Below are 288,358 nucleotides of genomic sequence, written 5' to 3'. Positions count from 1 at the left end.
AGGAAGAACAAGTCAGTCACTCACCATGGCCTTGGCTTCAGCGATGAAGAAGAGCTCTGTGAGAGCACGATGGAGAGGCAGGAGGACTGTGATGCTGGTGGGGTCCTGACTCAAACCGCTTTCCATAGTGCTGAAGAGCTGCCACAGCGGCCTCAGAAGTGTAAGGTCACAACCCCTGCAAACAAAAGTGAGGTTGTTGCCACTCTAAATGAGTTTGGCATTATCATTCCTCATATTCCAAGTATGTGGCCAGCTGTTCTGCCCTTTAATGATACCCATGCAAAGAGCAGGTGGGCATTTGCATGGGCTGTTTATCAACCCCTTTAACCCTTCTGACACCACAGGTCCATCTCTCTATTTCTTTATCACTCACTCTGTCTGTTGATTATGATGATGTAACTGTGTCCAATCACCATGGAATTGATGCAAATCACCTTGACATGTGACCTTGTTGCCATGAGAACAATCAAGGCAGAAAGCCACTATCAGCTGCATTATGCAAAAGCTTTGTAAATCTGGATATGATACACTCACAAAACACACAGAAAAATAGACTAGCATGTAATATAAACCCTTTCAGACGTGGTTTTGAGGAAAAAAGATGGCACAACCCTATTACGCTCTTAAAGTCTTATGAGTTTGAGATGGCATAAGGGTGAGTAAATTGTGAGAGAATTGTCATTTTTGAGTGAACTATTTCTTTAAAAGTTTTAGTCTGGAATAAAGTATTTATCAAAGTTAAAATACAGAGTGAGAGATAGAGCTCAAGAGAATACTTGAGGCTTTTTAAACTAGGCCAAGTTGCACCTGCAGTCCACAAAGTATAGAACTGACCAGACAGAACCAGTTTCTCACTAAAACCGTGGACAGTGTTTAACCACTGCTGGAAAGTGACAGCAATATGTTGGGTATAATACATTTTGTCAAACATATTTGAAAGACCTATCAGAAATGTAAGAAGAGACAAACCATTGAGACTGACACTGCAGGAGCCTCAGTAGCAGGTGAATGGCTTTCAGTCGCTGATTTCCTGTTTGACGACAGGCCACACCGACCTGCCACTCCCAGATGTCAGACAGTGGTAGGTGAGTGAGGGCCAGCTCATCAGCTAGCATCTGCTTCAATATCTCAAAACCTGTTCAGGTTTAAAAAGATAAATGCATAAAACATTAGTGATTTTGCAAACAGATAATACTCTAGATGTTACTTTAAATATATAGAATGTTAGCATCAGTCACCATTCACTTTCATTGGATGGGAAAAAAAAATGCAATAGAAGTGAAGGGTGACTTGAGGCCATCATTCTTCCTAACATCTCCTTTTGTGTTTCGAGAGGGAAATAATGTCATACAGATTTGGACCAATATGAGGGTGAGCAAATGATGACTGAATTAACAATTTTAGGTTAGTTTACATGAGGTGGGCGACAGGGTTGGGGCTGATAATTCTGTAACGGAAAATATTAAGGATCACATATGGTTTCAGTCCTGTTAAGATCCCTTAAGGACTGAATGAATGTAAATCCAGCATCAAAATGGGAGAAACAATTGTTTTGATGGCTTATTAGAGGGTACTCATGATTATCTAGCAGACATAATGATAAAAGCAGAGGCTGAAGATTAACTGTGGCTAGAAGATAGCTGTGTTATAGAAAGAGATGGCAAGAGTCAATAAATAAATGAATGAATGGAAAACATACCAGTCTGGAAGCGTCCTCGATGTCCGCCAGTCACAGTGAATTTGTACCCCCATTCTGTGTTACTCATATCAGATATAAACCTGTAGTAGAGGGTGTCCCCTAGAGGAGAGAGAGAGAGAAAACACCAGTTAAATTCTTTTCATTCACAATTGAACCTAACAGAATAATATTGTGTGCATCAGCAAAACTTTTTTATTATAATTCATTTAAAACCATTGGCACTGACTCCATCCAAACACGCCTTTTCCTCAAATTCTCACCTGGAATCTCAAAGTCTGTCCATTTCTGGTGCGAACCACTGAAAGTGTGCAGGTCCTGCAGGAAGTCACTGCTGCTGGCCATCAGGAGCTCATCACATCCTTCCTCTGTGTGACAGCGCGAGTCGAACTTCACAGACAGGAAGATCGCGCCAGGGATGTGCACTTTATCCTGACAAGAGGAATACGTACAAATGATAAGAGAGAGTCATCCAAGACAAAATTAACGGAGAAGTTGCAGTGGTCTGTTGATTCAGGTAAAAGAGACATTCGAATTCTCCTGGATCTCAGCGCACGCAGCCTTTGACACCATTGATCACAATATTCTTTTGGATTGGTTAAGAAATTGGGTGGGCCCTCAAGACACAGCCCTTGAGTGGTTCTCATCTTATCTTAAGGGGAGATCATTTTCAGTTGAGATTGGAAATCATTCTTCTGCCTCTGCTTCTATCACCTGTGGAGTACCTCAAGGCTAGATTTCGGGACCACTTTTATTCTCGTTATACATATTACCATTACAGTCCATCTTTTGTAACTATAAAATAGATTATCATTGTTATGCAGATGATATTCAGTGCTATCTGCCTTTGAACTCCACTGATAATTCAGCAATAGAATCTTTGATGGGTTGTCTTAAAGATATTAAAAGATGGATGGAGTCTAATTTTCTCAAAGTAAATGATTCTAAGACAGAAGTTTTACTTTTTGGAAAAACTGATCCTTTTAATAATTTGACTAGTCATTTAGGGCCTTTGGCCTCTAATCTTCATACAGAGGCACGCAACCTTGGTGACTCATTTTTGACTCTCATTTAAAATTTGATAAACAAATAAAGGCTGTGGTTAGAGGTGGCTTTTTCCAACTCCAACAAATATCAAGATTAAAACCTTTTTTATCTTTAAAGGATATGGAGATTGTAATCCATGCTTTTATTTCTTCTAGACTGGATTATTGTGATGCACTGTATTTAGGTGTATCTCAAGCATCACTACCTCATCTTCAGACTCTGCAAAAGGCAGCTGCAAGGCTCCTGACGGGAACTAGGAAATATGACAGTGTTAATCCGGTACTGGCTTCTCTACACTGGTTACCTGTCTCATACTTTATATTTACGAACTTCTCCATCAATATCAGACTCCAAGGACTTTAAAATAGTCTCAGAGTCTACTGTTGTGTGTTCCAAGGACTCGTCTTAAAAATATGGGTGATCGTTCTTTTTCAGTCATGGGCCCTCGCTTCTGGAATGATTTGCCAATATTGATTAGGTCTTGTCCAACCTTAGATCTTTTTAAGTCTAATATAAAGACCCACCTGTTCTCCCTAACTTATGAGTCATTGTAATGTATTGTGCACTGTCATCTTATGGTGTTATTTTATTTATACTATTTATTACATGTTGGTCAGTTTTGTACAGCACGTCAACATTTGTTGTTTATAAGTGTGCTATAGAAATAAACTTTGATTGATTGATTGATTGATTGATTGATTTGAGGAATGAAAAACTGTAGATTGAGCAGGAGAATTAATGGCAAATTCAAACGAGAGCATTATTGCCAATCATTGCTTTAATTTGGACATATTCAGGGGGTTGTGTGTAAAAAAGAAAATGGAAATCTTACCTCAAAGTTGGTGTTGTTGTCGTAGGGGTGCTTTGATTCACGGACCTGCACGGCCATTCCAGGCTCCTCCATAAATTGACATGCTGTTAGCGACAGATTACCCAGCATGCTCTGGCTGCAGCCCCTTAGAACTTTCTGCAAAATCTGAGACGCAACAAGGGAGGAAGAATCATACACATGGTTACGTACTCCTAAAATCATAATTGTGAAAGCCACTAATACAGGTGTCCGCAACCTTACGTCTGCACGCAAGAATTGGCAATCGTGGGTTGAAAATAAGAGCAAGAAATACAAATTCAAATGTATTTATTTTATCTAGTTGCCTATTTTAGAGATGTTGAATGCATGCCAAACTACATCTTGCAGTAATCACTCATCATGGCCTCACAAGCTTTTATTTTGTTATGAGCTGTAATATAGTTTGGTTTAGTTATTGTTGTTTTCTCAGAAAATAATACAATATGTATAAATGAAGATACATTACCACAAGCTTTCTTTTTAAATAAGGATCTCTGCAGAATACATCTCAAGACACATAATAATGAATCAAAATATTTAACCTACCATGCATGATTTTGAACATATCATGCACAAAACACAATGATAGTGATGAGAAGAGATTTACCTTATGTCAAAAAGGTTGCAAACATTGCACTAATTCATTGATTGTAGAGGTCAAACGATAGTAGATTTAGCTGATAATGATAACTAAGTTGGTGGAAGAGGCCGATAAACAATTCATCTGACAATTCTTTTTTGTTTTGATTTAGTTACTATGACAAGCACAGACATGGAGGCTACGGTGTCCAAAATTAACAAAATTCGAGACACAGTTTACTGTGCAACCAAAATCCCAGAAAGCATGATGATTTAGTGCATAACATGGTATTTTTTAACTATAAACAATCCCGAAACACACCAGGGACTCTTGTTTTAAATTGAAGGAGACTTGGCTCGGTGACAGTGTTTATATTTAAGTATTTACCAAATTAAGCTTTTCAAAGTCTATTTACTTACTAGATAAAGGGTTTTGTATTTATTTATATTTCAACAAATTAGGTTCAATGAGGAATAAGGTTTATTTTTCAAAAGATATGAAGATGGGTGATAGCGACGTATGTGCTGACAGGGCACATTTCCATACAGTCCCATTTTTCTTTTCATACCCTCACTTCAATTTAGAAGACTTGATTATTCAGTTTCAAAATATGCATTGAAATGCAGCTTACACTATGGATGAACATTGTCAATGATGAAAGATTCAGATCCAGGAAATTCCAACGTGATTGTTTTTATTTCACTTCTAGAGGCCATTGTTAAACTGTAGAACCAATTTGTTTTAACTGTAGAATCCTTCAGTGCCGGCCAAAGAGGAACATGAAGGAAAAACTTCATCGGCAACTATCGGCATATTTTTTTTTTGTAAAGCCAATATATTGGCCTATTGGTAAAATAGTTTCAAAAAGCAGCTATTGGCACCGATTAATTGGTAAAACCAATATATCATCTACCTCTAATTGATACATTCTAACAATACAGGTCATACACTTATAACACAGAGAGTTTACCTAAAGATCTAAAAACTCACACATTCTTTTCTATGCTCACCTTCTCCCACATTGGTCTTTCCTCTAGCTGCATGAGCATGTCCAGTATGTAGGCCATGTGAGAAGCACCACTCAGCTCCAGATCTTCCTCTCTGATGGGTGTGTCAGAAGGCCAGTCGGCAAGCAGAGTCGCCAACACGTGACGTGCGTACAGGATAGCAATGGCCTCATTCACCTTGAAAAGGTACTGTCGCACTGCCTTGTTACTGCGCGCATCTAGCTCTTTGTGCAACAGAGCTGAGCTTTTTGTGCGGCGCTGTTTGGCATAACTCAGCTGTAGGTCACTCTCAGTGTTGGTGATGAGTTTCTGTGTGACAACGTTTGTCTCTTCTGTGGCTCGTTCACACCGAGTGGGTTTAGACTGTGGGTCAAATAAGTTCAAGTGTATCAACATTAAATTTACACCTTAAAATGGGATGAGGTTTCATCTTAAACGTTTTATTTTGTGGTTTAAAATTTATTTTAATCTTACCACACAAGGCACAATGATTATATCAGTATCTACAGCCTTGGCGTTCCTCTCCTCAGAACGAGGTCTTTTAGATGGCTGCCACTTCTGTGCCAGTGTACGGATCGTCTCATCAGTTTTTATAGCGTCACCATCAAACCTGGGAGATGATGAAATGTTAGAAAAAATATTATGGGAGAGGTCGTAGTATTTAAAATCGTTCAAGTTATTTTAACCTGGACAACTTTTTTACTTAATCTAGTTTGAATAAAATGTATTGTCTTGTTCACAAATGGTATAAGAAAAGCAAAAAAAAATGTGACCATTTTCTTTAAATTTTTTGGGTTTTATTTCACTTTACGATTGTGTTCCCAGTCAAAAATGACCAGCCATAGGAAACGAATGGATTTGACTACAAAATACAGAAATATTAAGTGTTCAGGAGCATCCTAATCCTTTGGATGAGCACATACGTGTATGTACAAAGTCATTGGATATGTGCGCACACGCACGCACGCATGTGCAATGTGTGTTAAGCACCCTTATGTGCTTTGTCTTTACCTGAAAACTCTTTGACTAATCATTTTGAGACCATGTTTGGTGTTATGACTTTCAATCGGGATAATTTGCTTTAAGTTACGATATGTCATTGTCTATGTTATATGTATGTTTCAGGAAGTAATAAGGAAAAACATGACAAAAAGCAACTCATGTTAATTATATTTATGTGTCAGTGGGAATTTCATACACTAATACTCACTGCAGTTTGACCTCTTTGACCAATTTGCAAATGATGAGAACAGCACAGAATCTGATAGCTGATCCTACTAATTCTTAATTTAAGAATTAGTAGGATCAGCTACTTTTTGTGTGATTGTGCGAGCTTCAGGACATTTGTGTTAATGCCAAAGGCATACATTTTGCCAAAGGTGTGTATTTTTGGGAGAATTTGGACATTTCAACCTCAGTTTAATACATCTATAATACACTTTGTACACAAAAAAGTTACAATCAGGACCTTAAGGACAAAAATGTCCCCATTGAAACCATTAAATGTTTTAATATTTTCCACCAGATGGCGCCATTTTTCTCATATTTAGCCTATGGAGGAAATACATGCTTTTTTCCTATTTTCTGTATTATAGAGCATTGCAGGCCAATTGAATAATGATGCAGCTAAACTTTTGTGTGTGTGTCTGTTGATATGGATATCAGAGTGTTTTTTTATATGTGTACTGAGAAATTTGTGTGTGCATGTGTGTAAAAAACAACAGTGACATTATGTAAACAAACTGGCATTTAAAGGGTTAAAATCCTGAACATGAATGAATATATGGACGTTATGATCAGGACTGATGTTGGTTAAAAAAAAAATAACTAATTGAAAGTGGAAAATAATATTAATATATAATATTTTTATGGCAGTTTTTTGACACAAACATTTTTGTCCTCTAAGGACCTCTGTGTACATTTTTTTAATTGATGCACAAGGGTTAAAATAATATTATCAAAAAAGGAGCACAAAACCAGTCATAATTACTAAAAATGAGTTTGACAAAAATATGTAATGCAATATCTTGTGATAATAAATGCAATGTGAGAGATTTATAAACAATCTTAGTGGGCTGGCAATTTTTGACCACAAAACTAACACAACACAAGGGATAAAAATGATGAGTTACAGGATATACATATGTGTGTCTGCCATTAAATTAATGACAGAACTTGGTTTTGCACGGAACTGGAATGATGATTTTAAGAGCAACTCACCTCTTCTGCACCTCAAGGAAGAAGGAGTCTGTTCTCTTCATTTGGAGCTCGTACATGGCTCTCAAGATGTGCAGTGGGGCATTAAGAGCATCATGGGTAATCTAGGAGCAAGACAAAAATCAGAGCTGTAATAATCGTCCCCAGGGTCCAAAAATTAACACTCGCCAACAACATTTACCTTCATAAAAATTTCCCATCATTAGTTTATCTAGGAATTCAAAAATATGAGGGACAAAATTACTATAGGTCTTCGTGTTATGGCAAGTGAGACATATTTATGTCCGGTATGATCTTAATTTGAAAGTTACTTTTTGAACCTGATTGTTCTACTAAATCCTAGTTTTTTTATGTTCTTCTACATTCAAATGCGCTGAATTATCGGCCCCTTCTCTTCTCCTGTCCCTCACAGGCATTGAGCATCTACAATACTCAATCATTCTAAACATTCTAGATGAAGCTTATGCTATCCTGCTTCCTCCACTTATGGATTTGATGAAAGAAGAGGAACAGATGAAAGTGATATATACAGGCCCAAGACTAACAGAAGACACAAGAGAAGAAGAACCCTGACCTGGAAACAGATCTTGGTCTCCTCATCCAGTCCTTCCAGTGGATCTGGTCTGTTTGGATCAGCATCATCTGCACAGCAGCTGGAGTGATCTGAGTCATGCTCTTTCTCCTTCTCCCTCTCTCCATCTGTCTCGGTGTCTCCGTCCTCCGCCATGGAGTGAATCTCTCGCTTGGAGGAGTACAGCATGATGGAGAGGATCTCCAGGTCTCGTAGAAGCCACATCTTGCTGAAGCCTGTGCCCTTGCTGCACTTACGGACCAGGAGTTGCATTAGGCCAGAGCCTTGGATGGCTTCCTGGGCTTGATCAACACCATGCTTCTGCATGAGACAGAGGTGCTGTTTAGTCCTGGTATTAACATCAGACTTGGGTGATCTGATCACAATTGGTCAGGTTAGACAAATCACTTTTTACATAGTATTTAGCATGCATTTCAAATGCATGTCCTGTGACCAATTGTCATCGTATTTTGAAGTGGTGGATGTCTGATTTTTTTTACTACATTCATCACTCGCTATGTCAGTGTGTTAGTGCATGACAATAAAGATTTACAATAGGTGCACTCCAATTTATTTCACCATTTGCTAAATTGTAAACAGAATTTAATATTTTTTATAAAAAAAAATTTAAAACAGGTTTAAAATAATTTACACTCACATGAGATGAAGCTGCTTTATCCTACATATAGTGCTGGGTGTACATTCATGAGTGCTGCCAGGTTACCTGCCAGGATCACATGACCAGCCAAATGACTCGCTTTATCTCGATAATCTTTTGTAATTGGACACTTTCACTCACAAAAAACTGTCATGGCTGACTGTAAATAGTGCATTCAACAATGGCATTGGTAATGAGAACTTCTGTTTTTGTATACTTTTATTTATTCAGTGATGCTGAATCTATGCCACTAGGTGTCAGCACAATAGGAACACAGATAATACAGAATGCCCCTTATATTGAACTCAAAATCTCTCAAAATGTATTAGCTATACCAGTTTGTGCATGTCTGGTACATACCTTGAGTGTGTTATAGAGTCCTTTAAGAGCGAGGGAAAGCACCCAGGTTGCCTCCACAGCATCTTGAGCGCTGCTCTCCACCCCCACCTGCAGCAGGTGACTCAAGATGGAGGTGAAGTTTCTCAGGTAGCGGCTCAGGTGGGAGGAAGTCGGGCACACAGCCTGACCCTCAGATTGTCCCTCTGCATTACTGTTCTTGCTGCACTCATGTGCTTGGACTAACTGGTAGTCTTTCACTGAGAGGAATAATGGTAAACATGGATAGATCTTTTAATGCATTTTTTTTTTAAATTAGGTGTATTTGAGTGATTATGGGTGTCTGAAATGTTAATAATGCTGCATTAACAAGCAGTATCGAGAGGTAAGAATGCATAAAGGAAAGTCTAAAGTCACATTTTTGAGCAACATCATATCTAATGAGATGCCTCCAGATGTTTGCTTTTCAAAGCAGCATAGAATACATGAAAGGGGACCATGATAACCAATGATCCTACATATGTGATTCGGTGGTTGATTGAAAGAACAAATAAATAAATAAACAAGTAAATAAATAAATAAAGAGATGCATTTGCTTTGAAATGGCTTAAAATAATTTTCAGTCAAAGAAACCATCTGGCTTTTGTAGCCAAGTAGACTCAAAATGTTTAGTAAACAAAGAAAAATACTTCGTCTTAGGTAAATCTAGTTAATAATCAAGGCATGTTTTCCACGGAATAATCACAAGGAAGAATTATATTGAATAATTTTCACTAATGTGCAACAATATAAAAAATATAGAAATAAACAGCAATATCAACCCCCATGTACATTTGGAACCACTTTATATTAGAACTACAATGTACTTAACCATTTGATACAATGCACTTATTATGTACATACATGTTGTTGCATTGTAATTGTAACTACAAATGTAATTACATTAATGTACTGTTAACTTTACCCCTAACCAACTCTAACCCCAAAACCTAACTCTACCCCCTAACCCCAACCCTACCCTTACTCCTAAACGTATTAGTGTAACGGTTTTTTTTTTAATGGAAAAGTAATAGCAAAATAATGGCCAATCGCATTAAAGTCAACAAAATATTCACAACTTGCTTAACATTATATAACCAGAAAAATATTAAGTATAGTATAATATATTGCTCATCAGTACGCAGTAGTAATCAAATATTTACTTTGTTATCTCCAAAGCATTGAAAGTCAGCCAGATTACCGTACTTAAGAGGTACCTTTATAAAAAAACGGTCTGTTTAGTGCCTAGGCAGTGAAGCAGCTGCCTTCTGTTTCAGACACACCCCATGTAAATGAAGATGGCCATGAATGCGATTTTAGATTGTGCTGTTAAACGTCAAAGATTCAAGCAGCTCTGGGCAGCCAGAAGTGGTATTTTTACAGTGGAGAAAATGTGTGAATAGTGTGAAGACCCTGTTGACAGCTGTTCTCACACCTGTTCTCCTCTTTCGAGTCTTCACATCCACCACAGCAGCTCTGTTCTTCTCAGTGAAGTGTTTAAGCAGGATCATGTTGTGCTGTTCGTTGGCATTATCTATGAACACAGCTTGAGTCCCCATACAAAGCACCTAATACGAGACACATTTATCACAAGCAGCACATCTTTAAATGAAGTTATTAGAATTTGATTTTACCAGGAATTGTTTAATCAATACTACATATTACTGAAGATATCATACTATAACTTTCCACAGGCCAATAATAAATGTGTTAGCATGTGCAGGTGGCATCGTCATACCTCAGGGAAGCCCACAAGCACCAGCAGAGTGAAGAGGTTGGTTCTTTTGAGATGCTGTGGTAACTGTTGTATGCAGTGATCAGTAAAAGCTGCCACAACTACACACCACTGAGGACAAACGTTCAGGTTCTGCAAGATGTCTGCCACAGAGCATGCCCAATCCAAACCGATACGGCTTACAAAACACAAATAAACATGTGATAATTATTATCTGGAATCCATAAATGGGATCAAGCACCATGACTCCTATGTGTCACAAGCATGTATGCACCACAGTTCCAACTATACAGTACTATTTAGTGATATTATACATTATATATTATATATTTCCCATATAATACAGTATTCTAATAAACTACCTGTCCAGACACACTGCACCCAGACTGAAGAGCAACTGAGTAGTCTTCCAGCCCTGAACATCAAAAGTTGCTCCTTCACCAAGGGCGAGTAGTTCAAATTTGTCAGTGAGTGCCTCTGCAACTGCTGCATCAGCCTCTGCAGGTGAGATCCTTAACAGAAGCTGTCCCAGAAGACCTAGTGTCAGGTGGTACGTTTCATTCAGACAGCCAGCGTTGGAGATGACCACTCTGAACAGCAGTGGCAGGATAGGGCTCAGGCTGGACAAAGAGAGTGTGCTGCCCTATATGGGTTAAAGGCCACAGATTAAAAATGTATATTAGTATATTCAGTGTTTCTAAGGAGGTTTGTAAAAGTAATGTAAGACAAACATGTGAAAAAATGTGAAATTTGTTCATATTAGGTAGGCAACACAACAACATTTTCTAAGTAATCTATAAAATGCTTTGTTGTTACCAGTTTGGCTGCAGGCAACATGGCTGCCAACAATCCCAGAATTCTCTCTCTGGAACATTCAGCAAACACATGTTCCTGTAGGGGTCCTCTGGCAGTCTTCTCCTCTGTGTCTTTATATATGTCCATGTTCTCTGAGGTAGGAGATTTGATGGTGTCCCCACTTGACTCTGAGGCTGAGAAGAAAAAAAACCTATAAATCTATTGTAATATTATTTATTACACAGCTTTCTGGAATACTCTAATGTGATTGGTCAATGTCGCCATCTAGTGGTCTAATATTTCTCAGTAACAACTGCACATCAAAGTATCAGACCGTTCATCTGGGTATCTGACCCCATCTTTACTACTTTTTGGATCACTGTGCGATCTCTACAAGTAAACTAATAAAATTATTTCAACTCAAATCCATGTTTCATGTGCATTTATTTCTTATTTGGCAAGTGTTCTTGTAAGAAGATGCACAATGAGCAGTCAGACAGTCTTTAATTACAAAACAAACACCAACAGAACTCCGATGCACACCGGAGGTGGATTTCAGCTGTTCAGCGATTTATTTCTTCTCGCATAATTGCATAATTACATAATTTCAACACAAATAAATGTTTAGTGTCCATTTATTTGTTTATTTGGCAATCAAGGCTTCACATCTGGGTCCTGATCACCCTGTCAGGGTTTATTTTGCGATAACAACTAGTTGACTTTACATTATCCCTTACATTACAGACAATTCTGAAATTCTGATTGGATAAGCCACATTGGAAGCCTTTGTAAAATAGCCCATACACATACCACTTGTGACAGCATATGAACTGAATTCTATAATAAAAGGTGCTGTATTTATCTTTTTACAGGATAGCACACAGAAAAGAGAAAATGTTTCCATTTTTTGACAGATATCATTGAAATAGGTGTCCTGAACTACCACAACAGTCTCTGTGACAGCGCTAGTCTCTGTTATCAAAACTAAAATATGAATGCTGGCCAGGGTCAGATTTTTTTAACCAATCAGAAGACTTTGAGGCACTTTTTGCACCATTTTGCATTTTCATCGGAGAGCCTATATTCTTTAGACTAAATTAAATTAAAATATAAAATACACCATGTTATCAGTTGATTAGGATTATTATAGGGTATAAACAGTCAATGATAAATGCACACCTCTCACCTCTAACTGCAGGAGACATTGTGTCCTCACTAGTGGGTGTCTGACTAGCACTTGACGAGTCTAACGTATCCTGAGAGACCAGCTTACTTCTCTCATCACCCTCTGCACCCATGTCCTGCTTTTGGGGTTTCTTTTAAGGAGGAATACAATAAGTAGATAAGGAGATGTTGTACAGATTGTACTTGTTAAATATATTTATGATATGATAGTTTTAGGAATTATGTGCAGTGACTGACCCCATCACTAGGTGGCAGTGGAGAGCAGATAGCTGTGGTGCTGCTGGGCAGGGACAAGGTGTCTGTGCTGCTGATGTCCTGAGAGGAGCCAGGAGTTACAGGACATAGTTCACTCTCTGTGGCTGATTCATTAGAGGAGAGCAAGGACAGCAAAACTGATGCTCGCAGACCTATACAAAGAAACCAAGGACAGTTGGTTAGATAAACCTTTGAGTGAGAGATTTTAAAATATTGCACTTTCTTACAAGTATGATATATACAAAATATATAACTTTTACTATCGTTACTAATAAGCAGTTCATGCATCTTCCCTTCCAGGTTAGAATCTTCAACCTTTTTACCAGCCTAGATCTTCAATCTCTAGACTACACCACCCCGAAAGCAAACAATATGAACAAACACTACAAGTACTCGCATCACCCCACCTTTTCCAGTTTGTCCTTTCAGCAGGCACTCATTGATGAGGTCAGAGCAGTGAGTCTGCAGAGCGCTGGCATAACTGAGGGTGACATCGTCCAGAAGCTCTCCCTGCTGCTCTTTCTCACTGACCAGCTCTGAAGTAAAGAGGGTGAGCGCGGCAAACAGAAGCCAGGAGTAGTTGTGGATGTAGGGCTGGATCAGCCTGTGGCGGTCACTGATGCGGATGGTGACCATTGGATAGACAGTGATACGGTGGGTGGGAAGATGGCTAGAAAGTAAATTAAGAAAAGAAAGGTCATTCAGTGACTGCAGTAAAATGGTCATTCCTAGCACCAGATGGAATCAGCAGATTTTTCTGAGCTGATTTTAGGGAAATTTGTGAAATTCTGCTGAATGGAATTATACAGGTGAAACTCGAAAAATTAGAATATCGTGCAAAAGTTCATTAATTTCAGTAATTCAACTTAAAAGGTGAAACTAATATATTATATAGACTCATTACAAGCAAAGTAAGATATTTCAAGCCTTTATTTTATATAATTTTGATGATTATGGCTTACAGCTTATGAAAACCCCAAATTCAGAATCTCAGAAAATTAGAATATTACATGAAATCAATAAAAAAAAGGATTTTAAATACAGAAATGTCTGCCCTCTGAAAAGTATAATCATGCATATGTACTCAGTACTTGGTTTGGGCCCCTTTTGCATTAATTACTGCCTCAATGCGGCGTGGCATGGATGCTATCAGCCTGTGGCACTGCTGAGGTGTTATGGAAGACCAAGATGCTTCAATAGCGGCCTTCAGCTCTTCTGCATTGTTTGGTCTCATGTCTCTCATCTTTCTCTTAGCAATGCCCCATAGATTCTCTATGGGGTTCAGGTCAGGCGAGTTTGCTGGCCAATCAAGCACAGTAATACCATGGTCATTGAACCAGGTTTTGGTACTTTTGGCAGTGTGGGCAGGTGCCAAGTCCTGCTGGAAAATGAAGTCAGCATCTCCATAAAGCTTGTCTGCTGAAGGAAGCATGAAGTGCTCTAAAATGTCCCGGTAGACGGCTGCGTTGACTCTGGACTTAATAAAGCACAGTGGACCAACACCAGCCGATGACATGGCTCCCCAAACCAACACAGACTGTGGAAACTTCACACTGGACTTCAAGCATCTTGGATTGTGTGCCTCTCCATTCCTCCTCCAGACTCTGGGACCTTGGTTTCCAAATGAGATGCAAAATTTCCTCTCATCAGAAAAGAGGACTTTGGACCACTGAGCAACAGACCAGTTCTTTTTTCTTTAGCCCAGGTAAGACGTTTGACATTTGAAGCCCGTGTCCAGGACCCGCTGTGTGTGGTGGCTCTTGATGCAGTAACTCCAGCCTCAGTCCACTCCTTGTGAAGCTCCCCACACATTTGAATGGCCTTTTCCTGACAATCCTCTCCAGGCTACGGTCATCCCTGCTGCTTGTGCACCTTTTTCTTCCACACTTTTCCCTTCCACTTAACTTTCTGTTAATGTGCTTTGATACAGCACTTTGAGAACATCCAACTTCTTTTGCAATTACCTTTTGAGGCTTTCCCTCCTTGTGGAGGGTGTCAATGATGGTTTTCTGCACAGCTGTCAGGTCAGCAGTCTTCCCCATGATTGTGAATTCAACTGAACCAGACTGAGAGACCATTTAAAGGCTCAGGAACCCTTTGCAGGTGTTTAGCTGATTAGAGTGTGACACTTTGAGCCTACAATACTGAACCTTTTCACAATATTCTAATTTTCTGAGATTCTGAATTTGGGGTTTTCATAAGCTGTAAGCCATAATCATCAAAATTATATCAAATAAAGGCTTAGAAATATCTTACTTTGCTTGTAATGAGTCTATATAATATATTAGTTTCACCTTTTAAGTTGAATTAACTGAAATTAATGAACTAATTAATATTCTAATTTTTCGAGTTTCACCTGTACATGGTAAAATGTGTTCAACGGAGATGAGAGAACTATACACTAATTGGTAGCTGAAAGCATTAATTTATCAAATTAGCTCAAATCTGAAAATCTGCACTTTCTGTGGAGTTCTGCAGGTGCAGATTCTGTGTGAGCCTGTTCAATCCTGATCATAAATAACTATTTTCTCCAATCCTCTCGACTCTCGTGTCAGTTTCAACATGAAAATAAACGTGCACGACAAGGTGTAAAAATAAAACAATGCATCTCTATGAACTCACACATACAAAGTTTAGTACATCGTTCTGTGATGATCTTTGATTGTTTTATTTGGAGACTAGGTCAGTTTTTTAAAGTTCTTATGCCTAACAATTAATTTAGGTATCAAAAAAATTTCTAGAAAATTATGAATATTCCACATCTCACTCCGTAAATGTAATGTTTGTTGTTTAGTCACATTGTGCTTGTCAGTGAACAGGCCATAAGTGCCAACGGCGGTGCAGCTGGTGTTTTACCTATCCGGGTACTTTTTAGCATTGTAACATCCGAAGCAGAGGTCAAAGTCCTCGCAGACATTACAGTTGATCCTGCTGCCCACAATAAGGCCTTGACAGTGATCACAAGCATACTCCATGTTTACCATCTCATGGTCATCCTCATGGCCTTCTGGTTTAGCACCACCTTAACAGGGAGAACAGAGCTGGTAAATACATACTCTTAACAGTTCGAAGAAATGAACTGCTGCATGCTTGCAATTTTTGTTTTCTTTACTTTAAAAGCCCTCAAAAGTTCAAGGTTTTTTTCATCCTAGTTTTCTCAAAATCAACATGTTTATTTTTCACCACCCTAATTACTATTACTTTTCGTTATGGTGCTCATGAGAAAAGTTGTGATCTGATAATTCGACCGAAAAAAGTAATAAAGTAAATTAAACTTTACCAAACTACAACGGACAATGTCAACAGGTTGTCTGAAATAACTAATCTCTCTACCATCCTGAATCTCTTAGGTTAAACAATGAAAGCTAAATGTCAAGCAGAGGCAGATGTACAGGTGCGACTTACTGAGGAAGCAGGTCTTGCAGAGGTCCATATCCGTACATTGCAGGCACCGGTAACGATGCCATGGCGCAATTCGCTCGCATCCGTCACAAGAAATCTCTACATTCAGCAGGTCGCAGTAGCGTGCAATGAACATGTGCATCTGCAAAGGGTAAATGTCAGTCAATGAGCACCAAGAAAGTACAATAATAATGCATTCATGGTTGCATATATGGTTCCGTTACATACAATAGCATGCAGTATGCAGAGTATATTTATGTTTTAGGCAGTATTTTAACAGTCTATTATTTCAGAGTGAATGTGTTTGTGCCTTAGCAAAGAACATGAATCAGCAAAGAGCTTTTATAATACTGCTGTAGTGATATCTGTACCTTTCTCTTTTCCTCCAGTGAGGCCTGGCTGATCTTGTCAAACCACTTCTCAAACATGCCATCCAAACACTCGTCCATCCACTCGCAGTTCCTCTCATAGTCAGCAATCTCATCCTCCTCCGTCCATTGACTACACCACCACATCACAACCGCAGAGAAGAGGACAGAAGAGAAGAGCAGTGAGAACCGGTGTAAAGACCAGTGTAACGTGCCTGCTGGACATTATTTGAAGGTAAAAGTGTAGCAAAACTCGAGAACTTGTAGATTTGAATTTGAGAACTTGTACAATAAATATTTGTACAGATAATGCACAACACAAATTATGCAAATAAAAGTTTCCTTTTGCTTTATTTCGTGTATCGTGCGTCCAAAGACAAGATCCAGGCACTTTATTACGGTGCTTGTTACACATATCAATGTAAACGCAATGTAAAACACATATAGTGCACATAAACAAATATGTAACAAAATATAGTAATGTAGTTAATGCATACAAAAACATTTAAACTTAAGAAAACACTGTAAATATTAAATAATATAACAAATAGGCTCATGCTGCATGTATGCAAGGTTTTGGTTAAAAAAAACTAAACAAATGTATAATAATAATAATAATAATAATAATAATAATAATATATATATATATATATATATATATATATATATATATATATATATATATATATATATATATATATATATATATATATATAGTATAGTAGTTATATAGTAACACTTAAATGATTTAATTATTAAATAATTGTTGTCATTCTATTTTCATAAGTAGGTTCCAAACTTGTGAATATTTTGTTAAAAATGTGTATGAAATTTCAAACAGTGACAACAGCATTTATCATTATTAAAAATGCAATTTCATGACATCAAGTAAATTGATAGAATGTGAAATAGACAAGCTGAAATGCGATTAAAATGATCAAACTAAAATACACAATCTCACATTCAACAGTATATTGTATGAAGTCAATTATATGAATACTATATATCTTGAAGATGCCCCTTTGCTCAATATCTTTTTTTAATCTGGTGAGTAAAAACAAAAATGTACTAGCCAATGGCAATTCTTTCTCCAAAATATGTACGTTAGGGGCTGGTAAAAATATTTTTTTTCCCATTAATCACGATCTTCATATGAACTCTCCCTATATCGATTCTTAAATCCCAAGATCAATCTTTCACTCAATGCGCAACCCTCCACAACAATGAGAGGATATCACTCGCATTTTCAACCAAATTTCACTCTATATGACTAAAGTTAATATATTTGGCAACTGGCTGGTAAATGTTTACATTTCACTCACCAGTGTAGTTAAGTCGTGAAATGTTCAGCAGCGAGATCCTTTCACGTGTTGAGAGTAAAAGCTGTTCCGTGTAGTGTGTGTCCAAGACAAGATCCACGCAACCCATTTGTCATTGAATTTGGTCTTTTTATATACTCTTTTCTGTCCTTTTAATCAGTTGTTGATCAAAAACAATTACAAAAAACATTTAAATCTAATCATGCATCGCACAGATGATGTAAAGCCATTCAAGTCCTCTCTCGTTAACATTCGTACTTCTAAAGACGCTCGTTATAGAAATGCAGTTTTTTTGTTTAAGAGACAGTACCGGTTTTTAGCATGTTTAGCATTTTAGTGTTCAACAAATTAATGTAAACACTTGTAAATAGTACAAATTATTCAATTTAACAATAAATGTGTAACAAAAATAATATATGAAATATAATATATTATTTATTGATTGAATACATTTATTTGTTTATTTTTAAAAAGTAAAATAAGAGGTAATTAAATATAATTAGTAAAATTAACATTGTCCTAATGTACCTAGTTAAAAGGTCCCTGTATAATTAACAGCATTAGCAGGGAGATAATTTATTTTATATGTAAGCAAAAGGGACATTATAATTTAAACCTAAATTATGAATCAATATTAAATCGTTTCGGCATGTGAATCGGAACCGAACTGAATCGGGAAATCTCTATCAATACCCAGCCCCTGTGTCCATAGAGGGATAAATAAGTTTATAGGATCTTATTCCATAACTATTCCCTGGTGGCAATACTGGGAATAGTTTGGAGAGATTTTCATCCAATATTCTGAGATTTTCAATTCAGGAGTCCACATCCCATAGTGAGATACAAAATGAATGTTAGAAATAGAAATTTAGATTACGTATGTAATCCCAGTTCTCTGACAACAGGAGTGAGGTATCTCTCAAAACTTCCCTCCTTGTAGAAGCATGGAGAAGAGATATGCTGAGAATGACATAAAGGCAGCTGAAAGCGGCTTATAAGGCGGGGCTTCCTGATCACTGCTGCGACTTGTCTGTTATCGGAAAGACATGGTGTTATTAATTGCTTGCCCGATGCATTTTTCCCATTGTGAGATACCTCACTCCTGTTATCAAAGAACCGGGGTTCCGTACATCTAGCATTCTGTTAACCTGTATTTGCTATGCTGAACCTAGCCTTTTTTAGCACAAGAATGTGATCTGCCTGAAGTCATGCAAAATCTGAGTGCACAGTGTTAGCATTTAAATACGCAGTTCTATCTTAGATTTTAAATTTTAATTTGACAGCCTTAGTTCCACCTCAAAAAAGATTTTGTCATAATTTACTAATCAAATGTAGTTCAGGTGCAAAGACAAAGGAAGGCTTTAGGCCAAAACGTTTGTTTTAAAATCCCCTGCTGCTAAACAATAAAAGACTAGATACATTTCTAGAGACATTTTCAGAGTGCAGACCTTCTCGTATTTTTGTCATTATTTACTAACCCTTAATAAATGAGATTTGAGAGCCATGTTGGAAGGGAAGAGAAAAATAACAGCTGAAAATTTAACTGAAAACTGAAAAATTCTGGACTACATTAATTATACTTTTATTGTGCTTTTTTGACCTTTTTAAAGCTTGGCAGTATTATTCACAATCTACTTTCCTTATACAGAAAACAGTAGCTTGAAATTCTGCTTAAATTCTCTTTTTGCGTTTCACAGAAGAATGAAAATAATGTGAGTAAATTATGACAATAAGTTCATTTTTGGGTACACTTTTTAAGTTAAGAATGTTGTTCTGAATAGCCACATAAAAGTGGATAAAGAGCATTTATATTCTCAGCATATGGGTTGATTCCCGAAAGCCTTTCCCATACCTGATGGCGATGTCATGGACACTGATGTTCTCCTGAGACATGGTGAGCAGAAGATCAGGCAGCTTGATGTCCAGAAACAGTGGGAGATCCTTTGACTCCCAGCTCATATCCAGCAAATGAAGCAGACAGGTCTGCACACATGACAGGGCAGGCAACAGGACCCTGATGACACAAGAGGTAAAGTAAAGAGAAAGATATGGACAGTGGCTTTATTACGGGTTTGTCCAAATAAGTCAACAGAAAATGACTACAGAGTTATAAAGGTATAATAATCTGAAAAGACACTGACTCTAATTGTAATATAGATATAATGTTTAATAGAGGGGAAAATGAACCTACTTCTCATTAAGTGCGTTGAAGCCCTGCACGGCCTCCACAAGCATAAGAACCAGACGATGATACCAGTGTCTGACAAGTTCCCTCATCTCCTGCCCACTGCCAGCCAACTGAGAAAAGTAACTGAGAAATAAAGAAAAGTTATAATAAACATATTAAGACGTTACCTCAGGTATCTATGCCATCAGAAATTACTTGTTTTTTGTTCCGGGCCATACTTGGTGAAATCTTTCTGACATGCCAAGAGTTCCTGGAGAAACAGAATACAGGGGGCCTGGAAGAGGTGTGGTTTGCCCAGTGTGAGTATACACTGCTGCACGATCTCCAGAACCTCACACACACTTAGAGCTTGAGCCTTCTTCAGAGCCAGAGTATGAAGAACACTGCATACACAGAGAGAGAAATTTCAGAACAAGAAATCAGGGCTGGGTATTGATACAGGTATCACAATTCGAAACTATTCCGATTCACAATCTCTCGATTCGATGCGATTAGATTCCAATTCAATGTCAAATTATATGGGTATATTTCAGTTATAATGTCCATTTTATCTTTTAAAAAATTAACATCCATGTATTCAATCAATAAATATATTATATTTTGTTACATGTTTATTGTTTAATTGCATAATTTGTACTATTTATAGTTTTACATTTGTACTATTTGTAAGTATTTACATTGATTTGTTGAACACGTGCTAAAAACAGGTACTGTTTCTTTAAGAAAAACAGCATTTCTGTAAAGAACCTTTGTAAATGAGTACATTCAAGACAGGACATGAATGGCTTTACCCCATCCATTTTATGCGTGATAAGAATTAAATGTTTCTTTTTTATTTTATTTATTTTTTTATCAACAACTGACTGTAAAGAATTGAAGGAGTATTGGTTGGAAATGCAAGGGATTTCCTCTCATTGTAGTAGATGGTTGAGCATAGAGTAAAAGATCGATCTTGGGATGTAAGACATTGAAATCGTATTTTCACCCAGTCCTGATGGAAATGTTTTTAAGGGATAGCTAAACAAATCTGGATGTGATTACAGAGCTATGGCAGAAGGAAAGATTTTCATTGAATAACAACCTTAATTTTGGTCTGTTCTTCACACAACGGTACTGTGTCACTACAGAATAAGTGGAATATAGCGCATGGACTTATTTTATAATACATTTATGGTGCTTTTATTTATGGTCATTTTGGAGCTTGACTACCCAAGTCCTCATTCACTTCCAGTGTTTGGAACAGAGCCAACAGGACATTTTCAGGACAAGAGTCAATCAGCACAATCTCCTTCTGTGTTTCTTAGAAGAGAGAATGTCGTACGGCTGAGGAATGACATGAGTTTGGGTAAATGATGACAGAATCTTTTAATTTTTGGGTGAAATATCCCTTTAAGTTCATAAGCCAAAATCTGTAGAATCATGGTAATATAAATATAAGCATTATCATGTGTCATGAAGTAATTGGTTCATACCTGTTTTCACTGATGACCATGTCTTTCATAAAGCAGAGGATGTGTTTGAGGATAGGGAAGCGTTCTTTAACATGCGGCACCACGCGAGGCTCCTCCATCGATCGGAAGGAAAGGAGCCTCAGGCATCCCCGACTGAAGGATGCTTTCCGTGGGAAGACTAATGGGGACACAGGCTGTTCTATTTGGGACTGAAGACTTTCTGAGGAGCCTGTGGCACCCTGTGCGCAGACAATGCTGGAATGTCCAACATCTGCTGAAGCAGAGAACGCCTGGTCATGCAGAGCAGTTCCTAGAGGAGTCGCTGCTTCTGCTCCCTCGGGGGCCAGGGATATTGAGGGAGAATGGCTGGGGTGGAAGTCTCCCTCTGATGTGGAAACTGATCGGAGAAGAGGACCAGCGCAAGCACCCTCTTCAGCTCTAGAGGGCTCTGGAGGTGAAGAGCTTCCTCCACTACTGAATCTAAAGAGGAACAAGCTTCTACTGATGCAAATCTCAGCTGAGAGAGAGAGAGAGAGAGAGAGAGAGAGAGAGAGAGAGAGAGAGTCAGATTAAAGGAGATATAGCGGCAGTCAATTACCGCTGAGAGGCTAAGTAGTTGGACAAATTCAGTGATTCGTTCTGATGCAGTTGAAACCATAGTGGTTTACTGACAGGAAAGTGATTAGTCCAATGCACATAAAGAAAGTAGCAACAGAAAAGTAAAGTAATGATGACTCAAATAAGACAAAGGCATTCAAAATATACGGTCAACAGAAAGTAAGTGTTTCCAGCTACCAGTGAAAATAATGAGTGGCAAATACGCAGCACATATAAAAAGGAATTCTAGATTTTAATTGTAATTAATTTTTTTTTTTTAAAAAACAATGTAACAAAAATAATGTAAACAGGAGGACAAAACATAATCACAAAGGTCTACTTATAAATACAAATAGGTCCAAATATGTGTTTAACTCCAGTTGCCAAATACCTTTAGGAGGAAAAGGCCCCAGATTTCAGAGAATTTTGTAGAGGACTTAGCATCATGAAAGCGTTCTTTTTCCAGATGTATAACAGAGACCATCTCATCAAGCCATCTCTTAAAACTAGGGGGGGCTATAGTTTTCCATTCCTTCTTTATAATTATTTTAGCCAACACCATGCCCATCATTAATGCCAGCTGCACATGATAGGGCATAGAGATACAGTGAGGGAAAAAAGTATTTGATCCCCTGCTGATTTTGTACATTTGCCCACTGACAAACAAATGATCAGTCTATAATTTTAATGGTAGGTTAATTTGAACAGTGAGAGACAGAATAACAACAAAAAAATCCAGAAAAACACATGTCAAAAATGTTATAAATTGAATTGCATTTGAATGAGGGAAATAAGTATTCAACCCCTCTGCAAAATATGACTTAGTACTTTGTGGCAAAACCGTTGTTGGCAATCACAGAGGTCAGACGTTTCTTGTAGTTGGCCACCAGGTTTGCACACATCTCAGGAGGGATTTTGTCCCACTCCTCTTTGCAGATCTTCTCCAAGTCATTAAGGTTTTGAGACTGACGTTTGGCACCAAGTACTAAGTCATGTTTTGCAGAGGGGTCGAATACTTATTTTCCTAATTAAAATGCAATTCAATTTATAACATTTTTGACATGTGTTTTTCAGTTTTTTTTTTTTTGTTGTTATTCTGTCTCTCACTGTTCAAATAAACCTACCATTAAAATTATAGACTGATCATTTGTTTGTCAGTGGGCAAACGTACAATATCAGCAGTGGATCAAATACTTTTTTCCCTCACTGTAAATGTGTTAGAACATCCAAAGATGGCCAATTCTGTCTCTGGTGATTTTTCCCTATCATACGCATTAGAATACCATGCAAATATATCCTTCCAGAAACCATGGACAAAACCAAAAAGACTGGGCTAGGGTCCAGCTATACACTCGTATCTATCACAAATTGGGGACATTGCTGGATATATTGCTGCATTTTAGAGCAGCATTCATATTAGAAAATAGTAATGCAAGAAGAGAGATGTTTTTCACAGAGTGAGATTCCACGCAGATTCAGCTCGAGTAATCTCTGGCCAACTCCTCTAAACTGGGGGAGCCATCTCTCCAGTACATCTTTGCGCTTACATTTGCTGCCCAATAGTAGTGTTGAAAGACAGGCATTTACAGCCCCCCCCTTATAGCCAATGGCTCCAGCACTAGATTAAATAAAAGGGGACTAATGCAACTGTAACAATCTGACTCATCCTGTTTAGTATGGATTGCAGAGTTCGGTTTAGCATAAAGCATCTTAATGAGCAAACGAAAATTACTGCCGAACCCAATCTTTTCCAGGACTAAGTGCAAATATTGCCATTCAATCTGATCGAAGGCCTTTTCAGCATCCAGTGAAATAATAGCAGCCTTAGAACCCCTAGTGTGTGTACTATACATTACATTCATAAAGCGCTGGACATTCAAAAAAGAAAATCTACCCAAAATGAAGCCAGTCTGATCTGGATGAATCAACTTTGTAAAGTGTCTGCACAGCCGAGTGGCCAACACTTTGGCAACAACCTTCTGGTTGCAATTAAGCAAACTCAGTGGTCTTTAACTTGATTGGTCAGTACCATCCCTATCCTTTTACAATAATAAACTCATATTAGCCTCATAAAAAGAAAGAGGGAATAATCTATTTTCAATGGATCATTTTATCGCTCTCAGCAAGAGTGGGGCAACTATATCTGGGTATGTTTTGTAAAATTCAATACAAAACCAATTGGGGCCAGAGGCCTTACCATTTGGAAAGGACCCAATCGCTTCTAAAATTTTGTCTAAAAGGAAGTCTCTTTTTTTCTCTTTATCCAGATATTCTCTGGCAGCATCGCTAAGCTTTGGGACGAGAGGAGGAGCAATCCAGATAAGCATCAAAAGAAGAATTAAAATCGCCTCTGATTATTAATTTAGTAGAGCTGGGGTGTCAGGAAGCAGATTAAAAGCCTTTCTGAAAAAATTGGGATCATCAAAATATGGGCAATATAAATATTAATGCATGCAACTCTAAACAAATTTACATGACCAGCAACTATAATGCATCTACCAGCTGGGTCAGTGACGACAGCAGACAAACAAAACAGGATAGATTTACAAAATAAAATAGTGACACCTCTCGCTTTTGAGAAAAAAGACGACTGATATACATGTGAGATCCAATTAGCTCCAAGACATCTCTGTTCAGTCGGTTAAATGTGGGTTTCTTGTTAGAAAATTACATCAGTGGGGAGGGACTTAAAATGTGAAAATACCTTGCCTCTCTTAATCTGGTGCCCCATACCTCTTACTGTACATTCCATATCACAAATGTGACATTTGCTCCTCCATCGAAACTACGTACATCAACCCTTGTCATCTACATCAAATAACAGCAATCTTGGGTTAATATAGGGTATTAACTCTTCAAAACAAATAGTCTGGCAGCAACATATAGAACAAACCCCCCACCTTGTACCATCTCCCCAACTGAAATGGTAAAAATTACACATCACCACGGAGATAGCGGAGCAAAATGGAAAAAACACAAGGACTTATTCACAAAGAAAAACCTATCCTCCATCACGTGCCCCGGCTGCTCACCCATCACAGAATGTAAACAAAAATACCATTCACATAAGAAAACAATCAAAGAATAAATCAATTAAGTCCTTACGGTCTGCCCAAAATCAGATCAAAATGACAGTCCAAAGTTTCAAATTACCTGAATGCAATGAAAATCAATCAACTTTTGTACTTCTCCATGTGCGATGAAGATCACAATGAAGTCCTTGTGTTTGACCTGCAACTTTGCTGAAAAAAACGGAGAGAGCAGGCCATTCCAGCATCCTTTAAAGTTTTAAGCATCATACTGAATGCATGCCGTTTGGAAGCCACCTCAGTCACATAATCTGTAAAGATATGCTTCTGCCTCCCCTTATGGTATAGCAGAGCATTTTCACAGCTCAGGCGGAGAATCAGTTTCTTGTCACTGTCGTGATGTAGCTTCGCAATAATAGGCCCTGGTCTCTCCTGTTCCGTAGGATTCAGCTGTAGCGATCAATGACACAATCAACTATGACAGGTTTAGGAAACTTGCCATGGCCACACAGTGCAGAGATCAATTCTGTAATGAATGCAGTGGGTTTTCTCTGCTCCTCTCCTTCTTTAATCCCCACAAATTTCAAGTTAAGAAATTTGTATGAGAGCGGCCTTCCAGATCATTTACTTTCGCACGAAGAAAGATATTGGCACATCGGCATTGTATCAGCCTATCGGCCACCCTGCTATCTGGATATCAGCATCAGCCATTAAAAAAATCAGTATCGGTCGACCACTAACAAACATGCCTCATACGGTGGGTGACCTCACATATAGGGCAAACTGGTATGTTGACAGAAATATTAAACAAAAAAAACGGTGGCAGACTACTCCATACGTGCTAACGCACCCTCCATCCCTCTTCATTATTTTCTATATGTGTCTTTGGCAGCAAAACTTACCAAGTGACTCCATAGTAACCTCATTCTGTCCTTCCTCTTTTTCCTCTAGTCCATTCATTTTAGCTACAAGGTAGCGCTGTTTCATCTCCAACTACCAAACACATACAGTATATGTAGCAAATATATACACAGTACACAGTATATACACAGTACATACATACATACTTGAAGTCAGAAGTTTACATACACTTCATATTAGCAAAATATAGTTTTGGCAATTGTTTAGGGCATCTACTATGTACATGACATGAGTAATTTTTCCAGCAATTGTTTACAGACAGATTGTTTCACTTTTAATTGACTATCACAATTCCATTGGGTCAGAAGATTCCATACAATAAGTTAATAGTGCCTTTAAGCAGCTTGTAAAATTCCAGAAAAGGCTTTAGACAATTAGCTTCTGATAGGAGGTGTACTGTATTGGAGGAGTAACTGTGGATGCATTTTAAGGCCTACCTTCAGACTCAGTGCCTCTTTGCTTGAAATCATGGGAAAATCTAAAGAAATCAGCCAAAAAGTCAGAAAAAAAATGGTGGACCCCCACAAGTCTGGTTCATCAATTTCCAAATGCCTGAAGGTACCACATTCATCTGTACCAACAATAGTACACAAGTATAAACAGCATGGGACCACGCAGCCATCATACCTCTCAGGAAGGAGATGCATTCTGTCTCCTAGAGATTAATGTAGTTTGGTGAGAAAAGTGCAAATAAATCCCAGAACAACAGCAAAGGACCTTGTGAAGAGGCTGGAGGAAACAGATAGACAAGTATCTATATCCACAGTAAAACGAGTCCAATTTCAACATAACCTGAAAGGTTGCTCAACAAGTAAGAAGCCAATGCTCCAAAACAACATAAAAAAGCCAAACTACAGTTTGCAAGTGCAGATGGGAACAAAGATCATGAAATGTCCTATTGTCTAAAGAAACAATGAATGAATGAATGAATGAATTGAGCTCTTTGACCATAATGGCCATCATTATTTTTGGAGGAAAAAGGGTGAGGCTTGCAAACCGAAGAACACTATCCCAACTGTGAAGCATGGGGGTGGCAGCATCTTGTTGTGGGGGTGCTTTGCTGCAGGATGGTATGGTGCACTTCACAAAATAGATGGCATCATGAAGGAGGAAAATAATGTGGATATATTGAAGCAACATCTCAAGATATCAGCCAGGAAGTTATCGCAAATGGGTCTTCCAAATGGACAGTGAGTGACCAAGCATACTTCCAAAGTTGTTGCAAAATTGCTTAAGGACAACAAAGTCAAGGTATTGTAGTGGTCATAACAAAGCCCTGACCTCAATCAGGGCAGAACTAAAAAAGTGTGTGCAAGCAAGGAGGCCTACAAACCTGACTCAGTTACACCAGTTCTGTCTAAAGGAATGGGCCAAAATTCCAGCAACTTATTGTAAGAAGCTTGTGGAAGGCTTCCCAAAATGTTTGCCCCAAGGTAAACAATTTAATGGTGATTATACCAAATATTACAAAGCGTATTACTGCAATTTGTTTTATATATGGATTTGTTTCCAATAAGGAGTTGGTGGGCCTGGTGGGCCTAGTGGGCCTGGTGGGCTGGGCGGGCAGGGCGAGGCGAGGCGGGATGAGGTAGAGCTTTAGTGTGAGTGAATGTATATGTATTGTATTATCTTTGTCTTTGTCTCGAGGACCCCCTCGAAAACGAGATGTTTCATCTCAAGGGGTTATCCTCAACAATAATAATTCAAATTCAAATTCAATTACAAAGCGTATTTAAACTTCCGATCCAATGGGAATGTGATGAAAGAAATAAAAGCTGAAATAAATAATTCTCTGTACTATTATTCTGATATTCTTAAAGTAAATAAAACACTACCATTTATCGTCAAAGCTGGACTCATAAGTCAGACTTACCATCCATGTTTTGATGCCATCTGCCAGGGTGAAGACCTGCATGAGGTCATCACTAAGACTGCTCTGACCATTTTTAGCAACTAATATACAAGAAAACAAGGGGAAAGGGAAAAAGGAATGTTGTCAAAATAACATATGTTAAAGTGCATTTTTTTGTAGTGTGATCACTTCAACAATGTGGGTCGATGAAATATAACTTTCCATTTTATGCATTTGGCAGATGCTTTTATCCAAAGCGAGTTACAGTGTATCTGAAGGACAAATTGTATCAGTGTTCCAGGGTCTTTATTTACCAAAGCTCCTAAGACAATGGTGAAATGCTGGTGTGTGATACACCATAGCTGCCCAGGTGGCGTTCACAGCCTGGTCCACTTTGCATCCTGCAGCAATCTCGTTCCGGACTGGCTGCTTCTTTAGGGCCATCATTAGAGTCCTCATGAGCTCTGCCCTGCCATCAGAAGAATCTTGGGAAGGATCCCAACAGGCAAACTCCATGAGGAACTCCACCAAATCATCTTTCAAAGGAGCTGATGATTCCTGTGGAACACAATTTGTACAAGGAGCATAAATTATATTACAATTAGAAGTACTGCTTTCTTGGATTTAAAAACAATCACATACAACACTTAATGAGAGTACACTTTTGTACCTTTACCTGTCCATTTTCCAAGCTGGACAGTGCCAAGATTCCTCCGCTGGAAAAACCACTCAGTCCATGTCTGAACAAAGGCTTCCATAGAGGAGAGGACAGCACATGGTTCATTATGCCTGCAGGCAGTTCCTTCACACCACGGATCTCTTTAAAGAGGAAAACAGACAAAAATGAAGATATTCAATGCCAAGAAGGTCCAAAGGGGTTGCCTTAACAAATGGTAAGACTTGGTAAATATGGAGGAAAAAAAAAATTCCTCCCTACAAGTCCCTCCCTAACACTGTGTCCTGACCAGGCACGATTAAATTATTTAACCATCCACAGTAAAAACAAAAAAAAAAATCAACATGACGCGACACAGTTACAGTCAGTAAGTACATATAAGTCAGTCAAGTGGAGCAGAATACAAATCACAATGAGCGGTGCTACCCACCGCTTAATCACCTAAAAATTGTATCTCTTGTCACCCAAGGAGCTTTACATAGGGAACAGGAGACTCTCCTCAATCACCATCAGTGTGCAACAACCACCTGGATGAGCATAGTGTGCCAGTACGCTCACCACACCAGCTGTTGATGGAGAGGAGAGAGTAGAGTGATACAGCCAATTAATGGATTGGGATAATTAGGAGGCCATGATAGTTAAGGAACAATGGGGGAATTTGGCCAGGACACCTGGGTTACACCCCTAATCATTCACATTTTTAATGGTCATAGAGAGTTAGGTTTTATGGTCATTGATCGCTCGGTTTAACGTCTCATCCAAAGGATGGTGCCTTTTTACAGTAGAGTGTCTCCGTCACTATACTGGGGCATTAGGATCCACACAAACCGCAGGGTGAGCACCCCCTGCTGGCCTCAATAACACCTTCAAGCAGCAATCTTAGTTTTCCCCAGGTCTCCCATCCTTGTACTAGCCATGCTCAACCCTGCTTAGCTTTAGTGGGCAAACAGTCTAGATCTACATGGTGATATGATATTTTTTGTGTGTTCCAGAGGTATGCAAATAGCTGAAAACAAACTCTAAGGTGTGTGTGTGTATGTATGTACGCTCACCGTAAGGTGACTTCAATGCCATGGTACGTGAGGCCAGACGGCCCATCAGCCTGGAAACAAGGAGCTGCATATCAGACGTCCAGGAAACAGTGATGTCTGGCAGGCCATACGCTGTGACTGTGAACTTGTAACCCCACTCATTATTACTGCTGTCTGAGTGGAATAGAAACTGCAGCTGGGGACCAGCTTTAAACGTCACTTTCTGAAAAGAAAACACTATTTATTATACAGAAGACTTATCTTTATTATTCCTCAAGATAGGGTAGCAGACTGAAATGGAAGACTGATAGAATTTTAAATAAAAAAAAATAAAAAAAACGTTTAAATTATCGAGGAGTTTTTAATTACACAGTCTCAGCTTTAAATCTTGAATCAATAAGCTACGAGGGACCATACATTACAGTCATTTTACCACAGGAATGCTTTTAAAGTACAAAGAAAAATGCACTATGATAAAAAGTCACCAATGTTCAATGTTAAGTTTGCTAAACTATGTATCGCATTATTATAATGTGCAATAAGAGGTGTGCATTTATAGTTATTTTACGGTTTCAAACACGACTCATCCAATCACACTTCACAGTTGGAAGATTTATTAATTTATTTACAACAGATTAATAAAACTGTTTTTACACTGTACCTTTGGCCATTTCTCCGTGCCGACCTTCATATCGTATCGCACTTTTCCACCCCTGGCATCAGTGAATTCCAAATAGTCGTATCTAGATCAAAACCCCATTCAATTAGTCAGAATACAATACATACTAAAAGTTCAACAAGCAAATGACTGAACTCAAGCTACGTGAAGGTTTCTGTGACAGGAAAGAATTTGAGTTCTGCTATTGGCAGAAGGTAGCAATTGAGAATTCTTCACACCTTTTCTCTGTTTCTGAACGTTCATCAAACTCCACCTCGAATGATGAGGCTCCAGGACAGACAAAGACGGTGGTCTCATGTCTGCTGTTCTCGTAGTTATGAGGGGACTCCATCTGCCACGTCCTCAATACCACAGGCTGCTGCATCTGCTGACAGCCCTCCATATCAACCTACAAACACACAAAACGAATGGGTGCCCACCACTATATGCAGAACAAAAGCAGATTTTTCTCTTAGACTACACTGATATGACTAGACTCTTCATCTCAAATGTGATCATACAAGTAGTGATATTAGCCTTTCACTGATATATCGGTATCACGTATATGTTTACAGATGTGCGCATTTATGAAAACTTTTTTTTCAGAACATATAATGCAGAAAACAATGCTTTAGAATTGGTGTCATAATGTAGTTTTTTCCAGCAGAGTGCGCTCCAACTCTTTATAGAGCTGAACTATTGGTGGCTCAGCAGACAGGGCGGAGTTCAGTGGTGTCTTATCAGTAAATTGCGAACTGGTTTGTGAAATACAAACTGGAAAGTTAATAAACGATGAGCCCATCATTTTATATAACTAATATAACATTAACCCTGTCCCTGACAACCATGTTTATCACATCTGTTTGTAATGTTAGCCAGCAATAGTTTGTCAGAGCAGTCAGTAATGTAAATGTAAATCTCTCTCGTAAATGTAAACGAGAGTAAATGCTAACATCATCATACATGTCGAAAGGACTGAAGCCTGTCAACCAAAACATGAGCTCATTGATGTCATTATGAGAGTCTGATTTTTTATTTAATCAGTTGCTCCTGGTCGGAGGCTTCTGTAATTTTAGTTTATATTTAGTTTATACGTAGTGTTACGTCTTACATAAATGTAATGGTGCAATAATAGAAGTGCATACATTTTTACTTGGTGCCCATTTACGCCACAACTAGGCTAAGTTGTAACATACGTATAACTGGTGCAACCGGCCCCTGATGTTTATTAGCTATTTATTTTATTTTTATGTATTCTTCATTTAAACGGTCAACATTTTAATGATACTAAACAGTACTACTGATGTTTATTTAGCTATTTATTTTATTTGAATTTATTCTTTACTTTAATGGTCAGCATCTGACTGATACTAAACATAACAGTACTGATTTTTATTTAGCTATTTCTTGTATTTTTATTCTTTATTTAAATGGTCAGCAATAGACTGATACTAAACAGAGTACTGATTGCTATTTTATTTTCTTTATTTATTCTTTATTTAAATGGTCAGCAACTGACTGATACTGAACATACAGTACTGATGTTTATTAAGCAATTTATTGTATTTTTATTTTCTCAGTGTTAATTCCTAGAATTTGTTAACAATATATAATAATAATAATAATGTAAAATATTCTTTGATAAAAAATATTTAAGAAAGCAGCCTTCTGAGTACCTTTGCATAGTCATATCGGTGCACAATTCACATAGAAAAGGTCTGTTTTCATTCCAGCTCAAAAATGTGCTATATTGGCCACATGTCGGTAACTGGCGAATTTTCCCCCTCTAAAATCGGTATCTGTCTCAAACATCCCATATCGGTCGGGCTCTACATATAAGATAATCAAAAATACTATCCCACTACTACCATTTCTTTCTGTTTAAAGGGGTCTATTTTAATGTTCCTTGAGGTTCACTTATAATAGAAGTAAAAAAAAAAGGTCAAACATTTGTAAAACATGCTAATTTTCCACCCTCATTCTGGCCTCTGTTTTGGAGCTGCTTCTCCTTGACTTGACAGTAAGCGGCCACTGTTATGACAGGCTCTCTGCTCACCGCTACTGGGTGGGGTTACGGAAGTGATAAGGCAAGTACTTGTTGATGCATTGTTGTGGAGGTGGTCAGATTCAAATGTCTACCACAGTGTGACATGAAAATATGGAGGAAGTAGATGTTTTGGCAGCTTGGTTTTAACAAATGCTCTTTTTGCAGTGAGGAGGAAGTTTTGAGTTCTGAAACTTACAATATGTTTTTATAGTACAATGAACTCTTACTGTATATGTGAAAAGATCAAGGAAAATATTCCTCATGCCATGACCCCTTTAAAAGTGATCACATACCTAAGAATTACCATTCATTTTAATTGTATTTATTTTATATGAATAAAAAAAGCTTTATCACACATACCAAACATGTGGACTGACCTTAGAGAAGATGTCCTCGGTGTCACTGGAGAGCTTCTTGAGCAGGTCAGCCAGAGGATAGAATCTCTTGAGCAGCACACAGTGAGGAATATCCAGAGCACACAGCTCCAGCAGGAAGATTGTCTGCAACAGGACACCGTATATACACTCAGTCAAAACACATAACACCATGGATAAGGCAAGACAGGTCATGATCATTTTAATCACTGATAGAATCACCACAGAATGTAAATTTCCTCCCTAGAAGTAAAGCACCTGTTGTGTTTTAACAGTAAAGCGAGCAGTTGAATAGGTACAGTACAGATACCACAGGATAAGGGTACAGTTTGTAGTATTATGATAGAAGGTTTGCTACCAGCTGTCTTGTTGTTATGGCGAGGATTGATTTGCTGAGTTTGTCCATGATGTCAGCTCCAGAGAAACGATTAATCAGAGAACTCAGTATGTCTCTGGTACCAACCAGGAACTGTTCCACATCTACAAGCCAATAGAAAAAGAACACATTTATTAACACATAGAACACAACTGATGATCCAAAACCAATGTTTCTAAGTATTTTGAAGGGCTTTGTAAAACCAAACTAAAGAAACAAGAAAAGCACTCCATACATTTAAGCAAGATTTCCCTGGCCAGTTCTGCAGAGGTGGCAGTTCCTCCTTTGAGCTGCAGGAAGCACCAGGAGAGCAGACTGCCCTGTAGAGCCCAGAACAAAGAGAGCAGGACCCTCCAAATGGACCCTCCACTGGAGTCCATCATCAACACCTCACACTGAAAGAGAGAGAAGGGAGGGCTATTTATTACATGAATAAACAATAAGTTACTCTTCATAAAGCTAGAAAGCAAAACCTTTCACCATAGGTCTCAGCTAACAGATGTTAGTGAAGTGTAAACATCCAAAGCATGTGTCAGCTATTTGCAAAGGTCTATGTGGAGTGTTCATGAGACTAGATGAGGCTGGTGGCTGTCAGCATGAAGGAACACACCTCACTGGTGGCCACAACGAGCAGAGTGTCCATGACGGTCAAGATAGGTGAGATGTTAAAGTCGGATGGGGCTCCTGTCGGGGGCAGCAGGAGGAGACCTCTCGGGTCCTGATCACTGGAAAAGAATTGTGCCGATTTGTGAGAGCAGGAAGTATAGGACAAGGTGGGAACAGAGGAGAAGTCAACTGGACAAGTTAGGACAGGGTTTGGAATGACATAGGATTGTGTAAATTATGACATTTTCATTTTTGGGACAGAAGAGAAAAGGACTGTACAGGAACAGAGGGAAAAGAGGGCAGGACACAACAGGGACTAAATGAAAGAGGACAAGGAGGGAGAAGAACACTCAGGACAGGCCAGAACGGAGACAAACCATAAGGTGACTGGACAGAATGGGGACAAAACAGAAGAGGACAGGACAGTGACAGAATAGAAAAGGATGGGACAAAATAGAAGAGGACGGGACAGAGTGGGGACAGGCTAGGATGGGGACAGAGGAGAAAAGGATAGGACAGGGAGGGTTTAGAGGGAGTTTGATACCTGAAGTAATTGCAGAGTGACTCAAATGTAAGTTTCACAGACTCTGGTTGATTTTCCTCTGTTATATTTTTCTTTAAAAAAAAAAATAAAAAAAATCAACAATAAAAATAAAATAAAAAAACAAAAAAGAAATGTATAAATTATATAATAAGCAAAGTCAATCTCATCGATCAACACACACATCCTTACCATCATATGGAAGAGCTTATCTCTCCTGCTCTTTTTGACAGGGAAGAAGATGGCAGCTCCACTGAGAATGGCTTTCACAGCTTCTTTCCTTAGAGCTTTCTCCACTGCAGTCTCTCCTTCAGGCCCATCCACCACTTCAGAACATAAACTAGAGTTACAGTCTCAAACTCCTGCCACATAAAAAAAAATCTATTTTCTGCCATAAATATCTGCCTTGGCACACTGTCACCTGGAAATAATGAATATTATGTGGTGTACATTAAAGGTATAGTTTAACCAAAAATGAAAATTCAAACCCATAAATCATTCCAAACCCATAAGACTTTAAACGGAACACAAAAGGAGATTTTTCTACTTTTAAGTAAACAAACGTGTTGCACATTCATGAATGCATGTTCATATTAGCACACAAAACTTTTTGTTTGTTTTTTGATGCTGAACAACAGGTTCAAGCTTTTCTCATGAGCTCATGTATGTGCAACAGAAGTCAAGATTTTCACTGAAAATGGACTTCCATTTCAGATTGTTTCTCCCCAAATCATATGCCTTCAGAAGGTGCACAAGTAACATTGACTACTTTTATGATAATTTTGGCTCCTTTTTATAGCTTTAAAGAGAGTCATTATCAACTGCCTTTGTATTAAAAAGATGGACAGGAATATTTATAAAAATGTTTTCATTTGTATTCCGCAGAGTACAATTATAATATATTGGAACAACATGAGTGTGAGCAAATTACGACAGCACTGTCAATTCCTTTAATGTGTTGTTCTATTCTGCACTGAATGGTTCATCACAATGACCCATAGTTCAACTCTGTAATGTGACTCCAACAGCTGTCCAGGAATGCAAAATGCCCTGCACAATCAGCAGTAAGGCACTGAAAACAAACCATCGCAGAGTGTTGTCATGTGTTTGGCAGCGTCATTATGAGTCACATGGCGGTATGAGTGTAGTTTGCAAGTTCACACCTTGACACAAGTAACAGTAAAGCTCCCCGACAGCTTCTGCAGGGTCGACGTGTGTGCTGGCTGAGGCTGATGCAGACGAAGAGGCTGTGACGTCTGATGGCTGGGACTCGGTCAAGCTGGGCAGCATTGGGAAACAGTTTTGCAGCAGCTGAAGTAGCAGAACTCTAGTCTTGACTGCCTCCTCTCCCTCACTGAGAGTGTATGCACAAACACAGACAGACAGAAAGATATGAGATAACACATAACTACAAATACTAGCCTGTCAAGTTATAATCCACATTTTTCATTATTATGTTTACTGCAGTTGATAATGGCAGTTTGAACTCACAAAGATCTGAGTTTGCGGTAAAAGTCCCAGAACAGAAGCAGGTTGAGGTCACTGAAGTCCAAATGGGACTTCTGCTTGGAAAAAGACACATCCTGTAACACAGGCTTACGGTTTATTAAACTCTATTTTGGAGATGCTGGCAAATCTAGCATGGATGGGCCACTACATCTACACAGTATATAAACTTGTTGTGTTTCAATCAGGTCACAGTCATGATGTGACTGCTTATACTGTATCTGATGACATGTATTTTCAGAGTGAATAATGGTGGATGTACCATGTCTCTGGTGAGCTGCTGGATGAAGTAGAGGGTTTTCTTCATGAGCGTGAGGCCAGTGACTAGACCAGAGACGCTCCCCTCTGCCTGAGTGCTCAGATCCTCCACATCATCCAAACGCTCAGAGTCTGGACACAAATACCCACTGAAACTCATCTGCTGAATGCCCAGTCGCTCTGCTGTGTCCTGCCTGGCACACAGGAACTTCACCATCAGAAACTACAGACAGAGAGAGCGTTAATTTGCAAAAGAATGTCTAATGCATATAATTATAGTTTTTAGAGTTGCCATATTAATGTGCAACTTCTTTATGTTGATGCAGAAATCCTAATCAATAGGAGCGTTTGCCTTGAGGTCCGCTGACTTCTCAAAAAACAAAAACCTTTTTAGGGTTAATATGCAGAGACAACTAAATAAGTGAGCCATTCATCTGCAGCGCTTTAAAAAAAAAAATGTATGCCCGTTCAAACATCCCGACAAGCCCAACATTGCAACACCAGCTCAAACAATGGCATAAGTTTGGGGCAGGACTGCAGTATTTGTTTGAAATAAATACATTCTGCATTTCATTTTGGTGCTGCTAGTGACAGAAATTACACACTTCACCAAAAAATGAAAAAAAGGACAGAGAGAGAGAAAAAGAAACATTGAATTCATACCTTTGACACTCGACATTGCTGAAGTTTGATCTCCACATTGTTCCAGTCTTCCTCAACCTCAAACCAGCCAATCGGCTCCTCTTCACTTGTCTTTGGTATTTTTGTGCTACAGTGAGTGATAATACAAGAATGTGTCCTTCATGAGGTCAATTGACTCACAGGAGCATTCTCATAGAATTTACAGCCATCTTGGCAGCACTAACAAGACCAAAACATACTCTAACAGTCATTGGACAAGATGATCAATTCTTCCTCCATGGTAAGCAACACTGCATAATCTATTGCATTGTTAACTCTAGATAAATAAATGAGCATAACTCAATCAAATAATACATTAAAATAAACAATACGTTTCTCAAATATTCTCTCTAAACAGACCAAGTATCAATACCTGTCTTGGACAAATACTTTGTAGTCTTTGTAGTCCCAGCTGTCATACTTTTTAAACCTTTTGAAGTGTTTATCTGCATCAAATGCCTCGCTGTCATTGTATGCATACACCAAGCCACATTTAGCACCAATCGCTCCTTTACGCACCTGAGATGGAAAAACATACTTGAGTCTATGTGTTTGTGTTTACAGTTGTAGTGTGGCCAGTTGTGACACTTGAAAAATAAAAAAATATATACAAATATAATTACTTTTATACTATTACCAAATAGTTTCCTCCTTTATATGGTATAAAAATAAAAAATATATCTATTTTGGCTGTCAGGAATATGTGTCTAAATTAAAGGTTTATGTCTAAAGAGCAATCCATATCCAACATTATAATTTTCTGAAATATGTTCAATAAGTCAAAGCTAGTATCATACATTATAAGAACATAATCGAAGCATAATATACAAATGAGTCTGCACTAAAGCTTCTCTCACAGAAAAAACGGACCCACCTTTATCTTGATCTGTGTGACCTGAAAGCAGCTCTGGTCTTCAGTGGACAGGATCACACTGGCTTTCCTCTTTCCATTCTCTGTCAGGAAACCTGCAGGTCCACATTAAACATCCACTTTAAAGGAATCAACTTTGAATGACCTTTTCTTCCTGATCATTTCAGATGCAAAAAAACACAAAGTAGCTATATAAAACCAATATGAGGCAGAGTGTGAATGTAAGGTGCATGTACCATCTCCAGTGTTGGGTTCAGTCAGCATGTTTTCTGGGCCAGACTTCTCCTCTTTACTCTTAACATCACATGCCTGAAGATGCAGCTGGAGGGGTTTACCTACACACCACCACACACACAGATTTACACATACTATTGTGCATTTGGGCAAATTCAGCTATTCCCGGTTGCTCTACAGCGAGGAGTGGGCTTCGATTAAACAAGTGGAGATGACATTTGTCATTATTGCTACACCTCACCCTAATTAGGTGTGACCCGTTGTGTTTTGAGTATCAAAGATTTCTAACCTCACTGAAAACAAAATGCTATATGATAATGAAAGTTTCCTTGTCCATATTTGACATTTACATACATAGGTACATTAGATACATGTGGTGCTGGATTTGACCAATGAGATTTCACTGTTGGTGTACTTCACTACACTGAAGCTTAGTTTACTTCCTGAACATCATGTGAAAACAGTTTGAACTGAAATTAGATTTTTAAAAAGATACAAATGCTCTATAAAACTAATGTGTATTACCATTACGATAAAGCAGCCTTAGCCGGACTGACACCATAGATGCCAACAGTGAGGAAGCTCTGTATTCTGAGTCCATATGCTCACAGATACCAGACAGAGAGATGAGAACTTTAGCCACACTGCCTCGAGCCAGAGCAAACGCTAACAAAGTCAGCTCAGCCTCAGGAGACACACAGCAGCTAATGAGAAAGTTAAAAGCAAAGCACTTCCGATAAGCTTTCTCAACAGAATGGGACAGAGTGTACAATCACATTAAATTGCTGTAATTATTCATTGATAGAAAACAGTCTTCTATTATTACCAACCTGACTTGTATTGTATAATTAAATCCAAAAGGGGTTTGCCGCTATTGCTGTCCCAGTCAGCATTGTTTTGACTTATTAATAACAGATCTAAACATGTGCTAAATTGAGTTGAGCTTTTGTAGCTCATGCTGATGTGTGCAAGGTTATTTCTTACTCTGCTATACGCAGTAAAAACCCGTCCACTTCTTCTAGAATGTTTGCGGAGAAGAATTTGGGGAACTCAGTTGAAGATGCCGTTAAGGACAGAGGCGGCATGTGCTGTAAGGCTTTTCTAGATAATGGAAAAAGTAAAATATAATAAGTAAAAATATACACATACACATATACATATATATACATACATATATATACATACATACATATATATATATACACATACATACATATATACATACATATATACATACATACATACACACACACACACACACACACACACACACACACACACACACACACACACACACACACACACACACACACACACACGTATATGCAACATTCATTAGCTATTTCTCCTGACTTACTGCGTGCTCTGCAGAACAGTCTGCGCAAGTACAGGGTTGGTTTCCATGGAAGCGGTGACCAGAGATGTAAGGAGTGACAGATACCAAATAGCTGAGGCATCGGATACTGAAACTTCTTTACTCTTGGTGATCTGGTAGCCCATTGTTTTTAGACCATGAATACGTGTATCACAGCCATCGCTTAGACAACGCTTAATATTTATCTGAATATCTGAGACAGAAAAAGAAGAGCTTTACCACTCAATGATCAGTATGAATTTACAAGGGTTCTCTAAATGCAAACATCATCTGAAACACTTGAGTGGACATAACACAAGTACATCCTTAAACTAAACATCCAGACAATAAAGTAGAAATGTATACAAAAATAATGATTGCTTTCAAACTACAATTGAAAAACAAGTACTTCTGCCCCAAACTCATGTCAGTGGTTGAGCCCAAAAAGTATTTGGTAACACTTAACAATAAGGTTCCATTTGTTAACATTAGTAAATGCATTAGGAATATCAGAAACTAACAATGAAAAATGACATTTCCCAGCATTTATTAAACTTAATGTTAATTTATCAAAATACTATTGTTTATTATGTATTTGTGTTAAGTTCATAATGCATTAACTAATGTTCATTCATACAACTTTTCATGTAAAAAAATGTATTATTCATTTATGTAGAAATGTATTAATACATTAACCAACATTAATAAATTCTTTAATAGTGTTGTTCAATGTTAGGTCATGTTAACTAATGTAGTTATCTAATGTTAAATTGTCATGACGTGCCTTTTTTTTAATCATTTATTATTTTAATAAGTTCATTGAGGTTCACGTTTATTATTAGTAAGGTTTTATTTAAATTTTTTTGCAGAAAACAGGAATATATCTGTAAAACATTATTATTTTCCTCCCTCATTCGGTCACTCTGGCCCCATTTACACCTTGCATTAACATGCGTTTCACATCCGGATAGTATCTGGATCTTCTTTAGCTGGATTGCATATACACCTTGCAGCCAAATGCTTCTCCACTGTGATTGGATAGAGATCCGATTAAAGTTACCCAAGCAAATTGCAAAACTCTAATTACATATTACATTAAAGGCTGGTCTTGTAGCGAATTTTAAAAACATTGATAGATAATTCAAATGCTTTCTATCACTTTAACAGTCAAGGTTTGTCCTTCATTGAACACAACAATTACTTACATAGTTGTCTCCGGATAACGAAGAAACATGTGCATTTACACCTTTGAATGTGATCAGAATCTGTTCCTGGCCACCTAAGAATATGGTTTCAGTGAATCGTTCACGATGCGATAACAACGCATCTTAGTTGCATTTACTCCTGCCATTTGATGTGCAATCCGATAGAAATCCTATCACTGAAAATTCATGTTAATAAAAGGTGTAAATGGGGCCTTTGTCAGAAACGCTCAGTTTTGGTGCTACTTGACAGTACATGCCCACAGTTATGATTGGCTCTCTGCTCTTGAATAACCTGCTCTAACATTGCCATTTCACTGCACACCGCTGCTACTAGGGAGTGGGGGGCAATGGGAGTGAACAGTTTAAGTAGTTGTTGATGTGTTGTTGTGGAGGTGGTCAGATGTAAATGTCTACCACAGTGTGACATCATAATGTGGAGGAAGTAGACAATGAGTTGTTTTGGTAGCTTGGTTTCAACAAATGTTCTTTTTGCAGTGAGGAGGAAGTTTTGAGTTCTGAGCACAATGACCTTAAACATCTAAAGCTCAAGGAAAATTGTATTCCTCATGTCATGACCACTTTAATGAATACAACCTTATTATAAAGTTTAACTTGAGTCTATTAACACAGTAAAAAATAACACACATCATCTTTAAAAGAAATTCTGGATTTAAGTTTTGTCAGTTTAAGTAACCTGTGTGAAAAAGAAAATCATGCTATATAAGTGTGTGCTCACAGGGATGGGTGATGTTGGCATTATCCAGTAGAGGTACATATCCTGTGATGTTACTGGGGATCCTCACATCCCTGATCTCCTGCAAGGAGCGCCGGTTCTTCCCTACAGCTACAGACACCAGCTGTGGCATGTAGCTGTGGTCATTAGATGCTACTGCAATTGCCAGTCGTCTCAAAACGATGTCTGGCTTCATTTTTAACCTGTGTAAGAGATCATAGAAGCTGGTGATGGTACTGTTCGGTTAAAAATGTAAAAAATATATGCAGTTTCTTATAAATTTATGGGAAATTTGGATAATTGTGGTTGACTGATACATCGGCATACTAATTGGATAATATCAGGACATTTTAAGATTTTTTATTTATTGGCATCAGCAGATTACTGTGCCTGATGGGCTCATTAAAAGAAGTGGTCATTTAGCCCATTTAAATAAAGCAATTTTGTGAACATATTATTTACTTTTGTTAATAATATAGGCATTATATTGGCCATTGGCCAATTTAACTAATATTAGCAAAGGTCATGGAATGTGTGACTTCAACAGTTACGAATTTAGAAATGTATGCGTTTACACACTTTAAACTATATTTGAATTCCATTTCAGTGCACCAGTGAGGTGAGCAGCTTGCCTTATCCAGTGTGAGCGAGCGCTGCCGTCTGACTGCCAGAAAGACACAGTCTCTCCATTAGTTAGCTTGTGTATATCTGCACTGTTAGATGAAGCGTCTATGAAGCTGTAGCACTGAGTGACCACTTTGACCTTATCCACGTCTGGGTCGTGATTGAGCTCTGCTCTGTACTGGATGTCTAAATCTGAGAGTAGAGTGAGAGAGCAGAAGATGAAGAGAAGAAGAACAAGGAAAGTGGAAGAGGAGATTTATGAAATCTTCTGGGCGATTCCCTTAAACGTGAAAGGTGTCATTTTTGCAAAACTAGTGGCACCAAAGGACTTGGTCAAATTAATGTTTGTTCCCAATCCCTCATATTGCCCCACCCCCATTCTTTGCACCAAAAAGGTAGTCCCAACCCAAATGACACATCCAATCATTGAATAAAAAAATTATGAAAATGAAAAAGAATAAACATAAGTAGGCACTTCATATGGTGAGAATGTATAACCATAATTGCAAGAAAAAGCATCGGCTAAACATCAGTTTTCTTGAATCTGTGTGCAGAAAACCACAATGATGATCTGCCCTTCCCCCATTTCCTTTCTCTTGCTATTTTAAATATCTCTGGCTGACTGCCTTCCAGTAACACTTCTAGTAACACAATATATTAATGATGCGGTCACATTTCTGCAAACAAGTAGTAAGTACTTTCTGTTGTAGTGCACATTACGTTCTCCTGTCTTATCTCAATGTGTTCCTCGTGTTCTAAGCGTTTAGTTCCAAGTAACCCCCAAATACATTCCTGCCATTGTTAAATAAGTATTTCCTTGTGACCGATCTCAACAAGCTATCCTTGATCCAATTCCCAACAACGCATTACTCATATTGTAAAAAAAAAAATCATTATTTGTCTTCTGGTTCCTTGGACCTTAGTCAGGGTAGATGCTACATGATACAATATGTTCCACAGTCTAAATAATAAAAAAGAAAACAATTGTCCAATGGAATAATATTTCAACATTTTGTCAGCTGAATGTAAAACATCACTGTTCACAACAATGCAATCCATGGAATGGACTCTCAGCTTGGGATAGGGCTGCTCGATTATGGCAAAAATCATAATCACGATTATTTTGGTCAATATTGAGATCACGATTGTTTAACATGATTACTTAATGACTTTGAAAATGTAATGCATTTACTGAACTTTAAAAAAAAAAAAAAAAAAATCTTTTTAACAGTGGATTTCCCTGAACTTGAATTGTAAACTGCACTGGGTAAGGGAGGAGGCTATTGTCATATGATCATATTTTATGTTATGTATGGTAGTCAAATAATGGAAAGCCTCCATTGCCACCATTTACAGCAGGGATGCTCACATTTCTATGGAATGAGATCTATTTTTTCATCATAGTATTGCAGCAAGATCTACCATGTACAATAAAGGCTATACATTATCACAATACCAAACTTTCAGTAGTCAGTGAAATTATATGATTCTCAACACCAGCTTCAATACCACAACAAATAATGACACTTACTAACATGTTAATTATGGAAGAATGGTTTCAAGTTCTTAAGTAATTATTCAAGACTAGTAAACAGTCAGTAATAAAATAACAATAAAAAAAAGTTTTAATCAAGTATTCAAGTAAACAATCAGAATGAAATGCAACAAAGCTAATACTGAATTTATGTATGATAATAATACATTAATACTTTTTACAGCTACTAAAGCTGCCCAGTCAAGAGCAGCGATTGTTTTCTCATTTATTGTTATGGTTGTTTGATTATTATAACGACACACTAGACGGTAGCAGGTCTTATTAGCTTACATTTATACTTACAAGTCCGACATTTGAATACAAATCTGCTTTTTTCTGCACTGTTTAGGTTCACTCTGTCACTCTGTGTTTACATGAATACCTCACCATTACAGGCATTTTGGTGGAATTTTGAAATGTATGATGACCATTCAGCACACACACATACACAGCCTGTCAATCAAACAGGGCGCAGCTGTTACTAGATGGCTTGTGGATTATAAAATTACGTGTTTTGGATTACTTTCAACAGCAGAATAAGAATACAAACTTTCTAATAAGTGACACAGGCCTAGGATATCACAAAAATAGCCTGTTTTTTTTTGTTATTGACGTTATAATCAGTCCGTTTGTCTGGTTGGGCAAGTAAACAAGTTTACTTGTCCCTTCAAAATGCCGCTTGTCCCGGACAAGCAGATAATGTCGAGCCCTGATTAAATATTGTATTAAAAATTCTCAGATAAAATTGTTTTCTTCTGCAGTATAGCTCCTAAATTGAATAAATGTACGTTGTTTTAAAGGAGTTTTAGATATTATTTTGGAAAGCAAGCCAAAAAAAGACTAATCAAAAACGTATTTTGTTCCAGTGTATAGTGGGCCAAGACTACACTCTCTCACATTTGATGTTCACTTCGATCAATCTTTAACTCACAAAAAAAAGTTAATAATAGGATTAGCCCAAGGTAATTAATGTAATATTTTATATTCTAAAATGACAAAATAAGTTTGAGAAGTAAAAATTATATATAGTAGGGCTATATTTTTATCTGACAAATACAAATGTACATAAAGCAGCCTTATACATGGACTCCTAAGCTCAGACAACGCATTGACTGGTCTATTGGTAGTTTTAAATTGATAGATTTGCACATCCCTACCTTTTACCTGCAAATGATATATTACATAACAATTGTAAAACAATTATCATTTCCGACACAACTATTCTTCAATAGACATTTCTTTCTGAGAAAAAGGACTTTATATTTTTATAAAGTTTTTATATCAAAACATCAAATCACAATATTTACAGAATCGCAATACATATCGAATCGGCTAGCAAATATCAATTGAATACTGAATCGGACGAAAATTATATTTATATACAGCAATATAATATAAAATAATTTTTAGTAAGATTTTGTAACCTAAGTGTGAAAAACTCTTGTGCCTGTGTGGGTAGTGGGATCTGTTGGTTACGAACAGTGTCCGCATGGTGCTTTGCCAGTTGTTGCGGACTGAACTTGAAATTTCTAATTATGTGAAACATACAAACTCCAAAATATAATGGAGGAATTTGATCTCCGAAACTCAAATCGAAAGCCAAAAAAGCTACCGGTAATTAAATTGGCTGTTTGTGAGCATTTTAATGACTGAGGGTTTCTGAAGACGACGGATGTGAAACATGCAAACAGAAGTCATATAAATGTAAACATCCTACAAATGCAACATGATGTTCTACTAGTCATCCAACAACAAACTATTTAAGTTTAATATATTTTAGCTGTGGCGCTTTTAAAGTGAAGAACTAAAAGATGCAACTTTTGTAATAATTAAACGTGCTGACAGTGTGCAGTACATTTACTTTTAGTTTCCATGAGTGTGGTAAACATCTTTCATAATGGTGAGGTGTCTGACAGACAACGGATACACCCACAATAATCTTAAGCCTTGTACACACATGCAGCAACTTTTTTCATTTTCAATTAGAGCTAGCGACTTCCGGCGACATGAGCGATAATGACCTCTGGCAACTAAAACTGGGCATGGCGAGCAACACTGTAAAGTTGAGAAACTCTGGAGGTGCAGTTATCATGAAAATGTTTGCAGTCTGAGTGAGTTTGACTCGAACAATGATAGATTGCTCAACTTATTAATGATATGATGCATTTAGCACAGCTGCAATGCATAAAAAAAAAACACTCTTCCTTGCAGAATGTGCATTTATAGGGACAAAAAAAACATCATCCTTATCAAATTAGAATCGAACTGTACCTCATGTCTCATCTGTGATCAAATTTTCTAAAGACATGAACAGGCGTACAGTAAACCAATAACGTTAGAGATGACAGCAGTTGGAAAACCCTGCATGTGTGTATGGGGATTTACAGTTTTGCACTTTTGAAGTGAATCCAAGTACTCTAGTTACATTGCAGCGCATCATTCTGCACTCCTGAGACAGCGGTGTAGTTGCTTATGTTGGAGCATCTCTTTATTATATACCTCCTATTTATTTGTATTTATCAGTTTTCCTATTGTATTTTTCAGAAACCCATCCACTAACATGTTCACTTGCAACATGATTACTTTTTCCCTCTTAGTGCTGTTGCATAATAAGAAATATCACAAATAATCATAAAACCAGTTAACCATGACTTTTCTTAGATGGTAATCTAACCATCAAATACATTGTGGCATCCCTACTCTCAGCCTAATTTTCATTTGCGTCTGCCCTAACTAAGGTCCATTTGCAAAGGTGTTTTTATCAAAGATACCAAATGATACAGTAACACGGATTCCAAGTGCTACCAAATGTTATATAACAGAAAAAAAACTGCCATTCAACTTGCCAGACCCCTCACCTTTCACTCTCAATGTATCATTGCCTTAAGGAAATCTAATGAATTGAGTGTAACAAGCAGATATGAGCTTAATCACCTTTCTCCTTCTGTAGCAGGTAATCCAGAAAGTCCTGCACTACAGATGACCTCATGGTGCAGATGCTATTGTAACCCTCTAGCACTGGGAATGGGATGGCACTGCTAGGGATGCGGTTCCTATGCAAGAATTTCAGGATCTTGGAGGCATGTGCTTTGAGACGGTCCTTGGACTTGGAGAAGATATCCACAAAACCTGGACAAGCACAAAGGGTTGGAGAGGACAACTGAGTGAAAAACTGAGTCATCTATAACTATGCATAATTCAGGGCTCCCACTTCTCTGACTGAGAAATTGCAAAAGGGGTGGGAATCTTTAGGCACCTCACGATTCAATCAGATTCCAAAACTATTCCTGATACATACATTTTTTTTCTTATTGATTATTCAGCTGTGCAAAGTAGAGGTGGGAAAAAATATTGATATGTTAAAGTATCATGATATTTTTCCTTGTGATATTGTATCCATGCCAAAAATCACTATTATTAGTTAAAAATGTCCACATTAATATTGTGATGGGTAAAAATGTTCTCTTTGCCAAATCGATCTAGGATATCAACAACAGCACTTAAGAATGTACACATAATTTTACAGTAGTAACATTAACTGAGATATTTTGACAAAAATGTTATTTAAAATAGGCTAACATTTTAAGTGAAATCAATTATATGATTGTGTATTAAAACGGTGTTGTAATAAATAATGTTTTTTAAGTGTTTAGTTCATTTTTAAAAAGACTAGCTACATTGACCTAACCACTGAAATAGGGAGCCATTATGGTGGTATATGCTAATGGCTTTGCATTGTACATAGATATTAGGAAAGAAACTGGCCTTGTTTTGTAAACTGGCACTTTTATTAATTTAAAAATGCATTTGGTGACTTGGAAACAGTTCTCTTAAATCTGATGAAGACGAATGAGAAACATTGAGTGAAAAACTGCAATATATATATATACGTAGTTTTTAACTTTTGCAATCCACCATAAATAAAGATTTGCATTAATATTGTATCATGACCTAAATATCAATATTATATCGTATCACCAGTTGCCCTATGATTCCCACACCTAGTGCAAAGGCAAAACGCAGTAGCTTCACATTTGGACCAAAATCAGGTTTCTTAGACAGTAAGTTGCCCTGTGACAGTTCTGATTCAACTGTAACCTGGTTTTGTAAAAATTGCGGTAACTACAAAATCCACGATCATTGGAGAAAGAATCATGATGCATCGGTGAATCGATTTTCCACCCACCCTTAAATTTCAATAACTTTCAGTTGTCTGTAATTACTGGATACATATTTTGCAAATCATCTTATAAGGATGTCCATTTCAAGCCAATCAAATATTTTAGAGGAGAGCGTGACTAGAATATCTGTATTCACTGTTGAGATTTCATTACTTTTTAAAGAAGTCATTTACTTGGCCTGGAAATCACAATTTAAAACTTCCTAGATTTTTCCAGGTTCTCCATTACCATGAGAACCCTGAAAATAATACAATGCTACCAGTTTTGGACATTTGTGCTGCAGTTTCCTTAGCAAAAATTGTCACCATCTAAATTGAGGAGGAACATTCATAATAAGCATTTTCGTGTCTCATACCCCACCTGGTGTCAGAGAGCATGCCTGAAGCTGCCTGATCACATGACTGAGTTCTCCCTGCAGATTGGCTCCATTAGAGTTCTTCAGTGCCATGAGCATGTTCTCCACATCGACGATCCCATCACCCTCAGCATCAAACTGACCAAATGCCTACACAAAACAAATGGAAGAGGTGATGATGTGTCTGAATGTACACCATCCTGTGCTACAAATATTAGGATATTGATAATACTAGGAGACAATCTAAAACTAGGGAGAGGCCCAAAAGAAGGCTACAACAAAGACAACAATGATGCTGCTGCTGTCCTCTCCAGCCAGATCAGTCGTGTTTTTCAACCACATAAACAAAAAAAAAAAGGTTAAATCACTGCAGTGCCTTTCAGAATCTTGTTGCTTAATTCATGTTGCAGACAACTGAAAGGTAACCTCATCGTTTTCTCTTTTATACTCATTTACAGAATGTTAATTCAATAGGAAATATTGTATTTTTACTTATACAAATAAGAAGTACATATGCAGGTTCATACCAAATTAATTGTAGAGATTTGTAGATTTGTTGGGCTTGGAAGAGATCTTCAAATCACACTATCTGACTTTCTACATCTATTACACTAAATGTTACAGAATAAATCATCCTACAATGTCAGAGCACAGGAAGATTATTGGACAGTTATTTTTATTTTTATTTATTTATAAATTAATTTCATCATCAAAATGGTGTCTAATAAAATTAATTTGTTAAAACTTTAATCAAATAAAGTGCTTTTCTACAAATTCCTCACAGCCCAATCCGAAAAGTGCTGCTCAACAGAACATCAAAGTTGTGAGATTTTGCTTTAATACATAATTATTTAATTGCATTAAACATGATATTTTACCCATTTCACATGTCAATTTAAATCTAGCTTTTATTTAGCCATTTCAGTGTTTAATGTTAGTTTCTTACCTCCAAATGAGCAGTTTACTACATGACCCAGTGCGATTATTAAACCCTCAAAAGCTATTATTTCATAAGAATAAACATATATTGTCTGTTTGTGCTGCACGCTTCAGAGCCCTCTGCTCACCGTCATCTACCACACACACACACACACACACACACACACACACACACACACACACACACACACACACACACACACACACACGCACGATGAGGTGTTTTCAGCGCATGAGAGGCCGGCTTAACACATTCATTTTGAAGCATGCAGCACATGCAGAGCATATATTTATTTAATTAAATCACAGCCTTTTGCAGTTTAATAATTCAACTTGATTAATTGTGCATTAAAACATACATATTTGTCCCAAATATGTCAAATTCTGTGACATTCCACATTTTATAGCCAAAGCAATTTGGATTCAGTGATTCCATCCATGTTTTCCGCATCGCGTGAAAACACGTACTACACGTGGTAATGGCAGTATAAGCAGTTTCTGATCATTTCATTATTGAAAATGAATTACATTAAATACAGAGGTTTAAAGGCCACATCACCATGCTACCTCAAGATGTGAATGTTTTTTGAAAATGAAATCAAACTATTTTTCCAACAATACATTATCTCGGACAGATAATCATTTTCCAGGACATTTATTTTTCTAATTTTCCATGACTGGAAAACTGAACTGCAAAATTCTGGGTTTTCCAGGCTTTTCAGTACACATGGGAAACCTGTTGGATCTTATGGACCCCAGTGCAAAGAACCTTTCAGGTCTACCTACGGTCGTTTTATAAATCACCCGTTGGGCCCCTGCTGTCATTCCTATGGTTCCATTTTGGTCGGCCATTGCGGGCCCCCTTTCTCCCCGGGCCCTAGGACGGCTGCCCACCCTGTACTTATGCCACTGCTGGTACCAGACTTATCTGTGTCCTTGAGGGTCAATATCTATTGGTCAGTGTAATCAAACCCTGTCCAGATCTCTGAGAACAGCTAAATCTAATGGTGAACACTATGTCCAAAAACGCTGTCTAGAAGTGTATCACACATTTGAAACAGAAAATAAAGAACATTTACCAAATATGTAATGCACAGATAGAAATTACACTGTGACTGGCAGATGAAAAGAGAGTAGGCGGTGGGGTCATTGCACAACTTTTGGTTTTCTGTTAATGGTTACGCACTGAAATACTGCCGCTGGTTTACGTCACTTATTTACTTGTTAGGGGGCGTTCACATCGAACTCGTTATTGCATCCGTCCGTGCTGTTTTTTAATTGTTTTTCTGTGTATACATGCTCTAGACAGACCTTCCGTTTTTATACGCTGTGTCAGGTTAAAAAGAACGTCAACGTTTAAAAACGCGAGACACATGCGTTATATTCGAACATTCGAACATTTTTGGTCTGAACAGCCCCTAATCAGGACAACAACCTGTGCTTCTTCGAAGGCCCAATGGTGACAGTTTATGCATCACCACAGGTGGGGTTTGACCCTAAGTCTAAACCACCTCATCACTTCAGAAGCAGCTTTACCTCTTCGCACTCATCTCTGGGCGCGTCTCTGCTCTCCAACATCTCGCAAAACTGCTCCAGGGTGACAGACTCCTCTCCGCGGCTCAGCCGCTCCTCTAGCCACCGCACCAGAGCACTCTCGTTCCGCGCCAGCACTGACTCCGAAATGGCGACCCATGAGTCGTTCATACGGGCCGCTGCCTCTCTCAACTTAACCTGCTCCAGCAGAGCTTCAGGGGTGGGGAGTCCGTAGCTCGGTGCCGGTGGGTTCGTAGATCCTCTTCCGTTTCTCGCCGGACCGGAGCCGCCGCCGCCGCCACCGTAACCGCCACCACCACCACCGACTTCGCCGCCGCCGCTGCCTCCTCCACCACCACCACCAGCAGCGCCGCCGCCGGCCCTGTTGCCTGTGGCAGCAGAGGCCGGGCTACCCTCGCCGAACACTGGGCTCTCCGTTTCAACATCCTCCTCATCGCCGCTCCCAGCGCCACAGCCACTCTCCGCGTTCCCCATGCTGTTCTGCGGCCTCGGGCTCTCTTCGGATTGCCTTCAGCCCAGATTTTAAGTTTAGTAGTTCGGGCTTTACTTATCCAGGGTGCTGCTTCTGTCGGTGCGTTCCTCCGCTGTCACTACCGCATTGACGTGCTCCGCCAGCTGACGTCATGTTTGTCAGCAAAAAACTTTTGTCTCTTCCGTGTGCCCTGGAACGAACGCTGCACTAAAAACGCGCCCCCTAGCGTATTACCTCCAGTATTCAAAACTACTTATTTATTTTTAAAGCAGGGATAGAAATGAATCATTTACATTCTAAAGCAAAATAACTGTTTGCTTGTATTCGAAGTTGTCCAGCACCCAAATAGAGCTGTTCAGCCATGACGTCAGTTTGTATGCAAACACGGAATGCTAATTCGCAATGTTTTCCATCAAGACTTTCTCATTTTGCTCTAGTATGGAATATAGAACATAAATGACATGTTCTATAGGGGAATCAAAAATATATATATATATATATATATATGTGCGGAATGTCATTACTACATTTATCCAGTGCTTACTACTTCATATTTTGCGCTTTCTGTACACACTGTATGCCCAATGCTGAAATATTTAGTAGCTATCTTTTCAATTGTCTTGGGTGTTTGGACGGTGCCCGAGAGGCTCACTGAAGCAGGCTTATCTAGTGATATCTCAGATTTCTCTGACTCTCAGATTGTGGCCCTTCATGATTGGCTAGCATTTTATCAGAGTGACCACACTCCAGTTGGTTGGTACCAAAACAGTGTCACTCGTCTTAATGAAATATCCACCAAATGTTACTAATTTTAAGTATTTTGTCTGTAATTTGGACCCTGTGCTGATCGGCCAATTCTGCACAGTGACTGGGCTGCCCAGAGATGCATTGCGGCAGGTGGAGGCCTTCTTATCAGAAGAGTTGAAGTGACAGGCCCAGGCTCAAAGTGAGGGGGAGGGTATGGTGCTCTACATTGAGGTAATTATCCTATATGTGCCTTCCTATAGATTATCATGTTATCAGTCATTCATGTATTCCATGGACAAAGAAGAGCACAAGTTTTACTTTCAATTTTCTGTAGTGGTGGCAAAGAGACTGGGTTGGTGTTCTCAGAATGCTCTTCTCCCTGATCCGACCATTTCTGGTGTGTGTGTGTATTCGACCATCTGATCCTGTGCACTCCCAGAACCAAAACGTGAGAGAGTACAAGGACTGTCCCCCTCATGCAGACTATTGCCATGTCACCAAATGTTGAACATCCAGTCTTGGTCACAGTCCAAGAGCTGATCTATCTGTTTTTGATTTCAAAGACTTTTAAATGTGTGGTTTACCCTTTTCAGTACATTCCAGCATGAGCTGGCCATTCAGAGTGTTTAATGCAAGTTAAGCTCAATCGACCTCATTTGTAGCATAATGTTGATTAACACAGAAATGTACTTCAATGTGTCCCTTCTTTAAAAAAAAAAAAGCAATCATCTGGGTTATAGTGAGACATTTACAATGGAAGTGAATGGGTGCCAATTTTTAAACGTTAAAATACTCTATGCAATATATTATCCTAAACAATATGTGTATAAACATGTGTGATAACATCACTTACTAATCTTTTCTGTGCAAAGTTCAGTAAACCAGAATAAAAACAATTATTTAAACAACTTTAGAGCTCAAATAATACACAAGTTTTAATAGAACAATTAATTTAAGTGCTTTTATAAAATTATAAGTGTCATGTTTCTTTCTTTAAACCCTCCATGATTTGGCCCCATACTTTTCCATTATTTCCCCACTCTTCTCAATTTTTGCTTTTTTTTTGTTTGTTAAGAAATGGAGGGAGGAGTCAAAATAATGATTTTCTTGTGGTAATTAATGCCACAAGTGCCATCGATTGAGGTTAAAGGAATAGTTAACCCAAAACTGAAATTCTCTCATCGTTTTTTTACACTTATGCCATCCCAGATGTGTATGACTATCTTTCATCTGCTGAACTCAAATGAAGAATTTTTAGAAGAATTTCTCAGCTAAAGGAGTAATTCATAAGACTCCAGTGGTTAAACCAGTGGCTTCATAAGCAAAATCATTGGCGTGGGTGAGAAACAGATACATTTTTGGGGTATTTCTCAATTTTAAGAAAGCAGAGAACAGACTTGCATTCTTATGAAGAATGGTTGAATTGAGAAAACTCTGTTGAAAAAAACAACGATAAATGTCCTTTGTCTGCCACCGTGGTACCGAGTTCTTGCCCACAAGTCACCATTTGATACATCCTAGAAATCAAGGACACATCCGGGTTATTTCCTGCATATTAGGTACCTTGCGTTCTTGAGGACTGGAATAGAACTTCGTCAGTGGATGATGACGTACGAGTCCACAAGAACGCACAATGAGAAACTTTCTTTGAGTCCTTTTACAATAAATCACCACTTTCACTTTCTTCTTGTGTTTTTGGTGATTCTCAGTCTTCATGCATATTGCCCCCTACTGGGCAGGGAGAAGAATTTCAAGCAAAAAATAAATGACTTAAATATTGATCTGTTTCTCACCCACACATAGCATGTCTGAACACATGGATTTAACCACTGGAGTCGTATGGATTACTTCTTTTATTACTTTCCCTTTATGTGCTTTTTGGACATTCAGAAATGTTAGCACCCATTCACTTGCATTGCGAGGACCTACAGAGCTTAAATATTCTTCTAAAAATCATATTTGTTCTGCTGCAGAAGTCAGACACTTCTGGGATGACATGAGGTTGAGTAAACTATGAGAATGTTTATTTTTGGGTGAACTATCCCTTTAACTTGTATTGAACCCAGTATATTCCTTGAATGTTATGATGATGTAGGTTATGGTTTATAGAACAGGCTGATGCTGCTGGTTGTTTATATAGTTATGTTTCCTATTATTTTCATATGAATGGTTTCTCTGAATACACAGCACTTTTAAATACATTACTTATGCCATAAAAATGATGAACAATTTTATCGATTTTTCATTTGCCATTTATGTAAATTTGTCCTCCCTTTCTTGAAAAGGATACTAGAGGCGGCGACAGGCTAAATATCTGAGCATACAGATACCATACAATGTGCAGAAAAGATTAAACTGAGACAAAAAGTTTAGGTTTGTCACATAGACAAAAAGCACAACCTGCATTAAGTACAAAACAGTTGTAGTGGTCAAAAATATTATACATTTATCTGTACAATTTAACAATGCCAATGACAGACTGTGGACTTGGCCATCCCCCCAAAAATAATCTGAAATGTAAAAAATGGATTTTGATAAAGTGCACCTGTTAAGCATGAACGTTAAAAAGCATTTCAAATATGACAGGTCAAAATATTGACATTTTGCGCACCAAGAAGACTTTTGAAAATGACCAAGCTAGCAGCTTCTCCAGCACTAGAATACATGGCAAACATTTAAATGGAATGTATCCTTTGGTGATCAGAAATGAATAACTCATGATTATGATACAATAGCGAAAAGAACAGGCTACAAATTATGTTATGCATATGCATAGTAAGCATATCATAGTTCTGCACTTAAACCCCTGTGTGGCTTAATACAATCACAAGGAACGATTTTAGATTTAATGTCAGAACATCTTCATTTTTAAGTGTTTCACAATTGTTAGTATTATGTAAACGCAATGGATCAGTTCAAATAAAGTCTGCTTAATATGGAGGTTAATGAATGATTACGTGAGTCACATAGCTAATCATACAACGCAACAAAAACGCAAGTACATTTTTTCATCCTTTGTAGTGCTTTGATTTGAACTACAGAAAAAGTGAAATTTCTTGTGTATACTTTTCCAGAGAGGTAAATATTTGTTCAAAACTGAAAGGCAAAATGCTGCAAAGTACAATTAAGGCTTCACACTAATGGCTACTCTTGAAATTTCCCTTTATGTCCAGCAGCATTCAATAAAAAATAATTGCTGGAATAATTGGGGGAAAAGTTTCTTCTCAAATTTCCTTGAAATGCTAAAACAAGAGGGGCTACATAAACCTCTGTAACCACAGGTTTAAATCAAAATGTTGAACAACAGTCGAGGGGTGGTGATAACATGATTGCATGTGAGAACCATGTGCTGGCATGTCCAATTCCAATGGAAAATGTGAAGTAACAATTAAATCATTCTCCATGTAGCACGGTTAGCCCTCTCTAAAACCTCTATGGTCTCATCAGAGACTCTTGTACTTTAAAAGTGGTAAATTACTATTGCTTTCCTGTATTATTTCAGTCTGGATACAAGGTGAACTTGGATCTACAATATTAATTTGCATCTGAATTCCACAATTGTAATATAGATCCTCAACACAATAGTTTGGTTCTAAAAATCACTGCTAGAACAAACACACATTGGTATGGTTGTATTTTTTCCTTTGACAAGAATGGAATGGTTTTGTTCAAGGGCTCTTCCTCTCGGTCTCACTCCATTTCTCCATCTTCCTTGGTTAGTGCTAGGCCCAGCTGGCAGGTTCATGCTCAGCTTGGCTGGTGCCCGTCTTTAATGCTCTGGTGTGTTAGGACACACCACCCAATGTCAACACGTCAAAGCAGATGTTGCATACGCGTACAGGTTTGTTCAGGTCAAATTTGATGATGGGGATCTCTTTTATAGAGCACTTATAGCAGAGAAGACGCCCACAATGGCGGCTATGAGAGAAATCAAATAGACAGCAATAAAGAATGATTAGGTGGCATGATGAGGGAAGGTGACGTGCAATAAATTGGAGTAAACTTAAAGGGATAATTCACCCAAAAATGAAAAATCTCTCATGATTTACTCACCCTCATGACATACCCAATGTGTATGACTTTTTTCAGCAGAACACAAATTATGATTTTTAGAAGAATATTTCAGCTCTGTAGGTCCATACAATAACAAGTGAATGAGTGCCAAAATGTTGAAGCTCCAAAATCCACATAAAGGGAGCAAAAAAAGTAATCCATACGACTCCCGTGGTTAAATCCATGTGTTCAGACATAATGATTGTGTGGGTGAGAAACAGAACAATATTTAAGTCATTTTTTATCATAAATTGTCCTCCCTGCCCAGTAGAGAGTGATAGCGAAGGAAAAAGGATGTAAAATTTGATCCGTTTCTCACCCACACCTATCATATCGCTTCAGAAGATTTGGATTTAACTGCCAGAGTTGTCTGGAATACTTTGGTGGATTCTGGAACTTCAAAAGTTTGGCACCCATTCACTTGCATTGTATGGACCTACAGAGCTAAGGAATTCTTCTAAAAATCTTTTTTGTGTTCAGCAGAAGAAAGAAAGTCATACACATCTGGGATGGCATGAGAGTGAGTAAATGATGAGAGAATTTTCCTTTTTGGGTGAACCAACCCTTTAATCAGACTCCATTTACACCAGGTAATAAAACTGCTGTCGTTGGGTGAGATGCATCACTGTTAACAGCGTGGTCATGTGAGAACTTGTGTTATTTTTTAACACAATGCAAATTCTCACCTGAACGAGCTTCTCTTATAGCGCTTACAAAGACGAAAAGGATTTTACATTGAAAAATAACTTATATTTGGGGATGTTTCTCACCAAAACATCAACATATCATATGCCTTTGGGAGACTGGGAATATGATGCACGAGCTGCATAGACTATTTTTAAGACACTTTTGGGCCATTTTTAAGTTTTAAAGAGAGTTACTATAACTGCCATTGTACTGAAAGATGGACAAGTACATTAAAGGTGCACTCAGTAACTTTTTGTTTGTGTCATCTTGGATTTACAGTGCCACCTAGTGGTATGGATGCAGCATCATTCAAAATCAATAGTTTTCAGTTACAGATGCCATTGCAGAAATTCACTATTCACAATCATCCATGGTTAATTTAATCCAAAAGTGAAAGTGTCCAATTACAAGACGGTTACTGAGATTAAGCAAGCAGTATCCAACTGGTCACGTGATTCTAAAATGGCTGCCCCAATGAAGCCCAATAAAACAGCTTTTATAAGGTTACTGATATGACTAGTCCTCATCTCATGTGAATGCTCATGATTTATACATATGTTTCAAATAACAATTCATTTCTTTAAGAGTACATTTTTTATAAATTACTGAGTGCACCTTTAGTATTTTTGTGTGTTCCGCATAAGTCATACGGGTTTGCAATGGCATGAGGGAAGAGTCAATTATGACAGAATTCTTGGTGAACTATTCCTGTAATACCAGGTCAAAATGGGATCTTAGATAATGTCATTCCAAAAAGCTTTTCCAAATATAAGTATTGCTCAACCACTGTACTGACTTAAGTTGGCTTCATACCAGTGATGTTTTCTAGTGGTGACTCCAAATTTGGTCAAACATTCATAGCAGTTTGATCCATCACACCATGGGGGCTCTTTGGACAGCATATCTGCATAGTTTAAAACATTACATATTAAGACTTATCTTGAACAAAAAGGAAATTATAAACAGCATCTGTATTTAGCAAATTTTCACATACATGATTCTATCCTATTGGGTATTTCTCTATACACACACACACACACACACACACACACACAGGTATTTTTATTTATTGTATTATATTTTATCTTGTTGTTGTATCCTCTTTGCACTGAAAGCTTGTCATCAAGCTCATTCTGATGCTGATACTGACATGTCTAAGAAACATGAGCTCTCACCTAGCAGACGGAACAGAAGCTGCTTGGTGGCAACTTCATAGTTGAAGATGTTGATGCCCTGATTGTTAGTGACACCCAGTCGAGCTCCAGCCCTCACGATGGCACGACACAGGTTGGCGTTACCTTTCATATAGGCCAACAGAAGCACTGCAGGGGGAATCATTGCATCACATGAAAACATCACACACAAGAACAACACAAAAGCTATCAATGATACTATTCCCTTCAACCAAAATTTACAATCTAGCAGGCTATGTTCTACCAACCAGTGTTCCCATCGTTGTCAGGTTTATCCAAGGGATATTCAGGCATGCACTCCAAAAACAGCTCAAAGATGGCTGCTGCATTCTCCTTCCCATACTGGCCTAGGACATGCATTGGAGATTGGCCTCTAATGATAGATAAGTCAGGGGAAAACTATTAACTTCAAACATCATTTCAAGACTTTTCAACAGATATTAGTGAAAAAGTAGTAAAAAGCGTAATCACATATTGGACCTTATTCATGAAACAAGGAGAGCATATTCCAATGTATATCGCTCGTAAAACCATTGCATAAATTGTTGCAATCAACCAAATGCAACAATTTATCTAAAATAGATATATGAACGATTGACACAGAAATGCATTCTTAAGTTTCATTAGTTTAAGTATAGAGTGAAACTGTAATATTCTGGACCTGAGATTGTAGGATTCTGCATCTATGTTGGACTCGGTGAGTAGAGCACGCACATTATTCAGGCGTCCCTGCATCACTGTCAGGTGAAGAGCTAGTAGAAAAATAAATTTGATTCACTCAAAGACATTAGCATAAAAGTAAATGATGTAAACTTCTGAGCATTTTCACTCTAAATCTGAGTTTAGCACAATAGCCTACCATTGTTTCCATTCTCATCTACAGCAGCGAAGTCAATGCCATTCTCGATCAGGACAGAACAGATTGTGGAAATATCCTGCTGTGCAGCAAGATGCAACGCAGTCTGACGATGTTTGGTCAGCTCGTTTAATTCAGCACCAGCTAGGAGCTAATACAGGAACAAATACATTAAAATACACAAATAAGTTTCAGCACAAATGACTTAAAATAACATTACTGCCAACAATCTCCAGTCTGCAGCATAACATGTTGCATTATCAAGTACAGAGTTCAAATCAAGAGTGCAGAACTTACACAATGTTTTTCAAGTTCTTATGAGCTATTTCATACGTAATCTAGGTGACACTTGTGGCACAGAGACCTACATTGTTATAAAACAGGCAGCCAAGCTCAAGTCAAGATTAATGTAAGAGGCAACTGTTCAGATAATGAATAAGAACTATTCACAGATGCATAAACTCAATCTGAAATCATTACTATCCATGTGGCTATATTGTTCCCTTTACAAAACAATCCCTACTACTTTTTGTCTTCTTTACCAGGTTTCTGACGATGATCTCAGATCCTGCCTGCACTGCCAGGTGTAGAGGTGTGAGTTTGGCACTGTCCTGCACTCTGGAGTTCACATTGGCCTGTACACTAATGAGAAAGAGCACACTCTCTATGTCAGAGTTCTGCACGGCCAAATGCAGGAAGTTGCGACCTTTGTTGTCCACCTAAAGAAAGAGTGAGAGAAAGACAATGAGCAAATAGAGGGAGAGGACTGTCTGAGGAGAGGAGTGGTCAGGCATAATGGCTGTGTAATAGGAAACATAAAATGATAGAATTAAAATTCTCTTAATTTACTCACCCTCATGCCATCCCAGATGTGTACGACTTTCTTCTACAGAACACAAACAATGATTTTTAGAAGAATATCTCCGCTCTGTAGGTCCATACAATGCATGTAAATGGTGATCAGACCTTTGTGGATCCAAAACAAATCACATAAAGGAAACGCAGAAGTAATCCACTAGACTCCAGCGGTTAAATCCATGTCTTCAAAAGCGATATAATAGGTGTGGGTGAGAAACAAAACAAAATGTAAATAGTTTTTTTTATTCTAAATCTCCACTTTCACTTTTACATCTGAAGGTCACATGTGGTGTCTGTTTAGTTTCACTTTCACATCTGAAAGTGAAAGTTTAAGTGGAAATGTAGAGTTAAAAAAGGGGTAAATATTGTACTGTTTCTCAACCACACCTATTATATCACTTATGGATTCTTATGCATTACTTTTATGTTTCCTTGATTTTTGGAGCTACAAAAGGTTTGATCAAATTTTACTTGCATTATGAGGACCTACAGAGATATTATTTTAAAATTCTTTGTGTTCTACTAAAAAAAAAAGTGTCATACACGTCTGAGATGGTATGAGGGTCATAAAATGATGAGAGAATTTTCATTTTTGTGTGAACTCTCTCTTTAAACTCAGCCACGTTCATGCATGAAACCATTACAGCACTATGAAATATATATATTTTACACATTAACATGATTTATACAGTATATATTGCTACAGTGCCATTCACATTCCACCACAAAAATGGCCTTAAAACTCTCCATTTAACCAATTTGCTGCGCCACAATTATAGCAAACTTTCACCACAACATTTTGCTAGTAGCTCATGATGTCATACAGGCCTACATGCAAAGGGTGTTTAGAAATTGCATCAGCTTCTTCATAATATTTTGAAAGGCTCAAACTCTTTGACAGCAGACTTCTTGCATCAAAGTGTCCTAACCTTGTGTGTGCTTGAATAATTAATGTTATTGCTTCATTCACACGTAGCATCAATATGGAATTTTTCCAGCAATGATACAACTCATTAAGCCAGCTAATTTTGCAGAGCTGATTTTCCAGCAGTTTCCTAAAACTATAAAGTTTAACAAATTCTGTATGTGTGAAAGTGCCTTTTGTCCATCTCAAACATGAACATGCACAAACACACACACACACACACACACACACCTGTTCGGCAGCACCAGGCTCTCTACTGAGGATGGCTTCGGCAGCCTTGTTGTTCTTGTGGGTCATGGCACAGGCAAAAGGCGTCATGCCTTGTCTGTCACGGATGTTCAGGCGGATCTCAGGGTGGGAGATGAGCAACTGGATGATGACGCTGTGCTGGTTGCTGATGGCGATGTGGATGGGAGCACGGCCCTCTGAATCCTGCATCCATAAATATAGGCATTGCAGTTGTCAGAACAATTTAATCAGTGTGCATATGGAACATATATACATAAATAAATTAGCAGCGGTTAGATTATTCTGGAGTCAATGATGGCCCAGAATGGGACATTTATACATATTAATCACTGCTTTCTTTCATCTAAAGTTAAAAAGAAAGAAACTATATTCCATACGAAGGCAAAACACAGTAACAGTATAGTGAATTTATAAATCTGTTCATGGTTCATCGGTGTGGACCTGTGCGTTCACATTCGCTCCAAACTCCAGAAGGCATTGTGCAACTGCCTCCAAACCCCAGCACGCAGCCATATGCAGGGGGCTCTGTCCGTCTCTCGCCTCCTCTTCTCCCTCACCGTTAAGGCCAGGCCTCCTGGGGCTGTTCACATCACAGCCACTAAAAAACAATCACATTGCAAAAGGCCACTGGGTCATCACATACTGTAAATTTCTGATCACAATGACAAGAAAAATGAGAGCAATGATGATGAAGAATGATGGCACCAATTCATAATTATATTTCAGGAGATATAATTGAATGTCTTATAAAAGCCCTTACAATTTTATCGTTATCATTACAGAATTAAACACTGACATACTATAGTACAAAATGTCTTGGAAAATCACTTGAATATATTCAAAGAGTACATTACTTGTATTACACTTACTGTACAAAAATACTACTGGCATATATACATTTAATGTAAAACAAGAGGACTGGCTCCCCAACATTTTCCCTCCACTAACAAACATCTTATGGAGTTTTTTCCCCTTGCCATAGTCGCCTTTGTTTTGGTCACTTGGGGCTTAAAAATAATACGGAATGATTTTTTTTAATAAAGCTGTTCACTGGTGACAATAAAGGCCGAAGCATACTCTATGAAAGTACAGATGCGAGCAGTCCTATTGAACATGCTTAACGTGCATTACCATGGCGAGAACAAACCTCAGAACCCAAGGGACCTTAAGACATTATGTGTGTTAAAAGTGCTGTACAAATACATTTTAAATGGAAAAATTTTAAAGAACGAGACTCTGAATTTGTAAAATTAGACTATAGACAGTATGGCAATGAATCTAATTACAAGCATCACCAGTAAATCATCTTTTTAAATGAGGGTCAAAATGACATGACTGTAATGAAAATATTAATCTAAATTGCATGTCATGCATTTTTGAAACATGAATCCTGCTCATCATAAGCATGGGAAAGGAGAGGAGTGCAAACCTGCATATAAGGAAGCAGGAGGTGACCTCATTGTTTTCATCGATGGCTCTGTGAAGAAGCGTCTGCTGACAGCCTCCAGGCCCTGAACTCCAACATGTTGCATCACAACCATGCCTGACCTAATCCAAACAAACAAGTCAATTTACCAGCATGACTAAATCAATTATGTGTTTAAGATCAAATGGACAATTGAGAAGAAAAACAAGTTAAAATCTTAGCATGATGAGAAATAGTTCCTAAATGGAGAACATTAATGAGTAAAAACAATTTACTAATGACTGAGAAACAATCGATCCTTTCAAAATGCAGTTATTACCAGTGTGGATGCAATGTCTTCTAAACCTTTCTCCAGAGCTAGCCAGAGTGGAGGATCTCCCTTCTCATCCACCACTGACATGTCGGCTCCTCTTGTGCAGATGGCATCCACCACCAGCGGAAGCTGGTTACTGATGGCCAACTGCAGGGCCGTCTGCCCCTCCTGCGTCCTGGAAAAAAGAATGAGGGATTTGTGGTATGAGGATTTGGTTGCCCATTTTGTAACCAATACTAAAAGTTAATATGAGAAATTCGAAATCCACAGTCATGGCTGATGCATGGGGAGTCTTCATTAACAAATGCTTGTTTTATTGTATGACATGATTTTTAGGGGTGTAGCCTTTTTATGTGAAATTTGACAGGCAAAGAAATCAAGACATGACATAGACCAGACTCAAAACTGTATTAGCTGCCTAAAGACTACAGTTCAACATGTCGACCGCATGTGCACTCACTGCTGTGCTTTGGCCCTGACATTACAAGCTTTAATAACATTTCAAACAATACAACAGAAACTGGTGCATATAGTGCCTGATGTTGATGTCAGCTTGGTGTTCCAGAAGAAAGAGGGCACTCTTGCTGTCCTGTCTCTTGATGGCCATGTGCAGCAGAGTCTGTCCATCAGACATGGTGTCATTAATGGCTGCTCCAGACCCCAGGAGCTGTGCGGCAATAATGTGCATACCTGGTAATGCAAACAAGATGAAAGAATAAACATAACTGTTATGTAATTGTTAGAAACTGTTCTTAGAAATACTTGCTTTCGACTAGTCGATTAGAGAGTTCTGGGATCAAATATTTTTGTTTAGCCCTCAATAACATTTTCCTTCACTTTCAAGTCATTATTCAGAAAAAGTCACAAGATTTTCAAAACAAAGACTTTCCTGAGGTCACTATTACAGGTAAGACACATGCTGCAGTGCTCCTCAAATTGCACTATTAAACAAATTTTAGAACAGTTCTGATTCTTTTTTTCCCCTCAATCTCAGAAAAGAACAGAGAAAACATGAAAGTTGCCATATGGTAATTCTACTCCACTACAGAATGTCATTTATGAACTGCATCATTAACTCTTTCCCCGCCAAACACGGAATTTTTCGTGTTTTATGAAAAAACGCTTCCCCGCCAAACACGGAATTTTCCGGGTTTCCGTGTTTTAGTTGTTATACGGTAAGGAAGACCCCTGCGCATGTTTTGAAAGAGTACGCAACTCTTTGATCAAAGAAACAGACTGCGATCGTCTCAAACATGAAGTGGAGTATGAGAAGCTCAAAATATCAGACATAAACATGCCTTTTTCTCAGCTTTTTGTCTGAAATGTTGTTTTTTGACAAAACCGACCTCTGTTCAAGTCACAATAAAAAAAGAACAAATGAAGATAAAATAAAATCGTTTTTTTAACCCTAAAAGCAGAGGCTCAGATCTTTATTATGATATATAGCATCTTCATATATTCATGGAAGAAAATATTCTGTGGGCCATTAAATTTAGCGAAAATCGTCAAAAACCCTGGCGGTGGCTGGCAACTTTTTTTTAAAACGCTGGCGGGGAAAGAGTTAAGAATTTGATGAATTTGCTTTGAATCAGGGTACTGATCCCCCTGTCTGGGTTTCTTTTGCAATAATACAAATCCAATGGTCTGCATGAGCAGCAAAGTCAGTAAACATTATTAGCGTGGCTTCAGTGAAGGAAACTCACCAGTCCAGAGTGCAAGACCCAGGACAGTCTGATCCATTGAGTCTTTCAGACTGAAGTCTGGGATGATTTGCAGGTTGTTGGTGGCATGCAGTGCATTGGCTGTGGAAGATGGAAGAAAAGTGAAGTTATGAGTAGCAAGGGAAAGTATGGCTGAACAAGTTCAAGGTACCCCATTTTAACTCAAATCAAATATCCTTCATCATCCATATATTAACAACTCCTCATTCCTCACCTTTCTGCTCTAGTATAACAGACACCACATCTGGGTTGTTGTGAACAATGGCCAGGTGGAGCGGGGTCTGTAGGAAGATACCCTGGCACCTCTCACCTCCATCAGGCAGGGCGCAGTGGGTCTGCAGGTTAGGGTTTGCCCCCTGCTGGAGCAACACTGCAGTCAACCCCGCCAGCCCACAGCGGCATGCTGTATGGAGCGGGGTTTCACCCTAAATGTAAAAATTATGACAAGAAATAAGAAAGTTGTTAAAGAGAAAAATTATTTGACATTAACTTCTTCAGCTCACCTGCAGTTTTTCACACTAAAATTGAAAAGTTGACCTTACAAACATACTTGCAAAAAACTGATTTAATTTGACAGAAAAACCCCCAAATAATAATAAAAAAGATTCCAATAATTTAATATATATACACTGTATATATATATATATATATATATATATATATATATATATATATATATATATATATTTTTTTTTTAACTGTATATGGTTTACAATCTTATGATGAACACACATACATACACATGCACAGACACATATACAGTGAGGAAAATAAGTATTTGAACACCCTGCTATTTTGCAAGTTCTCCCACTTAGAAATCATGGAGGGGTCTGAAATTGTCATCGTAGGTGCATGTCCACTGTGAGAAACATAATCTAAAAAAAAAAATCCAGAAATCACAATGTATGATTTTTTAACTATTTATTTGTATGATACAGCTGCAAATAAGTATTTGAACACCTGAGAAAATCAGTGTTAATATTTGGTACAGTAGCCTTTGTTTGCAATTACAGAGGTCAAACGTTTCCTGTAGTTTTTCACCAGGTTTGCACACACTGCAGGAGGGATTTTGGCCCACTCCTCCACACAGATCTTCTCTAGATCAGTCAGGTTTCTGGGCTGTCGCTGAGAAACACGGAGTTTGAGCTCCCTCCAAAGATTCTCTATAGGGTTTAGGTCTGGAGACTGGCTAGGCCACGCCAGAACCTTGATATGCTTCTTACAGAGCCACTCCTTGGTTATCCTGGCTGTGTGCTTCGGGTCATTGTCATGTTGGAAGACCCAGCCTCGACCCATCTTCAATGCTCTAACTGAGGGAAGGAGGTTGTTCCCCAAAATCTCGCAATACATGGCCCCGGTCATCCTCTCCTTAATACAATGCAGTCGCCCTGTCCCATGTGCAGAAAAACACCCCCAAAGCATGATGCTACCACCCCCATGCTTCACAGTAGGGATGGTGTTCTTGGGATGGTACTCATCATTCTTCTTCCTCCAAACACGGTTAGTGGAATTATGACCAAAATGTTATATTTTGGTCTCATCTGACCACATGACTTTCTCCCATGACTCCTCTGGATCATCCAAATGGTCATTGGCAAACTTAAGACGGGCCTTGACATGTGCTGGTTTAAGCAGGGGAACCTTCCGTGCCATGCATGATTTCAAACCATGACGTCTTAGTGTATTACCAACAGTAACCTTGGAAACGGTGGTCCCAGCTCTTTTCAGGTCATTGACCAGCTCCTCCCGTGTAGTTCTGGGCTGATTTCTCACCTTTCTTAGGATCATTGAGACCCCACGAGGTGAGATCTTGCATGGAGCCCCAGTCCGAGGGAGAATGACAGTCATGTTTAGCTTCTTCCATTTTCTAATGATTGCTCCAACAGTGGACCTTTTTTCACCAAGCTGCTTGGCAATTTCCCCGTAGCCCTTTCCAGCCTTCTGGAGGTGTACAATTTTGTCTCTAGTGTCTTTGGACAGCTCTTTGGTCTTGGCCATGTTAGTAGTTGGATTCTTACTGATTGTATGGGGTGGACAGGTGTCTTTATGCAGCTAACAACCTCAAACAGGTGCATCTAATTTAGGATAATAAATGGAGTGGAGGTGGACATTTTAAAGGCAGACTAACAGGTCTTTGAGGGTCAGAATTCTAGCTGATAGACAGGTGTTCAAATACTTATTTGCAGCTGTATCATACAAATAAATAGTTAAAAAATCATACATTGTGATTTTTGGAGTTTTCTTTTTAGATTATGTCTCTCACAGTGGACATGCACCTACGATGACAATTTCAGACCCCTCCATGATTTCCAAGTGGGAGAACTTGCAAAATAGCAGGGTGTTCAAATACTTATTTTCCTCACTGTACACTATGTGGCCAAAAGTTGCCAACATATGTGCTTGATGAACCTTCAATTTCAAAACCATAGCATCAATTTCCTTTGGTGCAGTAACAAGTTCCACTATTCTGGGAAGGCTATCCACTATACTGCATGTAGTGACATGGCTACAGGGATTTGCTCCCATTCAGACACAAGTGCATCACTGAGGTCCGGCACTGAAATTGGGCAATGGGGCCTGGCTTTCAATTGGCATTCCAATTTACCCCAAAGGTTTTCAGTGAGGTTCAGGTCTGGGCTTTGTGCAGGCCAGTCTTTTTCTTCCACATCAGATACAGTAAGCCATTTCTTTATTTCTTTGATATAATTCAAACTGTGGTACTAGGGCAACAACATATACTATACAGTCACACATGACTTGCCTATTTAAGTGCTGTGTGAAAAACTTTTTCAATTCATATTTCTACATAATTTCAAGCTTTATTTTATGTCAAATAAATGCTAAAGTGATGGAATTCTATGAAAAGTTCAGATTCTAAGATTTCAAATGGTTCCACATATTAGTGAATTACTGTGTGTATTCGGCTACTTTTAAAATTGAAGTGCACACTTCTGGCCCTGCCCACGATAAGAAAGATAAATCATATCTAATTGGTCTCATTTATTTGAAAATCATCAATTTATCATTGTCATTTATCATTCAATTATTGTAGACAAATTTAAATTGTATCTACTTACGAATCTCTTTACAAAATGGAAATGTGGACGGCTAGTGAAGGAAAAGCAGAAAGCAAGGGCTCAGCATACAAGGGAACTCCTTAAATTCTGTTTAGAATGCATCCCACTTGGATACCTCAGTTGGTTGAAAGAATGCCCAGAGGAGGCAGAGCTATTAAATAAGAAATTTGTGGCTACTTTGAATATGCCAAAATACTGTACAAGACAGTAATTTGCTTTACATCATTTATTCACTACATAATTCTCATATTTTTGAGGTATTTCACAGTTTTTGATTATTATTAGCATTACTATTTCCTAATTTTTTTTAATAGAGAGTAAAGAATGAGTAGGTGTGTCCAAAATTTTGCCTAAGTTGACTCACCCATTTGTTGGTGTGATTGACTTTAGCTCCATGTGTGGCCAGGAAGATAGTGGCTGCTTCACTTCCTGTGATAGCTGCTCTCTGCATAAGGCAGTTCCCTGTGGAGAAGATGGCATGAAGACAAATTAAGAACTGGAATAAGTCTCTATAGGGATGCTGTTGAAAGAGATTGTTTTTGTACCGTTGGAATCTGGTGCATCAGGATTGCTCCCTCTCTGTATGAGCTGTGCTGCAAGGCTGTTTTCCTCAAATGAGGTTCCATTTACAACAGGGACCTCATCCTCAAAGGGGTTCACAGAGGGGTCAGAGGCCACAGTGATATATTGCAAGGCTAGCCACAGTGCAGTGCTGCCTTCATGATCCTTCAGCTCCAGGTCAAGCCTAATCAGGAAAGGGAGGGATTACAGGGTTAAACAAGGGAAACAGAAACCGGATTAGACAGGACACTCGCATACATTCAATATGGCGCTGTAAGAATGAAAGTCTTAACAGCCAATCACCTTTTTAATAAGGACATCACCTGTCTATTTACTTGAGAGAGCAAATACATTAGTTGGAACACGATTTATGATAATATTGTTTTTGGAGACTTAAAGGGATAGTTCACCCAAAACTATCATTATCATTTACTCACTCTCATGTCATCCCAGATCTGTATGACTTTATTTCTTCAGCAGCACACAAAGAAAGATTTTTAGAATAATGTCTCAGCTCTGTAGGTCCATACAGAGCAAGTGAATGGCGATCAGCAATTCCACAAATCACATAAACGCAGCATAAAAGTAATCCATCCGACTCCAGTGGTTAAATCCATGTCTTCTGAAGTGATATAATAGGTGTGGGTGAGAAACCGATAAATATTTTAATAATTTTTTACTCTGAATCTCCACTTTAACTTTCAGATGTGGAAGTGAAACTTAACAGGCACACATGTGACATTTTGGAAAATGTGACATTTCTTTGAGGCTTCAAAAATTTAATCACCATTAAATTTAGCATTTTAAGGGCCTACTGAGTACACCATCCAAAAGTACTATTGTGAGACACATTGTATACCAACAGTAGTATGATACATTGTTTTCAATACCTCATTACATTATATGATTCATTCAGAGAGCAGTGTCCAGTTATCATTAAAGAAATGAAACTTGTCACTTTGCTTTTTTAATCCAACTCTTTACATTTCAAACAAATAATGAGTCAAGACAGATTTGTTCAAAATCAGAGTTGATATCACTTTGTTCTTTTTCTCAAGTAAATAAAAGGTCAAATCAAGAGCACTTCATTGCGATTTGGGATGCTCGGTTATCTGCCGATATTCATATCCTAGGACTCGTTCAGTGATTTGGCCGATCGCATAAACAGATCCCTCATGTTGCAAAAGATGCGTGGCTCGTTTAAGACTTAAGCAACACTGTCATGGCATCATGGACTCGCAGTGTGTGGAATACTGGCATAGTGTTTTTAGACAACAAACTTGATTCAGCAGTTAAGAACGATGCAGTAGAAGAGGTATGGCAAATATGAAACGTTTGTGTTCTGTACCGTTATTGTGGTGTTTCACACGCGACAAGGCAAAAGGAAAACAGCATGAGCTGTGAAACGGTCCCTACTACTGTTCATGGTGGCAGCTTCTCAGTCGGGCACAGGTAGCTCAGTAATAACATGAGTAACAAGATCTGGTTTAATTCAAACATCTTTAATAAAGACGGTATGAAATGAAAATTCACCCTATGTTCTAGATGCATGTTATTGATATTATTGTGAACGATTCATCCATGCATTTGTTTTATATATAAAAAAAATAAAAAAATAAAAAAAAGGTTTGACCATGTAATCTTTAATCAAAATGTAATAACTCGATCTTCTAATGAAACAGACTTCTTTCTAATGAAGTATGCAGGACTTCTCCAATCATTTAGTCTGTTTAAACCCGGCCCATTCTTATAAATACCACAACCTTGCATAGATTTGAACGAAGTGTCAATTGCATGTTAGTGAAGATGGCATGGTGTACTTTCGTCTGTTTTCCTTCAAAACTATCCTTCCTTAACCCAAACATCCTTGATTATGGGTCAGCTGGTTTGAATTTAAATTTTGAATGAATAGGAATAATGGCGAATAATTTGCAGTTGTTTTTAAGACATTTCACACCTATATTGCTGAGGTGATCACCAATTAATACAATGATTCGGATGCCTCTGAAGTTTATTTATATTTTTGAATGCAATTATCTTGAGATGCACAGCATGAGTAGGTGTATTTTCCCTTTATATTAAGTGTTTTGTTATTCAAAACGTTCAAATATGGTTATCTTTAACTCACTAATTTTGCTACAGCCTCTTTGTAAGCAAAGACTGAGATGTGCTTGTGCGTTTATGTTGACAGTTTGATAATAAATGTGTTGAGATCGCTGCTCAATTTCACCGATATCCGACTCTGACTCGAGCAGCACGATGGTAGTGGTGTGTGTGTCCACTGCAACCTCTCATTCAGATCTGCCTCCGTTCCGCTAAACTCAAATCCCACGCTAAATGTTTTCTTGTTCGATAAGCTGTTTCACTAGGAAATACGTCACAATGCGAACTTTTGGGGGAGTGTGTGTTCACCTCATTAATGTCCAAGCACCAACAAGTTAAAAACTAACTATTAATACAATCATACAACTAAATGAAAAGGCAGGGAGGGCATTTATAAATATAATTCTTTATACAATATTAAGATACCATAATGTATTAATTTGAAAGCAAATATAAAATAGAAATAAAATAAGGAATAATAAGAATTAGATGAAATAATGACAATGAATACATAACCAAAACACATTACATTAAGTTTAATTGCACCAATGGGTTAGCAGTTTGACAAAGTTTTTATATAGGGCCATCTATCTTAATATTTTGTTAGCCTATATTTGTTTGTCTTATTTAAAAAAATATATATGTTTTTTTAAAAAGCCTTTTAAACTTTTGTCAAAGAAAAAAAAAAAAAGCGTGTTAAAGTGATATAACTGGGAAGAGGAAAATTAATTTAATAGTGACGCTGTGCAGAAAGCTTACATATAGCCAGTTATGACAGAGATCCAGATAAAAGATGAAATGATCGGTATCGTGATCGATATCTGCAAATCAGCTGAAAAGAAGTTCGGTGATTGGAATCAGCTGTAATAATCCTGATCAGTGCATCCCTAATTGTGATACACACATTGCACTATTACATGCGTCACATTTTGGCATATGTAGTAGTTTATTCCAGGCATTCCATGCATCAAGAAAGAAATGCATACTACCGAAATTTCCGGACTATTGAGCGCACCTGAATATAAGCCGCACCCACTGATTTTTACAAAAAATATGATTTTGAACATAAATAAGCCGCACCTGTCTATAAGCCGCAGGTGCCTACCGGTACATTGAAACAAATTAACTTTACGCAGGCTTTAACGAAACACGGTGTGGCAGCGGGGGCGTGGTCAAGCGCCCGTCCGGGAGAGAAAAGCGGTAAGGGCGCTTACACCTGAGCTAAATTATGTCTAACACCGGTGTCTAATTTCAGTAAGCATGGGGAGAGCGGCATAAAAAGGCAGCAGCCACAGAGCTGAGAGAGTGACACACGTCAGTCTAGTGTTGGCGCATAGAAGAATTGAGAAACTTTATAAAATTGATTGTAAACATTGCTGTGGCCATTAAAAGCCTTACCTGGAACGTCAAGTGCCCTGCTGAAAACTGTCACACTGGTGCCCGTGTGACAGTTTTCCCAAGAAGGACACGTGAAGCAGGGCACTTGAAATTAGACACCGGTGTTAGACATAATTTAAGCGCAGGTGTAAGCGCCCTTACCGCTTTTCTCTCCCGGACGGGCGCTTGACCACGCCCCGCTGCCACAACACGGCTTGTAATAAAACATTTGCAGTAAACAGTAGCCTACCAAGAAAGTCATTGGTCACTATCTTCCTCGTCCTGTGCACTGAAACCACTGAAGTCATCTCCTTCGGTGTCGGAGTTGAATAGCCTCAGCTTTAGTTTAGAGTCAATTCCTCACGCTGCTGTTTCCAGCGTCTTATCATCGACTCATTAAGACCAAGCTCCCGTGCAGCAGCCAGATCAATCGCCTTCAACTTGAAAGCAGCATCATATGCGTTTCTCCATGTCTTTGCCATGGTGAGGGTGACAAAATTACTACCGTAATCAGAATGATGGGAAGTTTGAGCGTGCTCGATTTAATCTAAACAGTAAACAAAAAAAGTTGTTTGACCTTAACCCGTTCGGCAATTTCATTGGTCCAATGAAAGCTTCACGCCGGCAAAAAACTGAGCACGTCACAGAATGTTTTTTTGTTTTTTTTTTTAATAAAATTTGAAAGCGGGACAAATCCATATATTAGCCGCGTCATTGTATAAGCCGCGAGGTTCAAAGCGTGGGAAAAAAGTTGCGGCTTATAGTCCGGAAATTACGGTACATACAATGAACATCCTGCAGAAATAATACAAGTGGGATGCCTAGTATACTAATCAAACCATAGCCTTTATCAGTGATTTCAGGTTAATAATTGAATACATGTTTTGATTTTTCTTACTGTTTGCATTGCAGCAGCTGGTTAAAGACTGGCTCATTTCCAGACACCACAGCCTCATGTAATGGCGTTCTAAGAATTGGAATACAAAAATAAAATCAATTTATGAAAGACACTCTACCAAAAAAATGCCAAAGAAACCCTTCACTTAATTTTTGTTTGAACTTGGTTGCTTACCGTCCTTTGCTGTTTTGCATGTTTAGGTTGGCACCAGCTTTGAGCAGAGCCTCAGCAATGTGGGCCATGCCAGCCATAACCTCACCACTGTGTTTCTTAGGGCTAAAGGAACAGACCAGGTGCAGAGGCGTCTCTACTGCCCCCACTGTGGCAGCGTTCACCTGCGCGGAGTGTCGGATAAGAAAAGTGGAGGCAAATTCATCACCTAAGAAGAAAATTATATATAGGACAGAAAGTTTTAGACCACCAAAAAGGCTTAGAATCATCTGATATTTAATGCAAATGTTATGGAGGCAGCATAGATGATATGAAATATTATTATGAATTTCAGAATCTCTCAGTATCAGGTACATCTTCATTTTGATTTAAAGCTGAAGTGTTTAACTTTTTTTGGTGTTAAAATATTTTCTCCAATCCTAGCTTATATGCAAAGACAAACTTCATAGGTACTCATTTGTAGGTTAATTTCTCGAAAACTGTATATGTGAAACGGATGTCATGAACTTAAAAAACCTTGAAAAACCTTAATAATCCAAATTATTCCTGCATGATTCGAAAATTTTGCAAAGAGCATCTTGTGGAAAGATGGCACAAACAAAAGCATGATTAGTGACCTACAAAAAGTACTGAACCTTATATATTTTTTTATGTCATAACATTCGTTCTATCTAAAAAAGGTATCGTTTACCCAAAAATAGAAATTCGCTCATCATTTACTCATCCAATCAAAGATGTGTATGACGTTTTTGTTCTTCTGCAAAACACAAAATTGAGATTTTTAGAAGAATATCTTGGCTCTGTAGGTCCATACATTGCAAGAACTCTGAAAGTCTAAATATAACAGAAAGGCAGCATAAAAGTAATCCAGAAGACACTGTGGTTTAATCAATTTGTTCTGAAGAGATCCAATCGGTTTTGGTTGAGAACATACCAAAATGTAACCCCCTTTTCACTATAAACCTTGACATCAGCAGTCTCCTTTGCAAACATGATTTCAAGCTTGATAACACTTCCTATAGCTCCATCTAGCACTCTGTGCATGCCTCAGGCACTAGGAGTGTAATTTACCTTTAAATCATGATCATGCCTTGAGACTGCAGTGGCAAAATGTGAAAAAGAAATTACATTTTAGTTTGTTCTCACCCAAAATAGATTGGGTCACTTCAGAAGACATTGACTTGGAGTCATATGGATTAGTTTTGTAATGCCTTTGTGATATTTGGACCTTCAGAGATCAAGCCATCATTCAGGTGCATTAAAATCACCTACAGAGCTGTGATATTCTTCTAAAAACCTTTGTGTTCAGCAGAAGAAAGAAAGTCATACATATCTGGGATGGCATGAGGTAAATTATAGACAATTATCATTTTGGGGTGAACTATCCCTTTAAATTATGTTTTTGTTAAAACTTTGTTAGTTTCCTAGTTTAAAAAGTAATTTTAAAAAATCAGATTTTTTATTTGGACCCAGCAGTATATGATAACCTAGTAAAGTATCAGAATCTGCTCTGTGGCTTTCATTGTGTCAAAATGAGTGACTCAGAAGAGCACCAGTAAACATTGCCATGGCCAAATAGAAAATGTCTTGCAATTAAACGTGTAAATGCATGTAGATGCATGCGTTGGATGCACCTTCCTGGTTATCGCTGCAATCCAAGATGATTAACTTCAGGTTCCCAAAATTTGAAGAAAAAATGGTAACACATTACAATAAGGTTCCATTTGTTAACATTAGTAAATGCATTAGGTATCATGAACAATCAATAAACAATATATTTGTTACATAACTTATTAATATGTTAATAAAAAATGCAATAGTTTATTGATAGTTTGTTTTAGTTCATAGTGCGTTAACTAATCATGTTAACTACAACAACCTTTGATATAAAAAATGTATTGGTATATGTTGAAAGTACCATTAAGTAAGATTAATATATTCATAATAAGTATTGTTAGTTCCTGTTATCTAGTTATGTTAACTAATGTTAACAAATGGAACCTTATTGTAAAGTGTTAATACCTAAATAAAGGCACTCATCACCTCTCTGTATGGCTTTGTGTAGAAGACTCCAGCCACTCTGGTCCACCATGTCTACATCTGCCTTGTTGTTTACCAGTGTGGTGGCAATGCTCTCCAGCTTCTTGGACAGAGCCAGATCCAGTGCCAAGTCTCCATTTGTATCCACCTCATTCAGCTTTCCTGGTAACTTGGGGATGGAATTGAAGAAACATTTACCTTAATTGGCTTATCAGTAGAGGTTAAAAACAACCCTTTTGTATAATGGCACTTAAAGGAGGAACACTTCTTTGATTGAGTTCTGGCTCTTTACCTGGGCGTCCATCTCTATTAAATAAAGGAAGACCACATCTTCCCTTTCCACTTTAATAGCTTTGTGAAGGGGGTAGTCTGTCTTGGACTTGATCATCTTGTACAGCAGCTGAGCATCCAAAGTATTGAAGTCCTCTTTCTGCAAGTCATCCTGTTTGAGAGAGGGTGGAAGGGAAGTAAGAGACCATTTATACTCAATTAAGCACTTTTCATTTGCACACCCTCATGTCTACATTCATACACACTAAACCCAGTCTTAACGCTTTCCTCCTTTAAACAGTGGGTGGCTCCATATGCTATTTAAACATCTCAATTTCCCTTCATGTATCAAGGTCTGCTGGGCCCATTTTGAGAGTGCCTGTATACCCATCACAATGTTTCTTTTATAACCTCAACCATAAACATAACCTTGAGAATCAATCATTATACTCTGCAGGAATTTACGATAAGTCATAAAGGAGTCCCCAAACATCAAGCAGAGCCTGCTGTTTAGTACCAGAGACAATGAAACTAATGGAAAATGTTTTACCAATCGAAATGGCTTTATATTGGGGTTTCAGTAATTCATCAACCAGTAAGTCCTCCATTTAATAAAACTTGATTTTTACATTTTCTGATGAAATTGTTTTGCATGGACAAGCATTTCAGCAGCCACAATGCTACGGTGTTGTGGAAGGCTTTGGGGGTTTGCAATGCTGTTGCTAAGGTGTTCCGAGTAGGTTTAGGGTATTGCTATGCGGTTGCTTGACGTGGTTGGGTGGTTGTTAGTAGAGGTAGACAGATATATTGGTTTATCCAATTTATCGGTGCTGATAGTTGCTAAAAATCAATGCATACAGTTGTCAATTTTTTTTATAATTTTTATTTTTCCGTGTTCCTCTGTGGCCTGTGCTGGAGGAGTCTACAGTTAGACTCCTCTAGAGTCTAGAGGTAAAATAAAAACAACCAATGACACCTAATGTTGCTGTTGAGATCTAAATCTTACATCGTTGACAATATTCATAGTTTTATCCTCACTTCAATGCATATTTTCGTTTTTTTGATTAGATAATCTAGTGTTCTAAATTGAAGCGAGGGCATGCAATGAAAAATGTGTCTATATGGAAATGTCCCTCGTCAGCACATTCACTGTGTCTCTACCTATGTCTTTCGGAAAGATAGAGGCAGCCCCGATCAACACCGCTGATAGTCTATGCACAACACTTGTGACAAATCGGCCCACCAACACATACCGGCGCATCGGCCGGACTGAAGGAGTCTATTGGTATAATTTTTCAGGGACCTGTCGGGAGTCTGGGCAGGCCTGAGTCAACCTCTAGCTGTAAGGGTGATCTGGGTGGTTGCTAGGTAGCTGCTTACTGGCCCACATAAAAAAAAAAAAAGACCATTCCCAAACTTACAGTAAACGATATCCCTAGATACGGCTCTTCAGTATAAATCTTTGGGATTTCGTAAGTTTCATTGTCCACCAGGTGAAAATACCAAGAGTGATTGTAAAAGCAATATCACATCTCTCCTCAACAAGTTGCAATTTGGGGTAATGTGTGTGTTCGTAGCACAAATGGAGCTGGATGAATAACATGGGACTGTAGTGAACTGTTGGTATTTGAAAGGAATGTCCACAAATGAAGAAAAACCTTCAATAAGATATTTGAGGTTGTGTGTATCTATAAAAACAAATCCCACATCTGTCTGAGTTTGATCAGTCTTTTGAGGATGAGGATAACTCTTGATAATCACCCAGTGACTGGCAATGATCTCTCCGCAATAGTTCATCAATGTTGTGGCATCCAGCTCTTCGGCTGTCTGGTAGAACCTGATGCAGTTCCTCACGTTCACGGATGACATCACTCCTTTCTCACATCTGCATTGGAAAGCAACAAATGTTTACTTTGTGTTCTGACCTTGTGTCAGTTGTCACACACTGTAATTTGCATTATATGCTGCAAAAAAAAAAAGTTATAATTTTGACATCACTTACACCTCTGACAAAATTAAATCAAGAGTCCTTGACACTGTCAACCTTATCTGCAAGTCTTATTGGAGTCTTAAAGGTGCATTCTGTAATTTTGTGTATGTTGCACTGGATGATGTGGCAGTCATCTTGGACTTAAGGCAGGTGCACACGGTTTGATTTTGGCCATGATTATGCCATCTGAGACAATCCTAAAGGATTTCTCTCATCGCAAGGCAAAAATCGGCAATCTTACTGTGTTTAGTGCGACATGTTCACAGATGGCCGATTATTAGCCTTTGCGATGATCTTAAGCCTCCGATAAAGTTTGGGCAGTGTCTGAAATTTAGCATTGTAGCCATATAGTGCGACTGCATTTACGATGGCCAGATGAAATATTCCGCTCCTCTCTCATTCCCCAATTCACTTGGAAAGAAACCGGTTCTGCGTTTGCACCACCATAGCAACATTTGTGCCCAGTTATCATTCTACTCAAGCACTTTCTTTTCATTTTATATAAAAAAGTTTTAATAAATAAATAAGCAGAAAATATTTGGAGAAAATTGTAACACGTCAGCAATATGAAAGCATTATTCTCTGAATTAAATAAATACAGAATTTCATTCTTTATATTTATCATGCATTTTCTTTACAACTTTATTTTAATTACTATTTTACTTTTAATACATTTGCTTTAAACGTCTGTAAACTTATTTAGTTAAGATTCACACCACTCCAATTTTATTTAAAAAAAAATTTAAAAAAATACAAAGATTGATCAATTTATACTGGTAAGTATTTATGGAACGTTTTAATCCAAATCAGCAAATACAGTTGGATACAATTTTAGAAATCCATGTCATGTTTGTGCATCATCCATATGGTATTTGCAAGCGTGATATTTTATCAGCCTTTATGAATTTTACACATTTTGCATGGCCTATAGGTTACTAATCTAAAAGAAGAGACAGATGTACTATAACCCACCTTTTCTGTTTTCCCCTATGTGAACGGATAAGTTTGGAATTTTTCTTTTTAAAAGTCTTTTAAATTCCACAATGAATATTTGCTTGTGGTGGCTCATTACTGTACTGTAGGCTACCTCCCACACTCACGTTCTCAACATCTGTAATTTTCCATAATTGTGATCAAACTGTCTTATTATAGGTCTATTTAACAAAATCCATCTTTCTTGTAAATTTTAGCCTATGCTCGTGATGGAGTGGTATTGGAGCAATGGAAATGCTGATGTCCTGAATTTCAGAGAGAAAGAAAACGCTCCTCCGTGGTTGGCAACACTCCCGTAACGCTAGTAACGTTCACTGATCAGGAGGATTGAGACCACAGTCGACTATGATAACTAAAACGAAATCTATTGGACAAAACCCCTAACAAATAGACCATTTCAAGGACTGTTCGTCAGTTAAATAAAAGTGATGTCTTTGTCCCTTGAAAATTTCTGGCTGGTTGGCGAACTCACTCAAAATAACAGAATGTCATTATTTACATTAAGTTGGCTGGATTTTCTCTGGGTACCTGGCACTAACAGAAATAAAAGTGTTTAGATCTCCAAAAGAGCAACCACAAATGGACACATTATTCACAGAAGAAAAGAGAGAGTATAATAGCACACATCTCATCTCTGGTAGGTGAATGACATTTTTGCCAACTAATAGTTTCATAGGTCAAGTTTATTTCTTTAGGGGCTCTAAAAGTGAATAGAGATCACCTGATTCACCCCTATTATAAGAAAGAAGCTGTGCAAGTCGTTTGCATTTACAGTCATTAAAGTGTAAATCCATAGCAATTTACAAACAAGGAACATAAGCAATTTGTCACAAAAAAAGTCAACAATATCTGCAGTATTGTACTGCCAAGATCTCAGAGTAGCTGAAGTAGAATAAAAGCTAGTGCAGAAGAGAGACACGTGGAAAGGTTTTATTTTATAATTAAAAAGAAAAAACCTCTTACCATGTCTGCAATTCCCACACTTAAAGCATTAACAGCTTCATTTACTAGATGAATATTAGTGATTCAATATTCCTGACCTTGCCGCTGAGGAAATAATTGTGAGCATCTAAACTACGATACGCTTTCATTGCCGCTCTCTCGTAGACGTGCTCTGTATCAACAATACATCTGGATAAGGCACTTGAGGTAAACGTTTGATGTTCTTTGAGAAAATCTGATCCAGTAATGACACCTCATTGTTTATTTTCAGTTTTTAAACATAACTTATTTGTTTTAGCTAGACTCTAAAAGTATCCACTAGTCATTATATTTTGACTGTTCTGGATTATAAAAATGGTGGTACAGGAAATGCTTCAGAGCAAGACACGTGCAGTACTGTTCTAATTCCTTTGTTATTGTTTAAGCCCTTGAAATGGTCTATAGCCTGTTTGTTTGCCATTTAGCAAATGCTTTTATCTAAAGTGACCTTAGGTGCAATTATTGCCCAGACAGGTTTACATGACTGACTCACAAAGGCACGATGATGATGATCAGGGGGGCGGAGGGTCTCATAATAGCCCCTTTCAGGAAAATACCAAGTACAACAGCAGCTGCTTTCAGAAAGATGTCTATTTCTTTTGATGGATAGGACCAGTGGTTAAAATCGATGGCATGATGCATTAAAACAGGCCCTCTCCTCTTCTCTGGCCTGACCTACCGCCAATACTGTATTAATTGAGAGTAACAATTATATGTCACCAAAAGCCTTTGTGATCCAATCAATGCTGAGTGGTGCTTTATACACTTTGTAGTTGATCTTCTAATACGTTGAGTAATCTAACTGAGACAAGAGCAGTTCCATGCGGCCTTTGATGGTATGCAGAGAGACATTTAATAACGATGAATCACAATGTGATGTGAAGATGCAACAGGTTGCTTATGAGTAATGAATCAAGTCAATCTTATCTATTATTCTAAACAGACTGTTCCCACCTTTCTCGCAGGAGATGGAGCTGGAAGCGGTTGGCTAACTTCATCAGGTCGATAAGGAAGCCATCATTCCCATTCAACTCCAGATCATCCGTGTATGCCCAGCGCAGCATTGCCATGGCAACCTCTGGTTTGGCTTCTAGGAAGAGACATGCCGATACAAAAGAAAGAATTCAATACAAGGTTCAGTTTGGAGGGATTTGGATTTTGAACATCCAAAACAATCTAGATACCCTACCTTTTGAGTATAGGTTGAAGGAAACATAGAATCCATTGTTACCTGAGAGATCCAGTTCTGAGGTGGAGGCCAGGTTGGCTAAACTCCAGATTTCACAGCGGGCAGCCAGAACGAATTTATGAGCACTGAGCCTCTGTTCACCGATCTTCACCTTTAGATCACTGAAAGAGAAAACACTGCCATGCTCATACTGCCTTTACACAGCAGGTAATACATAGATAACTGTAAAATGTGCATTCATCAGCTACAAAATCATCTGATTTATTACATTTTTTGTATTATGTATAAATTTAGTGAGGTCAAATTGGAGACAACATTCTGGGCTAAACTCACAGATGGGTCATTCAGTAACCTCATAAGCACACAGTGCAATAAAATGCTATTCAACTGTAATTCCACTTCCCAACTTTACTGACCTCTTAGACATAGTAAAACTCTTGCAGCTTCCTTTAATACACTTAAGCCTTTAGAAACAAAAGTAAACTATATATCAAAGCTACTATGGCTAGTTGGGAAAATCAGAAACCCACTGGTCAAAGCCACTTATTCCTATAATGAAGGGAACCTCTCGAAAACTGATCAAAGAAATGACCAGGTCATATTTCATTCCAAAATTAAAAGAAAAGGATAAGAAATCTGGCTACTTTCTTGCATAAAGAAAAACAATGCCTACTGAAAAAGCCTACCAAAAAAACTTCACTAATCAAAGCACTTCACTGGAACTTTAAGATATTTTGCATTGTAAAAAAATCTAAATCTCATTACAGAAATCAGAAAACTGGAGAAGACAATCGTTGGTATATTACTGTATTACAATAGTTGGTATATTACTGTATTAGCAAGTTATTAAAAAAACATTAATGTTTTTTCACATGAAGCCAATGAGAATTTGGGGGAAATATGCTTCATTTTAATTCAAATCACAATGCAAAAAATCTTAAAGTCCCAGTGAAGTGCTTTGAAGAATGCAAGTTTCTTTGGTCTGTTAATGTCTTTCTTACTGAAACATGAATTAGGAGTGGAAATTTCCTCACTCCTTTGTTGATCATCCTTATGCCCCATTCTTTTCGAAGACAATTACCATCCACTGTGAAAGCTTTGGAGGGCAGAGAGGTGATAACGGTCATTTGGAACTCACTTTAAGTGAATCTTATTGGAAATTCTGTTTGGAACAACCCAACACCATGGACCGTGCTCCCTTTGAAGTGCTCTGCGAAGGTGCACAATGCAAGAGAATGGCAACCAGAACTTTGAATCTCCAAAAATGACAAAGTCAGTATAATAGTAATCCTTATGACACCAGTGGTTTAATTAATGTCTTCTGAAGTGATAAGATAGGTGTGGGTGAGAAACAGATCAATATTTAAGTCCTTTTTACTATAAGTTCTCCTCCCTGCCCAGTAGGTGGCGATATGGACGAAGAATGTAAGTTGACATTTCTTCATGAGATTGACCCAACCACTGCTCCAGCAGTATGTCACAGACAGTTTATGTCCAGTCCTCAGTCACAGAACTCACCTGTACTGCTCTTGCTGGTAAAGGTCAGCCACGATGGCCAGCAGGCGGCTGATGAAGGAATCATTGGCCTGGGAGGCAGAGCCAGGGAGAGAGGCCTGGGCAGCCAGCACAGAGCATCGCCTCTCCGTCTCCACCAGCTTCTGTTGCATCTTCACATACTCCTGCCTAAGCAGAGCAAGGTGCTTCTGCAATTTCTGCACCTCCTCTGTTGACAGTGACCGAGAAGGGAACAAGGAGAGAAGGATGGAGAAATTATGCAGAGATGGGAGGCAGACATGTAAAAATGAGGAGATTAAATTAGGTAGGAGAAGATTTGTGTAAACGGATACGTTCGAACGAGAGGTGGGACATGGACAAGAGGTGCACAAGATTGGGGGGAGAACAGAGCCAGAGGGAAGTGTAGAAATAGGAAATGGCATGAAAAAGTGTGAGAGCTAAATACATATTTCACATGAACATAAAAAGGCAAATCTGCTGACACAGAGAAAGGCAAGCAAAAGGGCATTTCCTGGGCATATGTACACAGGCTGCTTATGAGAAGTGAAGTATTATGTAGACATGAGAGCGTCACACAATTCAAGTCATTTTAACAGGGTCTGATTCATGATAACCACAAACCCAGTTGTTTGTGTCCTCACATGAGCAGCCCAATTTCACTCAAACCTCAATGCAACAACTAAACTGAATAATGAACGTGGTCATTTTTCCTTTGTCTTGGATGCGAAAGTAGAGGATTTCACATCTTAACCTACATTCCACAACATGGCCACTTCCTTCCTCTTCCCTCTGAATTTATTCCTGTACACGTTTCCCCAGAATGCTGAGGCGACACTTTGCATTTGCTCCACATAAGCTCAGGAGTTAAGAGAGCTAGTCTAGCTTACTACTAAACATTTGACATCTTCAGGAAGAACTCTGCTACTGAAGTCGTAGACTGGAATTTAGATATGACAAATCAGGCACTAAACTTTTCAACATAGGCCATGTGAATAGAAAAGTCTGCCCTGGAAAGTCATTGCAAAACAATAAGCCTGTGTGTAGTGTAAGCAAAAGAATTGCGTGTTTTCAGTTTAATATGTCAGCCATTGGCATGAGGAATCAGCAACTCAAAGCTGACCAAATAGCTCCCATAAAGTATTTAAAGAGCTCATCAGCCAATCAGCTGAGAGAAGAAACGTGTAAAGCAATAACATGCTTACGTAATCCACAATTATTTACAGGAATGATTCAAACCAACACATCATGAATTTCACAATTAATACAGAGGAAAAATAATGGTGTATTTTCTCAAGAATCAGGAAATTGATTGGAGGGAGTGTGGAGTAGGATTCTAAAAAACATCCAAGTCTACATCTAGAGATGAAAGGGTGCACCTGATGCAATTTAAGATTTTACAGTATATTGGACCCCCTCTAGATTATACAGGCTTGGTCTTGAAGACACACCCACCTGCTGGCGATGACCCATGGGGGGGTTAGGGTTCAGAGCTGTGTTTGCGATGTATTGGACACTCAATTTTCCTTTTGCCCCAATCTCTGTATTTTAGGCGATGGGGCTGTCATTAATATTGGGGATAGTCATTTAAAAATGTGGGTCCTAGTCGGAGTAATGATCGTCATAAAAATTATCCTCAGGAGGTGGAAGTCGCCTGGGGCACCATTGTTTCAGGATTGTTGTGGGGAAATTGGCAAGGTGGCAGCATATGTGGAGGTGATTTTTAGAAGGCTGGGAAAATGGGATTTGTTTGATAGGATGTGGGATTATTTGGCTTTTTGGAGGGTTCTCAGGGAGGGGCAGTGGAGAGGGATTTCTAGTTTAGATGTGTATGTGCATTCTTGTTTTTTGAAAGTGTACTTTTTTTATGTTCTAATTGTTGGTGACCATTGTATTGTGTGTGTTTGTGTCGGTAGGGGGTGGGTAATGTTCGGGGAGAAGGGTTTAATGTATTTTATGATGGAATCAATTGAATGGAATAAAGAAAAATGGTTAATAACAAAGAATCAGGAAATTGTTCAAAATTCATACCAAGCAATCTACAATACAGAAATTGTTGTGGATGCAAAGCCTTACCAAATTTACCATGGTAACTAAAAGGGCTTTAACCCAGGATCCATTATTACAGCTAATTAAATAGATGTTACTACAATAAAACTGTGGTAAACAGGTATTAGCAACAAATGTCATCATCCGTTCAAACGGAAACGCCTTTTTCAAAGATTAAGTTGTTTTGAACTTGAAAAACGCGGCAATAAAATCTAAAAAACTCGGCAATCTTACGCAAGACGCTCAACAAACAGCGAGACGCGGCGCAAACGACGCGTATTTAAAAAATGAAAAAAGCTCTGACGGACGCAAAAATGCGTTCGGTGTGAACGGCCCCTTACATAGCTTGTAGCAGCTATGGTAATATTATGTGAGGGATGCTCAAGGCAAATGCCACTGGTGATAATCTTTCTGATAAAACCAACGGTTACAACCGCCTGTTGCGACGTCAATGTGATGTAAAAACACATTTATGCCAACAATTCACTTGCAAAGACAGGTAGTAATAATAATAATAATAATAATAAAGACTGACAAAGTAAGGTTTAAACATGTACTTAATTCGTTTTGACTTATATATATACATACATATATTACAGTAGGCTATACAAAAACATTAAATACACCAATGTACTTTGGTCATGCACACAACGCAACAGTTAGTTGAATTTTCCACTGAAAGTGGTTAACACCAAGATGAAAGACTTAGCAGGGAAATTATTGTTTTGAGAAATTATTTCAGAAACCCAGTGCTAAATAAGAATGCAGAGCGACAGTGTTACCCAAATAATCTAATCTCAATTCCCTTTCAATAATACAATAAATGCACTTAAATGGCAGACATCGACTCACTAAAAACGACCAGCTGAGAACGTTATACGAAAGAGTATTTAATATTTACATCGGAGCTCAAATCACGCGGCGAATTATCACTACCACCGCCCAGCCCACCATCTGACTTGCAACTAGCTAGCTGGAAAAAAAAAATCTAAGCATTAATGTGATCGAATTCAGAGCAATGCAATATTTCTCTATGATGATGTCAATTAAATGCAGCAGTAGAACTATCATCGCACAAGGAAACGACCACTTTAAGCGTTAAACAGAAAGGGCAAGGAAAATACGAGAGAACCCATTCTCATACCTTCCGCCATGTTGGATCCGTATCGCGGGAGAAATGTTTCGATTTGGGAGGAGCATGTGTGCAGAAGCTATTTTTTCTGCCCTCCTCTCCAGCTGATCCCCAAATCCATGATTATACATATTAAGCGTGTAAAGTACAATGAATGTAGGCATAATACACAAGTACATTATACTGAATTCTCAAACAAAAGTATTTTGACAAAATATGGAAGTTTAATGGTTGCCAATGTGCCTCAACATTGTTGCTGGTGCACCATCTGTGTGGTCTTCAATATGCCATTCTGATAAACATTCTATGTACGTTCGACAAGTTTGTTTCAGAAATATTAGGGTTAAAGAGTTGTATCTAAATAAATGCCCTCTTTGGCACACATTCTCAGAACTTTTAAAACAGGGCTAAGACTGTTGTATAAAGCCAGTGGACCTAAATAGCAACTACACCCTTTATCTTGCTGGCCTGGTTTAGGGTAATGCGATAGATCTCGGTTGAAAAGCTCGTTTAATTAAAAGCAAACGTATGCTTAATGTTGAACGGTCACTCTTTTCTCCCTTCAGAATTGTATATACACTTTTCAGTGGTTTAAATAAAACGTTTGAGCAAACCTGCAATTTACCAAGCTTTGACAATGTAAACCTGACTTGATAAGCAGCATTTATACAGAAAAAGGTTTGCAAACGCATCAATCTGTAGTTACTCTTGTATTGATGTTGTAACAAATAGAATGTAAATAGACATTTGTGTGGGTAGCAACACTTTTAATACCATTTAAATGGATGGTTCTCCCCAAAAAAATACTATTTTTATCCTTTACTCACCCTCATGCCATCCCAGATGTGTATGACTTACTTTCTTCTGCAGAACACAAATTAAGATTCTTATAATGCAAGTGAATGGTGGCCAGAAACTTTGAATCTCCAAAAATCACAAAGTCAGCACTAAAGTAATCCATAAGACCTCAGTGGTTAAATCCATGTCTTCTGAAACAAAATGATTGGTTTGGGTGAGAAACAGTTCAATAATTAAGTTGTGCTTTACTATAAATCTCTAATTTCACATGCACTTCTTTTCTTCTTGGTGATTCACATTCTTCATGCATATCGCCACCTACTGGTTGATGCTGGTCAAACAAGGAGATTTATGGTAAAACAAAGATTAAATATTAATCTGTTTCTCACCCACACCAATCATTTCACTTCAGAAGACATGGATTTAACTATTGGAGTCATGTGGGTTACTTTTTGGAGATGCTATTCACTTGCTTTATTTATAGCATACAGAGCAGAGATAGTCTTAAAATAAAAAAATCTTCATTTGTGTTCTGCAGAAGAAAGTGTGTCATACACATCTGTGATGGCATGAGGGAGAATAAATGATGAATTACATTTTTGGGTTAACTACCCCTTTAAGAGGATTGAATTGAACACAGACAGCATGATCAGACAAGTATTTGAAAAAAAATTATATTTTAGAAGAACTCACAAGAGGTGACAATTTCCATAACATGAAAAATATACATTGGTATTTTGTCTTTGTACATTAGGCAAAAGAACTGCAGTAGTCTTTCAGAGCCAGAATAAAATTAACCAGAGAATTAAGGATTGTGGGAGAAGAGTGTGTGTAGGATACAGGCATGAACACACACACTAAACTATTTGTGAGAAACCTACATTTAAAGCATGGCTAAGAAACCTATCAAAGACACACACACACACGCACACACGCACACACACACACACACACACAAAGCTCTAAAAAACAAAAACAGAAATAGTCAGGTCTGATGAGAGGGAGAAATCTTTGCAAGATCCTTACCTGAAATCTTATTTGAGAATCATATTTTAACATGTCCACACACGAGTGGGCAAAACAGGGTTATTGCTACACCAAAATAACAATTAATAATGCTGGAACAAGAATTAATTCACACAAGCTTGAGAGGATGTTGAGAAGTTCTCATGTCAACATGACCCTCCCGTTAGCTCCTGTTTGATGCAGGGCATGTAACAAGCCAAGCTATTTAACTTGGAGGCACTTTTGAAAACAAAAGAGAACTTAAAACATGCAAAAAAAATAAAATAAAATAAAAGAAATAAAACAATTATAATAATCACATCTGATGGGTTTCCTTGCCATAGCTCCAAAAGAAACATGGGGAAAAGATTAGAACCTGACACTCAGAATGCAGTCATCCTCTATAATAGAGCTATCTTTCAGCCAAAGCATTCCCCTCCCACCCCATTTAAAATCCAAACCAGAGAAACACCATCATGACCCCCTAATCAATTAGAAAATGACCATGCTTTACAGCCATTCATTTTACCTGAAGTGTCCCGAGTGAGAGCTGTCCAGAATGGCAAGCATGCTTGATTAATTTAAATAATAGATTACCTCTGACTTCCCCATCCAAATACCAGATTAAGTTTGAGTGAGAAATATCAAAGCAGACTTCACTTGTTCAAACTGACAGGCAAGTATGCAAGACCACTCACACCTGTAACAGATCTGATGCACACTAGTAGATGTGAGGCAGCAAGAGGGTGGAAGATGAACTATAGTCCTCAAGAACTTTACAGGATGTCACACTCCAACAACAGAACTGCTAATTTATTTGGTACGAAGTCTCGCTGGATGGAAAGGAACAGTAATTATATATTATCCGGTTTTTATGTCTGTGCTATGTACAGGTCTTTACAATTAATTCCTGAAAGTTGTATCAGTTCATAGACTTGGAAAAAAAAAAAAGGAGAAAAGCATAATAATTTGTAAGTTTTTTTTCTTCTCTTTTTTTGTTGGCACTTGCTTGGCGTGTTCTGTCAGCATCTGTGATGGCCTTATGTTCTATTGCAGCCTATTAATGCCAGCATGTTACTGCCAACATTCAATGAAAACCAGTCCAGCAATAGGGTGGTAGAGTGCAAGAAAACAGTGCCATGTTGTTTCTCAACTGGAGACCTGTGAAAGACAAGCGAGATAAGAGTAGATATTTCTACAAATGTAATGAACACCATATACTTATAAACTGAGACTTTCAGACATGTCAAGATTTCATAAATGTATTATTACTCCAAAAGACCCCATCACACAGTTGAGGGCGAAAGATGTACTAAATATACATCTCAAAAATATCTATTGAAATGGAAAAAATCTTACTGTAAGAATTTTCAGTTAGAGTTTCAGGTGCAACTGCATGCCCACTAATGCACAAATAAGGGCAAACCGTATTGCAACAATGTCAAAAACTCCCTGAACCAAAGGGAGTTTGGGTTACCTCTAGTGCGCGGAGCGGACAATAGTGTCAGTATGGTTAACAAAACACCTTTTACATTGAACCACTTTTTCAAACACAGGAATCTGTTCTAACAGGCTACCCACAACATTACTTTGACAAAATTCAACTCAGACTGACAAAAGCCCTATTTAGAAAAGTTGTACATGCCATGAGCAAGTGAAGTAATAATAACCAGAGATTCTCAGTGATTTTAATTCCATTCCAATACATATCAGTATTTTCCCGACATTTTATGGATTGTGTTTTCACATTTTATGGTAAATATTACAATGTCTATTTCATTGTTTTATACCTTCAATCTACACAATGCACAGAAACTAAACTGCACACAAGTACAGACAAAGCTTTTCCTGTGTGAACTGATGTCAACACTTTACAAATGTCTGCAGTAATATCTAATTTACAGGCATATGTAATGAAAACTAATCACTTCCAAATTGTCTGTTTTGTTTATTGGGGTCAGGATGACACTACACTTATTAGGATGGCTTTTAAATTTTGGTACGACAACATTTCTATATAGACTCTGCACATGTGAATTTTTCAAACAGAGTAAATTGGAGGGGAGGGGTAGTTAAAATTAAATAAATCACAAGACTATAGCAGTAAAAGGGTAAAGGTCCACTTACCCTGAAAATAGAAGCTACAAGCTGCTGGATGAATATCACTCAAAGGCAGTCTCTTGACTCTTTCTTACACAGCGTGCAACTTTTCTTTTGAATTCACCATGTCTGTCTTCCCTCCACTCCTTCTAAAATATTAAATAAAGAAAGAAAATGACAACAAAGGCAAAGGAATGACCTTATGCTTAAATGTAACTTTTGTAACACATTTAGAAAGGAATCATATTAATTTAAAAAGAATAAAGCAGATGTTATAAATTAAAGCTGAAATGTGTAACTTTTTGAGTTCAAACATTTTCTGCTATCATAGCTTAATATGCAGAGAACACTAGTAAGCCTAAAACTAGTACTAGTAAGATGGTTAATTTTTGCAAAAACTGTGCACACCGGTCTAAGAAAATTCCAGTTTGTTTTGAGCTCTATACAAAAACACTGACTTGACCAATGGTGCGAGTTGGGGCGGGATCTGTTTGTTCGATCAATAGCAAACAGGTGTATTTGGAAGGCTGTTTATAAAATGTTTATTTTTGCAATTCTGCTCAGTTGTGCTAATGGCACATAAATGAAACACTTGAAAAACTTAAATGAAATGAAAAACTTTATTGATGAACACATTTATGGTCATACAGTGAGACACTTGAGTTATCAGACTTACTGCTGCATCAACATTGGCAGGGGAATCTCCATTGGGGTCAGCTAGCATAGAGATGACACTAATCATGATGGTCTCTACAGTGTGGATGGGGAGCCAGCGCTCCTCTGGTTTCTCATAGCCATATTTATCTTCCCCTGGTTCATGTAATATTGAAATACAAACATCACCATTCTTGTCGACTGCAAAGACAAACCCAGACAAGAAATGAGAAAAGAGTGAATATCAGTACTTGGTTATTTACAGGGGGATCAAATTAACGAACAAATCATTTTATATTTAATGTAATGCATTCAAACATAGTAAGTTATGTTAAACAGGGTTATTATTGAGAGTACAGCGATGTTATTATTGGAGGAAAGAGTTTATCAAATTTAATCAATGAACATACAAGTGGCAGAGGAATATATATAGTAAAAAAACTACAATCTTGTTATGCAGGCCATATATTTCTGACATTAGAATGGCAGGTCAAGAGTCATTCATTTTAATGAGTAAAGCGCTATCTGATTGTTAGTGTTAGGTTTTAGGGGTAGGGTTGGTTTAAGACCAATCTGGTAGCACTTTCCTGATGAATATTTCTGAATTGTCCAATCAGGCATCACTTTCCTCATAAATATAAATAACTTTTCTTTGCCATCCCATGCTTGCAGGCCAGATAAGCCAAGAAAGTATTGACTAAAAATTCTTACAAAACTTGCTAGGGTTTCACAAATAAATGACTGACATTCAGCATTCAATCATTAAATACAAACATAGGCTGAAAGAAATGTATGAGACCCAGTATGGTAAACCCACACTTACCGTTTGGATGCCATATTTCCGTTATGAACTTCATTTTAGGAGGTCTGAGAGGATAGTCTTTGGGAAACGTAAGATGGGCTTTAAAGACACCACCCTCACTGTAAACAGACAAAACAATATGCCTAAAGTGATACTCAATGTGAAAGCTATTTTGATGGTACCCCCACTCCGTACAATTCACCAAAATATTCTGCAATTACAGTGCCAATTAAGAGTCCCTTTTTCATATACATGGGCTTTAACATTAAAGTTGTAACAACATCATAAAGTTAAAGTGAGTTCACCCCAAAATTTTAATTCTCTCATCATTTACTCACCCTCATGCCATCCCAGACGTGTATGACTTTATTTTTTAGAAGAATATCTAAACTCTGTAGGTCCATACGTTACCAAAATTTAGGAACTCTAAAAGCACATAAAGACAGCATAAAAGTAATCCATACCACTCTAGTGGTTAAATCTATGTCTTCAGAAGCAATATGATAAGTGTGGGAGAGAAACTGATCAAATTTAAGCCCTTTTTAACTATAATTCTCCACTTTCACATTCTTCTTTTGTTTTTGCCGATTCATATTCTTCGTTTCTATCACCGCCAACTGGGCAGGGAGGAGAATTTATAGTAAAAAAGGGCTTAAATACAATTCCGTTTCTCACTCACACCTATAATATCGCTTCTGAAGACATGGATTTAACCACTGGAGCCTTATGGATTACTTTAATGTTGCCTTTATGTGCTTTTGGAGCTTCAAAATGTTGGTACCCGTTCAGTTGAATTGTATGGACTTACAAAGCGAAGATATTCTTAATTTATGTTTTGTAGAAGAAAGTCATACACATCTGATATGGCATGAGGGTGAGTAAATGAGACTGAACTATTCCCTTAACCCATTCTCTGATATCTCTGTAATCAAAGGTTTGAAATGTTCAGAAGTGGCATTTCATAACACAACAAAAATATACTTACTAGAGTGTATCAGGAGGACCAATTATTAGCACTTCCCATCTATAGAGGTCATTATCATCTATTAAACCGGCTGAGAATCCTTCCACAGGATTTTTATTCAGTTCTGACAGGAAGAAAATGACACAAAGATACAGGTCAGTTGTTCTATATGACAGTAGGAAAAACAAACCGATCACCTCAATGTGGCACTTCAAGTTCACGTTTGCTGGTGGCATTTGTGCTTCCAGATGGATGTTGATAAAAGGACCTACTCCCTTACCGCTGATCTGAGACTCTGTTGTTGCCAAAGGTTACCCTGCCTATGTCATAACCATAATTATAGGACAACAAAGACATATTTGCCTGTTAAACTGACTTGGCCTGAAGCTAAAGAACCTTAATCCATTGGTGGCCGTAGCCTTTGACTCTCTTATTAATTCTGATAAAGACAGCTTGGTGTGTTCTGCAAGAAAGAGCTAAACAAAAGCTGGTCGGTGAAAGGATGAGCACCTTGTTGACAGAAACAAGATGACAGTTGGGTCATCCAGTCATACGGATGTGTCATCTTTATGAGCACATGAATCACTAAGACAGTCTGGCATCCCAACCAAAGTGTCTCTACTGTAACACTAAAGGAAAAGACACAAATGAACAAAACAAGAAATACAAAAGACAAATTAAAATGACTAACTGTAAATTTGATAAGTTGTGATCAGTGAATCAGCCTATAAGAGAGTCTTGAAATCAAATAGTCATTTGATTCTTCTTAAATGACTCAAGTCAAATGATGCCTCAAACAAACCACAATGTAACAGCGCTGACACAACAATTACTCTAAGTGGGGGCCTGGGTAGCTCAGAGTAAATACACCGACTACCACCCCTGGAGTCGCAAGATCGCATCCAGGGTGTGCCGAGTACCTAAAGCCAGGTCTCCTAAGCAACCAAATTGTCCCAGTTGCTAAGGAGGGTAGAGTGACATGGGGTAACCTCCTCGTGGTTGCCATTATGTGGTTCTCGCTCTCAGTGGGGCACGTGGGGAGTTGACATTGGAAGCTTCCATGTCTCCGTGATAACGTGCTCAACAAGCCACGTGATAAGATGCACATATTAACGGTCTCAGACAAAACTGAGATTCATCCTCTGCCACCTGGATTGAGGTGAGTCACTACACCACCACGAGGACTTAAGAGCGCATTGGGAATTCCAAATTGGGGGGAGAAAATAAACAAAATTACTAGTTAAAATTTCACATCCTTCCATGCTCACATCTTCTGCAGATAAATGTCTCTGGCTGGTATCTTTACAATCCAATAAGCATTTGTTCCCTCACTCCTGCAGAGGGTTTACGGAGTTTAGAATGAGGCCAATGAGTTCACCATGCTGGTGCTGCTGAAAAGAGACAACCAAAAGAGCACAGATCCCCTGAATTAGTCAGTCAGGCTGAGGGCCACTGCAGAACCTGACGCCCTGACAGGCCGAGGTGCTGCTCACCCTGTTGACCCTTGGAAAGTAATAAGCGAGCCGCCTCTGTGTGTAAGAGTGTAAAACGAGTAAAATTGGGGGGTTATTTCACATGTTTTCTGCCTCCAAAAAGACAGTAGTCATGAATCATACCTAAAACATGCTCTTATATATACACACCAGGTTTAAACCGAGAATGGATGTAATCAGCTTAGTTTGACCCCCTTACAACTAATTCACTTCGTTGGCTGCACTGCGCAAATGGGGCCCAGAAATCCTCTGGTTTGTGCTCTCTAAAGCGGACACTCGCGGATCATGTTGCTAAATCTGTATGTATGCTGGACAAAGAAGAGCAGAAAACAGCCTTGTAATAGCATTAATAATAGATAATTCGCTATTCCACCTATATAAAGTCCTTAAAAATAAACATTGGCCTAGATTATACATGTAATCTATTATACAAAACGAGATGGGTTGGGGGTCTCTAGTTCTCTCTGTATCGGTGAGATGGTGCTAAAACAGCAGCCATCTGTCTGTTAGCTTAGCCCGTTAGCCATTTTACAAAAACAAAGGGATTTGATTACTTGCTGCGGGTAGATGGCACACAATCTTCTGCTTCTAAATCAAGAATGTATGTCTCATGACAACAACTTCTCGATCGATCACTTAAGGGCGGTAAACATAAACGGGGCCAATGACAGAGTTGCCTCGCATTATTGAGACGGTATAGAGAAGGCTTGCTGCTAGTGTTCAAACTGTATCCGGACACTGATGTCAAAACATGGACTAGCCGACTGCGAGCAGCCCGCACAGCCGGCAAACGCAGGATCAGCCGACCCCAGTGTGATGGGGATAATACAGCCTGACATATCTACATTTACATCAGCTAAATTTAATAAATTAAACGAGTGTACAAATGTTACAGTTTATACAGTAGTTTGACAGCTCTTACATTAAAAAGCTATAATAGACCGTACCAAAATAACATTTAAAAGTGACATAAAAGGAGCAGGGGAACGGAGGCTAAAGTATCCGCTAACACGCTAACGAATGCTTGACAATACATGCAACGGAAAACAAGCGCTTTAGCAGCTATATTAGCAGCTAACGGCTAAGGAGCCGTTCAGACAAAACGCGTTCTTGCGCTAAAAAATTAGGCACAAATAATAGAACAGAACACAAGTGTCACGAGACGCATCGCAATTGTCAAATACGTTCACCTGGTGCATGCTTACTTAGGAAAACAACTGACAAATAGCGTGGAGAGACGTAAAACGTGTTTGGTGTGAACGGCCCCTAACTCCGATGCCCACTGCTTCAGCAGGCTACACGTTCACCGGCGCAGTTTCAAGCGTTCGTTAGCCATCGAGCTTCTGTGCCAACAGCCTTCAAAACATTACCTGCCAGCTGTCTCCTGAGTAACAGTGCTGACTGGGGCTCCGTCATTTTTTACAAGTTATATTCTAGGTCGACAGTCGTTTAATTCACTAAGGAGAAGAATATGTTTGCGTTTTCTTGCGTGTCTTTCCGTCTCTGCTCTAGTCCTTTTTACTCAACATTTTCTGATCCAGTGCGCGCATGCGCTTTGCTGTCTGTGAGTGTGAGTCCGCTAGGAAAGTGCGCTCCAGGATACTTATGGGCGGAGGATACGCGCATGTTTCAAACATAAAGTTATTACAAAAACAGCAGAGGATTTGAATGCATGGTCATAATTAAAACAGATAAGATAAGAGAGAATGTAGACCCATGTAAATTATATAGAACTCTATATTCTCAGTATAGTTCAATATAGGCTAACGAGAAGCTGAAAAATCTGATGTGAAAAGAGTTTACTTTTTTATCTTTAATTAAGAACAGCGATCGGATTTTTGTGATGCATTACAAAAGGGATCCCCTTTCCTTCGTTTTTGTTTAGACATTTTTGTTTGGTCTTCTGAGTCCGATGCAGCGTCAATACCAATAATGGTTTTTGTGTGTAGGTACAGTGTTATTCCACCACTAGATGATAGTAAAGAGTAATACAAACTATGAGCCCGTTTAACCAAGTTCCCTGTTGAAGGTGCACACAGTCATTTTCTGCTCATTATAATAAAGTTGTACTCCTTAAGAAATTAATTGTAATTTTGAATTATATTTATAAAATCATGAAGCTCACAAGAATCCAGTCATATCGGTGACCTTATAAAAGTTGTTTTATTCTACATGGAGAGGGTCTACTCATGGGGGCTGCCATGTAAAGATCACATGACCAGCTGAATACTACTTGATTAATATCACACTTTCAGTCTTGGATTAGATTAATTGTGGCTGACTGTAAATAGTGAATTACTCAACCTGGTCTCATAGAATGAACGTTACTCTAAATACGTTTTTGCAAACCAACTTGTATGTGCCATAATACAGGGCCGGCCCGACCCAATAAACAAACTAAACATTTGTTTAGGGCCCCGCGATTGGTTCGGGGCCCCCCAACACCCCCAATTATTTTATTTTCTGCCCATCAATTACTCTAATCAACAAAACACACAACCGTATCAATGAAACGTGGTATGTTTAGTTTTGTATATTTTTCTAAATTTCTTAAACCTAATTTTGGAACTAGAATGGAGGATTTTAAATTGTGTGGGTGCCGAGAGGTTGGTGCGCTCAGCACTGTGCTGTTTCCGTTTGTCAACTGCCAGGAGCAGTAGCTAGGTAACAGACGTCCAGCTATCATGAAGTTAACGTTCCCACCTGGATCAGAGAAATGCTGTTTTCCCAAATAAGACGATAGTGCATGCCAGATGCATGGCCTCTTTTAATATTGTTTGCTACTTTTTGTGTGCTGGATTTATTCATCATTACAGTGCAAACAACTTAAAATACTCCATCATTTTTGGGCATACAGAACTGTAAGACATCTACTTTTATTTGTGTAAACTCACAATAACAACAAAACCGTGTGCTTTTGTAAAATAAAGAAAATACAGCCGTCTCTGTCTCCGCAAGCATATTTCTGAAACACGTCACAAAAATGAACTGAAACTCCGCAAATACTTATCACACAAACATTAAACATATGTCTAAAGAAAGCTTAAAATGTCTACTTTTAAATAAAACTATTCAAATTTAAAACAATTTAAAATATGAAAATGTAAAATATTATCCTGCAATGTAATCTTTATGAAACAAAGCTATGTTAGTTGACATGCTATTTTATATAAACATGTACATATTTTACTAGTGGGACTTTTTCCAGAATTGCCAGCCATGATTCAGAGTATTGAAATTTGAAATAAGCTTTAGTTACATTTAAAATGTTGTTTCGGCTAAAGCAGGTATTTAAATTGTATGCTGTGTAATATTATATAAAAATAATATGAATTTTTGGATTAATATGTAATATTATATAAATATAATATACATTTTTGGATTACAATTTAACTAGCGTTTATGCTGCCTCATTATCATCAACAAAGCTTGTGCTTGCAAATATCTGTTCAGGTTAAATGAGTAAAATGCACTTTTAATATGCCCATATTATAAAATCAGCATATTATAATGATTTCTGAAGGATCATGTGACACTGAAGACTGCAGTAATGATGCTGAAAATTCAGATTTGATCACAAATTGCATTTTACAATATATTTAAATAGAAAACAGTTGTTTTAAATTGTAAAAATATTTCACAATATCACTGTTTTTGCTGTGTTTTGGATCAAATAACAGCCTTGGTGAGCAGAAGAGACTTCTTTTAAAAACATAAAAAATCTTACTAATCTAAACATTTTAAACAGTAGTGTAGGTCTAAAGTTTTTAAGTAAAGTCTTTAAGTAAATACAATGTATAGTCAGATTACTTGTTTTAACTTAAACTTTATTGTGACCATTAAGTCTCCTCACATTCATTCTCTCTCAGTCACATTCCTCATTGATAGGCCCAGGGGAGGGTCTTTGTCTCCTCAGGTGTGAACCATATTAATATTCATGACTATCCATGCCTCCTCGCATATGGCCTTTCTAACACTTTGTGTCTTATAAAAGTTAAAGGACTATATTGAGTTATCAGGATGGTTTTCACATAATTTTGTTGCAAAAACTCTAGGCTACAAGATCCAGTCCTCAAAAGTCTTGTGGACAAATGTTTAGTATGTGTTATATGTCGTTATTTAAATGACTTACATTTTAATTTTGTTCAAAAACCATGCATAAACTTTATTTTCTCAAAAATACAAACATGTACATACATGTTGCTCACATATTATTGTAGTCTTACAGTTTTATCAGACATTAGCCATTAATATGTTTTTAAACAACTGAAAAAAGCACAAATGTCAAGGCATCTCAAAACTTCTCCAGGGCCCAAAACACCCTCAGACCCCAGAGGGTTAATTGAAATGCTCCTTCTATCCATTTTTTGTATATACAATTTCCTTCTTCTCCTCAGGAGCACTATTAAATATTTCGGGACAGGACCACAAACCACCTCCACCGATGACACTGCTAGTGAATGGCCCTTACTAACTGTTCTGGTAACTTATTGGTAAAATTCTCTCTCTGAAATGAGAGCTTTTTTATATAGAAAATATCTAATTTATCTTCTTTTTGGCTGGTTCAGAAACCTGTAGGGCCCCCAAAACCCTTGTGCCATAACACAAGTTAGAAACATATTTTTCACTCAATTACCCATTTCCCTATGGGTCAATGTAAGTCACTGAGTGCACCTTCAAATGTCTTAATTTTTGGTATTATTTCAAATGGGGTTGGTGATACCATTTCTTTTGTAGGCTACAGTTGAATGTAGTTTTGAATAGTGATTATTTGCTTTATTTTAAAGTTTGACATAACAAAATAAATGACTCAAATTATGCAGGGAATGATCCAGGAGTCCAGGGAATTAAAAGATAGGCCCACTATAACTGGACAGTTATAATCTCCCAAGATTTTCTAGATGTAAGTAAACAAGATCATGGCTTATTCAAAATAATTTATCCATATTTCCGTGTACTAAAGTAAAAAAGAATAAATAAATAAAAAAGTAATATACAACATTTAAATTATTATATTGTGGAAACGGTTTGGTAATAAAATAAAATATAGCAAAATAATCATATAAAGGAATAATATTATATAGTTAGAGAGCATAGACATTTTCAACATTTAGACAAAAAAACTCAAAATGTGTTTCTTGGTCAAAGTGACAAAAAAGAATGGAGCAGATTACATTTATTGTTGACTGTGCTTTTCAAGATTAGTGTTTTCATTTGGATAATTCCTCAGTTTCTCAGTCCATTGCCCTGATTTTCAGAGCCTTACTGTAAAAGACATACAGCCTGGCAGATCTGGGTAACAGATCAGAGTAAAGCAGAAAGTTTAATGTGAACAAGGGGGGCGAGATGTCGGTTTATGGTGTATATTGCAACACAAGGAGGAACTGTTTTCAGGCGTGTGACCAGAGAAAAAGGGGCAGGGCTTGATTCTAACTTGATAACCCTGCAGTGTGCTGCATACACAGAGGAATGTCCTTTCTTTGCCTAAAGAAGTGACCGCACAACAAAAACGACAAGAAACGAAAAGGCAGCATCTGAAATAGATGGATTAGAGCACAACAGTATATTGGATCACATCAACCCATCAGAGTAAGCAACTTTATGCCAAATCATTGAAACTATTAAAGTAAAATTATCCTCTATTGAAGTATTCAATGGATATATTGTTGCATTTTATTCAGGAAAAAAAAATAAGAGAATCTAAAAACTTAAATTTTAAACAAAATGTTATCTAAATGTCTAATCTATTTGCATTCTAAATTGATCCAAAGCTGAACAATCACATGACATTGTTCTGCTATGGTTATACACAGCTATGCACCACAACAGTGGCATTGTGGAAGTCCATTAAGGAACTCCTGTGCTCATCCACTGATAGCCTATTAGTAACTTTTAGTGGGATCTTCTGCCTAAGACTACCACAAAAAGAAAGAAAAAAAGAAACTTAGGTGTCATGTATGTTCTTTCGACTGTTAATTTTCTAATCTGTGATAAAAATAGGAGAAATATCTATTCCTTTAATTTTTTTCAACAACAGTTCCATGTAATGGCAGTGATTTATTTCTTCGCCTCGGATGAGTTGAGAATTGCTTGTCAGGTGCTGTTGTCTTAAAATGTTGGTTCCCAATTACATTTTGTTATTTGATTCGTAAAGTACATATTTTATAAACATGTCTTTATTATGTTAGATTTAAAAAAATGTATAGTTATATTACAGGATAAATATATTGTTGTCCGGTGAATAAAATATGCTCTTTTGGTGGTCAGTTGATCTAAATATGATTTGTGTGATTCTTGTGTTGGTGACAGTAAAAACAGTGACTGAGTGCGAAACAGTAAGCTCTCAACCAACATTTAGATAACAAGTTCTCTTGTTCTATTCCATTTTTTTTTAAATGTTGGTCTCATCATCTGTTTTCTGTAATACACATCAAGCAGTTTCTCATGAAAATGCTCAAGATGAGTCAAAAGTTGAGATTTGTTTCTGAGATGCTACAGGAAACTAAAATAATTAATTTAAGAGATCTTAAAATAGTGACTAATACTAACAAATCAAGCTGATATACATATTACACCCTATGTAGGCCCTTTTTCGCTGATGCTTTTTTGAGAATACTAGAGTCCCAAATGGTGCAGAAAAGGTTAGGATTTTATGATAAATATCATTAGGACATCCATTTTCCCACATTTATACATGTCAAAAAGAAACTTTCATGAACGCTTTACCTAACTCTCCACCAAGTGCAACCAGCATGGTTGGTTTGAGAGTTTTCGGAGCATTTTAATTGTGCAGAAGGCAACTCTGAATATTCAATTGTTCATTGTTAGTTCATGCTAGCTCATTATGCATTAACCTATGCAACTTTTAAAATGAAAAATTTATTAGTACATGCTGAAATTAACATTAACCAATATAAGTGATGTAAAAGTATTGTTCCTTGTTAGTTTATGTTAACTAATGCAGTTAACTTATGTTAACAAATACAACCTTATGTAAAGCGCTACCTTGCTGGGCCCATCTTAAATGGGGGTTTATTCAGGACCTCCAGTCACAAGTAAATCCTGCCTAAAATTATATCCCTGTGCTTACATGTTATTGCCAAGTATTTGATTCACTATGCAGTAATTTAATTTATAGGCTATTTTCTCCACATCAAGATCATAGGCCAGCTAAATTCCTTTTTAAATTTCTACCCTAATTAAATGTATTTTTTTTACATTGAAGGCCTTAATGTTGTATCCTTGATTCCACACTAATGCAATGGCTTGAGCATTTATTTTGTTTTGTACAAAATATAAGTTTAAATTTCACAATCCAGCATGCAAAATAATAAGTTGGCGAGCATGTGCCTGTGACAGAGTAAAGTGGGCAATGAGGAGCCATAAACCGGCTGAACAGTAAATTTAATTTTTAATAACATAAATTATCTTGAATCAACGTAAATACAAACATATAGGCACACACACACAGTGGCCACATGTGGCACACGCTCCCTTCCGAACTGGTGCCTCCGGCTTGTCTATATCCCCCTCCCAGCTGATTAGCCCAATTCAGGGCCGGGCGTGTATCCTCACTGCCCCGCCCTACTCCTCGTCACACTCCTCCATTGCCGGAAACCCCCGGCATGACCTTCCTGGAGGCCGTACCTTGTGGCAGGTCTTCCCCGCCTTTCTGGAGCCCTGGGAGAAATTAGGGGAGGGAAAGGGGGAGGGGGAAGTAGCGAGGTGGAGCGACAGAGAGAGAGAGAGAGGAGCGAGGGAGAGAGAAAACTGTCTCGCCGGTTCCCGGAAACACCATCGCCTGGTCCTCAGCCATTCCTCCGCCCTCTGGCAGACGACAGCCACTCCTCCCCAGGCAGACGGCAGCGAGTCCTCTGACCCCTGGTGGACGGGGACGGCTCCTTCCCTTCCTGGCAAATGGCAGCGGTTCCTCTGACTCCAAGCAGCCAGCAGCAACTCCGCCCCCAGTGGATGGCAGCGGTGAGGACTCCATGACAGTGCATCCCTTCTCCTTCCCAGGTTTCAGCACCAATGTAATGGGTAAACAATGGTCAAGGAGGAGGCAGGAACCAGCTGAGCAGTCAACATAAATTTTTATATCATAAATTAACTCGAATCAATGTAAAAACAAACATACAGACATACACACAGAGGCCGCATGTGTCTCTCTCTCTCTCCTGAACTGGTACCTCCAGCTCATCTTTATCCCCCTCCCAGCTGATTAGCCCGATTCAGGGCCAGGCGTTTATCCTGACTGCCCGGCCCCGCCCTCTTCCTCATCACAATGCTCTGTTTATCATATGGTAAAATACTGTTGGTGATCACACCTCCAGTGGCGTATTTATTCCACATTAGACATTTGTCATTTTTTTACATTGTAATTGTTATTACTAGCTGGGTTCATGTGTAATTATTAATTATGACTGCACTCCAAAGTATTCTTTTCTTTTTTTCTGTGGTTACTTTGACCCTTAAACACTGTCCAGTAGCTGAAAACCACATGAAATCCATGTGAGCTCTATGCCACAGTTCTCAAACATAGATTCCTCTGTGAAAAAGAAGGTTTTAAAATCATTATTTTGTCACTTTTACTGTCTGTGATTTGCTCACAAGTCTGTTCTCTTCATACAGAGGCATAAAGACATTAGATAGCCATAGAGACAGAGGGCATTGTGGCCTCGAACCTACACAGACTGAAAACCGCTTCAGTTTCACCACAAACATGAGTGTACGTTATGGCTCCTTCAGCTCTGAGTTACCAGATGGCGACACAATACAGACAACCTCCATCTCCCCAAGACGCTCCTACATTGCAGTTGCTGTGCTCTGCTATATTAATCTCCTCAACTATATGGACCGTTATACCATAGCAGGTAAGTGCACATTAACCAAACTCAGTGTTATGTCAGAATGTCACACTTGTGTTACAGAAATACATTTTTTCACCACGAATGTGTCCTGGTCCTGTTTTAGGTGTGCTGCTTAGCATCCAGAAGTACTTTGGAATCAGTGACAGCACATCTGGCCTCCTGCAGACAGGTATCAGTTTGAATGTATTAAAGAACTGAGCAATAATAAGAGTGACAGTATAGAATTGAACTTCCTTGCTGGTCAGGTTTCAATATCATTTAATTTCAATAGTTACCACCACCGACAAGCTCAGCATTACGCAGAACACAAGTAGACATGTATCATGCTGTAAAAGATGCAATCTGTGACTTTAGTCAACTTGCAGCTGACAGCAAGTTTCATCTACCGGTAGTTTCATGCTGATAAGAATCTGGTTGCTGGTTGCAGTATCACATTTACTATATCTCTTTCTTGCTTTCTTTTTCAAGTGTTCTAAGTATGCAATTTTTTGCCAGTTATTACTATGAAGTCACTACACTTTAAAATGACTTTTGATTATTTGCTGTTTAATTCTTCTTCTTATATTATGCTGCATTTTTAGGACACAGCCCAACTGTTTTCTATCTACCCTGTATTAACATATTTACAGTTTTTATCTGTAGCTTTATGTTCTTGGCGCCAGTTTTTGGTTACCTTGGAGACCGCTATGACAGGAAGCTAATCATGATTGCTGGGTTATTTGTGTGGATTGTCACGACCCTGGGCAGCTCTTTCGTCAAACAGTCGGTAAAGTAAAATAATGTGTGTCTGGGGAATTCTGTAATGCAAATACACTCTCTGTGGTGATGTCACCAAATTCAAAGTCTCAGCTTTAACCATGTGTAAATGCTCGTTTGCAACACATTTTTGGACCAATTTCTATATTTTAAATAATTTGGGTAAAAACATTGAGAAAATAATTGTGAAAATAAAATTTCTACTAACTGTATATTTACTAAGCTCATTTTTTCTCATTATAGCACTTCTGGGTTTTGGTCCTGACAAGGGCACTGGTTGGTACAGGAGAAGCCAGTTACTCCACCATAGCTCCTACAATCATTGGTGACTTGTTTACTGGCACCCAGAGAACTCTCATGATATCCTTCTTCTATATTTTCATACCTGTTGGAAGGTGAATGCGTTTCTGCACCACTTTAAACTGAAATGTATATGCACAATAAGTATTTCCTATGTATGAACCTGTCTTTTACATTAGTTTCTGTTCTTTTTTCATTTTCATTCATAGTGGTCTTGGATATATATTGGGGGCAACAATAGCTAATGCAACAGGTGACTGGAGATGGGCCCTGAGGGTAGGACCTATCTATCTATCTATCTATCTATCTATCTATCTATCTATCTATCTATCTATCTATCTATCTATCTATCTATCTGTCTATCTGTCTATCTGTCTATCTGTCTATCTGTCTGTCTGTCTGTCTGTCAGTCAGTCAGTCTGTCTGTCTGTCTGTCTGTCTGTCTGTCTGTCTATCCAATATAAACATAATGAGAGAGCTACAATATTAAAACAGCATTTTATGAAAGCACTGATGTAGTCTTATTGTGTTAGACTTAATAATCAAGTCTCACTTTTCTTCATCATCATCTTAATCTTGTTACATAATCATGCAGTAAAAGTTAAATGTAGCGGACATCTTATTCACACTAGTGCCATTTTTAATGAGAATGACAATGAGGCTGTACAAAGAGACAGACTTGCCATCTCTTCAATAGCATGGACGGTATAAAGCTGTATAAAGCTCATAGATCTGATTTTCCACAACTCATGTTGTCTGTAGTTCTTTGTATACAGAATGTTCTTTGACAGATAGTTTAGATAATGTTTTCTCTTTGGAAAGATCCAAAAACACTTTAAACTGCAGTTCAGCCCATTGAAGAGACTGTAAGTCTATCCCTCGCAGCCTCGTGTCGCTAGCGGGAATAAAGTCTACATTATATTTTATTGGTTTAATTGGGATTTGGGGTTTACTGCATATTTTTGCTCCATTTAAGCTTTAAAAAGTATACTTTAAAATGGAGCTCTTTTTTATTTCACACATGATCTATTTATTTGTATGATCTATTTATATTTATAAACTTAGTGGGAAGATGTACAGTTTTAAAGCATGTCAGTAGTACTGTTCTGAACAGCATATATAATTAAAGATTCTAAATTGAGGGATTATACAGTATATTCTATAATAGAAACATCACAGAGCAAGCTGGAACATTGTGTGGAAGCTACTTATGAATCCTTATTCAATTTAACATTCAAACCAAGACTGTATATATCCATAAAGTGTTGCATGTGATATAGGTAAATCCTGCTCTGGGAGTGCTGGGTCTACTGCTTCTGGTGTTTCTTATTCCTAATCCTCCTCGCGGAGCCTCAGACAGCCACGGAGCAGCCATGGAAAGAACCTCCTACCTTGAGGACATCAAGTACCTCCTGAAGAAGTAAGTTGCACTGTAGACATTAAGTCTAGTTTGATGTATGTGATCCAATAAGGCATTTACCCAAGGTTTTAGAAAGGTCTTAGTTTTGTGTCTTCCATTTATACTGGTTTTCTTGTGTAAGTACTGGTAGTAGTACTGGTTGTTGTACTAATATTACCATTTACTGTGTTCTGTATCTGTGTCCCTGTAGTCGGAGTTTTGTCTGGTCATCTTTGGGTGTGACTGCCATGGCTTTTGTGACAGGGGCCCTGGCCTTCTGGACGCCCACCTTCCTGTCCCGTGCCCAGGTTACACAGGGTCTCAGGCCACCTTGTGAGGTTGAGCCCTGTAACCCTATAGACAGGTACAGCAAGTCTCTTTTCTATTGACTTTTAATTTATGGGCAGAGCCTTGAGGTAAGAATTGCCAAATGATTTTCAATTATGAAACAAAAAAGGTAAAAGGTAATAAAAAAGCATGACAAACCATTGTTTTGATCAGCAAATTTTATTAATAAACTGTACATGAAATTGAAAACATGTGACAGTTTGCCCAGGCCTAACATTTATAAAAGAAAAATATAAATTTCCTGAAAACAAAGTTAACCTTTCAGTTAAACTCTTCATTATGTAGCTGACCCTTGTCTGAATGTGTACCAATGTGGTTTTAGTGTTTTCACTTGTTTATCCAAAAGCCATAGCAAAAATATAATAATATTTAAATGTTATTTAGAAGGACTGAATGATAGTGTTAATGTAAATGTAAATGTAGTGTTATGATAATGAACTAGCTGTTTTAAACCAACGTACAAAACTACTGTTAAAGGAAACATCCATTTGTGTAATTGGCCTTTTGACCCTTATATTTACTGCCCTTGTGACAACATCCTTGTGACAACTACTCGGTCTCTCATATATTTGTATGTGTCTATTTATTCCACTTAGTCTACTAAGTCAAGTTGCAAAACAACAAATAAATAGATAAATAAAATGGCCATGATTTTCCCCATCATGTTTCCACCATTTCTTTCTCTTATCAAAGTTACATCTTTGGGGCAATCACAGTGGTGACGGGGATTGTGGGAGTGTTTCTGGGTACCTTCATATCAAAGAAGCTGAGAGACAGAGTACCCAATGCAGACCCTCTCATATGTGCTGTGGGCATGCTAAGTTCCTCCCCCTGCTTTTTCATCGCCATCATACTAGCATCCACCAGTATCCCAGCCACATATGTAAGCACACTTCAGATCTCAGCCATGTTTCTCTGGAATCTCATTGGGCTGGATTCATATTTACAGATGAGTGAGCTCTTAGTGCCATTAAGTATTTGCACTGATGAAAATTTAATTGAACATGGTCCTTTGGACCTAAACATAAAACAGACCTTAGGTCTGCATAGATACAGTAAATACATAGATACATTCGGTGTAACATGAGTTATCCGCTACCAGAGCACAATGTGACCACCAGTGTGTGATAAGCTTTCACGCTGATCTTCCAAGGTGCTCTCTCTCAATATTTGCGTCTCTGTACTCTCCTACAGACATTCATTGCTATTGGAGAGACTCTGCTGTCCCTCAACTGGGCTATTCTGGCTGACATCCTGCTGGTAAAATGTTTACACTACTAAAAACAGCAAGTGCAGAAATTACACACACTCTCTTGAAATTAGCACAGGGCAACAAGCCAGTGGAAACCACCTTTAAGTGATTCAATAAAGTTACATTTATAGGAATAGTTCACCAAAAGCTTTAACATTCTCTCATCATTTACTCACCCTTATGCCACCCCAGATGTGTATGACTCTCTTTCTTCTACAGAACACAAACAAAGAATTTTAGAAGAATATTTCTGCTCTGTAGGTCCAAACAATGCAAGTGAATACCAAAATGTTGAAGCTCCAAAAGCACATAAAGGCAGCAAAAATCTATTGATCTGTTTCCAACAGATTTACCATATCGCTTCAGAATATATACAGTAGATTTAACCATTTGAGTCTTACGGATTACTTTTATTTTGCCTTTATGTACATTTGAGCTGAAATATTCTTCTAAAAATCTTCATTTGAGTTCAGCAGATGATAAAAAGTCATACACCTCTGGGACGGCATGAGGGAGAGTAAATGAGACATTTTAAATTTTGGGGTAAACTAAACTTTTAATAGCATTATACTTTAATTTAGGGTGAACACTTTGAGAACACTGGTTTATTCTTTATTAATTGTTTAATTAAACATTTTCCCCTGTGTGATTATTAGATTACAAAGTTAAAAATTTTGTGAAATGTGAAAAGTCATCTTTTAACATCTTTAATCTTATCCTTAATACTTTTAGTATGTTGTCGTGCCAACTAGAAGAGCCACAGCTGAAGCCTTACAGATTATGGTCTGTCATCTCCTCGGAGATGCAGGAAGTCCATACCTTATTGGTGCGGTAAGGATATTTTAATACTAATCAACAATACCTACATAAAAAAATATCAGTAGTGTCAAAGGCTATGCCTTCATTATACAACCACTGGCATTACCCAGAAGTGCTTTGAAACTAGATACTGGATATAAAATTTCACCTTGTGTAGTTGCAATTTTCCTAGCATAATTACAATGTTTTTACAGGGTAATTTAAAGGACAAAGTTAATGTTGTCTTATTATGCATTTTGTTCAGATCTCAGATGCCCTACGCAAGTATAATCCAGATTCTCCTAGCTGGGACTTCCGCAGACTGGAATATAGCGTTCTTCTCTGCCCCTTCGCTGGGGTTTTGGGTGGCCTGTTTTTCCTAATGACCTCTCTCTATATAAAAGAGGACCAGAAAGCAGCAGAACTGCTCATGTCAGGTAATAAGAGGCTACAAAGAGTGTATTGTAATTACAGAATGTCCAAACTCTCTTTCTTCTTGGTACCTTTTAAAAAAAAAATTATTGTTCTTGGACATAATCAGCTGACTCAAATTAAACAGGTAAAGTATGACCAATAAATGATGCCAAATGGTTTAGCCACTCAAATAACTACATAGCTATAGATCTCCACTGCATAATACATAGAGGAAGAAAAATAAGACATATACAAAAACTCCCACTTTACCTGTATTCATCTGATTATAATGAATACATTTAACAAAGCATTTCATGAATGCAAAGTACTTATCCAGTGGTAGGCATATTTGTAAAAATATAGTAACAATATTAAAGTAAAACATAAACAAATAATACATTTTCAAATGGACATTTGTTTAAAATTACACCATGCAATTTAAATAACTGATTTTTTGTTGACAACAAAAGCTTATTTCAAGATATTAAATGATTAAAACAACTAAAAGCGAAATCAGATGTAATGTTCCAAATTGTATGTTTATCCTAAACACACCTTATGATCTACACTCACCTAAAGGATTATTAGGAACACCTGTTCAATTTCTCATTAATGCAATTATCTAATCAACCAATAACATGGCAGTTGCTTCAATGCATTTAGGGGTGTGGTCCTGGTCAAGACAATCTCCTGAACTCCAAACTGAATGTCAGAATGGGAAAGAAAGGTGATTTAAGCAATTTTGAGCGTGGCATGGTTGTTGGTGCCAGACGGGCCGGTCTGAGTATTTCACAGTCTGCTCAGTTACTGGGATTTTCACGCACAACCATTTCTAGGGTTTACAAAGAATGGTGTGAAAAGGAAAAACATCCAGTATGCGGCAGTCCTGTGGGCTGAAAATGCCTTGTTGATGCTAGAGGTCAGAGGAGAATGGGCCGACTGATTCAAGCTGATAGAAGAGCAACTTTGCCTGAAATAACCACTCGTTACAACCGAGGTATGCAGCAAAGCATTTGTGAAGCCACAACATGCACAACCTTGAGGCGGATGGGCTACAACAGCAGAAGACCCCACCGGTACCACTCATCTCCACTACAAATAGGAAAAAGAGGCTACAATTAGCAAGAGCTCACCAAAATTGGACAGTTGAAGACTGGAAAAATGTTGCCTGGTCTGATGAGTCTCGATTTCTGTTGAGACATTCAGATGGTAGAGTCAGAATTTGGCGTAAACAGAATGAGAACATGGATCCATCATGCCTTGTTACCACTGTGCAGGCTGGTGGTGGTGGTGTAATGGTGTGGGGGATGTTTTCTTGGCACACTTTAGGCCCCTTAGTACCAATTGGGCATCGTTTAAGTGCCACGGCCTACCTGAGCATTGTTTCTGACCATGTCCATCCCTTTATGGCCACCATGTACCCATCCTCTGATGGCTACTTCCAGCAGGATAATGCACCATGTCACAAAGCTTGAATCATTTCAAATTGGTTTCTTGAACATGACAATGAGTTCACTGTACTAAAATGGCCCCCACAGTCACCAGATCTCAACCCAATAGAGCATCTTTGGGATGTGGTGGAACGGGAGCTTCGTGCCCTGGATGTGCATCCCACAAATCTCCATAAACTGCAAGATGCTATCCGATCAATATGGGCCAACATTTCTAAGAATGCTTTCAGCACCTTGTTGAATCAATGCCACGTAGAATTAAGGCAGTTCTGAAGGTGAAAGGGGGTCAAACACAGTATTAGTATGGTGTTCCTAATAATCCTTTAGGTGAGTGTATATTAGCTAACACACTTGATGCAGATAATGGAGGATTACATTGTGACCAAATCTATGGTGTAACATATGATGAGATTCTAACGCAAGGCTCAGAGTTGAATCCAGGACAAAGGCCTCTATTCTCCCCTCATGCTGGCCCTTTTTTCACTGATGGGAAATAAATAAACAGAGCACAGTCCCTGCAGGAATGTGTATGTTGTAATGGTTTAATTGTGTTATGGGGAATACTTAAAAGGTATTCATATATACGGGAGACTGAGACTACTCTTCACCTGGGGAAGTTGTCAAAGGGTAACTACAGTGAGGAAAATAAGTATTTGAACACCCTGCTATTTTGCAAGTTCTCCCACTTAGAAATCATGGAGGGGTCTGAAATTGTCATTGTAGGTGCATGTCCACTGTGAGAGACATAATCTAAAAAAAAAAATCCAGAAATCACAATGTATGATTTTTTAACTATTTATTTGTATGATACAGCTGCAAATAAGTATTTGAACACCTGTCTATCAGCTAGAATTCTGACCCTCAAAGACCTGTTAGTCTGCCTTTAAAATGTCCACCTCCACTCCATTTATTATCCTAAATTAGATGCACCTGTTTGAGGTCGTTAGCTGCATAAAGACACCTGTCCACCCCATACAATCAGTAAGAATCCAACTACTAACATGGCCAAGACCAAAGAGCTGTCCAAAGACACTAGAGACAAAATTGTACACCTCCACAAGGCTGGAAAGGGCTACGGGGAAATTGCCAAGCAGCTTGGTGAAAAAAGGTCCACTGTTGGAGCAATCATTAGAAAATGGAAGAAGCTAAACATGACTGTCAATCTCCCTCGGACTGGGGCTCCATGGAAGATCTCACCTCGTGGGGTCTCAATGATCCTAAGAAAGATGAGAAATCAGCCCAGAACTACACGGGAGGAGCTGGTCAATGACCTGAAAAGAGCTGGGACCACCGTTTCCAAGGTTAATGTTGGTAATACACTAAGACGTCATGGTTTGAAATCATGCATGGCACGGAAGGTTCCCCTGCTTAAACCAGCACATGTCAAGGCCCGTCTTAAGTTTGCCAATGACCATTTGGATGATCCAGAGGAGTCATGGGAGAAAGTCATGTGGTCAGATGAGACTAAAATAGAACTTTTTGGTCATAATTCCACTAACCGTGTTTGGAGGAAGAAGAATGATGAGTACCATCCCAAGAACACCATCCCTACTGTGAAGCATGGGGGTGGTAGCATCATGCTTTGGGGGTGTTTTTCTGCACATGGGACAAGGCTGACTGCACTGTATTAAGGAGAGGATGACCGGGGCCATGTATTGCGAGATTTTGGGGAACAACCTCCTTCCCTCAGTTAGAGCATTGAAGATGGGTCGAGGCTGGGTCTTCCAACATGACAATGACCCGAAGCACACAGCCACGATAACCAAGGAGTGGCTCTGTAAGAAGCATATCAATGTTCTGGCGTGGCCTAGCCAGTCTCCAGACCTAAACCCAATAGAGAATCTTTGGAGAGAGCTCAAACTCCGTGTTTCTCAGCGACAGCCCAGAAACCTGACTGATCTAGAGAAGATCTGTGTGGAGGAGTGGGCCAAAATCCCTCCTGCAGTGTGTGCAAACCTGGTGAAAAACTACAGGAAACGTTTGACCTCTGTAATTGCAAACAAAGGCTACTGTACCAAATATTAACATTGATTTTCTCAGGTGTTCAAATACTTATTTGCAGCTGTATCATACAAATAAATAGTTAAAAAATCATACATTGTGATTTCTGGATTTGTTTTTTTAGATTATGTCTCTCACAGTGGACATGCACCTACGATGACAATTTCAGACCCCTCCATGATTTCTAAGTGGGAGAACTTGCAAAATAGCAGGGTGTTCAAATACTTATTTTCCTCACTGTATATCTCAGTAACTATAAAGTTTTGAGTTAAAAGTCCAGATACACAAATGTGTGGTTTCTCTAGCAGTGATTTGGTATGCTAGTTTCAAACAACTAGTTAAAAACGCTGTTATATAAATTATTGTCCAATATTATCATATTTTTTATAATTGGGTAAACAATGCAACATAATAGAACTACATTGGCACATATTCAGGTAAGGGTCAACTATAGAATAAAGGGGCATTTTAACTAAAACGCTGAACTGTGTTCACAGGACAAGGGTATCTTTCATAAACATAAAGTCAGATTTTTATTGTCATATGTTTAAAATGTTGTAATTTATTAAGGTGGGTGTAACATTATTAATTACAGTAATTATTAGCCATAACAACAGTTTTATATATGTTGTACTTTACACTTTTGCTTTTTCACAAATTTGATTTTATTATTAATTGAATGTTTGCATTTTGTATAAATCTATATAAAGAGAAAAAAAGACACGGTGTGATAGATAAGACAGTGAGATAGATTAGTTAACACACCACTGACTTCCTCTGTTATAGTGCTCATATCAGCTTGTTCCTTGTGTAGATAGAACAGACTGTTTACTGCAGCTGATTCTGTGCTTGCAATCATGCCAATATTTATGATTTGTTGTGTTTCTCAACCATTGGTACCTCCAGCCTGAGCTGATTTACTTCTGCAGAAAGAGTATTTATCTCTGGGTTTCACTAGTGTGAGTGGTCTGGCTGGAAACAAGTGAACTTTCTGAATTGATAAAGGCCTAAATCTAATAATATTGTAGTCCAATCATCTGTGTTAAAATGTCAAAGACTGTCAAGAAAGATCTTGAATTTCTATTTTGGGTGTTACTCCATATCAGTATATAAATACATATTTTTACATATTCTTTACATTTTCTTAACTTCTTTCTGTCTTTTTCAATTCAGGGCATGCTAATGGGCAGCCGGCAACATCCACAGTGTCAGTGTGACCTTATAAATACCAACCAAAACAGACATGCATGTTCACCACCAGACCTTGGGTGAGCTTTGCTTGATCAAGCAGACACTTGGAGATGACACATTGATTGACAGAATAATCTTTGACATTTTCAAAAGAAAAAAGTTCAAATTTGTAGGAACACCATCGTAAGATACAAATACAATGTACAAGTTTACCTCACAAATGCACTGGAACTCACTGTGAACATTATTCAATTTGTGTAAGTGTCTAGCATGCAGTCATATTAAACAGTAAGCATTTTGGAGCTTTCATTCTGCTTTTCTCAACAGCTGTGTGGAAGCCTCAGGGGAACAAAGGGAGAGAACAGCCCCTTCTGCATTTCAACTGAAACCTTGAAATACTACATTTGAAATCAGAAGTTCACATACACCTTAGCCAAATAAATTTAAACTCAGTTTTTCACAATTCCTGACATTTATTCATAGATAACCTTACTGTCTTAGGTCAGTTAGGATCACTACTTTATTTTAAGAATATGAAATGTCAGAATAATAGTAGAGAGAATGATTTATTTAAGTTTTTATTTCTTTCATCACATTCCCAGTGGGTCAGAAGTTTACATACACTTTGTTAGTATTTTGCCTTTAAATTGTTTAATTTAGGTAAAACTTTTTGGCTAGCCTTCCACAAGCTTCTCACAATAAGTTGCTTTCCTCCAGACAGAACTGATTTCAGAACTAAGTCAGGTTTGTAGGCCTCCTTTCTCGCACATGCTTTTTCAATTCTGCCTGCAAAGTTTCTATCAGATTGAGGTCAGGGCTTTGTGATGGCCACTCCAATACCTTGACTTTGTTGTCCTTAAGCCATTTTGCCACAACTTGGGGTCATTGTCCATTTGGAAGACCCATTTGCGATCAAGCTTTAACTTCCAGGCTTATGTCTTGAGATGTTGCTTTAATATATCCACATATTTTTCCTTCCTCATGATGTCATCTATTTTGTGAAGTGCACCAGTCCCTCCTGCAACAAAGCACCCCCACAACATGATGCTGCCACCCACATGCTTCACAGTTAGGATGGTGTTCTTTGGCTTGCAAGCCTCACCCTTTTTCCTCCAAACATAACAAGGGTAATTATGGCCAAACAGTTACATTTTTTTTTTTCATTAGACCAGAGGACATTTCTCCAAAAAGTAAGATCTTTGTCCTCATGTGCACTTGCAAACTGTAGTCTGACGTTTTTATGCCGGTTTTGGAGCAGTGGCTACTTCCTTGCTGAGTAGCCTTTCAGGTTATAGGACTCAATTTACTGTAGATATAGATACTTGTCTAACTGTTTCCTCCAGCATCTTGACAAGGTCCTTTGCTGTTGTCTGGGTTAGATTTGCACTTTTCACACCAAATTAAATGAATCTCTAGGAGACAGAATGCGTCTCCTTCCTGAGCGGTATGATGGCTGCATGGTCCCATGGTGTTTATACTTGCGTACTATTGTTTGTACAGATGAACGTGGTACCTTAAGGCATTTGGAAATTGCTCCGAAGAATGATCCAGACTTGTGGAGGTCCACAATATTTTTCTGAGGTCTTGGCTGATTTCATTTGATTTTCCCTGGATGTCAAACAAAGGAACTGATTTTAAAAGGTAGGCCTTAAAATACATCCACAAGTACACCTCCTATCCGATGCTAATTGGATAATTGTCTAAAGGCTTGACATAATTTTCTGGAATTTTCCAAGCTGCTTAAAGGCACTATTAACTTTGTGTATGTAAATGTCTGACCCTCTGGAATCGTGATATAGTCAATTAAACGTGAAACAATCAATCTGTAACAATTGTTGGAAAAATTACTTGTGTCATTCACAAAATAAATTTCCTAAACAACTTGCCAACACTATAGTTTGCTAATATTAAATCTGTGGAGTAGTTAAAAAAAATTGCTTTAATGACTGAAGTGTATGTAAACTTCTGACTTCAACTTTATATGTGCCAAATACTCTTAGACTTCTTAGTTCATCTATAGAGTGTAGACTGAGACAAATATTTTTATAGGAATTTTAAAAATTACTTTCATTTTTACTGTCCAAGTCCACCCCCTCTATCATACCCTTAAGCACCACAAGGGGCAGAATATACTTATGTTTAAGCCACAAATGCTTGAAATTGTGTTGCCTGCAAAACATCCATGGATATTACTGAGTACAATGGAGCTAAATGGCAAATGCTCTGTAACAGATAACTTCATGTTCCTGTGAGTTCAGAACAGTAATTTTCAGTTATTGCAATGGGGGCCTAAGAAAGGCTCATTAGTAGACCTGATAAATGTAATTAAAAATCTATTCCAGGGATTAGAAAAGTCCTGTATGCAGAGCGGTATCATGAGGTGACAGTACAAGGCTTATCATATCAGCTGAAATGTTCAGGATTTTCTTTATTGATTTATTTTTTAGTGGCACTGAATAATGGGTGCTGATATGAAAAGTACCTGATCACTTATTTTCAAATACTGTAATGTCACCATTGGTGTAACTACAGGGTGGGCAGCTGCCTTAGGGACCTAGGGACCCTTGACGGAAGAACAACCCCCAAAACAAAGCACATAAAGCAGCATGAACGTAACCCATATGACTCCAGTGGTTTAATCCATGTCTTCTGAAGCGATCAAATCGATTTTGGAAGAAAACAGACCAAAATGTAACTCCTTTTTTACCATAAATCTTGACATTAGCAGTCTTCTTGGCAGAGACTATAAACGAAATATTTTTCATTTCGGTTTGTTCTGTGCAAAAACTGTATTTTTTCATTCCGGTTCAAAAGTTCTGTAGCCTCCTTTCCAAATGGTTACCGGTTAGAACAAAATAAAAGAATGGTTAATAATGTTCTATTTAAAATGACAGTACTCTGTGCTAAGGGTGAGTGAAATAAATGTGGTGGATTTATCAACATAGAAATCATAACACAGTTAATTAACAGTTAAGTATAATTTTAATTACAGATCTGCTTCTCATTTAAATCCTAGCAGCATCTAATCCGTATGAATGCATCATATCTAACAATAATTCAGTGAATACTTGGAAACAAATGATCAATGTACTTTTTACATTTAATAATGTTTTCCTTTTATCTGGATTAGCCATCCATGTACTGTATACAGTATTTAGTATTTATACATAGTTATTAAATACATAATTGTACTTCTTTTCCCTACCAAAATAAGTGAAAATAAGCTGTTCAATTTATTTTCCGGTGTGGTGAATTTATGAGCATAGAAATCATAACAAGCATACAGTTAATTGAAGTATATTTTTCATTACAGATCTGCTTCTCAGTCAAAACCCAGGAGAATCAAATCTGTATGAATGCATCATATATTATAATAACAGTGAAGACTTGGAAACAACTGAGAAATTTACTTTTTACATCTAATAATGTTTTCCTTGTCTCTTTATTAGCTGTGCATGTACATAAGCAGTAAATATACATAGTTGAGAAAAAAAGGTCTGCATTCACAGAATGCCACATCCACAACAGGCAATTAGGCAAAGAAATTTGTAATGCAAAGGTGTCCTTCAGAATGAAAGCATATGTTTTTTCGGGCAGCACGGAGTGGTGTAATTCCACAAATTTACTGTGATAAACTCTTTGTACTTTGGTTTTCATGAAAAACTGTTTTTGGAATTTAAATGTTTTGAATTAAATTAACTGGTTAAAACCAGTTACCAGCATTTTTATATAAGGTTTTCACTCCGGGGCAATTGAAAATGACTTGGTTCCCATTTTCGGTAATGTTTTGCAAAAAATAAATAAAACATATATATTTTTTCATCTTTTCATTTTTGTTCTTTGAGCAATTCCCTGCTTCTTGGCAAGTACGATTTCAAGCCCAATTAAACTTCCTAGCACCTTCTAGTGCTCTGCGCATACGTCAAGCACCAGGAAGTATTATCGAGCTTGAAATCATGATCGTGCCTAGAAACTGCATTGGCAAAATGTACAGTGAAAAAGGAGTTACATTTTGGTCTGTTCACACCCAAAACTGATTAAATCCCTTCAGAACATATGGATTAAACCACTGGAGTCATATGAATTACCTTTATGCTGCATTTATGTGCTTTATGGAGCTTCAAAGTATTGCTCACCATCCCACTGCAACCCACAGAGCTGAAATATTCTTCTAAAAATCTTTTATTGTGTTTTGAAGAAGAAAGGAAGCCATGCACATCTGGGATGGCATGAAGGTGAGTGAATGATGAGAGAATTTTCATTTGTAGGTGAACTACTTCTTTAATAGATGTCAAAATGATAGATATTTGGTCTCGGAATTGGTTTCTGACTCACTGCAATGGTGCTATTGGGCTGATTGAAAGTATTGAAAGGACAGAAAATGTTGTGTTCTATTTATGTAACCAGTGGTGCTTTGCACACCCTTTCAAATACTTTCCTCAAAACATTGAACTTAAATGCTATTGACTGCATAAAGGTCAAGGTAATTATTTTAAAGTCCTTGTCAAGCTGTTTGTTCGTTGTTAAAAAGATTCACGTCCATTACCCTGTTTTGTTCTTTTCATCTGTACTCTCCTGTTTTTATGACCTTACTGTTGGAATATTTAAACCTTTCGCGACAAACTTTATTCTTCAGCTGCCATGGATGAGGAGGTACATACATAACCATATTGAGGAAACTTGCCCACAGACACACGCACGTACACACAAACTTACACACATGCCTACATCCTTTTCTGAAAAACATTCCATTGAGGTAATAATTTGACCTGCAAATAGAACACAATAGGTATTGTCTTCCCTCCTGGTTTCTGCAGACTTTATCTGAGTAGTTGTGTGTTTCCCCTGATCGCCTGCTGAACTTAGCAGGAAACTGTCACAATAGCTAATACATTTAGGTGGCGATCAATGAGAATGAGCCAAAAGGAGAAGAGAGAGAGATTGAGATAGAGAGAGGGAGAGAGAGCATGGTCAGTATTTAATTAGACACACAATCCTATGCACGAAAAAGCTCATTCCTTCATGAACAATAAATAAATCATATGTTTTGTTGTATCTGGCATATTGACAATATGACAGAACAAAGCACCTTACGGTAACTCTCCGGCTTAATTTTCTCTTGTTTTCCAGTAAAAATATGTAATGTAAACATTATACAGTTTATCTTGAGTTAAGTTTATTTTCCTTATGCGATTGGGAAGAAGCTTTATCTTTTTTTTCTCTCTGGTTTTAAATAAAAAACCTCACAAAATGTTGATAGATTTATGCTTAAAACATGAAAACGATCATGTCTTTATAGCTTTATTCAATAGATGGGCCTTTTCTCTGAAACCAATCTTAATACGGGGCTCATGTAGTTTTGCTTCTAAAGTAAATACATTTTGTTCTTAAAGGAATATTCTGTGTTTAATACAATATCACTCGAAAGCATTTGTGTCAGAATTATTTTGTCTCGTGCCTCCTTTTCTTTGAAAAATGTAAACTCGAGGTTACAGACAGATAGGCACTTGAATGAGGCCTATGTTTTGGAGTGTATAAAATCTTATAATCTTATAAAAGCACTTACATAAATTCATCTGTTAAAACAATTAAATGAGCTGTTAAGTTGTTTAAACCAGCATTTTTACTGTCGTTTTAGGGTTTTATGGAATTACGTCATCAAGGTAACAATATAGTTTAAATTAGGTATAACTTTAAACAGAAAAGATTAAGCAATTTTATCTCACTAAAATCATGTTCACGCCTACTGTTATTTTTTTGGCACCATTCACTTCCCTTGTGCCTCACTGTAACACAGATCTTTTTTTTTTTTGTGGCAATCAACATTAGGACGGCTCCCTGGACCAAATTTGATAAATAATGTTGATAACCACAAAAAATTATTTCAACATACTAAAATCAGTGTTCAAGAGAGCATTTACAATGGAAGTAAATGATGCCAGCTTTCAGAAGGTTTAAAATCCAAAATATTTTGTTGTAATTTTTTTTTAAAAGCATTTCTAAAATGTATTTTGTAAAAAAAAATAATAATAATAATAAAAAAAAATATATGTATTATTTGACCTGTGAAGTTAAAACTACAGTTTTAGGTGGATGAACTGAATATTAATCCCAGATGTAATTCCTGTGGGTGGAGTCAGTACGTCTACAAAGCATCGCCAAGGTTGTCACGTACCTGTTGTCAGGTAAATGCTTAGCAGACAGCTTTTATTTAGACTGCTTTGGCTGTTTTTCATCATCGGACATCATGATCATATGGAGAAAACAGGAAGAAGACAAGTTTATGTTCTTTTGCTGATTTAAGATGATGGTCTGGTAAAATTCACCCCATGTTGGGCATATCTATTGGACGTGTCTATTAGCTTTCTGCTTTTCAGTTTTCTAAGCAAATTTTAAACTTTGTATTGCAGCACTTCTCATATTGCCTTCTTAGAATGATTTGCTTTTGCTGTATTCCTCATTTGTAAGTTAATTTTGATAAAAGCGTCTGCTAAAAGAATAAATGTATAAGTAAAATATAAAATTCCCAATTGGCTCCATGTAAACAAGGAAGTTAAGTCACCTCCCTTCTAAATATCCTTGCATAGACATCATGCAGAATTTAACGGGATGATAGGATTTACCTGCGTTATGTTGTCATGGCAATGAAGTTGAAATATTAGATATTACTTTACACAGACAATATTTTTACAGGAACACAAGCAGGGCAACTTGTTCATGGCCTTGTGTTATGTCATTGCTTGTAATGTGCTGAGCTGTTTATTCAATTTCCCTTAGCTTCACATATGTAGAATTATGATAATGCTGTGGTCTTCATAACTCACGTTCTGCTTCACAGTCCAGTAATTATTGTTGAATTGCATTTTGCTGTGCTGCCATAAGCAATTCAGCCTCATGCTGGGTCATAGTACCACTTGCCATATGCTATGTCATGGGCTTTCTATCCCTTACTGATCTCAGACCGGTTTGAAGGCACTATGACCAGCTTGTTAGGCCCAGATGGCACAAGATGAAAGGCTTCTTATCAGTGTCTGTCGTGTTAGGGAGGAAGAAACCTCCCTGTCTTATCACCCTGGACCAGAGAGGCCCATGACGTCACATAGGGCCTCTACACACATTTGACTACTTGTATGTCTTAATAATACTGACTCATCACACTCTCCTGTCTGTGCAAAGCAGAGGACATAGATGGAGTTATGCCAATGCCAATTTCTGTATTTATTTGTATAACTTGCAGGCAGCATTTGCAGACTGCTGAGAAAGACACTGTACAGACTACAGAGGAAGTGTGTGTGCTTGTGTGTTTTCTGTGAATGGCATAAGTGTTTTACTTTTTCACTGAAATATATTCAGTAAAAAGGTCTGTTGCACAAATGCAGCCTGAGGGTTAAACCAGGAACTTTTCATTTGTCTGTTAATTTGCAGCAGTTAATAAGTTTGATTAATAAAAGCTGCATCTCACACAGTGCAAACCTCACAACAGTTTACTTTTGTCCCAGTTTTGTGATTTGATTGACAGTTTGTGGTTTGGATCCAAGGTTTAGCTCCAGACATTTCTGAATAGTCCAGTAAAATGTATTCAACATTTTACAATGTGTTATTTTTAGCTCTGCTGCATGTACAGTATGTGTTAGTTTCTTTTTTGAAACGACCTGCTGTGAATGCGTTGATTGGTTTACTTACTGTCTGCTAATGAACTGCGGATGCCTAATACTCCTGCTAGGATTCACATAACAGTGCTGATCTCGGATCACTAATCACTGTGATGATGGAGCTTAAGGACACTCAGAATAAAAGGTTCCAGCACCTTTACTGTTTACTTCACTGACATTTATTTACAAGTATATGCAAAAAGGAAATCACAACTTCTTGTAGGGTATATGATGTTTGATGATGTTTTTGAATTAGTAGCTTAAAAAGTAAATAAAATAGAAAGTAAGAATATAGAAGAAAGAGGTTGTTCATGTTGCAGAGACAATTTAATGTAGTTACTGCATTACACTGGAATATTATAGGCCTAAAATGTTGGGTCTTGTAGCACAGTAATGTCACAGGATTCAATACATTAAGATCTCCCTCCCTCCCTCTCTCTCTCTCTCTCTCTGTGTGTGTATATATATATATATATACATATATACATATGTATGTGTGTGTGTGTGTGTGTGTGTGTATTTGTTGACTTTTTTGAAATATTATGTGAAGTTAAGGTTTCACCCAAAGTGAACCCAAGTTAGTTGATTCTGACCACCAAGCATCAAACATGAACCCTTTTTTCAAACAGTTGAATGATCTGTTTGGTGCCTCTAATGCACTTCATGACCTGGTGAAGCAATGCAATTTTACTTCAGTGTGAGTAACACAAAATATGTATTTACTTAATGTGTACTATATACAGTCCAATCTCAGTTTTCTGTTTTCCATATGAAAATCTTTGGTTGCCCTTCCAGGCATAATCCTTATTTTCCTTCAAATTTTGTGCAGAACATACTATTCATTCATAAAGTATTCAGACCCCTTTCACACGTTTTTATGTTGCAGCCTTGTGCTAAAATGCTTAACAATATATATATTTTTCATATCAATCTACACTCCTACTCCATAATGCCAAAGCAAAAAACAGATGTTTGATAACTTTGAAAATGTATTTAAAAGAAAAAACTGAAATATCACATTGACATAAGTATTCAGACCCTTTGCTATGACACTTGAAATTTAGCTCAGGTGCATTCCATTTCTCTGGATCATCTTTGAGATATTTCTACACTTTGATTGGAGTCCACCTGTGGCATATTCAATTGATTGGACATGCTTGGGAAAGCATATCAGAGCAAAAACCAAGCCATGAGGTCAAAGGAACTGCCTGCAGAGCTCAGAGACAGGATTGTGTCAAAAGAATGAGACCAAAACCGAGGTCAGGCACTTCATCACACAGTATATCTGTGGTGTGTGTTCTCCCATGTATTTAGCATTCCTGCACCAAAGCCACGTTTCTCTTTTCTATGCAACTTCTTTCGCTATGTTTTGCCACTATGCAGAATGCAAATACATAGTCACAGATGAGTAACTACAAAAGACAAAACATTTTGGCCCACACTGCACTGCAAATAGATGCATTGCGATCTTGTCTCGTAAGGTACGTAAGGTCTTACGTAAGATGGGACACAAAATTCACACTAAGGGCTTAGTAACTACTAGTTAGTTTGTAACTAAGTCAGTGCTTAATTTGGTTGCACCACCTGTTCTTAAGGCAAGACTTAGCTAGTAGGTTGCAAGCTCTCCGTAAAGTAATGCTTAGTCGCGTAATATGACGTTTACCTGTATTGATCCAATAAACAGCCTTCAAATTTGACACAAAAGTGTTAAAAAGCCATGCATTTTGGATTGATCTTATTACAGTTGATGTCAAAACCTTGTTTGCTCACATAACTGTCAGCTGTAATAAATTCTATCCCCATTAAAACGTGATACGTAATAAAAGTTAATTTTATAAACAGTATATTTCCCGTGTAAATAACGTCATGGTTACTGATGTAACCTCCTTACATCATCGACACAATGAGAAGTTGTGTTGATGAGTTGACACTAGAGGTCACACTTGGGAGCCCAGACATCTTTGATCTTTAAGAAAAGGCCAATGAGAATTGGCGTGTGGAATTTGCATGCCACTCCCCCAGACATACGGGTATAAAAGGAGTGCTGCTTGCAAACACACACTCAGGTTTTGGACTTCTAAGTGGAATTCAACACACGGTCTTACCGGGTCGAAGCGGACGCATGTCGTGCGGAGCGGCACCAAGGTAGGTCCTACCCAAGGAGGGGAGGAGTTAATACAAACACGGTGACCAGGGAGAGAGGGCTCTCTGCCCAAGGAAGATGCAGTTTACCAGCTGGGAAACCATTTTGCAGAATATTCATCACACAGGGTTACCAAAGGAGACAACCAGCACACGTGGAGCACTTAACTCAGTACGGGGGCCTAAGTGAAGCACGTACTGGGGCGGCGCCGAACCTCTCCGAAGACTCGGTGGCAGCTGGGCTAAGGAGGAAGAACATCCAGGGTTCACTCTTTTGTGAGCACCACTGGGAAAGAGAGCATGTCTTCGCCTCAGGGAGGGGAAAGGCGCTATGCACAAGAGGTACACCCAGCCAGCTGACCCGAACTTACCAGTTTATGTCACCTGATAACACATGGGATGAAACTGGCATAACCCTGAGGTTATAAAACCTTACAAAGGTGTTAGGTGTTGCCCAGCCCGCAGCTCTACAGATATCTGCTAGAGAGGCACTGTGGGACAACGCCAAAGAAGCCGCAACACCCCTGGTAGAGTGGGCTTGCAGGCCAGCAGAGGACAGCACATGCTGGGTGATGGCCATAGTGATGGCGTCGATAACCCAGTGCGCAATCCTCTGTTTGGAGACAGCGCTTCCTTTCCTCTGTCCACCGAAGCAGACAAGGGGGGGCTGTCACATGGAGCATGAGGTCCGAGAACCAAGTCCGGGAGGGCCAGTAAGGGGCCACTAAGAGGATATGCTTCTCATCCTACCGGACTTTTCACAAAGTCTTTGCAAGTAGGCTCAATGGGGGCAACGCATATTTGCGTAGCCGCAGGGGCCAGCTGCGTGCCAGGGCATCTGTGCCTAGGGGATAGACGGTCAGAGAGTACCAAAGCAGGCAGTGGGAGGATTCTGGAGAAGCAAACAGGTCTACTTATGCTTGGCCAAATCGACTCCAGATCAGCAGGACTGCCCGAGGGTGGAGTCTCCACACTCCCCTGAGCGTAACCTGCCACGACAGCGTGTCCGCTGTTGAGGTGGCACGGGATGTGAGTTGTCCACAGAGACTTGAGACCACTGACTCCAAAGAAGGTGATGACGAGCGAGTTGTGACATTCGACGAGAGCGTAAGCCGCCTTAGTGGTTGATGTACACAATCGTTGCTGTATTGTCAGTCCGGACCAACACATGCTTGCCCCGGATCAATGGCAATAGCCTCCTCAGGGCAAGTAGTACCGGCAGCAACTCGAGGCAGTTGATGTGCAGTCCAAGGGCCGGCGACTGAGTGCCCGTTGCACATGGCGCCCCAGCCACGCTGGGAGGCATCTGTTGTAACCATGACGTGCCTGGGGACCTGGCCTAGGGGAACTCCTGCCCATAGGAATGCTAGGTCTGACCAGGGGCTGAATAGACGGCGACAAGCCTGCATGATGAGAATGCGGTATGTGCCGTGACTCGGGTCTGTGGCCAGTGCTGAAGTGCTCTCATATGCATCAACCCAAGCAGCGTAACCGTCGCTAAGGATGCCATATGCCCCAGGAGCCTCTGAAAGGATTTCAGTGAGACTAGCGTATTATTTCTGAACACATGCGGACCGTGCAACACTAACTGCGTGCACTCGTTGGTGAGGCGCGCTGTCGTTGAGACATAGTCTAACTCCATACCGAGAAAAGAGATGCTCTGAACCGGGGCAAGCTTGCTCTTTTCCCAGTTGACCCAAAGCCCCAAACGCTGAGACGGTTCTGATCATCCAGTGCGAGGGGTTTGGGGGCACAAACCATGGCCCCAAGCTCTGTGCAAGAGGGACCAAAGGAACTATCGCGTCGGACATTCCAGCGGACGGGGCCTCGCGACGGGGTGGAGCCTGAGGTGCTGAGTCTAGAGACATCAAAGCACTTACCTAGCTCCTTGTGACAACTCCCAGAACAGTCTGGGACGGGGGAGGAAGATCTTTGTCCTCGTAGCCCATGGAGACCATCACATTGGGGGTGGGTTTGTGCCATGGCTGGGCACGCGGAAGTGGGAGGCCCAGATCCAGGGCGCTGTACCTGCCAAAGAGAACCGGTGGCCGGCATTCGTGATAATGACGGCGGGGGAGACCGGAAATAGGGCCCAGGGAAATAGGGATCTTTGAGTCCTGGGTCTGCCCGTCTCAGGGGCGCTTCGAAGCCTTCTTGGGGTTCCTGGCGGCCAGCTGTGAGTTATGAGGCGTCGGGGGCCTGCAGAAAGCTCCACGCAGAGACCGGCCCCGAGGGGCTGGCTGTGGCGGAGCTGGTGTTGCCACCGTAGGGGGACGCCCAGGACGATGAGCAGATGGAGTGCGGGGTCTGTGGCTCCTCCGGGGATGATAAAATAATTTATAATTATGCTTAGCCTTTATCAAGCTTTCTCTAATGCCTGAAAGAAAAGTATCAACATTTGCAGAGCAATACTTCTGGGAGAAAATTCCACCAGTCACAAACTTCAGAAAATTGTGCATCATGCATTAGAATGAGAATACAACAATTGCTGGGCTTAAAAGATGCAAGAACTAAATGTGGAACATTGTATCTCAAAAGGAGGACTTTGAGGTCCCCCGTGTGCTACTTAAAGAAATAGTTCCATCAAAAATTCAAATTCTCTGATCATTTGCCCTCATGCCATCCCAGATGTCTATGACTTTCTTTCTTTAGCAACACAAATTAAGATATTTAGAAGAATATTTCAGCTCTGTAGGTCCATACAATACAATTGAACGGATGCCAAAATGTTGACGCTCCAAAAAGCACATAAAAGCAGCACAAAAATAATCCATATGACTCCAGTGGTTTAATCCATGACTTCAAAAGTTATATGAAAGGTGTTGGTGAGATAAAGATCAATATTTAAGTAAATTTTTGCTAGAAATGCTTCTCCCTGCCTAGTAGATGAGTGAAGAATTTGAATCACCAAAAACAAAAGAAGTAAGTGAAAGTTAAAGTGGAGACTGACTGAGCAGGCAGGAGAATTTATAGTAAAAATGTACTTAAATATTGATCTGTTTCTCAACCTATCATATCTCTTCCGAAGACATGGATTTAACCACTGAAGTCACATGCTACTTTTCTGCTGACTTGATGTGATTTTTGGAGCTTCAAAATTTTGGCACCCATTCACTTGCATTGTACGGACCAAAAGAGCTGAGACATTCTTCAAAAATCTTAATTTGTGTTCTGATGAAGAAAGTCATACTCATTCGGGATGGCATAAGGGTGACTAATTAATGAGAGAATTTTAATTTTTGTGTAAATTATTCCTTTAAAGCCCAATGTGGCCCCCCCAAAAACTTCTCTACTGCTTCTATTGTGTGGGACATAACGCGCCAAGTGACCTTGCTTTTTTAGTGTTTTTTGTTGTTGTTGCATTCCTTGCATTGTTTTGAACATGTTTTATGCGTCTCAGTCGGCATTAATGGAAATTTGGACCCTGCACATAAACTGATTTTAATGTAATTGTTTCATACATTATGATATTGAAAAAAACATTTCATCTTTTAATTTCTGTAATAATGTATTTATTTTTTTTAAATCAGCTTCATGTAGTGTTTACCATATCATTGATAAGTGATGTATTTTAAAAGTTGTCAATCACAAACACCTATAAAATACCTGTATTTTTTTATTCTTTCTAGCAAACAGCAATAGAAGGGAATGTAAATTATGGTATGTGTGCTACATTTTCAAACTGCAGCATAGAGTTTTGCATGAGCAGCATGAGTACTTTTAAATGAGCTACTCTTTTACACTTACTTAAGTAATTTTTAGGACAGGTACTTTTACTCTACTCAAACTACATTTTTTAAGAAGTAACAGTACTTTTACTTGAGTAGTATTTTTCAGTACTCTTTCCACCCCTGGTCATAAGTCCTTTGATATAATGACGGAGTCGAGTGCAGGCAAGGCAGAGAAGTTTCTGTTAGCGATTTTACTGTTCTATATGATTCGTCTGTAACCACATTCATGGATAAAATAAAACGATGCATGGAAAAAAAACTGTTGGCAGTCTGAGTAAATTTTATTAATACATTGATAGATTGTTCATCTTACTAATAATTGTATGCATTGAGCACTGCTGTAGGTCATATACAAACACTCTCCCCTACAGAATATGCAATTTTAGGGACAAGAAAACTACATTATTCTCAAATTAGAGTGATATCTTTTATTGGCAAAATACCTTATTTGTGATCAGATTTTCAAAAGTCAAGGCCAGACATGCAGTCCACAAATAACGTTAGAGCAACAGCAGTAGAAACACCCACGATAGACTTTATAGTACAGAGACATCAAGCAATAAAGTCGCTGCATGTGTGTACGGGGCTTTACACTGTGCCTTCATTCCATTACTAAGTGGAGGACACTTTGGAACTTATTACAGTTTATGTCACAATGAAATAATTTGTAATGGGCTAAATTACCGCACTCCACTTTTCTTTATTTTGGAAAAACATCAGAGTGTAGTTGCCATTTTTAAGAGAGCTTTATTTAAGTTAAAGTGTTTAAGTGTTAAATTGCAGTCATTTGGCACAGAAACTGCACATAAACACACACACACACACACACACACACACACACACACACACACACACACACACACACACACACACACACACACACACACACACACACACACACACACACACACACACACCTGCATGTATGCATCAAGCACAGAAACACCCTCCCCCAAAAACTCACACATAAAACATTCCCTGTGTGCATGCATCATTCACATAAACTTTCATTATAGCTTTATCGATCATCCCCCCTACCATTCATCCAAGGGATTATGATTTCAAAGTAGTTCTCCCTAGTGCTTCTACTAGGGACTGTGAGACAAAAACAATGTCAGAAAGGTAGAAGAGAGAGGAAGGCCATACAATGGAATTGCCTGACACAGTATGGATGTTAGATTGGAGGTTAGATTGGTGAAATGTTTTGGAAACATCTTCAGGAGCATTTTTCTTCTCTTTAAAATTGAATCTAAGTACAACCATGTTTCAGAAATGAATCTTACAATAACTACATTTGTGCAAACTATGTTTTACGTGGTGCATTCTTTGCTTCACTGCAGTTTCCTAGTGAAATTAAAGCTTTAAGCAATTCAACACCTGTGCTTTCACATAAATCAGTACAACAGCTGATTATGCTTTATAAACACAAATTTTTCACTCTATTACTCACATGCTGCTTTGATATGATGTCGAAACACTTTTGTTCCAATGCATCATTTGAAAAGCGATACATCTTAATGCTTGTATTACAGACCCACCTACATTTACTGTACACTTATTCCAATATGATTAGCTTGCATGGTAACTCACTCGATAGAGTGTAAGACATTAGACAGAGTTTTAAGCCTAGCCAAGCACACAAGATGACACGTGAAATAAAAGTGTCAGAAGTGACACGAAATTACATTGTGTCTTCAGAATATGTGCTTTTCATGTCGCATTTGCTTTCTGGATACTGTCGGTTAGGTTCAGGTTAAAGTTTTAAATTAGGGACGCATGTATTACTCATTAAAACCTCCACCTAACATTCAAATTCAAAACCTCATCGGATTAAAGCACCAGCAACATTTCACTGGGAAACTGCAGCAAAACTTGTAATGAAGCACGTAAATTTGTTTTGCAAAAAAAGTTGCCACAATAACAATTTTCATTAGATCAAACTGGTAAATTAGGCTTATTACAGATTGTGCCTTATTCGCAACTGTCAGCACTGTTCACAATTAACAGGCCTGCTTTCTGCAGAATATTTTTTTTATTGAATTTGTAAATCCTTAAATGATAATTAGTTGATGGAGAAGAGTGGAGATGCACAGTATAGATGAGCACATATTCTACATTTTTAAGAGCAAGTTCAGATGCTTCCTTTAGTGATTTGGGAGCTAAAACTAGTAAATGATGCTACCAGCAGGCACAATACATTTTTAATAAATCCCCCCATGTGAAGAAATGTATACATATGACATATGTTCAGAGGAAAAATAGAGATTACTTCTCATAAATGTCTGAAACTTTCTTTGTTTTTGCTTCCTTCAGTGGTTTACTGCATCTTGAATCTGAATGGTGCCATTCAAATATAAAGCTGGAAATCAGAATTCAGAACACACACTGTGAGTACGACTGTGGTGGTGACAATGGTTGAGACTGGTGCAGTGTTAGAGAAGGACAGTCTCAGTGACACTGTGTGCAAATGTGGGCTGAGGCAGACTGGATTGGAAGGAGTGACAGACACATTGCCATGACAGAGCTGCCTCGCTGCTTTGAGACTCGCATGGGACGGAGATGCTTGATGCATTATTAAACTCAGCTTTAAAAGAATCTATGTATCTCTCTCTTCTTCTCCAGGCTAAATTTAGTGTCTTCCAGTAGAAATGCAGACACCTCAGTCTGGGGAAAGAGATGTCAGATTTGATATATCTGAACTAAGCAGCTTCGAAAAATAAAAGAACACAGAGCTTGGAGCTGTTTGCTTGTTTTTTTTTTTTAATGCACGTCTGTGTTTACAGCAGAGTGCAGGGTAAATACACTGTAAATGTTTTGTCAGGTGATATGAATTTTTTTTTCATGCGGTTACATATAAATTAACTGGTTATATTCAAGCAATAATCTAGTAGAGGCTTTTATTGGTTATGAGGTTCCTTAGAGGCACCCGGAGGTTGAACCCTTCCCGGCCAAGCCTGTTCCCCTCCTGGGATCTCTCAGTGGTCCTCTTGGGCCTTCAGAGACCCCCCTTCGAGCCACTAGAATCAGTTGAACTCAAGGCCCTCTCCCTTAAGATGGCCCTCCTGATCACACTCGTCTCCATCAAGAGGGTCGGGGACCTGCAAGCGTTCTTTGTCAGCGACACCTGCCTAGAGTTCGGTCCGGCAGACACTCGAGTCACCCTAAGACCACGACCAGGCTACGTGACCAAGGTTCTTACGACTCACTTCAGAGACCAGGTAGTGAACCTGCAAGCGCTGCCCCGGGAGGAGGCAGACCCAGCCCCTTTGTTGCTGTGTCCAGTACGTGCTTTGCTTATCTATTTGGACAACACACAGAGCTTTAGACGTTCTGAGCAGCTCTTTGTCTGCTTTGGTGGACAGTGGAAAGGGAACGCTGTCTCCAAACAGAGGCTTTCCCACTGGGTGATTGACGCCATAACATTGGCCTATCACACCCAGGCTGTGCCCACCCCCTTGCGGGTTCGAGCACACTCGACGAGAAGTGTGGCATCCTCGTGGGCACTGGCCAAAGGCACCTCCTTAGCAGACATATGCAGAGCAGCGGGTTGGGCAACACCCAATACCTTTACGAGATTTTATAATCTCAGGGTTGAGTCGGTTTCATCCTGTGTTTTCTCAGGTCCGAGCCGGTAGAACTCGGTAACGCGGTAACAACTTACTGGGTGTACCGCTTGCACCTAACGCCCTTTCCCTCCACTGAGGTAATATCGTGCACTCTTATCCCAGGAGATCCCACTAACTCGGCTCCCTGAATGACTCCTCCCTAGCCCTCTAGTCCGCGAATTCAGCGGAGGAATTCCCAAACCAGACCCACTACGAGTACTCAAATTACTCTGTACTGGAATAGGTGCTACACAGGTCGGGTCCCCGTGTGGACTCTTCCCCCCGTGTGTATTTTCCATGGTATGGTCCCCTTGCGACCGGACCCGCGTCTCCCTTGGGCAGTCCTCACTGCCCCCCGGTCGCCGTGTTTGTAGCAACTTCTCCCTCCCACTGAGGTAGGATCTACCACCGCGCCATTCTCCACATGCAACCTAAAATCCCATGTGATGTATTCCACCACCCTTTACCTCCCCAGCCTGGGCAGGTGTGGTCTCCGCAGGGTCTTTCCCCCCTGAAATGCGTATGATAACATTAAGATGGCCCCTGCGCTTTAACTCTATGCGAGAAACACAGAGAGAGAAATGGCGCGGCTTGCTCGCATGCTTGGCACGTCGCCTTGTTCCCCCCATATCGGGGTGTAGGGAACCAGAACGTTATGACGATCTTATGGGCGTCGTGGAAGGGTACGTACAGTCTGACACGGCCTGTCGTTTTGGCAAGCAACTGCCTGCCCGCACCTGTGTCAGCAGCGCACGTACACGGTTCAGCGCATGACGTGATTAAAATTGGACCCCTAGTGTGGCTTCTTCGACACAACATCAAAGTGAGCGACTTACAAGGAACGTCTAGGTTACTGTTGTAACCTCCATTCCCCGATGGAGGGAACGAGACGTTGTGTCCTCCCGGCCACATCGCTGAACCGAGCCACTGTTAAGGCCGAACCTCATTGTCAGCTCCTCAGGAAAAATCCTGAATGAACAGATGCATTTCCCTTCCTTTATACCCATATGTCCGGGGGTGGGTAGAACTCTTTCAAACTCAATCTCAAAAATCTGTTTAATTAAAATGTATTTAATGTGACTAAATCAGTCTGACTACGTTATGTTAATCAAGTGAAAGTAATTGTTGAGTTGGAACAAGTAGCTAGAACTCCTTATATAAATAACTGCACATATCCACTTTTAAGTGTTAGAAAGTGAAACTGAGTAAATTGGCTGTAATCTCACAAACAGTCTATTCATTTAATAGTCTATGAAAAACAACTCTTGTGTACTGTATGTGTATGTGTGTCCATGTTTTCATACTTGCTTTGACCATATATTGTTTTATGTATGTGTCATGCTGTTTTTTTTTTATTCATGTCTGACATTCTTGCCTATTGAACCCCTCCTTGATGTGGTCACACTTACATCCTAAAACAGCAGGGATGAGAGAGTCAAAGGTCATGAAGGTCAGCTGTGGCATGGTCTTTACCTTCCTGCATAACAGAGTCTAGATGCACCCTCGGATCCAAAAACATTAACAAAAATATGTGTGTGTGTTGGTGTGTATATATCTTTGTGCCCATGTTAGCCTTTTTGTCTGCATACGAAGCTTATAAATTACATGACCGTATATGGGTAGTTCACAGTAAATACTTTTGGGAAGTGACATGCCCTGCAGTGTGACCTGTTGTACTCCATTAAAACTATTTTAAACATCACTTTGCTAATTAATTTGCAATTATTTTGCAAGCAGTTTTTATGACCTCATATAATTGGACTATGTGGAATATTTGTACTTTAAAAAATGCATTTGTCACAGCACAAAACCACATTAAACAAACTAGTAAAGGCAAACAAAAATGTATATATATATATATATATATATATATAAATGGTGAGAAACAAAAGGTGACCAGTCACAGGTCCAAAGATATATACTTTCTGTTATACATTTAGCCCTAAAGAGAGACATATTTTAAACTCTCTATAATGAATTCAGTTATTTTTCTTTTTGTCATCAGCCTCAGAATAGGCTCCATAAAACAGATCTTACAGAGAGACAGCATTATTAAGGATGCATCACAAGTCTCTATTAGGTTTGCCTAATACAACCCCTTTTTCCATGGGTTGAATATTGCAAAACAGCATAAACTTTGACAAAAGAGCCACATGACTATATGGCCAAAAGTTTGTGGACTCATGAACACCATCAATCAAGTCAACCACCCATATATATATAACATAAATTGAGTCAAAAGCGAGACTTCAGCTATAAAGGCAGAAATGGTAATAATTACTTGGCAGGCTTCATTTCAGTTTTACATGCTTTATAGACAGAATCTAGAGGCAACAAATACACTTTTAGCCATCTGAGTGATGTTCAGTTACCAGCAAGTTTCAAATTCACTTATTAATCTTATATATAAATGACTGAATACAGATCCAGGGAAAGAAAACAAAAGTGACAAAGTAATTTGAGCCATAGCAGAAGAAGACAGAAGACAGCCTACAGCCATCTGTAAGATTCTCCTGACAAAAGTTCTATTTTTATTTGCCACTCTGCATCCTTGTGGTCTCAAAATGAGTGGCCTGGCTTGAGTGGCTCAACTAAATATTGTATTCAGTGACTTATCCACATTCATGTGTATGGTCTTGGCAAGAATTATTCTCCACAACATGAGAGAGTAGAGGAAATGAAAAACAGCTTGTTTTTTTGTGTGTGTGTTTACGAGTCCAGGAGTCTGTCTGAATGACAAAACAGGAAGCGTTTGTCCAAGGAGCTATGACGAAAGGATTCAACTCATCTGAGATCAGCTGTTTCAACAATAATCCTGAACAAGGACGCCTAATACCCAAAGAAGGCTATCAACATTCACATTAATCTCCAAGGCAGTTGCTCGTCTGTCACAGGACCAACCAGAATTATGCCATTTGAAATCTATCAAACAAAATGTAAAATCAAGTAAGTTTAAATCCATTTTTCTCTGTTTCAGAGATGGCAAAGTTACTGCGTTTTGCCTCCGTTCAGCTCAAAGTGTGTCTCTATGCAATCCATCTCCTCTAACTTGCAGAAAAAGTTTTTTTGCTCCTTAAAAAACAGAGAGAGCTCCTGAACAAAATGTACCAGCACAGAGCCAGCAGGTCCATAGATAAAACTTGTGTTTCCACTGAGTAGAAGACAACTTCAGTAGGGTGTCGTGGCAAGTACAAAATAACTTGGCTCATGAAACCATATTTTCATCATGTCTGAATGAGCTATTTGGTCTTGGCTTTGAAATAGATGTTCTCTAACACATATATCTTCCCAGTGGAATTCATGGAATGCCTTCCCCAGAGCAGGTGCTTCCTAAACCGCCAATGCATATGCTCCTAATTGTAGATCATCTGTGGGAGTGTGTATGCAAGCAAGTAGTGAAAGAACACTTATTAGAATGTGTGTGTGTGTGTGTGTGTGTGTGTCTATTTTGAACTTATCAGTTTCAAGAATGTTATCAGAATTTCTAAAACACTGTTTATTGCATGATTCCTTTATTTGCACTTTCAGGACAAATACATGGCAGACCAAACACTGACCTTGTTATCACTTCCGACATGCATGTGTTTAACAAGAAGCCCCAATGTATCTTTTTAAACATATTGTAGCCTGAGAAATGATAACATATTATCTACCACACAGCTCTGAGGCTCCACGATACAGGAAGAAGGGCATCAGTAGGACTGCTAGCTGGACGATGGCTGTCCACTGAGACAGCATGCAGCCAGAGAGGAATATTTTAAACTCTCTATAATAAATTCAGTTATTTTTCATTTCGTCATCAGTCTCAGAATAGGCTCCATAAAACAGATCTTACAGAGAGACAGCATTATTAAGGATGTATCACAACAAGTCTCAATTAGGTTTGCCTAATACAACCCCTTTTTCCATGGTTTGAATATTGCAAAACATCATAAACTTTGACAAAAGATCCACATGACTTTAATTAATAGTCATGCTCTTAAACAAGCCATCCTGATGCCATACCCCTAACCATCAAGAAACTGGAGCATTACTAAATATCCCTGCATGCCCCATCCCTTACAAAGCTAAAAACTAGTATGTCCCATCAAGCAGCATCCATCGCTATCCAACTTACATTTACATTTATGCATTTGGCAGACGCTTTTATCCAAAGCGACTTACAGTGCACTTATTACAGGGACAATCCCCCTGGAGCAACCTGGAGTTAAGTGCCTTGCTCAAGGACACAACAGTGGCATCTTGGTGGTGCTGGGGCTTGAACCCCCGACCTTCTGGTCAGTAACCCTGAGCCTCAACCACTGAGCCACCACTGCCTACAACTTTAGACTCCATTCCTAGTGGTTGAAACTCGGGATGTTACAGGAATATTCTGGGTTCAATACAATGTGGCATAGCATTGATTACTTCAAAAATTATCTTCCAATTTTGACTTTCTTTAAAAATAAAATACAGTTAGGCACTTAGAATGGAAGTGAGTGGAGCCAGTCCATAAATATTAAAATGCTCACTATTTCAAAAGTACAGTTACTAGACATAATGAATATGCATGCTAATATGCTTTAATTTGATAAAATTACTTACTAACCTTTTCTGTGTAGCGTTATGTGCAATTTTACAACATCATTGCCATGACAACGTAAGACCACAAACCCTAAACTATAAAATGAAGATTTAAACAAATTAACAGCCCAAATAATACATGAGTTTTAATGGAAATGTTAATTGAAGTGCTTTAATAAATGAATAAGCTTCACATTTCTGCCTTTAAACCCTCCAAAAATTGGCCACATTCACTTCCATTGCCTCACTGTAACCCCTAGTTTAGTTTTTTGTTTTTAAGTAGGGAAGAGTCTAAATCAACATTATACCACAAATCTGTAGAAGTGTTTGAAATGTATTTCGATTAAACCTAACTTGTTGTATTGAACCTGAAATATAACTTTAATATAAACTAAAAGGAAATGTTTTGTCAGGTAACCTACTGTAAATGATGGCCCTTGGTCCAGCCTAGTCTCATGAAATTTATGTGAGCCAGTAGCGGATCTAGGGGCAACAGTCTCTGGGTACCTGATCGGCTGCCCCCGCACAGAGCTTGCAAGATCGCGATGGGAGAAAGGTGCCCCTATTTGTTCCTGTAAGGATAAAGCCTTAAAGGCTCTATATGGTTGTGATTATGAATGTTCATAATGGGGGTAAAAGAGTGAAATTTAAAAAAAAATTAAATCACCAATTGTACTCATGATTTGTGTGACAACGATTACACCACACAGTTGTTGTTGTGCATCTAGAGTTCATTTCACCAGGACAATGCAGCAAAATGTAGAAATGTATGTAGAGTAACATTCATTCTATGAGACCAGGTTGCTGCATCTACTTTTATTGTATGGAAGCCAGCAGCATGAACATTCTTCATATCATCTCCTTTTGTTTTCCATAGAAGAAGGAAAATCTTATGCATTTGGAACGACATGACTGCAAGTAAATAATAACAGAAATGTCATTTTTGGGCGAACAATACCTTTAAGGAAATATTGGCATTTATCCACTGTTGTGTGGAAATGTAACCAGAATTATCTACTGCTGTGCTCTGGCTTGCTTCACCATTAAACCTTACTTAAATAAGGTATATGGAGAAAAGATGGGAAAGATAGAGAAAAAAGGCAAAAAGATAAAACAGACTGAGAAAACTGGAGACTTTTCTATGATCTTGAGTTTGATCTGCCAAAACAGAATCAATATGAAATGAAGAAACAGGAGTAGAGTTGGTAAAACATGGCCAAAGAGCGCAAAAAGAGAGTAAGAGAGAGAGGATTGAATAGATACAACATGACATGAAAAACATGTAGCCTAAAAGCTTTTAGTCTTTGCAAAATCTTGGAATTGAGAGCATACATTCTACTAATTTTATTTAATCAGCCTATCTCTTCTCTCTCTCTCTCTCTGTCTGTCTGTATCTCTCTCCATAATTTTTATACACAGGCCTTTTTAGCTGAGTCAGAGACCATTCACCACTTGGGGCCATAACACCCTGTGACAGCTAAAAAGCCTGTAGTCTCCAGCCTGCCAGAATCCTCTTATTCATTGTGTAGTGCTGATCCCGCCCTCCTCTGCTCTTGCCATGGCCACAGTCACCACAAGCATCATTATCCAGAGCTTTGCAACACTTTACCTTGGCCCAGCAATGTGGAGGAGAGCTATCTAATAACTTTGATCCTTTTGATGAGTGAGATAAAAATAAACAAAATGTAAAATGCAATTCTTTTAAATACAGTGGATTAAATGATCTGGTCTGACATTACTCCATAAATGACTAATCAACTGAATGCAGAGCCCCTGACAAAGCCACTGTAAAATAAATATTACATAAAGTTGAGTGGTTTGAGTTGTGACACTATCAGGGGCATATTTACCTTCTAATAGAAATATTTGTACAAATTAAGCAAATGGAAAGAAGCTTTTGGCTCATATCCTTTCAGAATGTTGAAATCACAGACTAAAAATTTAATGAGGTTACCTTAAACAGACATTGTTTAGACTCTGTACATCTATCATTATAAATGTTTAAAAGTAATTTTTGAAATTGACAAGAAACTTCATTGGTTTCGGAAAAATGTCATTGCTACACTTCATACTTTCAATTTCTAAAACAATTTTTTGATACTAGCAGTAATGCTATTATTACATCTACTACTAATCTGTGCAATCCAAATTGTGTTGTGTAGACCTAAATTATAGCATTTTGGTTGTATTTTGTGGGGCTGGGCATCAACATCTATTTCCAGATTTTATTCGATTCCAATTAACATGCTCTTTATTTGATTTGATTCGAATTTTGATATGGTTTGATTCAATTCTGATTAATTTGGGTACACATGATAGAAATTCTCTCAGCTGTTATTGTAAATTATACAGGGAACCTTCTAACTTGGTACATTATGAAAACATTTATTAAAAAAGCAACAACAGGGCCCAAATTACTGTATACAGTCCAATTGCTATTTATTTAACAGATATAATAATTAACACAACCAAAACAGGATCTTTCAAATGAAGATTGTGATTAATCAGAAAATCTTTACTGAGCCCTATACCCTAGCCTTACAATCTCAGCACTGAGACATACTGTATAGAATTTTGTGGTCTGGCTGAAGTAGATTTCAAAGTTTGTGGATTGGTGGCTTTGTGCCATTTTGCCAGTTTTATTGGTAATAGTTTATTACCCCTGGAGTAATGAGTTCGAATCCAGGGCATGTTGAGTGTATCCAGCCAGGTCTCCTAAGCAACCAAATTGGCCCGGTTGCTAGGGAGGGTAGAGTCGCATGGGGTAACCGCCTAATGGTTGCGATTAGTGGTTCTTGCTCTCAATGGGGTGCATGTTAAGTTGTGCATGGATCGCAGAGGAGGTAAACCTATGACCATAAAATAATTAACTATTTACTGAGACAATTGAGAGATCTGAGATTTAATTTGAACATTCTGAGACTTATATTTACCAAGTCTGTGATAGATACAAATGATGCCCTGGTTGTAATACCAAGAGGAACAGACCATTAAAATGGTACTTTTACATGTTGTGATATACAACAAAAAATATTGATCGATAAAAATGGACAGGGTTAGATTAACTTTATCATTGCCAGAGCTCTCCTTAGTCAGATTTCAACATTCCTAACAGTCAAAACGTTTTGTGCCTAAAGTTAAGAAAGTGCTGCTGTCTACGGCATTGCTCTTGTTTAAGAGGTGATAATTACACAGTGGCTGGAGTTCATTTTGTAACATGAAAAAAAAGCTGTTGTTAACTTCTTTTTTTCTATTTCCCACTTAATCTCTTTCCTTCTTGCTTGCTTTTCACAAAGACCAGCAGGTCATTACCCATCTCCACCTATCAATCTGGTCTCGCTCTCTCAGTGTCCTCCATTTTCAGTACATTTAAAAGGCTATCCACAAGACTTGCATTTGACCTGCTATGTAGAAATGCAGCAGGTTTCGGTATTTAGTGTATTAGAGAACAATAGTATTTCTTTAAACATGTTACACATACTTTTCTCCTTACTCTGTACCATGAGGCAGAGTTCAAGAATGTAAAGGAAGATAAATGGCATTGTGAATGTCAAAGAGTACTAGCCCCTATCCCCTTCCTTCTCATAGTGCTTATCATGTAATTTCTTGAGGAACAGAAGTAGCAAAGGCTTCCTTTAATGATAATAAATGATGTCAGACACAAAAAGAAAATGCAAACATACAAAAACACACACACACACACACAAACTTGTTTTTATATCTTTGTGGGGACTCTCCATAGACTTCCATTGATTTTATGGATTTCATAAAGGTCTATAATTTTTCTCCACTAAACCTAACCCTCACAGAAACCTTTTTGCATTTTTACATTTTCAAAAAACATAGTTTAGTTTCGCCCGCTGGCTGGGCCCCAGGTGATCTCAGGTTTAACTATCCTTGTGTACAATGTAGTATAAACATGCAGCACACACACACACACACACACACACACACACACACACACACATGTTGGTGCTGCTCTCCTTATGAGGACATAGATATAATGAAAAAACAACATTTTTACATTTTGAAAAGGTATGTTTATTATGTCTGGTTTAGTATGTTTTTTAAGTGATTTGAATTATGGGGACACTAGAAATGTCCTCATAAAACACATTAATAACATAATACCCTTGTAATGACCAGTTTGTAACCTAATAAAAGTCCTTGTAAACCACCCAAACCCCCAACACGCACACACAACCTATTATATGTTTTTCCAATGGGAGTGTTTTAGTCTATACTGTATGCATACTGATAAGTCATGCAGTGCAGATGCAGAACCAAGTCAATAAGGAACTCAAGATTTGTGGATGACAAAGGTAACCTTAGGAATTTGGCTTGTTTTACTTATCTGTGATCCAGCCTTTGACAGACAGTAGCTGATACACAGCAGGAGGTAGATAAAGGATGTTTGGTTCCTTGTTGCACAGCCTGTGCTGAGTAAATATGTGAAATGTGCTGGCATGCGGATTGCTTATGAAGGTTGTTATTTAAGACCACAAGGTAATTTAAGATATATGTAGTCTACTGATATAGAATGCTGAATCCCATTTAATCTGCAACAATCGTGCCACAAACATGTAGGGCTACCAATCATTTTATAGTAAGAACGAATAAATATTTTCTTTCTTAAACTTTCGAGAGTATTTTTCTAACACAATCTAAATCTGTAGAAGTAATTAAGATTTGTTTTCATTTGGAAAAGCCCTCAACTGTTACTATAAAAGAGGCATAATTTTAAGCTTCTTATGACCAATTTAGTCTAATTTGTTCAGACAAGTAGCCTCAAGATGGGATATTAAGATGAAGAGAAGGATAACAAATTAATGGCTTCACCATTTCCCCACAATTCATTGTTTAACAGGTTTCATCCTTCTCTCAAGAGAATGACTCGCTCATTCAAAAGTCTTTTCTGCACCCAGAACGCATATTATCTGTCGTGAAACCCTTCAGTTTTTAAATTTCATGCTCTTCGAAAGGATATTCGAAGCCTTGTGAAAACAGTTATTTTGAAAGCTGACATGGTCTATTATAGAGACAGGCGTCTTTAGACAGCTGAGGCAATCCTGCTTTGTGCCTGTTAAAAATTCTGTAATGACCCTGCTCTGGCCCACCACAGCCGCGGTATCAAAGGCTTAAATTCTGTGTAAATGCAATGCAGCATAAGCGCAGCCTTACACTTTTTTGTTGTTTGATAGACCATATGAAGTATTTCATAATTTAGTTTCAAATTTAAAAGTATAACTTCATGTTTTCATTAATCTCATATTTTTATAATTATCATTGTATGCTTAAATAATAATCTCATTACATTAATTATGCATTTGTATTGCTGTATAAATCAATGTATGCCTGCTTTGAGAAGCATTAAAAAGTCTGTGTAAATATACATAAATGCACTTCAGATGCAGCTTCTGTGCCATATTTGCTGGCTTTAGACCCAGCATTAACGAATTTCGCACTGGTATAAAAAGAGGGGAAGAGGGAGGTGGTAAAAGTAAGATGTACTTAATAATGTGATTTGATGAGATCTTCGCTAATTGATGGGTTTCGGTGAAAACGCGGACCATTATGTGAATCAAAGGGTGTGCAGTAATAAAACACTATAAATGTGCGTTATTTTACCTGAATTCAGATCAATATCACGTTTCCAACAACATGAAACAATAAATGGTAATCACTAATCACTGAACATTATACTGTACAGATTAAATAATTTGTATTCTAGAATACTTTGTTACCGAACAGTTTTAGATATAGTGATAATGAGCTGTCCAGAGTGCTGAAGACGGTGTGTCGCTTTCAGGGGCGGTGAGTAGCCCACTTGCTCCAAATCGAGACCAGCTGTGTTAAACCACGCCAGAACCGCCGCTCCATATAAGCAGACTACGCAGTCTGCGTAGAGCACCAACTCCTGGGGGCACCATCTTTGCCTAGGAGGGCACCAGAAAGTCCACCGGTTGCCCTTACCTGCACATTATACACATTATCTCCTTACATATACGTATACTTCATTAATGTACTATATAATTCGTGTATGCTAGCACAATGAACCAACAAGCGGTATAGCTAACAACCACAATTATTATTTTGGCGATTGAGATTATGAAACACGGAACAAACAGTTCTGAACTCCGAACTAAGTGTAATGAATGCGATGGCAGTAGCCTACTACACAACACCGAACGTGTAGGCTATTAGCGAAGCTATTTTTAGTGTCCGAACGCTAAGCGTGTCATGTTTATATATGCGTCTTTTCAATAATCAAGTGCTTCCTGTTATTCGAATAAACATCACAATTATTGTTATGTCTCCAAGCCACCTAAGCGTACTACAATTCGTATTTTCACGGGTCTGCCTGAACAGGGAACAGTTTTTAAGCCCAACGTTTCCCCTGGGGTCTCGCGCTTTCTCTTAATTTTGCGCGCGCGGTGCTCACGCGACGGTCCATTGAAGTCTAACTTCCGACAAAAAAGAGACAAAGCACAATTTCGCAAAATCGCCGTTTGTGTGTTCTGTCTTAGGTAAAAAAAAAAAAAAAAATAGGTGAAATTCCTCTTCGAGTTGCCACTCTCCTCATTCCGTGAACACTAGGTCCTTCATTCGCTCAGAGAGAGAGAGGCGTGGTTAACGCGCACCGCCACGCCTCCTTGCTCGCACGAGTGAGAGAAAAGAGCTTACCGAGCACTCAATCTTGTCACTGTACAGACATGAACCGAGCTCAACGAGCAATAATCGAATACTTGTTATATCCCCTCCGCAACTGACACGCATTTTCTTTCAACCGCTCTGTCTCCGTGCACATAAATCGTACCGTTTTTGCGCTGGATCTGTCGTGGAAGAAGATGTGCGTGGAGAGCGATGGATGCGAGATCGAGGGGTGCAGTAGCTCGGATGAGGTGCACACACTGTCTGGAAGCATGAGTCCGACTCTTAAATCCAGTCCAGACTTGCATCCCTGCAGACCTGGGCAGAAATTCCGTGCCGCATTACTCCGATGCCGGTCTCCGTTTGTTGCCGCCGGGATTCTGAGTTTTGGAAATGTGCTCAATTACATGGACAGATACACCGTAGCAGGTAAGATCAGTATTTTATTTGTATGAAGAAGACTTTCGTTTTATTAAATAGCTTGGTAGAGCCGAAACAGCGTTGTTTAATGTGTTACTTACAGAAGGGTTTCAGTTTAACACAGAGGCAATGAAATGCGCTTTTTAAACATTAACATAAGTCAAGTGATAATTTGCATAGATTTATGTCTTTGCTCGCGTGCTGAGTTTTATTGAACGGCTTTAAAGAGTCTGCCTTTCAGGTCTTATACTGTGTGATTTAATCAAACCATTGTGACAGTGTGTGGTAACGAGGGGCCACTGTTGTTCTACATGATATTGATTACAACTGTGTGGGATCTTACGTCAATCCAATATGACCCTTATGACAACTGGCAATTGAGTCAAAAAACAAATCGAAAAGCCTTATAATATGACACATGAGAAGTAGTCCCATGTATAATTTGGTGTCCCTAACGAGCTTTTTTATTTGTGAAATTAGAGAGAATCAGGTAACATTTTAGTAGGCAATTCAGTATGCATGTTACACTTCACATGTTAGGCTACTATAATCAATGATTCACAACAACAATATGCATATGCAAGCTTAAACATAATTAAATAAATAGCCTATTAGGTATATTTACTTCGTATTACTCGGTTATTACTCACAGCAGCACTGCAGTTTATAGTGACATAAATAGCGTTGCCTGTCCTGACTTTTCCTATTTAACAACTTATATGGTTAATGTGAAGTTTATGGCAATGTATTCAAATACAGGCTACATTTTGTACACATACAGTACATACACAACCCCAATTTTCCAGAGGATATTACAGTCCGATGTCATTTAGAGCAAATTTCTCGAGGGACACATCTTTATTCTGAGGTTTTATAGTAACCATTAGTAATCATTCTTACAGTAGGCCTAGTGTTAAAAATCTATCCGTGGCAGTGAGAGCTTCTACACAAGATGCCCTTGGAATCCAAATAGAAGTTATTCAGGAATAAGTGCAGAGCAAAGAATCTGTGCGCAGCCACGGTTTCCATAGAAACTAGAGCAGATTTAATCAACTAGTTATCTTGCGTCAAACCTAGCATGCTTCAAAAGTGCGGATACATTCGTTTATTGCGTACTTGGAGTTAAACGAAGAGTTAAGGCAGTGGTGATCTGAGGCGACATGTCAGCTGGCATTTGCTCCAGAACGCTCTGAGAGGGGCACTTTCATGAATAACTAATGATAAGCAATAAGGGATATAGAACAAAGCATGAGTATGCTGTTGGCTGGGGATTCTCAAATGCGAGATTTAGCATAAGATGCTGGATTCTAGTATTCCACAAAGCGCATTTCCCTCTCTTGCATTTTAGGCTGCGTATTAAGTACGAAACAGCTCTTGACATAACTGGTCACATTGCAATGTTCATTTTACACTATAATTACTGACTAATACGAATTAATATCATGCACTTTAAATATAATTGTTTTGTGGAGCTGCTTGTCTAAATACATTTTGTGGTGCGTTTTCTAATGATTCACATGAATACTAATATAGGTATCATGGGCACTGTGCTGTGGAGCGTTAGCAAACTCTGTCATAAACAGTAAACAATACAAGTAATTAAGAATAGGAAGAATAAAACACCTCTGAATTAGACCAGATTTATGTTTCGTGCTCATCTTTAACTCAGCAGTATCCGCATTTCCCTCTCTGAAATGCGCGTGCTTTGCGCGCGCTTCACAAACAGTTTGACAGCGCGAGATGCTGACATTTATCGTAACGGGTGGCCGTACTGAGCAAAGCCCGGGATGCCTTCATAGTTATAAAAGCAGTCGCTGTTTTGCCTTTTCTGAAGCTTAAACATTGCAGATATAAGCAACATACAAAGGTGCGTAATTTTACCAGATGGTTGTGTTTTACAACATGTAATAATTGAAGAGGGCAGTCAGTAATTGTGGGGCGAAATTAACAAAGACGTGAAGAAAATGTAAACAGGGCAACGTTATCACCTCAAGGCGAATAGTAGCGCTCAATAGTAGTCTACTAAGGGATTCAGCATTACATAAGACTGCCGACCTGTGATAACATAAGGATGTGTTTACATCAGATATCGCATCTAATCTAAACTGGGCATCTCTAAAAGCAAGCTCGTTTCACCCAGAGTATATCCTGGAAAGACAGATTTGTAATCTTTTTTTTAGAAAAAATAAGCTAAAAACAGTAAAATTGCATCAGTTTTTACTCAAGTAGTGAGTTTCCAGCAACACATTTTATGTCTTTATGATAAAGGACTCTTTTTAATGTTATACAACTGCTTGTGTGTCTCTAAATTGAGTGAGTGACAGCTGAACAGTTTAGTTGGATGAAGAGAGTGAAATATAGAGAACATAAAGACAAATGTGATGAAGACTGCATAAGGATTGCATCAAAAATAGCTAATTCCTTGGAGTGGAGTTGTGTATAAGTGTGTGTGAGTGTGTTACAGTAATAGATAGCATGTTTTAGAAAGCTGAAGTGCTCCCCTCTGCACCGTGTCTGATCATGCATTATACATGGGAAGGGTGTGAGGGTGAAGTCCCCTTCTTGGGCAAAGAGGAGAGGGGAGAGCTGATGCAGCCATCCTGCAGTGGTGGTAAACACTCTGTAGTGAATGAGCAAATGAGAGAGTGAGAGAGAGAGAGAGAGAGAGAGAGAGAGAGAGAGAGAGAGAGAGAGAGAATGGTCCACGGTGAGTGAGACCTGCTCACCACTGCTGTTGTTCAGTCATTTATACTGCAGTCAGACTGACACAGGCATCATGGTAATGAAGTTCAGCAGTTGTGATGTTTGTGAGAGCTTGTGTGTATTGTGAATTTGTGTCCATGTATAAAGGTAAGCTAAGGCTAAAGGGGGTTTAGCCATACATCAAAAGTAATTCCTGATGCCATGATGCTTTACAGCAGTGGTCCCCAACCCTGTTCCTGGAGGCCCCCCAACATTCCGAATATATATACATATATATTCAGATTAAAAAGTGTTTAAGAGATAAAACCATTAAAAGAAAAATTGTTACACATTTGCATTTTGTCACAGGCATCAATTTTGGCTTTACACATGATATTATGTAGTTTCCTTTTGTTTACATCTATGAATTTAATCTTTTCTTATAAACACTTCACTTACATTTAGCCTCTTTCCCATACTCTCAAACACAATATTTTGTCTCTCCCTGGGACTGCATCTTGTTTACAAACATGCAAACGCACGCACGCACGCACGTATGCTTGCACGCACACACACACATACACACACACACACACACACACACACACACACACACACACACCACACATTCCTGTACAAAACAGACATGACAGATGTAACAAACATAAAAAAAAAATTAAATCAAAGGTACTGCGGTCAAAAGGGTGTGTGGCAAGAGCAAAAGTTCATATACACATTAGTCTAAATAGGGCTTGCAAGAGGAAATTGCCTACATTTTATTCTGCAACCATCTTAAGTAGAACCAGTTTACAGCAAACTCACGCATAAACATTCAACAGTTTATGCAAGTAAATAGAAGAGATTTTGCTTAAAAAGTGAGCAAAGAAATATTAATGTTATATACTTGAGTTGTACAGTTGTTTTGATGATGTTTATTTGAAAATGAATATGTTGGTTTCATACATTTTGACGGGCAAGTTGTATTGAGCAGAAAACGAGTAATATTAAATTCGATTCTGAATGCGAAAGGAGGGTTCACAGTAAGTTGACTATTAATGCAATCCCAAAGACTGAAATGCTGTCTAATAAAGACAGTATATGTTATCGTGAACATACTTCAGTTTTTTTAAACTTTTTTATCATTTTCATACTGTCAATTTAAGTTTTTACAAGCCCTTCCAGGTTGTAGCTGCCTTGCAATCTTCTATCATCAACCAAGTTCTCTTATGTTTGTCAGAACTGAATAAAAAGTTCATTTCTCTCAGGGGAAAAAAGGAAAAGTGTATTTAATATGAGTTTTCCCAATCTATACAGTAGTGTGTAATTTTAGCCTTGCTTGTTAATTGATTGATAGGCTACTCATGTTTGTGAAAGAGAACAGTAAGGCTCTAATTTGGCTGTTCTCTTTGGCTAAACAAAACTTGCGGGTGAGCAGTTTTTAGAGCTGAGGAGAGACAACCAATCCCTCACAAGGACCCACAAAGTAGAGGCATGTGTTTGTGAGGTGATGGAGGATAACTACATTTATCCTTCCCACAATATGTGAGTGTGATTGTGGATAAGGACACATATAAGTACGAGTATGTGTGTAATATGGTTGTGTAATATGGTTGCAGTAAGTTCAGATGTTATGTGTATTTGGTGGTGATACTGTCTGGGACACGGTTGCTATACTGTAACTCATATCTGGCTTCTTGAGTCCTTGGAACACCTTGATCTTTCTTAATGTTCTGCCTGAGGTGCAGTAATACAACAGTGGTGCTCTTCTCTTTCCTCTCCCATTTGGCTCATTATAACTATACGTTTTCTATGTCTGTCTCTGTCTCTATTCCAACAAAGCCTCCAGTGGGACTGAGAGATCGAATTGATGGGACTGAGGTTGTGAACCATTTAGTTTGATTAAATTTGTGGTTTGGCTGTGATGGCTCAGACTCACAGAGGTTCGATGGCTACAGTCCCTTCTTCAGACAGACCTCAGTAACAGATTATGTTTAGAACAGGGATTATGAAATGCAGTGAATACCATAGGGATGTACAGACGTAGGTCACTTAGCATTATTTTATATAAGATCCTCAGTTTCCTACTCAGTTGAGCCACCAGCTTGATGCCTGCTGTAATGAAGGCAGTTTTACTGATAATCTGGATTATGAGGCACAGCAGATACTGAAGGGGCAGCCTTTTTCTAAAGGCGTCTGAGTTATGAGGATGTTTAATCTCACACAAATGCTTAATTAAGTGTGTGGTGGTTAATCCAGAGGCTTGAGAAGCTCCCTGAGGGAAAATGGGCATGTCTGCACATTCAGCTACACAGGCTCACAGATTGTGAAGGGAATTCGGAGACTATAGACAATGTACATTTTGCTGCATTGCTCTTCTACACTAGATGGTCCAGTCTAGCTGGCTCAGCTGTAGTTCTGCTTGGACACACTCTCTGACAATCGCGCACACACAAACACACACACACACACACACACACACACACACACACACACACACACACACACACACACACACACACACACACACACACACACACACACACACACACACACTGCCTCTTCTAGTTGTACCCCTAGTGGTGTTTGCTGAAGGTGTGATAAGGCCTATCAGCAACACACAGTGTGCTGTGTGGAGTGAGATCAGAACCAGTAGCATGTAGTACATTGGCCGCACATACATTATTGACACTGACAAAAGCATTACATCATTTGTTTCTGAAAACGTGTGGGAGTGGGCAGTAGTTTAATTGGAATTTGCCAATATTATTAAGATGGATATGAAAGTAATTTGTAACTGTCAATAAATTATTTTCATTTCATTATGGGTGGTAATACTATCTAGGCATTTTACTATTCTTATGGGATAGAAGAGACATGAGTGCTTACTGCTAAGATGTTAGTAACAACTAGATATGATTTGTCAAGACAAACTTTGATGTTGGCTACAAATGACACTCAGTTGCCTCCTCGCCTGAAACCGTCAATCAGGGTATCTTATCACGTGGCTTGTTTAGCACGTTACCATGGAGACATAGTGCGTTTGGAGGCTTCACGCTATTCTCCGTGGCATCCACGAACAACTCACCATGCACCCCACCGAGAGCGAAAACCACATTTTTAGTGACCATGAGGAGGTTACCCCATGTGACTCTACCCTCCCTACCAACCGGATTCGAGCTCAGGTCAAGTCTCAAGCCTTGAGCCCTTCGCTCAGGACAGCGAGCCAGACACGTTTACACTACCCTCAATGCAGGATTAATATACGAACTACTGAAATAATTTTTTTGTGATAAAATCACTTACAAACCTTTTCTGTATAAAGTAATTGCTCATTTTACAGCTTTGTCACCATGATGATGTAATGTCAATAAAACCCTATAACCCTAAAATGACTGTAAAAATGACAATTTAACAACTTAACAGCTCAAAGAATACACAAGTTTTAACAGAAGAACTAATGCAAGTGCTTTTATAAAATTATAAGCTTCACATTTCTGTGTTTAAATCCTCCAAAAATTGGCTATATTCACTTTTATTGTAAATGCCTCTGCCACTGTACCTCCATTTTTTTTAAGAAATGGAGGGACAAGTCTAAATAAATGTTTGTGTTAATCAATATTATGCCACAAATGCTGTCAATTGAGCTTAACTTCATTCCGTTGGCCTGTTTGAACATTCTGTCAGTGCAAGAATTTGGGATTTTTCTGACATTTGTTAATCTGTGTGAAAGTCCCATCAGTTAGAGAAGTTAACAGCACTCTATTACAGACAGTCTGAAGGTCTGTGCCAAGTTTAGTGGATGTAACACAAAAGCTTTAGGAGGAGTAAATGTTAGAAATACTATTGGTTTAGGGATTGTGAAAAAGCCAACATAATTAGTGATACAATTTAAATTCACCTTAATATTCCTCTAAGTGATAGTATTGTTCAAGATGTTTTGTAACATATGGGGATTGCTACCCCACAGCTCAATGATAGAGAATTTACATCTTTTGCAAGAATTTTTTTATAATGTTTTCACAAAACTACCATTAGCTTAGTCTTTGCAAATTACTTCTGTTCGTGTGCTTTAAGTGGTAAAAGAAGGCAGGATATTTGCTAAAAGGACAGACGTAAGATATACCTTGTTCAAATATACAAATTGTAGTAGCAGTTGATATTTTTGCAGATGTCAGATTAATTTGAATTACAACTGCTACAATTTGGCAGCATGCATTGAAATTAAACTTTAAGGTTGGCTCAGTCACTTTAGAGTTGGCTGTAATCTTTCTCTTCTCCTTCTATGCTTGTACTAAAGGACTTTCAACAACAAAAGCATGAAAGTAATGGAAAAACTCTTAATCATTGAGTTTATGAGCTTGTCTTTTCTGAAACCCTCATGTAAAACAAATGGCTTCCATTTGTCCAAAATTGATTCCTATATGTCAGCTATAGAGCCATTGTGTTTTACAGCTGATGTCTCTCTCAAACATATAATATAAATCCATAAAAATTTTGTTAAAGAGCTATTGCAAGTTTGTCTCTAACATGCTGGAGTTTATTGATGAAGGCACAGATTATTTAATATCCTTTAATATAACTGTGTAGTACAATATGCATTAAGGTTTGATAAATGATTGGCGTACTTTAAAGCTTAGAGTGATTGGTTTAAGAGGACAAATTTCTTACTCCTACTAAAGTTCTCTCCTATCTTGATATCTCCATCTCTTTTTTGCATGTGTTTGTATTTTTGTGGGGTTGTATTTAGCTGATGTATGGGCTGCCTGTGAAATAAGTGGCTGGAATTAGACAACATCTCTTCCCCTTTTCAACGCTGTGCTTTTCATGTGGTGATGGCATCCATTACTCAAGCTTGCCAAGCCATTTCTGTGACAGCCATTACTTTCCCAAAGACAGCTCTTCAACTTCAGCTTAGCTGAACTAGCCCTAAAAGTTAAGGAAGAACGTGTGTGTGTGTGTGTGTGTGTGTGTGTGTGTGAGAGAGAGGTTTTTTTATAACTATGGTAAAGTCCAAAGAGCTTCCAACCTTCCATTCATCTGCCTCAGCAGTTTCCTTAAGAAGAGCACACAAGCCTGACCACCTCAACAATAAGGTCAATGTATAAATATACAGCATATAGACAAGTGGCGTTCAGTTGGAGAAATTCTCATCTTGCTCTAGAGGCTGTATTGGACAAATCAGCCTGACAACTAAACAGACCAGCATCTCAAAATAAACACTGACATATTTGTGTCCACTAACTGCCCCTAAGGAGCAGGAGCGATTTGTCCGGATAATTTAAACCACCTTGTCTTTCATTGGTTTGTGCTTTGGCCCATATGATGTTCATTTAATGTACCGTGAACAATCCAAACAAGGCACAACATTTGTTATTTTTTTCCAACAGATTGGCAGCTGCCGTGCTTGTTTAAATGGCATTGACCCTGCTAATTTAATTGGTGGCCCGATTTTAGCTCATAGCATGTCCTAACAGACGCACAGTATACTGTATGTGTTAGTGTATGTGTGTGTGTGTTTTATCCGTTTTAAAAAGGGATTCACAGTGATTCATAGCTTCCTCGTATGTATTTTTTATAGAGTATATTTTAGGTATTAAGGGCAGAGAGTTTGACAGACAGCTGTAGAGGAGGGTGGAGGGAAAGAGGGGGAAGGGGTGCCTAAGGGAGTAGTGCACCTGTGAGTTTTGAAGTCTCCAGTATGTCACTGTGCATTAGATCAGGCCCGTTCTCACAGCACTTATGAATATGAGTGTTAGAGATGTCCTCAGGCCTGACCTTTATTTGGCCAGCAGACAACTGGCCAAATAGGGCTCAGGGGCTATACACAGAGAATGTCAACAGTTTTACATGTTTGAATTACTGATGCATGATTTTGCATGTGAGAGGGACAGAGATAGAGGGAAAGAGCAGTTTAGAAGGATAAGACTAAGGGAGAATAGAAAAAGATCATCACAGAAACCAATCATGAGTGACAGGCTAAATCCATAATAAGGCCCTGCACAAAACTGACATTTCTGACAGTCCATAAGCATCATGTGCTGTTCACAACATCCTAAACTGACCCAAACAATGTCCTCATGATACAAATAAACCCAGTAACCCTGGCCGTAATGCCTCAAAATGCGATATAACAGTGGCTACACAATTCCAGTGAGATTAAAAGCACTGCAAATCACTGCAGGTGCTACAGCATAAATGTGAGATACTGGAATCCCCCAAAATTTGTGAATGTTCCTGAAATCATATATGATTTGAGTAGGATTATGTTGATAATCTGTTCCATTTTTACAGAAGCCTTCCTTGCTTCCCCGTAAACATTGTCTCCAAACCAATTCAAAAGAAAGATCAGTAGACTAAACTACTCTACCAAAGCGTGGCTTTGTACTTAAAGTAGCCTTTGGAAGTGCTCCACATTGCCGAGACAAATATTTGAACTGGACAAGTCTTTATTAAAGAGAAAAATACAATATGCCATCTTAAATTATATTCAAAAGTGATTGAGTAAATCATCAGTGCAGGTTTTATGTAATGTGTTTATACCCAGAACAATTGTCTCCTTAAACCAGTGTGTGTTTCCATTGCAATGTTTTTGGCACCCTGACACATTATTTGTCAGTAGCACTTTCAGCTCAGAGGGAAATTTTGCTGTGTTGTTTCAGTGTTGTGAAAAGTGCAGATGTTCTGGTTTGAAGGCTCGTGTGCTTTCTTAAAACGTCTCTTTAACCTCTGGGTGGACAATGAAACATCAACTTTCTGCCCTCTATAGATCAGTTTCAAATTCCAACATTTTTTACTCATGAAATAACTCATTTATTTCTCAGAGCCATTCATTGACCTGTTCTAAAAATAACCCCTGTATTGTTGCCATACACAATTTACATACATAATACAGTATAGAGACACAACCTTTGAGAATGCAGAATAAGAAATACTTAAAGACTTTAGTTTCCTTAAAGGATTAATTGGGCATTCTTTTGAAGTTAGCCACAAATGAGTTATTTGGCCACACCATGACATAATAATTGTACAGAAGTAACGCCTAAAAATACCTGCATTTATATATGTCTCCACCTCACTGCAGTGGAATGTGGAGGTAGAGCTAGAATTCCAGTGATGTGCTTGTTTTGTTTCCCCACAGTTACCTCCTGGAGAACCTCCGATCTACAATTGGTTACCAATTACCAATGTATAGTTACCAACCCATGACACAGGTAGACTGTTATCAATACAAAATCAATAGTGGGTGTCACACAAATCATCTAAATATAAGCCACAATTACTTCCTTATGACTCTCAAAATCTCACTCCATCATGTGTTCTTTCAGTTTCGCTTCCGTATGTTACTTGAATTCTTCGCCATTGTTCTATCAGGGTTTCTATGGCACAAAACTGTAGTAGGCCATTTTTTACTTGCTTTCAGGAATAAATATGAATATAAGACATACTGTGTCTCGAGAGTGTTTTGCACTGTTCTGCATTAAACTAGACTGGGAATAATTTAGATGTATTTCTTATTCATGAAGGAGAAAGTGAGATGGATTACTGTGCTTGCAAGTCTCAGCTGTTCTCAATGAGAATGCTGTGTGAGTGGATGAAAATAGTGCTTTACAGAGCAAGAAAATAGATGAACACAAATTATCAGCACACAAATATTTGAATACGACTGCTAAGATGAGGGTAACAAAATGCTTTGAAATATGATGGTATTCTTTATTGCAGTATGTGGTAGAGCACACACATACTGTACACTTTGAATTAGGGTTGCACTAGGTGGAAAGCAATTTCTCACCATAGGTGTCCACTGAGAGATCAAACAGCAGATCCAATCCATGCTGAGCAAAGAGGGATGACAAATTCCCAACCATATAGCATTTTATAGTTAGTACTGTTCTCTATAAGGTTCTTTGGGGTTATGAATTCCCTGTCTCCTCTGAAGCAGTACTCTGAGGAATGTCTCAGAAAGTTTAACACTTCGATATAGAGCACAAGTGTGCCCGCCCAATTTTTCGTCTGTTTTGGTTCTGGAAGTATTTTTTCCAAAAGGTTTTCATAAATTCTTCATAAAAGAGTTCTAAACCATGAACCAAACCAGCCAGCTCCGAAGTGAATTACAGAATTACAAGTTTAGATTTTAAGCAAAAAAAAGTATTTGAAAATCAAACAGAAATACAAAGGTACAAGAATGTGTACTTGAATGAAGTACAATCTCAAGTATTGCAAATAACATAGTCAAATAAAAAAATTATGGAAAAATATAAAACTATTGTTTTAATGTCTATTTGAATTCTTTTGCAACATATTCAGATATATGCAAATATATAAGTAGTTTGAGAGTATAGGGAGACTGACATGATTGCATCATTGCATTAAATTCGCTATTAAACACAATAAAAATTGAAAAAGTGAAAAAAAATCAAGTGGACTGATTGTTTCAGCAGATGCATGTACCATCGATTGATGACCTCAGAGCTCATGGTAGGTCTGTTTAACAAGGTTTATAAGTTCTAAGTTAAAATTCAATTAGCTTATGGAGAAAAAAACCTCTAGACTGTTGTGCTCTATTAAGCTGAAGAAGATAAAGAATTCTTAGCTGGTAGCAATGGGTTGTATTGTCTTTAAAGTATAACTATATACTGCAATTATTCATTACAGCATGAATCAGAAGGAGAAACTGGAACACTTGTGTAGTTTTCACTCAGTTGACCATTATAACTGACTGGTCTAAATTGTGGACATCTGATCAAAAAGATGACTGATCAAAATAATTTGTTATACACATTTGTCTTTCATCTTACCCTCAGCTGTTAGTTTTATAAACCTCATGGCCACTCAGACAGAGTAATATGGCTACATCATAATGCTAAATTGAGCTTGAAAGTCCAGCTCTCAACATAGGCCTTTTCAGCCTTAAGCTTGCTGAAATATCTGATCCAATTTAGCTCTCATCTTTTCTCCCTCTTTTCCCTCCAGTTTTCATTTACTTGATCCCTTGACACCTCTTTAGTTCCTTTGACTCTCTTATCACTGTTTGTTTTAGCTCTAGATTGCTCTACACCATCAATTATAACTTTGAGAATGGCTTAGCCCATTTGAAGCTCTATTGATTGAATTCTTCTCCACTTTACAAATCAAGAGTTTGTATTTTTGCGTTCTATTGCTGCCACTTTCAGGTAAAATCTAAGTAGGCCTACCGTTTGAAATGCACAAACTGTTTATCTATAACCAAGGACACAATAATAGGATAATAATAAAAAAACCGTTTAGAAAAAATTATATTTATCATCTCCACACTTTGTTACAGGAATATTGTCAAATTAATGAAGCTTCATTGTAGGTTTGAACTTTGAATTGGAATAGCAGTAATTAAGAAAGCTAATCAAGCACTTCAGCACTTTTATTGAGGACTAATTATCCCCAGATTTGGGCACTGTTGACCCCCAGGGTGAGACCCAGCCCACGCCTACACGGCTCTTAGAGAACAAAGAGAAGAAGAGAAGAATACGGAGGAGGCATAACGAGTGAGAAAAGGCAAATTAAATCTCATTAAGGGCAAAAAACAAAAAGCCCTCATAATTACAGTAATCCCTCTGTGTTATGTAAAATAAATATTAAGAGCAAAGCATCAGGATTACAAATGAGGCTTGTCTGTCGTCAGTCAGCGGAATTTACTCCAGTTATTGGTTGATCAGATGATTTTGAAACTGTTATTTAAAATTGGTTGGTGTTGATTGGTTGGTATCATGAACTCTAACTAATAGATTTTAAAGGGATAGTTAACCCAAAAATGAAAATGAAGGTCTTTATTTACTCACATTTATGTCGTTCCAACCCCATTTAAATTTCCTTCCTTCTATAAAACACAAAAAGTGAAGTTAGGCAGAAAGTTATGGACTGACAGCCTTAGTCACCATTCACTTTCAATGTATGGACATCTTGTTTTGTTTACGATGAAAGCAAGAAAGTCATATGGGTTTGGAACAACCTGATGTAGAGTAAATATTTACAGATTTTTCCTTTTTGAATCTCATTAGGGGAAAAAAATAAACCCTTATAATTACAGCAATCCCTCTCTGTTATGTAAAATAAATAATAAAAAGCAAAGCATCGGGATTACAGATACAGATCTGCCGTCAGTCAGCAGAACGTAAGACAGTTAAGCTTTGTACGTTATCATAATCAGACGGCTTTGGCACAATATGATGAAGAGTAAATATTGACAGATTTTTCATTTTTGGGTGCACCTTCCCTTCAACAGGATCATTTGAAGTGGATAAGGGAGGGTTAGTGAAGCTTCTCTATGTTTTGAACAGTAGCACAAATCTAACAGGATAGATGTCAAGGTTAGCGTCAGAGCTGGCTGACAGATGTTCATGGTAGCGTGAGGGCAGCGGTAATTGCACTCCACTGTCTGTCAGAGGACCACTGTAGAACTGCTTTCTCTCCTACTAAATGTGATCCACAAAATTGCTCAATGTGGTCAGTAGCTCACTTAATTAAAGCCTTTGCGAATGTGTGGGTGTGTTTGAAATGTGCTCTATACAGTGTACCATACACTAAATGTGGTCGTGGCATAGTGGGTTAAAGCACAGAACTAGAAAGCAGAAGGTTGTCAGTTTGGTCCCTCAGCCATCACCACTGTATCCTTGAGCAATGCACTTAACTTCAGGTTCTTCCGGGGCATCGCCCATGTAATAAGTGCACTGTAAGTGCACTAGGGATAAATGTGTCTGCCAAATGCATAAATGTAATTGTATAGGCAAAATCTGTAACAATGATCTCAGGGTGTTTATGATTAGCATAAGTTTTTTATTGTCATTATGTGTCTGATTATGTGTCACAGTGTGCAGTAGTAAGTGTACAGAATATCTAGCTGCTTTTCCACCATCAGGCCGAACAGTTTTTGTTTCAGAATTGTGGTGTTCCAGACCGTAACTGACTCATTGACATGGTTATGGTTTCTGTGGTTTCTAAATGTCTTCTATATGCTTCTATATGCTACAGCAGAGAATTTACTGACTGTACACACCCTAACAGCATTTTTATAGCAGTACTCTGTGATGTGGAGTATCTGAGGGCATATCAGGGAGTCTGGGAGATCTTTGACTTGCACCAGTGCACCCAGATCACAGCACAGCTATACATTGGCTCACAGTTCAGAGGATATTTCTCTGATGAATTATTGATGCGCTATTGATGTTTTATGGAGACTTTCCATAGACATAATGGTTTTTATACTGTACAAACTATATATTCTATCCCCTAACCATAACCTTACCCTACCCCTAAACCTAAACCTCACAGAAAACTTTCTGCATTTTTACATTTTCAAAAAACATAATTTAGTTTGATTGTAAGCTGTTTTCCTCATAGGGACCGACAAAATGTCCCCACAAGGTCAAAAATGTTGGGTTTTACTATCCTTATGGGGACATTTGGTCCCCACAAAGTGATAAATACACACACACGTGCACACAAACACACACCCGAAAACCAGTCTCAGATCAGCAGAGCAGTGAGCAAGCAGCACAACACACCAACAAGCTGCACTGGCAACCCACTTGTGGGTGAAGCAGTAATGAGGAACTACTGGTACAAAAGTGTAAAGGAATTCCAAAACACCCGCACACGCCTGCTTAAACACACCCACGGTCCTTTGACATCTGCATTGTGTTTATATTGACTGTGTGATGGTTAAAATGCTGAGCGGAAAAAGCTCTTGCTTGTGGCGCAGGCCAGTGGGAAATCAATGGACCTGGTATATGCATACTTGTGGTCAGCTTCTTCCTTGCATCTGCATTTAGGAAGGTTGGGCTTGCTGTAAGGAAGCAGACAATTTGCAAGCAAACTCATATATGTGGGAATGGTTAACATGGGTAACACAGTCTCTTACTCTTTTTTTTCACTCTCTCGTTTAGAGGCACATGTGTAATTTCTCCATGCCAAGGTGTTGTTATATTGATCATTGTGAGACATTAAGAAGGATCCTCCCAAGCTGAGAAGAGAGAGAGATGCAGAGAAGAAAATGAGAAGAAAGCGATGGAAAGGAGGAAAGAAAAATACTGTAAAGGGATGAGAGCTTTAGGATGTGTAAGCAGTGGTACGGTGTACCAGTGGTTTTAAAGAATGAAAAGAATGAGGGAGGGAACTTCATAACAGAGCAGAAAGGAAACAATTTCTTACCACAGAGAGTAACATTACACAGGATATGGAAATGTACATTTGTACTGTAGTTTGACCAGCCAAACACACATTCAGAGTTCTGTCTATACCTAGAAGCTTTACTTTCTTTTCTAGTTTTCTTTCCTCTTACTGATTACTATTGCTCAAAGGTTTCTCTTTCATAATTCAGTAGACTGAATGGAGTTATGTTTCATTTAAAGGGACAGTTCACTCAAAAATGCCATTTTCTCATAATTTACTCACCTTCATGTCATTCCAAGCCAGGGCTGGTACTAGGATGCAGTACTTTGGTGGGGCACTATATTTTGGGTGGGGCAATGTTGATCATTTCACCATCAGTTCAGGGGGCGGAGTGCCCCTTGATAATGTGGCTCTCAGTCAGGTCGGGGGCATCAGAAGTTTCTGAGGGAGTTCGAGACAAATCAAGGGAGGCAATGCTCCAAGCCCCACTTGTTAATTGAGGTTTATCGAGATCGTTATTCACTTGACTGTCAGGATTCCCTGTTGAGTTAATGGTTCCAGCAATGGAAAAGAACATCAAAACTGTTAGAATTTTTTTTTCTATCACATCTTGTGTCCTTGTCAAGTAACCAATGAGCTTTACTGAAGAACTGGGAATATGTCAAACTGATTTGGACGTTTTCATCGCACTCAGCTGCATATAATCACAAACACTGATTGTAATACCTAGTGATTCTGTTAATGAGCATTTTTTATAATTTTTTTCTTACACTAAAATTACATCAGAAAGCGGAGGCACAGCAGTCTGTTTTTTTCTGAACATAATTCCTTTACTCACTGAAAGCTACATACGCATTCTAAGGCAAGCCTTAAGGGAATTAATACAGAATCACACACTTTCACAAGGTATGTCCATGAATTGCACACCTGGCTCGTTTGAAGCATTTGTTTCAGAACCTGGTGCTTTTCTTCCTTGTTATGCTTCGTATAGGCCTATCTAACAATATAAAATTGGCAAGGAGGAGGCGGGAACCGGCTGAACAGTCAAAGTATTATTTAATGAATCAAAAATACACAAAACACAAACACACACGGCAGCTGCGTGTGGCTCTCTCCCGAACTGCCACATCTGAGAGAGAGAGAGCTATGTAGCCATGAGAACAGGTACTTTTCAATGCAGAAATAATGCAAAAGCATTTGATGGATAAAAATGATGGATAAATGATATTGCAGTTTCAAACTATAAAGCATTTTCTGTTTAAGTGAATGGATAGTTTAAAGCAGAACTGTGTAATGTCTGTACTACCAGCATCACCATGCAACATATATTTTTTTAAATAGATTACAGAAAATTCCCCCTTGGCTTCCATTGATTGTACAAACAGATAGTCCCACATAAACTGACTGAGCCAATGTTGCTGTGCCGGGCTTGATGGGCAACTCAAACAAACAGAGGAATGTTTTCATAGCACCAGGGTCGGGTTTACGATTTCTGAGGCCCCAAGCAACCAACCAACCCTGAATTTTTCAAAAAAATTACAAAATGTATTTTTAATCAGAATTTGTAATTCTTCTTATCAGCCATTGTAGCCAAGTACATTCCAAACGTTTAATGAAATACAAATCTAGTTAAAGATAATTAATTCATGTTTTCCAGATTTTCCACAATATAGTGATAAAAAACAATATTGGTTGTGTTTGTGTGTGTGTGTGTGTGTGTGTGTGTGTGAGCGTGTATTTATCACTTTGTGGGGACCAAATGTCCCCATAAGGATAGTAAAACCCGAAATTTTTGACCTTGTGGGGACATTTTGTCGGTCCCCATGAGGAAAACAGCTTATAAATCATACTAAATTATGTTTTTTGAAAAGGTAAAAATGCAGAAAGTTTTCTGTGAGGGTTAGGTTTAGGGGATAGAATATAAAGTTTGAACAGTATAAAAACCATTATGTCTATGGAAAGTCCCCATAAAACATGGAAACACAACGTGTGTGTGTGTGTGTGGACAGGGTGTGCAAAACCTACTAATTCACCCAGTAACATTTTGAAATTCAGTTTTATATTTGGTACAGTTCGGATAGGAATATGTAACAATATAAAATTGGCAAGGAGGAGGCGGGAACCTGCTGAACAGTCAAAGTAATATTTAATGAAACAAAAAGACATAAAACACAAACACACACGGCAGCTGCGTGTGGCTCTCTCTCCAGAAATGCTGCATTATAGTATATATTAATATTATATCCCAACAATTATATATTGTTGTCCAGATTGTCATTATAATATGATACAGTATTATTATTATTATTACTTTGAGGATTTGTTGTATTCAATAGTAATAAAGATCTGTCTTATTTACTTTCACCTGGAGCTTATATTCAAATGCTGCATTGTATTTGTTCATCATGTTGTAAAAGGCTGTATTTTATGTAGGCTAACCATCATAGGCAACATTCGTTACAGTATTGTAATAGTAAATATACAAGCCACAGCGGCCCCTCAGCACACTAGAGCAAAGTAAAAAAATTAAAATAAAACAACATTGCTAAAAACAGTCTAGACGCAGCGCAACGAATGAAATAGAACGCAGGTGTCTCGACATGCGTTTTGGAAATCTGAAGTTATTTATAACTTGACACAGTGTCTAAAAATTTGCCGGTCAGCAAGACGCGGTACAGCAGTAAAGTTCCAGTGCCTGTTTACATAGAAAAACAATGGAAAACAGAGTAGAAGCCCCTCATCTATTTGCATGTATCTGTGTGAGTGAGCACGCATGGGCGAAACAAGTTTGGAAGGCCTGTATATGTTTTTCATAAATTACAAATTCGAACCCAAAGTCCTACTGACCCGAACCCGGTGGCTAAGTAAACCACTCATAGACTGTAGACAACAGCGCATTCGTGTGTGTACCCAGAACAACATGTCACCCCTCAAGCGTTTTTGCAGAGGTTTTCTACTCGGGCCGGGGGGCCCCCGACGTCTTGGGCCCCATGCAAATGCGTGGTTTGCATGGTGGTTAAAACCGCTACTGCATAGTACTACAGAGCCATAGTGTTACACTATTAGGTGAAATCAAACTACAATTTGCTTACTAAATTGCCTCTGCATAATAATCTGCAATATGATAAATCATTTTTATATCAAACTCAGAGAGATGATTTCTTACACACTTGCATACATGTTGCCATATCTGTGTGACTAGGTCAGTATTTCCAAATGCAAACTCCTTTGGTCTCTCTTTGCAATTAGCTCATACTCTATTATAACACACTCTCCCCAAACAAGCACTTAAACTGACAACCTCGCTTCTATCTACACACACTTATCAGATCAAGTAAATGTGGGTCCAACAATGTATGTCTCAGATAGCATCATGCCGTCTTGTGTAAATTAAATGTAGGAGGGCATATAGCATTTTAGCTTCCAGGATCCATTATATAGCTTCACTGCAACCTTGAATGAATTCCTCTGAGATTGTGAAAGCACTAGACACATTAACAGAACTGATTTGCTCATCCTGACCCTCAGAGCTTTCTTCAAAATGCTATTGGCCAGTCCACTGGAGAGTAACCAATGGATCTCCTGGGAAAGTCACTTTTGTGAAAGCATATTGGATTCCATTTCGAAAGACATCATTCATATGCACTGCAGTCTCTCGCTGCATCGCAACAGACTATCCTCAATATTAGCATATCGCCATTTCGGTGCACCAATCAGCTGATATGTTGGAGACCCACACGAATGGGTCAATGTTACATTAGCATTTAGGATAATGAAACTAGTGTGCAAGAAAACAATGGACTCTCTCTCTCTCTCATTCTACTGTCTGTTTGCATTGCTGTTTCACTGGTGCGATTTGTAACCAAACGATGATATTGAATCTGAAGTAGTACCTTTGATTTATATTATTACAAAGCCAGGACTTAATTAATGTTCTATCATGGAATTTGAAAACTGAGCATCAGGGGCTTTTTCCATTAATTAATTTGCTAAGCTAGGATTAAATAACAATATATTACATTCTAACAAACCTTCAGGCTGGGTGTCCATACAGATTTCCAGATTTGATTAGGTTCTGATTCACAAGCTTTCTATTCCAATATACTTCCAATATATTTCCTATATATTTCAGTTATAATGTCCATTTTGTTTACATATGAAAGAAAATGCTGTGAATTATACAGGGAACCAACTAACTGACTGACTTACTGACTGTCTGACTAGTTAACTAGTTAGTCAGTTAGTTAGTTAGTTAGCTAGTTAGTTGGCTAGCTAGTTACTATCATCCATCCATCCGACCGACCGACTGACTGACCATCCGTCCGTCTATGGAGATCTATCTATTTATCTTCTAACGATTATATCATATGTATTTATTAGTAATTACAAATGCACATTTGAAAAGGAATGGAATGTAAAAACCAAAAACAAACAAAAACTCTTTTATGCATTTATCTATTTTCAGGTCAAACACCTATATATGGAGGTGATAACCATATCATATTATATATCAGTTCAGATATCAAAGCATATTTTATTCTGTAGTTATGCTGTAACAGAATTTTTTCACTCCACTTAATTGCTGTTGGCTCTCATACTCGTCCAGTAATGTGTTTCATACAAGGAACCCATAATAGAGCAGTTACAACTGGCAGAGCTGCATTCTTTTACCTCTTATTGTCTGTGGCGGTTTCTGCATTTAAGCAATGTAATTACAACACAGCTCAGTATTATTCTTATATGGGCTGCAACAAAGTGCAATGCAGGTGACTGTACCAGCTAAAATGATTCTGCTTCTTTAGAATCAAATCAGGTTTTGGCTACACAAGATAAATTAAGATATCTTAGATACCTTTTTACACCCTCATCAGTAAGATTTGACCAATCATCAGCCGACCTTTCCCTCCTCTATGTGCACCTTGGCCATGTTACTATGGCAACACCTCTAGGCTGATGGTATCAGGGTGGACACTGGAAGGTCGAAGATGATTCTACTGTTGCGATTTGAGGCATTTGCATCACCTTTGGTGGCATCACCCACATAGCCAGGTTTTACAATATGATACAACATTTAGTCAGAGCGTCATGAGAGGTTTCTCTGAAAATTCTGAAGTGAGGTGCTGTTTTGTTTCTTTTGAGCAGTGAATCTTTTTCAGAGAAAAAGAAGGGTAGCAAGAAGAGAAGATAAAGAGAAGAATTTATGGCAAATCACATTGTGAACAGTACTGCCTGCCAAAGAGAACACATATTTCACTTATATGATAGTTGCTCAAATGGTCTGGTGTTGTGTAGAGCACACACTGACCTACAAGTACCAGCCTCTCAGAGATAAATGTCTTTCCTTCAGAAAGTTAAGAAATTAACCTGAGAACATGATCAGCAATAAGCTTCTTCAAATCATTGTTTATAAAGAATACTTTCTTTAATAAAGTTTATGTTTTACAAAGTTAATCCATCATATCATCATACAGACACAAATTCACACACACTCACTGTTTATATTGGTTGTGGCTGTGGGAGTTTTGGTAGGAAGAGCATGGTGGTTGAGGTTGTGTCTTTGGCAGGCATGAGGGTTGGCAGGTGCAGTCTCGGTTGAGATGGGAGTCATGTAGCACCATCTGGCACAGGGATCCCCCACCCAGTGGGAGGAGAGTGAGAGATGGAGGAATTGAGGGATGGGGGGCAATGGAGGAGTTTGACCAAGGTAATTAGAATACTGCCTCAGTTTAGAGTGACAGCAAAGGGAGGGATCACCCTGTAACTCCTGAGCAAAGAGAAGAGAGTGAAAAGCCAACACCCCATATCTGCTCATCAAGTACAGCAGGGTGCAAATGTTTCTGTGAGAACTGAAAAGAACAACCAACAAGTTCCAATATGCTTCAAGTTTAACTTGACATTTTTTAGCCCTTGACATGGCCAACTAGAAATATATGATGGCTTAAAAAAGCCATGTTCAAACTGGCCAAGGCCACGTCCACATGCATTTTTATTTCAAGGACGATAGGAAAATGCTGCATTCAAGTCATGTGGGAATTACAGTGCTGTAACTATAAGATGGCAACTCAGAAGTTTTACTCAGAGCTGTTCACATCCTGGGACATCGGAAGATATTCAGCTATATTCATAACACCACAATGGCTTTGTTGTTGCATATCACACAGAAATACATGTCGAAGACTTTTACCTGTTGAGGGTGCTGCCATATTTACATGATGCCATCCATCCATCCATCCATCCATCCATCCATCCATCCATCCATCCATCCATCCATCCATCCATCCATCCATCCAAGTTTACATCCTCCGCTGTGACATGCCACTCCATCTAAAACTATTTTAAACAGCATTTGGCAAATTATTTAATAATACTAATTATTATTATTTATAAAATAATTATTTTATGAGCTCATATTAACCAAGACTACATGGGATATGTACTTTGAAAACTTTTGATATTTGTCACACCACAGGGCCATTTAAAATGAACTAGTCAAGACAAAAAGATGATTTTAAAATAGTTAAACTTAAAACAAATGGTCGCCAGTTTGAGGTACTATGATATACACTTTTCCTTATAAAGTACATTCATTTCACTCTTTATCTCAAATCCTGATGTTGAATAAAAAGGCTCATGAACATATTATGCTTTAACTATTTTTCAGAAAATACATTTGAAAGTAAAATCACATTTGCACTGCAGGAATGCGAGCAGGTGGCATTTGGTGTGACAGGAATGTTGTATTTGCCACTATGTGCGGGCAAGCCTGAACCTGCCTGAGCGCTTCTTCTGTGTATTTCTTTGCACTGCAACATGCCAGTGACAAGTCAAAACGGGTGGCGATGGGAAACCGCCAACCAATTGAGACGAAACTCGAAGATGACTAAAGCCACTGCTGTAACAGTCACTGCAGAGACAGATCATCATTATTTATATTTTTCACAGCCACTCCTGTCTTATGTGCCCTTAAAAAGCATGACGTATCTATTCAGGCAGCACTGAGAAGTTAATTAAGAGATGTTTAAATACTAGGTGTTTAGGTGATCTGGGTGCGTGTGAATTGCAGCCTACAAAGCTAATCTCTTTATCTCTCCATTCATAAAAGACTGTTCAGAGGTTCAAAGAGATAAAACATCATGATAATATCAAGCGCAACCAGGCGGTTTTCAGGAGTTGGATCTCTGTTGCACTTGTCTAATTTCATTGGTTGTCAGTCACAGGTCCTGTTTACAGCCTCTCCTAGCATTTAGACCAATCTTGAAGTGTCTGAAAGTGTGCTTGCTTTTTTCACAATTGGAAGATCAAAGCATATGTCTAAAGAATTAGACAGTTTAATGGTTTGAAAGGCTCAATTTATAACTTTAAAGTGATGAAAAATAAGTAATGTTGAGATTAGAGGCTGCTGATTTGAAGGCAACAACACGAAAGCTACAATTACACAAATAAGGGAGTTATGACCTTATCAAGAGCTCTTCAAATTCCTGGTCAAATCACACACATATAATATGCACACACAACTAAAGCTAAAATCCATAGCAACACAATATGCTCTGAAGGTGCAAAAGATAACACGTTACATACTCTGAAAATTGATTAAGTATTGATGTGATTACAATGATAGATTCCTTTTGCAAGAGATTTTTTTGAAATCTTGATTACGCACTTCTGGTGAAATATGATGACATGGACAGTTTGCCGTTTACAAACTACGTTTTATTGCCCTCAGATATTTATGTATATTTGTACGCCCTGAAAATTAAACACAAACAGCCCAGAGTGGAAGCGTATATGTGTGTGTGTTTGTTTGAATGCCAAGTTCATCCTCTTTTTTAGGATTACACACCTTCTTACTTTTAGGCCTATGATTGTTCTGTTATTGAGGAGTGGGATGAAATATAATAATAAGATCTTAAAACCTGTTAATATTTGTAATGCTTTATAAATGCTTAGCACAAAAGATCCCTGAAAGTTAATTCAGTAATTATGATTTCAAATAGAGACTCAATTGCTGTACTTACAGTAACTCACATTGTTTTGCTTAAAGGCCAAACTTGCGTAACAGAACCAATTCTAATCTCTCTCTTGGTTTTTTTTTTCAGGTGTACTCCTTGACATACAGAAGCATTTTAACATTGGAGACAGTGGAGCTGGCTTGTTGCAAACAGGTAAGTCTCTCATAATTCCATAATTCCATGGTTTTTCAATCATGCAGCATGCACACACTCTCACAAACATGCGCGCGCACACACACACACACACACACACACACACACACACACACACTGACTAATCACTGACATGAGGTGGTAGAGTGGTCTAAAAACCATTAAGCTCCCTGCAGCTGGAGTGACAGGGATAACAAAGGAGAAAAAGTATGGATGAGGTGCTGCACTCCACCCCCGTCCTTCCCAAAGCCAGTGTAATTGGCTGTGCTTGAAGCACTTGTTTGGCTTTAACAAAGCAGTAGACTGGCAAAGTTGTTTGGATTAGAGGGAGATCCACCCTGCACTGTGCTCCGACTATTACATCTGACCAGTACAAGGAGGAAATTACATAAGTTTTCCAATAGTTCTATATGGAATAAATGTAATCCCTAAATATGCTGTTAAAACTCCAGTGAGGTGCAGAGGAAGCAGTACATGTTTTTTTTCAGTCTGGTTGTTACAGGAAAAGGTAATGGTTCTGCATTGGATGCCTAACACTGCAAGAGCGGTAATTTAATGGGAGGAAAAGGTAAGTTTATTCTGGAGCACACTGAGCTCTTGTTAGTTCACTGATGCATAGATTCTTTGTTATCTTTAATTTGCATAACATTTCAAATGGCTAAAATGCTAAAATAAAGAGACTAATAATTGCTCACTCGGTAGATGCAGATGACAGTGATGTGTAACAAATGTGCTAACGCATTATGACATCATTAAAGGCTATTTGTGGTGGGTGTTGAAGTATGTATAGAGAGGGGGTGAATGAGAGGGCTTAGTGTTGAAACAGCAGGCTTGTGACAGGGGTAACGGTTTATGCAGAGAGTTGGGCTTTGGGGTTGGGCTTCCTGAACTGGGCTGGGTCCACGTCAAATAGTTTTTGTAAAGGAGAGTCAGTGTGTGGAGGGCCTATTGGAGAGCTTAGTGACCCTCTGTGATTTAAACATTAGCACACACAAACTATAACTGAGTGAACGTTCACACACATACCAAAATGTACATGAGGGATTACATGAATACACACACGTTTATTTAGCCATCTAAATGGGGACATACTATAGACTTTTATTGTTTTTATATGAAGCAAATTGATTACTATAGACTAATAGCAAACCACACACTAGACATAAAATAAAACTTTTAATATTAAAAAAAGAAAGTGTTATCTTCATTTATGAATCGATTTTCCAATTTAGGATGTCCACAAATTTCAATAAAAGGAGATTTTGTTTCTTTTTTTAATTTAGTTTAACTTTTTAACTTTGGAGTGACAGTTTTGTCTAAAAATTATAGTTAAGTATGGACACACATACAACACTTTTATGACTTTTAGTCATACACAAGCACAGACAGAGGCAAGAATATATACAACAAGCACACACATACACATAAAGAGCCTCATTGAGCAGATGTATAGTTGAGGATGTCTGGGATTCAGATCCAGCTCAGTGTTTATCTGTTCCCCCATTCATTTGGTCTGGAAATATTAAAATCACTGGTCCATGGAGGCTTTAAAATCTTTTTGCGCATATAACTTTCAGTATTTACGAGTGGTATATTTTGATTCTTTGGGAGAAGGGCCAAATAAATCTTTACCTGCACTTTGAAATTTTTTTTGTCGAGCCTGAATGAGCATGAATATTCAACTCAGTTATATTATTTAACTGACTATATAACTGTAGAAATGAGTGAGGGGTACGGTAACATAAATATTTGTGGCTAATGCATAAAGAAACTCATTGCATTAAATGATAATACTGAACACATTTTCGCAGAACTTTACATTTCTGAGCCATTTCTGCAATTTCTTACAACCAACTGGCCAAAAGGTCACTTTTAGTGAATGTACGAAGTCAGTTTCCTTCAAGTTAACACTGGTTCCCTAGCAAAGTAAACACAGGTGTAGTACATCACATTAACTAAATGTTCCACTATGAATAATTACTTCAAACACACTTATAATACCCTTATTCAGGAAAATTTGCCATGGAGCCATGTCATGTAGTGCACATGGGAACAGTAGGGAAAGAGCATCTCAATATCTTTTAAATTCATGTGACACCCCAACCTGTGGTTGAACCTCTGCTTGTCCACATTCCAAACCGCTAAGCTAAGTTCCTTGGTTGAGCTGTGCACATGGTAACTGAGTGAGAGTGTGGAGAAAGTGCCAGTGGCGCACTTTGTTTGGCCTCTGGTCCCGGTCTGACACCAGTTTTCACACAATATAACAACATTTCAGATGCTTCTGCCACTGGGTGGGAACCTCTGTGTGACAAGTTTGTGCTGGGGGGATGACGTGAGATCAGCTGGAGTGTGTCCCATTGTGATATACTCTTATATGCTTGCTTAAAGGAATAGTACACCCGAAAATTTTAATTCTCTCATCATGTACTCACCCTTATGCCATCCCAGATGTGTATGACTTTCTTTCTTCTGCTGGACTCAAATGAAGATTTTTAGAAGTATTTCTCAGCTGTTTTGAGCCATAAAATGCAAATGAAGAGGTGCCAATATTTTGTCTCAAATAGTGATCTGTTTCTCACCCACACTTATCATATCACTTTTGAATGTATGGATTTAAACACTGGAGTCATATGGATTACTTTAATGCTGCCTTTATGTGCTTTTTGGAGGGTCAAAATTATGGCACGTATTCACTTGCATTGCATGGATCTACAGAACTGAAATATTCTTCTAAAAATCATAATTTGTGTTATATTTCGGATGGCACGTGGGTGAGTAAATGATGAGAGAATTTTCATTTATGGTGAACTATTCCTTTAAAGGTTAAGTGTGCAATTTTTGCAGCACTAGCAGCAACAAACAGAATCGTACAATGATTACTATTTTCAAAAAGGTTTCCCAAACACGCCTCATGTCTCTCATTTGTCAAATAAAACACATAGTCCCACCCCAAACTCACACAATTGGGTGAGTCAAAGTTCCTATAATGAGCTGGTCAAACACAATACAAATACAGCAATATTGAAAGCGCCACAGTCTTCAGGGAAATCAACTTCCTAATGGCTAACATATAGTTTTCTCTCCATAGTAAACTGAAACAGGACAAAGATTTAAAAATAATACAAAAATTACTTCACCTTAAACTCAACCTTTATAGCTCTGAAACCAATAAACACATACAACCTTTCTTCTTTTTCTTTTCACCCACCCTTCTCTCTCCTCCACTTTAAAATGTTAATCTTTGGCTCTCTTTTTATTTCATCTATGGCAAACCAATGTCTCTCCCTGAAGAGTCCTTGTCTCTTTTGACACTTCTGTGGTTTTTCTTTGGTTAGTTAGCCTTCCCAAAATCTACAGACTGCAGCAGGATGTCTTAATGTGCACATGCCACAAAGAGATGTTGAGATTAAGTCTTAATAGGCATGTAATTAAGAATAGCTTACTAAGACACTCTACCATAAAACAGGAGGTGAAATACAGAGACAAGTTGGGAGGAGGAGCTTTTTGTAATTCAACTTGTAGCCCTTTCTTTGAAAATCTATCTGTCATGATGGTGAGCTATTTTCATAACAAAAGGCAGTAAATATACAGTAATGTCAGTGAATGATGGCCTGTGGGAAGACTGGAGTATCAGGCATAACAGAGATGAGGTCATACTGCAAACAATGAGACACTAACACCTTAGCAAAGCGCAGTGTGATTCAGGTGCCAAGTATCATTGATTTAATGTAGTAATTTTGCATATTTTTAAGATGAATTATCTTCTGCTCCTTAAAACATTCCAGTATCATTAGCAATAGCATGGCTATGTGTTTGATTCCCAGGGCATTTATGGACAGATAAAATATATACCTTAAATGAAAGATACATGTACTGTAAATTGCTCAGGATAAAGGTGTCTGCTTAATGCATTCATATAACAATTATATAATATAAATGTAAAACCCCCAGCAAACATACTGGATTTTTTTAAATATTACAGTAACAGTTATGTGATACATGATGTCTGGATTGTGTCTTTTAAGTGATGGCCAGTGTCTTATTTCCAGACAATTTTGTGTTTATGCTTGTTACGGACACATAGACAGCCCCCAAGTAACCTTATCTGTGCTATATTGACTTTACCAGGCTGTAGACAATGTGCTTTTGCCCATGGCTCTCATACTTGTCAATTTCCTCACCTCATGTCAACAAAGACAAACCTTCAAGATCTGACCCCACTTGGAATGCTAATGTCACTAGATGCTCTTCTCTTGTGGTTCATTGCTTTTGTCCCAGCTGAGTTTAACCCAAAGATTTATCAGAATAAAAGATTCTCATTTCAGATTGGTGGGAGAGAGCAATTATAGATGACACAGAACTAGAAATGACTATTTTCTAACCACAATACCCACAGGCTGACCTGGATGTCTGCAAGATAGGAGGAAAGATGATAAAAAAGGGAAAAAATTAAGATGGAATGAGGATAGAGGAGAGGGTTAACTTGGATGTATTACTGTCCTGAGGGCCTCCTCCAGTTCTTTTGTTTGTTAGGTGACATCGGCATTTGGGGGCAGGGTATGGGGAATCTGGTTGGCCTCTCTGCGTCTCAAGGAGAAATGTTTGCTGAAGATGGATGGAGATGAGATTTAGGCAGGTGAATGTTAAAATGCCCTGCGGTTAAATGCCGCTTTAGTGACGCAGCAGGGAATGGTCTTCAGGATAGGCTCTCATACAACCTAAATAAAACCTGACTAACATCTAATGAGAGGAAGGTTTGCAATTGTTTTGAGAGCAACACAAATAAGAAACTAGATCTAAATAAATAAAAAATAAAACAAAATATGTAAAAAGGTGCTGGCCTGCGCAAAACTCACCGCTACAATGGTTGGGTGCTTTGGGTGGTTGCCAGGGTGTTCTGTGTGGTTGCTACTAGGTAGTCCAACCCTAACCCCAAGTATGAGCAATAGTAATAGTGATGCTTGCCTTTGCAAGGACCACTAATAATTATTTAAATGAGAACAAAACAAGATAACACATTTTTTTTTTAAGAAATTCTTGAAATCAGGCAACGTCCACACTAATAAATTTGAGTTTGAAAACACATTGATTTTGCTATGTTTATGCCCCTCATCCACACAAAAATAGTGTTATTCTCCACTGAAAAAAGAAACTCCTGTACTGCATACTTGGGAAAACTATATCATTAGGAAACTGAAGTAAAGTTTAAATTACAAACGGAAATGTATTAGCATGGATGTGGCCTCACAGACTCACTTGAATGTACAGTTCATACAGTCACTTCATATCTCTGACCACAATGCATTCACACTCAACTCTGATTAGACTATATTACTCCAAAGGTCAGGAGGGCAGTGCCATCTGGCCAAAGATGGCAGCTCTTGTCTGCATATGAGGTTTGTGTGTCTAGAACCATTGCTGCCTATTCCATCTGTTGCTGCAGTCTTGTGATCTGCTCTGAACTCTGACACAACTTCAATGTGTCCGTGTCTCCGTATAGCCGATCAGTCTGGGGCATGTGTCCTATATAGCTGCCTGCCGTCTGTGGCCAGTCAGTCTGTAAGCGAATGACTGTAGCCCAGGTGTCTGACTACATGCACCCGTACAAAGAATGTGCTATATTCAGAGGTTTGGATGTGGAGGAAATTTTTGGTGTGGATTGTAAGTGTCAGGATATTGGCTTACACAGCCATGAGCCTTCAAAAGGCATTATTTAAAAAGTGAGATGTCTTACCACACAGATGAACAGCCGTTCCATAGGACTGTACTTCCACTGTATGTTTATACAGTCACAATTGTCCCCTTCTCCACTTACATTTTAATTATGGTTATTACAGTTTCTGATTTCTTTGGCTTGGACAGAGAGGAGCGTCTACTGTATCTGTGTATTATCAGCTGTTCACACTCAGACCATAGCTATAACCCCCCTTCTTCTTCTATGTCTCTGTAGATCTATTCCAAAACCTAGTGAGCTGCCTTGTTGCCTAATGCCTACAAAGGCAGCCACCTTCTAAGGCGTACTTGCGCTAATAAAGCCTAGGCATTTAACTATGCATATATCAGAATGTAGGTGTCTGAAGTCATGCTTTTAAAAGTTGAAGTTCTTTTTTGTGGCGTCTAAAAATTTGGTACTTCTCTGCGAGGCACAAAAAAAATGTCTGGACATGGTGCAACCGTCAAAGATGTCCATCAAGTGCATGTTTACATAGAAAAACAATAGAAAAAGAGCACAGACAGACACATAAATGTGTTTAGTGTGATCGACTGTTAAGGCAGCATCCTTACCTTTATAGAACTAAGAGAATTTACTGTTTTGGAATGCCCTACAGTCAGCAATTTCACTCACCACACATCGCTTTGGACGGAAGACCTCATTTAAGTTTATGTTAGCATGTTGCTAAGCTAACAGCATGAAAACCTAATAAGCATAAAAACATAGCAAACACAAATATTTGGTAAAATTAAACTTTTTTAATTACACTAAACAATTTTTCTTGTTACTTTACAGTATCGAATGAAATATTAGTTTATTTATAATCAAAACTTTTCTCATCTCATACATCATCTTGGATTTCAATGAGCTCATTACAATACATTCTGGGATTGCCATACCTGCTTATGATGCTTAAGTGCTGTTACACCATTACCATTTTTGTGTCAATCTGCAATCCTTTTCCTTCTTTTTCTATGTTAACATGACATGTTGGTGCATAGTTTTTTAGATGCAGTTTAAAAAAAAAAATCTTAATACACCTGCATTTTGTTATATGTATCTAGTTTTTTAGCACAAAAATGCATTCGGTCTGAACAGCCCCTAAAAATGCTGCATAGTTTGCTCACTAGGCTTACTCTCTGTATGATTAGGGACCTGACAGGACACATTGCTTCTTTGCTGTTTATGCTGCACTGTCAATGTGACAAGCACTTTGTAAAAAGTGAATAAATTAATCAAATAAAATGAATAAATGAATTCCACAGCAGGAAAGTGACAGCAGTAGACATGCTTAAGAGAGAGGGACACAGACTAAGTGTGGGGGATGGAAATGATGAAGGGATGTATATTGAAACAAAAAGAGGATGGCTTCACTCCCACTGTCAATGCCGCACTGATGTAATATAGCTGTATAACTGTAGCTGTCTCAATACAAAAATGGGGAAGAAAAAAAAAGCAATTTCTCTCTCCATCAGCCTGACTTTGACACAGGGTAATGAGCAATCAATACAACAAATCGACATCTCTGCATATGCTATGATGAATAAAAATGATTTAATCTGCTTCAGATTTAGCTGAAATGCTTTGTGGCCTCTGTGCAATTCTGTGTTAATGAAATGCATGTGTGTGAATAAGCTAGAGAAAGTGGGAGTTTTCAAGCCATGTCTCACAGTGGACAGCTTAATATACAGGCCCAAACCCCACCCTGATCCTCAGGACTCTTTCACAGTGCACAATGCCAATACTACAACCTGCAACCAATCAAAACAAGCGTTAATCCCAAAGCCATTGAGCAGCCAGTCTCATTTGAGATTCACAATTGCATCCTCCCTTTCAGTAATAGAATCTGCTAGGACAGTACATAGGAATGGAGAGAGTGAATAAATATGATTAAGACTGTCTATGTAGACTCAGGACACAATCAAAGCAGCCATCTGTCCTATATCTTTCTCAGTGGTCAACACAACACATAATTGTTGCCAATGATTTCAGATCCCTCGCACATTAGAAATAGATTAGGCGTTGCACAAACCAAGTCCTGCAGAGGGTTTTTTTCTGGGTTGGCGAAGACATCAACAAATCAATACAAGCCGAGGGACTGTTCTCTGTCCCTTGTGAACAGAACCACCCATCCACACACAATACAGCCTCATCTCTCAAGGTCGTACATTTTATGAAATTCAGAGAACATGGGTGTGGCAATTTCATAAATCATACATTTTTGTGTTTGTGAGTGTTTGTGTGCATAGGGACACAACGCCATGTGAGTAAATTTGTCATATTGGTTTAAACAGCTTTGGCAAGGAGACATAGACACACACAAATGTACACACTCTATCATTTGAATGGCGGCCTATCATCAGTTCTGGGCTGGAGAGAAAAACTGCACACCCACTATAAAAAAGCTCCATATCCCACGCTTCTCACACACCAGCTACCGGTTATTACACAGAGTCTAACCAGCTGTAAGCAATGAAATTACAGGATATTATCTTTTCTCATCTAAATTCTGGTGTCTAACCAAGGCGAAAACTGTAAAAAACAGTTAAGGCACCATTTCCTGTGTACAGTTTAATTCTTGCTCTTTTAGGGGCCATTCACACAGAATGTGCTTTTATGTTGATCTGCACTGATTTTCAATAGTTTTTTTCATGTGCTAGACAGGCTTCTTTGACTATTGCACCGTGTCTCGCTGTATTTTCTGTGAAAAATGCCTTTTTGAGACTTGTCAAGTTCAAAAGTAATTCAACTTTTAAAAATGCATCTTGAGACATCTGCATACTTTGTATTTATTTCATTGTGACTATCTTTTTCAGCACAAGAACAAGTTTGGTCTGAATGACCACTTACACTGCAAAAATATATATATTTATCAGTATTTCCATTGTTTTCCATATATCCTTAAAACAAGATACATTTTTATCTTGTTTATTTAGACTTGTTTTCAGAGAATATATCTTGAATTAAGTAAATTTTTCTTACCCCATTAGCAAAGTCTTATTTCTATTATTTTTGGTTTGTTCCATTTATGCTTAAACCAAGAAAAAGCTTCTTGACAACTAAAGAAAAATAAACTTTATATAAGAAAAAATATCTCACAAAATCTTGCAGTGTATTTTCAGAATGCTTAAAATTTTTTTTACTACAACGCAAGACAAAAATACTGAGTTTTATAAAATACTTTTACAGAATTTTAAATGTCTATGAACAAAACAGATGAACATGAAAACTTCTAAACTTAAATCTGCATCTGGATTTCATTTAAAGCTGTCAGGTTTGAGATGAGGGAAGGACCCAAATGCAATCAATGGGCTTTTATTAATACAAAAAAATATAACAAAACAAAAACCTACACCCAAGGGGAGTCCAGGGCGACAAACCAGATGATGGGCTGTGTTGGAGCAGGGCTGGAATCAAACAAACAGGACAGGAACCGACTGACAGACACCTAACAGGGAATAATCCACAATACATTCCACAACGAACTGGCACAAGACAAAAAACACAATGGGGCAGCGGCATGAGTGTGAGTGTGAACAGCTGATAATACACAGATACAGTAGAAGCTCCTCTCTGTCCAAGCCAAAGGGCAGTGGCAGCCACTGGGGACTGGACATACTAGATGATCGCAGGGAACTGGGCAGGCTTGTCAATGATCTCATGGAACCCTGGAAGGCTCGTTGACGGACAAAGGGAACTGTACAGACTCTGTGACTATAGGGAACAGGACAGGCTTGAAGGCCGCAGTGGTCAGTAATGATGGCAGCACCTGGGGAATGACCTCCATGGCCTTGAGCTCTGACGGGAAGGGGAATTGCCTCCGTGGCCGTGAACGCTGGCAGCTTCAAGTTAACAGCCTTCATGGCTGTGCACACTGGCAGGGAAGGGGGAAAAGCCTCCGTGGCCATGAGCACTGGCAGAGACTGGGGAACGTCCTCCGTGGCCGGGAGCTCTGGCAGTGGCAGAGGAATAGGTGCCCCTCTTCTCCTCCTCCTCTTTCGGGCGGTGAAAAGAACTGCTGCGTTAATGGCCACCACCTCCTGGCAGTCAGCAGCGAGCTCCTCCACCTCGTGGCAGTCAGCAGCAGGCTTTGCCTCCTGGCAGTCAGCTGGGGAGTCTGAAGCCGTGCTGTTCTTCCTTCTCCGTTTACGGACCATTGGAAGACTGGGGCTCTGACTAACTGAGAGAGTGTTGGTGTTAAAGGAGGGATGCCACCCATATTCAGGAGTTATTCACTCCTTACGATGATGAATGTAACCCACAAGCTCCTAAAATGAAAGAAACCCCAGCCTTCCCATCTCCCAGGAACCGAGAGGTCCTGAAGGCAGATGTTAATAATGTCCTTAAGCCCAGCCTCGCTGAGGTCCAGCTCATCCGCCGCAACGAGAAAGTTGCTGGCAAAATCTCTAGCATCACCCTCCACTTCTCGGAGGGAACAGAGATGGTTGAGCTGGACCAACGGCTGGTTGCTGGAACTTTGCTGGCTGGGAGATGGGAAGATGCCAATATTATCTTTGCTGGGTCCAAATAAAGCCAGTTCGTTCTGTCAGGTTTGAGATGAGGGAAGGACCCAAACGCAAGTGGCAATTCAATGGGCTTTTAATAATACAAAAAAATATAACAAAAACTACCCCGAAGGGGAACAACACAGTCCAGGGCGACAAACCAGACGGGCTTGGCTGGAGCAGGGCTGTAATCAGACAAACAGGACAGGAACCAGCTGACAGACACCTAACAGGGAATAATCCACAATGCATTCTACAACGAATTGGCACAAGACACAAAAAACATTGGGGTTAAATAGGGAAGAAAACAAGGAGATAAATGAGGAAGGCAAGTGTGAAAAATCAACTAATAATCAGACAGATTACAAGGTAAACGAGAGGGCAGGGTTATCACCGTTATAGGCACGAATGCACAAGGGAATGAGAAAACACAAACCCAAGTGCATTCACACAACACAAGACAAAACACAAGTTCCTGGATTCAGCCACAGAGTAAATAAATCAAACCAAATGAAGTGGCTGAATCCAGACACAAGACATAAAACAGACATAGAACATGTACATGTCAGGGCTCTGCCACAAAGGGGAAAACCCCAGAACTAAGGGCAGAACCCTGACAAAAGCATCTAGTGAAGTCTGTGGTGGTATAAGTCTGTATGTGTATGTGTGTAAAAGTGCAACTATTTAATTAGAAAAAACTGTGTTTTTGTGCACCATACATGCCTACACACCACAGTGTGAATATTTTGGTCCCACACACTCTCTACTAACACTATTCAGCTGTGAAGTGTTGAGTTGGTCTTCCCTTTTATCAGCGGCATTCCTTTAATCTCTTTCAGGTCTGTTGAAATGTATAAGTGAAGCTGAAAGCTAATAGTAAGAGCAGAGAACCAGTGGTGAAAAGCGTTACAACCTCACACCATTTACCACCACTTCCACATGTGAGCCACACAATCGCACGGGTTCACCCCAGAATCTTGGCAGAGCTGATTGTGGTGTTTCTAAAAAAAGTGTATTGCAACGTTCTGGTTTGCTACATACAGCGTGGCCCAGTTCGGGGAAGTTCTACCCAACAACGTACATATAATGAGCCAAGAAACATATGCACTCTCACATACATCATACACACCCACACCAGTAATCCAAGACTACTGAAGCCTGAAATAGGCTAGTTTTTTTAAATGGTTTGCAACAAAGTAAATCAGAGGAATGCTGGTGGTGTGCACTGTGTGTTTGTGTTGCAGTTAGAACATTAGTTAAGCCCTGTATTGAAGAGGAATTCTGACTGAGGTATGCATGAGCGTCAAGGTTAGGTGGAAAATTGTTAATGTGGAGTCTCACTCTGTGTAGATTCATAGATACATCTGTCAGATGACAGTGGCCTCTCCCAGATGAAATTTATATTGCTCAGAGGCTGCTCTTTCATATCACTGGAGACTTAATGGAATTCTCAGTCATGTCTCTTTTAAATATCAATTTAGTCTCAGATATATCTCCTAAATCCCTTATGAGAAATTACAGACACAAATGAGAACATTTTTGACATGCAGGAAGAGGTATCAAATGAATGTGGATAGCATAGCTATGATAATTTGGTTGAGAATTATTTGATGAAAATTATTTCATTTTCATTCATGTTAAAATCTCATGTTAAAATCAGACTTGTGATTGCAGACTTTGATGTCTTGGAAAATCTGAGCAAAGTCTGAGGCATTGTTTATATCTCTTCTGAAACTCTAAAGGAGACACGTGAGATTACTGGAGTCTTTTTCTTAGAAGAAAAATCTGAGAAGCAAGAAACTTAAGCAAAAGTCTCCATTGGCTCCACATTTATTCTGTCTAGGAGGAACAATTGAGATATTAAAGTGCCCTCATTTGTTATTTTTCTGTCCTGTGTTCATCTGTCTGGTTGCCGAGTGTTCCCTCAAACAGTTAATCTAAAAGAAGAACTACTGGAATGGGCTGTAAAAAATGTTAAGCAGTGCTCAGTCTCAAGACATTTCTGTGACAGCCTCCAAGGAGGTTTTACTTTAAAACGTTGTATAATTTTGAGGTGAAACATTGCTGATGTCTTTATGGTAATAATGTTACACCTAGATAAGAGTGAATAGCACCTCCCTGACACATTTACTGTAAAGAGGAGAATCCACAGAAAAGATTTCTGTTCAACACAGGAATGCAAATGTTTGTGTGGGTGTCTTTAAACTTATTCATTGTTATTTCAATTTCAATTTTCAGTTTTAATTTATTTGTATGACACTTTTCACAAAACATATTGTTCCAAAGCGGCTTAACACAGAGTAGTTCCTTGCATAGTTTTATGACACGTCATTCTCTGGGCATTATGCCTGTGTGAATGTGTTAGTATCTATGTTCTACTTTGTGAATAGAGTTCTGAATCTGTATTCTCTTTGTTACAACAGAGACCGGAAAGCTTTAAACAGGTGTTCCACATAGAGTGTAGTATCCTATAGATGAGTTATTCAATGCATCTAACACAATCATATCTCTAATTGGTATAGTGTTAGCAGGTTAGCATAAATTTTTGTATCCCAGGTGGCTTTTTTTATCTTGTAGCATTTTTGCTAATTACTCATTTGAAATTTGACGAAAAAACTAAAGTTAACAAAACATCCTCCCCATTTTCCATTTGTCTTATAAAACATTGTGCATGTCAGTGTTGTTCTATCAGAAAGACTCTGATAATATAAGAATTCATATGAATAAATGGAAAGAATAGTTTCCTTTGGCGCAAAACCTCGTCCTACAGTTCAATGCTGAGATTCTTGCTTGAACTGACAGTTCCTGCCTGAAAACGATGAGGGCAGGGTAGTGTAGCTTACCCCTTACAGCAGGACCTGAACTTGTGGTGAAGGGGTGAAAACAAACAGCGGCATAATGAAGCTATGAAGGACAGCTGAGTGGAGCTTATCAAGCATAGGCTGTATTATGATTAGATCCTGATTTAAATAATGATTTAACGCTTGCAACGAGTCTGCCTGATATAACAAGCGCTTCCATCTCTCTTATCTGTGAATGCCACATTACTGTAATGTGAAAGAAAAAATCTGAATGCTGTGTCCTGGGGATGTCTAATAGAAATCAGTAATTGTTACCACTTTTGCCTCATAATATACACTGATCAGCCACAACATTCAAACCACTGACATGTGAATTGAATAACATTGATTATATCATTGCAATGGCACCTGTCAATGGGTGGGATATCTTAGGCAGCAAGTGAAAAGTCAGTTTTTGAATTTCATGTGTTAGAAGCAGGAAAAATGAGTAAGCCTAAGGATCTGAGCGACTTTGACAAGGGCCAAATTGTGAAGACTGGGTCAGAGCATCTTCAAAACGGCAGGTCTTGTGAGGTGTTCCAGGTATGCAGTGATTATTACCATAAGTGGTCCATGGAAGGACAACTGGTGAATCAGCGACAGGATCATGGGCGTCCCAAGGCTCATTAACATGCGTGGGGAGCTAAGGCTAGCCCATCTGGTCTGATCCCACTTAAGAGCTACTGTAGCACAAATAGATAAAAACGTAATGCTGGCCATGATAGAAAGGTGTCATAAAACATAAAGCTTGCTAAGTATGGGACTTTGCAGCCGCAGACCAGTCAGAGTGCCAATGCTGACCCCAGTCCACTGCCGAAAGTGCCCACAATGGGCACGTGAGCATCATAACTGGACCACGGAGCAATGGAAGAAGGTGGCATGGTCTGATGAATCACGTTTTCATTTAGATCATGTGGACGACCGGGTGCATGTTCATCGTTTACCTGGGGAAGAGATGGCAGCAGGATGCACTATGGGAAGAAGGCAGGCCAGCTGAGGCAGTGTGATGCTTTAGGCAATGTTCTGCTGGGAAACCTTGGATCCTGGCATTCATGTGAATGTTAATTTGACATGTACCACCTACCTTAAAATTGTTGCGGACCACGTACACCCCTTCATGGCAACAGTTTTCCCTGATGTCAGTAGCCTCTTTCAGCAGGATAATGTGCCCTAAAAATGGCAAAGATTGTTCAGGAATGGTTTGAGGAACATGAGAAAGTGTTCAAGGTGTTGACTTGGCCTCCAAATTCCCCAGATCTCAATCTGATTGAGCATATATGGGATGTGCTGGACCAACAAGTCCAATCCATGTAGGCCCCATCTCGCAACTTACAGGACTTAAAGGATTGGTGCCAGATTTCGCAGAACACCTTCAGAAGTCTTGTGGAGTCCATGCCTCTACGAGTCTGAGCTGTTTTGGGGGACCTACACGATATTAGGCATTTGGTATCTGTGAGATTCAACTGTGATTCAACAGTTATGTGTTAGTGATGACATCACAATGTCTATATCTGATTCTGTATGTCAGAAGCTAACTAGTTTCTGTTTTAAAGCTGCACTTGTTCTCTATTATTGGATCAGTGATTTCTGTAATATAAACTACTTGTCCTTTTCTCCTTGATGTGATGTGTTGTATTTCAGTGCTTTGAAAAGTTTTAGGCCCATTTATCTTGCTATAAACATTAACACAAATAGCACACATGAGGTGACCTGTGTTTACTTTGTTTTATATCCTTTATGAAAAGCTGAGGTTTGAACCTCTTTGTTCTTTGCTTCGACTATACTTTCATCTGTTTGTTATGGTCTGATTCAGTTCTCCTCTTTTTACACTCAAACAACTTAACATCCCCTCCTATTCTGTTGAGACCCTATAGATTGTGAAGACACAATGAGAACAGACCAAACACAAGCATTCAAGCATGCACACACACAGATGGCAAAGTTTTATGTCATTTCCCAAGCATCTGTCGCTCTGCACCTGCATTGTCCATTGATGTTGTTGGAACATGCTGATGAATGAATGGATCTGACATACATAATCCACTGTGTCCATTTTTTCTGTGCTCTTCTGTGCTAAATAGTGCAGTCCTAATATTTCTTATGAAATTTGTTGTAACATTACAACCAAAATGTGGTACATGTAGCATGTCAGCAAATGGCATCCACCTTGATTCCTGGTGTGAGCGATCACTGTTTAGTGAACTTCAATGGATAAAGGTGTGGAAAAATAACTTTACTACCACACTGCATTTTTGAATGAGTCTGACAAAACTGAAAATGATTGACTTTGAGTGACCAGCCCTGTTTCTTAAGAAGGTATCTGCATACCTTTTCCATAGCCATTCACCAGACTCAGTAATTCATTGTCCAGTGGTAACTATATTCAGGTGTGTTCAAAAACAACCTTTAAAACTATAGTTAATGGTAAAGAGGATGTCCATTTCTTGTCTACACCCTCTAACCATTTTTGAGTGCCTTCATCACAAATTAAGCTTTCAGTCAAGCTTCAATAAAAATCTACTTTAAAATATCTTAACCATCTAAAGAATTGTTGTTCACCTCAACAATGTTTACATAGAATTTCACATGATCATTACCTGGGATCTGTGAAAACATTCAATCAAATCAAGAGAGACAGAGAGAGAGAGAGAGAGAGAGAGAGAGAGAGAGAGAGAGAGAGAGATAAATACATGCCAACAGTGTTTCTTGGCAGACAGGACATTGTCTTGACAGATCAAAGTACACTCACTGCACTTGTCTTCTTGGCACAAATATTCCATTTATTTAGGTTTAAACTGACTGGTAGGTAAAGATACTGTGACATTCCATTAGTTTTACACTTACTGATGGCAGCTTTGTCATTCAGTTTGGGGCTTCATTTGGTGTGTATATCCTCTAAATTCTGTCAGATGACAAATTTGTGCCTCTTTACATTACAACAATCAGGATGTTCTAGGATTCAAAACCTGGATGATTAACATCTCAAACCTACCTGTATAACAAAATAGCTTTTGGATTATTGTCACGTTGTTTCAGTAGTTTTAATTGCATCAATATCACATTTACAATCAGAGACCAGAGTCTAACTATGACACCATTTACACCTGGCATTAAGATGTGTTTCTGGTGATCCGATCACATGTGGTCAGGTGAGAAGTTATTAAATCTCTTAAATCTCTGTGATCGGATTTGAAGGGAAGGGACTCTGTTTCATGACGACATATATCATTCACTATGTCATTGTGTTACTGCATGACATTAAAGTGCAACAAAGTCAGAAAAGACAAAGAAACCATGAAAAAAGCGGAGTGTCCATTATTTTTGTGGATTACCTGGATTAACCTGAGCTGCAGATGTTTGTGCTTCTCATAAGTGTCTGTGAATGTTGATTTCAGACACACTGGATAAGATCCGTGAAGTTCTCTTGCTAGAAGTATGATGATTTGGTACACTCTGTAGGCCAGTAACGGCTCACATTTTAACTTCAGTTAAAAAATATGTGTGCATTTTACATGGATTCTTCCCACACACACACACACACACACACACACACACACACACACACACACACACACACACACACACACACATGTTGTGTTTCCATGTTTTATGGGGACTTTCCATAGACATAATGGTTTTTATACTGTACAAACTTTATATTCTATCCCCTAAACCCAACCCTATCCCTAAACCTAAACCTCACAGAAAACTTTTTGCATTTTTACATTTTCAAAAAACATAATTTAGTATGATTTATAAGCTGTTTTCCTCATGGGGACCGACAAAATGTCCCCACAAGGTCAAACATTTTGGGTTTTACTATCCTTATGGGGACATTTGGTCCCCTCAAAGTGATAAATACACGCTCACACACACACACACACACACACACACACACACACACACACACACACACACACACACACACACACACACACACACACACTGTCATACATAAGTCAAATATGTAAAACTTGCCAGATCCTGGTCAAGGTGACACTGTTCACTGGAGGGGCTCATAAAATTTCTGGCAAATTTATCTTTTTCTCTCTATATCCTTCCTTGTCTTTCTCTCTCGCTACCTGAGATTTATCCTAATATACTGACAATGATCCATTCCTCTCAGTGTATCAACACATATATCTATATGAAATATGAACTTACAATGAACTAGTGATAGCAGAAACATTGAAAGTTGAAATGTTCATTCATATGCATTTTAACCTAAATTCCTAATGTTTATAAAACAAAAAAGCTTGTGGACATATTATTTGCCCCACATACATATCTAATCTTAATCAATAAATCTTCTGTTAGACCTTCCAAGTAAAATTTCTAAGAGGAATATTTAGTGTATCCTTAAGTAGTTACACTGTGATCAGCAATTTAAAAAAAATAAATAATCTTTTGTGTCTGATATCTCTTTCATTTTACAACATACACAGAGAAAAAATTAAGAGATAAAAGGGACACAAGAAGATAAGGTGTTTCTCGTTCTGCATATTGTAATCTGCTAAGCTCTCCCTCATCTCAGTTTTATAGCAAATAAATTCAGGAGATGCTCTTCGTCTCTTTTAATTCAGTTTCACATTATGCACTCTTGAGCAATTTTGTATTCGGAGATCAGGGGTGTCTCTTACACATTTAAGGCTAGTTCTAATGCCTTCACCAAGCTCAGCTTACCTGTTTTATAATGCTTTCTGTTTGAATTTGCATGCTATAAGACTTTCTAGAAGTTGAACTTTTCACTCTGACAGGTTTGCTCCAGAACTGTTCATCAGTGGGGTGGAAGTTGCTTTGACTGACTCTTATAGGTGATGTGTTCCTGTGTGTCCTCTCTTGGCAATCACTGCTTTGCCTGGCTAGTCACTATCTTTCTGTATCCAAACACCCACTCACATACTGTCCAACTGCTGTTCAAATGAAATTATTAGCAGAGAACAGAACTCATTATTGCAACATAGGTGAAGGCCTCATAGCTGAGCGTGCTTCTCCTTTACAGGACAATTCTGGTTAAAGCGATGGTAATTCTTATAGACTGAGACAAAACTGGATTGTGTGATTCAGGTATAGTCTTCTGTTGTCATGGTAACAAGTTTCTAATAAACCTTTGGTATTTGATCAAAGAAGGGGATGATTTTGAAAGGAAGCTTAGAGTCTGCCTACACAACCACATACACAAACAAAAGCTCTTTCACACAACATTAGCTGTGGTTTATTCATTAACATTTAATCTGATCTGTTAAATGAAATAACTTGAAATTCACCATTGATCGATATTAAAACACTGTACCCATGAGCTCTAGGTGTATAGACTGTAAATTTCTTAATTGGTTTGCTTGTCTTTGCTCATTATACCATGTTTTGAGACTACTCCTAAATGTATGAAATCACACACTCCTACTTGTTTGACTGGGATTGAGCACTGACTCACAAATTTGAGACATTATTTGAATATTGCAAATTATAAATATCTAAGCAATTAAATACAGCATGATGTAATTATTTTAGCAAGTCATTCACAGCTAGCCCACAACATATGACCCATTTCTGCCCATTAAATCGCATTTAGTTGGCCCACACTGGCTCAACTTGTCTTTGGCTATATGGGGAATGCATTGTAGGAGCTCAGGATATTAATTTGTTTTTGGCACAACCCAAATATTTATTTTCCAGATGTGTAAATATGCTTAATGAGCCTATTAAGTAACTTTACGCAAATGTTTTATAAACTTGCCTGCTGCCCAAACACACAAGAATAGTACAATACATCCTTGTGACACTAGTAAGTTGGCCCAGGGGTACACAACACAACAAAATTAGCAAGCAAATAATAGCTGAACACACAAAAGAAATAAATCACAACACAAACAGATTAAGCTACAACACAAAGGAACAGCCACAATATTCACAGAAAAAAATAAGCCACACCACAACAGAAAAGCCACAACACAAAGAAAATAAGCCACAAGTTACAACACAATGTAATTAAGACACAGCACTATGAAATTAAGACACAACACAACAGAAAAGCCACAACATGATGAAATTAAGCCACAACACAACAGCAAAGCCACAACTGTGGTCTGAATAAAGAAGCCACTTATATATCATTGAGATAAGATTGGCAAGCTTAGATGAACAAGTTCCTCCTGAACTTCCGTTTGGAACATAATTTCAGATATGGACTAATGGCTGTTTTGCTTATCAATGAAAAATATCTGCTAAATGTAATCATTAATTAAACAGTCACACATTTAAGAGGCATTTGTTCAATGTACACCTTCATGTAAATTCATGCAACATTACGACTTCCAACAAACCTTTGTGGATGCATTTGTGTTTTCAGATTATTTTTGTGAATCTCATAACGCAAGTCTGCTTTCGATAAACAAGCAAATTCACTCGCTCCAGTGAATCATTGCATCAGAGTTATGCCAGTGCATATTGTTTCAAAGAAGCTTTACAGAAAATAGTGCATTAATTCCCCCCTGTGAGCAAGCCGAAGGCAACTGTGGCAAGGAAAAAACTCTAACATGTTTAGGTAATGCAAAGCTTTAACCCAAAGAAATATGCTAAATCTGGCTAGTCAGAAAGGACTCTCCCACAGTTTCCAAATGTCTGTACACAGAACATACACTATATGTGTTTTGATGTGAGCCAATGCAGTTAGTCTCTTTGGTTCCTGTTGCTAAAAACACTTCAAAATAAAAAAAACGGCCATGCCAATTTCAGGCTAACTATAGCAATGCTCCAGTTAAACGGCATGACTCTCACTTACAACACTGCTTGTAAAGGGTCACCACACTCTGACAAAAGGGTTTAGGAAACAAGTAAGTAGGGTGTAAAGGTGCTGAGTTTTTCATTCTCTGTCAGATTATAGGAAGGATGTAATCCATCTTTATATCATCTTTCATCCCAAAAGGCAGAAAAGCAGAGGATGACAGAGGAGGATATGCCTGTTCACTCATCTATTTGCGATCTTTTATGACAGTTACAAGACTCAGTGAATTTTAAATAGAAGACAAGCAGCAGTGAGTGACAGAGGAATATTCCTTCTTCTAAATGAGAGGGAATCAAGAATGATATTTACAGGCTATGTATCAGCCATTTGAAGGGCAACATTACACAGCTTGATGCTGGAAGATATGCAAGTAATGCAAATGTGTTTTCTTTATAAATCCCCTAGAGAAAAAAAGGGATCAGTGGTCATATAAAGAAAAGGCATCGTTTCTTCTTAAGAGGTTTGTTATTTGAAGTAAGAAAGTTCCCACAGCATTCACCTAGACTGACAGGTGAGGTGTGTGACATGGCTCGAGTCATTTCAGAAATGCCATTAGATTAGGTAAGTGAATGAGGAACTTGCAAGTATGTTAATTGATGAAGCCTTGGGCAAATACCTCAGGTCAGAGCAGTGCAAGTGCAGAGGGCATGCTCATGCTTTTTGTTCTTACTGTAAGTATGTGTGGGGAAAAGCTTAAAAACAAGTGTACTTGCACTTTGTCTTGCAATTTTAAAGATCAGTTAATGGTTATCTTTGACCCTTTGATCTCTTCTTACCGTAACACTTTTTTGAGATCACCCTATTGTGAATGAATATTCTGTTCTGTCTAAGATGCTACTTTAAATTCTGCAGGATGAATAGTTCATCAGGAAAAGATTAGGCATGAATATTTCTGGAGCTTTTTCACTGCACACGTTGTGTATTTAGTGTTTGGTCCATATGTTCTCTCTGTTGCACAGTCACATACATATCCACAGGTGTTAGTGGTGTGCATAGCTGTATAATGTGATGGACACAGAAAAAGAGTTAAGTCATCAACAGAGGAATTAGCAGTGGACACATATCGGACACAGAGAGGGTAGTGGGAGAAGAGGCTTCTAGTATAAAATCTCCCACTCTCTTCCTGTCTGTCTTTCTCTCACTGCTCTGCAAGAAGGAGAGGTGTTGATTGCCTCGGTTGAGCAGCGGTTAGATGGATCATAGCTTCTGGGATTTATATTCATTCAGTGCATTATACAGTATATGAGAAATTATCCCATTCTGATTAAATGCACATTACACCCACTTGTTTTCAATGTGGATGTTTAATTTCTTTCTTTCTTTCTATCTTTCTTTCTTTCTTTCTTTCTTTCTTTCTTTCTTTCTTTCTTTCTGTCCTTCTGTCCTTCTGTTTGAAGGTTATTCATTTATTAATGTTTAAAGTAGTAAGAATAAATGTAGAAAAAAGGACTGAAAATGCACACAACCAAAAAATCCTATAAGAGTATAAGAAGGATCTGTAAATATAAAAAGAACTATTCATAATCAGTTACTCATAATCTTTATTAAACGTGTAATGTGTAAAACAGTGGCAGCCATTGCTTTTCAAATGTGGGGAAGTGCAGAAATTATTTTTGGTCTCTGGAATATTGCTCCCCAAAGCTGTTCTAACTACTACAGTGCTCAAACAGTGAACTTTCCTAATGAATATAATTAATTATGCTAAACACAGTTTTTGCAGACTGAAATCTAATGGAACAGGAAACTGATTGAGAAGAATATAGCTTCAGGCAGAGCTGCAAAAGCAGCAGGAGCTCCAAACCATATATAGAGAAAACACCTAACCTAACCTAACCGTGTGTGACATCCACTTTTGGAGTTGGTGCAACCCCTTTTTGGAGTAACCGTGCCCCCTTTAATGAAACCCCACCCTCTTTTGAGATTCCTCCCCATTTGGAGATCTCTGGCCTGCAGCTATACCTACTTGATTTCCATTGAAGCATGGCTTAAATGGTCAATCGACTTCTCTGGAAAAAAATTGATTGCCTTAATTGAATGAAAGTGCGATAGTGACATTTTACACTTTTATTCGCAAATAAAATTTATTGTAATTATGTAATTGTAATTATATAAAATATATGTACATATATTAAACTCACCATTTCCACATTTCTAATAAAATTTTAGGGGAAGCTGTGGTAACAGAATTGTTGGTATCTGAAGTCTTCATTGACATGAAGACCATGTTGACGTGTGGCACTTACTAATGACAGAGAAATTACATTCAAACAGTTTCATTATGAGATTTTATGTCCGTTTGAAAATAACAAAGTAATGTTTTGATCATGTGTCTTTTTTGATACATTGTAAGTTGTACAACAGTGTTTGTGGGACCACCCAGTATCACTTATGATAATTTCAGACTGTATCTTTAAACTATCAGCTAGATCACCTGAGAGCAATGTGAGGCATGTGCCTCATGACATAACCAAACATCAGAGGAAATATAGACATCCTGGACACCAGTTTCACTCTTGTCAAAACCTGGTGTAAGTCCAACTTGGACTCGACCACAAAAACACAATTTAATTACGTTAGTTTTTTAGTTTTCAGTTGTTTTTTTTTATTATTTGCTCATCGTTTAGAATACTACAGAATATTTTTTCATTTTTGGAGCCGATTTCAAAGGAAGCCTAATTACGATCACTAAGTGAGAGAACTCATGGATTAAATAGCAGATCATTTAGCATAGTGCTGCTGTAATTTGTACAGATTTGAGTGTGTGGAGAGAGCTTTGATTTCCCAGCAGGCTCGATGTGGGATCTGCGCCTTTTTCTGGAGTGTTTCTGGAAGTCTAGCCGAGCTTTGGTTTGAACAAGCAGCCAAGGACAACACAGGGCAATGTTTCCAGTGGCTTCTGCAACTTCAAGCTTCCACAAAAATTGGGAGTTATTAAATATCCAAACATGGCCATTGATCAAGTGTGGGGAGAGTGTAGAAATTTCAGCCCAGACTTTATGACTTTAGAGTCCTCTGTGTGTAACTAAGGTCTCTCAGACTCAGCACAAAAGAGGATGTATTTGTGCATGTGATTTATTATTATATAGCAGGACTTTAATACATATTATATGTATAGTGGCTGAAGCTGCACTTAAAAATGTTTGAATGTATTATAACAAAATATCAAACCAAGTCATTTATTAATTGTGTTTTATTAACTTAAATGAACAAAAATTAATAAACGCTGTAAAAAAAAATTGTTTATAATACCTAATGCATTAACTAGCGATAAGTCTTACCAAAATATAGCACAAACTTCCTTTTCAATCAAAACATTTCACCAAAAGAAGTTTGATTTCAAATTACACTTTCTGTACACCAAATTTAGTGGGACATGTCTATGGTTGATGTTATAAATTACACGTGGTTACACTACTACAGTGGCGATTTCTCAGGACCAGCAAAGCCTTCTCTGTTGGCATAGCATGCCTAATAAATAAATATTTTTCATCCTTTCATTCTCATTGACCTTTTTGCCTATGTATTTTCAATCACTTTCCACTCTTAATTAATCTACAAACAAATAGAGGAAAACTAAAAGTTTATCCAATCAGAATTTATTCCTTGATGCTTACAAGCCAAGTGTGACAACTGTTTTACAAATGGCATGGCTGAAGCAGCGCGTGAGTTTGAACTCCACCCCGTCAGGCCTTCAGAATTTCCACAGAATACCTCAACACTGCAGTGAATAGGCATCTAAAGTCACACTGTCTGATTCATCAGCTAATCAGATTGATTTATTTTTTTCTTGGTGTGTGTGATCTTTAGGATATGTCTCAGTCTAGGCCTTCTAGCTGGCCTTGAGTGACACAGTCACACTTTAAGTGACGTAATTTGAAAGCAAATAGCGCAAAATCTTGCTGACAAGTCGGCTGTTATCACTGCTGTCATTGCCGCTGAGATCCTTATGGATTTAAAAATCTGAGATGTTCTGCATGATCCTGCAATTGATTAATTAAACAGGAAATGAGGGCTAATTTTCACTTCAAGCAAATTGATAAGTGCTTTTTACTTTGTTATTGCAACATTCTAAATGCAAATTAGGCTGCTTGAGCATTCAGTGTCTAATCAAGTTTTGAAAAGTAACCGTGTACACTGACAAAACTACATTTATTGCAAGCAAAATTTAAATCGCAAATATTATCAGAGAGCTTTTTCTTGGTATTAGACCTCCTTGGTTCTGGCTTTCGTGCATGGACGTGTTTTTAAAATGTCAGTTGGTATTATTAGTTGACTGCCATGTAATGTATGATATGCATACGGTGTCTTACTCATTGTGAAACTGTGTTTTATTAATGGTAATATGTTCTTGAAGGCCTAGACTTAAAATGCATGGGCCACCACTGCACTGCTAGGACACATGTGTGAAGTTGAGGGGAACTGACTTCAACTTGGCACAAGTTGGTTAAAAGCAACTGAAAAAATATCAAATGATGCAATTGAAAAAAGTTTAGATAATGTCTAGCATAATTTGTTTGCAGATGCAATGACATACATACATTTGTGTAAGTTAAGTGTCTAAAAGGGTAACTATATATACAGGGTGTAATTTATATTTTACAGCCACTGCTGCAATTTACAAACTAAAATACAGAAGACTTCTGTATTTTACAGACTACACTGTATTTGTCTCTCAGTGAGCTTGCCAAAACATCTTCATGTTGCATAAAACAACACACACTGCGATTTGCAAAATGGCCAGATCTGAAGTTTCCAGATGAGTATTATTACTCTAATAAGCACCTCTAATATTACTCATTATTATTATAACTCATAATGAAAAGCATTTTAAATGTCACTTCCTGGGAATCCCAACTCAGTCCAATTGTCAGATTAGCAACTGCAAGATTTTGTAGTACTTTTACAGGAATGCTTTACTGTGAGTTTTCATTTAGGTTTTCTATGTTGCACAATATAGCCAGACAACAAGAAAAACTCAAAAATAAAAATAAAATATTTCTATACTTTTCTTGAGAATATTGATCTGGACTTTTACTGAATATGTAGAATTCTGATCAATGAAATAAATGTTGTGCTGTAGCAAAGCTTGAGGAATCTTGGTTAATTCTCGTAAGATCCAGGTAGAATGGAGTCTTAAGGTTCCTCATCATTTAAAAAAATAAGGATATGGATACATATGGTATTAGTTGTTGTGACGACGCAGGCGGAGAATAAGGATCTTATTTCAGAAACATAAAGAAAAACTCAGAAACAAGCAAAACAAGGGAGACCTGGCACAGAGCATCAAAAACATGCAAGAACTAACCAGAAAACAAAGAAACTAAAAGGGCTTATATACAAAAAGGAACAAACAAGGGAATAAGGAACACCTGGGGAAATAATCAGGGGAAAACCAATCATAAAATGAAACTACAAAAGGACTACAAAAACCAAACAGGAAACAGGAACTAAACTAAACTTCAAAATAACAGCACAAAAACAAAAGACAGAGAACATGACAGAGCCCCCGCTTTAAGGAGCGGATTCCAGACGCTCCAAAAGGCACAAAAAAGAAAAAACAAAAACAAATTGTCCAAGGGGGCACAAGGGGCAAACAGGCAGTCCAAGGGGACACAAGGGGAAAACAGGCAGTCCAAGGGGACCCAAGGGGCAGACAGGCAGTCCAAGGGGGCACAAGGGGCAGACAGGCAGTCCAAGGCGGCCACAGGATGGGGACTGGGTCAGGGGGACTGGGAGGAGGCCACATGATAGAGACAGGGTCAGGGGGCCTGGGAGGAGGCCACAGGACAGGGACCGGGTAAGGAGGCCTGGGAGGAGGCCAAAGGTCGGGAACAGGGTCAGGGGGCCTGGGAGGAGGCCACAGGACAGGGACCGTGTCAGGAGGCCTGGGAGGCCACAGGACGGGAACAGGGTCAGGAGGTCTGGGAGGAGGCCACAGGACGGGGACTGGGTCAGGGGGCCTGGGAGGAGGCCACAGGTCAGGAACAGGGTCAGGGGGCCTGGGAGGAGGCCACAAGACAGGGGCCAGGTCAGGAGGCCTGGTAGGAGGCCACAGGTCAGGAACAGGGTCAGGGGGCCTGGGAGGAGGCCACCGGACAGGGGCAGGTTCAGGAGGCCTGGGAGGCGGAACCATGGAAGGCCCTGGAGGCGGAGCCATGGGGGGCTCAGGAGGCGGAGCTGAGGGAGGTGGCACCGTAGGAGGCTCTAGGAGGCAGTGACCTGGAAGGCTCTGGAGGCAGAGCCGAGGGAGGCGGAGCCGTGGGAGGCTCAGGAGGCGGAGCAGAGGGAGGTGGAGCCGTAGGAGGCTCTAGAGGCGGAGACCTGGAAGGCTCTAGAGGTGGAGCCCTGGAAGGCTCTGGAGACGGAGCCGTGGAAGGCTCAGGAATTGAAGCCATGGGAGGCCCTAGAGGCGGAGCCCTGGAAGGCGGAGCCCTGGGAGGTTCGGGAGGCTCGAGAGGCGGAGCTGAGGGAGGCGGCGCCATAGGAGGCTCTAGAGGCGGAGCCGTGGAAGGCAGAGCCATGGAAGGTTCTAGAGGCGAAGCCCTAAGAGGCTGGAGAGGCGGAGCCGTGGGAGGCTCGGGAGGCGGAGCCGTGGGAGGCTCGGGAGGCGGAGCCGTGGGAGGCCCGGGAGGCGGAGCCGTGGGAGGCCCGGGAGGCGGAGCCGTGGGAGGCCCGGGAGGCGGAGCCGTGGGAGGCAGAGCTGTGGAAAGCAGAGCCGTGGAAGGCTGTGCTGTGGAGAGGCGGAGCCCTGGGAGGCTCGAGAGGCGGAGGCGTCGAAGGCTCGAGGGGGGAAGTCTTGGGAGGCTCAGGAGGCGGAGCCCTGGGAGACGGAGCCCTGTGAGGCTCGGGAGGTGGAGCCATGGGAGGCGGAGCCCTGGAAGGCTCGAGTGACTTGAGAGGCGGAGCCCTGGAAGGCTCGAGAGGCGGAGCCCTGGAAGGCTCGCGAGAGGCGGAGCCCTGGAAGGCTCGAGAGGCGGAGCCCTGGAAGGCTCGAGAGGCGGAGCCCTGGAAGGCTCGGGAGGCTCGAGAGGCGGAGCCCTGGGAGGCTCGGGAGGCTCGAGAGGAGGAGCCCTGGGAGGCTCGGGAGGCGCTGGCTCTTGGACGGTCATGGCTGCTGGCGCTGGCTCTGGGACGGTCGAGGCTACAGGCGCTGGCTCTGGGACGGTCGAGGCTACAGGCGCTGGCTCGCTGACCGTGGCAGGCGTAGGCTCTGGCTCGCTGACCGTGGCAGGCGTAGGCTCTGGCTCGCTGACCGTGGCAGGCGTAGGCTCTGGCTCGCTGACCGTGGCAGGCGTAGGCTCTGGCTCGCTGACCGTGGCAGGCGGATACTGGGGAGCAGAAGCCTTTCCTCTTCTCCTCCTCCTCCTCCTCGCGAATGGAGCTGGCAACGCTGGCTCGGTGGCCGTGGCAGGCGTGGGCGCTGGCTCACTGACCGTGGCAGGAGTGGGCGCTGGCTCGTTGGCCGTGGCAGGCATGGGGGACGAGCCATGGAAATCTGGGGGGTGACCTCAGTGGGAGGAGATGTTACACCCTCCTTTACACCCACAGTGAACGGCGAGCCGCTCACTCATAGAGTCTCCTCCACAAACTCGAGGAGCGTCCAGTGAGGTTCTGCCGGAGGCAACAGCTCCTTTAGTGAACTACAGAGGCCTGCTCTGAAGAAAACCACCAAGGAAAATTCTGGGTAGTCCACTAAATTTGCCAGATCTAAGAACTCACGAATGTGATCCTCAACTGGACGGTCCTCTTGCCTGAGGAGGAGAATTCTGACAATCTGATGATCTTCTAGATCCATAATGGAGGTTAGATCTTCTGTGACGAAGCAGGCGGAGAATGAGGATCTAGGCGCAGCAGTTTATTCAGAAACAAAGAAAAACTCAGAAACAAGCAAAACAAGGGAGACCTGGCACAGAGCATCAAAAACATGCAAGAATCAACCAGGAAACAAAGAAACTAAAAGGGCTTATATAAAAAGGAACAAACAAGGGAATAAGGAACACCTGGGGAAATAATCAGGGAAGGAGAACTAATCAGGGGAAAACCAATCATAAAATGAAACTACAAAGGACTACAAAAAACAAACAGGAAACAGGAACTAAACTAAACTTCAAAATAACAGCACAAAAACAAAAGACAGAGAACATGACAGTTGTTCAGTTTTCATTGGAATAAGGGGACTTAATTCTCCATCCAACTTGTGTCTATCTATCCATCCATCCATCCATCCATCCATCCAAAATGCAAGACAGAAGGTTCATATGATTCAAGTATTACAGGTTGTGTGCAAACAGCAGTAATATTGTTCAGTACAGAATTTGTTATATATATCTATAACAAATTCTGTACTGAACAATATTACTGCTGTTTGCACACAACCTGTAATACTTGAATCCTATGAACCTTCTGTCTTGCATTTAACTGTTTAGATCTGTTCCATGTAATTTGCACTACAATGCTAAATGCCATTTTATACCTCATCCTCAATCTCAATCCCTTTTTGCACATTTTGCACTATTTACACATGATGCCATATATACTGTAATGGTCACCATCCATTCACACACACACACACATATATATATATATTATGTTTTATATATATGGTATTGTTATAAAGTATAGAATAAATGTTGAAGATGTAAGTTGATTCAATCACGCTTTTTCTTTACAGTCTTCATCTGCAGTTTCATGGTGGCCGCACCCATTTTCGGATACCTGGGGGATCGTTTCAACAGAAAGATCATTCTGAGCTGTGGAATCTTCTTCTGGTCTTTCGTGACACTGCTCAGCTCCTTTATTACCAAAGACGTAAGGGTCAAACTTTCTTCTTCTTCAGCAAGCACCTCTTTAAATCATCAATCTCATTGTTGCTCAGAACTTCTTAAAGGAATCATGTTGGTTCATTTTAATAGAATCTTTAAAATATAAATGCAGACCATTTTTGTACAGAAAGGGCTGGACTAGTTCTTGTAGTGCAAGCCGTGTGTATTTTTAGAAGCAGAACAGCAACCAAGCCCAGCAGTAGCATCTCTAGAGCTCATTCAGTTACTGGATCATTTGAGAGAGAGCTTTGAAACAACATTGAGTCATTCAGCATAGCAAGACCCATTGCACATTGATCTGGTTTTGGATCTTTTAAAATATTTTTTACAACCAACAAGCTCACTGCAGTCAGATGTACTTTATTTATCTTTTAGATGCTCCATCTATTCTATTTCAGCTCTCTCTAGCTTCCTCTCATCCTTTGCTGGGCATAACACTAGCCCTGTCTGTAAAGACCTGTTGTTACAGTTATATGACTGTTTTTCATATGCTTATTGTCTTCTCTATATATCTTACTCCGTGTTTCTTCCCACACTCACTCGCTCATGTCATAGAGAGATCACAGTTGTTAGCCAATCACTGTGAAGAGCAGTGTTGGGTAAGTTATTCTAAAAAGTAATTCATTACTAACTACTAATTACATCTTCGGCAGTGCAAATAGATTACTGTACTAATTACTCTGTCTGAAAAGTAATTGTGTTACTTATTTCTAATGACTTTTTAAACCCCATATCAACCTCAACCAGATGAACCATACAAGGATAGACATGAAACTGTTCTTTTAATTCTTTCAAATAAATAATTTAAAATCACATACATTATTCTCGAACTGGACAAAGAATTTAAGGGGGCAGCGTTAAATTAAAAAAATACATTTTAACATTGGAAGTTAATTTTAAATTTTAAATTAACTATTGTTTTATATAATCCCTTACTTTACTTTTTTCAAGAAAGAAGTAATTTAATTACAGTAAGTAATTAATTGCTTACTAATGCATTACACCCGACACTATCAAGAGTCACAAATGCCACCCAATGCAAAACCTGCACTATGAAATGTGTGTGTGTGTATGTGTGTGTGTGTGTGTGTGTGTATATATATATATATATATATTGAACCCAAGGCCGTTTATAATGAGAAATACTAATTTTCACAATGATGAACCAAAACTATTACAGACACTGGAGGACAATAGGAAAGCCGAATTGAGGGTGGCAGGCAAAGATTGACACTACATGCCTTTAATTGATAACTATTGTCTAGAATCCTTTGACCCCCTATCAATCAAAGTGTATGTGTGTGTGGCCAGTCTCTGGGGAGGTTATTAAAACAGAGATAGAGAGTGGCGGCTAATTTAAAGGCCATGTTAATGAGAGTAAGACAGTGAAACGGCAGCTAAGGAATGTTCCCTGTGGCTAAAATAACAGATTCTAGTGAGTTCGTTTGTTAATGTGTGTGCACTGTTTTGTGTGTTAGCCTCTTGCTGCCTGTTTTCATTTTCACTGAGTGTGTGTATTTATGTGTGTATCTGGAGGAACTGTGTGTGGTTGGAATGGTATGGCCGAATTCCACGGGGGTGTGGGGTGGGGGGTTGAGGGGGTATAAATACTTTAATCCACTCAATCTGCAATGCTGAGTCGACACTGACAGGAGAAGCCACTCTGCATCAAAGTCACATGTTCCCTTCCAGAACGTACACCCATACACAGATGCATACATGGCGCAGATGATGCAGGTATCCTTTTATCTATCAATCATCATACCCACAGCTGTATGCTGTTACAGTGTATAACGTTTTCCATGAAGAGCAGTCTGCAGATCATATTTACACACAAGCTCCTCTTCCACCATCCTAACTAACACGTCAATATTACTGCAATGTTGCTACAAGAGCTGCATAAAAATTTTAATACAATGTTTCATAAGGAATACACTGAAATGATGAAAAACGTTTGGTTACGTATGTAACCTCCGTTCCCCGAGGGAGGGAACGACATGTTGTGTCGGAGAAGCGACACTAGGGGTCTCTCTTGAGCGGCGATATTCACCTCTGACCTATTGAAAAGGGCCAATGAGAGTTGGCAGTCAGTATTTGCATACCCCGCCCCTGCATACGGGTATTTAAGCAGGGCAAATACGGAAGTTTAGTCAGGATTTTTCTGAGGAGCCGGAAATGGTCCGGCCACAACAGTGGCTCGGTTCAGCGACATGGCGGAGGAAAGACACAACGTGTCGTTCCCTCCCTCAGGGAACGGATGTTACATACGTAACCAAACGTTCCCCTTCTGTCGCTCTCTCCACGTTGTGTCGGAGAAGCGACACTAGGGGACCCATTCCAATCTTGCCATGTGCTGAACCGTGTACGTGAACTGCCGATACAGAGGCGGGCAGGGATTCATCCAGTGCCACGCATCGTCTGTACCCGGCTGCACGTACCCTTCCCAAATGCCCATACGAACATCGGGATCCTTCTAGTTACCCTGAGAGGGGAACAAGGCGATGTTTGCCAACATGGGAATGGGCCAGCCTGGCTGGGCCTCTTTTCTCTCTGTTTCTCGCATAGAGCAATCACGGCCGGGGCCCTTACACGCATATAGGGAAGGGGGTCTTACCCAGACCCTGCGGAGACCACACCTGCCCTTTTTCTTGGGGAGGAAAAGTGGTAGACACGTCACACGGCCGTCTTAGGGCTCGTGTGGAAAGTATGGTGCGGTGGTAGATCCAGCCTCGAAAGGGAGGAGTTGCTACAGCACAGTGACCGGGGCAGCTGTAACTGCCTAAGGGAGACACGGGGGTCCGCTCGTAAGGGGACAGAACCGTGGAAATACACACAGGGGGAGTCTGAGCAGGAGGCCTTACCTGCAGAGCACCTATACCAGTACAGGGTAGCCATCAGGGTACCCGCAGTGGCTTGGGTCGGCGAGTTCCTCCGCTGAACCGCGGACCCGGAGGGCTGGGGAGGAATCGACCAGGGTCCCGACTCGGAGTGGGGCGCCCTGGGAAAAAAGGCGCACTACTTAACCTTGACATCAGGAAAAGGGTGCTGGGCGCAAGCGATCCACCCGGCCGGTCGGTTCACGTGTTACCGAGTTCTCACGGGCTCGGACCTGACAAAACACGAGACGCTAACCGACTCAACGCGGAGGTTGTAAAACCTCACGAAGGTGTTGGGTGTTGCCCAACCCGCGGCTCTACAGATGTCTGCTAGGGAGGTGCCCTTGGCCAGTGCCCACGAGGACGCAACACCCCTTGTTGAGTGAGCTCGGACCCGCAAGGGTAGGGGCATGGCCTGGGTGTGATAAGCCAGTGTGATGGCGTCGACAACCCAGTGGGCGAGCCTCTGTTTGGAGATGGCATTCCCTTTCTGCCATCCCCCAAAGCAGACAAAGAGCTGCTCAGAGCGTCTGGTGCTCTGTGTGCGGTCCAGGTAAATGCGCAGGGCGCGCACTGGACATAGCAACGAAAGGGCTGGGTCTGCCTCCTCCCGGGGCAGCGCTTGCAGGTTCACTACCTGATCTCGGATATGTGTGGTAGGAACCTTGGGCACATAGCCCGGTCGCGGTCTTAGGATCACAGACGTATCTGCCGGACCGAACTCCAGGCAAGTGTCGCTGACAGAGAACGCTTGCAGGTCCCCGACCCTCTTGATAGAGGCGAGCGCGATCAGCAGGGCCGTCTTAAGAGAGAGGGCCCTGAGTCCAATTGATTCAAGTGGCTCGAAGGGGGGTCTCTGGAGTCCTGCCAAGACTACCGAGAGATCCCAGGAGGGAACTAGGCCTGGCCGGGAGGGATTCAACCTCCGGGCGCCTCTCAGGAACCTGAGGATCAGGTCGGTGCTTACCCAAAGACTTGCCGTCTACAGGATCGTGGTGGGCGGCAATGGCGGCAACATACACCTTGAGGGTGGACGGGGACAGCCTCCTGTCCAGCCTCTCCTGTAGGAACAGGAGCACTGACCTAATCAGCGCATCTCTGCGGGTCTTCAGTTCGGGAAGAACACCAATCTGCGAACAAGCGCCACTTTAGGGCGTAAAGGTGCCTGGTAGAGGGGGCTCTGGCTTGGTTAATTGTATTCACAACGGTCGCTGGTAAGCCGGCTAGCTCTTCCGCATCCCGTCCAGGGACCAGACGTGGAGGTTCCAGAGGTCTGGGCGCGGGTGCCAGAGCGTGCCCCATCCCTGAGAGAGGAGGTCCTTTCTCAGGGGTATTCGCCAGGGAGGAGCTGTCGCGAGAAGTCTGAGTTCCGAGAACCAAGTCCGAGTGGGCCAGTAGGGGGCCACTAACGTGACTCGCTCCTCGTCCTCCCTACCCTTGCACAGCACCGGTGCAAGAAGGCTCACTGGGGGAAATGCGTACTTCCGCAGCCCCAAGGGCCAGCTGTGTGCCAGCGCGTCTGTCCCAAGGGGAGCCTCTGTTAGGGCGTACAAGAGCGGGCAGTGGGAGGTTTCCTGGGAGGCAAACAGCTCTACCTGGGCCTTGCGAAACCGTTCCCAAATCAGCTGGACCGACTGGGGGTGAAGCCTCCACTCCGCGCCGGGCAGGCGTTGTCGTGATAGCGCGTCCGCTACGACGTTGAGCTTGCCGGGGATGTGAGTGGCACGGAGCGACCTGAGTCGCTGCTGGCTCCATAGGAGGAGACGGCGGGCGAGTTGTGACATGTGGCGGGAGCGTACGCCGCCTTGGAGATTTATGTACGCCACCACTGTGGTGCTGTCCGATCTCACGAGGAGGAACTTCCTGAGGGCGAGAAGGACGGTCAGCAACTCCAGGCAGTTGATGTGCCAACGCAGCGGGGCCCCTTTCCAACGGCCCGCTGCTGCGTGCCCGCTGCACACGGCACCCCACCCGGACCGGGAGGCGTCGGTTGTGACCAGAACGCGTCGGGAAACCTGCTGCAGGGGCACTCCTGCCCGTAAAAAGCAGAGGTCTGTCCAGGGTCGGAGTGTTTTGAGGCAGGCGGGGGTGATCCTTACCCGATGCGTGCCGTGGTGCCATGCTTGTCTCGGGACTCGAGTCTGGAGCCAGTGCTGGAGTGGTCTCATATGCATCAACCCCAGCGGAGGACGCCATATGCCCCAGGAGCCTCTGGAAAAGTTTTAGCGGGACCACTGTGCCTGGCTTGAGGGAAGCGAGGCAATCCAGCACCGACTGAGCACGCTCGCTCGTGAGACGTGCTGTCATTGAGACTGAGTCTAACTCCAACCCGAGAAAAGAGATGCTGTGAACCGGAGTGAGCTTGCTCTTTTCCCAGTTGACCTGAAGCCACAAGCGGCTGAGGTGCCAGAGCACCTGGTCTCTGTGTGTGCATAGTAACTCTCGAGAGTGTGCTAGGATAAGCCAGTCGTCGAGGTAGTTGAGAATGCGGATGCCGGCTACTCCTATCGGGGCAAGAGCCGCCTCTGCGACCTTCGTGAAGACGCGAGGGGACAGAGACAGGCCGAAGGGGAGGACTTTGTACTGAAACGCCTGGCCGTCGAACGCGAACCGTAAGAAGGGTCGGTGTCGTGGCAGAATTGAGACGTGGAAGTACGCGTCTTTCAGGTCTACCGCTGCGAACCAATCTAGATGCTGAACGCCAGCCAGAATATTTCTCTGTGTGAGCATTTTGAACGGGAGTTTTAACAAGGCCCGATTGAAAACTCGCAGGTCCAGGATTGGTCGTAAGCCGCCGCCTTTCTTGGGTACAATGAAGTAAGGGCTGTAGAAACCCTTCCTCATTTCGGTTGGAGGGACGGGCTCTACCGCGCCCTTGGCTAAGAGGGTCGCGATTTCCGTGCACAGGGAACTGGCATGCTCACCGTGTACTGCGGAAAAGCGGACGCCCCTGAATGGGAGCGGGAGCCGGGCAAACTGAATTGCGTAACCGAGTCGAATGGTCCGGTGCAGCCAGCGTGATGCGTTGGGAAGCGAAAACCACGCTTCCCAGCTCTGCGCTAGGGGCACCAAAGGGACGAGTATTTTGGACATACCCGGCGGGGCCTCGCAGCTGGGCGGAACAGGTAATGCAGCGTCGGGCGGCTTCGTTGCGGCCTGAGGCTGGGGTGCTGAGAATAGACTCAAAGCACTTACCTTGCTCCGCGCACCCGGCAGGGGGCGGGTTCACGACTGAGGAGGAGGTCTGCTGGTGTCCTCTGGACTCGTGTGAACCGGCCGGCCGGGGGGCAGTCGTAGGCAGGCGGAAGGCGGGATCGCCGCGTCCGGTGTACCGGGACTGTCGTAATCTGAAAGCAGATTGCCGTGAGAATGGCATTTGCGGGCCAGGTGACCCAGAGGCAAAGGAAATAGCTCTATTATTGAGAATGTGGGTACCACAGCCCCCGTCAGGGTCTTACCACCTCCGGAGCTAACGTCTTGGGCTCTGGGTCGGCTGTCTCAGGAACGCTTGGGAGCCTTCCGGGTGCTAGAGGGGGTTCGTGAGACAGGGGGCGTGCACCGCCTGCGGGGTGCTCGACGCTGGGGCTGAGAGCTGGGCCCAGGTTGAGGCGGAGCAGGAACTGGTTTCTTCGCAGGGGGATGCCCTCAGCGGGCAGATGGGGCAGGGCCCGTAGCGGCAGGTCTGCGGCGGGGCATGATATGGGAGATGGCCTCCATCTGCTTCTTCACCGCGGAGAACTGTTGGGCGAAGTCCTCGACGGTGTCGCCGAAAAGGCCAATCTGGGAGACAGGTGCGTCCAGGAAGCGGTTCTTGTCGGCCTCATGTATCTCGACCAGATTGAGCCAAAGATGGCGTTCCTAGACCACTAGGGTGGCCATCGCCTGTCCGAGTGCCTGCGCTGTGGCCTTCGTCGCTCTCAGGGCGAGGTCGGTCTCTGAGCGCAGTTCCTGCAGCACATCAGGATCAGGTCCACCCCCGTGCATGCTTCTGAGAGCTTTGGCCTGGTGGACTTGCAGGAGGGCCATCGCATGCAGGGCGGAGGCAGCATGTCCAGCCGCACTGTAGGCTCTCGCGTTGAGCGAGGATGTTGTCCTACAGGGCTTGGATGGGAGTACGGGGCGACCGCGCCAGGAGGTAGGGCTACCGGGGCATAGATGGTGCGCAACTGCCCTATCGACCTGGGGAATCTTCTCATATCCATGGCGCTCTCCGCCGTCGAGGGTGGAGAGAGTGGAGCGGGTGGCACCTAGACGAGTGGAGAGCGGGGCTCTCCACGTAGACGTCAGCTCATCATGCACCTCCGGGAAAAACGGGACCTGGGGGATGCGAGGCCGCGAACGACGCGCTGCCCCCAGGAACCAATCATCCAACCGTGAAGGCTGTGGGGAGGACGGAGGGTTCCAATCCAACCCCACGCTCACGGCGGCCTGGGAAAGCATGTCGGACATCTGAGCATCGGCCTCAGCCTGGGCCTGCTGGCCCAAAGGCGGCAGTCCAGGGGAGTCCTCGGCATCAGACACCGCACTCTCCGATGCAGCGGCGAGCTCATCTGCTTCGGACTCGGGAGGATAGACGGCCAGGCCGTGAGGCGAGCTGCTATCGCCGCGAGCTTGGACGGGGACCAGCGAGCGTGTCGGGGAACGGGAGGTTCGCGGGGGGCAACCCGGCGAAACCGCACCCGCTGCCGCCCCCAAATCGCCCCCAGCGCCAACCGCATCGTCCTCAATCCCGTGGGAAGAAGGAGCAATGCGGGGTGCGGCTGGGGTGGCTTGCTTTCTATTGAAAGCAAGCCGCGACCGCAACGTGGTCATGGTCATGTTCTCGCAGTGAGAACATGAACCATCCACAAACGCCACCTCGGTGTGATCGCGGCCCAAAAACACGAGACAGCGCCTGTGGCCGTCTGAAGCGGAGAGACTTCTACCGCATCCAGGAACGACACAGGGGCGGAAAGGCATCTTGAAAAAGACACTTCCTTAAAAGGACGTTCAACGCTGCTGTGTTTGCTCTTTTAGAGAAATTTGCTCTTTTAAAGGAATTCACTCTTTTAATACACAGTGTGTGTGTGTGTGTGTGTCTGCGCTGTCGAAGCGCTCAGGGGCAACAATGCACGCCGTGCAAAGTACAGAGAAAGCCGCTGTTGTGCGCCGTCAAATCCAACAGCAAGCAGATCGTCAGAGATACAGGAACGTTCAGGGTGTGTATTCTCGCAGCAGACTGCAAACAGACCATCAGCTCCGAAGAAATTTTCTGACTAAACTTCCGTATTTGCCCCGCTTTAATACCCGTATGCGGTGGCGGGGTATGCAAATACTGACTGCCAACTCTCATTGGCCCTTTTCAATAGGTCAGAGGTGACTATCGGCGCTCAAGAGAGACCCCTAGTGTCGCTTCTCCGACACAACGTGGAGAGAGCGACAGAAGGGGAACCCTATTAGACCATGAAATATAGGATCGGTAAAGTAAATGACCGAATGGGTGCTTTCTTATGTTTGATGAAAATAACACTGTTCTATACTGGTACTCTTTGCTTTTTGGAGGAATAATGTACTACATGTATTGCTTCAACTGACCTCTCAACCTCTTTCTGATCTGCTCCTTATATAGATTTCCCTCAGAACACGATGTTCACCTTATTTTAACAAGATCTCTTAGAGAATTGAGAAGAGACAGCCAATTTACTACACTTTATAGCTAGAGCATGATTGAAAGTAGGGGGTGGAAATCAGCAGGGACCTGGCTAGAACGTGGGAATAGCATCCTTATTTGTGAGGATTTGTGACGATATCCTTACATACTAAACAATTTAAAGACTTCAATTCATTACTTGTTCTGAGTTTACATATTTGCCAAATGGAATAATTTAGTGTTTGTTGACCTAATGCTGAAGTATGTTTGGTCTTTTCAAACACTTGCTCTGAGTGGTGTTAAATATCTTGTTTCACAAAAATATTAATGTTAAAAAGGTAACAAACAATATTGATTCTTGCTTTGAAAATATTGCCACAGTATTCTGAAGTTTAATGTTGCAATACTTGCCCCCATCTGTAATGGAGCCTTTCCACATTTCTGGGTTTGGAATGCAGAAGTAAACTCTTGTGGGGTCAACTTCTAAAGCTTTGAAAGAGGGACCAGCAAATGTCATTTTTACATTACTACTTCCTCCAACAGTAAATTAACAATTCCTCTATTACATTCCACAGCTTTCCAAAATAAATAAATAAATACATTTATTTTTTTAATTTTTCCCTCAAGAATTACATTGCTAAATAAGATGGATACACATCATCATAGGCTGTCAAAAAAGGTGCATTGGAAGAGTGGATTAAAAAAAAAATCCTTTGAATAGTTGAATGCAAGTAATAAATATACTGTAAGTGGCAATTGAATGGGATATTTTAGGATGTCTAGTGCCCATGCAAATTTCCCTGGCCATATTTAACATAATCACGTTTCTTGACAAGAAAACAAAACATCAGGGGCTGATAGGGTGGTGTTTTTTAGTTTGACATGCACATATTTATGCAGAATGTATTTGAAAGTTCATGTATATAGACGTGTATATAGGGATGAGTGAAGCCAAACATGTACAGTCAGTCCTACAATATTGCAGCCTCATGAATTGAATGTGGTCTGAAAAAAAAGACAAGGAGAAAATGTGTTGACTTTGTTGTTCAACCTTAAGGTTTAAACCACCCGGCCACAAGCTCAGTTAGAATCCGTGCATGTAAAACTAATCAGATATTCAGAAATCAACACCTAATCACGTACAATCAATTGTACATCTAGTTATTATATACTGTATAATCTAGTTGTTACATATTACATAAACTGTGTGTGTGTGTGTACATGTTTATACTACATTGTGGGGACAATGATAGTAAAACCTGAGATCACCTACCTAGCCAGTGGTCCCCATGAGGGAAATGGCTTGGTAAACATACTAAACAATGTTTTTTGAAAATGTAAAAATGCAAAAATCTTTCTGTGAGAGTTAGATTTAGGGGTAGGTTGGGGATAGAAATAAAACCTATAAAATGCATGGACGCATATGGAGAGTCCCCACAATGATATAAGTGATATAAGATATACGTTTGTGAGTGTTTATGTGTGTGTGTGTGACATCCCTCACACCATTAATCCCCTCACTTCGGGTGACAATGAAGTGTGTGTGTGTGTGTCTGTGTGTGTGTGTGTGAGTCACCCCAACTAACCACCCTCCAAATGTGTGTATGTACAGTAAGTGTCAGCTCAAGCATTAATTGTCCATGTGTGTGTATGTGTTAGGGTGAAGAGGGGAGAGAGATTGTATAACACACAAACAACATTCTTCCAGTCTCTCTCTCTTTCTCTGCCTTCCTGATATTCTTTTATTCTCTCACAGCACTTCTGTCAATACACAACTAGCACATAGCTTTTATAATTTTGAGCAGAGTCACGAAAAACAGGAAAAGAGAGAGAGAGAGGGAGGGAGAAATCCTCTCAGTTGCAGAGGATAACCCAGCTTGCTGCAGTCCCCCATCATTGCTGATTCCCGTCACATACACTAAAGAAATTCCCCTGCTGTTGAGTTATGTAATGCTCAACAAGTAAACTTGTTTTTCTTTTGGCTGTATGTTCAGGAAATGATGTCACACCAAAGACTGTCAGGTGGAATAGAATAAGGGATGAAAAAGAGGAAAGGGAGTGAGGGATCCCCTCTAATTAAAAGTGACCACCATACAACTGGAGGGCATGAGTTTTGCGGTTTTGATAGCAAGGAGGAAACTATTGAAGCACACTCAAAATTATTATCATTGGGTATAAGATTACAGTTGGGTTTGGCTGGTCAAGGACCTTATCTTGTTTTCCACCCACAAAATACTGTAGATTTAAAGCTCAATGATCACTCATCATGTGCCTTATGCTAGTAAAAATTTGCTTTTTCAAGTCAAACATAACTAAATAAAACAAATAACAAGTTTTTTTCCAGAACTCATGTTGTGAAACATATTTGGAATATTCCTCACATTAAACACCAAAACGAAATTATGAAGAGCAAAATCACAATATGTATATGTTTTTGTGACAGATGCAGTTTTACAAAGAGGTGATACTGATTAATCTTGTATATGATCGACGAATAACAGTAATCTTCATTATCATTGATATGCAAGAAACACAGCGACAGAAAATAATCCCGTTACCACCAGGACAAATATGTAAGGAATAATTGAGTCCGGCCCATTGAATTATTGAAAATAATGCACACCTGAGGTTTAGGGTGTGCATTATATTTCAATAATTCAACAGTCCATCATTTATTATTCCTTACATATTTGTCCTGGTGATAACGGGATTATTTTCTGTCGCTGTGTTTCTTGCATATCAGTGATAATGCAGATTACTGTGTTACCACACCCTAAAACATCATTCAGAGTTTTATCAAGACATTTTCTGGTTTCCGTCCCTAAAACACTCTTGTGAGTGGAACTAATTTCGTCCTCCTCAGATTCAGCATCTTGCTTTATACAGTCCGAGCCTTCATTGCTAGATTGAAAACGTCACTTTAGAACTAGCAACAGAGAATTGTGAGGCTTGTGCTGCTTTACTGTCAAGTCAAGTTGTACAGCTTGCATAGTGTACGTGACATAAAAGCAGTGTCCTGATCAGTTAGGATTTCTTTCGGAATCCCCGCTTGTTCTGAGATGTTGCTCAGAGGCACTGCTTCTGGATATCGCATTGGGTATTCCACTAAGAGTAGCGCAAAACGATGCCCGCTTACTGTCCGTTCTAATCGCCTGATGAGGTCCATGTCAATTCGTTCGAAGGGGACCTCAATCAACGAGAGGGGGTGCAATGGCGCTTTTGGAGTGGCCGGCAGATTCACCAGCTGACATTTACGGCATGCTGTACACCACCGGCGAACATCATTGTGAATGCCCGTCCAATAGAAATGGGCCATGGGATGGCTTAGTGTCTCCCCCTGTCCCAAGTGACTTGCCATCGTATTTTGATGAGCCACCTGGAATAACAAAAAAAAGAGTGTCCTGTGTCATTCTATACCAACCAATCTTTTATAATTGAACAATATGGATATGTGAGTGCAACGCCCGGCGGAAAACATTGACCATCAATCACTATCACTTGGTCAAATGCGTGTCTCAAAGTTTCGTCTCGCAACTGCTTTAGCGGGAAATCCCCTACCGAGAATTCCCTAAGGGTGGGGATCAAAATGATCGAAAAGCCAACCAATTAATTCCCAAAATTAGCAGATGGGTGAGGCGAGGACTAACCACCTCCTCAATATTATGCTTTTGCCCCCGGAATATTACCGTGATGGTCACTATAGAATAATCATGAATATCCCTGTGCACACACCTCACCTTCACCTGATTATTTGCCTCCAATGCCCTGTTTTGAACCAAGCATTGATGAATGGATGGTTGATTACAACCTGAATCCACCAAGACTTGGTATGTACCCCCCTTAATACTCACAGGTATTCGGTACGTCCCTGCTCGATCGGGTGGTCTGTGGGGTGTCAGGGATCCGGATTAATGCCCCCAACTCCATTTCCGGGCACTGCTCTCGGACATGGCTCTCTGCAACTCCAGAAGACCGGCCCAAGCCTCCTGGCAATACTCGTGGCAGAGGACTCCTTTACCTGAGAGGAAGAGACGGGAGAGACAGTGTTTGTTGGAGCAGGGAACCCCCATGACTGGGTAGCCATTCTTGGGGGAATGTTCCCATATTTCCATGGAAACAGGATCAAAGACGGGGTGGTAGAAGAGGGAGAAAGGGCATGGGGCACCCAGATAGGCTGGCATATGGTATTCTGCCAGCTGGACTGCTTCGTCCGGCAACAGCAGTCAGTAGCACTGCACCCACTCGGCTGTCCCCTTCGGCAACTGGGAGATTAACTGCTCCAGCACCACTACAGTGATGACATCCTCAGCGTCACTGTCCTTCTTGGCCAGCACCCTCCACTGGCAGGCATCACGGAGCTGCTGGGCCAAGGACAACGGGTGAACAATCTCACTCAGCATCAAAGAGCAGAAGCGCTAGCAGGATTCTTCTGGGCTATTGCAACCGACCCGTTGCAATATAGACTTCTTCAGCACAAGTAGGCCAGGAGGTTGGCAACCAGTAGCTGTTGTGCCATGATCTGGGCTTCCCTGTTCAGCAGCTGCAGAAGATGGACCACCCACACACATTGTCAGATGGGTTCTCTCTCTCTCTCACTCTGAGTTTTGGCCTTTTTTTATTTCCCCCATCTCTCACTGCAAACATTGAAACAACAATTGCCAGCAATTAATCTCAGGTGAAAACCCTTGCCGCTTCTTCTATCACCATACTAACGCTCAACCACACCCTCACCTCCACACGGTGCAATTCCCAAACCAGGCAACGATGCAGCTGCTCAGGATTCTCTTGATAGTGTAGATGTTGTGAGGATAAGGGGTGGAAGATGGGCTTTTTTCAGACTTCGCAGAAAGTAGAGACACTGCGGGGCTTTCTTGGCTATGGAGCTGGTGTTGAGGGACCAGGTTTGGTTCTCTGCCAGGTGATCACCAAGGAATTTGATGGTCTTGACTATCTCCATGGAGGAGCCGTCAATGTTCAGCAGAGAATGGATGCTCCATGCTCTCCTGAAGTCAACAACCATCTCTTTTGTTTTATCCATGTTCAGAGACAGGTTGTTGGCTCTGCACCAGTCTGTTAGCTGCTGCACCTCCTCTCTGTATGCTGACTCGTCATTCTTGCTGATGAGACCCACCACGGTCATGTCATCGGCAAAGTTGATGATGTGATTCGAACTGTGCATTGCTGTACAGTCGTGAGTTAGCAGACTGAACAGCAGTGGACGGAGCAAACAGCCTTAAGGGTTCAGGGTTTTGGTGTTGGAGATGCTGCTTTTGATCCAGACTGACTGAGGTCTCCCAGTCAGGAAGTCTAGGATCCAGTTGCAGAGGGTGGTTCTGGCCTCAGCTTTCCAAATGGGTGAGGGCCAGGTGGAGGTTGGCGGTGATGGCGTCATCTGTTGAGCACTTGGGATGATACAAGAACTGCAGGGGGTCCAGTAAAGGGGGCAGCAGGGTCGTGTGCATCAGATGTGCTTGATGTGTGAAGACAGTGACATTATCAATACAATTGGTGATGTAGCTGGTCACTGATGCTGTGTACTCCTCCAAATTGATGGAATTGCCATCAGTTGCAGCCTTCCTGAACATGTGCCAGTCAGTTTTCTCAAAACAGACCTGAAGAGCAGAGATGGCTCCTGCTCCTGCAGTCACCTGCTTCAGAACCGGTTTAGAGTATCTGATAAGAGGTCTGTATGCTGGAATTCGCATAACAGAGATGTGTTGGGGGTGGGGATCTGCCCTGTACGAGCTGGGGATGTTTGTGTAATCAAGATCCAGTGCACTCGCCCCCCTCGTTGCAAAGTCCACATGTTGATGGAATTTATGGAGCACAGATTTGAGATTAATTGCACACATTAGAACATCTGTCAACCAATCAGAATCAAGCATTCAACAGAACCATGGTATAAACATATACGGTATATATTGTAAATATACAGGGGTTTACAAAAGTCATCTGGCTGGTCATGTGGCTTTGCGAACTTCTTCAAGAGATATCAAACATGGAGGTCTGCAATGAGTAATGAGATGACCTGGTGTTTCTAGAGGATGTCCATGTTTGCTGCTTACATTTTCTATCACTCCATCAATGCTGGGTGTGGCTAGACTGCCAACTGCCTCTCATGAGTGTGTGTGTTGCGTGTGTGCGTGTGTGTGTGTGTGTGTGTGTGTGTGTGTGTGTGTGTGTGTGTGTGTGTGTGTGTGTGTTCATTCATTGAGAGAAAATGGTGAACACAGCCAAAATAAATGAGACATAAAAAGAGACGGATAAAAGTGAGTTGCCATTTAGGAGAGGGTGTGAAAAGTAACAGAAAAGTAATGCATTGTGAGTGTGATATTATGGAGGAGGTTTGAAAATGAAATGGAGAAAGAGGTCATGAAGTAAAAAGAAATGGACCATGTGCACAATAGTGAGTGAGAGTGAAATCTATAACTAGATTCCTCACTTGGGAGACTGCCAGGATGACCCAGATTCTCCACAGCAGTATGGATGTCCATCACACACCCACATTTAAAAATCTGCACATAAACAGCTATATACACAATGAGTCTAGGCCATTTCAGGGAAGGGTGGTTTCTTAGTCTGGCTTCCTTCCTCACCCACCAATAACCAGATCAAGGTCAGAGTGCAACAGACACATGTTAGCAGTGTATCAGAAAATAGGAAACTTGCTCCTTAGTCACAAACACAAACTGTATTGACGGTATAGTTCACCCAAAAAATTAAATTCAGTCATCATATACTCATTTAATTTACCCTCATTTTGTTCCAAACCCATATGACTGTATTTCGTACAAGTGGAACACAAAAAGGGATGTTGTTCGGAATGTCAGGGACTGGTAGCCTCAGTCACCATTCACTTTCATTGCATCTTTTTCCATTCAATGAAAATGAATTGTGACTCTGTGAGACTGAACATTTTGTGTTCCATGCCAGAAATATTTTTAAAACTACATGAAAATTAGTAAATGATGACAAACATTTTAATTTTTAACAATCCCTTAAAGGTTTGTCTGTTTCTTTGGAAGTTTAATTCTCATTAAACTAAATGAGCAGACTTGTCTCAGTCGTGGAAGACAGAATCTATTTCTCTCAGAGAATAAACATCTTTCAGGCCGGCAGTATCATTAGCTCAATGGAGAAAAAGCTTCACAATGGAATTCAAAGATCTTGATCTATAATGTTTAAATGTCAAGGAATGAGGGAATCAGACCCATATTTGGATGATTGATTGAATCCATTAGAAAGCTGCTGGAATTGTTTAGTCTGCCTTAAAAGTATATTGGCAATTGAACATAAAAAAGTAATTCCTTGAGACATCAACATTATTTAAAGAGCTGTTTCGTCTTTTCTGATCGTATGACCTCTTCTTTGCAGTATTATTGGTTGCTAGTGCTGTCCAGATGTCTGGTGGGTATTGGAGAATCAAGCTACTCCTCCATCTCCCCTACCATCATTGGAGACCTGTTCACCAACAACAAAAGAACCATGATGCTTTCTGTCTTCTATCTTGCCATCCCACTGGGAAGGTGAGTTTCAAATGCCATACAACCTTATTCACCACATTAGTCGAAGTCTCTATGTTTGGCTTCAATAGTCAGATAAAATCATAAAGCAGAGATAGACTTAGCAAGATGGCAATTAAATTAAGCGATTTAATTATATTAATTCGAGATTATTTTACATAGTGATTATATTTACCATGCTTGAGCTTTTTGTTCTAATTTCAGGCTTGTAGCTATGATGAGATTTTTAAACGTGCATTAAAACTATATTAAGAAGAGTTTTTTGAAAAGGTGAAGTGAAGCTTATAGGAATCTCTTCTGACAGCCAGATAACCTCAGCAACCATCTTAACACAGAAAAGGTCAGTTCTGAAGAATTAAGCCCAGCAACAATGTGCATTTTGTGTGGTCGCTGCCTCAGACAGCAAGACTGAAAGATCGGCCTGGGCCAAATGGAGACTGATATTCTAATACTGCTGTTGCTGTAAGAAGACTTAAAGCTTGCCTATTTTGATCACTTAACACAAGCAGTGGCATTTTATTTTGTTCACCGAGGTGAAAAAAGACAGGGGGAAGAGAAAAGTGATGTGAAATAAACAGAGCAAATGTGATCAATAATGTATGTACATATGTAGCATTTTTAAGCAGCATTACCTTCACGCTCACAACATCTTGCAATTTAATAAATTAGTAAATGGAGAAGACAACAACAAACACACAAAAACGTATTCAATCTTCAAAATAAGAATTGCTTGAATTCCTTTTAAAGGTTTTTGCAACCTGTAACAGGGGTTAAAATGGGCAAGGAGGAGGCGTGAACCAGACAAACCATCAAAATAATGTTTAATGAAAATTAATAAGACACAAACATAAACAAAGCTGCGCGTGGCTCTCTCTCCCCCGAACTGCCGCATCCTGCTGCATTTATCCCTGTCCTCGGTTGATTAGCCGGATTGGGGGCCCTCCTCCTCGTCACACAACCTCAAATAAATAAATATATAAAACAGCTTAAACCAGCCTAACAAACCAGCTTGACCAGGCTTGGAGACTAGCTAAGACCAGTAAACCAGCTTAGGCTCCCCCATTGAACTGATCACTGTCCCCACACATATCTAAACACCGCAGCTGTTGCTATCAGGCCTGTTCTACAGCTAATAATAGTATCGATGAGAGATTGAGTGCAGTCAGAGGAAAGGACGGGATCTAAAAAAATCCATCAGTTGGATATGCCAAGGGCAGGTAAAGGTAAATAATGTGGTTTACCTGCTGAGGACAGCCTGTCGTGAATGTCTGGGAACACAGGAAGTGTGTGTGTGTGTGTGTGTGTGAGTTTAAATGCTGGGAGGGATGCACAGAATTTAAATGTAATGATTAGAACATTGCAGTTAGGCCAGGGCCCAAGATATAAAATAGGAAAACTGAACAAATACCAAATACTGGCAACTACCATACCAAACCACATTAGTAAAATACTAATCCTTAAATTTATACACTACAAACAGTAAATAAATAATAAGAGAAGAAGCAGTCAGAAGCAGGAGAACCAACCACTTTACTTAAGCACATTTTGGTGTGGTGTTTGGCTGTCCACATGCTTTTGGCCAAAATTTTGTCAAAACCTTCCTTATTTTGTCAAAGCAATAATTTTAATAATCTAATTTAATCAGCAAAGTGGAGGAATGTTCTGAAATAGTTTCTAATCTGGGTTTATTCATATTAAACGTCTTAGTGATGAAACTGGTTGGGCAATCATTCTGCAATTATCTTCTGAGAGTAATTTCATGTTTTATTTTCAATAGATATCACACACCTTTACTCATAATAACATTGTAGGTGAATGTAGCACCTTTTTGTAGCAAATATACTTATTTTTGAACTACTTTTTACCTTTTGCAAACATGTGTGGTAAGGTAACAGGTGTACAAACATGGGAGGGTTTCAAGTCCAAGAACATTCAAGAAGTCTTTCAAACACACAGTGAGACAGTATGAATGTCTTTACCCTTGAGTAAGAATGAGAATAATAATGAATCAAATGCAGGGAATTTGGAGGAATACTTCAGAACTTAAATGGGGTAGAAAGAAAAACAGCAAGAAACCCAATTCAACTTTTTTTGTGAACAGGTGATGACAGAAAAAGAACAATACATACAAATCCAGATGACAGACAGACAGCTTAGTCCAATAACATTCAGTGACTGTCTAAGACCAGACAATCAGCATACATATAGATAAACTGAGGGAATACTTCTTGTGTGTTTTATCCCAGAGGTCATAAAATTGAATTATGAACTTAATCAGACTGTAAACAGGATGTAGAGCTGAGAGAGTTTGGTCTGTGTCTGAAGACGTGACTCAGATTCCTCAGATACGAGAAGGGAAGAAATTATCCTACCTTGAGTGCCAGTGGTTCTCAATTGCTTATTTCACTCTTTCTCAGCCAGACTTGTCCTATAAGTACATACAGGAAAATTGGTGTGAGAAACATGCACTCTGCAGCCCCAATTTCCAACTGCTTGCAAGGTTTGTGGGTGCAGAATATATGAGAATTAGGTCATCTGAATGTTTTAAGTTAGGATCTCACCACAGTTTCCAAATCCATCCAAACCTAGAGAAATACTGTGTCATAAGCTTGCACTGTAGGAAGATTTCCCCAGTCATCCTCACTCTTTCTCTCTCCGTCGCTCTCAAAGCTGATCTGTCACTCTAAGCCCCTGAGTAATGCTAAGTGGTTGACTCTCTTATATAGCCAGAGGTGATGTTCAGTGTAAAGCCATTATCAGCAGCATTTAGCCAGCCTATCCAGCACATGAACATTTTAGGGTGCATAACACATCTTTGGACAGACAGAAAAGAGAAAAAAGCCAGCTGGAAAAAAAAAAAACAGCCTGAGAAGGTTTGCTGGTCTTAGCTGATTTAAGATGGTCTCCCAGCCTAACCAAGCAGATCATTAGCTGATCTAGCTGGTTTTTGATTTGACCAGGCTGGTCTCAGCAAGTTTATTTTGTTGGTCAGTTGGTCTCCCAGCCTGACCAAGCTGATCTTCGGCTGGTCTAGCTAGTTTCCGGCCTAAACAATCTGTTCTTCAGCTGGTATAGCTGGTTTCCAGCCTGAACAAACTGGTCTTTAGCTGGTTTAGTTGGTTGGCCAGCTGGTCTCCCAACCTGAACAAGCTGGTCTTCACCTGGTCTAGCTGGTTCCAGTCTAAACAAGCTGTTCTTCAGCTGGTCAAGCTGTTTTTTTCAGGCTGGTTTAATTTTTGTTTTTAAATTTCAGCAGGCAAGACAGATGGATTGAGTGAGTGAGCCAGTTATGACTAAAATATGATGTTGGCTTGTATATGTTGACATGTTTTGCTTTCTCCTCCACAGTGGTCTGGGCTACATCCTGGGATCCATTGCTAAAGATGCTGGAGGGGACTGGAACTGGGCTCTGAGGGTAAGAGATGTGAAATGTCGTGTGTGTATCAATATTTTAAAGGAAGCATGAATAGCTTCCACAAATACACACTATTTCCTCCCGTGCTGTTCAAAAATATCCCTAAAACCCACAGCAGACAGGTGAATCCCAAAATACCTTTGCCCATCTCTTGGAAAAGAAACATAACATTGCTATCCCTTTGAAACCTGTGTGGTGAGCATTGACAACCAGCCTCCAGCTCCCTTGGGTCCACTCATACACGCTATACTTAAGTCTTTCCTCTAATGAAATAACAAGGTCTTCACAGTTCTCACAGTAGTCTTTGTGCAGCAAAAACCGAGAAGAAGGGGCTTGCTTACAAAGACCCGTTTGTTGTAGGATATCCCTCTGTTGGCTTGATGTATCACCACAGTATCCAAAAGAGGCAAACCTTTTAATGAAACTAAAACAGTAATAGATAATTTATGAAATTATTGAATGAAGGGAAATGATGTGGTCTGCAATCTTTTTTTTTAATAACTTTTTAATCAAGGAGGGAGTGCAGAAAAAAAGAGAGCCAAAACAAAACTTGTCAGAGAAAGTAAGAGGCCTCTAGAAGTACTTTAAATTCCAGTCTTTTCCCCCTTCATTAGCTCAGTGCTGTTTTAAAACCATGCAGGCCTTTCACTCTTTCTGTTGAAAATTTAACAGGTGAATGCTGAAGTTAACAGGTGGACTCCATTAGTCATTCCTTTTGTGGTGTCTTAAAGAATCCACAGAGGGTCTTATCGTGAAGTACGCACCTCTTTAAACTCATGTCAAGCTCTTAGAACTAAAAGAAGACTTTTAGAGGAGTGTTTAACTCTCTTGAGCTAACAAAAACACCTCTCCACATGACAGTTATATGGCCCTCAGGAACAAGAATCGCTTTATTTGGAGCTACTTTTTCTTAACGCTTTTGCAAACAGCAGAGCAGAGCACTATTGTTCGAGCACTAACTTCCTTGAGAAAAACATTCCTTGAGAAGACAAAGCTCAGGGTTAGGGGCAATTAATCATCACTAGCACTTTAAACGAGTATGAAAACAGAAGAGAGATGAAAAGGGACCATATCAGCCATATCCTGGAAAAAACAGTCTGTGCCACTTTCCGCTTGTTTTGAAGGCTCCTAAAGAACTCAATGGCCTTCCTTTCTTGGAGAAATCAGAATCAGAATCAGCTTTATTGCCAAGTATGCTTACACATACAAGGAATTTGTCTTGGTGACATGAAAAAGAGGGAGAGAGATTGAAAGTGGAGTGGATGTTATAAGCTACGTACACACTGCAAGGTTTTGGGAGTGACAATTGCCTTTAAATGTGAGAGTGAATACCCTGAATTATTGTTCTGTTTGCGGAGTGTCTGTGTGAGTGGCATTGTGATGATTGACACAATGATAACTATTGCATCAGTTTGGTATCACGGCAAACAAGAAAAATGAATGCCAAAAGTTTATGCTGTTTTGTGTTCTTTACTTTTGACCAAAGTAATCCAGAAGTATCTGAATAAGTAGTGAATGGAGATGTGTTCATTTCTGGAATTTTTATTAAAATACTGTTGACTGAGCTGCCTTGTCTTTGTTACTGCTCATTAAGGTGATGCATTTAAAAAGGACCATAATTTTGTCCAAGTTACCCCAAGACCGCAAGGCTAGTGAGAGCAACTAAAGCTGGCATCACACTAGCAGATTTTTCCAGCCATTTATTTCCAGTGAACCTTTATTTACATAGTCAACGACCAGTTGGTCAGAGACAGAGCACGCATTAGTGTCTGCCAGCGTTAGGTCGTTTATGCCTTGACCATCACTCCCGACTGAATAAATGGCTCTGAGAACTGGAAAAGCACATCAAACATAACAGAAAAAAATCATTTTGTCACCAGGGTGGACTCTTGTGGTCGTCAAATGACCAATGAGCTTCTTTCACTGAAGAACTGACAAGACATCATGCTCAGCTCTGAAAGTTTTTGTCAGTGATCGCACACACAGCCGCAAATCTTCACAAACGTTTGTAATCCATAGGGATTTTGTTACCAAAAGTTTTTTCTGGGGTTCTCCTGCACTAAAATGACTAATAAAATCAGAAAGTGGAGGCAGAACTGTTTGTTTTTGTTGAACATAAATCGTTTAATCACTGAAATCTGGATACAGACATGAACGTACCATGGCAAGCTTTGAGGGGATAAATACTCAATCTCACACATTCTCAAGTTACTCCATGAATCACATCCTTAATCACTCTGTTAATATTGTTTATGTTCACACGGTACTCCTGTTGTTATTTCGGTGAGCTCCATGTGACAGGGAATCAGAAAGGGAGTCGGTATGTTTGTCACCCTCCAAGGTAGCGAGATCTCCGCAAAACAGTCAGTAAGTGTGGTACACTCGGCCAAAATCAAGTTGTTTGGTGTCGGCTAGTGTGACACCAGCTTAAGGTGGAGAAAAACAAACTTGTATCAAAATTTGCAAATAAGTCTGGACACATACCTATTTGCCTGTTGTTTGCATGCACTGCATTTGATGAAAAAAGTCACAAATTAACTTATTAAGTTAACTTCTAATTCCGACAACTATTTATGCAGTTTGGTTCTGTACACTTAACAGCGATTTATTGTATATACTTCTGTCACTACCTGAATTTTTCAAGAGTGACTTTGGTCATAGAATGTGGTTGTCACTCCCGTAGATACTGAACAGGAATAAGCACTCAGAATATGACTGAAATTGTATATAGCTGAAGTGTGTATATGTCCTAGTTTTTCATGTGGGGGATTATAACCTAATTATTGAGACCCATTCCAATCTTCTGGTGAATAGAGATGGTAAATACCATCAGAAATAGCACCTTGAACTCTCTTCCTTTGATTACAATTGCCCTTTGGTGCTGCTCTAAGACCAGCGTCTAAGTCTAACCTTAGCAAGCACAAAAGAAGCCCCAGCTTCAGATTAACAGGAAAGCCACTGTCTAACAATACCAAAGCTGAGTGTCAGTCAGAGTCAGAGTTCAGGAAGACTTATCAGCGCAGGCTTTGATATATAACTAGACCATAGGAGAAGGGGAGGGATTCCCACAGTGTGACTGTCAGGAAACGTGTTCACTGCTAAGACCTCTTTAACGGCTGTTGGGTTTTCTTGTTATGGTGTGATAATGAGACCAAATCCAGGTTTTAGAGAGACACAGCAATGTCAAACCACTGCAGTGCACATAGACACATTCAGAGTGCAATATAGTGATCTATTTCACTCTCACACTGTTCACTAGATAGATTTATAATGCAGTAACTGGATCACTAGATCCATACATGGACATTTACATTTTGAGCAGAGCTTTGCATTAATGTACCTTAAATGTTCTCCAGGAGGATTGCACCTGACAGGCACAATTGCTTTGGTCCTCACAAGCTACAGAGGCTTTTACACTGTTTCAATGTAGGCGAGCGAAACAAGTAGCACACCCACACTTATATACGCTCACATAAAAAAATTGCTTTACTGTAGCCATCAGAAAGATATAAAAGAGATAATAGCTCATGGCGTGGTCGATGGCAGCTGCTCCCACACAAGTGAGAACTGAAAAAGAAAGAGAGAAAATAAAGAAAAGACACATCATGTATTGGAGTCCACTACTCCACACAGCAGTCCACTACATAGTCGGCAATACACACAGACTTATTTACAAAAAAATTCTCAGCTGAAAGATATAAAATTATAAGCAATCACATAAAAATAACACTGCATTATTGACCAAATTAATAAATTGCTTGACCTAACAGGAAGCCAGCTTGTTCTAACTCTTATCATTGTTCAACAAACAATATTTAGTTTGAAAAATGGCAAGGTAATACCAACAAGCATAGTTAGAGTATAAAGTAACGTAACTCATACTTTGTGCATAAGACCCCCCAATTATCTAATTATGTTAGATTTACACTTAAAAGAATTTGCCAATGGCATAAGGATAACAAATGTAATTTAAGATATATTAACTGAAAACAAGTCTTAATGTCTTATGCATTTTGCTTCTGAAGTAAATGTATCTTAAGGATGTTTAGATGTTTTACTGGAAAACATAACAAAAATAATGATTGTGCAAATGCTATTTCTTTGCTGTGTGTACATAAAGACATGGTTTTCTACTCTTCTATCTAAAAGGTTTCTCCATTGTTGGGGTTGACTGCTGGTGCCCTCATCCTCATCTTTGTCCCTGAGCCAAAGAGAGGGAGCGCTGACCAACTCGCTGGACGTCTAAAGACACGCACTTCTTGGCTCTGTGACATGAAAGCTCTTGCCAAAAAGTATGCCTCTTTTTTATTCTTGCTCTCTGATCTTTTACTTGAGGCTAAATGTGTGTGGATTTCCGACAAAGTGTATGCATGTATGAAAGTAACAGTGTATGCATGTATGACATAAGGAAGGTGAAGAATTACACAAAACCGTTAATGCAGACAAAATTGGGGACATTATTTGTTTGAAAGAAGGACAGAGGGGAACTAAAATCTGATGCATGTAACTGATTTGAAAATTCCTTCTCGCATTCCAGCTTAATATGCAGAGTCCACTATAAGTAAGTAATTTATGGGGTGTGTTGTGATTTTTGCCTAAGAGTGTAACACTGTGGCTCTGTCAAAAAATTCCTCTGTTTGAGCGACCCAACCAATTGTGAGAGTTTGGGGCAGGACTATCTGTTTGTACAACCAATGGTAGACAGGAGGCATTTTGTGGAATCATTTCTGGCATTTTGTGATGCTAGTGGCACCAAAAATACACACCTCAGGTTTAAAAGAGACAACTTCATACATTTTCAGACAATTTACACTTCTTTGTGCTCCCCAGCCGTAGTTATGTGTTCTCCTCTCTGGCGTCGGCTGCTGTGTCATTTGCTACGGGGGCATTTGGGATCTGGATTCCGCAGTACCTGTTTAGAGCTCAAGTGGTGCAGCAGACTGCAGTGAGCTGCACCAATCAGCCCTGTAGCAGCAAAGACAGGTGAGAACAAAAACATTTACATGTATACATTTGGTAGACACATATCCGAAGCAACTTCTAGTGTATTTTTTATCAGCACATGCATTCCCTGTGAATTCAACCCATGACTTTGGTGTTGCTAGTGCCATGCTCTACCAGTTAAGCTAGAGGACCATACACAAAGAAAAGCTTACACTTTTGACAAGAATCTATGTTTCTCTCTCATCTTCAGTTTAATATTCGGGGCCATCACCTGTGTGACGGGTCTGTTGGGTGTGGTAATTGGCGCTGTAACAACACGACTCTTTCGGCAGAAGACTGAACGTGCTGATCCTCTGGTGTGTGCAGTGAGCATGCTTGGCTCTGCTATCTTCATCTGCCTCATCTTCGTTGTGGCCAAGAAGAGCATTGTGGGGGCATATGTAAGTGGCTTTGTTACTTTGATTGTTGCATCCAGGAATGAGGTCAGGTTTTTCATGGTTACAGTAATGCTTTACAAAGTGTTAAAACCCCTACCTCTGATCTCAGACTTTCAATTTAGTCTTTCAAAAGTCTACATGCCTATTCCAAATATGTACTTTACTTGATATCTCTTTGAAATGACTGCCATTAGTTACAGTTGATCCATTATTCTTACAATACTGAGCAGACACAACAAGAAAAAGCTCTCATTTATTGGTTGCTATGGAATCGACGTATCAATACCTGTATTCTCTCGATTTTCTTCTTAACACAGTGCCCTGAACATTTATGGCACAACTCATTTCTAACTATCATAAAGTCAGGATGAAATAAGGTCACGTCTATTCAAAGTTTAATACAAGGTTTTAAGCAGATTTAAAATCTGTTCTATTTAGTGGTTTTAACAGCCACAGTTGCTTGGCAGGGTTGTTAGGTCCAAACCCAACACTACAACAATAAGAAAGGCAGGCACTGCTTGCTTGTTTAATTGGCATGTAAAGCAGGAAAAGGGTGCAGTTTTCACAGTTACTGCTGAGAAACAATGGACTGTGGCATTTCTGGGTCAGTAATGGAGAAAAGTTATGCTGTATAACAAAATGCAACCAGGTGACATTCATTCGTACAACATAAAACACACTCAGGTCAGAACAAATTCTCAGTGCTCCTGAAAACAACTCCTTTGGTGGCCAAATTAGACCAAAGATCTCATAATTGTTTTTGATGAGAAGTCTCGATATACAAACATATTTTTAGGGGCCGTTTGAGTTTCTTGTGAACAAAAAAGACTAGTACATTGTGATAAAGCCACATATTGTGTCTAGTTAAAATAATTGTATCAAGCTTGCTCAATGTTTGCCATCTTATCTTAACTATGAAAGACTCTGGTTACAACTGGACCCTCAGTTGACCACACTTTGCAACTTCTCAGTTCCTGTAGTGACTTTGTTCATATTTGTGCAGAATCTGAAAAGGTGACCAGTAGAGATGTGGTCTCATGGACTCATGGACCAACAGATCTTGGGTTCATGATCTATACAGGCATGTAGCAACTAATAAGGTTGTAACAAAGCAAAATGTAATAACTGCACATAATGTATTGAGAACCAGAACAACAGCAACATTAATAATTGCTTTAAAATAATGTTCTATTTTTTATAAAAAATATAATATAATATAAATAATATCAAATAACCTTTCCCTGGTATACAGTATATCATATACTATACCAGGGACAGGTGCTGCAAATTAGCAATTAGCAATTTTTTTTTTTTGCCTACACCATTTAATTTTACATGGTCCTGAAGCGACAAATGAATCTCTAAAAGTACAAATATTCCATATAGTCTAAAAGATAATATGAAGTCATAAAAGATACATGTATTGCAAAATAATTACAAAATTATTAGCAAAATGCATTTTAAAATAGTTTTAGAACAGCAGATCACACCGCAGGAGTCAGGACGTGTCAACTACCCAACAATCAGTGCACTGCAGATTTAATAATAAATACTTACAGATTTGGGGTATTTTTAGAAATGAAAGACAGAGACAGGCCTATGTGCCATTCCTGTGGTAGCATTACAGTGGCGGTGCTGGGTAAAAAGTGGCAGCGTTGGGTAAAAATATTCCAAGCTCCCAACTAAAGACACGAGCAGCCCCCTTAATCACCTGTCAAGAGGCCTCTGTAATTACATGAAAATGTCCTGTATGAAAAATAAGGAATCCTAAACTTTTAAGTTGGGAAAATGTTATAGTGACAGATGTGGTGTCTGAGAATGTGACAGCATGCTAGAGAGAGAGAGAGAGAGAGAGAGAGAGAGATAGATATATATATATATATATATAGAGAGAGAGAGAGAGAGAGAGAGAGAGAGAGAGAGAGCTGTCAGTGTTTTCTCCAGCAGGGACAGCTGCTGACTCATCAGCATACTGACTGATCACACTTCAGCCATTAACCAGAGTCCTGCAGGGTGTCCGTCACGCTGTCTGAATCTTAACCCACTTTGGGACAGAGTTTCATACATGTCCAAACACAAAAACCCTTTCATTCTACTCAGGTATTCACTCACACTGGCATATCAAATTGAGAACAGGGATAATTGTAACATTCGTTTTTGCTTATTTATTCAGTAAATGTTTAGCCTAAACCTTTGAATTTGGCCTCAAACTTTGCCAAAATCTTTGCCTTTTACATATTAGTAGTCATGACCCATGGCAATAAAATATTTAACTTGGTCCATTTGGATTCTCTTAAACTACACAGAGTACATTTATTGCATTAAACTACATTAAGTATATAAAGGCTGATGCTACATTCATAATATCAATAATTGTTATGGTAGCATATAATAAATGGAAACACTTCTACAGTATGTTAATCATTAAGTTGTATGTGTACATACTAATCTCAGTCAATAGAAAACACATCCTCTAACACTAGTAAGGTAACCTGCAATTGTTACCGTAAGGTTTAATTTCTACTTGATCTAATCTTTAAAAAATACTTTTGTTGCTGTAACCTAATGCAGTCAGGTTGATTCAGTCATCTTAAATCAGACTTTTATTTAAATAAAACTAGTTGATTTAAATTTTACCATATGAAGTAAATTTTTAAGGTTACCTGTCAATAATTATATTTTTTTATTTTTTATAATGAAGGACTGGCTGAAATTTTTACATTTGATTACATGCAAACACAGAGCAATTTTTGTATTTATTTATTTAACTTTAAAGATACAATTTTGTAAATGGTAAGAACATCAAAAAAAGACAAGACATTTTTACACAGAAACACACGCCTCTTCATTCTTCAAAACCCTCACCTTGTTTAACACCCAAAGCGGTCTTGAATTTCTCAGTTGTGCTCAACATACAGTATTTCTCACAGTAGTCACAGCCTGATATGAAACAAGACCCTGTCAATGTCAGAACAGAACTGCCACTGGAGAGATCAAATTCCCCTGCAACCTAAGGGTTTTCACACAATCCAGTCTGGACTGACCCAGGTCTGCCCAGCAGCTGCCACCAGTCACATAATGAGCTCAAGAGAGGCAGAGAAAACATGTACACACTGTCAAGTCACTCTGATTAGTTGGGATATTAAATACTTGTGTCTCAATCTGGCACTGAGTACCTTGAAAACCTGGACCAGGCAGCATCTGATAGCAGTTAATTTGTGTGGGAATGCTGAAGTCAGTTAGTCTATTCTCATGGGATTCTGTCAAGTCTGTTAAAATAAATTTGCTCTTGTTAAACTGGCAAGTTTTCAGCTGCCAGACATTTCGAGTTCCCCTCTAGTTGAACGAAAACCACTTGTCTGTTTTTATGGTTTGGAGCAAGAAAAGTTTCTATTGCCCTCAAATCAAAAACTGCATATAATGCAACCACAGTATAATAACACGTTTTCTTATTCCATAACATTTTTATTTTTTGTTATTTTGTTTTATTTAGAGGAGCAGGGTTAATTTGGTCTTTGACCAACAGTTCATGTTGGAAACATAGAGTGAATTTAAATGCTCAAGAATAAAATCAAATATGATTGACTGACCTTTCCTCTCTGTTTTTTTCCTCTTTCCTCTCTCTCAGATCTGCATTTTCATTGGAGAGACCCTGCTGTTTTTGAACTGGGCCATTACAGCGGACATTTTAATGGTACGTATTGAAAGCCTGTATTTATCTGCTGGGCTGAGTGGAAACAAAAGTGGTCATCTTCTCAGGCTAGTTTCTTATTTTGAATTTTTAGGATGCGTGACTAGCCTGGGTGGGGCCCAAGACAAAATTGCTGCCTTTGATTATGCTTAATGGAAATGCCACTCATGGAAAATAAAACAGAATAACAATTTCAGTTTGGATGTTTTTCGTGTGTCAAGGAAGTGTGTTAGTTCAAAAAAGAGAGAATGAGGGTGCATTAGATTACAGAGAGAGAGAGAGAGAGAGAGAGAGAGAGAGAGAGAGAGAGAGAGAGAGAGAGAGAGAGAGAGAGAGAGCGCAGTGTAGTAAACAAGGAGAGAGTGTGTGCAAGGAAGAGTGAAAGATTTACTAAGAAAAGCTGTCATGAAGTTGTGTCAGCCAAGATCTTTCTCCATGTTTTAAACTCCAGTCAGTCTCAATATGAAACAATCTGACAGAGCTGGAGCTCTAGTGGCAATAATTTATTTATATTTTTCTGTTGATTTAGTGTGATATTTTCACTCTTGTTTTCCATCACCTCTCTTTAACTACTCTCTCTCTCTGCAGTATGTTGTCATACCAACCAGAAGAGCCACTGCTGTCGCCTTTCAGGGCTTCACCTCACATTTACTAGGTGATGCCGGGAGCCCGTACCTCATTGGCCTGGTAAGAATGTCTCTCGTTCACAAACTGTACATTCATTGATCAATTGCATGCAGATCACTAAAGGCAAAATTCAAGATTGATGAATTGGCTCACTTTCAATGAATAATCTGCAAATTAAATTGAACTGACCATGCCCACAAGATTTTAAATTTGAATTTGAATGTCAGGAATTTACTGCATTTAAATTCAAAGACATTCACAGTCGCACAACAGAAGAATCCAATTGGGCCAAACCATAAATAATTACTTCATTAATTTTGACTAACTGGCTAGTCCCCAGAATGGCATACGTGTTTTGAATTTAATTCTGGTGTTAACTAGCTTAACCAGCATGACTTCTTTGGTCAACCAGCTTCATCAGAAAGATCATGCTGGTCCATCAGCTTGAACAGCACCAAACCAGCATAAACCAACAAGAATCAGCATGGAAATTCATGTTGGTCTCAGGCAGTCTTTTAAACAGGGATGACCATCTATGTGTGAGTGAACTGTAGAGCGAGTGTATAGCTGAGATTTGAGTATTTGGTGTGTACAGAGTACTAGTACTACTCAAGGATGAAGTAAAACATGCAGTGTGCATCAAGGAGTCAAGCAGTGTGCAAATCAATACTTAATCTTTGCTTAGCACCACTATAGCAGATCAGATGGATAACATAAATCAGTTTATTGACACACAAGCAGTTTTGAAATATAGCGTAATTCTGGAAAGAGGAAGTCATCAATATTTGTGGTTTCATTTAAAATGTTCACTTTATGTAAAGCAACACAAACCAGGAATTTAGGATATGGCCTTGTCATGCCATTTTTTCTTTTAGATCACAATGGTAGAATTTCAGAAAAGTCCTCTAAAGGGAACCTTTCCAGTAATACCTCTCCTGACGAGACATGATTCTGTTGTTTACATGCCAGTCACCAAATTCTTCAAGGCTACATTCATCCACAAGTGTTCCCTTTGGACTCTTAAACCATTCTGTCCAACAATACGCTACACCGCATTGTGCCGTTTGACATTGTGCTCTGTGATTGATACGCTGAACCAGGCTCGGTTTCCCTTTTCCGATTTCCACTCTGGTCTACGTTAACAAAACAAAGCCTAACCAATCACACGCAGTATGGCATAAAATAGTCATTCTTTTCAACTCCAGAAAAAGCACACAATAGTTCCTAGACTTCCGACTCCTGCTAGACATTCCTGGCATTCCGAACAGGAGTCACTGGAGTTGATCCAAGCTAAACAGAAACACTTGTGTATGCCTTTGACAGGTTCTGAGCCCCCTGCCCTGCTGGACTCAGAGGTCAGACCCATTGTTCACTTACTCCATTATACTCTCAACTCCTTACAAACAAATGACATTTCCAGTCTGTACTGATAGATTACTGAAAAATTTAAATTCTGCATTCAATTTTTCCCTCATTTTGTTCCAAACTTGCATGACTTTTTTTCTTCCGTGGAACACCAAAGGAGATTTTAGGCAGAATATTAGAATGTGATAGCCTCAGTCACCATTCACTTTTATTGCATCTTTCCAATGACAGTGACTGTTGACTGATACTGAACATTCTGCCTAACATATCCTTTTGTATTTTATGGATGAAAGAAAGTAATGTGGGATTGGAAAACATGGGGTAAGTAAATGATAAAGAGGATATATAGTTTGCAATCAGTCTCATACATACACTTTTTATGCAAGAGTGTGCTGTAGTCACACAGTAGGAGGCTGTGTGAATAGTGTGAGTAATTTGCCTGTATATTATTTATACAGTCTTTTAATCTCTCCATCACAGACTTTGGTGTTTAAACCACCTGTCTGGCACAGTTAATGATATAATGGCATGACACTGATTCTGACCTGGTCTGAGTTTCCCGAAGCACTAAGTAGAATGTTAGTAGTACTTAAGTAGAACTTAGTCTCTACGGTGCATTTCCCAAAAGCATTGTTATCCAAGTAGTACTTAAAATTTGGGGAAATTAACTGCTCTTAAGTAATTTAAGTGCAACTTAAACGGATCTTTCTCACATCTATCACAGTTAATCAAATACAGCAGGACATTTAATAAACCATACTAATATATTTTGATCATTGGAAAGCATTTGAACACTATATCAGAGGATAAAAATTTATAACAAATCACTATGAAATCAATAGGCAGTCTCCGCAGTCTATGCATGTGATGTGATAGGTCTAAATTTACAAGAATAATGTTATATTATATAAGCATAATTATAATGGCAATATGACATGTTCTTATTACATTTAAGAAGATATATGAGTTATGTAACAGTTTAAAACTTTGCAGTTTAAAACTTATATAAACAGGCCAAAATAATTAATTAAAACTTGGTTAACAAAGGAGATTAGTGAGTGTGTGCAGTGAGCGATTCACTCTTCCTTCCTCCTCCTCTTTTTGCTTCCTCCAATGTTTGGTTTAAATAGTTCTATAGTCTGTTTACATGGCAGTCACAAATTGCATTCTGAATAATGGCAGTAAAGCTACAAGTAAACACAATGCCAAGAACTTTATTCAAATTATCTATTAATATTTACATAGGTCTGTGTGTAGTTCAGTACTGATGGCCATTATTTTAATCCTGTTCTGTATGCATTTGTTCAGTTTCCAGCCAAAGAAACAACATTTTATTTTATGTGAGAGCCCCTTATGTTTCACATAGCACACATTCTTGTTACATGCATTTATTGTGTCACTTTCATTCATCTCTATGAAGTTATTATTAACTCATTATTATTTCTTTTGTTAAATTATGTAATAGTTAATCAGTTTAGTGCCTCAACAAGGCTAGAAACAACTTCCATGTTTGTTGGTATTTCCATATTATTTTCATGTTGAGAAGACCAACTCCTGGACACACAGGCCAAAGTGATCAGCACCTTTGGACCGGACAGCTACCCTAATGAAGCACTTAAGTTCAACTTTATAATGAGCAATCTATGTGCTGGTTTAGGAAACAGGTGTTACTCGGTCGTGAAATAATGAGCGAAGTTAGTTCAGATGATTGTAAAAGCTAAAGTTGCAAAGTTATCGGGAAACCCAGCCCTGTACTGTTATGTTAGGATGTAGTTTTGGCTGCTGATGTGATCATGAGTTAAACCCTCAGATCTTATACAGAATTCAGCATCCTTTAAACAGAATACATTGATGTAAGAAGCAAAATTGCTTAAAATATTACAGTAAGTCTTTAAATCTATCAAAAATCTAGTGTGGATTTGCTCAAAACGAGAAAAAAATTGCCAATGGGGTAAAAAAAATAAACTGGTTTTCCCTACCCCATTGGCAAATAGCTTTTTTATATCTTGTTTTTGTTTAGATATTTTAACTGGAAAACTAAGTAAAAATAAGTAAATGTAAAAAAAATATTTTTTGCATTGCAAGTAGGTATTAAACACTTCCCCCACAGATACTAAACACAGATTTCACTGTAAAACAAATTAAAGTAAAATCAAGAGTAACTTACTGGCAACAAATAGCCAGCAAGCTGGCTGATTTATAATGATATACAGTATGTGCTGTACTGTAAAATCAGTTACGGTAGTTGTTTGTATGACTTACATTAAAATACAGTATATAAGCTGTACAGTAAAATTAATTGTGGTAATCTTTAGTATGTTGTATATTAAATTACAATGTCCATATTGTAGAACTAACCACTGTAAGCACCATTATATCTTAAAGAGTAACTAACTTCTATCTATTACAAGTTAAAAAAGAATGAAACAATAGAGGCCTTCATGCAAACGGAACATTTATTACACAGTGACAACACAAATATCCCATAAATATTACTCATAAATGTAAATGACCAAAACGTCCATTCAAAAACTTCAATATTAAGTTCACAAAATGTCCAAATGACTGAAAGAACACTCTCCAAATCTTTGCCTGTTCAGACCAAGAGAACAAAATACAAAAATCAATTAATATCATGTAACTTCAGTTTTGATTTTATACCAGCATGGCATTTAAGCTACAAGAGAGATAATACACTCTCAACAACCAAGGTTGTGCATCATTCAGAAAGGACTGAGACAGAAGTTACTTACATAAATATTGAATACAATTCTGAGCAAAACATTTACATATGTTATATTTGTACATTTTATTTTAGATGGACAGGTCAAATAAAGTGCTCTTTTTGCGAATTGCTCATGTTCGACCGGTGTAAATACAACAACATTTGTTCACAGACAAGGTCATTTGGTTACTTTGTACTTCAAAACTTGTAAGTGTTTATCAATACTAAACAGAATGACCATTATAACCAGCAAAAATGAAATGGTCATATCTTTATCTAGGGGCAGATCAATGCGAAGGAGAGGGTGCATCTGCATTTGTAACTGTTGTCAGTTGTCACCTTGTAGTTTCCGACCATCTTGTTCATGTTCCACTCAGTGTTGCAACGAGTGACAACGCAAGCCCACTCATCAAACAGCATGGTTTGGTCAATCAAACTGAGAGCGGGGATTCTGGAGTAGAAGTGTTCGAGGCTGCTCTGAATGTCTTTCCACTCTGGGATGTCTCTCAGTTGGGCCCAATAATTTTTCTGTGTTCTCCAACATCAATTTTGGAGGTTATCCACTGATGCTGAATAAAAGTTTCTCACTGCACAAAAGAAACCACTCCACTCGTATGTCATGTATAGTGCTTTAACCAGGTCATCCAACTGCTTTTTAATGTCAGTGGGTATGAATGATTCCTCCAAACTGGCCTGGAAGACTTTACTCAGGTCATGAATGTGCAAAACTATGGCCGTGCACAACAGAATGATAAGCAAAAAATCCTTCACTTGCATACACCTTGTCATATTCAGAACTTTGCTTCACAAAAAAAATCGCAAACACTTGGTGTGGGCTCACTTACTTTTAGCAGCATCCACATGCTTTTTTGTATAACATGCTGGGCAATGTTGGTGCGGCCTCCATGGGCAATAGAAATGCAAGCTCCACAAATCTCACACCTCACTGTACTATACACTGCTCTGTCTGTGACTCAGTTTTTATAAAATGTAACTCTTTTTGAAGATCCTCATTAAATGTAAATGCACGCTTCCTTGATATTTTTCCAGACGAAATTTCATCTGTGTGCTCTTTTAAACTGACTCAGAGTAGAAATACGGGACAAAACAAAATTTCAGAATAAGTCAGGACACTAGAAAAAGTTCTTGAATTCGGGACTATCCCGGGAAAAACAGGACGTCTGGCCACCTTGTTAAAACTAATGCTAGTATCTGAAAATGCAAACTTTAGCGTTACAAAGCTATCTTCAATGTCAAATGATAAATGTTTGAAAAAATTATTATAAACTGCTAAAAGATGTTTTGTGTGATTTTGGTGCTCACCTGGGTCAGTTGAAAAGAGATTGCTTTGCTTCTGCTCCTCTCATGGCTGAAGTGACGAGGAGTGCAGGCTCAACTTCATAGGTTGCCATGTGCATTCCCATACAGTTCTACTTTTAGAGTAAATCCAATGCAGAGAATACATATGGGTTCCAACTTTTTAATAATATATCACTGTATGCCACAAATTTCCACTCTAAATTGTGTATGTACTGGTTTGAGATTAGGCCAGTTCTCATGCAAATCAACATTAAATTACTGTAATTATTTTCCCGCTCATTTTTTCCTAAAGAATACTACTCAGTTTGCCAGTAACATACTGTAAACAGTTTCAGTAAGTTGCAGTTGGAAATACAGCAATAATACTGTCAAAACAACAAACACTGTATAATTTACAGTGTAAATCTAGTTCAGTATTCCAGCAGACAAGCAAATAGGAGTAGGATTAGAACTCTGAGAATGTCAAGTCTTAATTGACAGGAATGTTTTGGCCTTCTCTCAGAGACTAGAGGTCAAGTTCAGTCGAGACACTGCGTTAGCAACATACCACATTCCAACTGCTCAAAACACCCTACCTGCGGTTCTCGGCAACTTTGACAGACAGCTGAACATTAAGGATATCATGCTTTTGTGACATGCTTCATTTGTGGCTATGAGTGAAATCTGTGTCAAGCTTAAAATACTTTTTTACTGGGAATACAATGATCTTGTGGAGAAAAGTGTCCCATTTCAGTGTAGCCTGGATTATAACTGGGTTTCTTCTTCAGAGGAGGTACTGGGTCATTCTGAACTGTCAAGACCATGAATGTCAGACCAAGTTATACATCAGCAGTTGCTTGATTATTTCTCACCAGAAGTCCGGTAAGCTAGTGTGAAGGTTCCTATGTCATACTGCTGTCGCAAAAAAAAAATCCCCCAACGTTAAACAAAAAATAGGAAAACTGTTTGTTAGAGGAAAGCCACTGAAACTTTGACAATGGACAATCACACTTTAGTGTTTCCAGACATTAGGAGTACATGTTGTCCAACTCAGAGTACCGTTATTCAAGCAGAAGTATCCAAGAACATGTTGCAGGCTGTCACTACTTCTCTTCCAGAAAGTGATGTTTTGACAAAGAACAATGTGTGTAATAGACCTGTAAATGAAATAACATTTCCCTAATACCTGGTAATGCTCCATTTCACTGTAACTGATTTTGCATTTGTAGTACATGTGTATGAATCTATAGCCTTGGGCATAGTGGGTGGTGTAATTATCTATAAAAATAGGCCACAATCTACCATAATTTTCTCAAAAACCTCATTAGACACGCACCAGAAATGCTCAACTTCCGGCCTGTTTTGTCAGTAGAAATAGCTCATAAACATTTGGCATCATAAGCCATGAGATATATGTGTGGTCTACTCATATACACAGACCTCACTGTCGACACCCACTCACACACCTTTTAATGTCAGCATTCCTTCCCGACCTATGAGACCATGCTAGTGCTGATGCTAACAGATTAACCTTCCTAACATCGGTCAGAGGGACTATGTAAGGAGATTTATTAGGCCAGTTTATGACTCCTTGACCACTTCAATGTAGCCATCAGTGTTATATCATTTTGTGTTATTAAATATTATGAAGAGAGTTGAAAACCCTCTTATGGGTACTTCACATTTAGTTTTAAAGGTGTTTCCTTCTACCTAAATGTTATTGGCCACTTCCTAGTATAAGATTCATTTCTTTTTTAAATAATTTTATCCCCTTTTCTCCCAATTTGGAATGACAATTACCACTATTTAATAGGTCCTCGTGGTGGTGCGGTTATTCACCTCAATCTGGGTGGCGTAGGACAAGTCTCAGTTGCCTCTACTTCTGAGACTGTCAATCAGCACATCTTATCACACGGCTCGATGTGCATGACACTGCAGAGACTCACAGCATGTGGAGGCTCATGGTACTCTCCGCGATCCACATACAACTTACCATGCACCCAATTGAGAGCGAGAAACCCTAATCGCAACCACAAGGAGGTTACCCATATGTGACTCTTCCCTCCCTAGCAACCGGGCCAATATGGTTGCTTAGGAGACCTAGCTGGAGTCACTCAGCATGCCATGGATTCGAACTCGTGACTCCAGGGGTGGTAGTCAGCGTCAAAACTCGCTGAGCTACCCAAGCCCCAGAAAAATATACATTTCTGATTGACTACTTTTATTTTAAATTTGCCAGTTTGTCATTCTTTGCTCTTAAAGGGATAATTCACCCAAAAATGAAAATTCTCTCATCATTTACTCACCCTCATGCCATCCCAGATGTGATTAGATTTTTAGAAGAATAACTCAGCTCTGTTGGTCTTCACAATGCAAGTGAATGGTGACCAGAACTCAGAAGGTCCAAAAAGGACATACTGTATATGCAGCATAAACCCCAGTGGTTAAATCTATATATTCATAAGTGACATGATAGGTGTGGTAGAGAAACAGATCAATATTTATAATTCCTTTTTTACTATAAATTCTCCTCCCTGCCCAGTTGGTGGCGATATGCACGATGAATGCGAATCAGTAAAAACAAAAGAATAATGTTAAAGTGAAAGAGGAGATTGCCAGTAAAAATGACTTAAATATTGATCTGTTTCTCACCCACACCTATCATATCACTTCTGAATACATGGATTTAACAACTGTAGTCTCATGGATTACATTTATTCAGCCTTAATATGTTTTTGGACTTTCAACATTTTGGTACCCATTTACTGAAATTGTAGGGACCTACAGAGCTGGTCTATTCTTCTAAAAATCTTCATTTATGTTCAGCAGAAGAGAGAAAGTCACACACCTCTGGTATGGCATGAGGGTGAGTAAATTCTGAAAGCATTTTCATTTTTGGGTGAGCTATCTCTTTAAATGACTGACGAAGGTTGCATGACTGAAACATTACTGTCATATTATGTTTCGATAAATAGTTTTGTTCTGTATTAAGTCACAAATTGTGAATTTAATTTTCATCTTTTTGGTATGATTTTATTAGCAAAGCTAGAACAATAAATTTTACATATAATTTTTTTCTCTTTTCACTTCAAAAGTAGCACATCCCTTAAAAGTAATTTCCTGAAATGATGGTTATGAAACAGTGGGCTTAGTCTTAAAATTCAGAATTAACACTTTCGTATTGTCTGAGCAAATCCTTAGGGAAAATACAACATAAAAAAGTAATTTAAAGGTTGTGTTAAATAAAAACATATTCAATGTTTCCCTAATTGAATCAATATTTTAAATAAATGGTCATTGTCTTTTTTTATTGATTTATTATTTCTTTGTTCAACAGATACAAATAGCTTAAGAAAAGGTAAAGCAATGGACTGTTTTGTAAAATAATTAACCGTCCATCTATATGTTCACTAACTGACTGACACTGCTCAGCTCTTGAAGACAATATTAGGAAGCTAATCATTACATATTTGGTTTACTAATGAGTATTTCTTTTGATTGTGTCTCTGTGTGTTCTTTCAGATATCAGATTCGCTGCAGGAGAGCTATGCCACGTCAGTGTTATGGCAGTTTCTGAGTCTGGGCTATGCCCTCATGCTCTGCCCCTTTGTCATCGTTCTGGGAGGGATGTTCTTCCTCGCCACTGCCCTTTTCTACCTAGATGATCGTGACAAAGCAGAGAAACAGTGAGTGCCTGCGCCTTTACTCTTTACCTAGATAGCTTGAATTAATTCAATTAAATCTTACGTTATTTTTATGCTAACTATTTAATGACATTGAGGTGCTTCCGTTTTTCTATAAGTCTCTCACTATAAATTCATAAATGAGTCTATCATTTCTCATTTCCTCCACTGACAATGACAGTCTGGTGAATAGCTTGTTGCCATGGTGATTTAGGCTACCTTGGCCATCCTTGTGCACTGGTGAATAGCCTCAGGTGAATCTAGATAATCTGTGAGGACGAATGAGTTAGGTGGGCAATAAGTGAGATCTAGCTCTATTCTGAAAGAAAGACATTCTGCATAAGTGATCTGCCAATTCTGTAATTTTGTTTTTCAATCAGCTGGAAATTACTCTTTGCATATGCAATCGCTATAACATTTATTTAAAAAAAAAAGATGTATCAGTCACAAACAACTGGAAATGTAATGAAAAAGAAATTAACTGGTCAAAAAGGTAGATCAAGAGCCATCTTCCCTAACCCAAACCATCCATTTAACCATTATCATTTCAAAATAAATGTCATTTCAGTACAACAGCACTAAGCAAAGACAAGCTGACTGACAAGTTCCGCATTCATGGCCAGTTTTTTTTAAAGACTTTGTCCAGTAAAAACAGTCATGACATGAGGACAACTATACATCAAATAAACCCCAATGTGCTCACTTGCTATTCTAACTACCCAGACACGTCACTGCATTTAAACCCTTAAACCCTTATAAGAAACTTTGTGCTATATGTGTGTATATTTTCACAGAAATTTTAAAACAATCCTTTATCTAAAATATATTCTGGTTTTGGTTATAGAAGAGTCCATGTCCTTAAAAGGTTAAGAAAAACTTAGCGACTCAGCTTTCTTTTTTGCGGGGGCCTTTTATCAAGTGGATTTCCTGTATGTGTTGCCACTCAAAAATGACTTCCTTCCAGTCGGCTTGGGGACATTTTTAGGCAGGGTGGTATGTCGGATTACTGTGAACTCCCTGAAGATCTTCCCACGATAAGTCTTAGAGAGACAACCTAGGAGGTTGACTTTTCTTCTTGGCTAGCCATCTATTACAACATAAGTCGATTATTATGCTAATTTCTCACAAGGAGCTACTCTACATTTGTATTGGATTATTTATAGTTTTCCTGTTGTATATCATAAGAATGCAGATACTGTGTTCAGGTCTTGAATTAATCAGAATTAAATATACATTTGGCTATATTTAAATTTAGAATAAATATGACAGGTTGAGATTTTTTATTGAAGAGCAACCAGGGAGCAAATTCTGAAAATTAGCCTTTCTTGAAAAAGCTCCAATATTTACCATTGCTGTAATATGCGAACCCGGAGCAGCATATATCGGTATAAAACTTACGATTATTGTGATGTTCCAGCTTTACATGTTATTTAGCCTAACTATAATCTCATCTTCAGCAGTAATGAGCCTGTGCATTTCTTATTAAAATTTTCCAACCAATACTCTCTTACATAACATCCTTTTCATAATTTTTCATATGCATTGCATCATCGTGGGGTTCAATCCAGTCCAGAAATAGAGCCTTAATTAGAGCTATGCTTTTTCATGCCTGACAAATATCTTTTACTTGAATACAGTATTCTCACTTGTCCTCAAGTGTCCTCTCCTCTATTTATAAAAAAGTCACATGTAAAATGAAAGGCGTTCACTGGAGCGAAGGAATATATATTGAGCTTGAAGAGTGCTCTATTATTTCTAGATTTCTATTTTGGGCCAAGAGGGAGCCATTTATATACATACACGCACATTTGTCTCATTTCAAATTTTTCCGTGGCATCAGTTGGCATGGTGTCCATGGGGGCTTACTATAGATATAAGCATCCCTGATCTGTGTGTATCACCATGTATCTCCATTGAGAATGCTAACAGAGTGAATGAAATTACAAGAAAGCAAGTAGAGCTTATCATAGGGCAAAACAACAGAAAGAAGAACCGAAAATGCTGAGATGATGAGAAGAACTGAGAATTCATTTTCTTTTTACCAAAAATATAATAATGCAAAAAGCAAAGGTCATGTCAATGGTGAATGATAAATAACTCTACAGTATGTTAATTAACTCTATGTTAATTTTACTAAGTCTTACAGAATCTAAATCCTCACTAGCTTACTTTACTACCCAACCGCTAGTGGTGACTGCTTCAGCATTTCTACCCATAGAGCCCTACTTTACAACTCTCATATTTAATGAACGCAAATGTAAATTTGCCATATATTTTAAGGGCCACTGTCGATATGCAATAATTGTGAAAAGTGTGGCAAAAATAGCTGCAAACACTCATTATTAATTACAAATTTTTTTTTTATTCTTCTGTTTCTCCAGAGTGGAACAGCTTTCCCAGACACCATCCACAGTAAAGGTAAGACCTGGTCAAATTCCTGCAAGCCTCCAACAAAGGCCCCCCCTTGTCATTGCCTTACACAATTGTTGTCTTTATGACCTTTTTAAGTAAAGAATACAATGGTTCAATCTTATTTATGAGAAAGCATTCAAGACTGCAAGAGGAGAGATGATAACCTACCGCTGCACACATAACCATTATTTACCCTTTGTTTAGTACATAAGCATCATAATAACTGATGTTTATAGGGTCTTTGATTAAATTAACTTATAAATAGAATAGAATACAATGTAGAATATATAATAGAATAGAAATAAATAGAATGATATGTAAGGGATAATGTACATTCAGCAATATCATCCGGCTGACTGTACATTATCCCAGTTATTACACCGCTACTAACCAAATAAATTAATAAATGCATGAATATAAAATATCTGATTGGCAACATTGACCAATCAGAATCGAGTATTCCAGAGTGACGTGTAAAAAGAGGTTATAAAACCTTGACCTTATTAGCTATGGACTTTTGTTGGCTTGACCTGTTTATTATAATTCACATTTTGAGTAGTGCTGTGAGTGACCAAGGTATTTCAGCAGTTTATAATCTTAAATCTGGCTCCTCTTCACAGCCTATTCCTGGCTCCTTCCCCTCCTTCTCTTAACAGACTTTCACACTCACTGTTATGAGTCTTTTTGTATAATTACCGTAGCTTTATTGCCCTAAAGAAAGAGTGTGGCATCAAAAGATAGAGAATGAAAACATATAATATTAGGCAAACCGGCTTGTCTGGTGGCCAGTTTTTTAAGTGTAAGACAATGTGTGTGGGAGCAGTACACTAAATATAAGTAGTCCCTCAACTGTTCTAAAAGTAAACATTTATATTTACAGTGACCGTTAAAATAAGGTCAAGGAGTTTTGTTCTGCAGTTAGATTTAAAATTAGAAATAGGGTTGGGAAACAAGAATCATTCCATTAAGAAAAATCTATAACCAAATTAATCTCTGTTAACAGTTCTTAAGCATCTTCATTCTTTCTGCGATGCAGATGCAACACGACAGTGTAACGTGCAGTCCTATTCACAAACGAATGACTCTTATGAGCTAGTTCTTTTTTAGTAAATCTGTCAAACAGACTCACATGAGTTATGGGTTTGAATCGGTCTAATGAGTCATTTGTTTGTTTTTGTTTCGTTTTTTTTTAACCAAATCAAACAGAGTTATTCTGGTGTTCGTTGTGTATTTTTGTTCAGTATATATTTAGACAAATTATTTAAGGGGGGGATACTTCCTAAAAAGTACTAAAAGAATCGTTAAGGAGCCAGAATTGTTAAGTGGAATTAGTATTGGAACCATAATTGTTAAATTCCTTATGATTTCCATCACTACTTACTATAGATAGCCTCCTACTACTCCACAGCATTCTCCACTTTCTAATTAGCAAAACTACTGCTATTTACCAACTTTGGGTTAACAGCCTAAACTGAGTCACTAATTTAATTAGAAATGTCAATGAGATATCTTTGGTTGGACAAAGCATCAACCATGGCCTTGTCAGAGGCACATCAATTAGCATAAATAAGAGAATGAAGGCAATACATATTCTCTACTCTCTCTCTTATCCACCAATAGCTGGTGTGTGGTGTACTGGCACACTATGGCTGCCGTCGCATCATCCAGGTGGATGCTGCACACTAGTGTAGGTTGAGACGAGTCCCCTGTTAACTGTGTAAAGCGGTTTGAGTGTAGTTTCAGAAAAGCGCTATATAAATGTAACATTAATTAATTAATTCATTAATTAATTAATTCACATACTGCCTCAGTCACTTAAATTGATGGGAAATGTTCTCTGATCAATGGAGTCTATAGGGGTCAAAGCACAAAGTGGAGGATAATTTGCAGAGTTATGTAACAGACAGACACCCACACATGCACTATTAGAAAAGGAATTACAAGGAGGCAGGGTGATGTGACAGCGGGCGTGGGAGTAAGGAAAAAAATCACTATTGTGACATTAGCCTTGATGAGGGCAAAAGATTTCAGAGAGACAGGAATAGCCTCCTACCAATGCAAGGAGTAGTGAATGAGAGTGTTAAAAGGAACAAGTGTGCAATGAAAAGAGGACTGCTTCCCTTGGATTATCAAGCAGATGGAGGATGTGTTAATCACTAAAGCGATGTTGCATTTTGAGCACTTAATTTTTAACTAGTTATCTAGTTATATATCAGATAAGACCACAAACAGCAGAATGATACCACAAAGGATAGTCTTGTCCAAAGAAAGCTTGTCTTCACTCTTGGAGAATATTTTTTAATAAGTGATAATACAATTGTCCTCCATAAATCTTTCAGGCATTCTAGTCTTTTCTATTCTTTTCTATTTGCCAGTCTAAACTGATTTCATGTATAATAATGTTTATAAAAAGGAGTGTAAATTGGTATTAAATACAGTTAAAATTAGATTTATCAAAACATGCTGTTAGTAATCCAGAAGTTATCAGATTAGATCAAATTGTAAAGTATAAAAAGTGTAATCTTAAAGAAACGCATTACTGATTAGAATTTCCGTTGTGTAATTTAACCAATACCAGATTACATTTCACAAGTAATCTACCCAATACTTTAAACTGTAGAATTTGTACTTTAGGGTTTCAGTTTATGTATGAAATTAAAAAGACAATATTACATAAATATGCAAAGTTTAAATGGCCAGATCCGGAATTTGTCCATAATTACTGAATTTCAGTACCAAAGCATTGGTTGTATAGTCTACATGTGTGAGTACTATTACATAATTAAGAACACAATAAATCATCGCTGTCTAAATCTCTAATCCCTGTTTAGTGTATTCTAAAGCAATAGAGGAGCTTCTAGGCCAGATGATTCAAAGCATAATGACAGACAAATCCTTATCAAGACCCTGGATGCTCCGTAAAACGTCACCAATGTGATTATCTGAGGGTATAATACCTCAGCTCTTTAAAACATTTAGTTAAACTGATAGTTCACCCCAAAATTTTTATTTTCTCATGATTTGCTCACCCTCCTGGTATCCAAAACGTGTATGACTTTCTTTCTTCTGCAAAACATAAATTAAGATTTTTAGAAAAAAATATTTCAGCTCTGTTGGTCCTCACAATGCGTGAATGGGTGCCAACATTTTGAAACTTCAAAACCACATAAAAGGAGCACTATGTAATCAATATGACTCCTGTTGTTAAATCCATATCTTCAGACTTAATATGTTTGGTGTGAGTGAGAAACAGATACATTTTTAAGTCATTGTTTCTCCTCCCTGCACAGTAGTGGGCGATATGCTTGAAGAATGTGAATCACCAAAAACAGAAGAAGTATGTCAAAGTGAAAGTAAAGTGGAGATTGACTGAGCAGAGAAGTGAATTTATAGTAAAAAAAAGACATTGATCTGTTTTTCACCAACACCTATCATATTGCTTCTGAAGATATGGATTTAACCACCTGAGTTGTCTGGAGTATTTTTATGTTGCCCTTATGTGGATTTTGGAGCTTCAAAATTTTAGCACCTATTCACTTACATTGTATGAACCTACAGAGCTGAGAAATTCTTCTAAAAGTCTTCGTTTGTGTTCAGCAGAGTCATACACATCTTGGACGGCATGAATGTGAGTAAATTATAAGAGAATTCTTCATTTTTGGGTGAACTAACCTTACATGAGGGGAATATAATTATACAATGCTGTAGTACTCTGTGGTTTTCTTTGTGGACCTATTTAAAATGATACTAAAAAGAATGCTAGTTTTTGATAGACACAATTTGGCCATGTATACACTGTAAATATTGAGAAAGACAACCACATTTAAATGTGGGAGTGCATCCCCTCAGTTATCCAGCTTCTCCTGCAGAATTAGACAGATGGCTCAGTGGGTACTGAGATATAGAAGCCAGCGACTAGAATGCTACTGCTCCAAATCTTATTCAACACAAACAGCCAGGGACTAACCCTTTCTCTTTCTCTTTTTTTTCTCTCAGGTCACCAAATGATTGCAACATGAAGAGAATATTGAATGAGAGAAGTGAAGGAGAGAAGCAGAAAGAAGAAAACTAGCAACTAACTCACTATACGCACACGCAACATACTCTGATCACTGCTATCATCAGCATCGTCATCTCTGCTTTTTTCGTTCCTTTCTGTGAAGGCTATTCTGAATTCAAATCGCGCCTTGCTTGCCACAGGAAACCTTTAATCGCACCAATCAGCTGACAAGAGGCAATGCAATGTACAAAGGTCAGCCAATCAGCAGCTGGTGTGAAGCTATTAATGATGTTTATTAAGAAGGGTGAAAAGAGCCACATGCACTCTTGATGGGTGGTTAGAAGAGGGTGCATTAGCGCTCTCAGTGCCATACTACTGATCACAGCACAGACAAATGCTCCCGTCCTATCACGTTGCCTGTCGATCTGCACCAAGTGCCATAGCATCACATTCCTATTAGGGACCAGTACCGATGATGCTGACAGCCAACAGGGGCTCACCAAAAAGCCAAATTTCCAAAAATGTGTAAATATTGAACCGAAGGAATCACTAACAACACACCTACCCAACAAAAACAAACTGTATGGTGAGCCCTGCCTTAAGAACTCTGGCAGAATCACAGGTCTGGTCCCTTGTCATGTTTTCTTTCGTAAAGATTTTTTTATTTTATTTTTTGCTTATATTTAAATGTATTTTCCTTTCTTTTTCTTAGCACTTACCATTTGAATGCAGTGCCAGTTACATCATGCTGCCATGCATGACACCTGAGGCTGTTGAAATTTATAATATTGTTTCTATTCTTCTTTTAACTGTGTTTATATAAATGAAACTGGAGGGACTCCTAAGGACAGCATAAACTATAGCTGAAAGGGACACTGGATTGTAAATATGATCTTTTTTCTAATGTAGAAAATACATGTAAATGCTTTCATACTTTTTGTCAGCTGATGAGGAATTTCCGAACAGCTTGCCAGGATAAACAGAACACAAGCACCTCACACAGTATGCCCAAGAGAAGAGCAGAAATACTGAAAGAATTTTAATAAGTGAACCAAGCCAAGGTTATCGTTGCTTATCATGCAAACTCTTTCTACAGTGCCGGGTTACCCACCCAGACAGACAAACCTTCTTTTAACTGGGGATAAGATGCACAAGCTCACTCTATAAGAATGAAAGTCTTTGTATGCTGGGTTACTTTGGTTTTACATATCCCTTTACTGGAGAAGGAGAGAGGGAAAAGGATGATAATGTATCGAAGCCAAGTTAATTACCTACTGCAATCCATCCATTTTCTAAAAGGGGGAAAATTAATTCTGAGGTTAAGTGAGGTCTGGAGGTTAAGCTTTTTTTTTTACATTTATTTTCTGGAAGATTCAGACCACTTCAAAGCAGTTGTGGTCTGAACAGGGTGAATCTTGTAACTTTTTGTGGATTCTGTGAATTGTTTTTAGATTTCATTTAGCTGATTCAGAGTGAAAACAGGTATTTGAATATGTTGCATACACTAAGAAAAGCACTTTGCTTTTCATTGAGTGATCTTGAATATGAAGGAATAATAGAAATTGCAGAAAATGTTACTTATCGCTGTTTTTGCCCTGTATGGCTTTGCTTCAGAACATAGTTTGTAATATATGCAATTTTAAAGCGGATTTCATTATTAACAAAACATGAAAGCTTTGACAGCGGCAATAATTTGTATATTCTCATGTTTAGTCAAATTTTCTCAGTGCACACCACTGTCACTTTTTTGCAACCTGTTGTTACCAAATCTGTCTGTGTCTGGAGCCGTTCAAGTATAAATCTGTTCTCATAGGGACTTTTCCCATCTTGAAAAAAAAGCACCTTGCCTATGTATTGAAGTGTTGATTGAGGGGGAAAAGCTAAGGCATAGTCTGCATTTTGAAGGTCTGACTTACCATATGATGTGAAATAACCGTCCCTATTCGCCAATCATATCCTCTAAGTTTTCATCATGCCAGGTGAAAAGTCTGAATGTGATTCTGTCCAATCCAATGTGTTTACACATGAACATTTATCTTAATGAAGCTTTTGTATTATTATTCTTTTACAGGTGTCTTTTTCGTTCTTTTTACAAATATGAGTTTTATATAGAAACAGAACAATATAAAGATGAACTATATTATGCAGCAATTTTAATATATTGTAAACCAATGGCTTTGATGCAATGTATTTATTATGTTTGTTTTGTTTATTTGCTACCCTTTCTGATAAGATGGTATAAAGGGAAAATAATGTAACAGATTTTATGTACAGTTCAGTTTTAGTTTATTTTTGTTTGAAAATACCCATGTAACCTGACCAGTGAAGAATCTCTCCATTGTTCATCTCAGAGAACTGTGTGTTCATAGTTCGAACAGACCAGAGCCAATTATTTTACTGGTTCATACATACACATGCACTCACACACACAGAGGCACAGCATGACTTACACTATACAAAATTACATGTTTCATATCAACATTTGTTGTTGAACACCAATGAACTGATATTTTACCCAATTTATTTTGCACAAGTTACTGGGTGTGTGAATAGTGTGCTAATCAGGGGGTTTCTTTTACTGTCTAATCCAATAGTTTTACACTGGCAGTTTTGTAAGTGCTAGCATTGAGGGACTATTACCCATTCACTGCCTGGCTACTAGCTTTTCAAAGTTTTATGACATGCTGGCAATTATTAAATGATTATTGTTAATTTGTTTTTGCATTGAAAATTGACACTCTCAGTGATCTAGATTAGATGAACATCTGACTAATTGTTTGTAATGCCAAGTCCATTTTACCAACAAAAACAGATGTTTGCAAGTAGTTTTATGAGATCATTTTTACTACTGAATTGTGAGAGTTGAGTATTTCAGAATGCACATTTTCTTGTCATACAAGAATTCTGTAAAAAATTAACCTAATTCTGATGTTAAGCAGAAATTAAAAGGTGATTTTATTTTTTAGAGAAAGTATGATTATAAAGAAGAAAAGTATCTAGGATGTTACTGTGATGCTCCCACAGGGATATACACCCTATATGTAACTGATCAAAATAAAATTATTTAATCAAAGTAGAACAACAAAGTGTCTTTATTTCATTGGATACAGCATGAGTTCTCTCAGCAACTTCTCTTGAGCAGTAAGTAATTATACAAAAGGAAGATACACTCTAAGAGAAAATATTTCATTTGAGTACTAAATAAAACCTTTTCACTTGGCAACAAAAAACCCTAAAGGGTTCTTTTATTTGAACTCTTATAAAAATTTCTAAATGGAACCATGAAATATGAAATGATAGAATACTGAGTGATGGAACCATTTAAAGGGATAGTTAATCTGAAAGTGAAGATTTTGTCACTACTCAATAATGTTGTTCAAAACCTGTATGATATTCTTTCATGGAACACAAAAGATGATGTTGGCATACAGGTTTGGAACTTTTCCTTAAAGGTTCTATGTGAAGTAATTTCAGTGAGTGCATGAATGGTGGTGGTGTAGTGGTCTAAGCACATAACTGGTATTCTGGTAATCAGAAGGTTGCTGGTTCGAACCCCACAGCCACCACCATTGTGTCCTTGAGCAAGGCACTTAACTCCAGGTTGCTCCAGGGGGATTGTCCCTGTAATAAGGGCACTTTAAGTCGTTTTGGATAAAAGCGTCTGCCAAATGCATAAATGTAATGTAAATGTAAATGCATGATGACCATTTGCTATGTACTGTTTGGTTTGGATAATTTAAATTAAAAGCACACAGAATCATGATTCAGTCAGATCCTGCCATATCCTGGTTCCATAAGTCAATAGAAAAAGTTCACCTTATTCCAGAGCTGCACACAGAGGGTACATGAATGGGCTCTTATGTCATGGTGACCCATTAGCAAATACCTGAGGAGACAGAAAGGAGACTTTCTCTACTCCAGAGCAGGAAGTTTTCTCTCTCTTTTTCAGAGGGGTGGGCATAGCAAAGGTTTGATTTTCATCAGGCAATGCAAGAGTCAGCTCAGGTCTGAATAAGTCCAGCATTGTTTAGAGAGGAACTCTGCACCTCTGTTGCCCGGCAACAGTTTCAGTGACTCCAGAGAAGAAGAATGTAGAAGGAGAAGGTCACCAGTGTGTTGACAAGACATTCAAACACATTCACAAAAGACACGTTCACATACTGTAGTCTTGTATACATGAAACACCTAAATTTTATTTATACCTAAGAAACATATGCAACATTTTTCAAATTCATTCATTTTACAGATTAAAGAAATTTGCCTATGGTGTACTCAAAACTGCATATGAAAGCAAATTGAGAAAGTTCTCAAATACCTGCAACAGTGGCCACAGCATTACCTTATACTTTGACAAATGCTGACAAACTCCTGTATATGCAGACTCAGTTTCCTCTGTTGCAAGAAGCACAAAGGACAGAAGGCCTTAATGGCCAAATATCACCAGTCAACTATGATGAGATGTTTTCCTTTAGGCTAAACATAGAATTGAGGGCCCTAGTGGCCTCAAAATCTGCTTACTGTGCCTGCATTCAATCAAAGTATTGATCACAGAGGCTTTTAAATCACAGTTGACCCTATCTACCCTTTGACAGGAAGTTAGTTATCTATTTTAAAGGGAATATCTCAAATCTTATGTTCGATTAATTTACAATCTTTTTCAGCTTGTCAGGTGGAGAGACCAGCTGGTTGACCAACTAAACCAGGTGAGCACCAGTTTGGCCAATCTAGGAGATCAGCGATTTAAACCGGATTATAACGAGGAAATCAAAATAAAATAAAAAATCCAAACTAGTATGCTAAAACGTGAAATGAATGAAGTACATGTAGAAGTACAAACAAAATTAGAACAAACAGATACTCAATATCTGCATTTGGATACATTTTTTTAGGGATTTAAATAAACCCTACTTATGGGGTGATGAAGACCTTTCCTCACTAAACAGTAAACCTGATGAACTGACATCTGAAATTCACTGGTCAACCAAACCAACCCTAATTCTAGCATGACACCATGGAGAGAACACACTGTCAAATTCAACAGAACAGTGGAGATTGGACAGGAAATTCTAGGGTGTAGACAGGATATAAAGATTCCTTATTCTCAGGAAAAGTTGGAAAGTCAACATGCTCGTTTTTCCATGGAACTGTTAAAAAAACTCCATGGGACATCTAAGGAAACTACAAATATAAGCAAGGGTAATATTAGGTGAAGCAAATAGTTGCAGAGGTACATGTCAATCTTTATTTAGTTATTTTGACAGAAAGCAATGCTAAATCCACATGTAGTAGCATCTGAACAGATGCAGGAATTTAATATACAGTAACTGGCTTCTCTTATTATGTACAGTGCATTCATAAAGTATTCAGACCTCATAATTTGATCTGTTGCAGCCTTATGCTAAATTGCTTTAAAGTGTGTGTTTTTCCTCCCATATCAATCTACACAAGAGTAAAAACTGACCCTTATTCAGACCCTTATCTCAGTACTAGTTGAAGCACCTTTGGCAGCATTAAGAGGCTCAAGTCTTTTTGGGTATGATGCGAAAAGCTTTGCACACCTGGGTTTGGGGATGTTCTGCCATTCTTCTGTGCAGATCCTCTCAAGCTCTGTCAGTTTGAATGGGGACCGTCGGTGGACATCCATTTTCAGTTCTCTCCGGAGATGTTAGATTGGGTTCAATCCAGGCTCTGTCTGGGCCACTGAAAAACATTCACAGAGTTGTCCCTAAGCCACTCTTGCATTGTCTTGTCTGTGTGCTTAAGGTCATCGTCCTGTTAGAAGGTGAACCTTCAGCACAGTCCTGAGTGCTCTGAACCAGGTTTTCATTAAGGATATCTTTGTATTTTGCTCTGTGAGTAAAGACGCTGACTACCACCCCTGGAGTCGCAAGTTCGAATCCAGGGCGTGCTGAGTGACTCCAGCCAGGTCTCCTAAACAGCCAAATTGGCCTGGTTGCTAGGGAGGGTAGAGTCACATGGGGTAACCTCCTCATGGTCAATATAATGTGGTTCGCTCTCGATGGGGCGCGGTGGCTTGTACATGGATATCGTGGAGAATAGCGTGAAGCCTCCACACGCACTATGTCTCCGCTGTAACACGCTCAACAAGCCTCATGATAAAGATGCACGGATTGACGTCTCAGACACAGAGGTAACTGAGATTTGTCCTCCGCCATCCGGATTGAGGCAAGTAACTATGCCACCACGAGGACTTAGATCACTATGGGAATTCCAAATTAGGGAGAAAAAGTGGAGAAAATAAAATAAATAAATAAAATAATAGGGTCTGAATACTTTATAAATATACTGTATATATTAAAACAGTGTTGTGAAAGGTATATTAAGAAACAAATTAACTTTATATGGATTGTGTTGCTCCTACCATGAAGGTTGTTAAAGATGAGAAAGATATGCTCAGCTAATCATGCACACATGCCGTCTTTACAGAAATGCAAAACACTACCCCCATTGGCCAAAGCAGTATGTGTTGATGGGCAAATGGGCATGTGTGAGCTCCATTTTCTAGGTGAAATGTCCACGGTGGGCCACTAAAAGCAAGTTGCTAAGTGAGTTGATTTCAGTTGTACACGATAATGTGGCTAGGCATGTGATGGTATAAAATTTTCATGCATGTGACCGTTGCCATGATACGGAGGTAATTCGTAAGTTTTCCTCTCGGTTGAGACATCCAGGATAAGCAAACCAACGCACCATTTTGAGTAAAAAAAAAAAACAAGCTACTGTATAGCGCTCCTCCTTCTCACTTGCAAATAGTGCTGCTCTTCCAGCTGTGAAGCATGCATGTCCATTCTCACGTTTAATTTGCTAATATGATTATTTCACACGCACGTACCTCTTCTGACCGGAAGCATGATTTAGAGTTAAAAGAATTACTTAAATATGTATCTTTTTCACACCAAAAGCAATCGTGCCTCTTTAGAAGATTTCATTTAACAGCTGGAGGTGTATGGATGATGTTTATGCTGACTGTTTGTGAATTTTGGAGCTTTAAATAAAGGATCACTATTCACTTGCATTTTAGGGACCTAGTGGAGTTTTAGCGAACTGCTTTCAGGCCACTTGAAAGCAAACAATACATTATCTGCAAATGGCAACAACAGATCAGTTTCTTTGTCATCTTAGTTGTCACATAGCTAGTTGTCTCTTATAGTGTTGTCTCCCAGTTTTCAAAAACAGATTGGAAAAATTAGCAGAATGAGGCATAAAGTCATTAATAACACATTTTGAAGATTTTACACAGCGTCCTCATATTTTAATGTACTTCTAAATGCCTCCCACATCGGTGTGGCGGGAGTATGAATGTTCGGAAACAGTATACCATTGCTCGGCTGTTTAGAACTTCTTTTTAGTTTCTGAACGAAGAACAAAGAAGAACTTCTACTGAAGTATATCAAGGCCTTTAACCCAACTAGAACGGCGGATAAAGGGGCCATGCTTCTAGTCCACGCTGGTTTGTTTACATCAGAGTGTGCATGTGTAATTTGTGCCACTACACACAGTGTTACAAATCTCAATTCGTTGATGGAAAAAAAATACTGTGTAATCAGAAAAATGTAAGCAATTTGGCTAAAAGTATATCTAGAATTATCTACGGTATTTTTATGTGCCCATGATAACAATATTGTGCATGTTAATTACCGTGATATATTGTATAACCGAATACAATCACATGCATAAATGTGGCCGATCCTAGGTTAGCAGAATTCTCAAAAACAACATGCCAACTTATCACATGATCATGTTGGCTTGAGATAGTACACAAACTACTACATATATTATTTCTATTAAAGTGCCTGCATTATAACAAAGCATTTTGTAATATAAAAGCTAAATAAAAGTGCATTACAAACATACAGTACAGTACATTCATATTTGTCAAAACCGGAGTCCTTCACAAAGACTACCTTTGTCTACATTGTTGGGACAAAATGACCCAAATGAGGAAAATGGCTTAATAAATTAATAATAATGTCTTAATGAACATTTTAAAAAGCAGAAAGTTTAATGAATAGGTTAGGTCTAGGGGTGGGGGTAGGGGCAAACCAAGGTGACAGAAAATATATTTCACTTTCGTTTTTCTTTATCTTGGAAGGTTTGGGACAAGGCTATTGATAAAAGGCACATACAAATATAAATTTCTTTTCTATACCTTACTAATAAAATACATCTACATACAGTAAACGCCTGACAATTAAACAGTAGAAGCATACTGATGGTATAATTTAAGGATAATTACACAATTCTGCAACACAGCACTGCCATTTCAATAGGTAGTTATATCCAAATGACAAAACAGTACAACGGCAGCTGAAAAGCAAAGACATATTCTGAAGGGAACCAACAACTGCTGTCTGATTATGAATGAAGTCATTCCGCGCACGTTTTAGTGCAGTCAGTGTATTTGCTATTCCTTCTCAAACGCAAGAGACCAACCCAAAGGTCAAAGCCAAGAATAGTACCACACATGAAAACACACAGCTTAATTGTGCATTTAGTGTATTAAAGGGGTCATATAATGGTACATGCACTTTTTCAAGTTGATTGTACTGAAATGTGTGTTGGCTGTGCCTGTACACAACCATCCTATTATGATAAAAATCCATCCAGTGTTTTTGTTTTAATCGCCTTATATATTTTCCCCTGCCTCAAATCGAGCCGTTCAACCGTGTGACGTCACACGGTCGAACGCCCCTCCCAGGATTGTTGATTGACAGCAGTGTTTCAACACAGACCCGCCCTCGCTCGTGAGCGAGCTGTCAATCATAGTCCGTCATCATTGTTGATACACTGGCGCAGAATGGCGCCTAAGCGATTGTGGTTTTCTGTTCTTCGGTGTAATAACGAACACAGCAGTCATTTTGATGTTCCTAAATCTGAACCGCTGAAGACGCAGTGGCTGAGTTTTGTTTATGATGGGAATATTCCCCACGAGCAACGTCAATGTGTTCATGTTTGTGCGGATCATTTTTCACCAGACTGCTTTATAAACGAGGGTCAGTATAAAGCTGGTTTTGCTAAGAAGCTGCTGCTGAAAAAAGATTCGGTACCAACTATTTATATTCCCTCTGCACCTCCAGAAGAAGTAAGTGTAACGTTTTATTAACCTTTATATTAGAGAATGGAGGGGCGGGGTGACCAAAGCTCATTATCATTTAAAGTCATATGCACTGAACGCAGTGCTGAAAACAGAGCTGTTTTTGAGCAGGTAAAATTAGTGTTTTCTTAAAATACTAATGAGAATTTTTAATAAAAGTATATTACAAAATTTTCATTTAGACCCTAAAGATTCATATTAACTTGTACAAAAATGGCATTATATGACCCCTTTAAAATAACACATGCTTAGACTAGAACTGTGCTTCATTAAATACAGAGACAAAAAGGAGGAAAAGCCATAGTCTCCATCCTTGATCATTAATATAAAAAGAAAGAAAAGGGCAGAAAATGACAGATGAGCACAGACAATCTTGTTACTTAAAAAAAAAGCATGTAAAAAAAAAGCTCTGGGGACAAATTCGAATTAGTTCACAAAATTATCCTTTCAACATAAAAGAGGAATCTAACTGTATTTCTCCCAAAGTCAGACAGAACAGCTGTATGAACAGCTTGCTGCATATAAAATTAACACAAAGATAAAAAAAGATATTACAAGTGTAAAATCAGATGGAAACAATTGGCTATACAGGAGCTCTCAGTCATTATGAACTCATTATCTTAACGAGTAATGTCATTAAGAAGCTTATAAGCTTGGTAATTCAGACTGACATGACAAATTATTTGCCATTTTCAAATTTACTTTTAATTTTATGCCACCTTGAATTGCATTAATCTACTTAAAGGAATGTTCTGGGTTCAATACAAGTTAGGCTCAATCAACAGCATTTGTGGCATAATACTGATTACCACAAAAATTTATTTAGTCTCGTTCATCCTTTTCTTTAAAAACAGGAAAAAAATCGAGGTTACAGTGAGGCACTTACAATGGAAGTGAATGGGGACAATGAAAGTGAATGGCAAATGTTTTGAGGGTTTAAACACAGAAATGTGAAGCATACAATTTTCTAAAAGCATTTGAATTAATTCTTCTGTTCAAACTTGTCTATTATTTGAGCTGTAAAGCTGTTTAAATTGTAATTTTTAGTCATTTTAGGATTTAAGGGTTTGTTGACATTATATTGTACATCAAAGTTGTAAAATTGGCAATTACTTTAAAAATAATTACTTGCACAAAAATAATGTTTAAATGCACATCCTTTGTCTTGTGGCTATACTTTTGAAAAATGTAGTATTTTAATGTTCCAAAATTGGCCCCTATTCACTTCCATTGTCAGTTCCTCACTGTAACCCCAATGTGTTTATTTAAAGGGACAACTTGAAAAAATTTCTGTGGTAATCAATATTATGCCACAAATGCTGTCAATTGAGCTTAACTTGTATTGAACCTGGAACATTCCTTTAAGGGCACAGGGCACATGGACTGCAGTTAATGCAACGTGTGTGTGTGTGTGTGTGTGTGTGTGTGTGTGTGTGTGTGTGTGTGTGTGTGTGTGTGTGTATGTTTATTTTTTGCAAGACATTTATTTAGGATAATGTGTGTTTGAGAGTTGTGAAGTCCAATTAGATTGTCAATGGCCTTTTTAGTCCTGATACTTTGTATGTCGCTTGTGACTATTGGTGTGCTTTCGGCCATTTGTGAATTTATGCTTACAAACATTGGCTTTGTGTCTTCCACACACAGAATAATCTTACTGATCACCTGCAGTGCGCCACTAATACGGTTTAAATTTACGTTTTCAGCATTCAATCATTTTGTGGTTGAATCATTACCATAAGTGTGTGCTGATCATGAACGCAGCATGGTACACATGAGCCATTTACAGCGCTTCATGAGCCCCTGCAGCGGGACCTATCTTACTCAAGCATGTATATTGCATAGCCATCCCAACATATGAGCACAGCTGGAAAAGTGCCAAGAAGACAAATGGTCCAAAACATGTACATTCTGTTGTTGTTTAAATTAACAAGCCAAATGCTAGCCGCGAGATTCTCTCGCATTTCCACATATTTTTCCACAAAACTAGGCTCAAGCCATGTTTGTTTTTACAATACTTCAAGAAATCAAAGCTTTTAGCTCTATTTAATGTGTAGAATATGTGACACAAAGATCACAAAACATGACGTTAAAACAGGATATATAAGGGATTTCCCTACACAGATACAACAATCTGCTACTGTTAGATCAGTTTATTGTTCACAATGTGCAGGCTCAGTCAGACAAACATTAACATCCCCAAGGCATAATGTCATCTGAAACTGCCAATTTCAACAAAATAACATCTTGTAGCTTTTTTCCAGCATTCATTTTAAAATTTCAATTTAATTATGATTGAAGCTGCACAATTAATTTACAATTAAGGCGTCTTTACACATCCAAGTTAATCCTGCTCTGTGCCTGCTTAAAATTCTGTGTAAAGAGACGCAAGGCATCATAAAAGCCAGTCTCAATTAAGCCTGCTCTAACCGACCTCAGAGCAGACTTGAACTTTGTTTTTGTCATGATAGAACTTATATTTTATAATTTAGTTTCATATTTGAGGCATAATTTCATAGGCAATATTTCATTCATATTTCTATATTCAAAATTGCATATTTAAAACAGTAATCTCATATTATGTATGCAATTTTAATTTCTGTGTAAATAAATGTATGCCTTCTCTGAGCAGCATTAAACTGTCTGTGTAAATAAATGCCAGTTTAAATGCAGTTTCTGTGCAGCCTTGGCAGTGTGAAGGTAGTTTTACATTGGTAACACTTTACAATAAGGTGCCATTCATAAACATTAAATACATTAGGTATCGTGAACTAACCATTTTCTTTACTGCTTCGCCCATTAGGGTCACAGTGATAATAGGGAGAGCAGAGAAGATCAGACATGCCTGTCCCCTGCAAATTCATCCAGCTCAACATGGGAGATCCCCAGCTGCTCCCAGGCCAACTGGGAGATATAATCTCTCAATCAGGTTCTGGGCCATGTGATGCTGCCAAAAGGACAATATCATCCAAAAAAGTGGAGACATCACCTTCCGTACCCCACCTAGAATGCCTTCCTGCCCTCGGCTGTGCCTCGATATCCTGTCCATGAAAATCAAAAACAGAAGTGGAGACAAGGCACAACCTTGGCAGAGTCCAACACCCAAAATTAACGAGCTTGACTTCATGCCAAGTATGCGCACGCAGCTCTCGCTCTGCGTATACAGAGACTGAATGGCCCACAGTATTGGACCCGGCACCCCATACTCCCAAAGCAACTCACAAAGAATTTCTCGGGGAACATGGTCGTAGGCCTTCTCCAAGTCAACAAAACACTTGTAGACTGGATTGGCAAACTCCCATGCCCCCTCATTTATCTGTGAGAGGGTGAAAAGCTGTTCCATGCCAGGACGGAATCCACATTTTTCCTCCTCAATCTGAGGTTCAACTCAGAGGTGTCTCCTGTCCAGCACCCTGGCATAGACTTTCCCGGGGAGACTGATAAGTGTGATAACCCGGTAGGTGGCTCGCACTCTCTGGTATCTTTTCTTAAATATAGGGACCACCACCCCAGTTTGCCAATCCAAAGGCACTGTCCGGAGTTCAATACAACATTGCAGAGGTGTGTCAGCTATGACAGACACAAAAAATACAGGGCCTTAAGCAGTTTCGGGTGAATCTCACCCATCCACGGAGCTTTGCCACTGAGGAGCTTCCTAACTACCTCTGTAACATCCACCAGGAAAATTAACTCTGATACACCGGAAGCCTCTGGCTCTGCCTCCTGTAAGTGAGGCATATCTCTCAGGTTTAGGAGATCCTCTAAGTGTTCCTTCCACCTCCCAATAATGTCCTCATTTGAGGTCAGATTTGAGTGAGGTTCCTCAGACCCCTCCTGAGCTGCCGGATGGTTCTCCAGAACCTCTTGAAGGCCAACAGAAAGTATTTTACCATGGCCTCCCCAAACTCCTCCCATGCTGCGGACTTTGCTTCATTTGGACTCCATGTCCCCCACAAACTCTGGGACATGGGAGAAGTTCTCACGGAGGTGGGAGTTAAAATCTTCTCTGCCATTCATTCCCAGTACACCCTCACTATGCGCTTGGGTCTACCGGGACTGTCTGTCAGTTTTCCCCACCATCTTATCCAGCTCAGCACCAGATGGTGATCGGTTTAAAGCTCAGCACCTCTCTTCACCCGAATGTCCAGAACACGTGGCCTCAAGTCAGATGAAATGACTACAAAGTCAATCATTGACCTTTGGCCCAAGGAGCTCTGGTACCAAGTACACTTATGAGCATCATTGTGTTTGAACATGGTGTTTGTTATGGACATACCATGACTAGCACAGAAGTCCAATAACATTTCACCATTCGAATTTAGATCAGGCATGCCATTCTTCTCAATCACCCCACTCCAGATTTCCTAGTCATTGCCAACGTGAGCACTGAAGTCCCCCAGCAGGACTATGGAGTCTGTAATTGGGGCCCTATCCAGAACCCCACCCACTCTCTCCAAGAAGTTGAATACTCTGAACTGCTGTTTGGTGCATAAGCACACAACAGTCAAGATTTCCTCTCTGCGACCTTAAGTCGCATTGAGGTGACCCTCTCGTCCTCCGGGACAAACTCCATCTGTGAGGCAGCCAGCCGGGGACTTATCGAGGCGTTTGGTTCCAGAGCCAACACTGTGAGTTGGTATCTCTCAACCTCCCTGCCTATAAGGCATTGCACCTGACCCCATGTTGAACCTTGTGGGTGGTGGACCCACATGCCCCCCCTAACAATGAGCAATATATTTTTTACAGAATGTATTCATCTTTGTTAATGTTAGTTTACAAAAATGTAATTGTTCATTGTTAGTTCATGCTAGTTCAATGTGCATTAACTAATGCTAACAAATACATTTTTTAAATAAAAATTTGTAGCCTATATGTTGAAATTAACATTAACAAAGATTAATAAATGCTGTACTATGATATAGTATTGTTTATTGATGTTAAGAAATGATTCACCCAAAAGTGAAAATTTGCTGATAATTGACCCTCAGGCCATCCAATATGTGTCTGAGATTCTTTCTTCATCAAAACAGATTTTAATATTTGTATGATTTCAATTCATGTTTCCTCCTGTAAACAAAAAAGTCAATATTTTTGACAGTACAAAATGCATATTTAGGGTGCATCAAAATAATCCACATGACTCCAGTCGACAAATAAAGTTCTTTTGAACCCTAACGATTGATTATTTTTAGAAACAAAAAAATACTTATATTATTTTTAACTACACATGTTCACTTCCAAACATAACTGTGATGCGTGCTCATGAGAGGGATGACGTAAAGCTTGATGGTAAGGTCACACATTACTTGGTGGCGGCGGGAAGCACGTCATTGTTTACAAGAGAAACTTGCACAGACCACAGACCAAGTGCCGTTCACAAACCAAAACAGTCAACCAAAACAATTTAAAAACAATATAAAATAAAATAAAAAATCGAAATAATAATAACAATAGAAAGACATGACTGCAGTAAATAACCATCCTTTATTTCGGAGAAATGCTGTTGTGTTATCTACTTGTACTTTTTCTTTAGCAGAAATATATAGGCTATATGAATGCCAGGAATTCAAGCCACACAATTTGTAGTTAGTGAAACCAAGTGCGAGAGCGTTTATTTAGATTCACAGGATTTACACAGTGAAATCAATGGTACAGGTGTTATCATGCAGAAGAGAAGCTTCACACACTGAAGAAGAGGTAACAGGCGAAACAGCAGTAAGCACTAAACAGATATAGATGAAGATCAAGTGCAAATACAGACAGGTAAAGAACCATTGACAGTCCTTTGTGTGAGACTTGATAGTGAAGTGGCTTGAAAGTGAGTTGTTTATGCAAGCAGTGATGAGTGAGTGAATTAAGTGCAGATGCTTGATGTCGGACTCCACTGCTATGTTTTACTGAGTGATGACGACTAACTGCTGCCGGTGCTAGTCAGACATCACTTCAGTCTTTTACGATGTTCTTCAAAGGATGAACTGATGCCAACTGTAAGACATGGGACACTTCATATGCCACTGCCTGAACCTTGGATTTAGGATGGACCTCACGACTCTCACTGAAATGACTTGCTGGTTGATCTGCAATGCACCTCACTGATCTCTGCCTCCTTCACCTCGGTCTAATGATGGACTACATTCTTGATATTGAATATATAGACTATCAATTAATTGCCAACAAAAGCCTTCATCAGCCAACAAACAAAGGACAATTGCATATATGTGAACTTCTGCATTTAATCCAGGATAGACTTCAAAGACATTAGTCAATAATCTTACAGTTCATAAAAATCTTTGTTTAAACACTGACCCTTAACACTTACTTAGTTTAATAATTTTAAACCATGACATGCACAGAACAGAAATAACTAATATTGGCATTATATTTATGGTGTTTGCCTTTGGCTTGCACACTGGTGCTATAAATAGAAATATTTATTTTTATACACAATTTTCAATCATATTTAATCAAACTACAGAATGATGACTATGACTTCATAGATATTACGGTTTCATTCATTATTGTAAAAGCATGATTTTCTGTAAAGCTGCTTTGAAAAGATGAGTGTTGTGAAAAGCACTATACAAATCAAAATGATTTGACCTAAAAAAATTAAAAAATACTTTTCAACATACCATTGCATTTTTTAACAAACTTTTGTTCCGTACAAAATAACTTTTCCTTGTGATGTATTGCTTGATTTGTTTTTTTATATTATCATCATTATTAATGAATCATTATTTATTAATAATAATATTACTACAGTGAGTATTACATTTTAATTTACAGTTGTAATATATTTCTTTTGCGATTTCTTAAATTTCAGGTGCCTTTTATTTTGAAGCATGCTTTTATTTTGATGTGTGGTTTGAAGGAATCTTCACGTCTTCTGATGGATAAACAGTTTACTAAATTGTGATTTAATTATATAAATACTATCTAAATATATATTCTACATGTAATATGTACTTTACAGTGGATTAGTGCTGTGCTCTGTCATCTCATACAATGTGGATGATTCTCAACGTCTGTGGCGTTTCCAGTATATGCGCAATTGGCTTCACACCAATAATCACACTGCTCGAATGCAGACAAAGATTTCAGGGGCAGTCACACTATAATTTGCACTATATTCACTCCCATTCAAATGCATCTGAATGCAGCAGAGCGGAAAAACAAGATCAAGAAATGTTGTACTATGCTGCGTACCAAAGTTCAAGCTTGATGAACTCTGAACCGTGAATATGTACGACTAAAGGACGCACGAGCAATAGGAGACCAAAACACACTGACCACTTGGTTCAATTCAAAGGATACATATTTAAAAGCTGTGATATTTATGTTTCAGGAAAGTGAGTGGACAATATATTTTAACATTTTAAAATATTATAATTTGTGATTTATTATGTTCTTACACCAGAACTCCCGTGTGACATCATATCCAGATTTGTTTCGTTGTCCGAAAAAGATTTGTGTGCTCAAAGCCTAGTGTGGCTGCCCCATTTTAGCAGTTTAATAATCACAATTGAAACATATCACGATTTTAATTTGATTAATTGTCCATTTTAGTGTAAAAGGAGTAACAGAGCACTTGCTCAAATAAGCATGTGAGCATTTGAAAGCTGTCATGTGTCAGTCAGACAGTGCGTGGGTACCGAATTAAGTCGGTGCTCATGTCACCGGTTGTTACGAATGAGGCAGCGAGGATAGAGGATCTAAATGCAGGTTTCTTTATTGATTAGAATACAGGCAAAACACAAAGGAAAGCCCACAATGGGGAAACAAAACATAAACTAAAACAATAGGGCAGGAGGACACATACCAGGCTACAACATACAACGAACCACAAGGAGTGAACAAAAAGCAGGGCTTAAATAACCAGGGAGTGATGACTGAATTAGACACAGGTGAGAACAATGAACAAAATGGTAGTGGTGATGGCAGGTGGATTCTGGGAAGTGTAGTACATTTAACAATGACAAGTGAAACCCAGGGCAGGCAACAAGGGAATCGTGACATAGCCCCCCCTCAAAGGAGCGGCTTCCAGACGCTCCTCAGAGAAAAAAATAAATGAAAAAAAAAAAAAAATCATCTGGGGGGGGGGGCAAACAGACAGACCAGAGGAGCACAAGGGGCAAACAGACAGACCAAGGGAGCACAAGGGGCAGACAGGAAGTCCAAGGGGGCACAAAGGGCAGGAGAGCAGTCCACGGGGGCACAAAGGGGCAGACAGACAGTCCAAGGGGGCACAGAGGGCAGGCGAGCAGTCCACGGGGGCACAGAGGGGCAGACAGACAGTCCAAGGGGAGCACAAGACGGGGACTGGGTCAGGTGGCCTGGGAGCTGGCCACAGGACAGGGACAGGTTCAGGGGGTCTGGGAGGCGGCCAAAGGACAGGGACAGGTTCAGGAGGCCTGGGAGGCTCTGGAGGCGGAGACCTGGAAGGTTCAGGAGGCGGAGCCGATGGAGGTGGCGCCGTAGGAGGCTCTAGAGGAGGAGCCGATGGAGGTGGCGCCGTAGGAGGCTCTAGAGGCGGAGACCTGGAAGGCTTGGGAGGCGGAGCCATGGGAGGCAGAGCCATAGGAGGCTCAGACGGCAGAGCCGAGGGAGGTGGCGCCGTAGGAAGCTCTAGAGGCAGAGCCAATGGAGGTGGCGCCGTAGGAGGCTCTAGAGGCGGAGGTCTGGAAGGTTCTGGAGGTGGAGCCGAGGGAGGTGGCGCCGTAGGACGCTCCAGAAGCGAAGCCCTGGAAGGCTCGAGAGGCTTGAGAGGCGGAGCCCTGGGAGGCTCGAGAGGCGGAACCCTGGGAGGCTCGAGAGGCGGAACCCTGGGAGGCTCGAGAGGCGGAACCCTGGGAGGCTCGAGAGGCGGAGCTCTGGAAAGCTCGGGAGGCGGAGCTCTAGGAAGCTCGGGAGGCGGAGCTCTAGGAAGCTCGGGAGGCGGAGCTCTAGGAAGCTCGGGAGGCGTTGGCTCTTGGACGGTCATGGCTGCTGGCGCTGGCTCAGGGACGGTCGAGGCTACAAGCGCTGGCTCAGGAACGTCTGAGGCTACAGGCGCTGGCTCAGGAACGTCTGAGGCTACAGAATCTGGCTCACTGACATCTGAGGCTACAGGCTTATTATTGGAATTTTGGTTGAATAAACTGCATCTGGGATTTTATTCATTCTGGACTCTTGAAGACTTTTTGCCAGTAATAGTAAGGAAAGGCTTTTTTTTTTTTTACATTCTATTATGGCTAATCAATATTAAAATCAATTGGCTGATTAACTGGTATAGGCCTTTTCTACTACCTTAGATGTCGGTTTCAGGCAAGATACACTGATGGTCGCCCTCTAATGTACACAAAAATGACATCCGGTAATGCCTAAAATATGGTAACTGTATTTTAACTGTATATTTCTGGCAACCACAACTGCCTTTATTTTACCATAAATTATTCAGATTTTTATTTTATTACATAGAAACCATTGTAAGTTCAAATATAATCACCATCATCAATATTAGTATTCATATAAAGTAGGAATTGCACATGCTTACTCTTATCATGGTCATATCATGTGATTATTCACCATTATTCACACATGTAGCTACACATGGCCTCACCGATCTAATCAATTGCAGATTGTTCTCAGTGTAGATGCAGTGTGGATTTCTTAAGGTTTGTCTGGAAAATCAGGTGAAAATGTCTAAAAAACACAGATAAACTTTCTCAGTCACCCTGCTTCCCACACTGACATCTCTTTGAACTCGTTTTCTCTCTGCACTGTTTAATGCTGCAATAACATTGAGAGGAGAAATCTCTCAGTCCCTGGCCATGCCAAAAAGTTCCTCTATGACAAATTGCTTCCCTCTCTCATGAGGGGGGAGAACACTGGCTCTGTGTGCAGAGGCCTGCTAGGCTCTGTCGGTTAATATGGCTGAATACTGAAACTGAATTCAACCCCATCGACAGGGGCTACGCTAGGGGTGGGCTTACTGGGCTTAAGCCCCAAATGTTTAAGGAAAAGCCCTGAATGTTTTTACTACCCTGTACTCATCACTGAGTTTTCATGCGAACAGTAAAATAAAATGCAGTAGAACAGTAACTCTGCACTCTGCACATCAAACAGTGTCTCCTTTTACGTTCATTCACTCCTGACAAGAACCTCCCACTTGGTGAACTAGTGAATACAGAACTATTTTTATTTACAACATAAAGCAAAGATTTATAAAGTTACATAAACCGAATTACAGCATTTGAGAGTTTGCCCAATCATCATATAGAGAAGCCGGCTTCCAGGTGGGATAAAAATACATTGATTGAATAAAATAAAAAATCTGATAATTTCCCTCATGCAAATAGTGCTCATGAAGCTCCCATAGCCCGCCAAAGACACACTGCGTCCAGACAGGCGTGTGTAGTGTATGAAGAAAGCAACTGTTGCATTTTAGGAGACGAGGGGGAGTCACCTAATTGGCTATTTCAAAGTCTTACGAATTCACACCACCTAACTGAATTTAGCCAACTCGTTCAAATCCATACAACAAGAGATGACAGTCAAATAAGAGGACATGTACAGACACTATTCTTTCCAGCTCTCTGTTCACTCACGCAGTTCCTTCTATTCCATTCCTTGTTTAAATAAAGCATTACCCGTTAATGCATTTGGAAATGCAAAAATAAAGTCACAATTTCATGATATAAACTAGCAATTGCGTGATAAAAATTCACAACTTCGATTTATATCTCGCAATTGTGAATTATAAAGTTGTGGGTTTAAATCACTCAATTGTGACTTTATATCTCACAAGTGTCTCATTCATGTATGAATCGATCATTTGCATTCCTTTCGTTTTGCATGCATCTTTAAAGTGAATGATAGTTCTTGTTCACTTCCATTCTTTTGGTCATAAACAACTCGGTTGTTTATGACCAAAGTGGTAATTAAATGACTCACATAAAAGATGTGCAATTGTCATCACATAGAGTTACAGAAATGGTCAAGGGAATGTCTCATCTTTTGAAACAGTTCACTAATTGTCAGCGCTCTTTGGTGAACTGATTCAAAAGACGAGTTTCTTCCTTGACAGGCAGACCGCAGGTCAAAAACCCTGAGCCACACCATCTTTCCACATGTAGTTTAATAGCAATGTACATAGGCAATGTAAATTAGAGCAAATTAATTTATGTGATATCCATCGATTTCTGCACCATTAACGTTAATCAACCAAATATCTTATCTCAGCAATCATTATTAGTACTGTATGTGTTTATTTTGTTTTTTGTCAGTTGTTAATTTCCTGTGGTGCTGAAATGCATGGATTTGTGAGGCCTGTGGTAGCTATTTATTCTAAGTTAGCCTTCCAATTATAGATATTATTTGTTAAGTTTTTGAACAAAAATGGAAATATCAATACTGGTGGTTTCAGAGCATATATGAGTTGTATTTTTACATATTTAGCAAGCACGTTGTTTGAGTTTTTTAGTGCATTTGGTCAATTTAACAAATCAGATGCACAGTGCTGTGATGAGCTGGAAATAGATTCCCACACAAAATGGCTGTCACACCTTTATCGGAAGCAAAGCAGAAACACCCTGTTTGCTTTTCCTTGCTAAATATAACACGCCAAGGTGTATGTGTGTGCGTGAGTGTGTACATGAATGAAGTTTAAACATTGTGGATAATTCTACAGGACACTATCACAGGCACACACCTGCATGTTTGTGAATCTGTCAGAGCTTGGTGTCCATGTGTGTGAATGTTTTGCTACAGTAGCCACAGTGGGATGTGTGTGTAATTTGTTTCATCAGAACAACCACACACACACACACACACACACCCACACACCTGTGTATGAAGTACCATATTCAGGATGGCAACATCTAAATATAACCAGTGACCAGAATGTGGGGAAAGCAGAGTGAGACTGTGGAGTCAGCAGCGGAAATTTAAGGAGACAGGCAGTCTCCAAAGATGGGTAAAGATTTAGAGTATAGGGAGAGAGAGAAAGAGAGAAAGAGACCATGACAGATACAATGAGAAGGAAAAAGAATTGTGTCATGGATGTACAGCACAGGCAGAAAGACAAAGTCTTCTTAAGGAAATAGAGATATTATCAAATCTACAAATTAATAAAAAAGAACTAGATTTGTACATTTTCATAAGAAAATGTGAGTGGTGCTTGCTAATGCAAATCCTGCCACCACCATATCAGGATGTTGCTATGCTGTTGCTAGGGTGTTCTAGGTGGTTGCTTACTGGCCCAAGCCAAAAGCCCCCCCCAAGTCTCTATGATGTCCTGGTTCCTTTATGTGACTTGGGCCTTTACTTCAATGTTTTGTTTTATCATCCAGGTGAAGTTTACCTAATAGCACACCTCTCAACTACCTGCATGATTAGTGATATCATTAATGTACAAATACATGTTGAATATCAGCTGGTGTTGCTTCACTTGGAGTGGGATGCAGTAGACTATGGGGTCAGACAGTGAATGAAAGGGTGCATGTGGTGGCTTATTATTAGTGATAATGTCAGGATGACCTGCACAAAATGATGCAACCTATCAAGATCGGAATGTTCAATCTCTAAGTAAGAGCACCTAAAACACTCAAAATTAAGACCAATTAAAGAATAAATCGCTTCATACCTCACTGTCCTCACATTCATCAACACACACAGCACTGCATAAGACACACATCCTTGCACAAAAGCCTCATACTGACAGCTTGTCTTATTTAATATGCTCATGACAGTCTCTCAGTTTCTGCCTTGTCCATGGTTCTCTCCAGATTTAGCCCTCTCTTATCCATTTCTTATACTATTTTTGTTAGCAGAACAGAAATAGACATTTTGCTCTATGAAACTGTTGTTTGTAGCCCTAAACCTTGGAAGAAATTTGCCATATTTTGTCATGGGTTCCCTGTGGAATTTCCAATAGGTTTATAGAATAGCAATTTTTGATGCATGAAAAGTGATATTCAGAAAATGCTTCTATTACTACCTGTCAGATATCACTGAAATAGGTGCCATGAAATATCACACCTTCGATGTCAGACTGTACAATATACTTCTTTACTTTACTCACGAATGACAGTATATACTGAGCATTTTAAGTCCATGTCCATGTCACATTGTCTCATCCACATAGACACGCACAATTAAAATGGTGCCGCACACGCAAAAACAAGATATAGAACTATAATTTTTTTCTACATTTTGCCTGGAAAACAAAAGTGTCTAAGTCATGGCTGGGTAAAAAGAGGACACCATGGAATGCCCATTCTGTAACACAAACTTGCAATCAAAAACATTTTGATATTATGATCATAATGTGAGTATAACACTAGCCAACACCATATTTGTGTTGGCATTTTACAGCCAAGCTAGTATCAGTCATCGGATGCTGTATTTCTATTGGTTCTTTATTAGTTGGGTAGTCACACTGCATGACTTCAAAACAAAACTCAGACAGTCAAAACTGTGTTGGAGGATAAAGATTATATCAAGGACAATCAACAGCACTCTAGCTTGTGTGATATTGATTAAATACCCCTAAACTATTTCTAATTTTCTCTTCACTTGCATCAGCTCGGTATCTGTGCCTTTAGCATATGACTCCAGCAGAAACTTCTGTGATGTTGGAGCAGAGGTTATTGGGAGAGCTGCCCACATATAAGCAGTAGGAGACTGAGAGGGATTTGTGGGATATAGAAGACAGATTAATCCTCTTGAGTGTAAGGGAGAGATCGAAGAGTTATGAAACATCACAAATATATCAGGTAAGAAAGCTAAAAAGGGCAACGAGGCTCCTTTTCCATTAATCTCTCTCTAAATCCATGAAAGTGATTTGTATTCCAGTAATGCTCTCTTAACGGGATTCTTCATTGCACCATTTCGACTCGGTGTAGTCTACAAAGAAAAAAAGTGGGTCAAGATTAGTGAACCTAGGAAAGCAAAAAAAAAAAAAAATTGTCCCCCCCCTGGCCAGTCTATGACCCAAAGCAAGCACACAAGAAAAATGCATTAACAAACAGTCGAGTGTCCCCTTAATGGTAGCGGATGTCATCATTTTCAAGGATCGCACAAAAAGTAACTGGGCCCGGATTCAGTATCGTTTTCCAGTCCTTTTCCTCCTCTCACTGCCATTTATCTTGACATGTTAATGGTCGGGTTTAAATTACGACCTTATCTTTGGGACTCTGGAGAAGAATGGAGAGCGCACACACAACCCTCTAAAATGCACAGACCTTTTCAATTAATATACCTTTGATTTAATTTAACTGCTCAGATTCATCCAAAGCTCTTTTGAGACGGCCAGTCAGCACAGACTCCACAATGTGTCTCCAAGGATTATCTCTTTATGTACATGCCTCTTTTTCTCCATTTTAAAGCAGGCTGGTGTTTTGTTAGTCATGGTTCTTTTTTAAAAGGCAGACACCCTGTAAATGGAAGGCTATTTTCACTGATGTGGTGTCGGAAACGTTGCTTTGTAACCTTAGACATGACGGCGACTGTGTGAGGGCTTTCTGTTAAGATTACTCCAAAGAAAAGGGCCACTGTCCATCTATCTATCTATACATTCAACCCACTGTGAATGAATTGGCTTGTCTTCTACTTTGCAAGCAAAGTTATACATCAAAACCTTTGGGTTTCTAAATCTCGCACTGGTTTGTAAATGTGTACAGTACAGTCTGTTTAGGTAAACAATTTTAGCGCATGCATAAAGCCAACATGTAAACAAACTTAATCTATTTCAGTCATCTGAAGGTTTCAAGAGAATACATCTTTTAAATTAAAAAAAATATATATGAAATGGATTATTTGGACTGCACTGGTTAAAGTGAACAAAATATTGATTGAGATCGTCTACTACTGTATATGTATCAACATGAAGAACTGCTCTAAACAGTGAATATACACTGCCACCTAGCTAGGAGTTGTAGTGCAACTGATCGGCAGCTTATTCAAGAGGGCAAACTAAAATCAACACATTTTGTTTATCTTCTTACATGAATGGCATACACAATTCAAGATTATCACAAATATAACTCCAATAGTACATTATTTAATCACCAAACGAACACACCAGGACAATCACCACAGCGTGATCTCTGAGATCACAGGTTTCAGGGTCATGGGGTTGGCTTTTAATCAAAGATTGCCAGAGAGTGTTCAAATAATTTATTGCATCGTTTGGTTGCCATTTTATAAAGCAAAACAAGAATAAATTCTTCAGAAATCATTTTTTTATTATTATTTATTATTATTATTCAATGCAAAACATAAAATATATGAGAGAAAGAGAGAAAACTAAAATTATGAACAAATACACTTAAAGACTGAACATTTCTATGATGGCTCTGCAAGGGGCGAGGTCACAAGTGTAGCTGAACTTCACAGGAGGTTCTTCACATGCCTCTCCACAGTTCCGCTCATTGCGAGGTATCCATCTGAGGGGATTCTGACAAACAGAAAAGTTAAACCATGGTCAATTTTTCACCATTAACATTTCAATGTACTTTTTCAAAATGGCTCCTAAATGCCATGACAGCAGGTTTATACTGAAACCAAAAACTCATCAACTGGTCAATTATTTAAAATGTGTTCTAACAGAGCATTAATTGTATTTTGAAATTAGGCTCCATTTCAGTGACAGCGTTAGGTGCAGCGCATTGACCATGCCCTGCTTTTTGTCATTTACATTTTTTGTGAGTAGGCACAAGTAGGTGTGAGTGGCAGTTCTTGTGCTATCTGTGGGTGTATGTATGCAAACGGTCACGTGTATTGTATGTTTCCTAGGGGTGTAACGATCCATCAATCTGGATCGATGAATTGATCAATTAACCAACGATGCAAAGTCATACATACAATGCGTTAAGATCAATGATCTTCATCTTGGTCACTGGTGTGCAGAGTGATTTAAGTGGTTGAAGTTACGCTCTGCTCTATCTGTGTGCGTGCGCCAACAGGGCTTCAAGCTCCAGTGACAGGATAGCGTGGAGCTGTTCACATGCATCCCAAAATGTTGTGGCGCATGCAAAACGTTTGAATTCTACATGAGAATTTTTGCTTTTAAAAGCACTTTAGAGCAATTTGTCCATGTGAAATGGCTAAAGAGCCCAATATTCTAAACAGTGCTGATGAGGGAAAGAGAAAACACCTGCCCTGCTGCACCAGCATCAATTACAAGACTTTTCACATCAACACACTTTCTAACATTTATCACAGTAAACTGTAATAGAAGTTTTCAATACAACAGTGGAAGATGTAGCCAAGAAAAAAAACACAGATAGCACAAACTATCCTGTCTTGGGTATGTACAGTAAGAATTTTGGATTGAAAGACTTGCTTAACTGTTGCAGAGATGACAAATTGTCACTGTAGTGTTTCCTCTATTCCATGGGCAATGGGCCGTTATAAAATGATTGATGATCACTTGTATGTGATTGATTGTATAACTTAATTTTGTATAATATTTGTTTCTGTATGAACAATTTTTTTGTGATTGTCCCAATGTGGATACTTGATTTGCACTTTTAAGAGTAGTCAAAATATTCAAATAATTTTTTTGGTTGCATTTAAAAAAAAAAAAAATGTGTAAAATAGGCACATAATATCGTAATATTAATCGCAGGCCCTTGAATCGAGATCATATCATGGCAGGCTTTGAGGTATTGGAAAACATCAGACCAGTATTGGGATGAAACTGCTGATTTACACCCCTAATGTATTCCAAGAAATAAGTCACTGTGCTGAGATGTCTGAGAACCACGTCTATGCTCGATACAATGTCTAAACTCAGTTCCTGCATTTGCAGTCTGGGTATTTCACCTGCAGATGATATTTGCAAAAGTTAAATGCACAAAAGAACGTCAGACCCAAATGGTACGTATGTCTATTCTTAAAATGCATTGCATATATATGTTTCTGACACTTTGACAACAAGGTGTGGCGTCTTAATAATGTGTTTGTCAGCAGGCTACAATGTCCATGCCTTGCTTTCTGTTTGTATGGGAGTCAAAAGGTCCCCAGAAGCAGCATACAAATATCCAAAAGTACAGAGTGTACAATCTTACGTGTTTCGTTGAAGAGGAAGGAGTCCTGGTACTCCTTCATGTACTGTGAGGAGCGAGACTCATCCAGGAAAAGAGAGTAGACCCTCTTTATGTCCTCCACTTGAACTTCCGTGCCCTGAAAGCAATGTAGAGTCATGGTCTTGATTTGTATAGTTTGTATTTTGCTTGGTGGCATGATACATGTGTGTGCATTACCCGGCGTTTGCGGCACACCAGGCCTGCAGTACTGATGAGCTGTATGGCATAGCGGAGTGAGGTCTCCTGTCCAATACGTGTTAAAACTGTGTGTGCCTCCTCACTGAGCTCTACATCCTCTTCCTCACACCTGAAACCCAAACATACATGATGACAAGTGAGAAAATCTCACAAGTCTACACATGATTTGACCTTAACAATTTGCCCTCATGATAAGACACAGAAAATAAAAGAAATAAATCAAGGAAGTTCTCTCACCGAATCTTCAGGATCTGTCTGGTCTCTTTCTCAGTGTAGGGGGTTGTAGCAATAATCAGCAGACGGTCAAGCATGTCTATGGGAATACCATGAGGACTCTGGTAGTTGGTGCCTCTAATGCTGTAAAAAACAACAACACAAGAGTAAAGAGGAGAAATAACCCACAAGCTCATGTATTGTGGTGCTTAAAGTTATTTCCATGTAAAGTTGTGGCCAACAATATTGGCAACCTTGGTAAATATGAGCAAAGAAGGCTGTGAAAAAAAAAAATCTGCATTGTTTATCCTTTAGATCTTTCATTAAAAAAATAAAATCACAAAAATCTAACCTTTAACTAAAGTAAAACAATTGAAACAGGGGAAATAACTCATTAAATAAATATTTTCCTCCTAAATGCATTGGGCATAATTATTGGCACCCTTTTATTCAATACTTTTTGCAACCTCCCTTTGCCAAGATAACAGCTCTGAGTCTTCTCTTATAATGCCTAATGAGGATGGAGAACATCTGGCAAGGCATCCGAGACCATTCTTCCATAAAGAATCTCTACAGATCCTTCAAATTCAGAGGTCAATGTTGGTGTACTCTCCTCTTCAGTTCGCCCCACAAATTTTCTATGGGGTTCAGGTTAGGGGACTGGGATGGCGATGGCAGACCCTAGATTTTGTGGTCAATGAACCATTTTTGTGTTGATTTTGATGTTTGTTTTGGATCATTGTCCTGTTGGAAGATAAAACCAGGGCCCATTGTTAGCTTTCTGGCAGAGAAAGGCAGGTTTTGATTTTTTTATCTGTTGGTATTTGATAGAGTCTGCAATGCCATGTATCCGAACAAGATGTCCAGGACCTCTGGCAGAAAAACAGCCCCAAAACATTAAAGATCCAGCACCACATTTAACCGTGGGCATTGGGTACTACCTCTCTGTGTGCCAAACCCATCTCTGGTGTTTGCTGCCAAAAAGCTTTTTTGTTTCATCTGATCACTTTCATAGAACCCGGTCGCATTTGAAGTTCCAATAGTGTCTGGCAAACTGAAAATGCTTGAGTTTGTTGTTGGATGAGGGGCTTTTTTTCTTGAAACCCTCAAAAACAACTTGTGGTGATATAAGTGATGCCTGATTTTTTTTTTAGACTTTCTGACTCCAAGACCCAACTAATTTCTGCAATTCTCCAGCTGTAATCCTTGGAGATTATTTGGTCAACCTCCTCACTGTGCGTGGAGACTATATAGACACGTTCTTTTCCAGGCCAGTTCTTAAGATCTCCAGTTGATTGGAACTTGATAATTATTGCCCTGATTTTCAATGCTTTGGCTATTTTCTTGTAGCCACTTCCCATTTTGTGAAGCTCAACAACCCTCATCAGAACTACATTCTTTAGTCTAACCCACTGTGAATGATTAAGGGAATTTGGCAAATGTGTTACCTCATATTTATACCCCAGTGAAACCGGAAGTCATGGCTGAACAATTTCATGTTTCTAATTATCCAGGTTCACAAATTATTATTATTTTTTTATATGAATGGGAATATTCTTCAGATATTTTTTATTCATAAGAATTTCTAGGGGTTCCAAAATTAAAGGTTCGATTTTATCGAAAGGATAACCAATGCAGATTTTTTTTCACTGGCTTCTTTGCTTTTTTATCAAGGGTGCCAATATTTTTGGCTACCACTGTATGTACCGGGTGATGCCTCGGTTAGTGGCCATGATGAGGACAGGTGAGAGATCACTCTCTAAAGCACGATTTAGGAAAGAAAAGCATTCTATATCCAACATGTGGACTTCATCTATGAAGAGAACCTGCAACCACAAAAAATAAAAAAATAAAAAAAATCGATTAACAACAAATTAATTAATATCCATTGCAGGCATAACTTAGAATAATTGAACTCACACTTTTTCTTAAAACCTATTCAATGGTTGGAAAGCTTTCAACAGAAAGAGGGAGAAAAAGCGCATTTTCTTTTACTGGCTGGTTCCTCTCCATTGAGCCCAAACTGTCTCAAATGTCTGGCCTGCTTACCCCAGGAATGATCTCAGCTTTGCCTTCCTCTCTCCACTCAGAGACTTTAGCATTGATCTGCTCCCGAACCTCTGACTTAATCTCTCCCGTGTCGCCTGCAGAACAAACAATGATCATAGATCAGCTACAGAAAATACTGGGACATCTACAGAGATGTGCTGAAAGACTGATCAGGGATTAGTTCCACTAAGCATGCCATTATCTAATTGGTCAATTTTAAAAAGCTGGCAAGACCATGATTTACCTGAAAACAAGGCAAGGAATCCCTGTGTGCGGCTGTTGATGACATCAATTTCATGAAGTGAGACTGTGTGAACTACCTCCTTCCGTTTTTGCAGCTCTCCCTCTGGGCACTGCACAAACTGTGTCTGAAAAACAAAAAACAGACACAAAACAGTAAGAAAACTGTAAGGGAAATCAATGGACTAATTTCAGAAGAGCATAGACAGATTACCTGTGCCCCCATGGCATCGTAATCTCTTGCACGAGTAAAAGACCGGCCCAGCTTGCTTATCTTTCCTGTGGCTTTATCAATGGTGATCACATCCCTGCAGTGAATAAGATACGATATGATGTGGTTGGTCTTTAACAATTCAAGCACTGAAAAAAGCAGAGACGAGGTGCTATGGCTGAAGTAGGGTCTTTTGTTTGCCTTTTTAATTTAATCTACACTACATATATAAAACAAATAAATTGTCCTACATAAGCAAATACATTGTTCACAGGGTTGATAATCCTCATAATTTATTTAAAATGAAGCAGAGTATGCTCATTAGTGCAGTAACCTATGGGTCAGCAGGAGTAGCAAGATCAGCTCAAACTACACAAATGTTTCAGTAAATTTTAATTTATTTTGTGGGAAGAGCTAAATGTCGATCCAGTCTGATTTATTTGTGCTCTGCAGTGAGTGAATCACATATACAGTCTGTGACGTGCACAGAAGGGGTGGCAGCAGGGGCAGGAGCCCCTGCCCCTATCGTTCACAAATCTAAAGGAGCCCTTTTGGTCATTGAGAAATTAGAATAATTCAGTTAAAATACTTAAATAAAACCAAATTTAAATCTCATAACAACAATAATGTGTTATGAGATTTCTTTGTAAATCATGGGTGTATTAAAGAAACTTAAGTAAAGGTGCCTCTAACAGCACGTGCTACCACAGATTGGGGCGGATGCCAATTGTAAGTGATCCCTATGCCCTACTCACTCCGAAGTGCAGAGCCCTTGTAGTGGGCACTCTGAAGGAAACATGGCACTACTGCGTGAAATTACCCTTTGCTAAAAGATTAATTTGATCACTTTCGTTTTGAACGAGCTTTCGAGAGGCATCCCCTCCCGCTGCAGTGCCCTTCAAAGCAGCAATAAATGCAGTTTTGAATTCACCCCAGAACATCAAAATGCCATTACCTCAGATGAGTAACAGGTCAGAAAAAGTCCACTCCACGTACTGTGTTGTAATTCATCAAAAGAATAAAACTTGCAGTTGCAAAACTCTTGACAGATTTATCAATTATAATGGGAGCGGTCGCGTCAGTTTTAGTGATAGAAGTTCAGTTCAGTTTCAGCCAAAGCCACTTTTGGTTTTTGTTTAAACTAATAAACCATTAGACTAATCACTTTCAGAAAAATACCATGGTAAATAAATGTTTTTTTTTTTTTAACATGTAGTCAACCATGATAACTATTCAAAGCCATAGTACCATCTTGACATCATTGCACCATGGTTCCGCCATATTATTGCTGTAAGTTCCTATATACACTATTTATAAATATTAATGACAGAATACAGAAAATAACATGAATATTAAAAGAAATTAAGAGAAGATATTATAAGAAGTGTAAGTTATATTAAGGTGATGATGCGGTCCGAGTGGAAGCAGCAAAGATGACAGGATAAATGAGGGCAGAGATGAGAAAAAGTGATAAGACAAGAAAAACATTAGAACCCTAATAAAAATGCACTGTGTCTGTGGAGGCTAGGGCATGGTCGAGCATTTGTCTGGAAAGAGAGTAAGCGGTAAGGGTTCTCACCAGAGCTGAATTGCTGGTAATTGCTTGTTTCTGTGTTCGCAGTGAGACAGGGGAAATAAAAAGGCCAGTCCTCAGAGTGCGAGATGAGAGAGAGTGAGAGCTGTGTATGTGTGTGTGTGTTGATCGCCCAGGCTCAACAATAGATTGAAGCTTCTCTGTTTCACCTTATGCGAACGTGTCTTATTGTTTTGTGCATTAATAAAATGAGACATTCTTAAGTTGGAATTGCCATCTCCCAGTTACTCATTCAATTGAACAGTTACAGTGTCGTTTCCAGGGTAATACCATGGTACTGAATGATTACTATAGTCATATGTCATGATAATGTCATGGTACTCCAAGGTACTTTAAAATACCATGGTGTTACTATGACACATATAAAAAAACATGGGGTTATCACAGACCATGTCTGAAAATAAATAAATAATACCATGTTTCTCACCTTTTTGTGAGAAATACAACTGAATTGGCTATTATTTGTGGTAAATGGGAAAAAAAAATTAAAATGATGTAGGCCTACAGTATAAAATACAAGAAAAATGCTTAAACACTCAAAAAGCAAAGAAATTAGTTAAGTATAGGTCATATTATTACTCATTAAAAATAAAAAAGAAATCAGTGCCCTTTTTCATCCTTCCGCCCCTGCTAAGGTCTGCACGTAACTAGTATATCATCTACATCGTCTACCCACCCAGCTTGTACTCTCTCTTTACTGAGACTCTCGATCATTTTGTTTCCCAGGTCATAGATGGTCTCCATCTCTGTTGTCTTCAGCGTGAGCTTACCTACTTTTGCACCCTTAACATAGTACAGAAAAGAAAACAATTATTCACAATCAACTGGGTTCATTTAGGGACATTTGCTTGCTTCTATATACAGCAATGTCATGACTCAAGTTTAAACCATTATCTATCCACCTTATTTTGCATCATGCGTTTGCAGAGTTCTGCCGTCATTGACCGCAATGTAAATAACTAGAAGCATAATAACAAATGTGGCAAATCGCGTCAAAAGTAATAGAACCCCATTATAATTAATGATGCTGTCTACACTGGAAGCGTTCGTTGTCCCGTTCCATTATGGACTGCCGCTACTACAGAAATTCTACGGATTAGATTGTTCGTGTCGACGCGTCCAGTGTAGACAGCCTCAAGCCGTTGTGGTGCATTGCATCAAATACACGCCCGGTGTAGACACGGTGTAATACCAGAATTTAGTGATATGGGTTTATAAACTATTACACAACCACAGGATGTACAGCATGAAAATAATGATTAATGAAAATAATATGATGAAATATTTTGCCAGCCTGGAATATAAAGCAACATAATGTAGTATTTTGTATCGCTAAAATATCTGGAGGTGGCTTATACTGGAAGAGGTCCACATTCACGGTGGATAATGGCAGCACCCTACTCATGCTGAAAAATAAGGTGGATACCTGCCTTTATATAACAATGCAAGTGTTAATTATTTAGACTGTCAAAAGGGTACTAGGCATTTAGTAACAATAATATAGTCATTCTGATGAATGATATTAAATAGGCAGAAAGGTCCATTGTGAAGAAAGGAGAGCAAAGACTCACTGTTCCTGTAGCAGGTCTGTCGATCTGAATCTCTACCACCTCTCCTTCAATAATCTCTGTCTCCTCTCTGCCAAGCAACAAATACAGGTATTAGCAGTTGTGACATTCCTGACTATCACAGAAAAAGGTGCTCATCTTGACAACTAGTGTATCGGTGGTGCATGTATCAAAACTATAATCAATATAACTATAATATAAAATCTACTGTGAAAGTAATATGAAAAGATGTAATATTAGTCTTAGAAATTAGATCCAAAATCATTAAAAGATTACATTTTCAACGTACAGTGATACAATACAAAACACTACAACACTGATGTTGATGAAGGTTCTAAGATTCTAATCCAAGATTTGTATGCTCTTTTATGCTTGGATTAGAGTGAGAGAAGTGGATCCAGGAAAATGGCAGTTCACACTTGCATCAGACTTTACTCACTTAATCCGGACTCCAATGGCTTTGCGGAAGGCCTGGCTCAGAGCCTCTGTCTTGCTCATCTCCAGAGAGAAAATCTCACTCCCAGACAGAGCAGTGAAAGGTGTGTCAGGGCCAAGGGACTGAGCAATGCCTAAACAATAAACACAGCTCACAAATGATGAATGGTTCCGGTGTCATTTGCCCAGTATGTAATAATGCATTGCACCCAAAAGTAACTTAAAACACCAAAACTTCTTACTGATGTTAACATTATTGTTTAAGGGACAAAAAAATAGACAGTGTGCACATCAAGTGCTATGGCTCAATCTCAAGTGCATTTTTTAACCCATTTACACCTTTACAACCGGTCACAAATGGACAGCACTAATTACAAATATGGGATCCATAACAGTTTTTGATAAGATCACTCAAGTATGCTCGACATCAAAATGCACTGATGCAGAAGCATGAACATCTAAGTTCAGTTAATACTGGAATTCCACAACATAACAACAGTAAATTTTTGTACTTTATCAACATGCAGTGGATCACTGTAGTAAGTGATGCAAGTCACCACGAAATCAGTCACATCCTCCCTTTGACCAAATTGGTTCACATGTACAGTAGTCAAAGACGCATCTGAGACTAGGGCTGCCCCTAATAGTCGACCAAATGTTAGTTGATGAGAAGAGTCTTGGTCAACCAAGTTTTGAATCGCAGAAAAAGAAAACTCCACAGGAAGTGGCGAAGTCATGCAGTCAGTGACGGACACACATGATCCTTTACACGGCTGGTCCATGCGGTAATTAATTATGTTGGGCATTAAATCCAAAGTGTGGGATAATTTCGAGAGGGTAAATGATGACCCCAAGGTGGTGACATGCAAACTCTGCAGACAAACGTTCATCTATCATTCGTCAACCTCAAACATGGCTTATCATTTGAAACGTGCAAGTAGCCTAACATTAGCCACTTAGCATGGCCGCTCACTCTAACATTAGATAACCTAGATAAATATGTGCTATTAGGCTTATACAAGTGTTCTTGGGCAAGATAAATTAGTACCTCGCTTACTGCATGTTTAACTTAATGTGCATTTCTCTCTAAAAAATTTACAAATGTTCAGACAGTCTCCTTGCTGGTTTTCCCAACACATTCAGAATCATTACTGCTTTTTCCGTCCTTTCAACCTCCCGTCTATGTGAATTCGAAGCCAAAGTATTGTGATGGATTGAGTCAGCTACAGCATACACATTCCTCAAATAACAGGTTCCCATCCTCCCTCAAATAACAGGTTCCCATCCTCCCCAGACACGGGTTGAAACTTATGGCAAAGAAGTTGCACCATTTGTCGCATCTTACAATCAGCAAGGGGGTGCTAGGGACCTATTCTACCCCGGGTCCCCACAGGGGCCCATGCACTGTTTAATTACAGCCGGATGCTCTCCAACGCTCACATGCACTTGTGTCTTGTGATGAATGCAGTGCTCCTGTACAAGACTGCACTGTTCTTAATCAAAATACCCCTCTTTAGGTGATATTAATGTAAGCACAGCGGTTAATGTATAAGCAGACGGAACTAATTCTACAAAATGTTAGATCTGTGATGTCTAACTGTATATAAGCTGCATGCTGTATGTTATCAGGCAATCTTACTGCATCAAAATCACATAGTAAAGAGTGTAAAATATGAATGTAGATCTGTCACACAGTAAATAGTGTCAAGTATTTAAGTTGTTTATTTTATCATTAAATTACCTTTTTTAATGTTTTATATTATAATTTTTTAAAGTTTAATTGCTACGGTTACTAAAAAAAATTAAAAGCACTGTTTACCCTGTTCTCTAATTACTGGCTCTTGAATAATTCCTTTACAAGCTTGAAGCAATTTTTACGAGAGAAACACTGAAAGCCTCATTGTTTTAATTTAAATTGATCATATTTATTTAAAAACAACTTTTGTACAATAACAGTGTTTTATTGCATATTTGCTTACAAGCACAATAACAAGTTAACATAGAACAGTTAATGAAGCTTTTTTTCAGCTAGTTTTGCTTTTTACTTAAAGTGAGAAACAGGTTAAATCATTGTTTTTTTTTATTATTTATCATGCAGTTCTTTAACAGGATTTTTTGCAATAATCACAAGGTGCTGTTTGGTTTATAATGCATTAGTTGCTTCCTCTTGTGGACATATTAAATGTATATATTTGATTTACACATGTATTGCATTTTTGCATAGATTGAAGCAGAGAACATTTAGTCAGAACCTCTAGTAAATTAAATGTTACTTTGTTTAGTACCCTTACAGCCATGTTTTGTAAATCACCAAAATAAGCATTTTTCTTCAGAATCATGTGAGAATTGTGATCCTTAATCTGAGCAAAAAAATCATGATTCTCAATTTGTTCAGAATTGTGTAAGCGAAAACTTGCCCATAGCAATAGCAGTCTTGCCCGTCCCAGGCTGTCCTGCAATAAGAACTGCACGACCAGCAATCTGCCCATCTTTGATCATTTCAAGTATCAGCCCTGCTGCCCTCCGGGATGCCAGCTGACCCACCATCCCCTGCGATACCTGGTGAGGGAGACAGAGAGGCAGAAGTGTGGTTGATAATTTTCTATGTAGTCTGTTAATAAATGTAGTAAGCATTATTTAAGCCCATCACAGGCATGCCGTCATGGTAATTCCAATCGTACACATTTAATTTTTACCTGCCGTGGTTCCAAGGCATCATCCAAACCAAGGCCACGAATATGAGAATGTGCACCTGTGAGAGAAGTAAAGATTTTTTTTCTCCATCCTGTGTGTCATCACAATGCATTCAGTGAAAACAACAAACATTCACAGAAAGCCTCAAAAGTCAGCAGACTAAAATTTACCTAGCAAACCAAAAGTTACTGGTTGTTTAAATAAACAAAGATATCATTAGTCGTATTTTTTTGTGATATCACAAGTATATGCCGATTCGTTTGTTTGCTTTGTTCTTGTTGTTATGATTCGTGTGTTATTTGATTTCACTACTCACCAATCCTCTCTATCCGAGTGATATCACGCACCTCCGGAACCTTCGTGGTTGCCACCTTTCATAACAAATGAAAAAAGCTGAATGAACACCATGTAAAGTGCCAATACCAAACATGAAGCTGTAGTTTAATGCCGTGTTTTGCATGCCATTTTGATTAGCAAGCAGTCGTTAGCGCGTGCACATGTTGCCATAGTGACACAGGAGTCACAACACAGTTTCCAACTAGCTAAAAAATAAAAACTGTAGAAATGTGAAACTATAAAATTCACAAGCGTTATCGTTTTTAATAGTTTGCTTCGCATAAAAATACTGTAAACATGCAGAAATTAATATCCCCGCTGAAACCATGACTTGGATACTATACAACTATAAACAGATTCCATGTTCGCAAGCTAGTTAACGAACAACTACTTTGCGGATTCTCTGTTTCAGTCAAATCTTGATTATTAAAACCCATTTTCGTGACTGCACATCTGAATCACAATGCTCTGAATTAAAATGTAATTATGGTGTAACTAGAAGCACATGTGCTAAAATGCGGCAAACTCACATACGCGTTTATTCCCCCCTCTCTACAGACTACACACAACAGTATACAACAAATATGACTTTTGTTATATATAACCTAAAATAACCACATATTTATGAATAATGCTTAAATAAAATGCTGTACATTTGACATACCTGCGCAGCCATGTTCTCTCATGTACCGGTTGTTTCTGAATGGGTGCGCAGTGGAAACCCATCCGGGTGGATCACATGATCTCGTGTCTGGGTTCTTGCCCCTATCACACATACAACCAGGTAACAGACCTTTTTTGGCATTCTAGGTTTTGGAACGGCGAAGTAAACGTTTACAAGGTGAACTTCGACAGCAGGGAATGGGAGATCACAGCAAATATTATTTTCGCTTACCCATTTCCTCCAAGACCAAAAGAAAAAATCCACTATTTTGAATGACATTCCAGAAGAGGAAAACAATAGTAATATGGGAGAAGAAGCCACATTTACTGTCACGCTCTCAGCAGCTGTAATAGAAACCCCCTAGCAGCTGTGGTAATTCAGTTTTTAAAACTCATTCCAGGGTAATAACACAAAGCCTAATGTTATAAGCTTATTCTCAATGTAAAAAACCACACATATCAAATTTAGCTAGATTTACGCTGCTAAATAAGGCTAAAACGCGTCATCACAGTCTGTGAAAAAGGACTATTATAGGGAAATTGTTGTTGGGTTGCCTTTACTGGTAAAAGTTCCACATGTGCTGTTCACACATAGGCCTACCATCCATTTGGAATGATATAGGTAATGATACAACTCATGGCCAGAGATCAAAGTATACCAGTATTATATACCAGTATCTATCTATCCATCCATCCATAGTGTTGTATTATCTATGGATTATTGTGTATACTATATATAAATACTTTTACTATGGTGTGCTCCTCATATATTCACTAGAATTGTGGGGCCTGTTATGGTTGCAACCAGCAGAGGTCGCTCTTGCAATATATCTAAGAAGATTACTTATAGTACTCCTGTCTGCATCTGTCTCTATACATTGTGTGTAATAAATATAACATCTTGTATAATATATATATATATATATATATATATATATATATATATATATATATATCATTTGTCAAAATAAATGTTTCAACGACAGTTTGAAAGCAGGATTTTATTATGTTGCCATTTATGCACACCAAAAAATACAAAAACAAAAAACAATGCAAAATGTGAATATATACTTTAAATAGCTTTTGTGTCATGAAATATCTTTCATGAACATTTAACTACAAACAAAAAGATAAAAGACTAAATTAAATTAAAGATTTTCAGTATTTTGGCAAGGACTGTTTGAAGGGTAGAGCGGTATAAGATTTTTTGCAGTGCTTACATTTTTAACAGATTAGGTCTTTATAATATAGAATATTTTAAAACTAGCAAACTATAATATGCATTCCTTACAACAAATATGAAATACAGTTAGAATTTGTCCCAATGTTCATCTACAGCTGACTGATAGTAATGGCAGACTCATACCACACCCAGAAGCCGGGATAGACTGGCTCACTGAAAGAGGCTTTAAACTGATGAATAAGTGACATGGACTCTGACACATTGTAGTAGGATAGAGTGCCTCCTGAGCAGTCCAGGAAAACCCCGATACGGGAAGAGTAAGGTGCGTTAATCTCAAGCTGGTCTTTGTTGTGTCGGGCGGAGTAGCTGGAGTCAGAGCAGAAGAGACTCCAGGACTTGCGGTTGTAGCCAATACGAGCAGAGTCCCCGTAACCTGTCTTCTTGATGCCTTTATAGGTGACACCCATGGAGGCTCCCTCTCCGCTCCACTCCACCTCCCAGTAGTAGGCACCTCCTGAGAGAGCCTCTTTGCACAGGACCTGAGGCAAGCAGTCAAATCTCTGGTTGCTGTCATTGTAAGACTGAGGGTCTCTCTTCAATGTTGCTTTCCTGTTGCTTCGGGAGAGGTAGAGCTGTCTGTATGCTGTGTTGGGGTCCAGAGTTAGATGGCAGGCATCTGTAAAATAAACAAGTAAATAAACCTAAATATACAAACAAATAAACGTAAATGTACTGTATATGTGTAAAGACAAAGAGAAGTAGTGTTGAATTATCTGTTTAATGCATAATTTATGATAACACTTCTTCTCACAGTGAATTCTCTACCCATGTGTACAACCACTTTACATGTAAGTATCTTGATGTACAGCATGTACATTTACGCAGCATCCAGGTGCTTAGAGATATTGTTGTGCATTGACATAGAAATGTGCACAGGTCAAGTTAACGCATGGGACAAACCTATCTTCAAACACAGAGACCACCAAATTAAGAAGACAGCTGGGTTTTGAGCCCTATCATTAATTGAAAATAGCAAATCAAGAACTGAAGGCTAAATAAGACATGTTAGAAGTCAGATAGTGTTTACAGCAGAGCAACCAACCAACGACTGTGGTATTTGACAAGATAGGTGGACGCCACTGCATGCTTATCTTAAGTTTATCTTAGGCTCGGATTCCTGATCTGGGAACAGTTCTGCTAATTATTACTGTCTCCAAATACAAACACACTTCACAAACCTGATCCTAGATCAGCATTCTTGATGTACAACATGCATGATAAGTGTTTCCAGGATAAAAAAAAAAAAATCACCTGCCTAGTGGCTGAGACAGCACATTAGCTCTCAGAGCTTGTTAGAAATTTGGAGGTGTTCTGCCAAAACTTCTCCCTGAAGGGCATGAACGTCTCTCATCTAGAGGACTGAAAGGGTCGATGCATATTTATGACTGACTAAACACACCAGTGGGGATTTCTTTAAGACTGCAAGGGAAGCTCAGCTTCCCCTATAATGTCAAAAAAATAATGGTCAAATATGTACTATTGTGTAAACAATTTATTGACTAAAAATGCGTTAGACCACGTTCATCTCGAAGACGAGTTCGTTCAGAATCAGCTACATTACATATAAGGTCGGCTGACTCGATTTACTTCTCATACATTCCCATAGCGTCAGTGCATTTCCCTGTTGAAGCCGAGCGTCCATTGACTTCAATGGGGCTGCTCTGAACAGTTTTTTTCAGTGCTCCGAAAATAGACGGTCATTGGATAAATGCTGCGATTATGTCCCGCCCACGGACGCTAAGCGTCTCTGGGGGTGAATGAGGAGTGGGCTGGCCCGGACTCCGGGCTTCCGCGTGATGATTGGAGGATCTGTCGAAAGACTGCATCTCCTTTTGATTGACAGCGAATCTGTACTATAAGACGTCACTGAAGCTATTTCGCGCTCAGTCCCATCGCGGATTTCTCAAGTGTAGTCGAAAGGCAAACTGCTGCAACCTATTTCTTTATATTTGTTTGGCGAAATTGCTAGTCAATTTGCATAATACATTTCACACAATTATACACCACATTCCTTGTTTCAGTTTTACCAAGTTTAATATATTTTGTTTTAGAGCGTTCGTTCGTTCATTCATTCATTCATACAGTAGGCTAGGCTAGCGTCGTATGGGTGAAACTGCGCACGATGGCAGACGGTGCTAATATTGTCGACCTGATTTTGGCGAAGCCATTTGAAAGTCTTCCTTACGAGGAAAAAATTAGAATTAAACAGCAGGGCAGATCAACACCTAAGATTGATTTAGTGCAAAAAATAGGGTAAATAAGTTTATAATGTAGGCCGAAATTGAGCTTCCCCTCTTTGAAAGACCAGCAGCCTCCACTGAAACACACTATATGTCTCCCTATGTACTGTACATCTAAACACCTTCACTCTACATAATTACTTGTTATCCTGACATATTTACTGTACTATGTGTGGTGTTTTTTGTCCTCTAAAAGACGACACCTGACTGTTGTAAGGAGAGAAGATTAGATGTCCAAAGGTTTAAACACTGATAGTTATCACAAATCACTCATACACCCACTCACCAAGCAGACTAAATCTGTTCTTATGATATGATTGAACATAAACTCAGTATCTGAGGAATGATGTTAGACTACCCCTACAAGAGCATGACTTCTACCAAGATAAAAGCCAGCATGTTTGATGCAAGTAAAAAAATTAAAAATGATGAACTGTTTTTTATTAATTGTCACAAGACGTGAGAATCCAACTGACCTTGAACTTTTTATCATGTCAATGTTATCTATTCAACAACGCCCTCTGGTCTTAGGTGTACACGCAAAAAGGATATTCTTGGATGGAATCCTTAAATTAACTTACACTGAAGAAACTCGTCTCTTGTCTGGGGAGTGCTGTTTGGAGTCTTGTACACATCAACAACATCATCAGCTAGAGACATAATAAAAAGAGAATGTTTTAGCTTGAAAATTCTGTCATAATGAACTCACCCTCCCTCTTTTGTTATTACAAAACCCCTTTGACTTTCCTTCTGTGGAACACAAAGGCAGATGTAAGGCAGAATGACATCCTCAGCCTAATTCACTTTCATTGCATCTTTATTCCCCCCTCAGAATTAAAGTGAATGGTGACTAAGTTTGTCGTTAATATCTCCTTTTGTGTTTCACTGAAGAAAGTATGTAACACTATCCCCTTAAACATAAGCATGCTTATCTCAGAATGATGACCAAACATCTAATCATCTAATTATTCTAAGCAGTAACCCACAGATGATGAGACCTTTAATCTAATTTTTCCTAACAAACAGATTATCTCACTGAGAAAAATGAATGATCCCTCATTGTACCCTCTAGGTACTTTCTGAATGGTTGTTTCATGTTTAAGGTAAGGATACAATTACATTTAACAGTTTATTTTGTGTGCACTTGATAGAGGATTTCTTATATATATGCATTTAAAGGGATACTTCACCACATTGATTAAACCACTGGAGTTGTATGTATTTCTTTTATGGTTCCTTTATCCTTTTTGGAGCTTTAAAGTTTTGGTCACCATTCACATACATTGTATGGACCTGTAGCGCTAAGATATTCAGCAATAGAAAGCAAGTCATACACATCTGGGATGGCATGAGGGTGAATAAATAATGAGAACATTTCCATTTTGGGGTGAACTATTCCTTTAACCTGTTGATTTGCACCCCCTTTTTGAGCACAAACCATGACAATGACATACCTGAACTTAAATGGTTGTATTTATGGGACCCTTTGGAGTATGGACACAGTTGTAGTATCTTTTGAAAGAACACACTTTGGGTTTTATTACCAAAGTTTCAAAATTAATATATGTTGTTATTTTTTTAAAGTTATAGAAGCTGAAGTCTATAGTAATGGAAATATTTTTTGCTGAACGTGTTTTTATAATCTAAAAAACAATAATAAATTGCCAAGACAACCAAGAAATACAATGTTCTCAAAGCCACAAGTCTAAAGAAGTTATGTTTTAAATTTGAAGATGATCTAAAAAATGAGGTTCCTGCAAGCTTTTTTCTCTGTAAATCACTGGAAGCGTACAGAGTCAAATTAAGGCTCCACCTTGCAAGACGACACAAAATCTGTCTGCACTGCTTGGCTATTATGAATAAAACTATTTTTTAAAAATAGACTTTGGAGACAGGCTCGTTTTGTTTACGAGACTCTAATATATAAGATAATATACAGTTTTACAACATGAATGCTGCTCAGATTGCATAGTTTGTTGAAGAACGACGACGAAGGGTAATCCTTTCAGGCGAGATCTCATGTAAACCATGGAGAATATATAAATATTTCTCAGATTTATCACTTTTATGGACAAAAAGTGCTATTGAATGTTTTTCAATGAACGCTTGTCATGGACAATTGACCCAAGTGTAGAGAACTGGATTCATCTGGTGATCGCGATTTCATAACAAAGGTATGAAGTCCTGTTTTGATATTGCGTGTTTTCATTTGTACTCCTGGCACAAATAACTAAAAAAGATGTATAATTTGTTGACGTTCAATACATTTATTGATGGTAAATTATATATTATAAATGTAAGCAGAGTGACGTCACCACCGCATGTGGGGAAATGCGTATCAACAGGTTAATGGGATGTTGGTCTTCAGATTATTGCTTAGCAACCGGTCAAGAATTCCTTGGACCCTGATATTGCTTTTGACAAATGCCATTCCAAAATGCTAGCTATTTTGCACAAAGCAAACAGCAGGGAAGATGAAATTTAGCATTTTCATCTACTTACACTTCATAGTCTTTTTCTTCTTGCGGTCCTCTAGTTGACAGAATGGCATTTTGTTCACTGGAAAAGAAATGAGGGTTATGAGGGAAGACATATTAACAGTTAAGAATAGCCATCATAAATGAAATAGCTGCATAATTTGTTTAAAAATTCTCATGGGACAAAAGAAGACTGCATTCTGCATTTCAGAATTATGATCCAAAAAGCAAGCTATAGACAGCAGCTATAAGTCTGTTTAAAGACAATCGTACATTTCCAGCCTGGTTAAACTTGATGAGTGCTGGTTTTGGTGCTGGTCTAGCTGGTTGAGCCATGCTGCCATGAAAGCTGTTCTCCAGCAAAACCTAGCTGCTGAAGCTGGTCAACCAGCATGGCTTTTGAAGCTGAGTACCATACCTGTCTTTGCCACCTTGACCAGCTCTTCATTGCTGAATTCATTTAGATGTTGCTTCATCTCAGAGACAGTCTTGGTGACAGCCCCAAAGGAGAAGTAGGGATTCACAGTAACAGAGGGCAACTCCTCGGCATCAGTCTGGGCAAGCAGCATGTGGAAACTCTGTAGTGAAAAATGAAAGAATCTATTTCTCACTGCTAAGTAAGATGCTATAGGGGAGTTTTTACTGATTTGTTAAAATTAGGTAAGCTGGCTATAGGGGAGATTAAGGTAATTCTCAATAGTATTTCATTTGATGACCTGTGGTATGGTAGATCGATAATCAAATTCAATTTACCTTGCTGAAAAGACCAGCTGAGACCAGCAAGAATTTCCATGCTGTTCCCAGCTTGTTTATGCTGGTTAGCATAGCCATCAACTAGCATGTACTTTTTGATCAGTTGACCAATAATGGCTTGCTGGTTATGCTAGTTAGAAGCCTGGTAGGGACACCAGCATGTCAGTGGACCAGTATTTAAAACACAATATTATGCTGATGACAGTAATACTGGTCTTATCAACAAGTTATATAGCAACTTGTAAATTCTATCCAAATGATGTTTACGCCACTGGTTGTGCTCAGTGTTATTTGTTCAGCTGACTCTGTCTTCACCTGGATGAAGTGGATGTGGTCCTCAGTGCGAGAGAGTTGTGTTAGCTCATTGTCTCTCCTCTTCAGGTCAGTGATTTCTTGCCCTAGACGTTCCATGTGACCCTCAGCAGTGTTCAGTGCTGCCTTCTTATTGGCTGAGATGAGTTTGGTCATTTCCTGTTGCATTCTTTCAATGGAACGAAGCATGTCACCGAACAGCTTTTCACTCTCCTGCAAGGCCCGTTGTGCTGAGCTCTGAAGAAACAATTTTACACACACATCTATTTACAGAAAGTTCCAGAGTATCTTTTTGGCTACGATTAGGACGCACTAATATAAATAATTTCAACATCATATTCTTGTCTACATATTATATTACATATGACTCCTAAAATAAACATTTTGTCCTGTATAATCCATGTTTACTTTACACAACACTGCCACTCCAGCTCATTTGAAGCATCCTGATCTGTCAGTCTTATCTGAGGCCTCCCATATTCTCCCCATCTATAATCTGTCTGCACTGTATTGCAACTTGCATATTGTACATTGTTTGGTATAGTATTTTGTATTGTATTGGATATTATAAATGATACATTTAGCGCTTTCACACACTGCCACATGTATGTTGCATTAAGTTGCACCTATAACAATTTCCACAAGCCCTGCTATATTCTGTTTGATTCTGTTTTAAATTTGAGGATGGAATCTGGCAACCTTCTGTAACACCACAATTTCCTGTCACTCTCCCATACAAACCTTAAGTGCATCAACAGCCTGTTTCAACTCTTCCATTTGTTTCACTCTATCATGGATCTTCTCCTGGATCTCAGCCTGTGTGGCGCCCAACCGTTGCTATGGAGAATTAAAAAAAAAATTGATTCCAATAAGATGTAGTGACAAAGGCATGCTTTATTTACAGCAACATCCACATAACAATACAATCCATTTTGAAATGTTATGTAACTCCTTGTGTTCTTAATATCTTTATTTATTCCTATATCAGTAATATTATTCATATGTAAACTGACAGATTTGTTTGCTGAATCATTGCTATTCTTTTACAATTAAACCCAACTTTACAATGCGTGTCTTTAGAACAGAGGCCTGTTTTCTTTGCTGTTCTCAATACAAGCAATACATTAATACAGCATAGACCTCTTCCTTATCCCATTTCTGGATGGAGATCACTCAGTGGCCATGTTTGTTTTAGGGAGGTTGGAAAATATTAGTACTTTTCAACAGTGTGTTTTATGTTAAATGGCCATGTTTACTTCTGCTTAATCTAGTAAATTCTACATTCTATATTCTGTGAATGTCACTTTTTTATTAATGGAAAGGAACACATGCATACATGAGGTGAAAGCCCAGCTGGAAAGAAACAGCTTACAACTATCCTAAGTGTGTTTGCTGGGCTTAGCTGGTTTAAGATGGTTTAAGCTGGTCTCCCAGGCTGACCAGCTAAAAAAAAATGCCAAATATCCCTGTAATTCCAGCAAAATGACCAGCCTGGCCATCTTAAGCTGGTTTTAGCAAAATATATCTCTTTTTTTTCAGCAGGGAGGTTTAATAGTTCTTGATCATGTTAGTTCTGACAGAGAATTATCATGCTTTCATATGTAGTCATAACAGATGAACCAGCATAATATTGTCAATGTTAAAAATATGATCATAATGGCACTGTTGCAATGCAGGAGATGCACATGATGATAGACAGACACACCTCTCCTTTACGGAATCACTGAAGAGGCTTACCTGCATTTCTGCTCTTTCCTGTTCAGCAGATACCATGTCGTGGCCCTTGTGCTCCTTCACCGTACACAACACACAGATACACATCTGATCTGTGCGACAATAGAGCTCCAGACCTTTCTGGTGCTGAGGGCAGATCTGTCGATCCAGGTGTCCGATCTCATCAACCAGCTTGTGCCGTTTGAAGGTGGCCGATTCATAATGGGGCTTCAGGTGCTTCTCGCAGTAGGAAGCCAAACACATCAGACAAGTCTTGACAGCTTTGAGCTTCTTGCCGATACAGATGTCACATCCCACATCTTGGGGTCCTGCATAGTTGTAGTCTGGGGATGGAGGAGCTGGTGGGAAAGAATCAGAGGTACTTTGGTCTGAAGAAGAATTGGTTTTAGTGGACTGAAGGCGGCGCAGATTGGGCCTCTTGTTGTAGGTGACCCTGCACTGGGGACACAGGTATTGTTCAGTATGGTCTGTATGGTCCCAGTAGGTCTTGATACAGACAGAGCAGAAAATGTGACCACATGGGATGGAAACAGGATCCCTGAGATCCTCCTTGCAGAGGTAACAGATGTCCTGGTCCAAAGACATGATTAGATCCCAAAAGAAATCTGGACGAGAGAGGAAACGCGTGCCCGTGTGTAAGACAAGAAAAGTGAGTCTAAAGTGCCACCACAGCAAGTTATATTGAGAAAAAAGGGAGGGAGTCTAAACTGGTTATGCAGAAACTAGTAAATTATTTGGGGGAGTGGCTGAGGCACAGGTGAAGAGAGAAATTCAGAGAAAGAAGAAACATGTATCATCAGATGTAAATGATAACAGTGCAGAAGAAATGTATGACTAAACTAAATTATAAAAATTATTTCTCCCAACTCAATTGTTTATTCTTAATTTTAAGAGTATGTGCAACAAATAAGTAACACAAAATGACAATTATATAACAATTTTGGCCTTTGAAAAATATTAATTGTCCAATATAGCCACCCTTCTTTTCAATAACTGCCATGAGCCAACGTACTTGGATGCATGTGATGGGGCATTGTCCTGCATAAAGATCATGGCCTTGTTGAATGTTGAGGACTACTTCCTGTACCACTGCTTGAAGAATATACTTTCCAGAAACTGGCAGTAGGTTTGAGAGTTGCGTTTCAGTCCATCTTCAACTCAAAATGGTCCAACTACCTCATCCTTAATGATAGCAGCCCATGTCAGTACCCCTCCTCCACCTTGCTGGCACCTGACTCAAAGTGGTGCCCTGTGTCCATTAGTGATCCAGACACGGGCCCATCCATCTAGTCTATCAAGAGTCACTCTCATTTCATCTGTTTTTCAAACTTTTGAAAAATCTGTCTTCATTTTTGACACTTCAACGTGTGAATATATTCAGTGGTGGTGGTGTTTCAGCCTTCTTGACCTTGGCCATGTCTCTGAGCACTTGGCAATTTGTACTTCTTGACACTCCAGGTAGGTTGCAGTTCTGGAAGATGGTAGCTTTGGAGGATAATGGGATCCTGGTAGATTCACGTTTAATTATTTTCAAGTCTTTTGCAGTTAAATTGCGCCTTTTCTTCTCCATGCATTTTTTGCAGCCCAGTTGACATATTCGCAAACAAAATGTTTGATTGTCCAGTGGTCACACCCCAATAGTTTCGCTATTTCAAGAGTGTTGCATCCGTCTGAAAGGCATTTTACAATATTTGATTTTTCAGTGTCAGTTAAATCACTTTTTTGGCCCATTTTACCTGAGGTAATGAAGCTGCCTAATAATTATGACACCTTGATATAAGGTGTTAGTCACTTTTGTCACACCCTCCCTCATTACACAAATAAATACCTCCTGAATATGATTGAATCCAAAAAGCATTCAAGTTTATATAGTTGGAAAATGTGTATGTAAATAATGGTAAGATCAGAATACTCACTTCCCTAATAATTGGGCATGCAATGTATAAATGAAAGTGATATAGGTTGAGAACAGCATCAGCTCACTGGTAGATTTAATTATTTGATCAAATGGGACATTTCTTATGGAATTATGAAAGTTTTTCTGTAGTACTGAGTTGTATTCTTGATTAATATATTTAGAGAGGACATCCAGACACAGTGACAAACTTAAAAAAAAAAATCTTCTTTTTTTTAATCTTCTTCTATTTTTAAGATTTGCAGATTTGTGACAAAAACTTGGAGTGGTTGTGATATTGAGACCTTTTTCCCATTCACCAATAGGAAGTCAGATTTTATTGCTGATTTGAATTATGTTCTGGTAGCACATGATGGTCCTAGCAACATTAAGACATGGGTTCAATTCCCAGGAAACTCATGTTGCTTTGATTAAAATCATCTACCAACTATATAAATGTAAACATTACACTGCTGTTCCACCTCCAGGTAGGCTATGTATTTCTGTTTGAACCAACTTAACACATTTTTAACTCAATACTGTACATTTTACAGATCTTTTAGTAAGCCAACTAGAAATTTTAGATGCAACCAGTCACTTACGTTGAAGTTGTAGTCTCTCTCTCTCTCTCTCTTTTATTTATTATAACAGTTTATGGTACAGTACATATTTTTTATTTTAATTTTTATTTTAGATGACTAATTTCCAATGCAACAGCAGCGGTTGTGTCTTCAAACAATGCCAGGCCCATTTTCCTCTGAAAAGGGGTTTATTCCTGTAGCTCAAAGAAGATGGAAATAAATGTTTGTTTTAGATTAGCCTCTCTCATCTCTCTAAACTAGAGCATACATCCTCTTTACAGCATAGTGGACAAGGCTCCAAGAATCTTTGTTGCAAAACAGGAAGTGGAAGTGAGTTTGCGGTTGATCACATTAAGTTTGGTAAAACACTAATTAGAACTTTCCTACTGTGGTTGTAAGTCAACCCCCATATTTCATTCTCATGCATTAGTAAAATGTGTAAAATGCATTAATTTGCATGCTATTTTTATATTGTGCCATGTATTCCATATAAATCAAGAGCCAGAATGCAAACATACATTTTTTCCAAATACCTAGGCCTATGCCGATCTCAAAGTTTCTAATTTAAGTAAAGATTGCTGGCTTTTGAGTTTCAGTACTGAGTGCAAAAATGTTGGCAGGAATGCACCAAGGCCTGATAAGTGAGATAACAGCAAGAGAGGCCAGCAAAGGTGAAAGTTTTCACTGTTTGAGAGAATATCCAGACATTCACAGGACATGCAGTCTATCAGCACAGGAGAGTATGCAGCCAGTCAGCTAATGGAGTCCCTGGAAGATCATTGGCTATTATGTGTCAGTGGCAGTAGTGTAGTGTAGGGCATATGCAGGCAGGGGCCGATTGGCAATTGGAACTAATGGCAATATATATATATATATATATATATATATATATATATATGTAACGATGCTGGAAACAGGCAGACGAAGAGACGATGGTGAAGTGAGTAATGAACCCAAGTGCAGTTTAATTTTCAAACGTGGAATCCCAAAACTCTGACTACAAATGTGAACTAAATATAAACATGAACTACTAGACTAAACTCACTTTACATGACTTGGCATAAAACATGAACATGAACTTGACTTGGATAGACTTGACATGAAACAACAAAGTTACACTCACAATATTAGACAATGGCAAACATGAGGGCTTGAATACACAGACATGGGTAACAAGACAACCAATGAACAGACAGAACTAAAAACAAGATAACAAGACTAATAAACAGAAACCAATGATAAACTAGAATTGAAAAAAAAAACAATGAACCAATGAAAACAAGACACATGAACATGGGAAACACATGACAGGACACCACATGACCAGAACAGGAACTAAACTAGAAAATAAAAGATGTGAATACAAGAACAAAACACATAAATGTGACATATCCCCCCGGTGGCGTGGGACATGGCCTGGCGAGACAGGGCATGGGACATGGCCTGGCAAGACAGGGCATGGGACGTGGCCTGGAAAAACTGGCCGTGGAGCATGGGAACAGGGCAAAGCCAATGGAAAGTGGGGCCCGAGAGGCTCAAGGGGAGGAGCAGATGGGGCTGAGGACCAAGGCGGAGCATAGGGATAGAGGACCCTGGTGGAGCAGAGGCGGGCCTGGACCGTGGAGTGGAGGCAGCCCTGGACCATGGAGCGGAGGCGGGTCTGGACCGTAGAGCAGAGGCAGGCCTGGACCGTGGTGCATAGTCTTGGCTGAGTCATGACATGGAGCAGTCTGGGGCTTGACTGAGACATGGCATGGAGCAGTCTGAGGTTCAGCTGTGACATGGCATGGAGCAGGCTGAGGCGTGGTTGTGACATGGCATGGAGCAGACTGAGGCGTGACATGGCATGGAGCAGACTCAGGTGTGGCTGTGACAAGGCATGGAGCAGGCCGAGGCATGACATGGCATGGAGCAGACTCAGGCGTGGCGGTGACAAGGCATGGAGCAGACTCAAGCACGGCGGTGACAAGGCATGGAGCAGACTCAGGTATGGTGTGACAACGCATGGAGCAGACTCAGGCGTGGCGGTGACATGGCCTGGAGCTAAATCTGGCTTGGCAGCCATGACATGGAACTCTGGCTTGGTGGCTATGATGTGGAACTCTGGCTTGGTGGCCATGATGTGGGGCGAAGTCGTGGAAGGCGGAGCCGTGGGAGGCTCAAAACTAAGAGTCCTGGATGACTGGGAAAAGACCTCAGTGGTTGTGAACATGAGCAGAGTCTTGGGAGCGACCTCCGTGGTCGTGGGCATAGGCAGAGACTCAGAAATGACCTCCATGGTCGTGTACAAGGGCAGAGTCTGGAGACAACCTCTGTGCTCGTGTACGTGGGCGGATACTCGGAAACGACCTCCGTGGTCATGAACATGGACAGAGACTTTGAAACAAAAACATTTCTCCTTCTCCTCCAGAAGGCCGAAGTTGGCAGCGCAGGCTCTGGGATGGACGAGGCTGGCAATGCTGGCTCTGGGACAGATGCGGCTGGCAATGTTGGCTCTAGGACAGATGAGATTGACAACGCTGGCCCTGGGATGGACAAAGCTTCCAGCTCGTTGGCCGTGGCAGGTGTGGGCAATGGCTTTTTGGCCGTGGAAGATGTTGCCGTTGGATGTCATGGAAATTATTAGGGGTGCCTAAACTTTTACATACGCCTGTATGTATGTATATATATATATACATTTAAATTTAACTTATGCAATTAAACTTTGTGAAAATACTGCATGTTATTTTGATGCTTTTCGTAATTCTGCTGGACAACTTTTTTTTGCCTTTTACTGCTGTCAGTGGTGGCTTTTTCATGTGATATCAAATCATTTCAATTTAGATTTCTAAGTAGTAAAACAATTACACTATACACTGAAAAGCACATTATAGTACACAAATAAAACAAATAACCATTAATTCTTATGTAGGCTATATATGGTAATACAAGATAACGTGTTAATGTGAACATTACTACATTCATATTAGATTTACAGTGCTTAACAGTTTATTGCATATTATGTTTTTACTGGTTTATTAATTACAGTAATTATAAAGTATACCAATTGTCATAGTAGCCTAATGAAAGGAACATTAATGACAACTATTAATTTAAATAAAATAAAAAATATTTCCACTGGTCAGTGGTCAGAATTGAGAACTGTGATTAAGTCAATGATCTTGACCACATAATAGTTGGTAGGTTGAAGGATGATTAGGCTATTAAAGAGAAAGTTCCCCCAAATTTAACATTAATTGTGTGGGAAAATATTGTGAAAGTTAATGGTGTTTTTAAGTCCCTAGTATTTTAGTTCATCATTTCCTTTTGTGTTCCACTGCATAAAGAAAGTTATTGGGGTTTAGACATGCAGATGAGTGAATGTTGACTGAATGTTCTTTCATTTTTTAGGTAAACATTCTCATTCCTACAATATCTTAAAGTCCTCGTTGAGCAGTTTAATTGAAAAAGGTAATTCAAAATCATGCCTTAAAATGGTTTTGTTTTCAGGGCTGTGGCAAGGAACCCCAAAACTCCATAAGATGTTAGTTAACGCCCCTGCACACTTCATACAATATCAAAGAATGAACAGATGTGACATAATTTAGAACAAAATCTGGCCAAAACAACTGTGTTTTTGAGTACTTTCAGGAAAAATGTCCTTTCAGAAAATCTTTGTACCGTTCTTCTTACTGTCATTGGTTCACCTCATCAGTAGGTGTGACCTGGAGCTCCACCTACTTTGAGGGTGACAGCTAATTCCCGTTCAGTCAGTTAAGATCAGTCAACTTGAACACACCGGCATGTAGAGTTATTAGCGAACTGGTGCAAACTTACAGTATCTACATCTGTTTACGTAGTCCGTTCATGTAGAGACATCTTCCAAGAACATGCCATGTGATTGTTTTATTTGTTTAATTAGTCTACAAAAGGAATCAAATCTAATAAAATACACTTAAGTGCCTTTTCACTCATTTGCCATCTGCTGCCGAAAGCCATTCACACATAAGATATGCCTATCATCATTCTTTTGTCTGTATTCTGCACAGTAATACTCTTTTATACACCCATGTTTGCAATAGTGTCAGTGTAATCATAAATTACAATAACAGTGTGTAATCGGCACATAGTATGGCCGCATAGTCCTTTACCATGTTAGCGCAATGAATGAAAATGGTAAACATAACAAATGACACATTATCTGCTGCATATATAGTACTTTCAATCATCATTGAGTAGTTAAAACAGCTTCTATTTCTGATCTTGGTGAATCCTACTCATAGAATGAGGCATGAAGTCATTGATAACACTTTTTAATGTCATATTAGTTGATGTTTTACATGTAGTTTTGAGTGTCCCCATATTTAAATGTACTTCTAAACTTCTCCCACAGTGGTGTGTCCGGTGTCTGAATGTTTGCAAAGAGTATGTTGATGCTCAGCTCTTTCAAACTTATTTTTGGCTCTGAGCAAAGTTTGGCTGTGAACGTGCTGGGGCCTTTAGTGGAGGTGTGGGGGTGGGGGCATGGTGGAGCATTCGTCTGGGGAAAGCGGTAAGGCCTCACCCCGGGTGATTATTATAACTAATAGCTCTCTCTTGTTGTAGTGATCATGGAAGAGCGATAAAAGAGGAGCTGATGCCAGAGGAGGGGAGAGAGAGAGAGCTACATAGCAGTGCCCACATTAGAGTGTGAATACAATTCCTTCGAGTGTTTATTTTGTTATTTTGTTGAATAAAAAGTTTAAACCTTACCTCTTCTTCATTCTGATAAACATACAAACCTGCTACAGGAGAAAAATATCCTTGGAAGAAACCAGGCTCAGCTGGAGGACCAGATATACAGCATGAA

The 288,358-nt window shown here is 39.1% G+C and overlaps 7 protein-coding genes across 12 annotated transcripts in view; 2 read left to right on the top strand and 5 right to left on the bottom strand.

Annotated features, from left to right (window-relative positions):
- LOC127642899 (zinc finger ZZ-type and EF-hand domain-containing protein 1-like) overlaps positions 1-51,027 on the bottom strand; it is a 65,977-nt gene extending 14,950 nt beyond the window's left edge. Inside the window, exons 1-52 of one of the 3 annotated variants that reach the window (XM_052125336.1) lie at positions 50,419-51,027; positions 47,949-48,093; positions 46,342-46,536; positions 41,882-42,065; positions 41,253-41,452; positions 39,315-39,525; positions 38,942-39,058; positions 38,483-38,661; positions 37,960-38,058; positions 37,727-37,818; positions 37,226-37,371; positions 36,835-36,940; positions 36,176-36,394; positions 35,899-35,990; positions 35,571-35,761; positions 34,600-34,733; positions 34,411-34,481; positions 33,871-33,985; positions 33,496-33,655; positions 33,243-33,364; positions 32,888-33,010; positions 30,703-30,872; positions 30,467-30,548; positions 29,827-30,028; positions 28,769-28,917; positions 28,413-28,656; positions 28,120-28,199; positions 26,228-26,318; positions 21,721-22,216; positions 20,467-20,631; positions 20,252-20,371; positions 19,913-20,074; positions 16,745-16,874; positions 16,377-16,515; positions 15,828-15,993; positions 13,379-13,641; positions 12,954-13,123; positions 12,718-12,847; positions 11,553-11,725; positions 11,099-11,379; positions 10,740-10,914; positions 10,437-10,569; positions 8,987-9,222; positions 7,972-8,289; positions 7,401-7,501; positions 5,655-5,790; positions 5,184-5,543; positions 3,576-3,719; positions 1,960-2,128; positions 1,700-1,798; positions 970-1,135; positions 25-175 (exon numbers count right to left, since the gene is read on the bottom strand). In XM_052125336.1, coding sequence (XP_051981296.1) covers positions 25-175; positions 970-1,135; positions 1,700-1,798; positions 1,960-2,128; positions 3,576-3,719; positions 5,184-5,543; positions 5,655-5,790; positions 7,401-7,501; positions 7,972-8,289; positions 8,987-9,222; positions 10,437-10,569; positions 10,740-10,914; positions 11,099-11,379; positions 11,553-11,725; positions 12,718-12,847; positions 12,954-13,123; positions 13,379-13,641; positions 15,828-15,993; positions 16,377-16,515; positions 16,745-16,874; positions 19,913-20,074; positions 20,252-20,371; positions 20,467-20,631; positions 21,721-22,216; positions 26,228-26,318; positions 28,120-28,199; positions 28,413-28,656; positions 28,769-28,917; positions 29,827-30,028; positions 30,467-30,548; positions 30,703-30,872; positions 32,888-33,010; positions 33,243-33,364; positions 33,496-33,655; positions 33,871-33,985; positions 34,411-34,481; positions 34,600-34,733; positions 35,571-35,761; positions 35,899-35,990; positions 36,176-36,394; positions 36,835-36,940; positions 37,226-37,371; positions 37,727-37,818; positions 37,960-38,058; positions 38,483-38,661; positions 38,942-39,058; positions 39,315-39,525; positions 41,253-41,452; positions 41,882-42,065; positions 46,342-46,536; positions 47,949-48,093; positions 50,419-50,910 — 8,994 coding nt within the window. In that variant the 5' untranslated portion in view covers positions 50,911-51,027. The remainder of the gene's footprint in view (positions 1-24; positions 176-969; positions 1,136-1,699; positions 1,799-1,959; positions 2,129-3,575; positions 3,720-5,183; positions 5,544-5,654; positions 5,791-7,400; positions 7,502-7,971; positions 8,290-8,986; positions 9,223-10,436; positions 10,570-10,739; positions 10,915-11,098; positions 11,380-11,552; positions 11,726-12,717; positions 12,848-12,953; positions 13,124-13,378; positions 13,642-15,827; positions 15,994-16,376; positions 16,516-16,744; positions 16,875-19,912; positions 20,075-20,251; positions 20,372-20,466; positions 20,632-21,720; positions 22,217-26,227; positions 26,319-28,119; positions 28,200-28,412; positions 28,657-28,768; positions 28,918-29,826; positions 30,029-30,466; positions 30,549-30,702; positions 30,873-32,887; positions 33,011-33,242; positions 33,365-33,495; positions 33,656-33,870; positions 33,986-34,410; positions 34,482-34,599; positions 34,734-35,570; positions 35,762-35,898; positions 35,991-36,175; positions 36,395-36,834; positions 36,941-37,225; positions 37,372-37,726; positions 37,819-37,959; positions 38,059-38,482; positions 38,662-38,941; positions 39,059-39,314; positions 39,526-41,252; positions 41,453-41,881; positions 42,066-46,341; positions 46,537-47,948; positions 48,094-50,418) is intronic. The other 2 variants (XM_052125337.1, XM_052125338.1) reach the window with 2 other exon arrangements.
- Positions 51,028-53,501: 2,474 nt separating this feature from the next.
- Positions 53,502-84,312, bottom strand: LOC127643152 (rabankyrin-5-like). The gene is made up of 25 exons (XM_052125743.1): positions 84,292-84,312; positions 81,105-81,309; positions 79,629-79,747; positions 79,352-79,487; positions 76,195-76,318; positions 74,456-74,605; positions 74,167-74,332; positions 72,127-72,331; positions 71,953-72,021; positions 67,559-67,758; positions 67,378-67,475; positions 64,151-64,361; positions 63,919-64,017; positions 62,756-62,905; positions 62,222-62,397; positions 61,906-62,024; positions 60,918-61,074; positions 60,459-60,659; positions 58,987-59,163; positions 58,448-58,595; positions 58,250-58,340; positions 57,837-57,961; positions 57,571-57,717; positions 57,209-57,299; positions 53,502-55,573 (listed from the first exon to the last, which is right to left on the bottom strand). Exons 1-25 carry the CDS (start codon positions 84,299-84,301, stop codon positions 55,441-55,443), a joined length of 3,507 nt encoding a protein of 1,168 aa, XP_051981703.1. The 5' UTR covers positions 84,302-84,312; the 3' UTR covers positions 53,502-55,440.
- A 1,209-nt stretch (positions 84,313-85,521) lies between these two features.
- LOC127643236 (ubiquitin-conjugating enzyme E2 G1) lies at positions 85,522-93,643 on the bottom strand. 2 transcript variants are annotated; one of them, XM_052125886.1, is made up of 6 exons: positions 93,466-93,643; positions 90,624-90,726; positions 89,660-89,757; positions 88,859-89,037; positions 88,210-88,331; positions 85,522-87,243 (listed from the first exon to the last, which is right to left on the bottom strand). In XM_052125886.1, exons 1-5 carry the CDS (start codon positions 93,509-93,511, stop codon positions 88,245-88,247), a joined length of 513 nt encoding a protein of 170 aa, XP_051981846.1. In that variant the 5' UTR covers positions 93,512-93,643; the 3' UTR covers positions 85,522-87,243; positions 88,210-88,244. The 2 variants fall into 2 exon arrangements, with proteins under 2 accessions (XP_051981846.1, XP_051981845.1); XM_052125885.1 differs by lacking the exon at positions 93,466-93,643 and adding an exon at positions 91,113-91,859.
- Positions 93,644-97,551: 3,908 nt separating this feature from the next.
- Positions 97,552-112,903, top strand: LOC127642389 (protein spinster homolog 3-like). 3 transcript variants are annotated; one of them, XR_007970349.1, is made up of 14 exons: positions 97,552-97,684; positions 100,727-100,968; positions 101,069-101,134; positions 101,595-101,731; positions 101,965-102,116; positions 102,231-102,297; positions 103,302-103,441; positions 103,632-103,784; positions 104,462-104,651; positions 104,963-105,028; positions 105,753-105,851; positions 106,084-106,255; positions 110,858-110,952; positions 111,203-112,903. XR_007970349.1 is itself a non-coding variant. In XM_052125009.1 (13 exons), the coding sequence occupies exons 2-13, from the start codon at positions 100,818-100,820 to the stop codon at positions 110,899-110,901; spliced, it is 1,437 nt and encodes a 478-aa protein (XP_051980969.1). In that variant the 5' UTR covers positions 97,552-97,684; positions 100,727-100,817; the 3' UTR covers positions 110,902-111,156. The 3 variants fall into 3 exon arrangements, 1 of the variants encoding a protein (XP_051980969.1); XM_052125009.1 differs by lacking the exon at positions 111,203-112,903 and having other exon boundaries at positions 110,858-111,156; XR_007970351.1 differs by lacking the exons at positions 97,552-97,684; positions 100,727-100,968 and having other exon boundaries at positions 101,099-101,134; positions 101,608-101,731.
- Positions 112,904-139,281: 26,378 nt separating this feature from the next.
- Positions 139,282-238,983, top strand: LOC127642430 (sphingosine-1-phosphate transporter SPNS2). Its single transcript, XM_052125048.1, has 13 exons — positions 139,282-139,648; positions 162,559-162,624; positions 191,138-191,274; positions 207,168-207,319; positions 210,665-210,731; positions 214,881-215,023; positions 215,562-215,714; positions 215,926-216,115; positions 219,741-219,806; positions 220,392-220,490; positions 229,342-229,505; positions 231,884-231,920; positions 235,911-238,983. The coding sequence occupies exons 1-13, from the start codon at positions 139,417-139,419 to the stop codon at positions 235,920-235,922; spliced, it is 1,518 nt and encodes a 505-aa protein (XP_051981008.1). The 5' UTR covers positions 139,282-139,416; the 3' UTR covers positions 235,923-238,983.
- A 21,214-nt stretch (positions 238,984-260,197) lies between these two features.
- On the bottom strand, positions 260,198-272,341 carry LOC127642920 (ruvB-like 2). The gene is made up of 15 exons (XM_052125367.1): positions 272,298-272,341; positions 271,614-271,668; positions 271,300-271,355; positions 271,021-271,162; positions 268,608-268,737; positions 268,172-268,238; positions 267,277-267,383; positions 265,010-265,103; positions 264,800-264,923; positions 264,556-264,650; positions 264,214-264,332; positions 262,531-262,650; positions 262,273-262,402; positions 262,078-262,192; positions 260,198-260,462 (listed from the first exon to the last, which is right to left on the bottom strand). Exons 1-15 carry the CDS (start codon positions 272,307-272,309, stop codon positions 260,434-260,436), a joined length of 1,395 nt encoding a protein of 464 aa, XP_051981327.1. The 5' UTR covers positions 272,310-272,341; the 3' UTR covers positions 260,198-260,433.
- A 948-nt stretch (positions 272,342-273,289) lies between these two features.
- On the bottom strand, positions 273,290-281,687 carry LOC127634561 (tripartite motif-containing protein 16-like). Its single transcript, XM_052114176.1, has 7 exons — positions 281,059-281,687; positions 280,063-280,158; positions 279,325-279,558; positions 278,675-278,834; positions 278,282-278,338; positions 276,361-276,429; positions 273,290-274,155 (listed from the first exon to the last, which is right to left on the bottom strand). The coding sequence occupies exons 1-7, from the start codon at positions 281,638-281,640 to the stop codon at positions 273,629-273,631; spliced, it is 1,725 nt and encodes a 574-aa protein (XP_051970136.1). The 5' UTR covers positions 281,641-281,687; the 3' UTR covers positions 273,290-273,628.
- Between the last annotated feature and the right edge of the window lie 6,671 nt (positions 281,688-288,358).

Source organism: Xyrauchen texanus, chromosome 4 (assembly GCF_025860055.1).
Source record: "Xyrauchen texanus isolate HMW12.3.18 chromosome 4, RBS_HiC_50CHRs, whole genome shotgun sequence".
In the NCBI taxonomy this organism is placed as follows: domain Eukaryota; kingdom Metazoa; phylum Chordata; class Actinopteri; order Cypriniformes; family Catostomidae; genus Xyrauchen; species Xyrauchen texanus.
Note: the sequence above shows the minus strand (reverse complement) of the source record. Positions and strands in the feature narration are given on the sequence as shown.

Bases quoted from the DNA above. Each gene is read 5' to 3' on its own strand.
- LOC127642920 (XM_052125367.1), bottom strand. The intron at 271,356-271,613 runs GTGAGTAGTGAA...CTTCTCTCACAG, and splicing joins CACTCGGATAGAGAGGATTG to GTGCACATTCTCATATTCGT. The intron at 262,193-262,272 runs GTAATGCACACA...CATTGCTTTCAG, and splicing joins TGGTGTGCCGCAAACGCCGG to GGCACGGAAGTTCAAGTGGA.
- LOC127642389 (XM_052125009.1), top strand. From the start codon at position 100,818: ATGAGTGTACGTTATGGCTCCTTCAGCTCTGAGTTACCAGATGGCGAC. The intron at 103,442-103,631 runs GTAAGTTGCACT...GTGTCCCTGTAG, and splicing joins ATCAAGTACCTCCTGAAGAA to TCGGAGTTTTGTCTGGTCAT. The intron at 103,785-104,461 runs GTACAGCAAGTC...CTCTTATCAAAG, and splicing joins CCCTGTAACCCTATAGACAG to TTACATCTTTGGGGCAATCA.
- LOC127634561 (XM_052114176.1), bottom strand. From the start codon at position 281,640: ATGTCTTTGGACCAGGACATCTGTTACCTCTGCAAGGAGGATCTCAGG. The intron at 276,430-278,281 runs GTAAGTAGATGA...TTATGTCTCTAG, and splicing joins GAAGAAAAAGACTATGAAGT to CTGATGATGTTGTTGATGTG. The intron at 274,156-276,360 runs GTAAGTTAATTT...TTTATTTTACAG, and splicing joins AAGAGACGAGTTTCTTCAGT to ATGCCTGCCATCTAACTCTG.
- LOC127643152 (XM_052125743.1), bottom strand. The intron at 79,748-81,104 runs GTGAGTTCTGTG...TTTCTCTTTCAG, and splicing joins TACCAGCAAGAGCAGTACAG to TGATCTAAAGGTGAAGATCG. The intron at 64,018-64,150 runs GTGAGGAATGAG...CATCTTCCACAG, and splicing joins TGTTATACTAGAGCAGAAAG to CCAATGCACTGCATGCCACC.
- LOC127642430 (XM_052125048.1), top strand. From the start codon at position 139,417: ATGTGCGTGGAGAGCGATGGATGCGAGATCGAGGGGTGCAGTAGCTCG. The intron at 207,320-210,664 runs GTGAGTTTCAAA...TCTCCTCCACAG, and splicing joins CTTGCCATCCCACTGGGAAG to TGGTCTGGGCTACATCCTGG. The intron at 220,491-229,341 runs GTAAGAATGTCT...GTGTTCTTTCAG, and splicing joins GCCCGTACCTCATTGGCCTG to ATATCAGATTCGCTGCAGGA.
- LOC127643236 (XM_052125885.1), bottom strand. From the start codon at position 91,167: ATGACACATCCGTATGACTGGATGACCCAACTGTCATCTTGTTTCTGT. The intron at 89,758-90,623 runs GTAAGTATATTT...GTCTGTTTACAG, and splicing joins GGTCCTCCTGATACACTCTA to TGAGGGTGGTGTCTTTAAAG. The intron at 89,038-89,659 runs GTAAGTGTGGGT...TTGTCTTTGCAG, and splicing joins GGAAATATGGCATCCAAACG to TCGACAAGAATGGTGATGTT.